The sequence below is a fragment of the Megalops cyprinoides genome, chromosome 14, assembly GCF_013368585.1.
Source record: "Megalops cyprinoides isolate fMegCyp1 chromosome 14, fMegCyp1.pri, whole genome shotgun sequence".
Taxonomy (NCBI): Eukaryota; Metazoa; Chordata; class Actinopteri; order Elopiformes; family Megalopidae; genus Megalops; species Megalops cyprinoides.
The window spans coordinates 27,852,770-28,141,127 of NC_050596.1; the positions used below are offsets into that span (position 1 = coordinate 27,852,770).

At 46.6% G+C, this 288,358-nt stretch overlaps 1 protein-coding gene across 1 annotated transcript; it reads right to left on the bottom strand.

Annotated features, from left to right (window-relative positions):
* Nucleotides 1-19,537: 19,537 nt before the first annotated feature.
* LOC118789431 (partitioning defective 3 homolog B-like) lies at nucleotides 19,538-226,032 on the bottom strand. Its single transcript, XM_036545850.1, is given in 23 exon segments — nucleotides 19,538-20,614; nucleotides 29,859-29,935; nucleotides 53,720-53,840; nucleotides 67,228-67,509; nucleotides 69,126-69,230; nucleotides 92,365-92,586; nucleotides 95,848-96,055; nucleotides 106,649-106,693; nucleotides 113,797-113,906; nucleotides 114,229-114,367; nucleotides 117,986-118,118; nucleotides 123,941-124,111; nucleotides 128,263-128,448; nucleotides 139,982-140,110; nucleotides 140,813-140,952; nucleotides 143,493-143,893; nucleotides 144,694-144,819; nucleotides 148,994-149,080; nucleotides 154,406-154,497; nucleotides 164,593-164,696; nucleotides 174,056-174,224; nucleotides 210,291-210,392; nucleotides 225,419-226,032. Coding segments are annotated over 23 exon segments (3,621 nt in total). The 5' UTR covers nucleotides 225,536-226,032; the 3' UTR covers nucleotides 19,538-20,259.
* Between the last annotated feature and the right edge of the window lie 62,326 nt (nucleotides 226,033-288,358).

Below are 288,358 nucleotides of genomic sequence, written 5' to 3' on the forward strand. Positions count from 1 at the left end.
ATTGCTCATTAATAATGCATAGAGTATAACATTAAACAATATGGTCAGTCATAGACTATATGATTATATTATGCTTATGTATTCATGCAAGTGTATCTACTTATTAATTTTAAGAATCTGCAAGGGCCTGTGTCTCATATATAATACGCAGTGTGTGTCTGTATGTGTGTGTGCGTGTGTGTGTGTGTGTGTGTGTGTGTGTGTGTATGGGGGGGAGGGAGAGAGTGGGAGAGGGGGGATGGTGTTGGATTCTCAGACATTGAAATGTGGGAGCTTCAGGCTGTCAGCTGGATCCTCTTGACGTGACCTCAGCAGGTGAGCATCGGTGGAACTGACAGGGACTCTAACGAGTCAATTAGAGCCGTGCACGGGGAAATGTCACGGCTGCATTCACTTCAAACTGGGACTTAACACGCGGGGGCTGTCCCTGTACACGCCGCTACGCGCCCACCGCCGGACTGATCCGCCCGAGATTCGGTGAACTGGGGTGAGAGCCTCTCCTGGGGAGGGTGCGTGGTGGGGGCCGTGGCCCAACAATGTGCAACGCGAGAGCTGCGACTCGGGGGGGGGGGGGGGGGGGGGGGGGGGGTAACACAACCAGTCAAATTAGGGAGGAAGCTCTCTGCTTTCTATCTCCTCCTCTTCCCAAGAGAAGAAATGCTCTGAATACACTCTGCATTCAGTCCAATAAGGGGATCTCAGATGCTCCACAACCGAAAGAAGGAGTGAGAGATGAGAGGTGACTTCTGAGAATTGCCTCTGCATATTAAAACATATTAAATCACAAACCGGAGTTAATCTGTCTCTAGGGCTGTCCAGATACGCCATTCAGTCCGACTGGTTGCTCTAGGTAGAGGCACAGCACATCTACTTATTTTGAGTGCATTTTTGCAAATAAATCCATAGACAGCATTCAACCTCAACCTGTAATAATGCCTTATCAGATGAAATTGCTTACAAACGATGTAAAACAAGATTGAACAAGTTAAAAAAAAATCACTCCATGCTACTAACTGCTGGTGCGCTAACCAAAGTCTCCCAGCTCACTGCTGTCCTCCAATACTCACAACATGTTACACAGTCAAGTCAATGTGGTGTCCATGCTGGGCACTTATTTTCCCTTTTGTTATTGTGGTTAGAGCAGGGCCAAAGCCTCCTGAAATGAGTCAGCCTTGGCCATCAGACACTCATTTGGGACACTGTTGGTAAGTGTCTATCAGTTATTCCAGAGAAAAAACCCTACCAGCCATGAGAAGAGGTCCATATGACTCACCATGTGGCCCAGGCACTTTCAGGCACATATAGTTTCAGTTCCATTTTTGTCTGTCTTCACAGATAGCATGCAAAGAGACTTTCAAAGTCTTTTTATTACTTTTTTCGCCTCTTTTTCATTTTCATGTTTCTTTTTCAGCCGTTTTCATTTTATTCTTTAAGGTTGAGGAAATGAGGTTTCCTCAACTAACAAACAAACATTCCCAATGCTTTTGCAATTACTTAATTCTACACCTTAAGCAAGAAAAATAAACACTAGCTGAAGAAAACTCCAAAGAGGAACTTTCACTGAATGCTGGTTATGTTCTGATGAGGAGTGGACATATACAAAAAATTCCATCAGAATGTCAGTTTGCTTCCTCAATTCTATTTTTAAAAGCTGGTTTAACAAATAAATCACACAACTGCAAGAACCCCGTCCATGCTACACCAGCCCCCAAGAGAGCCGCCACCAATCTTCTCACATCGCTGCAATCTGAATGGAGGTTAAACTATAGAGATTTTGCAGGCATTTAGCTCATAGCAATATCATAGCAATCAAACGCCATTGTCAGCAACAGTGAAAGTGTAAAAATCCTGGCACCAATTTCATCTGAATGGATCTCTAAAATACCTCCATTTTAGCGCTTTGTGCATTGACGTATGAGAACAAAACGGAGAATAGAAATCCAAAACAAACTGCCAGGAAACCAAGAGGCACTTCCTGTTTCTCCACTGAGTGTACATGAACACTACAGTACCCATTCTGATCATAACCTGCATGGAAGTTGTTTGTAGTTGTGATTCCAATCATTATATTATATGCATCATTATGTTATATACTGTTTTCCTTTAACTTCGACAACGTGTGCAAAGCATCACAAATATATATTTTTATCTTTTTCCTGGAACATTTAAATGTCTGCATTTTGGGTGTGGACATGACTATTGAGTCCCCATCTTCCTGTCACAGAACATTTTTCTGAACTGGGAGGAGCTAAACATTTTGAATAATTAACCAATATACAGAGTTTATCGAACAATGTATATCAATTTCAATGAAGCCACCATAGTAAGTAACATGAGGCTGACAAGAAAAATCAACCACAGAATTTGATACATATATGATCATTACAGGAGTGATGACGCTTTAACAGATTTCTTTTATTTTAACAGATTTCTCTAAACTAAAAAGATAGTTTGCAGGTTAAAGGGCCAATGCCATGCCTGTAAAAGATTCCCTCAGATATCACAAGGAGGTGTGAAAACACAGGTTTTCAAGAGTAATTATATCTTCTGCTGTCACCACTTTCAGATGACAAATATGTCTGATTCAGCTTCTACTTCCACGGGGGACTCAAAGTGGAAAGAAAAGATTTGCACAAGGATGATGGATTTGCTTCTCACATGTCCTCGGGAGGAAGTTTTATGATACGTGTTTTGTTTTTAATGAATAACAACTTCTTTTGTGTGTGTGTGTGTGTGTGTGAGAGATGAGTCTTTGTCCCCTGCTACCCCTAATGGCAAAAATCCTGCACATGCCCTTGATGACAATATATTGTTAATACATTTGCTTTTGCAATTGCAAGTAATAGGTACCATGAACATACTGCGGATGTTGCATGAAAGAAATATGTTCATTCTTCTCTGAAAGATGCTTTGAAAGACGGATAAGCAATATGAGTGCACTTATTAAGAATATTTGAGAGGCTGCACAGACATGAGCTTATATCTGCAATGCTAGATGGAGAGGTATTTTTTTTTTTTTGAATGAAAATGATGCTGAAGGATAAGTCCCCGCAGTATCAGAGTACAAAGGTTTTGTGTCCTCAGTGAATGTGCTCATGGATTCAATATACTTCATAAACTGGGAGAGAATGCAACTACTCAGGTTGGGATTGTCTTTAAAGCATTCAAATAACTTCTAAATAGAAGCACAGAGAGGGGCCAGTAGGTTCTGCCAATAACAACATCGACATTCTGACAAAGCTCTGTCTAGCAGGAAAACAGATTTATTCACATGCCCTAACTGTCAATACATTTTAATGATGTCACAACGAATATGAGTATGAATGTGTTAATACAGTGCCCGCTGAAACTGTTCAGCACATATTCACATGCTTGTGTCTAGTACGTCATGTAAATTAACAGCAATTAATCATATAAGCGTAAACATATAACTGAAAATGTACTTACACTACTGAAGTAATTTTTTAAATTCTCCATAATTTACATCTTTTGGTTATAAGATAAAACCAAGACATTTTGATTTTATGAATGTGACATTGTTTGATGGTCATTTTTTTATATTAAATGGTCAATGGGCAAGAAGGCAGAAGACTAAGAGGATCCAATGCATTTGAAGCCTTCCAGAGGGGATTCTCCTCGCCAAACTCTGTGAGGAGGGAATCATTTTTGGAACGGTATATGGCAATAATCAGCATGGCTATAATTACCTTGTTGTGTGGAAGAGCCAACGACTGCACACAGTCATTTTCCAGAGCAGGGAGGGCATCAGACAGACCTCATTCATAACTGCACTAGCTGCTTGGCTTAAACATGCCACCAGAATACAATATGGAAAGCACATTTACCTGATTTACCTATCAACAAAAACACATTGCAGATAAAAATAAAACACTATTATAATAGCGCGATGATATTACAATGAGACACTGGTAATTGGACAGTAAATCTGCTTCTGCCACAGACAGTACCGCAATGAATATTAATGAAATGAATATTAATGAATGCGTGCGCAGACTGACAGCCCAAGTTGTTTTGTGCATGCATATGGAAAAAAAGCTCTGTATGAATATATATCTTTCTAAACAAAAACCACAGTGTTGTATTCATGTCACTCAGCACACAACCGTTGGCTTTTTTATACATTTAAATTAGGCAGGTGTTTGAATTCAAAGGTGTGAAAACATTGCTGGCCTGGCAAGCCCTGCTTACTCCACATATTAGTCAGACGTTTTGGAAACAAGGAAATTCATCCAATCTCTACCTAATATGGGGACTCTGGAGATGGTCGGCTCCAGACCAGATTAAACCGGATCTGCCATGGCGTGAGCAGACTGACCAGAGAGCAGGCAACCTGAAAACCTCTGTGCGCCATTAAAATCTCACCATTCAATGCTGAGCTCAGCACAAACGAGCCAAACCGGTCACTGCTCTCACCTCCAGAACACAGCCTCGCAGAGCTGACCCCCGAATCTGCAGCTGCCTATATTACCGTTACGCACTTTGCAAGATATCCATGACTCAGTCTGCAAGGCTCAAGTTAAAACTCTGGTCCCAGGGATAACACCTCTCCTCTCTTATATTAGATTAGAAACGTGGAATTTGTGCTGATTAGCCTGCCTGCCGAATGCAGATGTTTGGAAGAGATACGGACCAGCTGACAGGGAGTGCTGTCGTTTATTCAGTAATCAGGGCCACGTGTGTCCAACTCCCCAGCTGTGTCATTGAGACGGTAACAAAGCTTACCACCGCTGCTTTCAATCAGGTGATTAACCATTTAAACCTCACTCTCTGGGAAACTCTTCTACTGCTGGGATCATCCACATACTCATCTGATGCAATCCTTTATTTGAAGCGATAAACCGTGTGAGCAATTTTCAGAACTAGAAGACCTGGTCCAGGCCGGGGACTGGGGTTTGAACCTACAACGTTCCGGTAACCAGCTGATCGATTACTAGAGCCCCCAGGTCACTTGGACACTGGGAATGCAGCCTTGAAAACTATACAGTACACCTTCAGTACACCCCTTGCTCTTTGGACTAAAGATCTCCAGTTCAACAAGGTGTCTGTTCTGCATGTGTACTGTAAAAGGTGTTGACCAGGACAAGTTACTCCCCTGTTGCCTACAGCAGTGGGTCAGTACTACAGGAGCACTCTATGACCTTTCCAAATATGCACTGCATGATGGGCTGGAGTCAGTCCTCCTGTTGCGAGTCACTGGAGCGGGTCGGCGTCAATGGTAACGGGCCCTGGTGGACCACACTCCGAGACAGAAAAGGGGCAAACTGACCCAGTCCGGCTACGGGCCAGTACTCTTTACTGCCCCTCGAAATCATCACCTGAACAACGGCGTGTGCCACGCGAAAGGCCGGGGCTGAGAGAACGTAAATCTCTGCCATGTCGGTACCACATTCTGCTGGAAGTCAGCCTTGCAAAGCAACACAAACACACTGCAAACAGTGTATCTCCTCTGACCCCAGCAAAGCAAACGGGCCTCACAGACCAGCAGCCGCGTGTTTGAACAGCGGGAGCTTAGGAGGTAAAGGACTCGGAGGCCATGTTTTCTCTGCGTGCCTTCACGGCTTCATTACCGCTCACCTCTCCCTGGCTCGTAGAAGACAAGACTCCGAGCAATGAGAAGATCTCAGGCCGCGTGTGTGACGGGTGGCTGGATGGTGAGTTTCTGCCCCGCTGTCCTTCCTCTGCAAAGGTTGTGAATACTGCTGCACCAGATCTCCCTGTCAATCTGTGAATGGGAGTCAGGCTGGCAACCCTAGACAGCGCACAGCGTGGGGTAACTCTAGCAGGCCAGCGGGAAGAAGGGATGGAAACTTCAGCTGGGGAGAGGAGTGAGAAGGGCAAGCAGTTGTGGGCCAGGCGGACAACATGGCTGAGTGGGAGGGTAGCTGTTGTGTCTTGACATTCTGCCACATCCATTGGAGTTTCATGAAGTACTTATAATTTTATTGCTGAGAGGAGACATGCAACATAAGTAAAACCTGAAGAAACTGATATGCAAGACTTTCATTAGAAACCCATGCATTCTAGAGGAAATTCCCGATTATATTACCATGGTATCCATGTAATGCATAATATAGTTTAATAATCTTCTATATATGTTATGCCATACCAACTTGTGGCAGTTTGCCACAGAAGTTCTCCTTTTGGAGAACTGGCCTATTTGTGTTCCTTTGAATTGAAAAATAAAACCATGCCCCCCACACCCATTTTAATGTGAATATTTAAAAATTCCCCTTTTGTTGAAAACTGCAACAGCCCTGACATAACAGCTATATGCACATGATCAGGGTACATTGGCACAGTTGGTGAGCAAGTTAGTAATGTGAGTAATCTATTGTCAATGTTTTCCTGAATTTGTGAGCTTCAAAAGCACTAAAATTCTATAAATCTGTTGCTGCAAGCTATTCCTACTTTTTCTTCTTTGTCTCTTTTTCAGTTCGATAGTTAACCACGTTAACTCCTACCATTTGGGAAAAGTAAATAAGCATTTGGAAATTGAATTCTGAAAAAAGGGGTCAAGCCTAGAATATGTCTGAGTGAAATTCCTATAACAAACATGAACCTCAGAGTTTATTTTTGCTTTGACTCTCAATTAACTCTAATTGCAAGCCTTAACGAGGGTGACATTTTCAGCTTTAATGAATCTCTCAAAGTTGACGCCGTTCCACAGGAAGTAAAAGGAGTATTTATAGTGTGAACTTCATTCGTCTCCACAATCTGGAGCCACGTCTCTCTTCTCTGCTCGGATTTGTTTAAAGTTCTCTGCCTGGAATGCTTCAGGGAGCTCGGTAATGGACCCCAAAGTAACAGTACTCCCAGGAACGGGGAGCTCAGGAATGCCAAAGATTTGAATTTGGAGAAAATCTCCTTCACAATGTTCCACAGAGTTTATGAATGTCTTGTCTGGGAGGAGTGGATTGAAAACATACCCAAAAAATTATGGCTTGTGGGATGGAAAACATCTTGGCATGCAATAAAATGAACATTTCAGTGTGTCTCTGCAACTATCTATGTATCTATGCATTCATCTATGTATCTAAGTGTTTATCTATCTATCATATCTATCATATATTAATATATACAGATAGATATATAGATATATAGTTAGATACATAGATAGACAAATAGACAGACAGATAGACAGATATGAGAAAGAGAGCATGTCGCTACTGGATTTGGGTCAATCAGGATTGCGCTTTCACTGTCTGCTCTAGCTACAATTATCTTTCTGTCTACACTGTAGCTGAGTACAGCATGACTATGCGATAAAGCAAAACCCAATAATGTTACCTGTGACGGAGCTAATCCTCCAAAGCTGTCTGAATTAAGCAGGGCTAAAGCGAGATAGACTTGGAAACTTTTCATCCTTTCCTACGAGGCATGTAAGAATTGACAAGGAGATGCAGAACGAAGGCTTGAAATTTATGTATTGGGTTGATTCACAAAGTCGGCCTCCCCTTCGGGTGTGGCTGAGCATAGCTGAACACTGGCTGACTGGGCTCTACAGCGAGTGAGCACAGTACCAGGAGTGCAGGTGACATCTCCCAAAAAGTCATAAATATTGAAATCTGATAACACAGGACATACTGGTGGAATCATCAAACTAATTTTAAGTAAAATGCATGAACATGACCATGATCCCTATCTAAACAGCTGTCTCTAGCAACAAGCTTGCTCACTAAGGACATGGAAAACTGACCCTAAGTTCAGTATCCAACTGATTCAAATTCGTTACATCACATTATGTTAATATGTTTATTCATTACATAACGCATTATATGGAGACGAAGAGGAAGTAGCTTTAGAGGGTGACAGATGTTTACTAACTTTACCTACAACAAAAGCATAATCTTGGATAAGGCTATTCTCCTTAGATAACTGTATAATAGCTATACCACCATTCCAGAGAATGAACTTATCAAGTAAAACCAGTAAATTCACAATCTCAGATAAACCTCACTTCAAGGTGCAGAGAGGGAGCATTCAACAGAGACCAAAATGGTTTGAATAGCTTACATGGAGAGGTGCAACAAGCTTCCTCCTGTCACGGGCCTTGTGTGTTGACACATTTCGTTGCGGTTTTCTTTGCACTGGCAGGGTGGTACCTTCACCCCGAGATCTAATGAACAGTAAAATAACATTTTGATAGAGGACTGTTTGGTCATTGCTGTGGTCTGTGGGTGTCCTTACCGTGCCGTGATCTATCTGCAAGCACTTTCCACAGAGGGAGGTACACAAAGCTTCACAGGAACAGAGAGAGAGAGAGAGAGAGATGGGGGAAGGAGAGGCAGCGGCCCCATTTTAACACAGTGAGACTGTTTGACAGTTCGGGCAGAGAGGGCTGCCCCGTTTCACCCCGTGAGCTGGGTAAAATAAATCCATTTAAATGCACATTCGATATTTCTTCTGGGCCTCCTAGAAATCGCAGAGCCCCAACCCCCGCCCCCACGTGCCTCCTCATGGCAGGGGACTCCCCAGCAGTGTTAGATGCTAGTAGCTGGGTGTCCACAGCTGGATGTTGGTAAAAGTTGGCAAAATGCATTCCATCATTCTGAGTCACACTGTGACAGGACATAGAATGGTCCCTGTGTGTCTGAGTGTGGCCAATGAAACCGAGTCAGTATGTGCAGGCCGAGCCAGGGGGCTGCTGCTTGCAGTGGACAGTTGCACAACTGTCTTTGGTTAGATTGGGACAGCAAACTAAATTTAAACAGTATTTGAAACAGCGATGCTGCACTCTTTTGCACGTGAGACAAAATAATTATTTTGTGGCTGTTTAATACATAACCAGGAAAGAGAATGTTTGGGGTTTTAAAACCGAACATGGATTGTACTGGCCATGAGTTAAACCTACACAGCTCTTAACACTGTATATTCCATAATCTTTGACACACTGTTCAACATACAGTATCACTGGTCTCAACATTTCAATGCCCACACATACCTATAAATTTGTGAGGCAGATGATCAAGGACGTTTGGGATTGTGGGTTGGACTTTGTAAGCAGTGGTAGGTAAGTGTGTTTTGCATATTGACTTCCATACACCAGGTGTGAAACTTTACATCCACAGGGTTTGAATTGATGGGTCCCTTTTCAAACCAATTTAGACTGGAAGCCATGGCATTTTTGCATACATATGTATATATGTATCAAAATGAGCTATAAAATCAGGTGGATGTTGACATGTATTATCCAGCTGTGATGAACCAAATTAGCATTGTTCAATGAACTTCCTTTTGAAACCACAGTGATACCCAGGGCACCATCTCCACTCTAAAGCAGTCCCGTCTTATTTACCTTTGAATATTAAAATGCAGAGCGCATCCAAAATCTAAATTAGGTCTAAAAGCTTTAAAATACAAGCTCTAATTTGGATGTAAAAGCTCCATCTGCATGGGAAATTAAACCCCAGGTCCCCAGAGTTTCATATCAGGCATGTTCTGGATTTGCAAGCAGCTTCAGTTAGTTTATGGGCGAGGAAGTGGAACTTCTGCACGAGGTCAACAGCATGCTCTTATAGTGACTGTGGTTGTGATCCGTTGTCACAGTGTACCAAGTACATATACAGTATACTGTACTATATATCGTAGAGTGTGCTATGTATAGTTCTGGTTGACAACTTCAGATTCCGTTGTCAATTTCTGAGACTCCAGGTGCATCCTCCACAGCGGGGCTCCACCCCCACCATCTGATCCCGCCCCCTACCAGAGAGGGCTTGGCAGAGAGGGCTGCCAGTGAATCGGGAACATGGAAAAAGGCTCAGGCCTGTGGTCAGAGCGCAAAGCCGCCGGGAACGCGCTGGACGCTGCGACAGGGGAACTCTATACCCGGGACATGGGCACATGCCTGCCCCCGCTGCCAACGAAAACACGGCGCCCGTCCCCCCGGGGCTCAGCGCTAATTTCTCACTGTGCGCCAGGCGGTCAGCTGAGGAGCGGGGGGGGGTTTACTCCATCATGCATGACCGGCAGGGAGGAGGGAAGGTGGAGGGCCGAGGTGGGGACCAGTCACTGGGAACCTCAACCCCTGATGGTTTATATGCTTTCAAACAGAAACCTGGCAACCCACTAGGCCCCGGATCGTATTGCCGCCCTTCCCTGGGGCCGCGCTGAAAAGAAGACTGATGACCTGTCTACACGTGAAGCTTTTTCCTGAAGCTTCCACATAAAACTGCTTCAATACTGCTGGCCGGGTGGAAACTCCCGGGCACAGATTAATCACACGGTTTTGGGGCTACTCTAAGGTTGTGGTCAGGAAGCGGCAGAGACAGAAAGAACCATACTTTACAGAACAGGGTCATCATCTTTCACGAAGCAGTATTTTGCTGGAACAGCATTCATTTCATAATAAACTCCGAATTACCAAGGGGTCACTGTGTGCAGTCCAAATGTATTTTTATAGCAGCCCATTTTCACATCTCCAAGAAGGATCGATGCGGTCGTGATGAGTTCTCCGACGATCACGTTTTACACGTGCACCAGGGCATGATGGGTAATGGAAGGCATGGTGTCTCACATGATTTGCCTGTTTGTCGGAACACTTCTGCTTCCCCTTTTCGAGATCCTGCTCTGCGTGTTTACGCCGAGACGGCAGGGCACATCTCCCCGGAGCGAGGGAGGCAGGACGTAAATATGCATGGAGGAGGATTATCGGTAAAACCATAAATAGGCTTTGAATACCAATAGGCCATTGTCTGCAGCATCAGGAGCACTGGCATATATCGAGCTCCATCTCTGTGCAGGATGCCCCTGGCATGTTGAGCAGCTTTCTCTGTTCTTGTTTGCAGCCTCCTAAATAACCTGTTGATGACCTGATTCCACTCAGCTCGACTGTTCCTCCATGCTGTGGAGTGGGTACAGGTTTAATGCTTATGATGAGGACTGCTCACCTCTACCTAGCTTAGCAGAGAGACTTCTGGGAGGTGACTGAGGTTTGACACACAGAGCCCATCAGAGTCAGTTGAGAAATTAACCCCTGCTGGTACAGTACATTATCCCCATTTCCAGAGCAGAACATCCACTCAAACAGGACAACAGACTACATTGAGAATTTGCTCGCTATCTTCCTGTCAGACCAGCATCCAGGTTTTTTTTTTTTTTCCAGCAGGTTCTTAAAGGAGATCACCTTTGGAGATGACCATCTCCTCTGATGGAGTAGCCGAAAACTGCCCGGCCCCCTTCACCAGTGCCTTGAAGCCATGGTACCCTCCCTGAACAGCTGCTGGTGATGTCACTGGCTGCCCCTCCGTGGCGAGAAGCGAGGAGCTGCGACGTTGCCACGACAACGGCTCGTTGAAAGATGGTCGCCACGTTCTCCGGTATCCCTTTCACCCCCTTCTGCTCTTGAAGAGCGGGAATCAGAGGGAGAAGAATCTCCACGCCGCTTTAGAGCTGAAGAGGATTTGAATTTATGCTCTGTTAACAACCCGGGATAAGTCTCAACAACAGAGGGGATTAAAGCCGAAAGTGTTTAACAGGGATGGAGAAGTGAAACTCACACTCTCTCTGGCACTTTGCAACCAAAACTCTGTGAGATGTTAGAAAAGCATTTCCGGCAGAAGTTCATCCTCTGGTTCACGGTGGTTGTTTCCCTGTTTCACACCACGCTGTTCTGTGGAATGCAGAACTCCTCACACTGATTTCCTTCATTACTTCATTTCTCTTCACATGCTTCACCACACAACGGCACGTGCAGGTAGCATGGGCTAGAGATTATACATAGCGGAAAATCCTACATTTTTTGTGGAGATTTAAGCATTTCTTACAACAACTATTCCAAGAATTTCAAAAAAATCACGTGGTTCATCAAAATGACAAGTGAAGCCAGAAAGCATTTCTGAATGCATCTTTCGGGTGCAGACAGAAACTGCTTCCCTTTTAAATCCCTTCTGAATTTAAGATGGATGCTTCAGTGGTTCTAGATAAGACTTTTAGTCCTCTAAATCAAACCCACTTAAACAGTATCACGTTTGCATTTACCATTATCATTCTCAGATTCTCAGTAATATTCAAATTTCGTTTTAAGCCAAATACCTTCCTGCAATTAAATATTCTCATGACATTACTGGCTTACACGGTCAGAAATGTTAACTGGCATAAAGGCTTCCAGACATTGCAAACAGCCCACTGTACAGACTATTGAAGGCTGTTTGCTCTGACGCCTGCGCTAGAGAAGCACTCTCAGGAGTTTGTCGCTGATGGGCTCGAATCTTGCGCTGGCAAGAAGAACGCGGTCATAGGAAGAACGCGGTCACAGGAAGAACGCGGTCACAGGAAGAACGCGGTCACAGCTCCGATCAGAGTCAGGTCCTTTGGCAGAGTTTATCCTGCTGCTCTCTGGGTATGGCACTGGAGCTAATGCGCTGGCCACCGCTGGGGTGGCACTCCTGCGGTATGGATGTTTGAGCCCTCCTCTACATGCTCACACCGTTACCTGTCACGCCTTTAAGAAAACAGACCGTGAGGGCATGGGTTCCCTCTCTCAGAGGGGTGAAACACATTTTGAGCTAATAGACCTGGTCTGAAGCTTCAGGATGTCACAATCTGGTGACTGTACCCCAAAAACTTCTAAAAAAAAAAAAAAAACAAACAAAAAAAACTACTTAATAAAGCATAGAAGTAAACTCAGTCAACGGACCAGCACTGGGCGGATAGACATCAGATTAGAAATGTGGGTTTGTTAATTGCATGAGAAGAAGCAATGCCACTGACATGGTGCCAAGAATCATGGGAATTTTGATCTGCTTTTAATACACAGTGTAGGGTGACCAAAAACACCCCATGTCACCCCTCTGAGTCCCCTGGTAGCCCCTGTTGTCTTCAGTGTGAAGAGGTGTCCTATTCCTGCATGCCTGCTTAACATCACAGAGGGATAAGACGCAGCTCTAACTGCCACACAACAAAACACTCTCCAGCAAGTCGCTTTTCAAGCACAAGAGCTTGATTGACAGACACTAACAACCTGAGGTGTATTACAGCTCATAGGCGGAATTAGGATTCAAAAAAAACTTAGAAGTCCGTCCTGGGAATTAACTTACCTTCTATTTTCAGATTTGGAAATTATCCGAGCGCATTCTGAACCACGCTTCTAAACATTTCACATGGATACAAAATAACAAACTGTCAAATTAATTCAGTCCCCCCCCCACCCCTCCCTTTTCAAAAATGCAAAATGTGTGAATAATATTGGAAAAAACAGATGAATGAACAGTGAATACTTTCCGACTGCTTTGTGGTCATGAACACGCAAACGAGGTATCAGAGGCTGCCTTTGTTACACTTCTGCCAGTTTAAACCACCTCACAGCACAATGGGACCAGACACTGGTCTTTGGGGTCTAAAGAACTGCCACAATTCCTGTATAATATCTGTACCTGTGAGCTGCATCATTACCATTATTTAATTAAAAACTAAACAAGGTGTAACCAATTCCTTGTGTCTCATTACTCTTGACACTTCCGAATGGCCTGGGGACTCAAATGTCAGATTGAGGCATTGCGTTTCAGGTGGCACAGTTTTGATAAATTACCAACAACTACTAAAAGATTTCAACTCTGTTGTCAGAAACTTCAAACCTTGTGAGACACTGCGCATATGTGACACTATGCACATCCTATCCCACAACATCCCACAACTTGTCATGACCTTTCTGCTTTTGGAGAGAATAAAAAATGTGAAATGAGAAGATGACACTGAGATAGAAAATAAAGGAACCATGAAAGGTTATGCGAGGCCACAGGGGAAGCTGGGACAAAAATAAACTTTGGGAATCTCATGAAGTGGTGATACTCAGGGCCATGTGAAGCAACTACTGTATGGTGTTTGCAGAGTCTATGCTCCAGAGAGAAGGAGAGAAAGGTGGAGACAGGGGTCATATCTACAAGGTATGAACCTGGCCTTGACACCCGTTGTCTTAACCTGCATCATGAGCCCCCTGGCTAGCCGCGCAGGAAACCTGAAAACACCAGAGCTCAGCAGCTCCAGACCGAGAGCAGGCCGCGAGAACACGGAGGACGGGTATGAACTCGTGTTTTCCCCCGGGGCTCTGGTTTCAAACGACAGAGAGGGTGCCAAGGTTTTCCATTTTCAGAATGTGTGAGTCTGAGGTCACGGGTGGCCGCCAAAGTCCCCGGCCAGGGTGGAAGCAGCTGCTGCAAGTGTTCACGGGGGTCACCAGTTTCACACAGAAAACAGGAACAATGGAACTGAGGAATAAGGAATCTCCGTAATAACTTTAATAGGGCAATGTGGTCATCGTGATACAGTGGAAACACCCCTGCTGAGTATCGAAATTCCAGGAGCTTCTGGTCACCCCATCAGTCCACACTGCTGTGAGTTCACATGGACAGCAGTGTGTTCACTAGAACCTGCGAGGCTTGCAGTTACTGCACTAAGCTCAACCTCTTCTGTACTGCCTGGCACAGACATAACATACACAGTGCTAAAGATTGCATACATGCGTAGAATTATTACATTGCATTATTGTCATTTAGCAGATGCTCTTATCCAGAGTGACTTACATCAATTACAGGTTTTTACAATGTTATCCATTTTTACAACTGGATATTTACTGAGGCAATTGTGGCTTAAGTAGCTCGCCCAAGGGTACAGTAGTAGTGCCCCCATGGGGAACTGAAACATTTCGGTTATGAGTCCTGCTCCTTAACCACTATGCTACACTGCCATCCATGCTAAAGTAATGGGACAACACACCTTTGGTCCCACTCAAGCATATTACTGAGAATGGGGCTGTTTCTGGGTTTTCTGGGTAAGAAAAGCAAAGTACCTGTTACTCCCAACCTGTGCTCGTATTCATGATCTAGCATGCTCTCACATCCCTTATCACACTTATGAAAGATATCTCTTGTTGGGTACTGAGAACCTTTTTTCCCCCCCCCCAAAGAACATGGTATATCATTCCGTCACTATGTACGGCTTCACACACAGCCTGATTATATTATTTCAATTTCCTATGTAGAAAACTTTGACAATGGTATTTGCTGGTGTTATCAGTGCACATCTGAGTTTTTATTACTGATTACTGAAGTTAAAAAAAGACCTTCTCAGCTTCACCCAGCATCAAACGGCATTTGGAAGCTAGATAGATAACTACTAAAGCTAGGTACCTGGTTGACCTATCTGCTGCTAGCTGGATAATACTAGACAATTACTTCAGCACTGACATTAGGTGGTAGGCTATTTATTCACATTTCAGATTATGGCATTTTGTACACATTAGTCTGAAGCTCTACAATCACTAAAAAGCAAAGCAAAAAAAAAAATGTTGGAATCTTTTCAAACAGATATTGTTTACTTCATAACGGTTCAGAACACACGGCTCTGCTTTCAATAAGCCACTCCACTACTTTCTATTTTTCCCATGATCCTCAGTAAGTCTGCAGGTACCTCCCAGGGTAATGATCACTAATATAATGTGACATAATCAGTCTGTTAGCGCTCAACAGGTCTGACACCAACAGCTTGAACAGTGCTCCGCAATTTAACTGCGCTGAGGTGATAATCCACCGAGTCAAAGCCAATGGGATCGTCCCTGGGAGTGCGGTAAACATTCGAAATGAAGTGAGCCGTTAACATCAGCTATTTTTATCATCTCACTGTGCAGAGACCCACATTAATGAGGATTAATATGCAGAACCCTGGGTGGTCAGGCTGTTTTCTTCAAAGAATATTACAGTCCTGCAGTTTACAGGAATGCTGATGGTTTTAGAGAGAAAAAAATGTGCGTGATTAACTCTTATGTACATCTTCTGTTTTGAATGTGTGTGTGCGTGTGTGTGTGTGTGTGTGTGAGAAGGTGGTTGGTAATTATGTCTGTGGGTAGAGAGGAGATGCTGAGCAGTTAATTCAGTGTTTAATACAAAAGCAGTATAGAAACTTTGGACTGTTCAACATTGCTTTGCTCTTCTTCCACTCTGTCCCTGAAAACACCTCTAGGAGAGGAGCTGCGGGCTCTTCATCACTGGGCACCTCATTATCACCCCAAACTACCCACAATTCCTCATTCTTTCGACCTGCTGCTCAGAGCTTGGCCGGGCAATGCAAGCCTCCAGTGACACAAGCTCCCACCCACTCTGCGTGCACCACAGGTCTGATACACTAATCTCCCCTTCACAACTTTCAAACAACATTTCAGCAAAGGGAGTTTATCGGGTCATTAAGGGCCTTCCCTTTGTCATGTTGTCATTCTGTTTGAGAGGAACGCTCCATTTCTGACATGAAGCAGAGAAATTCCGCATTCCGTGCCACACATGCTTAAAAACTACCTACCCTGACACCACACACAAAGCTCCCAGCATATCTCTGAAAAATAAAACACTGTAAACTATACAGGTTACATCTGTGAGTGTTGCTTTTTCAGAGATGGTGCCAGGCAGCACCAGGAAGAGCTTGTGTGTGTTCAATTTCACTCTCTCATACAAACTATTTGTTTACACGCATTCTTTTCAGAGATGTGTGGATATTCCAGCTGGCACTAAAGCACTATTCCACGCCCATTATAATCAAATAACAACCAGAATGTAAAACACTAACAGCATAATAACGCACGCTGACACAAACAGCACTCTTCCCATGGATATATGCCTAATGAAGCACAGCTGACAAAAAGAGCTAAAACTAGACAAATGGAAAAAGGAAATGGGACATGGAGAGAGAGAGAGAGATGAGATGGAGAGAAAGAGAAGAGGAGGAAGGCTGTGAGTTGGTCTAATCACTGCACCTGTTCAGGACTATGACAGCAGGGCGCAGCTCAGAGAAAGAGGGAAATTGATCCTGGTGCGGCGGAGTCAGCCGGCTCAGAGCCTTCTGTCAATAACGCATTTCAGTATTTGTCACATTCGCATGTGAGCAGATGTCTAATGAGCGGGCCCGAGCGTACCTTCCCCGTCTACCGCAATGCTAATCTCCGATTGAGAGTCTGAGGAAAACAGAAGATTCGCCCCGCTATTCAGACCGAACAAGTGACTGCTTATTACTGCGGAAAGGGACACCGAGGTGCCAAGGCTGAACAGTGGGTGAAGACTGTGGGCTCATTAGGGGACCATAACCTCTGACCCACCGTAAATGATGTGAGATTTCTCCTTTCCATCCACAGGGATATAGTGTAGTGAGAAAAAGCAATGTTCCCTGTCTATGTTAAAAATATACCTACTGGTGAGTGGAAGCTAGCAAGTGGTTCTGCATCTATTTTGTCTAAAAATGATACGCAAAACAGAAACCTTAACCTACTGTTTTATTGCTTCAGAAATAGCGAGTTCATCATAATGACGACTAAGCAAGATATTTCACATACAAGCTGGAGGTGAAGGGTTCATCATTAACAGTGCATGACTCATTCAGTTACAGGGAGTAACTGTGACAAAAGGAACTTATTTTGACTCTAATTTAATACAGCCCTGAGCCTTTCACTTCAGATTTCAGGATGTGCTATCATTGTGTCACCCTGTTATTGTAGCATTTATCAATAATAATATGGATTCTGCCAAACACGGGGCAGACTATCAGTGACTAGCAATGATGAATGGACAAACATGGGAACGATGGCAGCTGAGACCTTAGGTGAAATCAACCTGACTGTCCTCGAGCAATGACTACCGTCAAACAGGAAAATCCTACTTGAGCACACAGTGGCTGTCACCGCGCCACCGGCTAACAGCAGCGGGCAAGCTGTTCGTTCTCATCTATCAATCTTATTAGACAAGCAAAAAAAACAAAAAAAAAAAAAAACAACAGTGGAATAATAATGAACTTCCTGAAGCAAACGCTGTTTTAAATGAGCCAGATATCACATGCAGACCAGCGTGCGCAGCCAGGACCAGTCAGTCAAGCTGTGTGCTGTGCCACTTGGGACCAGTGGAGGAATGCCAACATATGCTGGCACTGCTGAGGGGAAAGGGACACTCAGACCATTGGACAAAGTCATCATAATTCACTCACTGGTGATGGGACTCAACAGGTACAGTGCACCCCTACCTCAATGCCTAAAGCAGGGGTGTCCAAACCTCCCCTGGAGGGCCACTTGTCCTGCATGTTTTAGATCTCTCCCTGCTCCAACACAGCTGATTCAAATGATCAACTCGTTATGAACTCCTGAAGCTGCTGAATAACAAACTGATCATTTGAATCAGCTGTGTTGGAGCAGGGAGAGATCTAAAACATGCAGGACAAGTGGCCCTCCAGGAGAGGTTTGGACACCCCGGGCCTAAAGGGTCTCGAGGTGTACCTCAGGGGCAGTTGCGTTTTGGCACCTCCTCCCTCTCGTCTTGCCAACCTCCTCTCCCTGGATGCAATAAACATCCCTTGTTAAAACAGCCCATGGTTTCTAATTGTCTCTCAGTTAAAACACTAATTGCCAAATTTTGTTTTGATTTTAGAAATTAGGCTGCACTTTACTTGCTCTCTCCAAATCGTAATTGCTATGGATTGCCTAATAATGAGCAGAATGGTAATGTAGCCCTGCTCTGAAGGTGGGGTGTTTCTTGCTTTGTCCAAACGGACTGGAAAAGTTCATTCACTGTATTAGAGAGAGGAGATGTACTTGTCACTACATCCAGCCCTGCCACAGAATTAACAAATAGAGCCTCACACAGATGTATTTAAAAGTACATTTAATGCAAAATATGATATAAAAACAATAATATTGATAAAATAATCTGCTTATTAATGTTACACAATATCAAACTAGTTTCACAATGATTTCAGGAAAGAGCCATATACCTTACGAGGAGGGAAACAGTAAAAAATGTGCTTGTGGATAATACGCTTTGTAAAGAGATAACTGCCTTTTGTTCCTTCAGCTCCAGCTTTCACGTTGAATATGGAATGCGTACCCCAGGACCGTTACTTCAGTAAACCAAACACAAGACCGCTACAAAGAGACTGATTAAAACAACTATATATATACATTACAAACTCAACACATATTTGGAAGATTTGCAAAAAAGGCACAATTGCAGTAAAATGAATACAAAAAAAAAAAAAAACGAAACAAAAACTTGTGACACAAACCAGACACAACCCAAAACCGCCAAAAATTTATTTCAGGACAGTGGACTCACGCCCCTGCAACTTTGCTCCTCCTTCTACCTTCTCCTTTCAGACACACAGAGAGCAGGAGAGGCCCGTCCAGAGGGGCGAGAGGCACGGCCCAGCTTTCGGACTTCCGTGAGGAAATAAAGGTGCTTCGATCTGGGTAGTGTCTCCCACCTGCACTTCCTGCCTGTCTGCCGGTATTGGATTAACACAGGAGGATTTGCTCTGGATCCTCCTCACTGTTTCCGGGTTGTTGTTCCAGAACACGGCTCTACAGACAGAGCAGTCTGCCAGAGCTCAGTGTGTCCGCTGGTCCCGCCCACCTTCATCATTCAAAAACTGTGCAAAACGCTATCATTTCAGCACAGACTGGCACACGTGTAATTTTCATCATTATCATTCATTTCCCACTAATAATTAAATATTAGTGATGCTATTATCAAAATTACAATGCTAAGTACCCTAAAAAAGAGACGTGGTCAATCAGTGAGGGGGACAGGTTCTCAGGCTGTAGGATCCACCTGTCATGAGTAACGAGTCATGTGCTGGACTCAGCACAGAGAATATGCTGCACTTTGACTTTGTAATCATTATTTTATTTACTTTGTAATAATCATTCCATGCTGTCTAATTTTTCAGTGTGAAATGCACTTAAACCCACACATCTATGTCCCGGTCCACACATCCATCACCCTGGCTACACAGGGTTGTCTCTGCTCCTAATGGTAAAAAAAGAAGATATTTTCCTAAAATGAGTCTGTATTGCTCCCAGACATTCAATTTAAACACTGCCCCAAAATCAAATCTTCTCCAGCGCAACCATCATAAAGTACCTTTTGAATATATTCATCATAAGTTGGAAGTCTGGGCTTGCAACACTTAATAATAAATGCAAATGTGCGGCATAACAGCTGACAGACAGAAAGCTGCCATCTCTGTCATCATGCACAACCACAGCATGAAAAAACCTATCAAAGCCATGCAAAACACAGACAGCAGGAAAACATCTACATTCATTCCTCTGCCCTCTTCCTACTACTTGGTACAAACAACGCAAAATACCAGGATATACTACTGGGATTTTGTGAACAGCTTCAGATAAACTATAACGCCGGTCTCCAGACACACTTGATCGATAGAGATGTTGGGACTGTCCTGTCGGTGGTGAATGGTGTGGGTTGAGACCCCCATCTACACCGCTGCGGTCTGCCGGGGGTCTGGGTTCCGCCCGTCTCCGTAAGCGTAGCGTTCCGGGCTGTCGGTGCGGTACCCCCCGCGGTTCATGGTGTCGTAGCGGGGTGCTCTAAGGGGGAGGGGGGGCGAGGGGGGCACGTCCTGTCGGAGAGGGCCCCTCTGCTGTGTTGGAGGGGGGTAATGCCCAGGATCGCCCATCCTGGGGTCCATACCCCTGCGCTCAGGCCCGCGGGGGTAGTTATCCCGGGAGGGGTAGTTGGGGTATACAGGCTGGGGGGCAGGGTAGTGGGCCGGCTCTCTGTGGACACCCCAGGGCTGCACAGGGTATTCATTAGGATCCATCGGCCCCCGTCTGGAATGAAAAAAAAACAACACAAGCATATTGTTAGGACAGTGTGAGAGTGTCAGAGTTATGGACAGTGGGAATGCCAGGTCATTATGTGATTGTTGTTAGAGGTGACACATTACCATTATCAACAGGGGAGTCAAGAGCTCGGTCCACGTCTCTCACTGTGACGGTGTGAATCATGCTCTCTGGTGCAGACTGTTTACCTCACAGCTGTTTGAAGTGCACCATAAATAACACTTTAAACAGCCCCGCATTGCATTTTGGGTCATATTCACATTGACTGAAATGCACTCAGCCACTGAACTTTTTACTTTAACTAGCTGAAAGTAACAACACCAAAGCTGAAAAATAATCCGCTTTTGGTTCCTTGAGAGTAATTTGGACTCCAAATTTCCCATGCTGTTCTAGCTGATTATCACACACTGCATTTTTCATTTCTCAGTTTATGAGGAGTGTTGGTCCTTCACTAATGTGTTACATAGGCTCAGACCAAAGTTTTCCTGTGACGTGACATTCATCACAGGTGCACTTTATGCACTATGTGTCCGTTCTGCAGCAACGCACCTGGGTAATAAGGAAATGCTAACCGCTTTTACATTGCTAGCTCTTGGCTAAATGATACAAGCCTCGCTAAAATACATTCCACAGTGAGAGATCTCAGGAGCGTGTAGCAAGCTATTTGTTTAAATAGCCGTGGTAATGTTCAAGTACAGCAGTAAACAGTTTGTGTTAACCTGTCAGTAGAACGGACAGAGAGCCAACACGCTCTTTATAGGGCTAAAGGATCATTGACCAAACTTGACTCCTGTCGGCAATATTTATGATGTAGATGCACACCATGATAACATCTGCAATAGCCAGGTTGTAGAGAGGAGAGAAATAACCCCAAAAGCCTGTGCAGACAGACCAAGGACTCTCGCATCGAACACACAGGATCCACCTGTTACTATCTTACATCATACAATGGCAAAATTTGAGGTTTCTGTCAGGGTGACCTTTTTCAATATTCAATCTCACATGACTGAAGTCTCAACATATAAAGAAGGATTCAACAAATGACCTTAAAGCATATATCACAGGTCAGTGGGAGAGCTGGAGTTACAAATATCATGTAAAAGGCGACAGATACCAAAGAACTGTGTTTAAGTGTATCTACTGCTCACCAATTTTATTTAAATGGGACAGAAAAACAACTGAAAAAGTACACTTTTCTTAATTCTACATTACATCATTCATGGTAAACAGCACCTGATCAAGGAAGAATTTTTTTCCAAGCATTCTTCAGTCAGACCCAGCTATAGTTGTATAAGACTAGTTATCAAGGCAGAGCTTATTTCTCTCATTTTAATGACTGAGGTGGCTGTGTTGGCCCATTCTCAGATTCCCAGTCTGTAGTAAGTGGTGTTGTTTGTGGTAATTGATATCACAAACAAATCGAAGGGTGAGAGAGTTTGTGACAGACAGCCCGCCAGACGCAGTCCGGTGTGACAGGACACGGTCCAATGCCTCGGGGACCGCAGTAACGAGAGGGCCGGCCGGGCTGCTCCGCTCACCCCTCCTCCACCCCCCCAATTCTAAATGATTAGGGATAATCTCCCTGCTAATGCCAGCTGCGGAGCAATAACTCGGGTCGGGTCGCGTTTCATGGAGCGACTCGGATTTTTCCAGCTCACGTGCTGGCGTGCTGGATTGGGCGAGTTACAGCGGCTTTAGCTGCTAGTCACACTACACCTCCGCTGGGCCCGAGCCAAAAAGCGGCCTCCCCCACGGGTGCGAGGATTAGGAACCTGGGGGGTTCAGGCCGGCGCTGGGCGCTGCAGCTCCCTGCCCCGTTCACTGCCCCTCTCTCTGAGTGACAGGAGGCCGGGCCTGCTCTTTTCTGCATGTCTGCTAGACACGCAGTTATGCCTCTCACATATCTGTGCACATGCGTTCGTTTCATTGGTAATGGACACGGCTATTGACTACCGCACATGTATGCTGTGAGCATAAACTGTACGTGGGAACAGTACTCCCTGCTGTGTGGTGTGTGTGTGTGTGTGTGTGTGTGTGTGTGTGTGCGCAATAAAACATTACAGTGAAGCCTCCAGTAAACGCCGCAGGCTTGGGAGTGAGGCGGTGTGGTTTAGCCATTCAGGGAGTGTTGCCTGGAATACCTCACCACCCTGGAAGAGGGTGGGGGGGTAACAGGCATTCCAAAAATCATCAGCACATGCTTAATCTCTGTGCGGCCCTGACCACCCAAACAGCCAGACGTCAATCAGGTGTGGGTTGGCCTTCGCGGTGCACGCGAGCGCCAGTCTGTCATCCCAGCGATCATTGGCCAAGGCTTCTGTGATGTCATCCCATTCCAGAATGCAGATAAGGACGATGGAGAGAGAGAGAGAGAGAGAGTGTTGAAGGCCACAGACATCATTACTGCTGCATATAATCAGCAACCACATGCATCCGTGTGCTGCACCTGGCCATTAGACACAGTCAAGGCCAAAATCCACAAGGAAATTCACTCTGCAGTATTTGCCGGAGCAGCAGCGTCGCACAGTGGTGAGGAGCAGGACTCAAAATGAAAAGGTTGCCAGTTCGATTCCCTGCTGGGGCACTGCTGTTGTACCCTTGGGCAATGTACTTTACCCAAAATTGCCTCAGTAAATAACCAGCTGTATAAACAGATAACATGTAAAAAAAACTCTAACCTATGTAAGTTGCTCTGGATAAAAGCGTTTGCTAAATCAGCGTTTTCCAAACCTCTCCTGGAAGACCCCTTGTCCTGCACGTTTTAGATCTCTCCCTGCTCCAACACAGCCGATTCAAATGATCAACTCGTTATGAACTACTGAAGCTGCTTAATAACAAACTGATCGTTTAAATCAGCTGTGTTGGAGCAGGGAGAGATCTAAAACATGCAGGACAAGGGGTCCTCCAGGGGAGGTTTGGAAAACACTGTGCCAAATGCCTGTAATGTAATGTAATGTCTATCAAACTTCTGAGTTTTTTTTTTTTTTTTACAACGGTTAGGCTACTCAAACTCCTTTTCCAGTCAAGGGCAGCACCTGTGTAGCAGTTGCTGAGGTGGAGGCCAGTAGCCGCGGTCAGTGACAGAGTTCTGGCTCTGTCAGAAGAATGCTGCTTTTGGGAACTCTGTCAGCTCAGAGCAGCAGCTGTGGATTACTGAAGAATGATGCTGGAGAGTCATTTTTATAAACTCACCAGCCACTCCCTCCACACAAAGGAAGCAGGCACCAGGGGCACAGATGGGAGCCACACAGGGCCTTGTGTGCTTGGCAGATGCCCGGGGGGGGTGAGGGGTGAGGGGTGGTGCTGACAGGGGTAAAACCCTATAGTAAGTGAAGAGGTTGTGTCCCTCTAGAGAGGGAGATAATCAAATCTGAAGTAGTGCCATCGGGCTGACATCCTTCACAGCTCCAGTGCCGTGACAGGGAGGGGTTTTGGGGAGGGGGGGGTTGCTCAGTCAGGAATGTTTTCCTGCTTGCGCCGAAGAGGAATTCCCATTTTGTCAATGAGACCACTCGCACCTGCCAGGGGGGGACTCGGGAGGAAACGCTGGTACGTTCCTAATTTCTCCTCCCTCACAAAAATCCTGTCTGCCAAACAGCTGGCAGCGGCCATCTGAGGGGCTCAGAGTGGAGACAAAGCAGAGCTGTACACCCTTTACACTCAACTGACCATACGCGCGAAACACACAGCTCATCACAGTACCATAAACATAAACCATAGACCATAATTCTCATACACACAAAGGCACAGGCCAACTCAAACGTGAGACTGAACTTTGAATAATATGCTGAAAGTCAGGATCACTCTCAGATAGCACATAAAAGAGAAACTAGCACCAGCTCAATCACAGCACTCACAAGTGTGTTATGACGTGTGGTATCATGATATTGAACATCCATATTTATATTCTCTTCTGCTGTGCCTGACACTCTCAGCAGTGATAAAGAAGGCAAATGCTGCAATGTGCCTACAGTTTAACAGCATCATCATTTTGGTTTGCCAGGGACATTATGTGCTAATCCATAAAAACCTGCTATCAAAAAAGAGGTCCTCATCTGCAGTCCTCTCAATATTCAATTTTTTGAGGATCTTTTTTATTATTTCAGTCCTGAGAAACCAGCACTAACTGAGAGGACATCAAATTTGATTGTATTCTCATGGTCAAAGTTGGATATGCCTGTATAACTTTTCAAGCCCTCTTCAAAGTTTCATTTTTTAATCGCCATAACTCCATTTTGGTATAAAACTTTTGTGAGTGGGTCTTTCAGCGAGTGAGGCTCCCTGACACACTTTAACGCTTACTATATGAGACTAGAGGAGACTAGACTTTCATTTCCTAAACCTGATTTTGTCACCGACTCTTCACGATAATGCATTTAGGAGGAAAGACCACAGTTGCTTGATTTACTCTTTTCAGAACAGTAACAACAAAGTAGCAATACAGGCAGAGTGAAAATAATGAAAGGAAAAACACATGATTGTGTCACTCTGACTCTGAAAAGAAGTATGGAGTGATATAAATAAACCGTCAGGAGTCTGTCGCCGTTTCTGGCAGACACTACACCAAGAAAGCCAGGCTCCCAGGGTGCACCTGGGCACATAACACCTCTCCCAGATGTCCCAGAGAGGGCAAGAGGCCTGTTTTTTCAGCTGTCCAAGGGAGCGGTGCGCCATCACATCTCACCTCCTCAGACACCCTACTGACCCCTGGGGGTCACATGGTATCACTGCACCTCACACTAAGGATCATGGGATTCCAGAGCCTTCCCGTTCTGTTTGTTTTTCATTATAGGCTTTAGCTGACCAAGAAAACAGTTGTGTCGCTCCCTCAGTGAGTGAATGAGTGAGCAAATGGCTCCTGCTGTTTAACCACTAGAGGGCAAGGATGCCAGGAAAGTAGTCGCAGCCAACAGGAACAGCATGTATTCAGTTCTGTTTTTTTTTATTATGTGTATGTGAAGAATGTATTTGGGAGAAGGACGAGACAGACAGAGCCCCAGCTACCCATTTATTCAATCTACGCATGGAATAAATCACTCTGATGAGCATTATTTTCATAAGACTGAGCATGAAGACAAACCTACACTTGGAAGTGCCTGCTAAACTTCATCTGGCATGTTAAAAAATAAACCTGCTCCTTACTTTAAATGTGAACGGCACCGGGAGGAACATGCTGCAGTCTAGGAAAAACTCCAGGCTTGGGTCGTTTCCTTCAGATGGTGATGTCACTGCTCTTTACAGCTTTCAGAGGGGTGTGCATTTTTGTCTGTACCTTAATGGACCACGGATAATGACAATCTCAGTGTCCTTAACTCCACAGGTCAACGGAGCACCGGCTGACTGCGTAAGACTGAGGGGCTCCAGACAAAGGGCCTTGGTAGAGTGTGTGATGGATGCGTGCTTGTGGCTGCCTGCGCAGAAACACCTACAGGTGCTCAGGCGGGAGCGGGAAACAGAAATAGTGGCCGCAGCTCTTTAATCTGAATTCCTGTCCGTATGAGAGGCATTACCCTGGAGAGCCCAGGAATTTCTGAAGGTCAGCACCTGTTTTGAATAATGCCTCGGCCTTTGAAGTGGAGCCGTGGAAAGCCCAACCCCCCCCCCCCCGCAAATGCCAGGATTCTAGAACACCTCTCGTCATTACATTCCGCAGGCGCAATGCGCCGCGTTCCTGAGAACGCACAGTGCAAAAAGCACAGATGAATTAACCCCCGGATTTCATTAAACCATTACCCTAACGTTTGCCTTCCATTACCTGGCCGGCCCTGTAATGGGAACTGCAGCTGACGCGCGCGGTGGTGAGCCGAAACACGTTAAATGGGGTTGGCCCTGATGAAAGTCACGCTTGCGTGGTTATCGCTGTGACTGGGACTCCCGTCGCACTCACGGGACCCGTTCCCCCCCGCTCGCTGAACCAGCAGGGGAGGGGGAAAGGAGGCCCTGAGCCGAAACCGGTACCATTACGGTCTCTGTGACTGCTGGAGTTGAAGCAGACAACCTCAAACCTCAAGCCCACTCTATATACGGCTGGCTCAGGGATCATCAAACTGTAATTAAGAACACTCACTCATTATGCAGTTTCATCCAACACCCAGACAGCAATAAACAGCACCAGAATGTGAGTGTGCGTGTGCGCGTGCATGTGTGTGTGTGTGCGCGCGTGTGTGTGTGTGCATACGTGTGCGTGCCTGCGTACGTGTGCGTGCATGCATGTGTGCGTGTGTGTGTGTGTGTGTGTGTGCGTCTGCTCATGTGCCAGTGAAGAGGACCACACTTGCACAGATGGAGGGTACTGGTTGCCACAGCAACACGGAAGAAGCAGGACAATGAGAATGTGACATCGCGTCTCCCATCAGCAGCCTCCCGCTCCGGCTGCTCCTTCCTCTCACTCCTCTGCCCATGTAACCCTTCCCCCTGTCAACTTTAACTTAAACTACACGCTTCCTTCTTTAAACGGGAACGCTTATTACACATTCTTCTGACAGAAACCAAAGAATGTGTCTCATTTATGCCACAGAATAATCACCTAAGACTGTACCTGTAAATGGGGCTTCTCTGAGAATAATGACACCGTCTATCAGTGGAACTCCTAAATCCTTGGGGGGCTGTTCAAAACAGTACACAAGGGGTACATGTAATAACTGTTTTTTCAAGTAGTATAAATGAGGGTGATGTTTTATCCATTATCTATTGAGACTGCTCTCTGGGGTATACGGTCCTCAGGAAGGCAACAGAGAGCTGAAGGAGCCTAATGTGACTCCGCTGCTGGAAGTGTTCACTAATTAGGTCTAAACATCTTGGGTGCAGACTCCAGGCCAAGGGGGCCAGGGAGGAAATAACTGTGTCTGCCCCTGACCCCAAAAACACAACTCTGCCTTTGAAGTTTGCGAGGCACAAAATACTTCTGACCTTAGCGAGTTACCACACTGACCTGGCTACCCACATAAACTACATAAACTTTTACAAGTACAATAACATCTCCGATCTTTTAAGCATTTCTGGGTCATTCTTACTGCATCAACAAACTAAAACCAATTTTCACATTACATAAAAGCTCATGTAATCATTTCATGTTGATTGTTATAAGTCATACTTGTACTTGTAAGGCTCTGTAATCATGTTTTGAAAGACAGACATTCCATGTGCTTTTCCACTGACCATAATATATGGTGTAAATGTTCGAAATGTAACCTTAAAGATATCTAACTGGATTGTGTGTACTCTTTTAAAGGTCATCTTAGGAACTATACTACTAAATTCTGAGAAACTGTAAACTAATGCAAAAAAATAAATAAACTGGCAAAAAAATATACGCATATATTTATGGCAATAAAGTTAGCTAGTTAATCATGACAAGATCATATTCAGATAACTAGATGCTCTGTGAGCACATTTATAGTGGAATAATGAGGAAAACACCACTGGCTAATTCACCATCTTTGATAACACGCGCTCTTTTGAGACGGGAAACAGTTGTTGGTAACCACTCTTGACGGCAACCAGCTGAGAACAACAGATCTTTTCTTGACAGGGAATGTACAGTGATGCCTTATTTTCCTTCCCTAACCTGTTTGTGTAATCAAAGGAACAAAAGTAAGTGAAGTTTCTTCATCCTTCAAAGACTTTGCATGACATTGCACTTATAAGGTTAGCATCTTTGCGCGCTGGTGAAACGGCAAAGGCTGCCCAGCGTGCTGGCCAGTGTGGCAGGGGGTAGCACTGTGACATCATGGGCAGAACTTGACTGGAGCCTGAGGTCTCCTCTTCAGAACAGAGCCATGGAATGAGCCCACAATCAGCACAGCCTGGTGTCCAGACGAGCGGACAAAGACCAGAGCAGTCGGAGGTGAGGAACGGGACGGCAGGCAGTCCTGAGCTGTGCTGTAGCTGCTGGACCGGGTCTCACAGAGCCTGGGGCAACACCCTGGAGAGCAGACCCTGAGAGACCACTCCCAGCCTTCAACATTACTGACCAAAGCAGGAAATTACAGGTTTCTTCACCCTAATTCAGGCACAGGGGCCACCAGCTGTGCATTAATCATTCAATTACCACCCAAACAAGGAAATGAAGGGGACGCCAAACCTGAAGAGCTCTGACTCGGCCCGATAATCCCTTAATCTGTGGCGGATCTTAGGGACCGTTCTGATTGGATAACCCGGCGTTGTGCTACACTGGTGGTGACTGTGCGCTTTTATTCCAGTAATAGCCTTAATTGGGTTCATATGGGGGGAGACTGTGTGCCGGCCACCCTAGGGCGTGGTTGGAGGACCAGGGTGGGAATAAGACCGGAGGCACAGAGCACGATTAGAGCCAGGGGAGAAAAACACACCAATACAGCGGAACTCAAACAGAGCGCTGAAGTCATTTGAACAAAAATGGGTTTGAATGAAGACCCCTGAGGCTTTTATGCAAAGTTCAGCATTGAGGAAGGAAAAAAAAAAAAAAATCTGTTGCAGCCTCAGCACAGCGCAGCAGTGATGCTTCGGGGAGATTTGAAGCCTCGGTGGCAGAATTAGAGTCATGTTTTATTTTAGAGAGACATCAAAAGAGGGGAATGTGGGAAACCCTGACACATCATCTCTCTCTGTAGAGGTGTTATTTTCAGCTACAGTGAATGTGAGCCTTTTTCCGGCTTCTGTCTGTTCCGCTCCTCCACCTCTCCCTTTTCGGATGCCAGATCCCGGCCTCAAAGCCCTCGCGGCTCTGGCATCTGCGAATCCAATAACCTGAGAAGCCGCAGCCCACTATTAGCCCCGGCTACTGTTTGCTCAGCATTGTGGGGGTGCTGGGTTGCAGAGTTTCAAACGCGCAATTCATCCGACGTGCTCATGTTCTGGACTGAGGGCTGCTTGTTTTGCACGCGCTAGTTAACACAACACGGCCAACCTGCTGGGGAGAGTGCCCTGTGTTCTCCGACACGCATGTGGGGGGGGGGGGGGTGACCGTGCGGCCGTGCTCCGTCTGTGAGATCGGCGCTGATATCATCTTACACCCCAGCGTCTGTGTGTCAGTCTCCAGGGAGAGGATCAGGTGGATTCCCGGGATGAGGGCCTCACAAGGCAAACACTCTAGATTTAATTATAAGCTTTAAAGAGGATTACTCTGCACTCTGAGTAGAGGGAAGTCCTGCTTTCCCCCCTCCTCCTCCTCCTCCTCCTCCTCCTCCTCCTCCCGGTGCTCTCAGCTTTTAGTCACAGAAGGCAGCGCGGGCGTGGGGAGAGATGGGCTTACCTGGGCAGGGAGGCGTACTGTCGCTCCACGTCCTCGTAGCGGGGTGCCAGGCGGTTGTCGTGCCCTCTTGCTGCCACCTGTCAGAGAAACAGGAGCGGTTACAGGCGGGGTCGGCCGTAATGGGAACGAGCTGAGACAGACAAGACAGCGAGGCGGTCACAGGCTGTTACGAGGGTACAGGATGCGGGACGGGGTGAGCCCTATCTGTCTGTCACGAGAGGTGGGGGCACAGAGTTTTTAAAATGTGGGCTTCCATTCAGGCCTAGACACAGTGCTCTGCTCTCTCATCTCCAATTGTGCTTGTTCTCAGTAATTACAGGCTAAGAGTAAGTGGTACCAGATTCCACCCCTCGACCCTCAGTGCTGGGCCTGTTTAGCAGGGATTTATTTTTGGGTGGCATAGGAGGGGGCCAGAGCTCTAAGCCACCTAAAACAGAAAGCAGCCAATCCAACCCCCCCCCCCCCCCCAACCCCCCCAGCCCGAAGTGGAGCCAGATTAACTCAGCGCATCGCATGCGATAAGCAGCCCCTCCAGAGAACGCTTAATCCCCCCAATTCAAACAAGAGGGGAAACTTCATTTTTGTTTCAATGAGTCCATTACAAAGGACCTTTTCCATCAAAATGACTTGTTTACTTCTGGCATTATCTTCCTGTATTTGTTGCACTCTGCATGCTCCCTGAGAGAAATATTACAAACAGCAGCCCAAGCATTTATCCGTTATTACAGGGCATGATAATGAGTGACATTTCAATATGAGTAAGAACTCAAATATAAATTTTAAAAAATGATAACCACCGACACTTCGCCCATAAAGAAGCTGCACCTGTAGATTTAGGAGCCCCTCTCAGAGGAAGGGCAGAGCCATTAAGGAAAACTGGCGGCTTTTTTCCGAGGGCCGCGTGAGGGAAAATGGTGCCATCCGTCTCAATGAGATGGTTTAAAGTGTGTGCTCCCGCGCCAGCGTCACTCTCAGCCATTCTCATAACAGCACGGCACCACCGCCGCATATTAAGCACATTCTTTACGCGCAGAGCGCTCCTTACGGCTCCAATATCTCAGAGAGGGAGAGAGGGAGGGAGAGAGGGAGGGAGAGAGAGAGAGAGAGAGAGAGAGAGAGAGAGAGAGAGAGAGAGAGAGAGAGAGATAGAGAGAGGGGCATTAGCAGCTGGTGGGGAGGGCAGGACAGGGTTGACAGTTGGACAGTTCCAGAAAGGATCCGGCCTATAAGAGTGGACCTCACATGCTGGGCTGCTGGAAAGGGAATTAACACCTTAGGACTGAAAACCGTATGCACATTGGTTTACATGCTAATTTTTAATTGATAAAGCATTACGTGAAATGTAACATGCATTGTATTTTACTACATACTGCATTCTGCCCCTTCTATATTTACATAGCAGGTTAGATGGTCTTTGGGGCTCTTTTGAAGGCAGTGTCAGGGATGTACTTATAAAACTAAGACTTCAGTGCAGCCATGGACAAGCACTCGTCCGCAGTGCAAGCTAGATCCTATAAGCTACTGGGCAGCAGTGGAGCGAAAGCCAAGAAGCAAGACCATCCAAAAGGCATGAGATGCCCTAAGGAACGTTAAGCATAAGAGCCGAAAAAATGAGACCCTCCAGCTGGTCAGACGGGCCCTTACTTTTGTAAGGTACCTACAAGCTGGTTCTGACTGGGAGCTGTGCTGAGGGACAGGGTGTTCCACAGGCCCTAGTCAGGGCCAGCACTATGGGGGAGCTTAGGGACCTCAGTGCACCCCCAGACGGACCTTAGGGATACACTGCACCCCTAGACGGACCTCAGTGCACCCCCAGTTGTCTCCTTATATCCCGCAGTCTATGTAGTATTTGTTAGATTTTTTTAAGATACGACGTTCTGTGCCCCCCTGTGGATTGCAACTGCACCCCTCTGTATTTTCTCCTGGGCTGAAGCCTGGCTCTAGGGCCAGTGGTGGGCCCCGGGGTCCCAGGACAGTGATGTATGCTGTAGGAGAAGGCTGCATTCTGCCGTAACGCCGTGGCATATGGTGTGCCGTAATCACCCCCCGCACCTTCAGTCCTGGCGCCAGCAGATCAGCCCTCCTCAGATGTGCTAACCCTCTCACATCGGCAAAACAGCCCGAGGCCAGAGCGAAAATCGAGTATTTATGCCTGCTAATGACCAACGCCTGTTCCTTCATATGGAATGTATGTCGTGGTAATTGGCTGCTTCAGTAATGTGCATTAAGGCTCCATTTTGTGTGTGTGTGTGTGTGTGTGTGCTGTGCCGTGCACACTGTTCAATTAAACTGTCAGGCTATGGCCACTGCTGCAAGGCATAACAATTCACAAGAAAAAAGAAATATGAAATACAGCACTATGGTAAGATTTTGTTATATAATGAGCAGTGATCCCATCCAGGTCAGCTGAGACAGACTTTATTTATTTATTTTTTTTACACATCTTCCATTCACACTAATGGACATTTACTGAAAGAACACAGTTAAACACAGTGCTCAAGGGTATAACATCTGCACTTCCATCTCGAACAGGAGCCTGCGGGTTTCTGGTTGCAAGCTCAGTAACCAGCACACTGCTGCTACTTGCATGAGATCAGAGCAGCTAAAACACATTTATTCTATTCTCACGTAAAGCTGAGACGTAGATTTAAAAAATAAAAAAAAAAAACTGATTTTAAGAGCTAGTGTAGGTGTTTTTTTTTCCCATTGATTGGAGCAGAGGCCTCAGGCCTGAACCTCCCTCTGGGCTGGGTGTCCCGGATCAGACGGGAGTGTGGCACAGAGATCCCGGCCCCTGACACGCGCGTGTACCTACGCAGATTAAATCAATGGGACTGGCTCCTGCACGCGCTTGCTGGAGGCAGAATAAAGAGAAACAAATGAAGGTGTAAAGGTGCGGGGTCACCGCGAGCGCGGGCGGAGTGTCAGTGATTTACCGCCGGTTCCGCGGAGCCAGCGCTCTGTTCATTAAACCCGCCTGACGGAGAGAAAAAGGAAAACAAATATCTCCATCCACCCCGCCTGCCCTCACTCCCGCGAATTACCCGCCAGCTTGCCTGAGTGGAGCCAACGCAACGGGTTGAAAATGGCGCTTGTTAAAAGCTAATAATGTATAAATGACTTTATTCAGTGAAATCTGAATCCATTCTGTGCTGCTTAATTACAGGACAGGATCTAATTGCCTCTTCTTTCAGAGGTGTGCGGGTAAAACCTGCATCATGAATCTTAATTGTGAGATGTGATTACATTTCAATTTAGCAAAGGATTTGCCAGATATGTGCTCACCCTGTATCTAATAATACTGAATATAATCTTATATGCGACCATGAAAGGGATTGTTTCAGTGGGAAGTGATGGGCTCTCAGTAAACCTTTATTCAAGCTTAAATTAAACTAAACACCAAATTAAACACCAAAGCAAAGGGATGACTTTTAAACAACAAGATTGAGTGAAAAAGCTCATTTTCAGATTTTAGCTCTAAATTGCATAGAGGAGTAGATGTTGACCCTACTAGATTTTAAAGAAATATCAGTCACTGAGACCTTTGTGTCCAGACTCACTGAAACCTGTGGCCAGAATGGCTAACCAACTGTATCAAGGGTGATGGAGGAGATGACTGGAACAGACCACTTCTCTTCCTCAATTCATCCTTAATTTCCTGCTGACAGCCACACCCTGATCTGGGATCAGCATGCCTGTTTCTCTCATCCTTCAATGCTCCAATAACACCATCACAGAGTGATCTGCTGCTGATTACTGTACTGATCTCAGGCTGATTTTCCCCACACCCATGTGTGAGTCCAGCTCAAAAATCCCAGCAAGCCCCTTTGGCCAAGAACAACATGGAATCTCTCCATCCGGGGCTCTGATGGTAATCCGGTCTCCTGGGTGTGAGAAAGCTCGGCAACGCTGGCCTTCTTTAAACAGCGGTGGCAAACGGACACAGCTGGGCCCCCCAAACACCTTCCAGTCCAGGCAGAGAGGGACGGGGGGCCTAATTCCCCCAGAACTAATGGCCTAAAGAAAATCATTTCACGCCATGGCGGGCAAAGGAGATGCACGAGTGTGGAGTGATTCAGCCAGAAGAGAGTGACACCCAGACTCCCCCCCACCTCCTCCTGCCCCCCCACCCCCCATCCCTCCGGGTGACAGGGCCCTGTGTTTACCCACACCGTCCTGGATAGAAACAGCAGCCATTTTGCTGTTGGATGATTTATACGAGTCACACAGAAACGAGCTGACAGAGATTTAATATGTTCGCAGAACAGAGTACAGATGCTTTAATTGAATACAAGGCCGGGAGAGGGGCCTGTGTCAGATTATCAGTGGAGAGGTGGCCTGAAATATGCAGAGATTTCCTGGCAGGTAATATTTAAAGAGCTGCGCAACTCTGACATGAGAGGGACCTGGGTTATTATTAATATCAGCTCTGATGAATGGCCTGTGTTAATCCGTCACCGACTGCACTCGTACAACAGAGGAAAGTACAAGCCTGCCAGTGCATTAAGTCACTGAAAATATGCTGTGCAGACAAATAAAGCTATGACCATACAGACCTATTTAATTTGCTTAAGACATGGCTTTCTCTCAAATGGCTGAACTTGCGGTATTTAGTGTGAAAGTTGACATGCTGCAGTCCACACTCAGATACCACACTTCTGCGTTCACTGGTGAACTGAAGCCTACAGTTTTATGATTAATTAGTATCATTCATAAACTATCACATAACACAGCAGAAGGTGGAGATGATGATCACTGTGACTTCAGCAGGTAACTAAAGAGCCACCAAAGAAAAGCAACACACACAGGAAAAAAAGACAGAAATGCTACTGCCATGAGTCTGTGTGCACGAGTGCGCACACACACACACACACACACACACGCACACACAAAAGCACACACGCGCGCGCACGCACGCACGCATGCACGCACACACACAAAAGCACACAAGCACACAGAAAAAGGTGAGAGCAACTACTGCCATGAACACACACACACACACACACACACAAACACACACACACACACACACACACACACACACACACACAGACACACAGACACACACACACACACACACACACACACACACACACACAGACACACACACGAAACCCCCTCTTCTCATTCTGCCTCTTGATTGAGTTTAGCCAAAGTGCAGGCAATGCAGAGAGATGATGTGAGTTATAGATTATGAGAAACGTAGCGGGCTGCCATCGATTTTTCTCAGGGAAAGGAAAGGGAAAGAGTGGCACTGGGAATGAGAAGAAGGAGCGCGAATTGAGCGGGGCTCTGAAGAACTCTCCAATTTAGCAGAGGACAACAAAGCATTCACACAGAGAGGAGAGGATGTTAATACCAGATGCTTACGCTGGGAGCACAAATTAAAATGAGACAGTGCCAGTTTGGATACCCCGATAGAAATGAACCTCACAGACGCACAGGACAGACTATTCTCTACTTAAAAGGTTTCTTTAAAATTGCAAAAAGTAGACAAATAAAACGACTGCATTCAAAAATCATGACATGTCTGCGGTGTTTACAGCAGGGACTGTCCCCGGGACAAACATTACATCAGAGTGTAACCTTTAATGCTTTCTGCAGCTGGAGCAGCAGACTGTCACCAGGCTGAACTGAGGTTTTCAATCAAACCACGTGAGCGCAAACTTAGAGTGCTCTGGCGAATTACCCGGGAACACAGAGCCAACCCAAGAGAAGGATATAACGAACTCAGGCAAGAGTACTAGGGTCACTACTTGCATTAACTAGAACTAAGAGAATCTTTGATTCAGCCTCCTACCTTCCTTTTGGCTCCTACTCCACAACCCACTCTACAGATGGCTCAGGACTTGTGAACTTGGTGCACAAGATTACAGATAAGGAGCACCTGGCTTCACACAAGACTCCTCCTTTGACTATGAGACACTCCACAGCTCCAAAGCCTGCAACCTGTTTCACTGCCATGACATGATGCAGAATTGCACTGATTCAGACCGCAATCACAGCACAGCTGTCTCCTTCACTCACGGCACATTCAACAGGATGCGAATTTCTCTCTTTCACCCCCATACACAGCCCATATAATGTCCCTGGGAAAAGAAAAAAAAAGCTGTGATGTATTGCATGAGGAATCATTTTGGCGAAAAATAAAAGCTGAAAACGAAGCCATGAAAAAAACAGTACATGCACTCCAGCCTCCGTCTTCCAGTTCCTCTCATTTATGGCTGTAATTGCTGCATTTCTTGAGAGCCATCAATTTCCAAGGCTAATTAGCGCAGGCTTCTGCCGCCACCCCACCCGCGGGCTCCGTACACCCCTCCCGCCGGCTGTAGTCATGACAGCCAACAGGCTCTTGGCAAGCGCAGATAAGATTCAGCCGATTGCTTGAATTTTTCATAAGTTCCTTTAATGAAGGTCCATTGATTTTAACTGGGGAGGGGATGCACTCAGAGGAACCGGGTGGCAGCAACAGTGCCCTCAGAGACCCAGCCACCCATGTTCAGTCTCACGGAGAGCTGTGTTCAGTGCGGAGCCACCGTGTTCAGTGCCAGTGCTCAAATCACAGCTAGTGTTGATGGGAAAGAGCAGGTCACAGTAGGGTGGCAGTAGCTCTGTGCCTGGATGACTTACCCCTGTGCAGAAATATAAGAGTGTCTAACTTTCCTCTAGAAATTAGGACACTTATTCTCTCTATGCTAATTCTCCAAACTTTACATTTATCTGTTGGGGCTTGTTATGTAAAACCTGAGAAAGGCTTTGGTGCTGTCAGTCTGTAGGGGCTCCACTGCTGCTGCTGTGGTGGATATAGGAATTTTAATTACTCTGAATCTGATATCTTTATTAGAGCTCGTTGGAGAGGAAAAACATGTTTGTTTATATTACTGCAGATGCATAAATCCAGACACTTAATTCAAAGTCAAAGATAGCACCTAATTCAAAATGTCAAATAACTCTCTCAAGAAAACCAAACAAATTAGAAATGAGAATCAGATATGTCAGATACTCAAATCTCTCTGTATTCAGGCAATTATCACCAATGAAGGTCAACTCACAAAAAATCTGGGCTTATTTACTTCATATTCTTCACATATAAAAATACTAAACGGGCCTCCCAAATCCTATTTGTTTCCAATTAGGCAGGCTTTCTCACACAGAGGCTATAATGTGGCTATTTTGATCTCTAGCATGGCTTTTACCAACGTCTGAGTGATTACTAATTGACCTCTTCTGATCACGTCTCATATCAGATCATGTCTGTGTTCTTATTCCATGCAATTATTAATGATGTAAATACACGCTAAATAAACCAATAAAACAAATAAAATAAATGTCAAAAAAGGTGATGATCTTCTCTCCCCTTCCTGTGTTATAATTCGCAGGAGGAACTTTTTAAGAAGGGTGAGTTTGGGATGAAAGAGACTGAGTGGCTGAGGCTGAGAGAAATAATCTCCATTTCTTCACCCTCTCTTGTTATCGTCCGCCCACCTTGAGCACTTTCAAGGATGACTCGCGGGTTTCCAGAAATCTAAAGCGCACCTATTTCAGCCCTGACAGGTACTGTGGGGGGGAAAGTAATCTCGCAGTCCTTTGATTCTTTCAAAGCATTCACTTCTCTGTGAAGGCCTTCATTACGACGGTCAATTGCTTGTGCCTGAACCGCTAATATTCTCTTCACCCGTTTCGCCGCACCGTGTAGCGTCGCCGCGGTTTTTTTTTTTCTCCAATCGATACAAACACACAAGTGTTGTTTCTATTGAGGACACAGCGCGTGACAGAGCGCTTAAGTATGCATTTCAAACGCAAAGTGCACCGTGAATACGGCACGGCTCATGCCCATATTTTCCACTTTGCCTGAAAGAGCCGTCCGTCAGTTGAGGAGAGGAGGCTTTAAGGGGATGGTGCGGGGCCCCTCTGGACGGCAGGGCCCCTCCCCTGGCCTGTTAGATTTAGTGAAGGTGCTGTTATTGAGAGCAGGGAGCAGCTGGCTGAGGTGGCAGGTTGAAGATGGAGGTGTAATGGGATGGAAGCAACACTGTTTTCCCTGCCTCGCAGAGATGATTGCCAGGAACCCCCCCTCCCCCCCCAACACCCCCCACCGGCCCCTCCCTGCCCTGTGTGCCCCCGTCACTCACACACACTCCAGGTTCTGCATGGATTCAGGTGCCTTCTGAATGCTTGAGCTGTTACCTGGGCACAGTGGGTGTGGACCCCGGCACTTACCCAGAGGACTGGAACGAACAAAAATTACTTCACCGGCTCAACCCAGCCGCTTACCTCTGACAGAAACGCAGAGCTGCGCACACAAGCGTGCCATTATTTTTTATCCGCGCCATGCACATGTCAGTACGGCAATTTGGTGGCAAATATGATCATGTGACAAGTAATAGTGGGTTAAAAGTAAGTTTTAAAATGGACACATTCTACTAAGACAGGAGGGTTTGAAAGTGTCATAACAGTGCTCTCTCATGACCAAATGCTCACTTCTGTGGTACTAAAACTCAGCCCTGCAGTGACCTTTGGCTGTGGGGTAATCAGCAGCCTGGCCTTGTCAGGTGCATATTACTGTGAAGAGGACCGATCATTTCTGAGGGGAGCATAGCGCATGAAGAACTGTACGATTACTAATGGTGTACATCTGTGTGGAGGGAACAGAAAATCCAACTCTGTGTGTGTGCGCATGTGCGTGTGCGTGTGCGTGAGTGTGTGTGTGTGTGTGTGTGTGTGTGTGTGGGTGGGGTGAGGGGTGTAGAGTGGTGAAGGGGGAAGAGTTAAAGGGTAGAGAAATCCCTCTTACCCTCGCTGTTCTTAGGGAATTTCCTGCACAATAGTTCTCCTGGGTGGTATTAGGACTTTTATGTCCTGATGCTGCAATTCATGGCTTTAACCTGTACCCCTAATTTCCCTTTAGGTCATACATTTATTCATCCGGTTCCCAGCAGGACCAGAAGGCAGCCATGTAGGCGAAAGACAGGTGGGGGGAGATATGACCCTCTTCCATGAACCCCCTCGAACCTCGAACACAGTGCACCCCTCTCCTTATTCGGACCTACATATATGAGGGTTTGCAGTATTCGGAGGGGAGGGGCGGGGACGTGTGTATCTGTGAGGTCTCCATTGTGGCTGCGTCTGTGCTGAACTCATTCTGCTTGGTCTCACACGGCACCGCCTTCGTCTCTTTTCCCGAGCCTGCTGAAATGAAGGCACAGAAACATCACACTCTCTGCCCACCAATCGATTCCTCTTTAAAAAAAAAAAAAAAAAGGAGAAGAAGCTAAAAACCTTTCTGCACTCCTAGCCTGACCTGTAGACAAAACGCTGTCTTTATATTGCTTTTGAGACTGCGTGATACCCGCGCACGTCGGGAGTCAAAGCCACTGAACCGACAGAGCCGCGGAGATGTCAGTCTTAGATGACTCTTCCTCTTAGCTGACTGTATCAACAGCCCTTCTGTAGTCAGACAGCAGTGCTCTTGGTGCTGTCAGCTCTGATATCATCAGGGTTCGGTACCAGCTTGCAGCTTGCTCTGCGTGCTCATTTCACTCAGCCTGCTTCCTGCATCACGGGCGTGTCCTTAAGGTGCACGTGCGCTATGAGGTACATGGAATTATTGATGGGAATATTTGGGGCGACAGTATAGCATGGTGGTGAGGAGCAGGACTGATTCCCCCCTGGGGCACTGCTGTTGCATCCTCAGTGCTGTTATTGCCTCAGTAAATATCCTGCTGTATAAATGGATGACATGTAAAAAAAAAAAAAACTGTAACATATGTGAGTTCCTCTGGATAAGAGCATCTGCTAAATGCCAATACTGTAATGTAATGACTATTTATTGATTAACTGAGTTATTGACTTCAATTTGTTTTCTTCAGAAAACAGAAAACCATTTGCTCATAAATAAAGCAGCTGCCATGCCAATGAAAAACGGTTTTTATTTGGCCATTGTTAATGGCACAGGACTACACTTCCTGCATGGCTAACCCGGTCTGAGGGTGGAGTGAGGGAGTTCTGGTCCCAGCATCCTCTGCGTTGTGAACAGGGTATCCTGTGTGAATCATTAGCGGCTTTGCATACGGAGCGGTGCTCTGGGTGATAATGCTGTCAATTAGAAGTGAATGTAAACTCCGATCTCTGCGCATGCACACGCGCACACACACACACACACACACACACACACACACACACGGAGACCTGGCAGAGCGGCCTGTGTGCACAGCCATGTTAAACACTTGCTGTTTTCACAGCAGCCATTAACCATGCAGAGGGAGACAGGAGGAGAAAGAGGCCCTGTCTGCGCCGTGGCAACAGCGGCAGACTCCCATTGTGGAGCGACAAGGCAGTTCATGCTAACGGGTCAAGGTTTGATAAGTGGATCTGTCACCAGCGTCTGCACAGGCAGATAGAGGCATCATTCTCGAAGAAGGGTTGCGGTGACCTGCGGGGTTGAAGGGCTGAAGACTTGTAGCGATAGGGACGGGCCACAAATAGAATAAATGACAAGTTGGTGACAACACACACAAAATTATTAAGAATACATGCCAGATAACTGCAACATTATCTGCCCCACGCTGAACCAAGAGAAATATTAACAATGGCAAGTTGGTGATAACAAACACAAAGTCGCTCTGGACAAGAGCGTCTGCTAAATGCCAATAACGTAATCTAACGAAATGATTCAGAATACATGCCAGATAACTGCAACATTATCTGTCCCATGCTAAACCAAGAGAAGTATTTACACACGCATTAAACTGCCAACAGAGAACATCCCTGAGGAAGACTGAAACAAGCCAAAAAACATATCTGTGCTCCACTTGTTTGAGAGTAATGTTCATAGGGAGTATAACAGAATTGTCCTGGAAACAGAACTACCTGATACAAAAGAAAAGAACACCATTGTGTTTGGCAAAATGGAAAAGAACAGCACGGGTCGTTCTGTCTGTCAGTCAGACCTTCAATCTCAACGTGCACGCAGCTTTTGGGCTCACAGAGTAACGGAGCACACGCTGACCATGGCTGTGCTCTCCTATACAATTCAGAGCGATTCTGATTCTGTTGGAAAATTTTGCTCGTGAATCAAAATGGATTAAAACTACGAACTGATCTGAATGCTTTCAGCGTGATTCGTGATCCTGTTTCCCAACACTCAAGCACCCTTATAAGGATGAAAATGTGTCAGCTCTAGAGTACTCTGCTAATATGGGTTAGTTCTGTTTTCAGTTTTGAAATGCTTGGTTAAATTAATAAGAATTACTCATCAAGGTTTAAATAAGCACATCATCAGAGTGTTGCTGCTACCAGTTGGAAGAGAGGGGATGGGGAGCCTAGTTTTGAAATGGAAACCCATCTTTAAAAGTGAAGCAGCTTTCTCAATTCAAACTCTGCAGTCAAAATGCCCAGGCCTTTCCACCATAGTCATATAATGCCGGATCAAGAGTCTGATAGTGGCATCCAAGACTGGGATCAGTCCCTCAAACCAGAGGAGTAGGACTCACGAATCACTGCAGTCCAGGGGGGTAAAAATCTGTTCTAGCTTTATGATGTACCATCATCTAGGAGTCAGAACTTTTTAGCAGTGATAGGCCATTTCCAGTCCCTCTGCTCTCTGCTGACTGAATGGAAAATTTAGGCAGCCAGACATGTGCCTGAGCCGGCCTTATCACAGAAAAAGTTGTGCTCCCTTAATGTGTTGATTCAATCTACAGCCATTCTCGAGATTAGCCCCTGAGGCCATTCTGAGGTTAGTAGAGGAAGAGAGTTCTGACCAACAACAGACACCCTGTATTTGTAATGTTTTTGGCTTCAGGGACCTAGGACAGACTCCGAATGTCTCACAGTAATCAAATGCAGTTCTGCCTGTGGTAACAAACAAAGCTTTTACTTATTTGTTTCTGCATTGTAAGACAAATTGCACATACATAATCACACACTGTAACAACCTGATATAACCAAGAGCTTAAAGTGTTCAACTCTGTGTTGCTAGGTCTTCACAAATCAAAAAAATTGGTTATCCTTGTCTATTTTTGTATATTTTCGGGAAACACTTGATTTAGTTTAACAGTCCCCTGTCAATAGCAGTAGCTTGCATTGGACATACACATTTCTGGATAATAACTGAAATCTTTCAAATAAAAAATGTGAAATAATGTTACTTATATAAATGTGTGTTTGAGCTGTTCCGACTCCAACATGCTCACCCAGGCAGGGCTGTGCCACACTGATTAATCAGCACAGTACGTGGAGCTCTCGGCCAACCATCATGCAAGCAGACAAACCAGGTACAGCACAGTCCGAATTCTACCTTTTTTGGACAAAAAAAACAGCCAAAAAACATTAAACTGACTCAGCTCACAGGACAGCGCTCAGCAATCTAAAAGCCAAGGAGATGACATGTACTTTCTCCATTTACCTGGAAGCCTGGAAATCTTTTCATCTCCACTTTCCATCTCTCCACTCGCATGAAAGCAAGTGAGAATGGAAACTCAAAATGGAGGATTGGTAGCAAACACACCATCCTCTCTGCAACAGACCCCCTACTTAGGGATCATCTCATGAGGCACAAAATAACAACATGGGTTCAACTTGGAAAATACTGAGGACAGAAAGGGACTGAATTGCTGCTCAGAAAAACTGAGGGTCAATTAGGGCTATTCTACAAACAAAATGCTAAAAACGAGTAAAAATGAGCAATTATCACTCAAGGTCCATTTACAAACGAATGGAGACATTTTCTATGTTCAAAATAGCACTAAATGCAGCTTTTATTTTTGTTATGGCATAAAAGTAATCTGAGTTTCATTTGAAAAAAGGGAAATTCAAACATTCAAACAAAAGGACTCAATGTAACCTTCTTCCTCAACTGATTATCACAGTAGCTCACACAGAACAGGCTTATTATACTTCAGGGTTTGACTGACAACTGCCTTTTTTTTGCAATAGCCACCTTTCACCGATAAAGTATAAACAAGCATCTTCATTATTAAGCTTTATGTGACTGAACTTAGTCATTTATTGAAGCATTTGAAATCTGCTTGTAATGTTCTACAAAACAGTTTTAAGAATTCATGGGCTACAAAGTGCTGACAACTTCCCTGGAGTATAGTTAGGTATCTGTCTACTCTGTGTTTAAACCTACTTTTTCAAAAAGGAACAAATCCTATTCCAGTTTTAAATTCAGCATGTTCTATGCTTTCAAACAAAAAAATCATGCCAGGCAAGTCTCGTATCAAGAGAATTCATTAAACAAATCTGTACAAAGTGTATGTTCTGCGCATACTAATTCAAAAGTAGAGGACTGCTGCAATCCTTGGAATGACTGATCATACAGAAACGCTCTGAACACCCCAGGTGATCTCAGTCCACTGTGAACATGACTTCATCGCTGCTTCAGTTCCCGCGACAAGCCCTGACATGTTACGGCAGGCACTTGCCGAACTTTCAGAACACAGTGGATCTGTGTGAGACGTCGGGGGAAGGAGATTGTCTTTGATCAGGCGCAATGCAGGAGAGCATGCTCGGAGAGCAAATCTCTCCGTGGAAGTGCGGCGCTCATCAGTGGCCAGAAAGCATTATATGGTCAACAGCGCTCCAGTCAGACACCGAGGTCATACCCAGGCTGTAATCCAATTAAAATTCCTCAATTATTACTGAGCACATGCCTTTCTTTTCTTCCTTTCTCTCGGAGCTCTCAGACAGTCATCTGATCCAGTCATCCCTGGGCTGACCCTCCTGGCCCCCGGCTCGGGTCCAGCCCCTCTCCCCCTCCGCTGGGAGTGACCTCTGCCCACCCACTCCACAGAATCTGACATCTGAGGACCCGCAGAATCATCACAGCAATTCAGGTTGTTTTGAAGAAGAAGGTCAAAACTGAAATTCAAGGACACTTAAGTTCTTCCCCCACCTCAAGAGCAACTATAATCATCCTGCTATTTTAGGCATATCCGAAAAGGGGCAAACTGTACATAAACACAAACAAGTAAACGTACATATAACCATACCACTCTTATTTAAGTAAGCCCCAAACCTAAACTTTGACCCACCCTTTAATCACAAATGGCTTCAGGCAATAACTTCTCTCTCTTGCTATGCTGAGGGTTATTCCCCCAGCTCATAAAGAACCCACTACAGAGCTCTAGGCTGTGATATGTGATTAACAGGCTGGTTAGAACTTTGATTGGTCTCACTTGGGTGAGTTTGATCGTGCGGAGGGCAGTGAACTTCCTTTCACAGCCTGCGTGTACAAACAGCTGTGTCAGAGTGCATGACTGTATGACACCCGGGTCAGAAAAGTGCACCAGAGCATTGGTTTTTCTAGTGGCCCTATTCCCTAGCATCATTTCATGAGTTAAAACCCCCCATACAATTACTGTGGTTGCTGGTCACATTTAATTATTGAACATTATGTTTAAATTAAAGAAAGAGAAGACATTATGCTCTGGGTTATTCCCTGAAAGCGTGGGTCTGCCTTTAATATTCCGGGCTAAAATACTGATTACAGGGCAGCTTTAAGAACATCAGTGTCTCAAACAATCAAGGTTACATTCTGACACTGACACCCCAGAGCTCTCCCCCCTCCCCTGACCATATGGACCATCATGGGTTAACCTTATGGCCCTCTTTTCTGCAGATCTAAGGATATTATCTGTATTCCAAAAGTGCTGCCCACTCACTTGGGTCTTTATCCACTGTGGAATCCCCATATCCCCACACACCACAGTGAGATTAATGATTACAGAAGCACAGGTGCAGAATTTCTCCCCTCTGCTCTTCCCCTAGCACATATTAACCCAATCAGCGCTAACAGACTTATCTAGGCAGTTCTCTCCCTCTTTATTCCCAAAGTGACCCTCTCTCTCCAGCACATTCCTCTGCTTCACTCCTTCAAATGTATATGGATCTTTGCAGGAGGGCCGGATGTGAAACCCCACCTGCAGGATGAGTTTAGTTCTCAGAAAGCAGCCAACACAGTCCTAGCGAGGTAAGCTATTCTAGTCGTATTGTTTCTTCACATGCAGTAATAAAGACTAGACTTGCATCAACAGATATCCTCAGGGCTCTCTCCAGACACCGGAACAATAGCACTGCACACTGTCCTTCATCTGCACCATCATACCGATTGCATTGATGTAAAATATTCAGGCATAAAGCTATTTTTGTCAAAAACCTAGAAAATAGACATATTTTGGTTGAAAGAATTAGCAGTTTTTTGGTTACAATGTCACGGCAGACACAACAGCTTTCTGGTGCAGATAAATGGCATTACTGGTTGACACCCAGCCATTCACACATTAGCCTGGAAGACCTCTCATTTTGTAGGATGCAGATGAACATTACCTACAACGTTTTGGTCTTGGAGAGGGAAATGAGTGAGGTGCAAGATGCATGAGAATTTCAAACTATTCACTTGTTCTTTTGTGATTTAATTTGAAGAAATGTTCATAGCCCAACCGTATATAAATATCTAACAACGTGCTTCAGTATTGTGCAAGCTGAAGTATTTGTTTTTGTAAGTGATGAAGCTAACCACAATACCAACAGTACGTTTTTTGTAAAATTTTGTCAAGTGTAAGTGTAGAGAAATGTGCCTAAATTTTTCAGTTTTAAAACTACATTCAAAAATAGCACATACTTTAAAATCCTTTTCCTCTAACTGCGAATCTTACTTTAAACATAATTTTGTGCACTGCAAAAGCAAATAAAATTCTGTGATTGGCTAGCTAGATAATTAGTGGGAATCATGTCCTCTTTACTAACAGGAATGCTAGCAGGCATCTATAAAGACGATGTGGATGATATGGTTGTGCTGTGTTGCTTAGGTAATTTTTGTGAAATATTACCATTATTGATAATTATACCTGTATCTCTACATTACAGATACCCATGATCCACATGTTGATATCGTATGCATATTTGGTCATTCCTGTGATATAACCACGGTTGGTAATTAAACCTCTATCTCTAGGTTATACTACTTTATACTAGGTAATACTCTTGTGATCCATGCTACAGCCATTGAAGTCTGTTCCCATTCGTCTCTGGCCAAATCAAACACAGGTTTTATTAGTTGGTGGAACCCTCTCCCAGTATGGAGGCTGCCTTCAAACGCAAAATAATACACAGCAGGGAAAGCCACAGAATTAATCTAATCTGGTCCTGCTCCTACTCTGAGACAGAATGTTGGGTTATTTCCCGTAAAGATAAGAATAGTAAGAGGAGAATCTGAAAACGGTAACGCAGGGAGGACGTTAGAGAGACCGCAAATCGACCTAAACATGGTCTGTAGATGTCATTTATCCATCACTGTCATCAGGGGGTGGCGGGAGACAGCCAGTAGGCCAAAGGGGGGCACGGCGTGTCAGACTCCTCAGAGTGACATCACATGACAGCACATTTGTCAGGGGCCTGTATGCAGAGACTGTAACCAAGGAGTCATCCCACACCTGGAGGTCTGAGCTGAAACTCTTAATCAGCCGGAGAGGAGCAGGCAAAGACAGGCTGGCTTAGCATCAAGCCTTCCGCGGGAACCGATGTAGCAAGACTTGTAGCAAGACGTTTGGTGATGAACACGACAGACAATATCAGATAATTACGCAGAGTGCAAGGCACGCTGGGACTCAATTTGAGTGTCTTCTAGGGACTAATCACTGTTTGTAATGGCTCCTGAATCATACCCTTAATTATGCCCCGCAACTTTTCTATTTGGCCTGAGGGAATCTGGTGCTGCACTTAGAACACAACTGCCAACGAGAGAGATGCACAAATAAATGAAAAACAAGGTGTGAGACAGAAGTGTGCATCTCAGATCCCGAGTCACTACCAAGGACGTCCCTCCTACAGCACGCTTCATCAAATACAAATAAACTATGGCGCCATTCATTCTAGCTTTGTCCATCCCCAAACACAGGAATTCTGCACAACCTACAAAAAATAATATGCAACATATATGGTACATATTTCCCCTACTTCCCCTACTCCTGTCAGTCTTTTTCCCACACCACGTCCAACACAAAATGCCCATGCGTAAGTATGTCTTCCTTCCAACACTGCAGGTCTGAATAAAGTTTATTAAATCGTAATCACAGCAGAGGCTGCGTTCACGATAACCTTTAGAAGCTCTTCGGCTTCAGCGCTCTAATAACTTAAGAGGGAATAGTTAACCTTGTCATTCCATCTCGAACACGGATAGCAAGGAGATTACTTCACGCCTGATGAGGGCCAGACTTCACAGAGTATATTGCCAGCAGATCGGTGAGACAGAATCAGTACTGATCCCATGGGCCCGGACACTGAGGTGAAACAAGGCATCCGAAAGGAAGCTCTTCAGCTTGTAATGAATATTGAGGTGATCTACACCCTTATCTACCCTGAGTTACATCATCACCAGAAAGGGGCCCAATAACTAATGTTCTGGCTATCGTTCCCTCCCACCAATCTCAACTTCTGGGAGGATCTGCCAGATAAGATAAATGCAGAAATCCATCTTCATGATTCCCATGCCTTGTTTATTAAATTATTTCAAACAGCGTATTAAGTAATGCCAGAGATGTCTCCCGGAACATTAACTTATGCTTCAAAGGCCTTCTGGAATTCAGATTAGAGCGTTATTAATATGACGCATGTTTAATATCTTCATGGAAACAAACAAACCTGAAGAGCAGCTCGCCGGTCACGCGGAGGACATGCCGCATGCTCTCCTCTATAATCTCTTCATTACAATGGCACAGATGAGTAAACCACATCCCTTCCACAATATAATGAATTCTAGCAGATAAGGCGGGTGTTCCTCCTTTATCGGACCCACACGTGCGCCGAAAGCCACCACAACTCTCACATCTTCCCCGCGATCTACACGCTCCTGCACTGTGCTCGTTAATGAGCAGGTAAATAACGAGCTTTTTGCCCGCGATGCAGTATAACAACTCGAAACGCGCCTTCCGCACCAGAGACCTGGTGGCTGTGAACTTTGGCAGGGCGGGGTGTGTTTTTTGCGAAGCTGCAACTTCCTGTCTTCTCCGGAGTCTGCTGTGCTCCGTGGTCTCATTTCCATACAGGGAGCACGATTCACACACGCGCAAACATGAAATTGATTACACAGAGACAACGTCAGGCTTTCAAGGCTGTTGCACTATAAAGCTATCAGGGAGTCAGAGCCACCTCTTAATGTGGCCTCGTGAACATCGGAGAGTTGGGGTTTACGGGGGGAAAAGGCTGCTGTGACCTCCTATGCTCCTTTCTTTCATGTGTGCAAAATCAGTCCAACTGCGTGGGGCTCCTGCACCCAGGACCAGCATAATAACAGAGCTGAGAGCTGCAGCACTAAAGAAGAGCTCTTATTGGGCGCTGGCACTGTGTAATGGTCCATGCAGGGGGCTGCAAACGGAATGTGCTTCCCCCCCAGAAATCTGCTTCATTGAGGAGGTATGGCATTTGCGGTCGGCTAATCCAAATTGGCGTGGTATTTGTTGAACATATTTATATTAATCTAAAGCTGGCGTGAGGGATTCGGCATTCTGGAAGAATTACTCATTGCTGCACATTACCAAGTGTGGAAAAACAGCCTCCCCTTTGCTCTGAAAATTCCCCAGTGACTACACGCTCCAGTACCACCAGGTCTTCCTCCCGCCCGCTAAAGACCACGCTGAGAAATGTCAGTTTAAGTGAATTAACGGGAACATCAGTCAGCAAATGAATTCTCTAGCCATCTAATCTCATTGTAGCCATATGGTGATCAAGAGGACGGATTATCTGGCTTAAATTAGCAGAACATTTCATCATCTGCTGCCTTTGAGTCCCGACATGGTCATTCTCTCTGAGGTCACAGTGAATGCTGTGCGGTCCAACAATGAGGTGACTTGGTAAAGGGGAGAATGTCACTATTAAGACGCATTTTAATTTTATAGCTTTTTAAAAGTCCATTTACTGTTCATCTGATTCTTTCTTTTCCATAGTGCAAAAACAGAGACAGCACGGACAAAGAAAAACTCTCACAGTATAATACACATAACTGTAGAATAAAACAGCTGTAACTCCTACCCATAAGAAAGAGATCTTTTATATGCCACAGCCCTGCTCTTTAAGTTTCACCTCATATTCCAGCTGGAAACGCAGCTCAGACTCTTGAGCATGTATTCTTATTTCCATAACAGCAGAGGTAATGTATCAGACATCAGCAGCTGCTCCCTGCGAAATAACCATGTTTGTTCCATTTAGCCAGCCCAAAGGTTCGACTCTTTTCTCCGTGCCGCTCCTCTGACTCCCGCCCAGTGAAGCCGTCACTCCTTTTCAACAGGCAGTAACTGTGCTGGCACCGCGGGCGGGTTCCAGCGGAGTCGCGGAGTCTCATTAGTGCCCTTCAGTTTGAATTTTGAGCACTCCTCAGTCTAACCCCAGCTTCCCCAAGCACTGTAATTTGTGATATTTACTAAATTGGAAAAATCGACGCCGTGTTAGTCATGGCCCGAGACGGACCAGTCACTCCAACGGCTGCGGGAAACAACAGTGCCGCGCATTGTTACAGTCCCGCCCTGGCCTCCATACCTCCGTCCCTTGTGACACATGGTGAGTAAGACGTTATCTAGACCAGGTGCGCTCATATTTCAGAGCTCCAAAGGCCACAGATAGTTCACAGCAGAGCATGACAAGCCTACAGCACACAAACAGATTGCCTTGTCTTCAATTCATAAACCAGGGGGGCTGATACTCAAATACTTTTCAGCATTTTCTGGATAAGGAAACATATAAGCACATAAACGTTCTGTATAAGGACAGAAGAGACTTTCAGTTTCTGAAATGGAAAAATGTAATAATATCCTTTGCTTTTCAACAGCCAAACCAAGTGGTACCACTGGCCACTTTAGGCTCCTGGGCCTAGTTTGGGTGCTCCTGATCCAGACGGACTGAAATGAGGACCACACCCTGACATCTCTGACCCCACCCCTGTTCCCTCCACCTTAGCCAAGGCTTACTCATCTCCTCTTGGCCTGCTCCTGTCACCGGGACAGTCCCTGTGGTTTCACAGACACCAGGGCTATACAGAGTGGGTACAGCATGTACAGAAGCCGTTGGGCCAGGGGTGGAATATTCACCGGGCAGCTGGCATTGTTTAGCGCTCCACACAAAGCACAAACCGCTAAGAGAACACTGCTTCATTGAACGCTAACATTTAAAAAAAAATACTTTCTGCTGGTCCGCTCAAGCTCTACGACAAGGCCAGCGAAGATTACATCATGCACTCATGCATGCTACTTTCAAACACTTGAACAGGGCTTTTCTGTGCTCTGCGCTTGTGTTTACAAACGCAGGATGTTCTTTGCCCCATTAAGTGGACGAATACATATACTCTACTTAAAGGACTACAGATGTGCTGCAGGGATTTGTGGGGATTGACACATGCCCCAGGGTTGGCGGAAGGGCACAGATGGAGAGGATGGCCAGGGGGGAGATGAGGGGAGGGGGGGTGACAGATTAGAGACACTTTTTTCTCACAAGAAAAATCCTTCCTCTGTTAACTTGACAAGAATAGTGTCTGCTCTCATTCCCCAGCAAGCTACTTAAGAGTGTTTACTGCCGGTCTCGCGTTCTCTTTTAACATTCCTATCCTAACAAAGTTACCGGCCCTCACACTCAGTCACAAGGCTTTCTTATTTTTGGCTGAAAGGAAACCACATCAAGTGCTCTACCTAAAAAAACAAAAAATACCCCTCTCACAATCTCGTTTACAATTTCAACTGTTAAAAGAAAGGCTTTGAAGAGATTAAAAAAAACGGTTTTCTTTTCAGAAGATTGGTTCTTGCCTGAGTCTATGATGTTAAAAACAAATCACTGTGGTCTTGGAGATGAGAGACAACATAGGTATGGAACAGAAAGACAGTGTCCTGAACCTACTAATCCCAACACTTAAGATAAGGACACTCTCTCTCACTGTCTTTTTGACGTTGTTATTACTTACTCCCTGCGCTGATGCGATAGGTTAACCTGGAAATGAAAACATGAATGTGTCAGTTTCACTGGACTCTCAGGAAACCGGGTGTTTCCAAAGCTCTTTTCCTTGAATCTCCCTCAGAGACAGTGACTCACACCCCCGAGACTGTGACACCACTGCCATTCCTCACTCTACAGTGGAAAGACAAAGGAAATCATGGGACAGGCTAGCTCGACATAGGAGGCTTTCATTCTTTCATAAAACAGGGCAAACAGGATGTACATTTCAAGACCACTTTACCCAAATTAGCCTGCTGAGTTCTAGATGACGTATTATGCATGGAGCAGAGATAACCGAATTACTACGACTGCTGCTTCTGCCTGTACATCTGAGAGGAGGAACATGAAGAGCCAGCTGATAAAAGGATGATTGAGTATAATCAGCAGAACACTCAGTGAAGCTGGGTTCCTCCACTGTCCACTGGTACCCTGGACTCCTTCTTTCCAGCTGCCTGGAGTCAAGGCTGGGTCCTACCCACAGTGGTGGCACAATTCCAAACAGGCAAGGGTGTCCGCAGTGATGCCCGAGGTTCCGTAAACACTGTTACTCAGACAAATAAACGGGAGTGAAACGGCTGTAATGACATCAGCAGTGCTGATACAACACCATCCTTTCCTGAGAATCTCCTAATGTTTATCCACAGAACCTAAGAAATTCTATAAAAAGGCTGAGTTCCCCACAGCGATGAAAACATTTACTTAAAAGGGAATTTCAAACTTATCTGAACTTTCACTGTTGGACAGTTATGGTATTGTTGATACTCCATTAAGTCATGGTACTATTTGAAGTGTCAAAGCAGACATCCAGATAAGTCACTGACTAAGCCCATCTGTGCCGAGATGTTCAGTGTTATTAAACACTTCATATGTTCAACTCTGGAATATGTTTCTAAAAAAAGAGACATAAAGATGGAAAAAGAGATTTTGGGGAGCCTAAGTGAATCACTGGTATAGTGATGACAACAGGCAGAAGCGTTGTGTCTCTCTGTGGAGGAGTATTTATAGGCTTGGTGTTGCCTCTCTGAGTGTGTGAGAACACTACACAGCCAGGCTGTGAAGACAAGGCACAGGTGTAACAGCACCCCACTGTTTTATCAGGAACAACTTTTGGGGAAGTCTGCGGATGTTTTCCACAAACAATCCTTAAAAAAACCCCCATTCCCTTTGCTGCCTTGCCTTTATTTCAGACCAGTGAACATTAGACCATGGTCACTAAAGGAATCCTTGTGGCCATTTTAAAAGTTTTTTGTGAATAGTTCACCTCTACAGGCAGGAAAAATGACAATTTTAATTACTGAGTTATAATCTCACGTTATGCTATTACAGTATTTTTCCCCTAACCTTCATAACTCAATCAATCCTCTGCCTTTGAATTAGTAGCTGAATTAATTTATCAGTAAAACAAACAAAAAGAGTTAAAGCATCCTTCCCTTATTGATTCAGCTCAATAGTCTGTTTGCTTTTACCGTGTGGGACTCGCTTAATCTGGTTTGTATTTATAATCCCTCATCAACACCTTCTCACTTCTGAAACCGGGCACAATTTCCTGTCTAAACTCAGAGGTAAACAGTGATTCATTCAAAAAAAAGGCAAAAAACAAGGAGTTAAGAGCTGACTGAGGGAAGGATGTTTATGTGTATTGGGAAATATATCATGATTAAACAGTACTGTGCTTACTGCATTTATATCAATGGTGTTTTCATAAGCAAATCTTTCTGATGAGGTGGTTGTTTGTGTAGGGTTGAGAATAATCCCATCATTCTTTTCATAAAGAAAATGGAGAATAAGCATTCAAAAACATAGTGTCAGTGGCAAAAAAAAAATACGTACTTTTTTTCTGTTTCATCTTTTTTGTCCCTATTTAATCGGGGGTCTCAATAATTATGGAATGAACTGTATATGCACATATATTACGGCCATAGGCATTCATTGATTAATTGGTCAACTAAAGCATTTATTTTGACACAGACATTTAATTCTTTGATCAAGATTTTTGATCACATTTAACCCTTTAGCATGTATGGTCTAAAAACATGCTCGGAATGTGGTCACGATTATATCTTCTATCTTACTGTCAAAGACCTTCGTTCCCGTAACTATGGCCATTCTCTCCTAAAAACGCCGCCTTCATATCGTTTTTTCTGTGGGAGAGAGTTCCTAGTTATGTGTTTTGGCACTTAAGCAAGCAACTTTCCTGTCCCTTGGCTCATGGTTCATACTGAAACCAAAATGACAAGCTTTTACTAAGTTAACTGCTGTGTGGACTGAGTATTCCTCCCCTTTATTACTGCTGAATAATGACAATGGATGTCACTGTGTTAGACACAGTCATGAAGTCTTTACCTCCAGTCTATACCTCCAGTCCAAAAATGTTTAACATACCCCAATACCCACATGGACAGGCAAACAGGTCCAGTTCATCTACTGGTATGCTTATCATATTTTACATTCCATATACGTCCACTCCATCTGGATACAGCATTTGAGCAAAATTAAAAACATCTGCAGTGATCTATTAGCCTGTATGTGCTGATGCTCTGGAGCAACTAGGTCACAATCAGGACAGAGTCTTCAGCTTCAACTAGGAGAGCACACTATAGATATAAAAGATCACATGCACCTCTGTTTTCATTAACACACTTAAGACACGTGGCGGCAGCCATTATTGCTTTATTCTACCCCATTTTCATGTCAGATCCAAGGCCAAGTATCTGTGGACGTTGATGCACGAAACACAAATCCACATGCCACTCTGCAGTTACTTTTGGATACTGTGATGCATAGACCTCGCTTCACGGTGGAGAGGCATGAAAGAGAACCGTTCATCCCTGGTGTATGGCACGCAGAGGTCAGAGGTCAGAGGTCGGAGGTCAGCTGTCACTCACCCGGTGAGGGTCGTAGTCTGGGCCGCGGCGCCGGGCCTCCAGTTCCTCGTAGGCGGGTGCGGTTCCCTCTCGCCGGGCCTGCTGGTACTCTCTCCTCAGCTGCTGGATCCGGTCGGCGCTGCTGTGGGGCCCCAAGCAGAGACACTGCGGTGAGAAGCTTGAAAGTGATCATACTGCAGGGGGGGGGCAGTGTAGCGTATTGGTTAAGGAGCAGGACTCGTAACCGAAAGGTTGCCGGTTCGATTCCCCGCTGGGGCACTGCTGATGTGCCCTTGGGCGAGGTACTTAACCCACGAATACCTCAGTAAATATCCAGCTGTATAAATGGATAACATTGTAAAAAACTGTAACCTATGTAAGTAGCTGTGGATAAGAGTGTCTGCTCAATGCCAATAATGTAATGTAAAAGCCTTAGTGAGGCTGCGCTGCCTCTTCTGAAAAACCAAGGGGACATTCTGTCCTGAAGAAAATGGACTATTTTCAACACAAACTCCAGCTTATCAAAAAAAAGCATTCTGACACCGTTCAAAATATGGCCCATACTTCAGCTGTTGGAATCTACATTTTTTTGAATCGTAATTATTCCTTTCCATTTGAAAAGACTTTACTTTCAAAGCACTGGATGCGGTGAAGTCGATGACAGCTGAATTCTGTAATTGGAGATAGCCTTAAATCCCTGGGGAAGAGACTGTCATCTACTTCAATACAGGTGCCATTTTGAAAAGCATTTGATTTTTAATGGGTCTTGGTTGAAAATCAGAAATGATCGGTGAATTTACAATACAGTGAACACTGGTGGTCTTGAACAGATTACATATTCAAATATGCAACTACTGTTAAGAGATTCCTAAAATGGTGAGATTCCTTCTTAAGATATTGAAAATTCCACTCTCTGACTGCTTTCATTGTAGATAAAAACACTAGACATAGATCTGAATCAGAAGACACCAGTGATGATGTCCAGCTAGAAAACAGAACCCAGCTGTGTAACGGCAGGTTGGGCATTAACAATCAGCTGGAATAGAAATGAGACTGTGCTTTTTTTCAAAGGACTTTTTCATATGATACTCCAGGGATTTGATGAAGAAGTGAAGGCTTTTCGATAATATAATGCAATACAGGGCGAGGTGAGATGGTATGACAGAAAAAGAACAGTGTTTGCTCGACCTTGTCTGACAGATACACATAAATGACAGTTTCATATTGGAAAAATAGACATCTTAGGAAATGTGATACATATGTAATTGGATGTACTATACACATGTCATCTCCTGTAATATGGCTCAGTACCGTCATACTACACAAGAACATCCCAACCCAGGTTTCTAGTGACTACATATCACTTCTCTCAAGTTCTGAGTATTTACCTCCTGTTTTCTACACACTGTATTCTGGCATGGTGCTGAGGAAGTTGGACGCCTGACATATATCTGTGCCAGCGTTTGCACCGCCCCCTCAGACACAAACACACGCACAGGCCGGCGTCTCACTCCTACCAAACAAACACACAAACACCCACCCACCCCCCCCCCGCCCTCCACACAGCGACACAGCAGTCCCACTCCAACCAAAGAAACACACACAAACACCCACCTCCACCCCCTTCCACAAACTCCATCCTACAGTCAACCCAGGCTGCCATTCCACATTTCAGTCTCTTGCTATCTATAAGGGGAGAGACTGAGTGTGTCTGGACATCAGCAGAAGGTTCACTGCATTTCATTCATTTAGCAGACGCTCTTATCCAGAGTGACTTCTGGCACAAAGGAACAGAGCTCTTGTTGAATGAGCAACGGTGTCAGACCAAGCTAACAACACTCCCGGTCCAGGGAGTATGAGCATAACACTACACAACCTCTACCACAAGGTAACTTGGGCTAACCTGACCGGTTCACCTAAATGACAGTAGATAAAACAGATGGCAAGTGAAGTGGCAGGGAGAACTACAAGTTCCTGCTTTTCCTAGCTCCGCCATGCAAACCCACCTAACCATCCAATGCCACCTCTGTCAAAGGGCATTGGCATACACACTCTGCAGACGGGGTGTGCAGGCATGAAGGCCTTTCCATGACTGAAAACAGCATGTTTACCTGCTGCACAGCAGTATCGATCTTGGTGCTGCAGGCCTACACAGGTAAGCCTAAGCCTGCTGTAGGCTTATGAAGGCAAAAGGTTCATACCTGGTCTTGAATGAAATGCATCTATTTGGGGAAATGCTCACGAGCTAAAAATATCTTCTTAATATAACAAATAACTAACTTGAGTGACTTCTGATGAGAAGGAGGAGACCCTAGGATAAAGACGGATTAAGAATCTCCTGCACCCCAAAACTATCCTTTCATAGAGGAGCCTGGCTTTTACACAAACCACTCACTTTGTAATTTTTCTTTCAATTGCAACTGAAAAACAACTAGCACACTGTCCCAACACTCAAATAAAAAAAAAAAAACTCAGGTCCCAGCATCTCCCAAATTCCTCCCATACCACTCAAGACTCACACAGTGAACAATGTCAAACCCAATTTGACCAGTTTGCCTTCGGTATGGGTGCAGCCCCTGTCCTTTTTCCCTTTATTATATTTTCTGTGGCAGATCCTTTCATTAAGCATTTGGGAGCATCAGGTTAAACAAGAAGCTGATGAAGGGCAAGTGAGAAAATGAATACAGCAGGCTCCGCAGAAGGGATTCAATTAGGATTGAAAAATTAACATTTTTTTTTTTGTAAATCTCGTTAAGGGACAAAAAAAGCGGAATGCATTCCAGATAGATGAGACTGTGGGAACCGGCCAGGACGCTACACGAGAGGGAGTGTGAAAAGGACAGCGCTCCAAGGACGCCCAGGAACTGCAACGACCGGGGTGATCTCCCTCCTTTCCTTCCTTCCCTCCCACCCTCTCACTCTCTCGCCCCCCTGGCTCAAAGATCAGTCATTTTCTGACACCGGCTTGCACAGACACAGAGCCTGTTTCACCTCGGCTGGCTGCGTTTCTTGAAACTACGCCTTGTTTATTGCCCAGTTCCTGGAACAATAGCGCAGCATTAAGCGGCGCTGAGGAAAAAGGGATTCTGAAGCCCCTCCCACACGTTTCTGCCCCCCCCCCCCACCCCACCCCACATCACAGGCAGCAGTCTTCATCAGATGGTGTGCCTGCACTGCCATCTAACTCATACTGTACCTGCGGTGTGCGCAAATGAGAAAGGGCCAAGAGAGATGGAGAGAGACACGGAGGGTGGAATAAGAGCAGAGAGCGAGAGAGAGAGAGAGAGAGTGAAGGAGGGAGAGAGGGGGGGTGGGGTGGAGGACGAGCATACCACTTCAATTCCCCCTGAGCAGGAGTGGTTTCTGACAAACTGCACTACCGGGTGATCACTCAGCTGTTTGTGCGCACTGGCCCCATACCGCCGTTCATCATCTTCTCAGGCTTCAACTAATCAAGGTCTGCCAATAATTATCTGGTAAAATATGACCACTGGATCATTTGTCATGTTGATCTGTGAATAGGTGTAGCTTTGGCTGCAATCATCCTCGGTGGTACAAGGAGACAGCCGCTGCAATGTGCAGAAAAGAACCTTATATAATACAGTAAACCTCAACAAAGTGAATGCTGTCATAGAGCGTACTACATTAAATTATAACCGCCAATTTTCCAGGCACAAAGTTTGTATCCTCACAAGTTTATATGGCCACACTGCATTTACCACTGGGCTCATACTGCTGCAGAGGCTTGAGGCCCCAACAGGCTTTCATCTGCTTAACTCAAGTCCTCTTTTATAACTAGTTGTTTTTAGTACAGTGTTAATAAGAGGAGGGAGTTTGGAATACCCAAATGTTGTCCGAACAGGTGGGTTTTGCATTTGTGACAAAAAGGGGACAGTGATCCTGCTGTCCTGACAGTTGTGGGGATTCCGTTCCACCATGCGGGGGTTGAGAAGGGACATGAACAACATGAGCAAGCCTAACAGGAAGGGACTACCAGGTGACCTGAGGTAGCAGAGCCGAGAGGTCTGGCAGGAGGTGTGACGACAGATTGTAAGGTTTAGGGTTAGGGTGAGGGTTATGGGATTCTGTTACAGCTCTGGTAGGCTAGAGCCAGTTTAGAATTTTACCCCGAGCCGTAACAGGCAGCCATTGTAGAGGGATGAGGAGAGATGTGACATGACAGTGTTTGGGTTGGCTGTAAATCTGTGGAGGAGCAGCATTCTGAGTAAACCACAGAGAGCATTCCACCGTGAGCGATGGCACAGAATTACACTGCCCCCCCCCCCCCCCCCCCCCCCCCAAAATTCTCAATTCTCCATTTCGGTGATGGAAGGCCTGGGAGAACAGGGTGTCAGTGAACGCCCACATTCATCTTCTTCTGTGTTTCCCCTCTCGCTAACGCTCCCTCGTGGCTACGCTACGCGATTTACGGGCCACGGTAAAAAAAGAAAAAATTGCACGCGCCATTTTTTTCCCCTTTTTCAAAAGGCGGCTATTGACTGGGCTATGAATGCTTCATCATAAAACACAACTTCCACATCTTTATCTTTTAACGAGCTGGCGGTAATGAACAGAGATGCTAGCGGCCTGAATAGCACATTAGCTGCGTTGGGGGCTGTTATATTTCATCCCTCCTTGTTGCGGATAGGGACCGGCACAGTTGTTTTCGTAAACACAACCTTTCCATTACAGTCATTGTCTGTCTGCCCACACCACAGAGGAGCAGGCCGACACTCACATTCATCAGTGCCTGACCCCCGAACTGAGCAGCGCGACTCTATATTAGCTCTACGGAAAACGTAAAGAACACATCACTCAAACCCTGGGGGAACACAATTCCTGGTCTTCAAACACCTACCATCACTCACCCGACTCAGACAGGAGCCCACGTCCTGAAATGAAATGACTCGCAGTATAAGACAGCAATGTCCTTTGCATACTGTCACGCATGCTATACAAGCACACTCGAGCTTACAGTGAAGCAAGGGGAGGTTTACCTTCTTCTTCTCACCCAGGACTACATAAATCAGCTCTTGCCTGCCCAAAACCACCAACAGCAGAAACCATAGATCACAGTCAGTTGTGGGGTCCCCAGAATATATCTCACTGCCATTTTGTCGCCTCATCAAGTCACTTCCTTTTGATCTACAGCTCACTGGAAATAGTGTAATTTGGAAATCTTACTCTTCGCAGTGCAGGCAGGTTGGAGGATGGCAGTCACACTCAGATTGGCCCTCTTCTGTAGCCTGCAGAGCTCACATTCATTAAAACGGCTTAAATCACTAGTACAGGGGGCTCTGGACAAATCTGTGGCAGTCAGAGAGGTGAAACCTCTCTTCTCGCATGGTAAAATCATCTCATAGTCTATATGGGCTTTTTACCACTGAGCGCTGGGAATTCTCTTAATAAGAGACTGCTGAACCACACACCACTCTCAGTGACCTCACACCTCTACTGTACCCCTCACCCCATCCCCTCGTTCTCCCCTCTACCCACCCCCCAAAACCCCCCCCATGCCACCTCACCCCCCCCCACCCCTGCGTGCCCGAAACGGCTGGCATGGAGCATGCAGAGAGCGGCCTCATTCCAGAAATCCATTAGCTAATCCCCGGGAACGTAATTAGAGCTGCCATTTTGATTGAGCGCACACCTCGCCGTCCAAATGAATAACACTATCAATGTTTAATTAGAGTCCCACACAGCCCGTGGCTCCAAACGTAATCATGCACTCCGTCTGCTGCAGGCAGGACAGCGCCGCACCTCTGTACCACAGAGTCAGCCGCAGAGAGGGAGAGAGCAGGGCCCCTCTGATCCCCACCACACTCAGCTGCAGCAGGGGTGAGTTTGGGGCCCCTCTCTACCCCAAAACACTCTGCCATAGAGCTGGAGAAAGTAGGGCCCCTCTGTACCCCAACACACTCAGCTGCAGAGAGAGAGGATAGCAGGGCCCCTCTCTGCACCCCAAAACACTCTGCCATGGAGCTGGAGAAAGCAGGGCCCCTCTGTACCCCAACACAGTCAGCTGCAGAGAGGGAGAGAGCAGGACCCCTCTCTGCACCCCAAAACACTCTGCCATGGAGCTGGAGAAAGCAGGGCCCCTCTGATCCCCACCACACTCAGCTGCAGCAGGGGTGAGTTTGGGTCCCCTCTGTACCCCAACACACTCTGCTGCAGAGAGGGAGAGAGGAGCCCCTCTCTAAACGCAAACTCAGTCAGCTGCAGAGAGGAAGAGAGCAGGACACTTTTCACACTGATGCAAGCAGTCACACAAGGGGGCAGGGGCACCAGGTTGTCATCAAAAGTTAATTTGGCCTCAGCTCCATTTCTCCAGAAATGAAAGTCAGAGGGTGCATTAAAGAAAGTTCAGTAAAGGGTAAAGATATTTATTTTCCTCCTTCCAGGGAGCCTGGCAGCCTGATATAAACAAGAGGAAAACACTACCAAATCCCTGCAGTCAGAGGAGTGGCCGCTCGAAGGCTGGCAAACCTAAATTGGGGAACTACACGCGGTGCACCTCTATTTGTTTCAAGTGCAAGTGCAGTTGGACACTTGAGTCGGATTCTGCAGTAGCCATGATAGGCCTGCGACGCTGAACCACCATTCAGGCACCGTGTAATATGCACAAAAGCTGGAGACTGTAGCCTTTGGACATGTAGGTGCCCAGTGATATTCATGCTTGTGCTGTACGTGAAAGTGACACAGTGCCCCCCCCCACCAAAAAACTCCTCCCTCAAGCGTGTAGTCTGCATATTCCAGCGAACGCAATCCCAGGAATTCTAGAGGCCGTTTTTTTCTTGTAATGGTTTTATGCAGGAAGAAATGTTCAGGTCAGCAGATCTTAAGTGCTCCGCAAATGATGGCTTAAGCTGAGACCACATAAATCTGACAGAAATGACGTCTTTGGACAATGGAGCTGCCCTCTCTCTCTGTGACCCTGCTCCGCACTTAATTTATTGTTTCATTTCAGAAATGGACTGTAAAAAGCTGTCGGGTAGGGCAGACACAGACGCACACACAGATCTCTGATTTACACACTTTATAATGGCACCAACATCTTTTTAAGCACAGAAAAAAGAAAGCGAAAAACCCGAGAGAAAAAAAATCTTTCTTTGGGATGGAGGTAAACAGGTGAAAAAGACGGCCATGTTTCAGAAGTGGATTTATGCCTGAGTACCTAAAGGATGCTTCTTTCAGTGCTCAAGTGTCTGCACCCAATCTGGTCTGCAAGACTCAGTCTCGGCAGTTAGACATGGGACTTGGATCAGAGCACGGGGATGGTGGTGGGGTGGGGGAACCTTGTGGTAATTCAGGCATGTTTCCCCCGTGAAATTGGTGTCTCATTTCAAAGCGTGCCTGTGATTCCTGGAAATCAGCCTTCGTTTGACTGCTATTTCTCAGTGTTCTCCATTTCAAAAGGTCTTCCATTGACGTCTCTCTTATCAGGGGTTGCTGTAAGGCTGCACTACTTCAGGTTTTTACTGGAGTAATCGTGCATGCATGCAGTGGAGACAGAGAGAGAGAGAGATGCTCACAGTCTCTTTCCAGGAGCTGATTCCCTGTTCACATCAAAGGCAGGCAGGATTCTTCACTGAGACTCAATTCCTGGTTCACAGCTCTGTCTGTGGAACCTCCTGGGCTGTCATATGACATCACTTTAATTACATCACTAAGAACCGGCCGTCTGAGCCAGACCGAATCAAGGAGAGGCTGCTTTATTCCCTTCAGCCTGTCGGCGAAGCTCTGAATTTTAAGGAGGAATGTGATCCCAATGAAGTCACAATCTGGCATCACGAGCGAACTGCAACAAAGTTAGAGAGAAAAGAAAGGGGGCATGCAGACAGTATGTGGCATAACACTTCCCATGTGCAGAAGCCTCCCAGAGTCTGCAGCGGAGTGGAGGAGCAGAGATGTCTCCCTCTGAGTCCCCTGTCGCCCTCCTCTCTCCACTCTCTCTGCGCCTCCCTCCCCATCTACCCATCTCTCTGAACCACTGGTCCTCAGCTGAGCGACATTTTCGCAAATGAAATTTGACCACAAAAGATAGCCTTTTCTAACAGGTCTGTGTTCAGCCGTCCTAACCAGAAGTGACACCTCTTTTTAAAAGCCATTTGCAATTGTGGAAATAATGAAAATGATTTTGGCCAGCATGACATTGTTTAGACAGACTTGTGTGGTTTTTTTTTTTTTTGGTGTCCTCCTTGGCAGGTTTGCCAGGGAAATGATTCAACTGTCAGTGCTGAAAATAATCAGGGGCATGCATGCACACACATATGAATATACACACACACACTCGCACATACACACGCATGCAAACATATATGTATACACACACATGTACACATATATGTATATAAACACACGCAGACGTTCACACATATGTATACACACACACACCCCCCACACATAGGTTGAGTTTGACACTAAATACACACGTCAGCCATTTCAGCAAAAACGACTGTTGGTTACATCATGATTATCCAGAACAGAACTTCTGCAGGCTGAAAAAGGTCAGATGATGACTGCACACAGGTGGAAAATGGCCAAAACCTTAATGACACAAATCACAAATCAAAGGTGCCTCTTCGCACCTCTGTGTTAGCTCAAACTGCATCGAGAGTGGGTGAAGCCCTCACCACCACACTGCACTGCCATTTCCACCTGTCCATTTAAAAATATGGCAACATACTGATGACAATATGAGCTGAAAAGCCATCAAACCTGTCAAATAGCCACTTTTTCACAGCTACCACTTTAGCACTGCTCCCAAAAATGAACCTACCACTTTACCACTGCATGCTGGAGGGACATGTTGCTAGGCTACAAGATGCGGGAGGAAAAAAAGACAGGGATGTGTGTGTGTGTGTGGTGGGGGTGTGTGTGTGTGTGTGTGTGTGTGTGTGTGTGTGTGTGTGTGTGTGTGTGTGTGCGTGCGTGTGCGTGTAAATTTGTGCAAGTGACTGCATGAATGTGTACATGCATATGTCTGATTTTTTTCTAAACCAAGATACATTTTCAAAGAGTATTTGTTCTTCCTCTGAATGATCGAATCAGTTACCTTTAGGTTAGGTTAGCTTGGGTCCATAACCTACAGGAAGACATGTAGGTGATATTTTACAGTAACACTGACATTTAAGGGACAGAGAGGGAATTTTCCATTTTTTTTCCTTTTTTTTTAACGTTAAGCCAACTGGTTCAGCAGATAACCGGTAAGCAGGATTTTTTTTGCCCTTTCAGGACAAAGTATTTTTTTTTACAACCAACAACTTTTTATGCGCTAAAACAACAAACAAAAGAGGAAGAGGGGAATGAATGAATGAATGAATGAATAAATCGATAGATAAATAGTACGAATTCACCCTCTCAGCCCAAGTGAGGTTACCTGGGGTTAAATAATTAGAGAAAATGAGGAGGATATTAAGGCAGGAAAATGTTATAGGTCACAGGGATCAGATCGTAACCTTAACAATATCCTCTATGACAATATCAAAAGGTCTGTCAGGAAGAAGAGACATTAACAGGTAGGGTATTTCTAATAACTGGGTAGATGTTTCAATGCACAGACAGTCTGAACAGTAGTTCCTTGGATGTTGTGAATAACTGTTTCTTCTAGAAATGTCCAGACCAATGTTTTTGCAATACTGTAATCCTGATAATGTGCACTGCCGAAGTAGCTGAGGCAGAATGAATAACGTAGACTACAGAATCAACTTTTACACTGACCCCCAGAGTTATTAATGCATGAAACAGTTTACCAGTGCATCCTATCAGCCTATCTTAACAGTGCTAGGTGCACTCTAGATTTGAAAGGTCTGCTCTCATAATTTATTATTATGTTGTCTTCGGGTTTCAATTAATACACGGGGAGAAACTCAACCCCATCCTCACTCCACCTTCCACTTCTTCCTCAGGTAGGGCAGGGTGCCGCAAAAGCTCTGCTTTTTTTGGACAGGTTCTTATGAGGAATAGTGGCACTCTTGCTGTTGAACGATAGACACTAAAACTCATAAACAGAGACTGAGGAATCCAAATAATGGCAATAAATTAATAAAATAAATTAGTTACACTGGCTTCTCAGTAAGAAGCAACAATACCACAGAATTGACAGGCGTGTTCTTCAGATGGTCTACTGGAATATTTCCAGTAATATGGTAAGATATACTAATATGGGAGGCCCTATAAACCCTATAGCCATCTAAGGCCTATGAACTCTACAGGAAGCGCTTAAAATTCACTGTAAATACATGCTTGTGTTTCACTGTTTGAAGGAAATATACCATTTAAAAGTTCATACATGCCATATTTTCAAAAATGCAAGCATATTTTGTACACTAGCTGAGTGTTGCAGCATTCCTCTGATCACAGTCCCAACAGTCTGTTTAGGCAGTGTATGATCTACAGGTATCCCTCTGAACACCATCACAGCGCATGCCGCTGAATGCAGAAATGCTGTGTGACGCTCTGTCATATCCTGTCCGTTTAACACACCTCGTTTCTACAGACCTGAGCGGCCGTTTCAGCCACCTGCAGCAGCCCTGCTCTCACTCCACCATTACCTGTAGGGCTGCCGGAGGGGCAGGAGGAGGAGGAGAAGGAGGAGGAGGAGGAAGAGGGAGGATGCAGGAACACTTAAAAGGAAGCGCTCGCCACCCTCTAAAAGGCCTGAAGCGGCTGCCTGGAACACTCAATCAGCCCTGAGAATGGCTAATTAATTAAGAGGGGGGAAAAAAGCACTCCAGCACTCACCCAAGCAACACTAAAAGCTTTTCTCTTTCTCTCCATTGATTTATATAATTATTTTGCTAGTGAGACACGGGCTAGCGGAGTGGGAGAAAAACAGGAGCGGAGGAGCACTCAGCAGCGGACCGTACTTTCTCCCACACAGACGGGAATCTTTTCGTCTTTTCAGGGGCTGTGGTTTTGCAGAAAGGAGAGGCGCTGAGCAGAGATGTTACCTGCAGAATACGGGAGACAGTGCGGTTTCCTGTCCGCTCTCCACGCACTGTTCAGCCTTTTGTTCAGGGTCACCTACAGGACACTGTATTCAGGCTCTCTCAGTTCACTGTGCACCTCCACTGCCCCCTTGCCCCCCCCCCCCTCCCACCCTCACTCCCCCTCCCCACAGGGAGAGAAAAAAGCTCTGAATTGGACAGGAGCTTTCCGGAGGCTGTAGTTGTTATAGTAACAGTTTCTTGAAATGAGTAGTGGCAGCCTCTTCAGGGCTGAGGGAGCTGCCCTTGGCCCTGGTTTCAGAGCTCTTCAGAGGCCGAGGGGGCCAAGAGGGCCCCGGGCGCTGGCGGGCCGTTGGGGGACCAGCTCTCTCCGGCTCAAGGACCCGATGGAGAGGCCCGCTGCCTTTATCCCACCCCTGCCCAGCTCAGAGGAAAGCCACAGTTAGGCCGCTCGCTCACATCGCAAAGAGGGACTGGTGGAAGTAAGACGCTTACACACCGGTTTGCATCTGGCCGCGAAGAGGGCGAAAGAAGGTTCGCGGTTTCAGGGTGAGTCTAGTAAAGAAAGGAAGATATAATTAAACCCTTTGTCTCTGTCATTTTCTCCACCACTAAATACTACCTCACACTCCTGGAAAGAATACAGAGCCCTCTGCTACCCAGTAATCGTATGGAAATATCCTTCTGGTCTGAGAAGCCTTTACAGTCCCTGTCACTGGCCTGTCCTGACTCATATTTCACTACCACTGGCCACAGTCCCACAGCATAACCCCCTCAAGCTGTCAGTTTCCACCACGGCAATGGAGCCTTTCAGCTGGTGCTTCACCCGAGTTAACATGTATTCGCCATCGATTACATGTAGTACATCAACTACAGTTAAAAAAAAAAATCCTAAGTGCAATCAAGCAACATATTGGCAATGGGGGAAGAGAATATCACAGCAATTAACTATCGTGTCATACTCGCAGGGAGATGAAATGTTAGTGGAGTGGCCTTTTGAGATCTGGTGGGTGGTAGACTTTATTTAATTGCCTCGCTCTTTAAATAACTGAGCCTTATTAATGATTCTCAACACCCGGCTTTAAATCTCACATGCAGCACGATTTAAAGCACAGCGGTTATCACACTTTGAAAACTTCTCCGGTGACAAACTTTAATTACAGGGATTCTAAAATCAGTGTTGTGATACATTTCTACAACCAGGCCCGCTGCCTGTCATTCACTACTCCATCAACAGTTCACACGCTAACGAGGCCCAGTAGTGAACCAAAAATATTATGCTCAAAGATGAAATGCAATTATTAGTATTAATTGCTCAGCAGACACGGTTATCCAGGGCAACTTATGTAGCTTCAGTTTTTATTAGCCGGTAATACGACATGTTTACTGAAGCAATTCAATATCTTGCATAATGGTACAGTACAATAGATATAATATAATACAATACAATATTATATTTTACATTACAATACAATCATGTGCCCACACCAGATCTGAACCATTCACCTTCACGTGATAGGTCCAGTTGTTTAACACTTCCACCAGTCATCTTCGCCCTGATTCCATGCCTCTGATTCTCAACTGGAAACCGGAGTAAATGAGTTGCACAATTTGCTGGGTTCCTTTCTGTCTCCCTCTACAGTTTTGCATCTTGCTCTATCAATAAACCTTCCCTCTGCAAACCCTACTAATGTGTTCATCCAGTCAGGCCAGAGAGTGTCTACTGAGCAGAACTGTGGTGCACTGAGAGCTCTTCATCATGTTCCAGGTTACTGCCTGATGCTGGAGTGCTGGAACCAATGGGACCTTTCCCTGCCCCCCTTGGGTAAATGTCCCAATTCGGTGGTGGGTTCTAACACTACGGTAGAGATGGGGTCAAGAGGGAACTGAAGCAGAAGAAATCCATTTCTAAAAAAAAAAAAAAAAAAAATCGCACCATCTAATCTTATCTAGCTTAATCTGGGAAAGGACATGTGCTTGTCAGGGAGTGCATCCCTAACTAACGGCTGTCTTTAATCAAAGGCAGCAAGAGTGTCGTGGGGACCCAGAGGAGGAATCTGAGCGTGAGAGGGAGAAAAACGACCCACATTTCCATCTCTGACAATTTCACAGCCATGAAATGAACACAAATGCACTGATACAGGAATGTGTGTCCAAATAACACTAAAATCTCCCGCACTCTTGAAGTATCCATCATCATGAATACTTCTCATAATAAATCAAAAATACACTGTCTATGGGACTATCAGTGTTTCACTCTTTCATGGTAAACACACAATGACAGTGAGCGGATCCCACTAGTTCAGAAAGTCTCAAATTCCCCACAAATCTGAACCGAACTCTGAGAGAGGCTCAGTCTCTAAGAAAGGCTATTAAGTTTTGGGGATGTTTAAGGACAACAATTTACCTGCAGTTTAATTTTGAGATGTACAGGTGCATTATAGAGCTAAAAGGCTAACTAAAGGGAATAGAAGCTCCAGGTAACCATACAGTACTGAACTGGGACTCTGTATAGACACACACTGTGCAGGACCCTGTGTCTCACTGAACTGTGCTGGACCGGGGCTCTGTGTGACTAACCTGTCGGCCACGGGCGGTGGAGGGGGTCTCTGCTTGTTGACCTTGGCATACAGCCCTTCCACGGGGTCCTCTGCGGAGGGCTCCCGGCTATGGGAAGCCTGGAGCGGGGGCAGCTTCGGGGACGGGGTGCGGTCTCTCTGTGGGTACTGGGCAGAGGCCGGCGGGTCCCGGAAGTTGTTGATGCGCGCGTAGTTGGGGTCCATGTCGTCGTCCTCCACGTCAGGCAGAGGAAGGCGGTCCCGGGCCTGCTGCTCCCTCAGCTCCTGGTGTTTGGCCTCAATCCTGCAACAGACAAGGCTAACCGGATTACACAACACTATAACCAACCACCCAGCCTGCAGCCTGCTATACAGCACACAGAGGAAATAAGCTGCATATATTCCACACAGTAAAAGGAATCGGCAAACCAAGCCCACAGCCATACAGCTGTACATCACAGTTTTGACTGAGGTATGAGTGTTGATATTCTGTACCATTTTTATGCTAATAGCTATGGAGTATATAACTATACCACAACTTCAAGTGTGTTACATGGACACTTCTACATACTCTTGCTGACTGTTCCTCTCAATGCACTGACATTTTATTATTATTTATTTATTTTGCATATACTCCTCATATTTAAAACATTCATACATTTTGTATAAATTCTTGTTGTTTTAAGTTGTTATATATTGTCACTGACATGGGATAGCAAATGTAATTTTGCTGTCCTGAACAATGACAGCAAAGCTCTCTTATCTTATCTTATCTTATTTGCTGTGTTTGAGACCCCAGTTTTTTGGCCTCAGTGAAAGCAATGCATCACAAACCACAGCATATTGTTCTCAACAAACAGGAAAGTACAGACAGAAAGGCCAACGGTCCTGGATTCTCTCCCTCTGTCCTTTACACAAAGCATAAAAGCTTTCTCAAAAACCATGAGAAATCGCACTCTTTGGAAAGAGATCTGAATCTCCTCCCTCCGTCCATATACTGCAGTATGTGGGAAGTAGCACTTCCTCTGAGATGAAAGCCCTCTCACACATGTGTTGGCGAGATTGGTAGGCACTACAATATGCTACCCAGTTGCAGTTATCTAACCCTGACCACTATTCTCACAGTGGACAGAATTATAAATAAAAATAAACACCACTCAGGCAAAGCTCCAGAGCCCAAGCTCTCCTCTGGCCTGTTGTCAGGGACCTGGCGTGTCTGAATGAGAGCGACTCCACCCTCAACCCTACGCTGTAATTCCTCCCTTTCATACCTGCAAGGAAACAGGCGAGTGATTAATTGTGCTAATTGCTTAATTGAGCCGTGCGAGCGGTGGTGAAAGCCTGAAACCGTGTCTCTGAGCGGCAAGGCTAATTTGAGGGGCTGTCTAACCCATGTGACAGAGCTGATCTTGTGCCTGAATGGGGTGGGGGGGGGGGGGGTTGTGATGGCAAGGACTGAAATTGGATCCAGATGGACTCTCCAAACACAATTAAAACCCTGGTAAGGTTCTTTATTAGAGGTACAGACAAGAGGGGAAAGTAATGCCTATGAGAGGAAGGCCTGCAGCTTCCTGTCCAGTCAATGAGACCATGTTAAAGCTGAGAATTCCAGATTCTGAGGCCATGGCAAGACTAATCTTGGCATAGTGATGCACTTATTTGGAAGTCGCTCTGGGTAGGAGCGTCTGCTAAATGACGTAATGTAATGTAATATAATGTAATGTACACGCACACACACGGACAGACAGACAGACAGACACACACGCACACGCACACAGACAGACAGACACACGCACACATGCACACATGCACACATGCACACACACACACACGCACACGCACACAGGCAGACACACACGCACGCACACGCACACAGACAGACAGACAGACAGGCACACGCACACACGCACACGCGCGCACCTCTCTCGCTCCTCCTTCATCTTGTCCAGCTCCTCTTCACTCAGCACCTCTGACTTCTGCTTCTGCAGCGCTGCCTTAGCCTTATCCTCCTTCTTCTTTCCAAATCTGACAGAGAGAGAAACCGTTAATAAAACAGCCAAATTTCAGTCTTCCAAAACAAAATACACATACGTTTCACAAATATTAACACACTTTCACATTGCAAGAGAGAGAATGTTAAAGCAAGAAGGATCTTCACAATCTCCACACATGCAAAATGGCAGCATGAAAACTGACAGGACCTTTTCTTTGCCAATTCAGGTCAGCCTAACTAATTACCAACCCACAATCTCAACATTTAAGCCTTTGTAAAAGTGACATCTTAAATAAAATCAAAATGCATTCTTCATAATAAAATCCCATTAAAAGCACTTAAGGATTAGGCCATGCCAGGAAGAAAAGCTGCGTTATGCTGAATTTCTGGTTCAGCGACTGAGCGGTGAACTTGTCACTTAATTTCACTGTCTGTTCACACAACAGGTCATTTCTCAAGTACAGAACACATGAGTTGGTGTTGCCCTCAGTAACACATTCGGTGTTAACCAGGCAGTACAACATGGTCTCTCAGGCACACTGGATCACTGTCAGAGAAACAAGAGCAATGCCTCTCACTCCTCAACTCCACACACTTGAAATGAATGATGGAGCTATTCCCTGAAATCATTATTATCTGTTGGGGATCCACATACAAAGTCCATCACAAAACAACACTGCCTCGTGCAACATTGTTGAAGGAAGCCGAGTAAACAAAACCCTTCATATCTGTATTCATCATGTCTGTCACACTGCACCAGATTCATTATTACAATGGTTGAAGAAATTAACAAATTAACAAATAAAAAATGACATACAAGGTCTATCCCCATTGATATTAAAATAAATCCAGTAAAAGTAGCTATAAAAAAGAAAACAAATGAAGAAACTTCCTTCAGTAGAAATCAGCATGGAGTAGTCTTTGTTTATTACAGTAGCTCTGCTGAGCTGACAAGCTGTGAGGATGTCAGTGGTGTCAGCGTTGTAGTCACAGCCAGAGCACTGAGAAGTAAGGATCCCTGTGGGACACAGGTTCACGCACTGTTTCGCTCTTTAGAAAAAAAAAAGAGTGCAGATCGGCAGCAGTGGAGGCTGTCATGGCAGAAGATTTGAGATTTTTCACACAACAAAAGGTCATGCTGAGGGAAGCATGTGTCTTCCCTACAGGTGAACACAGTTTCACTTCAGGGCAGAGAATGAAAGATCATTATGACAAACGCAAGCGAACCTGTTAAAAAAAAGTGCTTCAGTGTCTTGCCTGTGAAGCAGACCTGAGAACCTGTCTAGTTGGAGGGATGGTTGGGATGGATAAAAAGTGATTGGGGTAGTCTGAAACAAAGGGATAGAGGGAGAGAAGGATGGGGGTGTAGGAATGGAAAGGCAGAGAGATGGCTGGATTGATTATGGCTTATTTATGCCCTGGCTCCAGGCTCACGTGACCTGTCTCACACCATGTAGTGCTGGCTGCTTACTTGTAATGGATTCCTCTGCATTCTGTTCTGTTCTATCCATATATTCCCCTAGGCTTCACTTTTCCTCTACTCACCCACAGAAATAGCCTGGTTGCTGAATTGTAGGAGAAAAACCAAACAGAGAGGGTTTCTCTATAACAAGCCTTTGGGTCAGCATCAGAAGCATTTTTCTAAGCCTGAAAATGGACATTTCCGTCAGAAATAGTTTATCTTCACCTCAGGGGAGAGGCACATACTGTAAGATAAATGCGCTTGTCGCTTACTCGACACCGAGGGTTAATGGCCGATTCACTTAATGCTTTGTCTCAGTGAGAGTTTCTGAACCTGCATGCAGTTCACAAACCGTAATGAAATATAATGATGTAGGCAAGATGACCTCAAAGCTGAGCATGACATGGGTGGATTTTTAATGGTTTTTTTTTTCACCTTTATGCAACACGATTCAAAAATCGCCAATTGTATATTAGGCTCATCTCACTGCAACAACTGCTCCACTTGAGATGGAATGCTCAAGTGAGAGCAATGCAATCATCCAATATACTCGCACGCAACCGATGGATATTTATCACACTACAGAGAAGTCGTGCTCATTGGAGGAGAGGTGCCGCTCCGCTGACATCACCCAAGCAACTCACAGGCGCCTGACCAATTACAGGGAGCCATGGACGTCCTACCCGCCCCCTCCCTGGACAGCACAAGGCCAGTTCCCCCTCTGTGAGATTCTGGTCATGTTCGGAATATGCAAGGATGAAGTCTGTTTGATGCAGTGATGAGCTCAGAATTAAGCAGGACAAAAAGCAAAACACCGTCTGCAAAATTAGAGTTTGATGACTGAAAGACCTTTTTGTTGGACGTGAGGAGGTTGGGGATTGCTGCTTTGACAACCAAAGGTGAAGCCTGTGCTTTTATCCACGAGTCTACACAGAAGCAGCTCACTGAGAACAGAGGAAAAAAAAAAAAAATAAAACGACACAGAAGGTCTCACAAGGCACAAAGAGGATGAAACACAAGAAGGCCAAATCCCTGTTTCAGACGTAGATCACAGACTCAGAGTCTTATCTACCTCACACAGGTGAGGAGCTCATAAATAAAGCCTTGTTTCCTCTGACGTAACACAAAAGGTACAGTATCATTCTTCATGTGTTCAGTCCCGACTCATGTTGCCATCTGGGGGCCACCAATGCATCACCTCTCCTCCTGGCAGCTCAGTGGTGGGTCAGTGGCGGTGTTCACACAGGACCGTGGTCCTCTGCTCCTCTGCTGTTTCACAACTTTGATTAACAAGCAGAGGCACACTACATTACCAAACAAAAACCAGCTGGCCTCAGGATAGGGTGCAGGATGTTTTCTGGGAGGGGGGGGGGAGGCGAATCCCAGAAATTTGGTGCAAATCTGCAGCCTCCCCCCCATCCCCCCATCCCGCCATTGTTTCTTCCCACCCCCAGCGGTGCGGAGAGTACAGCCCCCCCCCCCCCACCCCCCACCCCCCACCCCTCCAAAAGCCAGACTGGTTCGCCGAATCCCGTCACTGGCATAACCTAATTACTGTATTTATCTCATTAGACTGCAGCTATTTAATAGCAGCGCCTGGCATGCACCCTCTGCCTTTCAGCTCTGTCATTAAGCACACGGCAGCGCAGCCTGCATGCAAATGCAGCATCCCCCCCACATTAACACGCACACGCAGACGCAACATACCGCGAGCCTCAAACACCACACGTCCATACCAATCAGCAGCACCGCTAACGCGCTAGAAGACGCACATTAGAAGGGGACGCATGTCGTAAGTAGGGAAGCATGGCTGACTGACGGGCGCAGAACCTATATACAGCATTTGATCACAGCCAATCCCTCTGATCAATAATAAATGAACTGTCATTCAGGGCGACTGTAGTTGTCTGCTGTGGGGAAAACTGCCTGAAAGTGACCTAATGCAGATTAATCCAAACACAAGATACTTTTCCTTTCATTATGACATAAATTTGCATCTCCAGACTTTCCTCACTTTCCCTTCAGTCTGGTGAAATAATGACTTTTACAAAGCGACATTGCTTCAAACAAGCCTTCTGACACTAAGCTGAGGAAAGAAAGCAGAATAACTAAGATGGAGTAAGGCAGAGAACTTTGAGTAAATAAATAAATAAAGGAAGCAATTAGGCTGTCAGTTCGGTGGCTGGCGCTGTGGCCTCGCGTTTCCGGCAAAGAGCTTCTAATAACATTACACGCCGTGTCATTTAAACGGGACAAACCCACAGACCAGGTGGAAAGAGGAAGTTACACAGGAAGACAGACTTCAAACACAATCCATGTCACCTTCAATGGTGGACCATGGGCCAACGAAACTGGGGCGCTAAGTAGGTACTATATGGAATCAGTAGCTACAACACCCCGAAGGCTTCCCTTGCCAAAAGGCTGAAACTGTCAGTCCCTCCACGTGATGTCTTGCTTGTGTCATTTTTTTGTCTTCCGGTCTGTCAGTGTGGGTGTGTCATTTGGCACATTATACTCTTTGGAGGGGAAACCTCGTAGTAAAAAACAGGTTGCTGGAGGAAGTGGTGTTGGTGAGAGGAGAGTGGGCAGCCTGACTTAGAGTAAAAAGGTATGTAGTGCTGGGCCTATTGTGAGGTAGGAGATGTCATCTTTCTTATGAAACAACAAAGATTCTGGCTCACTTGGGCCACTGAAGATCCACTGACTAATAAAGTGTCCTAGGCTACTTCACCTATAAGATTCTCAGCACTGAACCACCTAACACCATTCCAATATAACTGGCTAAACGAACACTTGCTTCTCCAAACTGCTGTGGTGCAGATCGGCAGATGTGCATCACACCCTGACCCCAGTCATTGTCAGTGTTGGGGAGTAACTACTTACATGAAACGGCATTACGTAACTAAAGTACATAATAAATGTAACTGTAATCTGTTACAGTTACTGAGAAAAAAAATTTGTTATTAAATTATAGTTACCAATCAAAACGTTGGTGATTACATAATAATCTGTAACCTATTACGTTTCAAAAGTAACTTTCCCAACACTGGTCATTGTATATGTAGGCCACAGTTTTTTTTTTCTTGTAAACACTAGCTATTCCAACAGACATTCTGACACAATGAAACTGCTTTCACATGAGAATCAAATTTGGAACAGTGAAAAAGGCAAAATGCATAACAGCTACATCAGAAAAACAACAATGCTCACAGTACCACCACCACCCCCCCCAGATCCTCCTTTCCTGTGCTACGACAGGATGACACGAAGGAGGTAGCCACTGTCCATTCTTGGCATATAACCAAGCACCTCTCTCACAGAGAGGCCCATATATGGCACTCAGTATTTACACACTTAGGCATTCCACTTAGAGCTGATGATTGTGTGTGCATACATTAATCTCTCTCCTACTGCTGAGTGTGATTTACTCTCATTTCCTCATTAGAAACACCTGCCACATATGCAGTGCGATTTCTGCTGTTCCGTGGCCCTCCTCAGAGGACGAGGACTGGGCTCGCTTGCTAAAGGCTATTAGGCGTCCTTATTCGACAGATTTTCCATGATGAGGACAGAGGGGAGACACCAAGGAGGGTCTAATTTGTCCATATTACTACCTATTTTCCATATTACCATTTCGCAATATTACTGCCATGTCAAAGAAAGGGACAGGCTGACTATTTTCCAGTCTATTTTCTGATCATTGCTGTGCCATCTCATTCAGCCACACAAAAGCTTTGCATCTGAACAAACACTGAGCCAATCTGCACATGCGCACACACACGCACACACACATGCACACACACCATCACCCTGTAAAGTGGAAGCCTCATCACCCTTAATTCACACACAAGACTGTATATAAGAAGTTCAAGTAAATTCCGCTGCACGAAAGCTACAACAATGAGCAGGAACCACTACAGCACCTCCATTTCCTCTCCCATGATGCTCTGTGGCTTCATAAGAGCTGGTACACCATGCAGAAAGTGGCTGGAATGTGAGCATTGCTCCACAGCTGCAGTCAGGGCCTCTCATTAAATTACTCTACACTAAAATGCTGTTTTACTGAAAGGGGGACTTATCATGAGGAGGGGGAAATGCTGAGCAGGCCTGCCTGGAAAAAGGCCTTTCTGCTTTAATTATCGTTCCCAGCCACCTCTCCATATTCATTAGGGTCTCTTCCAGGAGAAAGAAGTGTGTTACAGTAGTGTCTTTTTATCCTTTTGTCCTTGTGCCCAAATTTATTGGCTAGGGAGTGACACTTAAACATGGTTCCAGACCCCAGTGTAACTACAGCCAGCAAGGGTGACATCACTGCACTTACCCTGAGTATATGATTGGCTACTGATCTCTCTACAGAGCCTCAAAGAAACACTGTTTCCATAGCTACTTATTAGGTGTCAGCTATAGAGGCCGAATTAACCAATCACACAGTAAAAGGCCTCTCCTCAGAGTTAAAATTGCAGCTTTTCACTTGTTGGGCTTAAAATGCTGACGTATGAAATCCCTTTCCGCCAGCCTCCAAACACTAAGTTTAGAAGCGCATTCAATTAGAAAAGCAGTGTTTACAGCTTTACAGTTATTGTGGGAGAAGATTATTGACAGTCTTATCAGTGTAATTACTCTAGACTCCTTGGTGGAAAGCACGCACTTTCTCTGATTGGCTGCGGGGTGCGGTCTGGAGAAAAGAGGGCCGTTCAAACAGCTAATCAGCACCTAGCTCTGATGAATTCATTACCCTGTCTCCCGTAATTACAGGAAACAGCCGGATGAACGCTGTGAATATTCAACAGGAAGGCAGAGGCCACACTGCGGACCCCTGGGCCACACGTCAGCCTAACAGTGTTTATACATTCATTAATATCTCCACACAGGTTCCTCAGCGTGACGTGCATTCCTGCTTCATCCACTTTAACACAAGCAGGGGTCGCGTAGATGACACTTCAGAAAACAACGCGCTTGTTTACTTCGTGAGGAGCAGAAGCCTGGAAATTAAGAGGGTAAATACGCTGGCTTGTGTGCCGTTAGCCGCTGGCGGTGACTCGTCGTGTGTTCTCGGATCCATCATCCCCTCAGTAACACAGCGGGGACATGTGTAAGTGCAGTGCAGCATGGGAATTTAATGAGCCTGTCCTGTAGCATGTCAGTGTGCCACCTGTACAGGTGGGTGGGGTGCTGGAGCGAGTCCACACACACTCACACACACTCACACACTCACACACTCACATACACACTCTCACACACACACACACACACACTCACACACACTCACACACTCACACACACACACACACACACACACACACACACACACACACACACACACTCACACACTCACACACTCACTCACATACACACTCTCACACACACACACACACACACACACACACACACACACACACACAAACTCACACTCACACACACACACACACACACTCACACTCACACTCACACACACACACACACACACACACACACACACACACACACTCACACAGCTCACCTCGCACACTACAGCGTCCATTTGAAGGGAGGAAACACTGACGCGGGGACTCCTTTTTTGTAAAAGCATCTATTTACACCATGAACTTTACATGGCAGGACAACGCTGTTAAACATTCGACTTTAGGAATACACAGTATGAGAGGGAGTGAAGAGAGAGAAGAAGAAAATTTCCCGTGAAAGCATGGCACATTTTGATAAAATAAGTAGCTTAAGAATATAAGCAACACCGAGGCTTGAGTCAGCCATGAGCAGTTAATCTCTCCACTGAAATGTTATCGCAATAATTAGATTGCTCTGTATTTTTAGTTGGGACCTCAGCGGAGAGGAGTTTAGCAACGCTGAGATAAATTCAGGGGGAATCTCCCGTTCGAAAGCGTGTCGTATGACCCTGGCGGTGCGGAGCACGGGGAGAGGGCCAGCGTGAGGCTGCTCCGTTCCACTCCACTCGCAGCCAGAGGAGCCGAGGCAGAGCTGCGAAAAAAAAGCAGGGAGGGAGCGAAACTCTCACCCCACCTCACGCTTTCCCTCCCTCTTTCCTGTGTAATTTATTACATCCATCTTTGCCCGTGAAAATTACTTGAATTACCCCTCCTCGAGCTCCCATTTAGACGAGGCCCTTATTAGTGCCATTATTTTCTAAGGAAAGGGGCTTCAGAGTAAACACTCAACCCCCCCACCCCCCCGCTCCCCACCCCCTCGTTCACTCACTCGCTCGCTCTCTCCCTGTCTCTGTGGGATAATGATGATTACGGTGCCCCAAGCAGAAAGGACCAGGGGTTAATGGGACTTCACATCCACAGATAATGTTGGTCTGGATGGGGTGGGGGTAAGTGGAACATGGTCAGGCCTGAAGCCCCCCTGTTCCCTACACCTGGAACACACAGGTAGCCTCAGGACTGCAAGGCCAGGCAGCTGCAGGTTACGGTGGGAAGGGGGTCATCATTAAGACTGCAGCAAGCTCCATCACTGAGCTGCTGCTCCCTGCTCCCCCTGAAATTCAGACTATTCCGCGCTGCTACACTCTCCCCATGACCTGCAGAGCAAGCAAGACGGAGTTTACAGTATAACGTACACATCTGTTAGACAGGAAAAAAACTAAACAAGACATGGGGGGAGGGCACCCCTCAGGGGGCAGGTGTACAGGCTGAGGAGAGAACAGAGAGAGGAAGTGCTTTATGCCGCCACACACAGCCGCCTTTCACAGCAGCAGAGAGAAAAAAAACGCCCCGCGAAGGGTCCAGACCGCTCCCCCTTAAAGTGGGACACAGACGTCAGCCCTTTTTTCTCTCACAAACACACACAGACGGACTGACACGGACAGACACAGACGGACAGACAAGCCCGGCCTCTGTTCGGCTGAGTGACAGGCGCCGGGGCCCGAGGGGACAGCGAGAAGGAGCCCCGTATGAATGATGCGCGACAGCACTGACTGGCATCACAAAGGCCTCCTTTCAGAGCTCTCCGGTGACAGAAGGCTCTGCCCGGCCCTGCTCCGGCTCTAATCACATTAGAATGACTCTTCCTCTTCTGCTGCCTCTCATTTAATTACTTATTTTATTCTTCTGCGTGTATTGTACTGTAACAGCGGTTTACAGTCAGCCTCTTCAAACAATCAACTGACAATAACAACCCATGAAACTATGCTGAAAAATTTCCAAATACCTTATCATTACCACTTGCCTAGCCATCACAGTAATGATTACCAACACCAACTATCAACAACAGCTTAGGACTTCAGACTGACAAACAAATGCATAACACTTCAGGCTTGAAAACTCATACACTCACTCATACATTTATGAATTTCTGTAAATAAATATGTATATTCAAACACACCCCATCATAATCCATTTGAGATTCTTGGGAGCAGAGTGATACATGTTCTTATCGGTAGTGTGACACCACAGACTGGAACAGCTCTTCCACTGAGAGAGAGCATGACACAAGCTGACACATTTCCACGGGAAATGTGCTCATATGTCAAAATATCAAGACTCGCTTAAACATCACTTTGAGTTTGTAATGAGACGCACTATTTCATTTTAACAAACAAAAAAAACGGGGAAAAGGCAGACGGTGCCCTCAGGGTAGAACTAAAGCCATAAAATCAAAAGAGCACTTTAAGTCTGGGACTTGACCTGGATCAGATGGAAATAACATGCGTTAGAGTCTATTAATCAGCAGAACTATCAGTGAGAGTTTGAGCAATGTGCATCTGAATCAGTCATTGTCCTGTCTCTTTCAAATGATAATCCATCAATGAGGGTTTCTCACCCGGAAAGTGTTCTCTGGGCTGGGAGGGGATGGAGATAAAAGGTGCATCTGTCATCTGAACGCGCCATTTAAAATGTGATTCATTTTAATTGTTCGTTTTCTCTTTCTGATACGCAGCACATTTCGACATAACACAGCAGCTTCTCCCAGCTATTTGTCTTTTGTTTTCTTTTCTTCTCCAAAAGGAGTCATTTTCTTTTAAATACACTGTGTATTGGGTGTGTTGCTCCGTCTCTGTGGTGATGAGAGGATACTGCTGGCAACTGCTCGGCCTCTCACCCTCACCGCGCTGATCTGGTACAAAGCAGTACAGGCCCCCCCTGCATCCCAGAAGCTGCGGGGGCCTCTTTTTATTGTCCTGTTCTCCTCCCGAGATGAAAAAGAATTATTGATGCTAATTTCCTGCGCTCCTCAAATGGGCAGACAGGTGAGTGCGTCTCTGTCGGGCAGATCAAAGCCGGGGCGGGACGCGGCGTGGAAAAGGAGCCGGACCCCTCTCAGAAGTCCCTCTCAAAGCACGCCGCGATCCGGCCCGCGAAGATCTGAGGGCCGGCCGGGGAGCCGAAACGTTAGGGGAATTGATCCCGGCACGCACCGGTGAGGACTGAATTAGAAACACATGGTCCTGAAGGTTAAACGCCGGCTGGTTCAGGTTCCTCCGCCCTCCGCTCTTCAGAAGGCTTTTTTTTCCAGAGAGATCTTCAGCCGTAATGTCTTTGATCACATAATTAAATAATGTCAGAGGAAGCTAATCAATCACTTTTCGGCTGACATAATGTCCATTCTGGGCATAATTTCGTTCTGATGCCATTTTGACTCTAGGAATCCTTGATGGAGACTCTTTCAGCTCCCCCCAGCCCCCCCCCCCCCACCAAACTTCACCTTCACAGACATGTAGTGGGAGCACTGAAAAGTTCAGAGCACTGTTCAAACCAGTGGCTGAGTATTGCACCACCAAAAGTGGAATCCAACAATACATGCCACTGAATACCCTGAGTGGCAGGACCCAGGAAGGTGGTGCTCCAACCAACAAGCTGCATATCAGCACAGCTCCCGTCAACCTCTGCAGCTAACTAAGGTACAGTCTTACAACCTCCTAAATTTCAATATCACACTTTACTGCTACGTTATCTTTTATAATGAGATCCAATCAGCTATCAGAGTGTTCCAGCAGAGTGATCCATGTAACGCCTCTGGCATGCCTATGCAGAAACCGAGAATGTCACAGCCGCAGAGGTGTTCTGGAACCTGTGACAGTGTCACCTGGAGCACTGTTTACTCATGCAAGCCGTGGAGGCGATAACAAGAGTCACATGGTGAACGGTCTTCCCGTGGGAACTAAACTCATAACATGCCCACCACCACCCCTTCTTTCCTTGGTATAAATCTGCAGAGCATGTTAGGAGACAGTGTGCTTGTCATGGGGCAGGTTGAGCTGGACAAAGCTGTGTTCTCTCGCCATGCTGTGAACAGCGGTGTCCAAGCAAAGTTCCAGAAAGAAAACCAAGTTCCGCAACAGGAACCTACTGTCCGAGTCATGTGACCATTTAACAGCTCCGCCCACTAACCAGAGGTGCACACAGAGCAGTCATCGACATCAATCCCCCCCCCAAACACCATCACCACCCGAAAGCACCACACCTCCCTGTCCCTGAAACCACCAGCAGTGCTTTATGAATACATTAGCAGGTTTTCACCCGATCAGCGGGTAATTGCAGATCTCACCTCGTCTCATGTTTAACGAGTGCCAGCGTGTCTATAAGCACCGATACTGACGATCCCGCTAATTATGTACCAAGATGCCGTCCTGGCCCATGATCGGGTACAGAGGACAACTGTGCATTAAAATGGATGTTAAAGAGCTGGCTCTGGCATGGCACAGTCTGCCTCGGTGTTGGCTGGGCAGAGAGCAGGAGGCAGAAGCCAGTCTGGGCTCTGGGTGCTGGAGAGGGCTCTGGGTGGCACAGAACCGTTTTCAGTGTGTGCCTACACTGTCCTCCTCCATGTCGTTCTCTCTGAGGTGTGACATGAGACAGACAGCCTGACTTGCCGGGCTTTGTTCTGAACGTGTCTGCGCTAGCTGGAGAGCCCGCCAGTTAGTCCAGCTTCCCCAGCGGGCAGGTGAAACAGGTAAAACAGCTCCTGAACTTCACTACCGACCCCGTCCAGACCACAGGCGCTGTGGAGCCCGTCTCCTGCCACTGCTTTTACAAACGGCTCCCGCTGACGATGCGGACAAGAGGAAAACACTGTGACTGATGAGGGTTTCACCAGCTGAGAAATTAAAGCATAAGAGCGCTTCTCTTCCTTTCAACGGGAACACTTTTCACCTCTCCGACACTGGGCTGACAGTGTATATCAACACAAATAAATGAGCAAAGAATTTCGGGAGACTGCCCAATTTTGGGGGGGTGAAAACTTGTTTCTCTGGCTGTGCTGGGCCTGAATGTGCACACACCCATAAGGCAAACACGGTGGGCCAGTGACGAAAACTCTCACTTTTAAATTCCCTGGAAACAGCGATTTCCTGTAACATGATGCCCAGCATCAAAGAGGTTATTAAAGTGAAAGATGGGCTGAAATGCACAACTCCTCTTATGGATGAGGAGGGGAAAGGTGCTGGCTGCACTGTACACAATAAAGACAAACAGCCTGTTTAGCAATACGAAGTGCTGATTATCATACACTCTTTCATTCATCTGGACTTCAGAGAGAAAGGATTTTATATCATTTCAAAGAAAAAATGCACAGCATTTCTGTCCCTAAGTACATGTGGCTGCAAGCATTGTGGGAAGGCAAACCAGGATGTAGCTGTTAGAAGTTCATACCTGAATCCAGGTGGGAATAATCATGTATAATTACACTCCTCTGCAGTAAAACTAAACAGTCCTGTTCACGGGCCACCCTTCGCCACTAACGACACAGCCGGTAATAACACATTACACTTTCATCCAGACTCATAATCACCATATTCTCACCAGACATATCACTTACAACAGCTTTAACAGATTTTCATCAAGTGACAATGATCCTTTAACACATGGAATTATTCAAAATTACTCAGACTTCTTGGAACTCTGCATTGTGTCATTTTTCAAATTCTTGCTTTACCCAATTTGCAATATAATCTTACACAATTATTCAAATCAAGGCTGTTTATACATTTTGTCAGGCCAGCTCATCTGTATGTTTAATCGCACATTTTGTTATTCAGCAGATCAGGCGGGCACCTACAGGGGGGAGAAAAGCTCAAATCACATCAAATCAAAAGAAATGGGTTCCTACAAAGGGAGGACCAAGGTTTCCCAGAGTCCTCTACCCCGTGGCCCTGTGTGAGGTAGAGGGGAGGAGAGGTAAAGAGTCTGGCTTGGATCTTGGAGAGAAAGAGGGACGATGCTAGCAAGTCCAGGTGGCTCCTTCTGCGGAAATGAGCAGTGAGTACTGACACAGCAGCAGATCCTGACTTCACCTCCAACTCAGCACAGCCCCGCCCTCACTGACCTCTCCACCAATCATCTCTGCACTCATCTTCATCACACAAAGCACTCAAAGATAAAATGCCTCAACTCCACTCTCTGACAAGTTTTAATGAGTGAGCCCTCGGACATTCACAGAGATGACAGCTACAACGCCAAAAAAACGTAAATGACATGTAATCATGATCAGAAAGACAGCTAACTGCCATTTCAAAAAAAGTTTCAGAAAGGACACATAACTCGCAGCCCCTTTAATTCCTGTGACTTTTGACAGCAAAGGACTTTGATTAATTTCAGGGAGGCAGCGCAAAGCCTCAGGCCTTGAGAGCAGAACCATATGCCTGTCCCCATGGCTGTCCACCAGCCCATTTCCCTCTCCACCTCACCTTCTGCCTCCCAGCCTGGCTGAAGCATACCCACCACAGTCCCACTGTCTCGCTACAGAGCTCCGCTACCATGCCTGCCACTTTTAATGACTCCCCTGGTGTTGTGAAATTCGCCCGTTTTCTCAGAATCATCCAGCACGTATGGATCATGCCTCTGGCCTACAGCTTCACTAGCAGCGGAAATATGTACATATGTATAAATATGTATAAAAATATGTACGTAAGTAAATAAACACATACGCAACAGGGAATAAAATGTGTCCAGTTTGGTGTTCTCAGAAGAATATCTCATGGAAACAAGCAAGAGCAAAAACAAAAGAATCAAACAGAAGCAGAAAGGGAACACTTCCTCTGCTCCTAGGGGGGCTAGCCGTGTGCAATAATTCACACTTCCAGAGCTGAAATTCACACTACGAAACACCCGCAGTTGCCTCTTTAAGGTGGAAGTCATTCAACTCACAAAACACAAGATGAATCAGAGGCAGCCCAGAATCCCTCAGCAGATTCAAGCAATTTGTTTTTATTTTTGATTATAATAATGTGGCCCTTCACAACTACTGAATGGCTACTGGTGCTGTTTACTGTTGGTTTACAGTGGAGAATGGGCGACTCCGTTGGCTTCTGTCAAATGAATTTCACTCTGATGAGCACAAACATGGCCCAAATGTTCAGCAATGAAAATTGCAACAGAATAAATATGTTTGCAATAAACACAGCTATGAAAATCATGCATGTGATTCTTTCCATTTTAAGTAATAAAAGCCTTATGAAAGAGACTTGCAATAACATGATATGGGTAGGAAGCTCAACTGTCGAGGCACTGATTTAAAGACAAAGTTTGGAGAAACTAACACTGCCAGCCATATTATGACAGAAACGTCACTTCATCTGAGCACTGAGTGATGTCTGAGCTCCAAACAGCACATGCCCCTCCCTGTGCCAATGGGTTCTGAGGTGGAGTGGGCGTGGCTATGCCACCAGCCTTGGTTCCGCTATTGGCAGTGCCAGCGCACTGCCAGACCTCAGACAGGATAACCTGCTGATTTGGAAATAACACCACTGCTTTCATGTCTGCAAAACCCACAGCGAGACAACTCAGAACTAATCAAATAAGCCCTAAACATCCCATCCGCGGCTGACAGGCCATTCCGGCTGAGTGAAGGCTATAGCATCACTCGGCCTCACATTAAAACACGCTTTATTTACTGTGGAGTCAACAGTTCCCGCAGCCCGCGGTGATGAGCGTCGGAGAGAGGTCTGCCACAATATAAAACCCTCCACACAAACATCTCAGCTACGTCAGGCCGTGGAGGGGCTGTTTGCTTTCAGATCGCAGGGCAGAGAGACACTCAGAGTGGGGAGGGTCGCTTCATTAACGTTTTGGTTTCTGTCAAGTCACGCCACATCAGCAGAGAACAGGCAGAAATCCCCCAACACTCCCGCTCACAGTGTTTCCACTCATCATTAACCCCCATTTCAAACCTCCTACACAGCATCCCACGGCAGCTTTGGCAGTAACTGTTTTATTAGAGAAATGTTCTCACTTGGGAACATTTTCAGAGCATGAATTACGCCCTAACACAATGCCCAACAGGTAATTCAGCTTTCTTAGTGGAAACAACATGGAACATTTGAATGCAAACATTGTGCCATGTTGGAAAACAAGACATACACTATACACCTTGGAAACATTACATAATGCAACGAATACCATTAACAGCAGATTTACTGTGAGCAACAGTAAGTCACAGACCAAAGGTTTGGAAGTGAAATGAACTGATTGACTCTGGAGCTGAAAACGTGAGCACCTGCAGGGAGTGTTAAAGTGAGGCATGTGGCCCCATCTGACACAGGGCTGCTCTGCACACTACAGGCCCGTCAGTGTACGGCAGGACAGCTGGCATCGACTGCAGGATTGTCGATGACAGTATAGGGACTTAGAGGTGCCTGAAAAGTTGCTAGGAGACACTGAGAGTGCAGTGACCCGAGAAGCCCTCACTGATGTCAACCCAGCCAACCCCAGCAGGACATAGACAGTCATGTCCTGACACTGTGGGTTTCTCTCCCAAGTCGGCTAATGACAGCCCAGACTCCAGCTAGCGAAGTCTGGGCTATCGGGTTCACCCTGCACTCAGAATGAGCACCTTTGCCAACTCAGCCACTCGAGTGTCATCAACCTGAAGTAATCCCGGCGCTCTGGTAATGAAGAAATGAGCGATAGCAGGAAGATGGGGCTGAACTCCACTATCACGCGGCAGTCGGAGCTGTCATCAGAAATGAGCCGGCCATCTCGCACAGGTGAAAACAGGCAATTATTCCAACAATCGGCTTCAAACAGCCCAGAACAATTAAGAATTCAGCAGCAAGTGCTCTCGGAGACCATTATCTTAATCTGGACATTTTACAGTCTAATTCATGTGGAATGATTGCACAGCCGTTCGCATTGAAACTGCCTTTCAGTAAGCTGAACCCGAGTATCAAAAACGTGAAAAACTTCAGAGAGGAGCTACAAAGCCGTCCCACGAGGCCTGTCATGTTGTGCCCAGAGCAGCCTGAAAACGCACAAAAGTGGCTTGTTGGAGAGGTTACCATGGCGAACCCCGAGACTCAGACTGCTGCGAGTGGGCTGGCGGTGCGCACGTTTGAAAAGGCAGTGGAGCTGCTTCTGTTTCCTGCTGTTGCCGGTGCTGCTCACGGCCTAGGCTTCCAGAACAGGCAAACTTCCATCTCATCATTGGGGGGTGGCAGTGTAGCATAGTGGTTAAGGAGGAGGACTTGTAACTGAAAGGTTGTCGGTTTGATTCCACACTGGGGCACTGCTGCTGTACCCTTGGACAAGGTACTTAACCCACAATTGCCTCAATATATATCCAGCTGTATAAATGGAAATCATCGTAAAAGGAAAAAAAAAAAAAACTGTAACTGATGTAAGTCGCTCTGGATAAGAGCATCTGCTAAATGCCATGAATATTATTAATATTATTGTAGGGAGATGGGAGTGGCACTGGGCAGGGGAAGGAGCTGGCACCCTGCTGTTGGTCCTAAACGGTCAGACATCAGTACCCACCCAGAGAGGGAGGGAGGTGAATAGAGACGTAGAGGGGGAGAGGATGCAGTCTGACTGGGTCCCCTGGGGTCCGCCGCTCCACCACTGTCTCCGGGCTCTGAAAGGGAATATCTAAGCAGCACCATCTGCAGCGTGTCCTGAGACGTCCATTTAGACTCTATTAGCGGAAAGAGAGCGGGCTGAGGACGCAGGCCTCCCCCGCCCGCACCCACACATGCAGGAGCCGAGCCTGCGCTATGCAGCCCTCACCCTCACATCACCCCCAGCACACTGCTCGGTGCTCCGCCTTGTGTAGTAAAAACCTCACTCACAGGGCAACTAAGGCTGCTCTCTCTCTAATGATCAACAACTCAGAATAACTGCCCCATAATGCAAAACTTCAGACTGATACTTTATATGACAACACACACACATACATACACACACACACACACACACACACACACACACACACACACACACACACACACACACGCACACAGACAGGCAGACACAGACACACACACAAAAAACCAACATCTTAACATGTATACAACACTTCAGCTTAACGATGGCTGCACATCAGCTTCCTGTTGAACAAGGTCAAGAGGCATTTGATTTAAGAGTTGATTTAAGTTTAAGCTGGTGACTGTGACGGGCAGCTATAACACTTCAAACCCACGTCCCCATGCTCCTTCCTTCCCCTCCTGCACTGCTCACAGCACGGGAGAGATCTCTGCATGCGGTGCTGTGCTGTGGGTGAGAGAGGCTCGGGAGAGGGCCCCTGTCCACGGCTCCCTGCGGCAGGATGGCTCTCCGCAGGGCTCTATGAAGCTCCGCTAGCGCACTTTTAATTGACAGAACACAGAAGAACGCACCATCTGTCGAGCCAGGCAGAGTCTCGCTGCACTCTGGGGACTTTAAAACCTAAACGGGACATCAGAGAAAGAGAGACAAAGGACTGGAACACCCATCTCTCTGGCTCCTCCTTCATGCCTTATTTACCCACAATGCCCTTGTGTGTTCATCTGATATTACACTCAGATGTCATTATTGAGTGTCGTTTCCCCAGCCAGGTAAATGAGCTGCTGGTAAAGAGTACATAGTACTACGTAAACAAAAAACTTCCTGTTGAGAGGAAGAGTACAACCCACAGCCATCTGGTCCCCCCACCAATAAGAGGATCTCAAACATGAGCAACAGGGCCTGTTGTCTCTGTCTCTAACGAAGCTATTATGCTGCTTGCAAGCATGTATGCCCAGAGGCAGAACAGCCACGGAGCAGTGTGAGAACAGCGAGCGAAAAGCCGAAGAACAGTGAGAGAACAGCCAAGGCATCTGCCGCACTGCCTCCTGCTGTACAGCAGCAGAGAGGGAGGGGCTCAGAGAGAGAGAGAGAGAGAGAGAGAGAGAGAGAGAGAGAGAGAGAGAGAGAGGGAGGGAGAGGGAGGGAGGGAGAGAGAAAGAGAGAGGGAGGGAGGGAGAGGGAGGAAGAGAGAAAGAGAGAGGGAGGGAGGGAAAGAGAGAGAGAGGGAGGGAAAGAGAGAGAGAGGGAGGGAGAGAGAGAGGGAGGGAGGGAGAGAGAGAGAGAGGGAGGGAGAGGAAGAGAGAAAGAGAGAGGGAGGGAGGGAAAGAGAGAGAGGGAGGGAGAGAGAGAGGGAGAGGGAGGGAGGGAGAGAGAGAGAGGAAGAGAGAAAGAGAGAGGGAGGGAGGGAAAGAGAGAGAGAGGGAGGGAGAGAGAGAGAGAGAGAGGGAGAGAAACGGAAAACCCGCTAACCGAGGTGCTCATTAGAAAGTGATGCTCATTTGTTTTGGTATTGAAAATAGCCTTTCAGTCCAGACAATGGATGTTTGTACCAGCCACCGGAACAAACAGCATATCCGAGTGGCTTCAAAGACATGCTTAGTTGCATGAAAACAACATTTACGGACTTAAAAGGAAATATAAATTACTGACTAATTTGTTCTGCTTCAATTCCCTTTTTGTTGCACACCTTTTCTCCTTGCCAACAGAGAAAAACGGCACCGAATGGCAACAATTACACTGAGTAACACAACATTAAGGTTAATTAAGTCATATTTCGCATACAATACCACAGAAGTCTACGAAATAGTCCTAATGCATACAGACATGGTCTGCTATGTTAGTCATCTGGAAGCATAAAAACAGAACAGGCAACATTCTGCCGTTTCAAGACATGTTTTTCATTTGCAGATTTGCAGACTTAAGATTTGGCACTTAAGAGTTTTCAGGATCTTTATCACAATAACATGATGGAATACACCCCAAATGAAACAAAGCATTTACAATCAGGGGTAGCGAGAGAAAAAAAAAAAAAAACATATCATACCTATAACCGATATGAAACCGAGAGAAGAAAAACCGCGTGGGAGAGAGGGAGACGGGGAGAAAGAGAGAATCGGGGGGTGGGTGCAGGGAGAGGTATGGTGCAGCCTCCTCCATCTGTTTGGTGGATGTAAAAGGCCCTAATGGAGCACATGCACCACCTGGGGCTCCGCAGTGCCACTCCTCCCAGGATCCCACCGCTGGCACCAGTGCTGAGCTCTCAGGCACAGCCTGCCAGTCTGGGCCCTCCGCCCTCCACTCTCCTGCTGCAGCGTCTTACGAACAGCAATCCTCAGCAAATGGACAGTGCTGTCAGTTTTTAAGAATAACCCATAAACAAATGAAGTGTGAGGGATGGGGGGGACGGAGAGACTGTCAGTCTGTCTCCCACTCTGTCCGTCTTTCTCATGAGAGTATGAGAGGGACAGTGTACACCACCTGCCTGTCTCAGCCATTTTAAACAGCTATCACTAGACTCCAGCCTCCTTAATTCTGGCAGTGTCCATAGTGGTTAAGGAGCAGGACTTCTAACCGAAAGGTTGTGGATTACATTCCCTGCTGGGGCACCGCTGCTGTACCCCTGGGCAAGGTACTTAACCCACAAATTGCCTCTGTAAATATCCAGCAGTATAAATAGATAACATTGTAAAAAACTGTAACCTATGCAAGTCGCTCTGGAAAAGTGTGTTTGCTAAATGCCAATAATGTAATGTAATGTAATTCACACAATGTGAAGGCACAGGTTGCTTAAGAGGGTCACACAGCTACCCAGAAGCTAAGACCGCCACGCGCAAGAACTCAGCGTGCTCACTCATAGCCGAGATCAAAGGTGTGCAGCTGAAGGTGGAACAGCGCAGATCTTACCTCCGTCTCTATGGTAGCAGATGGGGAAAAGCTGCACCATCTCCACACAGGCTGGAGGTGATGGAAGTGCCATTCACACACACAGCGATAACGCCCCATGGTCTATATTTATTCCTACCCTTCTCCTGCGAGCATTGGGCTGCCTTGAAGTTCATAAACATGTCCCAGAATGTATGATCAATAAGCACAGATAAACAACCCATTACTGCACCCATCTTCACAGAGAAGCCTGTGGAGAAAGGGCAGACCGACAGATTAAATCATCACAGCTGACAGATCAAAAAAGATACAAGCTGTGAGCCATTATTTTCTCTTAACCGCTGTATTAAGCACTTTCTCCATTTGGAACAGCCTTTTGCAAAAGGCAGTCCCTGGTCTGAGGAAAACTGCAGACACGGAGCAGATCACCCACTGGGACAAAAGGAGCTGTGTTTGTTGAGTCACAGCATTTATTGGCAAACGGAGCGTGTTGAGAGCTGTTGCTTCTGAAGCGTTTGCGATGGAAACGTATGCGATGCCAGTTATATACATGGAAAGAAGCTGTGCAGTGCGAATGCGTCACTGTCTGCGGGCGTCCGGCTGAGTGCCTGTAGGCCCCTTCCACAGCAGCAGACTGGCACACAGACAGCGTGTCTCATGTGCTGCATGCGCGCGCACGCGCACACATGAACACACACGCACACACATATAAACACACACACATACATATATAAACACACACACACACACACACGCACACGCACACACATACATATATAAACACCATCAAACATATATAAACACACACACGCACATGCACACACACGCACACACACGCGCACACACGCACACACACGCACACACACACATATAAACACACACACACACATACGGCTGTGCACAGAACAAAGGACACAGCAAATGGAGGCCACAGTAGCATGCACATGTGGGTTTTCATCTGAGCAACACCGCGAGTCAAAATGAGCACGGAGTCTCCGTTCGCGAATCAGCGGGATCACGACGCCTCCGGTCCGCAGTCGCTGGGATCACGGCGCCTCCGCGGAAAAGACAGACAGAGCGCAGTACTCCTGCACAGGGAGGAGGTCATTTCCGGCACGTGCTCCGAGACACATCGGTCTGGGGGAGAGAGGCGTGATGGTGTATGAGGGGCCGCAATCATCACCAGCCCTGCGTTTCCACTGTACTAATAAATACAGCCCAGAGCCCAGCGCCTCACTGCCTCAGAGACACGCTCTGCTACATACGCCATCACTTAGCATGGGGGACCGAACGGCAGCTCACTGCTCTCTGTGATGGACTATGAAGAGCAGGAGAGCAGCTGGGGGAAAAGGCTCAGCGTGACACCAGGCTCCCGGTGCAATGCACTCCTCATCGTCCAATCAACGGGAAGCAAACCCAACCATCAGACACTGCGGCCAGTTAATGTGTGAGGATGAAATGTTTTTAAGTATTCAGCACGTAAAGCTGTTGTGAAATGGCGCCTGTGGCCAGTGTGGAATGAGGGTTTTGGCTTTAATGAAATGATCAGCTAACAGTCTGTATGAACTCATGATGATGCGAGTTACATCATAAGTAAGGGCAAGGTGCTGTTATAGAAAGAACTGCTCGTTTCCTCTCAGAGAACGTATTAATGTAACAACAGGAATGATCATCACCACCATCCCCCCCCCCCCCCCCCCCCCGTCGCTGAACTGTACTGCTGTCACTGTTATTACTGTGCCAATAAAAACGGAGCTTCCAATGACCTTTACATCCGTTACCACGTCAACCATCGACAGGGCCCGGAATAAACGCTTATCTCCGCAGAACAACAGAGCGTTCTGTGATGTGCAGGGTCCACTCCCTCCCTCTCTCAGAGAGCCCAGGAGGACCGGCGGGGGCTGCAGGGGTGTGCTGGGTCTCAGGCAGACACAGGCACAGCGTGACTAAGAGGGATTAACTCCCCGGCGCTCTCCACAGAAGTCCGGCCTGCAAGGGCACGGCAGGCGTTTCACCTTGAGAAAGACCGCTGACACTGCAGGCCCCTGGGGGAGAGGGCCCAGGCATCGCTCTCTGTGCTGCGGCTGCAGTAAGGTCCTGGGAAAGGAGGAGGGCCCACAGACAGTCTTTTCTACTGGAACAGCTGCACTATCTTATGCATATCGTCATATATAAATAGCCAAGTGTGCACCCTACATGCATTTTGGAATAAAGCCTTATAAACCCGGACAGTACAGTGAATACTCGATAAGAAAAAAATTAGTGAGTAATAAAAAGGCTTTTTAACTAATTATGGAGTATAGATCCAGAGGGGCAGGAGGTGACAACACCATCACAAAGTATACTGCAGCTGCAATGCCACTGCAATGCCACTGGAGGACTGTGACCTCTGGGCCAACCCCAATAAAGGCAGGGTCCTCGGGAGGCGTCTGTGTCAGCAATGAAGTCAAGCAGCCTGTGACTGTGTGCAGTGGGTCTGAGCACCGCGGAGCTCTCCGTCTCTCCACAGGACGACACGCAAGCACAGCCAGCATTGCTGCATCCCCGCCCGTTTGCGGCGGGCTCTCCACAGAGCCCCGGCGGCCCCGGCAGCCAGCCTAATTAAAACAATTAAAAAAAGTAATTACCCATCAGGTCGAACCTGATGGGATGTCCGCGGCCTGCTTCGCGGGATCAATCATCCGCGGCGTCCTCGGTGATGCAATGTTTACCCACTTGGCTGCGCAGACTGGGCACCGGCCCGCGAGAGCAGGGGGCTGGCACGGGCCCGGCGCTCCGAGTGAGGCAGATTGGGCCTGGCAGCAGACAAACTGCAGGGACACGGAGGGAGAGCTCACCTGCAGCGGGGCACAGAGGCATATGGAGCGCAGCACACCGAGCTGTTTAACACCAGCTCCTTCTGTGCTTCTACACAATGCAACCTACCGCATACCGCTGCGGTACGTATCACGGTGCACTGCACTAGATATCACACAGTGTACTGGATATCACTGTACTACTCTGGATATCACACCACAATGTACTGGATATCACTGTACTACTCTAGATATCACACCACAATGTACTGGATATCACTGTACTACTCTGGATATCACACCACAATGTACTGGATATCACTGTACTACTCTAGATATCACACCACAATGTACTGGATATCACTGTACTACTCTAGATATCACACCACAATGTACTGGATATCACTCTACACTATATTGGCTACCACAGCATATCATACTGGATATCATTCCATACTGTAAACGATACAACTCCATACTGTACCAGACATCATGGAAGACTGTACTGGATAAAACTCCAAGCTGTAAAAGATATACACTCCATACTGCATCACATACCATGACACACTATATTGGATGTGACTCCACAAATCAAACAGATGTAACTCCATACTGTACTAAATGGCATGGCATTATGTGCTGGATACCACTTCACACTGCACTGAATACCACTCCACACTGGTCCCAGCCCATTTCATTCTCTGAGAGACTCCATTTTATATTCCGTTATCTCATAGTTTAGCAGACATCATGGACCCAGTTTGATAGGTTCTCTGATATACACTGAATTTTTAATGCAAAAATTCAGTTTAAACACGACAATCTGTACAATCACACTGATCCATCCACGCTCCCACAATTCTTTGGGCTTGACCCCCCATTCCACACTGGAGGATCTAATAATATTTAACCGCAGGCTAAAATTCAGGTTAACTTCACACCAAAACAGGCACGTTTACAGATAAGCAGGTACTCTGGAACTGTTGTTATCAAAGTGAGAAAAGGCTGGATGTTTCCTCATGCCTGAGATTCCTACCTCAGCAACCCAAAGCCTTTCCTCTTCGTCTTCTTATCCTGCTCCTCCGCTTCCTCTCCCTTCTTCTTGTCCTTATCCTTCCCTTTGCTCTTCTTCTCCTTCTTCTTACTCTTGGCCTTCTTCTTCTTGTCCTTCTTGCCGTCCTCCGCGTCCCCCAGGCCCTGCCGGGAGGAGCCGCTGGCTGGGGTGTCCCGGCCGGAGCTTTGGTCCGAGAGGTCATCTGTCAGGAGGACAGCCACACACACAGTCAGCTCTCTCTGACGCCCCAAAATAAAACACAGAACCAAAGCTGCCTCTTCTGGAACACATCACCTAGTTAGCATGAGAGTAGGAATCACCGTTTAAGGGTACAACAAAAGAATGATTCCCTGTACAATGTAGCATGACCACAGAGATGACAAAGAGGGAGTCAATGGTTTGTAAATCCATATTCTTACGATATGAATCCAACAGGAGAATGAGTGAGCTTGTGGTTTTGGTCAAATTTTGATCAAGTTTCTTGGTTCTAGTAATCTCCTGAGAAACCTGTTGTGGATAGACTGAGAAAACAAAGCGAAACCACAGTACGGCCGTTGATATCATAAATATTTGGCTGAATATATGGGCATCATGCCAGCACTATTGGGATGTTCTATACACCAGGGTATGTTGCAAAGTGAAACCGCTAAGTAAATTTCGTACAAAGCCCAAAGATTCGGCACAAGTTTTCCAATCAATTTAAACCTTTACAAAATAAGGACTTAAGCCATTTTATAGTCATTGATTTTTTTTTCCTTTCTTTCTTTTTGAAACCACTTTTTTTCTCAGGACTAATAGCATGCAGATGAAAAGGGAGAGAGGCTCGTAATTCCAAACCCGCTGACAGACCCATCTGTTAGTGCCCTTCCACAGAGAGGCGGTGTGAAATGAGCGATCAATCTCCCCCCCCCCACCCCCCCCCACCCCAAGCTGGGGCCTTTTATTCCGCCTCTCTCTGACGCCGTCAGACGGACACTTCACTTCATAGCGGGGAAGAGATGTAAATTTGCTCGGGCGCCTTGGAAACGGAAGGTGTTTGGTGCAGGGACGGGAGCTGGGAATAGGTGCGCGTGTGAGAGGCTGCAGAGGCGGGGTGGGCGATGGCCGACACCATGGCGGCTTCATCCGAGACTCTCACCACAGGAAATGAATGTATAACTACCTTACATTTTCCCTCTAAAAAAAGTAAACACAGTTTCACGTTCATTGCCTCTCTTTCTTTCCTCTGCATTTTCATGGCCCTTGGACGTTGCGCTGGATTTAATTTTGCGAGCAATTTAGCAGAGATTCAAAGCAGGAAAAGACTATTGCTGCTTCAATGTGGGAGATAAAGAGGTACACCCCCCTTCAACTCCCACTAGTGCTTCAGCTGAATGGCCAGGTTCACGGACAGGGCTGCTCTTTTCACGGTGTCCTCCATCTCGGCATTCACTGGCCAAGGCCTGCCCTCTCTCCACGCACAGGGAGCAGAGACAGAAACAAGGGCCCAGCGCAAAGTCTGAAATTGAATTGAAGTCTGAGCGGCTCTCGCATCTTTAAAGCCCAGCGTTATTCATAAACACAGCGGATCCTCAAAGGCCCTGTCTCAGAGCTCTCCACGCTGTAATGTGCATCAGCGCATCCTTTTAGTTGGCACAAACACTGGATCTTACTGTCTATTAATCCTGAGGATCCCAGCGTGGGGTAGAGCACTCATTCATAAGAGGGAGGCCTGCTACCGCCATCAGTGTGTGCCGAGAGAGACTTAGAAAGGGTAGAGGGGCAGATTAGGAAGGGGACTGTATCCCTTCTGCTGGTGGAGTCACTGAGGGGCCACAGGTATCATGAGGATACAGTGACAACTTAGACTAACACTAGGGACAGAATTCTGCAGCTGTTCCTTTGTCTGGGTCACCCATGCTGGCATTCAGAGTTTCACAATATTCTGCTTTTACTGCAGACTAAAAACCTAACCCTTAACATAAGGCCGTTCTTTCCTTCACTTCCCAATGAGAATTGGTTTCGTCCATTCCTGTGGTAAAGAACTTCTAACGCTTTCTAGCACTCACCACTTCCCCCTGTTAATTCATGATGGAATTTAGGGTATAGCTACCTTAGACTATCACCCTAATCCATATCACACAGACATGTATCAGTTCCACATACAGGGAGTGAGATACCTTTCCGCAAGAAGACATCAGAGTTCAAATAGACTGGCAGGGCCTTCTAAATAAGAAGAAGACCAAAGCCTCTTACATGAATCAGTGTTAATCCAGTGAGGAATGACAGACAGTGTCATGGCTATGGAGTGTCTGCTACAGGATCGATACGCCCAGTCACACCTGTAAAGGTTTACAGTCTCATCTCACCGACACAGGGGATTAGCGCCTACAACAGGGTAATGGAATAAGACTGTTTATTGCATGAGGATGACTGTTTATTCTGCTGCAGAGCTCTGTGTGTGTGTGAGTGTGTGAGTGTGTGCGTGTGTGTGTGCGTGTGCGTACGCGCGCATGTGTGATCTCTCAGACTCTCGCAAGAAGGGCATGAACACTTACAGTGCTCCCTGTGAATTCTGGATTTCCTCCAGTCTAAATTCTGATAAAAATATCATGTGTCTAAATTGAATGCTCCAGACAAAACTGTTGAGAAACATATATCCTAATACTGGTCACAGGATAAACTGTGACCAGTCATCTCTATCCCCGGAAATCTGCTTTGTCTATCCTATCCTGTAATGTCTGTCCTGTAATGTCTCCTGTAATGTCTGTCCTGTAACAGCTTCAACAAACTGTAAATCTCTAACATACACTTTGCCTCTCAAGCAGTCCATGTGGACTGATGATGCAGGACTCTGTATATCCTGGGTTGGATCCACCCCCTCTGGTTGGAACCGTTTCGGCTTGCAGAGGAAGGGTCATGATAGGGTTAGTGTGGCGGGCTGGTCTTGTGTGAGGCGGTGCAATGAGCCCTCTTCACTCCACACTCTGACAGTAATGAACTGCTCTCCGCAGGTGTCAGAGATCTGTCCTTTCGCACCAGAGTCCCAATTAGTGTGGCGGCGGAGCTGAGCTACACCATACACGCGGTGACAGACACTCTGTATACATCATTTACTCTGCCTTGTAACTGCAAGAAACCCCTGAAGGGGCCAACATTCTATGGGGTCTCTACTGCAAATCTGGAACTGCCTCAGTCACTCTGTCATAGATTGTTAATGGGCACTACCCATTAGAAAAACACATATTTATGTATGTGTGTTTCTGCAGTACCTGCCTATCTGCAAAAACACAGATATATACATACACACAAATACATGCCATTTGTCATTACTTTTCAGCGGTACTTTCACGGCCTCAGAACTGTGCACTTTTAAAAAGTTTTCAGCTGTTCCAGTGTACTCATTGTACTAGTGTCCTAGTGCAGTGTGGCCCTGCGAAGAAACAGCTGTTACTGCTGCTAGCTGATTGGCTGGGCTCTCACCATCATCCAGGTCGGGGGGGGCCGTCGTAGGACTTGTCGATGGCGGCGCGGAAACTCTCGTTGCAGCCCCGCCCCCGCACCATGTGGGGCCGCGGGCGGTGGAAGGGCAGCTCGTTCTTCCTCACCTCCGACATGGCCGTCTGCAGGCTCTCCAGGGAGCTGGATTTCTTCAGCCCCAGGGTGGGACCCAGTTCCTTCCCCTGAGCCACCTCTGAGAGGGGGGACACGAGAGACGGGGGGGGGTCAGTGCCGGGGGGATGAGGGGGAGGGGGGAGAGGGGGTGATGCTGGGCGTTTCACTGCAGAGGTGAGTAAGGATGCTGGGAACACAGCGAGAGGGAAAAGGACAGGTGAGAGGATGGTAAAGAGGGATGAAAGAGAGACAGGTAGAGAGGGGGACGAGAGAGACGGGCGTCAGTGCCAGGGGGATGGAGGGAGGGAAAGGGGGTGATGTTGGGCGTTTCACTGTGGAGACGAGTAGGTGATGCTGGGGGTATGAGAGAGAAAAGAACAGGTAAGAGGAGGGAAAAGAGGTATGAGAGACAGAGAGGTAGAGAGGCAGACGAGAGAGATGGATGTCAGGGCGGGAAGGTGGAGGGGAGGAGTCGAGGAAGAAGAGGTGATGCTGGATGTTGCACCGTGGAGACGAGCGAGCGATGCTGGCAACATATTGAGAGGGAATGGAAGAGCTGAGAGGGGTGTAGAGGGACGAGAGACCGAGAGGTAGAGAGGGGAGGAGGAGGAGAGGCGAGGAAGAGGAGGGACAGGTGGAGGACAAAAGAGCGAATTTAGATGAAGGGGAGGAAGGAGGAAATCGGAGGAGGAAGCTGAAAAGCAGGAGTGTGAAAAACCGGATAGCGAAGGGTGCAGAGCCGAAAAGAGAAGAGGAGTCGAAGGAAGAGAAGGGAGGGAATAAAGAGGAAGGGGAAAACATGTCAGAGGATGGAAAAAGTGCGGTGGATGAGAAAAGCAAAAAGGAGGAGATAAAGAAAAGGTCTCATGACTCATTGAGTGATGCAGGAAAAGGCTGCTGCACGCTGATGCATTCCTTGGGTTTCTGCTGCTGCTTTCATTGCAGTTATTTTCCTCTGTGCCAAGGCTTTCCACTGATGGTAGAGGATTTTTTTTTCTGCAATGAAACCAAATTCCAAGCAGAAGACCTGAGGGTGATATCTCTAAGGTACAAGAGAAGTCAGAGAGTAACGGCTCAGTTTAGGTCAGAGTTTTTAAAAGTTCGCAAACCACGAAAGAGCGACTTTTACTCATTTAACTCTGTAAAAAAAATCTCAACTATCACTGCAACACTTAACAAATGCACTTTTTAAACACACGTGTTGAAGTCATATATTAAAAGTATTTGAAGTGTCCAGTTGAAAATGATCCCGCATTCACGTTGCGCGGTTTGAGGGTGAAGTGTCCTGCGTTGCATAAGGTACTTTAAACTCCAGAGCCCGGGTGAGGAGGCCAGGCTTAACTTCAGCGCTCCAAACGGCCTCTCAGCTGCAGGCTGCTCTCACTAAAATCACTGTTTAAGTGCGCCGCACCGCGGGAAGTGATGAGCGGGGGCGGAGCCGGGGCGATGACCTCGATCGATGACAGGGAGCGAGGGAGAGCTGCTGGCTGTTGTCTCCGCCCACTGCGCCCACGCCACGCCGCCGCCCACCCCCCCCCCCCCCAGCATCCCCATTCCTGCCACACGGGGGGTCAGCAGCGCACACGACAGCCGAATCATTAGGTAAAGTGATGCACATCCAGCAATGCATTCATGAATCACGGAGCCCATCGTATCGACAGGAGCGCACGGCCTGCATCCCAATGAGCCTCTCCTTCAGACTTTAATGCTCTCTCTTTGTTTTGCTAATGGGCATTTAAATGAATCTGGAAATGAAATCACTCCTTTAACCTAGATGGTCTCGGACAGCCGTGCGAGCCGCCCGGCGGATTTCTGCATACCCCGGTAATAAATCCCACCAAATTTATGTACATGCATAATGCCGCGGCGCCACGAGGGGCCGCGGTCACCAGGTATGACAGGTGACCGTGCTGAATCCACAGAATCACGAGAGGCGGGCCGCAGCTGAGGGTCTGAAGCAGTTTAGCATGTGATGCATCAAGCTCAGCACGATCTCAGCTGCTTCTGCTACCAACCACACCATCAGGAAGTGGTCTGCAGATGCTTGGCCCTTACCCATTTAAACAAACACACAGTATTTGTGCTTTGGTTCAAGGTCACCAAGAATTAGTTCACAAATAAATAAACCCAAGAGAAATGTGTGATGGGCCATACCACACATCACTTTGCCTCATACAGCGACACTGGCAACAAACAACTTGGGTTTCATTTTCAAATAGCTACTGACCTTTTCCAGAAAAAAATAAGGTCAATTTGAAGTATATAGCATATATACATGCAAATGATGACTGTAATATAAACTGCTGATTGCTTTAAAGATGCCAACCCTGGACCTGTTAAAAGTAATACTAAAAAAAATCCTCCTTCGGACTTGGTGGGGTGCACTTGGAGAAGTAAAGCTCGCGGGATGGAAGTTGAGTTTGTGGAGTGCGATGGGATTTATTTGAAATAAGGGTTATAAATAGTGAGGATGTTCTAACCATGCACCGCGATTGAAATGCTCACTTTGAAAGCGGGATTTGTGTCACAAATGTAATTACTGCTGTCCGACCGCAAGCTGATAGAATTAAGCGGCTTTCAGGGTGCTGCGCAGCGGAGATCGACACGGCCTTGGGAACGGTGTTTTCGTGTGTGTGTGTGTGTGTGTGTGTGTGTGTGTGTGTGTGTGTGTGTGTGTGAGGGAGAGAGAGAGGGCACATGTGTGTCACTGACTTTATCTGTCTTCATGTGTGTTGGGGCGCGTGTGTCACATACACGTACATGCTGGTGATATGTACAGACCTGGGGAGGGTGATATCTGGCAGGCGCTGCAGGTATACTCTGATACATTAGTGCAGTGGTGCAGGGCTGGGGGTGAATTAAACCCCATTAAAGAGGAGACAGGAAGATGAATCGGATGAAACCTCACTCACAGGCTTCAGGAGTGCTATCAGCTCCATCAGGGTGCCTGGAGTGTGAAATCACTGTTTTTCCCCCCTCTCAGAGAGGCACATGCGCAGCGTGCGCGGCCCGATTCCCACACTGTAACCGGTTTGCTTTGACTCGTCCTCTCGTTCCGAGCCCCGCGCGGCCCTGTGAGGGAGCGCAGGATCCAGGTGACTGAGGCCCGGCCTGTCGCTGTGCTGTGCTCATCCGGGGAAAATGTCAGCAGGCAAACTCTCTGCAAACTCCGCCGCGTGCGGGATGACAAACATGGCATTTCTAAAAGAACAGAATGTAAAACCAAAACAGTCAGTGATGGCATCCATTAGAAGAACGTGATCGTGTGATTGGGCGGGGGGGGGGGGGTGCTGTGTTTGTGTCAGCCCCGAGACTAATGTCGCGAGGAGGAGGAAGTGTCGGTTTTACACCTCCTTTCTCCCGAGGAAGACGACTCGAAAGGTCAGCTGTCAGTGCGACGCGCCGGTTGCCGTGACGCCGACTCCTTCCCCGTGCCCCGATTGCAGGGCACACCCTTTCGGGGTTCATTCTACTCCGCCTCGGCTTGGGGCGCTGTCTGACAGAGGACGCAGAAAAGCCGCTTCTCACAGAGGCTCCCCTCTAACGGACTAGCTTGCGATCTCCAGTTTCACTCGAGATGGATAAAAATGAAACAGACTTTGCCCCCTTTCGGAATTACAAACATATGCAGACGGCAGTCAACAACTGCGGCAAACGAGCGTAAAAACAAGAGAGCAGCCAACGTACACACCACAGGCAACTGCTTTATGTTTAACAAATGAACAATTCGCTCATAATGCTGCTGTCGCCGTGGCCAGCGCAGGCACAGAATATCCCACAATCCTTTCCAAAGAAACACCCACAGCAGTGTAGTGCTTAAGGAGCAGGGCCTGTAACCAAAAGGTTATCGGTTCGATTCACAAATGCAGCCCAGCTGCTGCGTCCTTGAACAAGACGCTTTACCTGAATTGTTTCAGTCAATGTCCAGCACAAGTGGGCAGCATGGAAAATTTGAGCTCTATAGGTCTGGATGAGGGCATCTGATAAGCAAAGACTAGTGATAATTCTATCACACCAAGCCCTGTCACATAGTGGCTGGGGAAATAATGCTTCTATTTTCTGGCATATTCCGACGGACCAGCTCACGAAATAGATGATCTGGTGCAGTCAGTCTGTGTCAGTGTGTATCCATCACCACACAAAGGCGAAACTGACAGCGGCCATCCCACCCCACTCTACAATATTTATGCTTTTAATGATCGCTGCTGACAGACTTTTAAAGGCCACTCATAATGACAGTCCACCTTTTCTGGATCAGAGACTGTGGAGTCGGTGGAGTTATGCTGCTAAGCTGTGTTCACTGATCTGTGCTGATTAAACCTGATGGAGGGGTCATGATGCAGCTTATGAGCCGTGAGGAAGCCCGGCTCACCAGTCTCACTGTGTAAGTGCGCGGGTGTGAATCTGTGCGTTACACCCAGAGAGAAATCAGTTAGGATTCACTCCTTTAGAATCCATGCTAGTGCCCTATTTTGGGAATAGTAATGACAGGGATGATGTGAAACGGAACAAAAAATCCTTAAATTGGGTCATTATAGGAGATTAGGCGAAAGTTAAGTAAACACGCACCCGGTGGAGGTTTACTGTACTTTTGAGCCTCTTAAATCAGCAAAGATCAGCCTCAACATCAGATGCCAACCCTCCATCCATTAAGTAAATGGAGATGAGAGGCTGTGTCTGCACACAGGACACACACACACACACACACACACACACACACAAACACAATCACAAACACGAACACACACACACTCACGCACTAACTCACTCAAACAAACACACTCCAAAGGACATGGCCGTGTCAGTGGACGCACCGCCTGCCACACCTGGGCTGCCCCTGAACCCCGAGCGCACACGGATGGCATCTCGCTCATACGCCCAGCTGGCTCCCGACGCCACAAATTAATCCATCAATCCAAATCAGCCCAACATGGCCGCCTTCAGCTCCAATAAACGACAAGCTGCTTCTCCACTGTGCAGTGGGGGGGGGGGGGGGGGGGGGCACTAGGCTTCCTTCTGGCAGAGGGACGTCTGGATTCAAGGGCGGGGCCACGTGAGGGAGCAAATGGGACAATCAGCACGGCGACTCCCCCAAGCCTGGCTTCTGCAGCCTGTCATTTCAGACTCAGATCGGCCTGGACTGGGAGTCTAACTCACACCAAACCAATCAACCAGCCAAAACTAACTAACAAACAACACACACACACACACACACACACACACACACACACACACACACACACACACACAAACGCCCCCTCCCCAAACTACTCTGGACACACAAAGGATCTGAGGACAACTGCACAAACAAGCTAAAAAGCACAAAAAAATGAAATGAGTGAAATGAGTGAAATGAGCACTGCGATGGTGTCGGGAGATGGGCGACATGTGACTGTAGCCCTGCTGGAGGTGCCTCCTGGCCTCTGGGCTGATGCCAGGGATGGAGCTCCAGCTGCAGGGAGCTCACACTGCCCTCAGCAGGGGCCAGGCCAGGCAGACCGGCCCTCCAGCCCTCGTGCCTCTGTGGAGCCGTTTCATCGATCAGCACGTCCTGCCTCCGCCTCTTCGCCCGCTCGGATTTGGGAGGCGTGAGGTGGCCGGAGAGGTGCGGCGAGTGGCAGCCACTCTGGGGAGACAGCTGCTGTAAGCGCTGATCTGTGGTCAGCCACACATTCCTGGGTCTGCAGCAGGATCACGGCACACGCTGTAATGGCCTGACCTCAGAGCTCCCTGCAGAGTGCTTCATCAGCACAACACAAGCACGGCATTGCTCACGAACGTGGTCATAATCTCACCGCGCACACACACACACACACTTATACTTTCACGCACACATTACCACTCACACACACGCACACACACAATGTCATTCACTTACCATTACACACTCACTCTCTTCACACATGCACACACACACACACATTATGACTCACAAGATCTCTCACAGACACACACTGTTGTTCACTCACCATTACACTCTCATGTACACACAACGTCTTTCACTCACCATTACACACACACAAACACAAACACACACACACACACACACACACACACACACACACACACAATCACCCCTGCCTACCCCTTAAAACTAGCCCTGGGTTTCTTAATAGTGGAATTTCATTTTATAAATTTATTTGCACATGAATTCCTTTCCCATATCTGCAAGAGTTCTTGGAATTATTTTAAAAACCGCAGACGGATATCTTTCAACTTTCCTCTGACTGGATTATACAAACCAAATGGCTAAAAGAAAACACATCTGCAAGTTTTTATTTCATGGTTCATCAGCAATTTTTTATTGTGCTTTGGGATGTATGAAATCATAAAAACAAGCTTTGGAGTGTAAATTATTGAAGCCATTTAAAAAAATGTTTCCAAATGGTGTTTAAAACAGCCCCGTGCTACAGGCAGATAAAAAGAGTTACTGAGACAGGCGTGTCCAAACTCTCTGCACTACTGAGTTCCGAGGCTGCATCTTACAAGTAGCGTTATAAGTTAGTGCAGAAATCAATGATGGTGAATGGAGAGCACCCATAATCCATGGGAGAGTAGCGATGAGTCATGGGTCCTACAGAGAAAACTACAGCTCAAATCTGACAGGAACACTATATGGTACACTTGATTCAGGAGATCTGCAGGGCATCAAGCTGTTTATCATTACTATACACAGGACACCCTATCTGTGACAGTAACTCCCTTGGTCCTTGTATTTCTTGCGTTTTAAATGATTAAACATGTTTTGGGACATGAGTTTCCACGAAGTAATCCCTCTTTTTCTCTCCCTGTTCCTGCAGGTAACTGATTGGTTGGGTTGGGATGGTAAACATGGAAATGTCTTTCAACAGATCACACACCTGCTGACAGGTGGCTCAATCTTAAGAGTACAAGGCTAAAGGCGCTCTGTTTGACAAAATCCAACCCTCCTCCCTGACTTAGCCCTTTATACTTTTACCCACATTGCAAATGCGGCTTACCATGTACCTTTTTCAAAAGATATTATCCTCAGCTTCATTGGTTTGGCACGCTAAAGTATTGAAAATAGAACAAATCTTCACATTTTCCACAAGCGTCGAATGCTGGCATGGGGAGTGTTTCCATGACTTCAGTGGGTAATGTGTTGTGCCTTTACTGGAAGTGAGGGCCTGTGGTTTTGGGGGTGTGGGGGGAGGGGGCCTGTGGCCTGAGGGAGAGGGGGTTCCCGAGTTTCGGCGCTCCTCACACCCTGTGCTCGGCGGCCCCACCCTTCACCGAGTGTTCCACCATAAACTGGAAATTTGCACACGCTGTGCTGGAGCAAAGCTTTACAGGAATCTCAGACGCTTTGCTGGGCCTTTCATCCGCACTGCAGTGTGATTAAGGGGGAATGTGCAGAGAGAGAGAGCACGCTATCAGGCGAACAGGCCTCCCTGAGCTCCTCTGACGCTCTCCCTCTCACGCCATCAGCCAAACTGGCCTCCACAAACTCCTCTGACCCCCTCCCTCTACCTGTCCAGATCAGAGAACGCACGACACCCTCCTGAACATTAGAGACCCTACATTCCTGTGTCCAAATGCACATGTGCATGTGCATGCGCACACACATGTGCGTACACACACTCACACACACACTCTCTCACACATGCACACACACCCATGTGCACACACACCCATGTGCGCACACACTCCCTCACACGATACACTCCTGAACACTGTGGATCCTGCAGGCACGCACACACACACACACACACACACACACACACACACACACACACACAGAAACCATAATCTGCTTTAATGAGTGCAGCCCCAACAACAAACACAATGAGACAGAAGGAATGGAAGCACTTCACCATCCCAGAGATAATCCTCATTTCGCTTCCCATTTCCAAAAAAGGCCAGAGAGGACCAAAGACTGAAATAATCTTCAGTGTGTGACGGATTTCCAGGAGGCACCAGAATGCTTGGATGACTGAGGCCGGGGTGCGCTTACAAGAAGCCATGTGACACGTGGAATTCAGTCAGTTAGTGTTGGTTACTGCTCCCTGCTTTAATTACCCCAAACCGGAGCCCTGCACAACCGTCTCTTCTCCGCTCACTCTGCGATTTTTCTCTTCGGCTTCTGCGCTTTCCGACGAGTCCGAGAATACAGGGAAATCGAGAGAGACTCAGGCCCCCTCTCCTCCGCCAGGGAGGTTTTAGTTAGATTGAAAGCGGAGAGTCCGAGCTCTTAAGACCATCCTGCTAATTAAATATGTCAAAGCTCATAAAGAAGCATTTGGGGCCCTTATAAAGTGATGGGCCCACCGAACGCACCGCGTCAGCAAACCGTTCGGCAGCCTGTCAATAAACATTACTCCGCGCATCAGTAAAACCCCCGGCAAAACGGATCACTTTATTAAACATATAACCAGCCTTCTTTTACTGTGCCCACGATGAAAAATCACACCAGCCAAAAGGAAAATGCACTCCATTACTCAGGCTGCAGTCTGACGGGGCTGCAGTCTCTGGGTCTGGAAACAGCATGTGTATCTGTCTGTCTGTCTGTCTGCCTGCCTGCCTGTCCGCTTGCCTGCCTGCCTGTCTGTCTGTCTGTCTGAGTCTGACTGAATGGGTGTGCACACAAGAGCAAGTGTGTCCAAGCAGGTGCTAGTTAGCCTAAGTACTGGGTTTGTAACACACCTAAAAAAAACACACCAAATCTTACAACCATTAATTAATCTTACCTGTATTAATAACAAATAATTCCATAAATGGCCAACTACTTCTGCTGAAAAAGAAAAAGGAGAACCTGCTACAACCTTGAACTTTACATCTGAAACTCTCTCTTAGCCTTTCAGGTACAGTTAGTTTCTCAGCATACTTGCATTTAATGAGAGCTGAACAATGACACAATCATTAAGCGAACACATCTCTGCCGGATTCTCTGACCCTGGATGTGTGTTCCGGTGCATTTCTGCCCTGTAATGTGTACGGGACTAGCACAGGGGCTATTCCTCACTCTCCCCACCTTTAATGTGCTGTACAACACAAGCTTATTAACATGATGGCGTGGGCACCTGGCCCAGAAGTGAAAGCGATGCAGGGCTTAAGCATTGAAAAGCGGCCGGACCGACAGCGGCTCCGCTCCACTGGAGAGCGGCTAGGGCAGGATGAAAGACAGGACGAGCGGAGACCATCTGGTGGAAATATGTCCCGTCAGCTCCGGGGCCGCGCGGCGGGAGAGCGTTTCTCACGGCGGTCGGACAGCGGGTCCGAGCGTTTCGGCGGCACGGCGGGCTCTGATCGCGCACCGACGGGAAATGGCGCAGGCTGCCTCCTCCTCGGCGCTCAGGTCCCGGCGTCTCCTCAGCACAGACTGTAGGCATCTATTATTCAGGCTCAACAGATGCTCAGCTGACCAACAGGGAGCGTCTGCCTGGCTATTGCCAGGTAAAATCAATGTAAATGGTTAAATCCATATCTGTAGCCTGTTACACACCTCCATGGAAATGAACGCGTGAGTAGTAGTGTGTGGATGCATGCAGTTGCTCAGGTGGTTTATCCCTGTCTCTGCCTTGTTTTTTTAGTATGGGTGTGGTCAGTGTGCTGAGAGCTCTCTCTGTAAGAGTGCTTTTACTTTTCGTCTGTGGAGTGGATCCACTGACTAAAAAAGAACCCCTGCTCTGACCCATAACCCCAGACCACCGTCCTGCTGCTGAAACCCTTCTCCCATCTGCATCATGTAGACCATGCATGTGTCTGAGTGCCCCCTTCAACAGGGCAGAATTTGGGGTGTCCCATGAGGGGAGCCCTCTGTCAGCAGGGTAGTGGTGTGCTGAATGGCCCCAGCTGTTGACCTCTGTATGTGTGTGAGTGTGTGTGTGTGTGTGTGTGTGTGTGTGTGTGTGTGTGTGTGTGTGTGTGAATGTGCCTGAGTGTGTGTGTGTGTGTGTGTGCGTGAATGTGCCTGTGCGTGTGAGTGTGTGTGTGTGAGTGTGTGTGTGTGTGTGTGTGTGTGTGTGTGTGTGAATGTGCCTGACTGTGTGAGTGTGAGTGTGTGTGTGTGTGTGTGTGTGTGTGTGTGTGTGTGTGTGTGTGTGTGTGAATGTGCCTGTGCGTGTGAGTGTGAGTGTGAGTGTGAGTGTGTGTGTGTGTGTGTGTGTGCGTGAATGTGAGTCTGTGAGTGTGTGCGTGTGTGTTTGTGTGTGTGTGTGTGTGTGTGTGTGTGTGTGTGTGTGTGTGTGTGTGTGTGCGTGAATGTGCCTGTGCATGTGAGTGTGTGAGTGTGTGTGTGTGAGTGTGTGAGTGTGTGTGTGTGAGTGTGTGAGTGTGTGTGTTTGTGTGTGTGTGCGTGAATGTGCCTGTGCGTGTGAGTGTGCGTGCATGTGTAGGTGTGTGCGTGAATGTGCCTGTGCGTGTGAGTGTGTGAGTGTGTGTGTGTGAGTGTGTGAGTGTGTGTGTTTGTGTGTGTGTGCGTGAATGTGCCTGTGCGTGTGAGTGTGCGTGCATGTGTAGGTGTGTGCGTGAATGTGCCTGTGCGTGTGAGTGTGTGTGTGTGTGTGTGTGTGTGTGTGAGAATGTGCCTGTGTGTGTGAGAATGTGCCTGTGTGTGTGAGTGTGTGAGTGTGTGTGCATGTGTAGGTGTGTGTGTGCGTGAGAGCATGCGTGTGTGCTGAGTGCTCCAGAGGAAAGGGAGCGCATTCCTCACCTGACTTCTGCCCCACCAGAGATCCCACGTTGCTTTCATCTGCCACTGAAAAGAAAACAGAGCGTCGTCATGCACAGGATGAGGGGCGCGAGGGAGAAACTTTCAACTGGAGTAACCTTTTAACCACGGGTAATTGCAGCCACATGGCCGGCTGTGTAGCTGTGATCAATACAAATCAACTGCCGCTGCTTTCTTCTGCCCGCCTTGGGGAGGAGATAAGATGTCTGAGCGAGGGAGTGTGTGAGAGTGTGTGAGTGTGTGTCCATCTCCCCAGCATCCGAGTGGTGTGGTGAGTGTACTCTGTTCACACCTGGGGAGGCCTGTTCTTGCTGACAGGGGGACGGGGGTAGGGTGGGTTCCAGTGTTCCACTCTCTACACTGTTAAAATCGGGGAGCTTGGGCAAACTACTGAATACCCAAAACAATCTGCATGGGGGAAAAGCAGCACAACCCGGCACAGCGTGGCACAGCACGGCACAGCATTGCACAGAACAGTACAGCACTATCTCTGCCTCTTTTTGTTTGCTCTGGGAGATGCCCACACAGCGATTAAGTGAAATAGTTTCACAGGGATATGGCAGTGCAGCCATATTATTTTGGTTGGGGAAAAAAAGACAAATTCCTGCATTATCCAGCAGATATGGCATGGTATTACAACGCCATGTGGAAGTGCCATATGTATATATTTTAAACCAAATCTGCACCCCCTCCCCTTTCCCCAGCCATCCCCTTTCTTTCATCACCATGTCTGCCCTAACGCCAAACACGTTTTCTTCCACGACCGCAAGCGGCACAGATTGTTTTTAATTAGGCGGGTTTTTCGCTGGGACAGCCATGCTTCTGTGCAACTGCATGCGTCTGCGGTCGCACCACCACTTGCCACGTTCGCGCCAGGAATAAAAAAGAACAAAAAAACGGCGACGAAAAAGTGACTGGAATGAACCGGTTTTCAGTCCTCACGCTCGGCGCCGGAGCTGCGGCTTTCGGACAAGCCGCGAGTATCAGCGTCTGATCGTATCGATAATGCAGGCACACAACGGCGGGATTAGACACACCGCGGGGAGGGGGTGTCTATACGTTCCGGGGTCTCTGGCAAATATGTACACTGCCGAAAGCTGGCGAGAAAGGGACCGCAGCTTGCAGCTCTAATCCACAGAAACAGGATTTAGTGGGAGGAGAGGCAGCTGCCCGAAAAACAGCACCGTGGGATACAATAATAGTTTTTCATTACGCTGCAATTTCTTTTAAATAATCCTTTTCATTTTTATGAGGTCATATTTCCCGGCAGACGGAATAAGGGAAAAAAAAAATAAAAACAGAGAGAGAGACGACAACGTCCCACAGTCAGGAGATGAGGAGTCATATGGGCTGTGGAGCATTTAACATATCTGAAACAACACCGTGTGTTTACGCTCCACACACACGCACACATGGACACACACACCCACACACAAACACATACTGCATCACTCTAAATTAATACACCATTCTCTTCTGAATTGAGGACCACCACTTGACACCATTTAACCTTCATATCCGACCGCTTAAGGGCCAACAAACATCCTGTTGTGTACAAACTTGCGGAGGGAGTTCAGTGTAAAAGAGCTGCCTTTACTGATGGTCTGATGCTCAGGGCTAGTCCTTTCTTTAACTCAGGGAGGAATATGGATATAATATCTTAAACAATAACTCATTGTGCTCTTCACCAGTCTCCCACTATAAGGTTCTGTCATGTAGAATAAGCACAACTTCAGACAATCAGCCTAAAGAAATCTCAGTTATTGCTTGGCAACGACAACCAACTGTGACATTTGAATACGCATATAACCACAAACCAAAAGGCTCAGCCACAAGTCAAACAAAGACAGCTGTTAATGATTTGAAAACTACAGTATGCATTGTAAAGCGAATGCATTAAAAGCTCAACAAATCCTGCCACTACAGTCCCAAGTGCTTCATCCCAAGAACTTCCTGTTTTTTATGACCTTCACTGCTTGTTTTTAATACTCCCAGGAAGGCCTTTTTAACTGGGTTACAGAAACAAACAGAAAATGAGATGCTATAGTCAAGAGACCAAAGATGAAGAGTGAAAAGTGGGGCATTTTATGAGAGATTCATTTGCTTGGTGAGGGGACCTGTGCACAATCCCATCCCTTTGTAGAGCAAGCCATGCAACTGAAGCCTCAGGGACAGAAATGAATCCATTTAGCTCCTCAAAAATGTCATAAACCTCGGACACTTTATGGATCAAGTAGTCACACGATTAAATTCAGTCTCAAAGGGTCTTTTTCGGATCAGGACTGCCAAGAAATTCAGGTAGGGATTCGCTCTGCGGCTCTGTGGAGCAGCACACAAGCGGTGAACGAAACACTATGGCAGACGGATGGAACAAGGTGTCCTCTCCAAAGACTCTCACTCAATGATCTGAGACATGCCACCACCCCCAAAGACAGACCCACGCACTAAGTTATGCTAATTGGCTGCTTTCATATTAGTCTGTTTTCCTTTACAGTAGACTTGAATTCTCTACAATTCTCTAGAATGATTCTCTCTACGATGCGGCCAGCTTACAGGATAGACGTCTTAATGGTGCTTCAGTTCGGCGCAATCTAGGTAAGACGTTATATGGATTCAGTGTGATTTTCTGCGCACCGACCCTTCCAAAAAAAAGCATTGCTCACTGCTAACACTGACTGGCATGCATCCCTGACGGTGTGAGAGCACGCCCCACTCTCAGATTCCCAGGGCCAGAGCAGCTCGAACCCGGGTCTACTCCAGCCACGCATTTCAACATACAGAGCTACAGCATTGGTGCAAACGCCATGGGTCCCTGCCCAAATCTGGGTCATGAGGAGGTGTGGAAAGGACTGTGAAATTTATGATTTAGGACAGAACAATCACACTGCTCACTGTATTTGCCTTTTTTTTCTTTTTTTTTTTTCTTTTATTTAAACACATTCATAGACAGCAGTACGAATTTGTCTGGCTTTTGTTAGTATTGAAGACGTTTGGGGAAAAAATTATCAGCTGGATATCACCACCTAGCAAGAAAACTTAGATAAGTATTTATGGTTACATTTCAACAAGCAGCCAAGTTTTGCCCAAGAGAGTGGGTCCACAGCTGCAGGTGATGGAACACAGGAATATAACATTTGAGACTGAATTCTTGATCCATAAACTGTCAAAGTCTATGACATTTTTTCAGAGCTAAATGGATCATGAAACATCCAGGAAAATATCCACCTTGCAAATTAAGCTTAGTGACATATATTTGGGAGATACTGCCAAAAGAAGCAAATAAGATTTGCTGCACTGCAAAACAACAAGAGGCATTACACTATTTAAAGCAGATCATGTTAGAGCAGTCAGTGCTGTGTCTGTATGTTAAAGAAGTAAAACTACTGTTTAAGAAACCTAAAACACTAAAACATTTACAGTGTACAAGTATAAAACATACTTTGCAACATTTCTAGGTACTGAACGTGATCTACAATCTATATATTTTATGTAAGTATGGCCAGGGGGTTAAAATCTATACTAGAATGATCCAACGGGTAACATTCAAATTTCCCCTTCTTCCATCTCCTGTTCCCTGGCTCCTTCTCCACCTCCTCTGATGACTGATGCACAACAAAAGCAACATCTTCAAAACTGACCTCCGCAGCTTTGGAGCCACTGATTTGGAATTGCACCCTTTTTCATACATACAGCATGCCTTCTGACAGCTGCGGCTTTTAGCAGTCAACCGTGACACGTTTTTGGGATCACTAAACCAATAATGACCGAGAACGCAGGGAAATGACTGATCGGGGGATGATCATCATTTCCAAACCAATCTGGCCTGGCGCTGACCCAAGCCCGCGATGCAATGTGCGTGCGCTGTGACCCGGCGCCGATGTCATGGGGCTGATGGGTAAAAAGAACACTATCGCTCCAAGAGTTCCACGCGGCGTTCCCCATATTCTCTAACAGCCTCATTTCAACTGAATGCTTCTGTGAGAACAGAAAAAGAGATAAAAGAACGGCGAGATGAGACCCCTGTAATGAAACCAATCAGTCGTCTTGGGCCGCGCTGGTGGTGCATTGTGCTGTAGGAACCCAATATGGAAACCTAATGAACTGTAATTCAAAATCTGCTGCATCCCGTGTTTTAACAAAATGAAATATCCCTCACTCTCTGTCTAATGAAAAAAAAAGAAAGTTAATAGGGTCATCCTTAGCTAATATGTGGAAATGTGCTGCGCTCTTCCATTTTTACGGTGTGCATTCAATTTTTAGAGCGATCAGACCCATCAAGCCCATAAAGAAAATGACTTCCAGCGGCCGACGTTTCAATTCCGTCCTGCCGCCATTCCCTCTCCTTTAACAGCCCACGGCTCTGCAGTCACATGTGTGCACCTCAATCCGCACTAATGTGCCACGGCCAACCCCCCAGGCCCCCCTCTGTGCACCTCTGCAACCTACACACCTGGCCTAGAGAAACGCTGCAGCTCACGTAAACCCAACACCGGAACCAGAGAAATGCTGCAGCTCACGTACACCCAATACCGGAACCAGAGAAATGCTGCAGCTCACGTACACCCAACACCGGAACCAGAGAAATGCTGCAGCTCACGTACACCCAACTCCGGAACCAGAGAAATGCTGCAGCTCACATACACTCAACACCTGAACCAGAGAAACGTTCCCTCTCAGTGTTACACCCAACACCTAGACCAGAAGAGCACTGCATTTCAGTGCTAGATTCGACACCACCTAAACATCAATGCTGTTTAACCCACCTAACTCTATGAATTGACTATACTGACTGGGCAAAAGGGTACATGTCCACTGCGTGTCTGCATCTCTGAGCATGCTATTTCCCTAACTCATAAATTATAAAATGCATAGGACATGCGCTACCACTTTTCATTCTGTCACCAACACTGAATCTCCTGAAAGTCCTGAATGGGTAATTAAGGCCCATCGCATATTAGCTTAGAGACTAAGCTAAGACCGGAGAGCTCTGCTTAAGGGTAGGAGTGGAGCTAAATGGAGAATGCCTTGAAATGCCATGTTGAAGACCATTAACATTACTCCACTGTGGACTCCTCCAAGTATATGTTCGCACCCTAGGCTGGAAATCTATCAGCCAGTTCTTCCATAGCACCCTAAATCCCATGTTTCTGTTTATACAGCTGGAAATATGATCAACTATGGGTTAAGTACCTTGCCAAAGGGTACAGCAGCAGTGCCCCAGCAGGGAATCAAACCAGCAAACTTTCGGTTATAAGCCCTGCTCCATACCACTATGCGACACTGTTACTGTTGATATGGTTAAAACACACAGGCCCCAGCCCTCAGCCAGCCTGAGCACCATCACCGCCAGGTCACGTGGCAGATGCTGCTCCCACCTCAGTCATCTCCTCCTCTTGTTATTACAGTCATTTTCACCTCCTGCTCCCCGCCAATTCTCACAGCGCTGAAAAGATTTTAAACCGGTATACACAAAACAGGCCTGAAGAACGGTCTGTTTGAAGAACGCTGATTGTGTATAATATAAATCCAGCCCTTCACACCAGTATTGTGTTCCCTTGTATATATTTTCATATGTCATATTTGTATCCTCTGGTATGAGGAGGGAGAAAGCGATCTGTGCTGAAGTCTGATCCGTTGTGCAGTGATTGAGAATGGTATAAACACCCTGTCCACACCAGTACTGTATGCTCTTGTGTTTGTTTTCCCAGGTCATTTCTGAGCTGTGTGATCTGAGGGCAGAGAGGAGCTGACAGGCACCTCTCTGTAAGACCAAGGCAGCCAAGGTGAATATTATTATACTCCAAATTTCTATTAAAAATAAGATTCAAAGTTTCTATTATTCATGAAGTACAGGGGACTTATTCCAGATATGTATTATTAATGCCCCCCCCCACCCCTCATATCAGAGACATTCAATTCATGCAAAGAATTCTGAACCAAATGACTTCTAGATTTATGCAAAATTAAAGTGAGCCCCAGCAGTGGTTCCCTGGCCCATTGTCTGCGGTTCGCAGCACCTGGGCTGAGAGGAACCTGCCCATCGCTGCTGGATTAGATTAAGCGCAGTAATACATTGAGAAGTGTTCGTTCAAATACAGTCACGTGGCGCGGATCCCGCTGTCCAGTGGAGCCTTCCCCTTTTTTTTTTTATTAGATTTGCAATATTTGAACGTACAACACAAATGAATTGCGTTAGGTCTGAGAGGCACATTGATCTGGGGTCCCTAACATGCACTTAGCCCTGTCAGTTGGCATTTAATATCAAAAAGCGATTACTTTTGCTTCCTGAGCACCTGCTTTATCCAGCCCTTTTTCTCAGAAATAAAGAGCAATGGAAAATGCTTCAGGCAGTGTGACTGTGACTGCCCGTGTATGACGTGAGAGACAGATATTAAGATCAGTGTTTTATTTATTTATTTATTTATTTTCCCCCAGGAGAATCCCGTATTAAAGCCTCAGAGCCCAAGGTGACCCCAGACGCCGCTGTAAACAGCCTGCACATCCACAGATCTGCATGTCTACATTACCTCTCCGCTCTGCAGCTCTCTCCACTGCTGGGGAAGAACAGGAGCCTCTGCACATACCAGATATCAGGTTCAGCAGACTTTATTTTCTAACTCCCATATACTGTATATCAGTTACAGCAGACTTTATTTTCTAACTCCCATATACTGTATATCAGTTTCAGGAGACTTGTTTTATTTTCTGACCCCCACCTCCTCGTACAATTTCCACTACCTCTGTAATTAAAGACTACACACGGGGTAGAAAACTTCCTCAGTGGATATGAGCAAAAACTAGATCATGGTCAGCCGTCAGTGCTCAGTGTGTGTGACAGCATTACAGGGAATGGTAATTAAAGCAAAGACTACACTTGGGATAGAACTGTACTCAGAAACTAGATCACGGTCAGCCATCAGCAGTCAGCGTGTGTGACAGGATCAGCGGCAGTGTGTGCAGTTGGTTCTGTGAAACCATCACGGTCAGTGTGTGTAGTTGGAACTCAGTGATGGGATCACAGTCAGTGTGTGCAGTTGTAGGTCTGTGTCAGGTTCACGTTCAGTGTGTGCAGTTGGAGTTCTGTGATAGCATCATGGTCAGTGTGTGTGGATGGAGGGCCTTTTGCTCACCCAGGTCCATGCTTTTGGAGGCCTTGACATGGTGGTGCTCTGGCTGCCGACGCTCCTGTCTGTCAGGGCGCGAGGATTCGAAGGAGTTCGGCCCGAGCTCCAACTTCGTACTAGAGGATAAGACAGAACCACGAGAAAACTCCATTTGACTCTAACCCCTCATCTCACAATCAGACCCTAAAACTGCATCACATTCTGTTTCCATCCATCCCCTTCTCCCTGTCAGCTGATACATTCAATTATCTTCCTACAGTATCCCTTACAACGAGAAAATGGGCCTTGTGTACCCCACGAGGAAACGATCCCCGCTCCACATGAACGTATATGAAGATCATTAATCTTATCATTTCTTTAGCAGGATAAGCACAGGACAGATGATATGATATGGGGGGTATGGGGGTGGAATGGAATGAGGGGTCAGAGCTCCGTTACCTCTGGTCAGCATGCACGCGCTGGGGACCGGGGCCCAGGTCATCCTCCACCTGAGAAAGAGGGGGAGGAGGGGGGAACTCCTCTGCACCTTCCTCTGCATCCATGTGATTGTGGCTCCCGTTTGGCAACATCTCAGGGGCTGGACAGGAAAGAACACGCTGCAATCACTCGGGCAGCCCTGCGTACGTGCGGATTAAAATGTGCACACATCCCCTACAAAAATCCTGTCGCCGGGGTCAAGGGTAGAGCCAGCGCGGCGCGAGGTGGCACATGTGACAGACAGAGAGGACGCTTATCAGCTTTTACGCCGAGGGAAAGGGGCTTTGCTCCATCGATGATCACCTCCAGCACCTGAGGCCTGGGGAAAGGGCTTCCACTGACTGCACGGGACACACTCCCTCTAAAGTGCGTGCTAGAGTACGTGCAGATAACCTCTGCCTGTCCTCTACCTCTGAGCCTGCAGCATGACGGCATATGCTCAGCTTGTGACATCCGCAAGAGCTTTTGAACTGATAGCATAAAAACAGAACAAAACACAACCAGCAAAGTTTCAGGAATACTAAAAGTGATTGTTTGGTAAGGGGTTATTACTTCTGAAATAAGTAAAATAAGGAAATAAGGACTCTGACAGACCAAGACCGATTATTACACCAGAACCAAAAAAAAAAGAATGCATTATACGGTTAAAACAAACTGCAGAACTAGAGGGCGATTAATTTTATTGTAAAATAATGAAGCACTCAGATGAAAGCTGAACAGCAGTCTTTGCTTGGGAGTTAATGATGCGTGGCGCAGATGAGAAATCTCCAGAATCAGATTACACCCGCCTCGGAAACAACATTCAGTTGATCTTTGGAGGCAGGCTGGTGATAAGCCAGTCTTTGAATTCAAGAGTCATAAGAGTTATTGGTGGCAGGGATTATATCCACTGATAATGGGGGATCCTAAGCTGTTTTCAAAACTCTGGCACAAGGAAGAGCTCATTACATCCAAGCACGGAGCGGTGTGTAGCGCAAACAGCCTTTCCTTTCTGTAGACGGTGTGTTTGTGTGGCTGTGGGTGCGGTGAAAGGAAGCTGCTGTATACGGGCTGTTGTGTGGTCCTGTGCTCACAGGTGTGGACTGGGTGTGTAGATGTATGGTGCGTGAGCTTTGATATCTGTGATGGAAGAGCTGAGGGGTAGTGCTGGACACCGCGGCTGAAAAACGGATGCATCGCCGGCATTACCATAAGCAAACACACTAATCATTTTTCATAATGCCCGATTGCGCCGGCTGCTTATTATTTCACTATATATCTCATCTCTTCCGCTGACGCGGTGAGAGGCCCATGTATCACTCCCACACACGCTGTCACCTCCTGAAGATAACTCACTAAAGATGAGCTAATGTTCAAAACGGAGTGTTTCCACTTTGCAGGGTCTCTCTCTCTCTCACACATACACACAAACATGCAGAGACACACAAACACACACACACACACAAACACAAGAACTCAGGCACACACACTTACCAAGTCCTCCAGACAAAAAAAAGAAACAAGAAATAAACAAGACACTTCCCCACGAAGATGATGAATCAATACCCCTGTGCGCCGCGGCGAGGTTATTAATCGCAGCCTGCATCCAGCCGAGCCCCCTGCTACTCACGCTCACGGTTAAGCGCTCCCTCTCACCTCCAATAACGGGAGGCATTATTATCCGTTATGCCCATCCGCGAGGACACCCCCGCCCCCCCACCCCCGGCAGGAGGGCCACAGCGGAGGGCCGTCCATGCGGTGGACTGACTGGGGGATGCAGGTCTGACAGCGGTGTGTTAACGTCTGCGTGACAGTGTTCACGCATGTTCAGCATGCACGCCTGTAAACACACTCACTTGCACATATAGGACACAAAAAAACACAAGCAGGTACATGAGACCCACGCTGTGCTACACGGACAATTACTGTAAGCAGTAAAGTCATTTTAATTTGCAGCCCGCATACTGTGTGGCATCATGTGAAATTATACTACTTGTGATGCACAGTCAGTATTATTAGTAGAAATCCACAAAACCTGCATTAAATCATAACTCAGAGCACATGCATATGAAATGTAACAAGCACCTGTGGTATATGACAAATACATAATTACATTTAATCACTACGTGCCAGTGATACTGAAGAGGAATTACCATGCAGGTAGGTGTGTAAATGTGATGGCTGACAGGGGGCTTTACTGTGTGTGAGAAGAGCTGTGTTGGGGGGAAAGAGGAGGTGTTCCGCATGGCACAGCTCCTGAGCTGGCCTATCTGATCCCGCGAGTTATTCACCATGTCAGGCCTTATAAGCCGATCCCAGACGCACAGAAGCACAGCCCTGAGGAAGAGGCAAGGACGCCGGGGGCTGCACGAGCGACGGCTCCCTCTGCACAGCTCCCCAGTCTCTCCACTTTCACAGGTTATGACTGCAGATGCTCAAAGAAATCACCTGTGCACCAGCAGAGGCCGCGTACGAGCGGAAATGACCCGGGCACAAAACGGGACACGTGAATTTCAAGGTCAGAGGAGCGGGCCCTTTCGCAATTTACAAAAAATACGGGCTTTGTCTTTACAGTGTAATTCTGTGGAAAATCCACGACTTCATTTCAAAACAGCTATCCGATTTTTACCGGGTCACGTGCACAGCAAACACAATACTCTATATACAAATGTGCCCTACTTAGGATGCATTTTAGCAATATGAAAATTTCAAGGTCAGGACTAACTGTTTACAAGATAAAAGCTGTGTAAACAGAGCAGAAAAATGCAGTTAATTATTTTTTATTTCTTGTTAACAACAACAATATTCTGATCCACTGTCCCAAATGACTGCAAGAGAGAGCATAAGGGAACAAGCAGGCTATCGACTTTTAAATTTGCAAGCGTCTGTGTTTTCGGTTTGAGGAAGGGTAAAGCCATGCTGAAGAAAGGCTGCTGTCTGCTGCTGAGAACATTAGTATATGAGAGACACTGGAACAGAGGTTTTTGTTACACTGTGACACACTGGTGAGCTATGAGGTAAATGCACCCTACATGGCCGGTAGCCGGTGTTTTAATTGCTCACAGTGTGGAAGTGTGCTGGAGCCTCATCCCAAACGTCCCCCTGTGACGGTAAATGGAGGAATCTCTGAATGCAGGAATGCAGGCCTTTCATGGTCACAGAGGAGATCGATGGCGCAAGGGGCCATACCCACACGTGTCTCGTAGAAACGGCACTCTGATATGCAGAATCGCGGCAGGCCGGGCACAGTGGACGAACTGCGTTTGACCCCGCCTCTCAGGTCTGAGAAACAGTGTGTGTGTGTGAGACACGCCACCACTCAGACACCCAGATGCTCTCATCCACGGACACACTCACCCAAAGGCATACAGTGCTGTATTGATGCAATGGTATATGTACAGAAGTGACAGACTCAAGTCACTCTGTTCATTGTAGTGCGATGTACATAGCGTTACATTATAATATTATGTTCATTTAGCAGACGCCCTTATCAAAAGTGACTTACATAGGTTACAGTTTTTACATGTAAGCCATTTTTACAGCTGGATTTTTACTGAGGAAATTCTGGGTTAAGTACCTTGCCAAAGGGTACAGCAGCAGTGCCCTTGAGGGGAACTGAACCAGCAAACTTTCGGTTACGAGCCCTGCTCCTTACCACTACGCTACACTGCCACCCAATATGAGTGCAGGTGGTGAATGAGGACCCTGGGACTTCCTCAGTATGAGGGATCACACTCACCCCAAGACCGATCGTAGACGTTGTTAGCTGCCATGTTTGGCGGTACGCTGCTGTTCACTGTGCTGGTCACAGCAGGCTGGACTGGAGCGGGTTGTGGGGCTCGGTTCTGAGGAACCACTGGCTCATGGTTCTCCTGTTAGAGAGAGAAGTCAGAGTCACCACAGTGAATTTACACACACATTTTAATGATGTATGACAATGCTCAGACAATTCCAATCACTATGCATGGCAGGATGAAACTAATTACTGCAGTCTGAACACCTAAAAAACAGACAGACGGAAAGGGGAAAAAAGCAGGAGGTAATATACAACCTAAAGATGATTGAGTACTTCATTCAGCTGTGTAGTTAAGCTGTCAGTTCTCTGACGGATTTCAGTCACTTTACTGATTTCCTGTCGGTTTCTCCAGGAGAGAATGGCAATCCATTTCATTACACTGCCCCCCTGGCCAAATTCACATTAAGAAATATGTTAATACAACTGACAGATTTTAAAATTCAGGAGACAACATACTGCTCTGCACATTAGACGCATCTTCTAATGGGGTGTTCAGACACAGCGAGACTGCCTGCCTTTGTTAATTGCGCATCATTAGCCAAGCAAAGCGTCTGCGTATGTGTCTTTAAATCGGGGCGCAGTGAATCACCTTCTGTTTTTCAGATTCACGGCGTGTTCTGTGTCTAATTGTCAAACCGCGCTCTTAGCTGAACTCAGACTGGGAGTTCAAGGTGCGGTAATTACTTTCATTTCAGCGTCTCAGAGATCCTTCACATTCTGTGTCTTCCACTATCCTTTCACATATCCTTTTGATACGATGTATGTCATGGTGAACACGACACTCTTCTTCACTGTACAAAAGTACATAAATCCAGAGGTAAACCCAAGCTGCCTGGAGCTAAACCTTTGTGTCTATACTTAAAAGTCATGACTGACAGATCTGCTTCGTTATCCATTTTAAAACCAAAAAATGAAAAAAAAAAAAACATGCTCTGCTCTCTGTATTGTAAAATACAATAATGGATAAAATTCACATTAACATTCATGATTATTTTAATACATCCCTCAAACAGTACTAATATCCTAACAAAATAAATTGAGATATCCAACTGCGCCAATACACAGCCACATAGGCCTAGTGCGCTGTGACTATAAGCCTCAAGCACTGCAGTCTTTGAATTTTCTTTGATATTTCAACCTCAGATCTTCCCAATATATTTCAAAGCGCAGAAAAACAACTACTTGCAGCCAGAAATAAACAGTAATATGACATGGCAAACCTTCAGGACCTACTGTTCAAACAACAAACCATATCACCAAAACACCATTAAGCACTGCATGCTCCTATTCACCACACATTGGCATTGGCATTATTTTTAATGGATCACAGTCCGGTCTATTTGACAACCTTCTGAAACTTGGCTGTAGCCAGCTTTTTGTTGAAATATTTTTCATGTGTCCCTAGGCTCCGTAAACGCACAGGATGATTGGATCCACGTTAAAGAAACAACAACAGAAATGGTTTTGAGGTAAACAGACCTCTAGCAAGCTACCTAAATACATTAGCAGCCAAGGAAGCTAAACTGGGAACCTTTTTGCTAGCTTGCTAGGTGCCAAGTGAACATTACTTAGTCCCCAAGCACAGACTCCAGTTACTTTGCCCAGCTATTCACTTTGCTGTCATAACAGACAACACAATGTCACAAAATAATAAAATAATGCATTTTCATACATGTCAAAAAACCTTTAAAATACTTAGCTACTACACAGAGAAGTCAGGTATCATGTAAGTGGAAGCAATATAAAATTATACTTTTTAATCATTTAGATTGCACTTAATTTGAACTAAAAATGACTAAACTGATTAACACAATCTAGCTATGTACCAAGCTAGCAAATATTAAATCTTTTGCTAAGTATTTCCCTTTTTCACACCTTTACATTGAAAACTCAGGTATAGTGGGTGATGCATCTTCTTGCTAGTTAATGTCGCTGTGTGCGGCTAGCCAAGCCAACCCAGCTTGTCAGCGACATTGTCTTTTACTTGATTGCTGGCTACACAAACTAGTTGGCTACACAAACACACACGTGATCACTGTATAAGTGGTAGGAGTGGTAGGAGTTTATGTTCCTGAACTACTGAACAAGGCAAAGACAGACACTGCATGCCTAATGGTTACACACATTGCACAGGAGGGAATTTCAAAATGGAAGTAATATTATCTAAGGGGGTGTTCCAAGCAGTGACCTGCCCTTGCAAGCAGCAGGGATGGATCCTCCACATGAACGTGATTCATTTCCTCTGTAAACGCAGCGAGCGTGTGGCGTGTGGCGGGGCTCGGCTCTCCTGCCCTGCAGCGCGCAGGTTGGAGGAGCAGCCCCGGGAGGGAGCTGCCAGAGCAGGAGACAGAGACGGACAGTAAATGAGATTACGGGGGATCAATGAGGATTCCCGCGCCAACTTTTCCATTTGCCTTTTTTTTCCCCCCTTAAACCAAAAAAAAAGAACCAGAACACGGGGCTTGCAATTTTACAAAGAGGACGCGAGAGCATCAAAGAAAATTAGCAGGAAATGGTGCCGGTGGAAGGAGCAGAAGAGGAGCGGGACAGAAGAGCTGGCCGGCTGACAGGAGGAGGGTGTCAGGGAGATGTGCTGGCTCAGCAGTGCTGCTGCCTCCGCAGATCTCAGCGATCCCACAAGGCCTTGGGAGCGCAGGTTCAGAGCACCGGGGCACATCTTCAAAGAGAGGAAGGCATCAATCCGGTGACCCCCCCTCCCTTCCTCAGCTGCCCTCTCATGACAGGAAGTGGAATCCTTCCTGGGTCAAAAAATCAGATCCAAACCCATTCACTCTTCTATCTGACATGGTCTACAAGCATTCGGCCATGACTTTTTTGTGCTTTAACATTCCTGGTCTTTGTTAAAGTAAAGAATATAGGCCTAACCCTAAGGCTTGGTGCAGTACCTTAAAAATTCTCTCAAAAAGTAAATAAACCTAGTAAAAGTAAAAAAAAAAAAAACCTGCTAGCCCCGCTGGATGCATCATGGAGTATGCGTTTTGTAGAAAACCCAGAGTTTTTACTGGCTGCTGCTTTCAAAACACAGAAACACTCAATACCCCTCCTCTAAGAGCAGACAGCCTTGTAATGTCACAGAACAAAACAAAGCAGATTGTCTTCTGTTCAGATAATAACAATATTCACTCCACTGTTCCACGCAGGGCTCTGCACAGGCTCTTAGACACATCATTAGTGAATAACCAAGAGAGAACAGTGGGTTTTACACGTGTCAGATTTACAGCATCAAAAAACAGACTCTGTCAGCCTGGCTCTCTTTGAAGAGTGGACAGGGATCTTCATTGAATGTGAGGTTATAGCTGACTACAGAGACCCAGCTAGTCTGGCCGTCTGGAAAGATGACAGCGCCGTCTCCTTCACTGACCTATTTGTAATGCAACAGTGAAGGCTGGCGAGGTTTGCCCTCCTAAACGGTGCGTCTCTCTCTCCCCCTCCAGCTGCTTGTGCAGTGTGTCTCAAAGAGGACTCAAAGAGATGACTGCATGGTAATGGCAGGGCAGGAGATGCTCTGATTCCCAGGTTCCCCTCGGAGACGAATGGGCATCTAACAGAGGACGGGAGCGCCGAGGTGATGCGCGGTTTGGATGGTGCGGCCGGGAGGGGAAGACGCGGCCGGGGGGGGGGGGAACGCCTTTCCCACGGCCTGCGGCCTGCTGAGAGAGCGCTCAGCTCCACAGAGCAATCCCCCCTGTTTGCCTGACAGCCATAGTAACAGCACTCAGACTGAGAGCTGCGTTAGTGCGGGCTTAGCTGCCATCTTAATCAGAGAACAATGAGCGGATTTCAACCTGCTGCTTAAAACAAAGGGCCCTGGCAAGGGACACCCCCGACCCCCCACGGCGTCCGAGCCGACCCCCCACCTCTCGCCCGGACTCCGGGGTGCCAGTAGTATTGGGGGGGCTGGGGGGCGGGGGGGGGGCCCTCCAGTCATTCCCTAGACCACATTTCATTATGAGGCCTCCCGCCGTAATCAGATTAGGACTGGGGTAGTTAGATGGCAGCTTGAAAGCCCTGGTGAAAGGATGTGATTAGATCTGGCTGTGGTATAATAGCATTTCCCTGCAGACGCTGAAGAGGCGAGGCGTGGAGAGGAGAGGAGAAGGGGGGACCGGCCCTCGAAGAGCCACCGCCGCACTGATCTGCTAAAAGCTTCAGCATCTGTGCCAAAGCTTTTAAGTCTAGGAACCTTAACCTCCCTGCTACGGTGCCCTACTCGTTCCCTCACATGCTCTTTTCTGCAAAATTAAGCACAGTCTAATTGAACAATGCAGACAGAGCTCAGATCTCCCCGATAGGACTCGCACACTGCCCGTGGTACATTGCTCTCTGGAGAAAATAGGGATAATTAAAGATTGTATATTTCATTTTAATCAATTGCATATGCAGAGTCAGAGCTAATGCCCGCAGGGCAGGGGCAGGAGAGCAGAAATGTACCATTTACCTTTATTGCCCACAGTTCCTGCAACTGTGAAGCTACCGAATCTGCAACCGAACAGAGGAGGCAAAGTAAACGAGACTTTACAATAAAGGCCAATGCTATTCTACTCAGAAGAGACAGTTCTGGGGATTTTAGACATGCCTAGTTTTCCCCATTCACTAAATCAGCACTGTGCCAAGTCAAAAAAGAAAAAAAAAAACATAAGAAACACAAATCAGGGATGTCCCTGCAAAAATAAGCTAAAAGCACACTGTCAGAGCGTGCTCAGTGTTGTCCTGCTGAACTTCACTATCTCTCTGTAGCTCTTATAAACTCCCTCCCCCCTCCACGTCGCCCGCTATGCCTGGGTGATGGATCGCTCGTCGATTTCCCGGCAGCTGATCAGCAGTGTCGGTCATTAAAGACTGCAGTTCACCCGACACATCGGTCACATACCCCCCCCCCGACCCCCCACCACCCGGACCGCTGCTTCCACCAATAACCATCCATCCTGAGGGGGCGCGGCCCCGAAGCAGTGCGCGACAGCAGCCTCACAAAGATGGGGTCACTGCCGTCCGACAACCCCCTGCTGTTTCAGCCCAATATCAGCCATTGAGACCCAGATGCAGCCAATAAACAATCGTCTTTATTCTAGGCAAATAATAAAGGGATGTCCCACCCCCAAGCCCATCCCTCACGGACTGCCCCTCGGCACAATAGACAACAATGATCGTAAATTGACAACGGCTGGAGTACAGGCCTCTATAATCGTCCGTAATTATCCAGCGGTTAGGAGCCCGTATGGGACGGGGGGGCCCAGGACAAGCACTTGACCCTGCGATCACCTTGCACCCCAGCTGGCGTGAAGGATGCAGGCTGGGGAACACTATGGGGTCTGAATGGTGCTCTCGAGAACAGACTTTCATCCTGTCTCCATTTTAATCCACAGCAGGGCCTATATATATGAGCACTGTCTATGAACAAGATGTCCACCAGATCCTACTTACTAGGGCATGCTGTGTCGGCTGGGCAATCGTCATATTTCATATGTAGTTATATCTATCCATCTATCTATCTATCTATCAATCTAAACAGACTGTACACAGCACAAGTCATATTGTTCAGAAACTACTTTATATTGTGCACTGCATAACGAAATCATGAAAACCACTGCACAGACTCTTAAATATTCAATTCGGCAATTTGGGCACAGCAACTCCACCAGAGCGCCAAGAGCAAAGCCAAGAGGAGCCATATCTCTAAACCATAGTTTTGACCCTGCTCTCATTATCTGACTAATGGCTCACCTTGCGTTCACCTTCACCTTGCTGCGCAGTGCACCATGACAGAGCGAGCTTCATAAACCAGAGGCCTCACCATCAAATCACCACTGTAACAGGATGACGAAAAACAGACTTTTTACCCCCACTTTGCACCTGACTGCTGACGTGGTTCGGGCCTACCTGTCCCGTCCGGTCCAGAACCCGCACCACCACCAGCTGGATCATGCCCCGCACGTTCCCCTCCATGGACATGGACCGCCGCAGCGTCTCCATGGCGTCGTGGTTGGACATGCCCAGCAGGGACTCCCCGTTGACAGCGATCAGCTGGTCGTTCATGCGCAGGCGGCCATCCTGGGACGGACAGACAGACAGACAGAGAGCTGGATCAGAATGCTGCGGAAAGGACTCGCACAGAACATCTACACCTCCACACAATATCTCTCTACCTCATATAGAAAGAAGGGGTTTGCCAAGCTTACTGTGCAGTGTAAATGATGATGTGTGCATAATCTCACACGGACCTCTAACAAATTACAAATGAATAATAGTGTTTATGAGCATTTCTGCAGCTCTGAATGTGACGCATGCCCCCCCCCCCCCCCCAAACATGTCAGAACACTGGGTCTGGGGGGGGCACTGAAGGTTACTTAGTCTTAGGATCTACTGGTATATTTCACTGGTATAACTGCATTACGAGGCATGCATATTACATGCAGAACCAAAAAAAAAAGCCCTCAAGTTTATTACGATGAATATTAATTACTGCTTTGTAAAGAGTCCCTCAGATCCCCTTGTCTTATCTCCAGGCTCATGTAGGAACGTTGCTTCATAAAGGCTTCAAGTGGGAGACAAGAGCAAAGCTTGACTTGAAATAAATGAACACTACTCAGAACAGAAATGTGAGCTTTATTCATTTGATATGGAGCATTGTCATTTTTATGCAGTTTTATAACTCCCGGCGTAATCAGCAATGCATAACCATACGCACGGCTAACAGTTCTGTTTCAGGAATGTGATCGTTTTATCAATGTAATCTAATCATGCTGCAATCAAACTGTACTCTTTATGAGAACTAATCCTAAAGCTCTCTTGAGTTTCTGAATGAGAAGACAGGGCGGTGTGTTGCCAAATTCAGCCTTCCCCTTAGATGCACCAACATAGAAAAGGGACCTTGAAAGTCAACCAAAGCAGTTCTGAGACACAGAACGGGGAAATGAGCTGGTTGGACACTGAAAACATTTATAAGTCATTCTCAGAGTGTAATGACCACTAGCTTGGTGCAATCGTGACACATTCAAACCTTTAAACCATTAACCTTTGACCTCGCCCTTTAACTTCTGGCCCCGATTGGGAGTGACCTCTTATAAATTAGGCCGGCCCCACTCGGTCCCCTTTATCGGAAGCCGCCTGGCCTCTCAGTGGGGGGGCGGGGGGGGGGGGGGGGGGGGGGGGGGGGGGGGGGGGGTGGGGGCGGGGCGGAGGTGGAACTGCACTGTTAGTACAAGAACACATGGAATCCTGTGACATAAGGATGATGCAGTGATGATGCGTTTGTCTCAGCCCAAAAGATGCTTTGTATGACATCATCCACCACTGCACGGGAGGGGGGGGGGGGGGGGGGGGTTGGGGGGTTGTGGGGGTGTCACTGTGGGCCCTTCTCATCTCATCCAACCCAGGAGTCCTTGCTTATGTCCACGCATGAGTATTCTTCTCATTTCTATCCGCAGACAGACAGAAATGAAAACGAAGGCTCTGCTCTGCCAGCAGCTCCAGAGCTAAATTGAGATGCCGGACATACTGGAAGTAAGAAAAATGTTCATATTGATCAGACGCTGCGGCAGGAGCCGGGGGCCTGACCTGTTGTGGGATCCCACATTGCTCCTGCCTCATTAGACAGCAAGTGTTTGACAAATAGCTGCAGTTCAAGGATAACAACTCAGAAAAGAACACAGCTAGAAAGATGCGGTTTGATACGCGTGCGTAGGAGGTATGTGCAACTGTAAAAAAACTGAACTTATAGCTGCAAGCTTAAGGATCCTGTGATTTCAGGAGGAAAAAAAGAGCATATTCCCAAGATGTAAGCAGCACCCCGGGTTAGAAACTCAGCTAAAAGCGCTGCGAATATCAACCAACAGGAAGATGAAATAGCATGGCATGGATGCTGACGGGGAAGAGCAGAGGAAAGCAGTTTGCTTGGTAAACACCTCTGGCAGGAGAGAGTTTGTCTTTGTGCGGATAAACGTGTGCATGCGGGCTGTTTATGAGTGAAATATCACCAGCTCTTCTGAGCAGCACCGGAGAGAGTAACCGGTCTGCCGCGCGTTATTAATGACCCGCACGGGCTGAGACAGCAGGATCCATCAGAACCCGCGATTTATGGACCTGCTCCGGCTCTACAGACCCGACCGGACTGTGCTCGCTGAGGCTGAAACCGCACGCAGAGTGCTGATGTTCCCAACGGGGGCTTCCAAAATGCCAGCACCACCTGGCCCGTGAGGGTGTCCTTCTCTCCTCTGGAGGGGACAGAGTGTCAGTCACAAACGGGAGGACTGCGATATGGGGGGGGGTGCGTTTTAGAGGAATGGGAACACAGATTCCCGAGGACTCTTGCATGCGTGCTCACACACGCTAGCTGGCTCCATCTCCGCGAGATACCGCCGCGTCTTAGCAGCTCCCTGCCTCCTCTCCTGGCATCAAGGCAGGCGCAGACTCCAGGGAGAAGACACATCCCACACGCACAGGCCCGGGACCGCTCCAGCTAATTAGCAGGGGTCTTTAGAGTTTTTAATTAGCATTAATGCGGAGCGGGAGGGGGGGGGGTGCATTGCATTGTAATTAGCGGGAGTGTCGCCGAGGTAAATCAGAGTGCTACCAGGCTTCTCTCTGCGGTGAGAATGCCGCGCGCTCGTGAGCGGGGACAATGCGGGAGCTACCCTTCCTCCTCATACAAGAGAAAGAGACAGTGAGAGTGGCAGAAAGAGCAAGAAAGATACAGAGAGAAAGAAGCGGGAGAGAAAGAGAGTGAAAGGGAGAGAATGAGAAAGAAGGTGAGAGAAAGAAGGAGAGCGAGAGAGAACAAAATAAAGTCAGTGAGTGAGAGTGAGAGTGAGAGCGCGAGAAAGGGTGTGAAAGAAATAGGCAGAAAGAGAGAGAACAAGCAAGTGAGAGACAGAGAGAGGGAGAGAGAGAAGCAGCTTTAGTTCTGCCCTCCAGCCCGCCACACCACGCTCACACCTCCCGCAAGCCCACTGACCCAGTGGCTGATGGGGCCTGTAAAGCTGCCCTTGGGCCTTCAGGCCCTCTCACAGAGGAACTGAACTGAGAAACCCTGCGAGAGCCTGCAATGCATCTTTATCATGTCTGTCTGAGTGGGAGGGAGACACAGACACAGAGAGAGGCAGGGGAGCGGAAGCCAGGAGAGAAAACACAAGGCAGAGAAAGAGAGAGAACAGCTTGATGCTGCCACAGCACAACAGAAAGCGTGATCTGTGCAGACCTACTTACTCACTCTGCTCACTGATAGGAACAGTTAAGATTCTTATCAAGCAAAAATTGGAAGTGGATGAGAAACTCCATAACATCTGCCGTGAAAGCCTCTGGCACTAACGGTAGCTATGAAAATACAAGACAAGGGGAATATTTCACTGTGGAGGCTCTGAGCTCTGGAGAACACAGGAACGACAGTGGCCACAATTCCAGATACAACTGCAAGGGTAGATCACGGATCAATCACCTCCCCCTACGCAAGCTTAAAAGCTGTAGATGGAGCAATAAAACACATTCTAATTGGATGAAAGACAAACTGATATTTGTCATTGGTCAGTTGGCTGGGATTTGCCTTTGTTCATGATCACTGTATTGAGTAAGGGAGTGGATGAGGATGTGAGAGTGAGAGGATGGAGGCTGGGGGGGGGGGGGGGGGGGGGCGGTCTCCTGTGCGCTCGGCTCCAGGCCGGCCCCATCATGCTCCGGGAGTGAGGGGAAGCCCCTCCCTCAGGGACACCCCGCTGAGAGGCTCTGGACACTCAATGACAAGGTCAAGGCTGCTGGAGGGGGAGGGGTCAGCGGGAGTCAGAGGTCAGGGGAACTGAAACACATGCCAACTGCAGACTCGGCAGGAAGCATGTCCCGAGGCCCCTTCCTCACCGCCACACCCCGCCATCCATTAAGACCACGGCCTCACCTACAGCGACTATGACACCGCATGGTGCACAATGATACCGCAAAGCCCACATATGGCTGAATTTGTGCTATTTGCAACATTTTCAGAAATTAAAATGAACAGGTAATTTTTTTTCTTTGAGCGAACAAAGAATCATGCGAGAAGAGAAGAAAAGGAAAAGAGAAGAGAAGGGAAAAGAGAATGCCTCCTGAAGTACCCTGCTGTAGCCTGTCACCCAGCAATCTCTTCACTGCAGCCCACTGATCTCCACATTGCAAAACGCACCCCATATGGCATGCATCCCGCTGAGGCGGGTGCTTTCCGGGGGTCCTCGCAGTACCTTATAGGCCGCTCCGCCGTGGATGATGGACTTGATGAAGATGCCCAGGTCCTCCCCCGTCTCCCGGGATCTGTTCCCCTTCAGGCTCACCCCCAACCCCGCCGACCCCGAGTCGTTCAGGGGGATCTCAAACATCAGGTGCTCCTTCCCTTCCTCTGTCAGCAGGGTGCTGGCCTGCTCCCCCTTCTGAGAGAGAGACAGAGAGGAAGAGAACAGAAGAGATATACCATTTATACTTCCAATTCTTATTTTTCCCCATTAATCAATTGTTATTTAGGAAATTAACAGTAGTTTTGTACAAGTTTGTCATATTTCTGTGAAAATCCCTTTGGCAATAGTGAAAGAATATTTAAAATCTGTGCTGGCGTGTCAATTTGAATTTAAATTTGAGAGAGAGAGAGAGAGAGAGAGAGAGAGAAAGAGAGAGAGAGACAGAAGAGACAGCAGGCAGAGAGAGAGGTGGAAAGAGAGTGACCGGGAGAGGAAGAAAGAGCGAGAGGGTCATGTCATTTGAACATGAAAAGAACCATCAAAAAAGCATGTTATTTTGAAGAGAACATTAGAACCGTTTCATGCTTTCATTTCTGAAAGCTGTGGGAGGGGGGTGTGTGTGTGTGTGGGGGGGGGGGGGGTGGGGGGGTCATTTAGGTAGAAAAATAATCCATCCTCTGGTATAAAGCCCTATGCCCACTTCACATTGCTTCATTTTCAGAGCACCTTCATCTCTTTCCCCCCATAATGTGAATAAAATGACCTGTGTACCTGATGTGAGATTTGCTTCTGAAATGAAAAGGGGGAAAAGAAAGGAGAGAGAAATGTCCATTATTATAGCTTTGCGGCGAAAACACAGTCCTTTTGTCGCCAGGGAAACTGCGCAGTAATGAGCGGCCGTTCCGCTTGGAGACATATTCCCGAGAGAGAGGGGAGAGAAAAGAAAAAAAAAATAATGGAAAAAAGAACACTTGATGTCTGCATTTGACATGTAATGGCATAGTATAACAGGTGACATGCATGCACTGTAGACAAAGTTAACAAATGTGATATTTGCATTAAGTGTTAGTCCAGTGCAACCAATACTACAGCTTTTCCGCCCTCCATTTCTTATACATTAATTTCGAGCTCCTGCTATTTTCATCGGACACCTTTCCAAAGGTTAAGGCATAGCCAAACAACTTGTGGGTCTTCAAACAGAGAGAAGTCCTGACGGCTGTAAATATCGTAAGAGATAGAAGGATGAGCTCCAAAGTAAAGACTCACTAAGTCCGTGTGTGTGTGGGTCAGCAAGTCCTGGTTTAGTGCTGTTTACTGTGAGCTCAAGGGTTTAAATAGCATTAAATTCTCCCAGAAACTGAGCGTGTCTGCAAAATGGCCATGCCCATATGTCACTCACGAGGGAGGGCTACTCTCCCCTGCTACAGGGTCTCATATACAAAACCAGTCAAGCTTGGACACACTTTTCTTTCTTTATTTTTACTATTTTCCACATAATCCACATTTCCACATAACAGTAAATTAGAACTATGAAACAACACAAATGGAATTATGTAGTGACCAAAAAGTGCTATAAACAAATTAAAACTCTCTGATATTTTAGATTCTTCAAAATATATCATTCTTCAAAAATATTTTTAAAAATAATTTTTTTTGGAAAGAAATTCATACATAGGCATCAACTTCACTATTTATATTTATCTAAGGAACAAATTTCAAGCATTTAAGCATAAGTCTTTAAATCAAAATGTCTTTGAATGCATGTTTCCCATTATCTTAATCAGGTGTGTCCAAACTTTTGACTGGTACTGTATTTAACACGCCAGTCCCAGAAGGCTTGAACGGTCTACCCGCAATACAAATGTAGACATTCTGAATGCATGAAACATCAATTAAGGCATATATATCAGTAGGGAATCGCAACTCATTTCTGTCTAAGTGCGTAAGCAAGCAGAGAGCTTTCAGATCAATGTACAGCAGTGTTAACAGTTTCAATCTCTGTCCCTTAAGAGCGCTTGCATCTCGAAGTATCTGATCCTTGCGCGTGTCAGAGACAGGAAGCTGGGCCACCTGGGGGGGTACAGATCACATTTCCTGCAATAGCAGGGGAATCAAAGGCCATGCACCCCCCCGAAAAACTCAGAAATATCAATCACACCTCGCCTTTTCAGAGTATGCCCTGTATCAGGCCCCTCTCTCCAAATTACAATGCCACCTGGATAATTTACTGGGTTCTCAGCCCATGAATCTGACGTCACTGGCCACAGCACTGAGGAATGTGTTTATGCTGGAGCAGTAACCCTGAATGTCAGGTAGAGGAAACATCGCTCTGCCACCAATCCTCCAAGGTGTTGCTGGTGGTGACTGAACACCAACTGGAGCATTGTATTTCAGCCTAGAGTGAAGCTTGCCAAATCGCCTGCCCGGATCTGTGCCTGCTGGACCAGCAGCTTCCCTGTTTCTGTGCTAATTTATTTTCACGCTGATAGAGCCATTGAATCGATCCTGACAGGTACACAGGCAGAGCCTTGTGTTAAACTAGCCGCACTGTAGGGAAAAGCGCCAGTCCCTCGGAGCATACGTCACGCTTGTCGCCGGTGGTCCCAGCTGAATATTGCCCTTAATGCTCCCATGCGGAGCGGTGATGCCTGCAGCCATGCACCTCCAGCCCAGGCTGGGTCTCTGAGGGGTGGTGGTGGTGGGGGGGTGGTGGTGGTGGGGGGGGGGGGGGGGGGGGGGTGATGGGGGTGAGGCTCCGGAAGCTATCGCTGCTGGTCCACAGAAAGCCATGTGTACAGTAAACAAGGCCTCAGGCCTCTGGGGCGTTCGGGCTGGTCGCACTGAAGAGAAGGGGATTGTTCCTAAAGGAAATGACAGAGAGCCCTTTGAAAGGATGGCTGTGTTCTTCCCCGGTCCTTCAGGAGGGCAGCATAATTACTTTCCCCACAAAACACGCAGTGATAGCAATCAAAAAACATCAGACCAGACCCACCATGTGGCAAGACTCTCGCTGCTCCTGACAGTTAGACCTCACTCTGGCCCTTCAGGTGTGTTTAGCTACAGGCGTTCCACGGTCCCGCTCCCAAAAACGCTACCCACCGCGCCAGTAACTTGCAAGGTTGCAAAAACAGAGAGGAAAAACGAGAGATCCATCTCTGACTATTCAGCAAAATTCTTCAGCTCAGCGGTCAGATATGATGTTTGGACAGCTGTTATCCTGTTTGCCCGTTAAAAAGACAGACCATGGCTGGAGAGGATATGGGAATGGAGGCCCGTGGGACATTTTGTGGGACACGCTGGCCAGAGAGACCCTCTCCCTCCAACACTGCACCCACATTTCCTCAAAGCGCCTCCCCCCTGAGGGTCCTCGGGGGCCGCCCCACCCCAGGCGGGGCAGGCGCGTTCTGGGGCCACGCAGAGCCAGAAAAACAAGTTCATTGTTTCAAAAGAAGTGGCTGCTAAGCTTTGAAAAATGACACCAACCCCCATCAAAGGAGTCTGACAAAAGGAACTGTTATTATTGTGGGGGAGGAAGAGTGATTACAAGCATTCTCTTTGTCACTCAGAATTAAAACATCAATTTCAAAGTGCTGGATTAAAGGAGAGCGCGACATTCAATTAAGATGAGATCTGCTGTGCTTTAACCGCGGGGCGGCGTCTTCAGGCCTAATCCCAGACAGCTGCGGAGCTGCACCTATTAATCCTCTTAATGAGCCTCTACTCCCTATCTCACACATATCTACTGTTTCAGCCAGATCTACTCAACCTCTCCCACTTCACTACTATTCCTGCTGGATCTACTCAACCTCTGCCACTTTACTGTTCTTCTGGCTAGATCTACTCAAGCCCTCTCACATAACAACTGTTTCAGCTGGCTCTACTCAAACCCTTCCCAATTACTATTGCTCCAGCCCTACTCAACCTCTAACATTTTACTAACAGTCCCACAGGCTCCAGCGCGATGTGTTGCAATACTCCACGATTCTGGGGGGACAAGGGAAGTCACTGGTGTGGCAGGAGATTCAGGACCCTGACAGCCATGACGGTTTCCACGGCTGCCTTAGTGAAGATGCTTTATGTCACCCGTCCTCAACTCACCAAGAAACCAAACAAGAAAGAGGAGCAAAGCTTCCTTCAGGAGGCAGAGAGCCAGAGCGGGACGGCAGCCAACTGTGTCCCCCGAGCTGCCGGGACAAGCGCGAGGACGGCAGCGGCTGTCCGATGACCTCGCCCGCAGCAAGGAAGGGACGAGGAGGGAAAGAGAATTCTCCGCACGCAGCACTTCTAATGACCCGCATCGTTAATTAGCTCCAAATCAGCTTCTTTTCCATTTGGGTTTCATTTTACGCCCTCCCCTCACGGCCATCTCCACACGCACGCGGACAGCAGAGTCTGATGAGCACACAGTTTCCCACCACCCTGCCTCAGGTAGAGCGTGGGTTTCTCACCGCGTTCCCACGATGACGCCCTTTCCCGGCCTCTTCCCTGAGCTAATTCTGCCTGACCCTCCCTGCGCAAACCCTCCTCTCATTTTCTGTACCTGACACAGTGCCAAAAACCTGGGAGCTTAGTTGAATTGTAACAGAAACCGTTTTTGCAAAAGTCGCTCCCGCACTGGACCTGATCGGTTTGTTTCCGTTCAGAGGGACTTGAGGGTTCCCGGCGCTGAGCTCCGGGCCTCCCCCGTTTCCCTCCTGGTCAGCGGGGGACACTTCTGGAACAGGATCTCGCCGGTGGCAGCGCTGAGCTCGTCCAGTGGGAGCGGGACAGGAAACCTGGCCGCGGTGACACAGGGTGACCTCGCTCCCTGCACGACGCACCCCCGCTGCCGGTCCGCCACGGATCGGCCATGTGCGGCTTGACCTCCTCATCCTGCAGGGCCCCGATAAGGCCGCTCCTCCGTCCCCTCCCTCCACTTGGTGGCAGTGGGAAGGCGGGGGTTGAAGGACTCACGATCCTGCTTAGACAAGGCCATCATCAAACAAGTGTCACCCCCTGCAGCCCCACAGGGTGTGGCGGGGGCCACAGTGATCTAATGCAGCTCAAAGCATGATAGGCCACACATGGCCCGGACTGGAATGGTCACTTTGACTACCCTGGTGCTAAAGGGGATTCAGCCACCCACCCCCCAATTTTAAATGTTTCACTCTGAGGAGGGCTGTGTGAGTGCTTACAAAACCGAGAGGATAAATAAGGAGCGAAGAGGGGGAGAGAGACAAAGAGGCTGGTGGACAAAAGACGACTCTTGACCGCCCCAAGACTAAATCCAAGTGCTGCGCTGAGGCATTTCGCAAGTGAAACATGTGAGCTGGAAAAGATACGGCGGGTTTTTGAGGCTGTCAGGAAAACACAGATCGAATTTCAAGTGGCTTTTTGGGAGCAGAAAGCTTGGGTTTGCTCTAGCATAGCTCTGGTGTGAAAAACGATCTCCTCCTGAGTTTTCCCACCGAGTCCGTGCCAGCACCTCTCTCCCCCCCGGGCCCGGGGCCTGGGGCCGGCTCCTTGCCCCTCGCACCCGCGTTCACACCGCCGAGCGCGGCTGTAATGGCCGCTCGGCCGGAGCCTTCAGCGAGTCCCCACCAAATAACCGAAAAACAAGCCCAAATCCCCCCACCGTGTGCCCTGCACCGCCATGGGCGAGCGAGCCTTTGAAACTCTGCGACAAATAACTACAGCACGGGTCATGTGTTTTTACTGCTCCCGGTCTGAGCGGGCTGTTAGGGGGTGTAATGCTTTCCAAACGCACAGAGGTAGAGAGCGAGGGGGGGGGGGGGGGGGGGGGGAGAGGTAGAGAGCAGGTCTCACCTCGTTCTACACAGCTGAATACAGGACTGCTCCTGACCTCAGAGACATTGTCTTTATCTGAATCTTTATCTTGAAATTTCACTTTATACCACCAGTGCATTTAATGCTGCATTAGGAGATTGCACTCTAGGTGAACTACTGTTAACCCCCCCCCCCCATCCCTACACACTCCCCCCTCTGACCGGACATCCACCCAAAGTGTGGCCTCTTAAAGAGAGCCACAATAACACTCACAACAACACTCACTCTGTCAACCGCAGGTAGACAACATGAGGACAGCTTTAAAGAGGACTTTACTTCACTTCCTAAAATGAGTGGTCAGCTTCCTCGCAGTATGTTTTTATCTGGTGATGACAACCCTCTGTGTTGCATTTTTGCAGCGTGACATTTATAACCACTTAGAGGACAATAACGAGCCGTACATTAACAGATATATTGAGCTGTGACAGCAACTTTAGATACGCTTATAGCAAAACATTACATAACATAAGAGTGATGTGTCCGTTTTTCACATTACAAACAGAAATGCACTCGAACATTTCAACTGTATCAGAATTATTTTCCGTAAGGCTAGGATGGATTGGGCACGATTCTAACCAAACACGAGTGATACAGTCTCACTGTAGCTTGGCCAGCCGTGCACCCAGCAGGCCCAAAGCGCTGCTAAAACCCTGGATCAGCGCCGTGAAGAAGGCCTCATCCTCCAGCGTGTCTGTGATCAAGGACGACGGATCTGCGGCCATTCTGGTTCTGAGCTCAGCGGCACGGCGCGGTCAGGGCTCTGGGTGCGGCAGATGGGGCTTCCACTCGAGTGTAGTCCCGCTTCCTCTGCCCAGTCACGCACACTAACACACCCTGATCGCTGCTGCAGAATTCCACCGCGTACAGATCTCATTCCACACAATCATCAACAATCTTTCCCTAAATGTGTATGTAAGAGAGGGGTTTAATCTTCCTTTCTGCGAAACCTGGAGAGGCGAGCACGCTTCCGCGCCCCGTTTGCCGGGCTCCCTTCTGTTCAGCGAGCGTGGGACAGCGGGCAGACAAGGTGTTTGCGAGCGCGGTTAACATGTTTGCGGTGTGTGGGAGGCCCGCGAGATTCTCAGGGCTACGCTCACCCGGCAGAACACAGAAACAGATGGAGGAGGGAGAGGTGGGGAGAGCGATGCTGTTTTCTCACCACAGAACCATCATTATGTCTTTTCGGCGCTTATCTCCAGTCCTCCAGTCCATTCCGAAGCCGCATGTCTGGTACGTCTTATGGTTATCGCGTGTGCTGGAACAAACTGACTGATGTACCGATGGAAAATAGAAATTTTATATCACTGACTATATGGGATAATGAAATAAATCCACGCATAAAAAAAGGGCTCATTGGGCTTAGAATGACAGCGATGAGTGATTTTATTTCCTCCTCTGTGCGTCTGAGCACTGGTACAAAGGAGAAATGGAGCCTGTCAGTAATTACCTGATGTTGTGCCCATTTTTCCCTTGCATTAATTTGACCTTTCCCCTCCCCTTCCAATCACAGACCCTGTGAGCGGCAAAGCCGGACCACTGGTGCGCTGCAGAGACCACTAAAACCACAGGCAGGCTCACACACAGAGCCGGACTGGCACACACAGACAGGCTGAGGGGAAAATGGACCCCCTACTCAAACTCCCTTCCATTAAAAAAAGGTCCTATTTTCAATCTCCCTCTCCTCCCTCTTCAGTCGGGGGAGAGGGCCTGCCCAAAGGAGGAAGGGGGCTTTGTGTAAAATGGATTTTATTGTTCGGCTCGAAATGAAAGCTCTGCATAAAGGAAGGAGGCGGTAAAACGGAGAGGTGGTGGTGGTGTCGGGGGGGGGGGGGGGGGGGGGGTGTATACGAGGGTGGGGCTCTTTCCTCGGCCTCCCCCACTAAGGAAGGGCTTTTTATTAACTCCACGGTGACATTGATGTATTTTCTGCTCCGAGAGGCAGTCGTAACCTGGAAGCAGGGGTCTGAGTAAGTGCCAGTCCTTCAGAGGCTTTAGATGTGTACGCGAGGGGGAACATCAAAGCTTTATTGAGGAAGCAATGCAGGTAGCCGGTGGAAGTCTGCAGAGGAGATTAGGAGCAGGCTGCCAGCACCTTCCCTGTGGCCCTGCGCTCGTTCCACGGCTCCGCTAGCCGCCGCCGTGGCGCAGCGAGGCAAGGCGCGAGAGTGTGGCGGCAAATACGCCGAGACGATCAGGACAGGGGGTGAGCCCTGCGCTGTTCCCGCTGTTGCGCTGTTGGACATTCCTCCCAGAAGTTTGCAATGTATGGCCTTCATGCCCAGAATTTAATCTGCTGCTGTGACAGAGAAACACTGCGAACTGCACAGGAAATGAGAGCTCGTTTTTTTCCATCCTTTGTTTCGGAGTCAAATGTAATTATCACTGTTACTCTATCACGTCTCCCCAGCTCTGCCCGATGTCCCGGCTTCCTCCCAGCAGGCCAGAGCCGGGGCTGACATAGAGAGGGAGCAGTGAGGGGGCAGGGCCTGGGTACGGGGCTTTTAAAAATAAATGGTCCATTTGAGCCTTTCATAAATGCTGGGGACCGATGCAGCATGTCAAACCCACCTGTCTGAACACCGATGGGCCACGGCCCCAGGGGACCCATCACAGAGCTTGACGGCATGCAGCCAATCTGAGTGTCTACCACACCACATCACGCAACACCAGAGCACACCAGAGCACATCAGAGCACACCACAGAACAGCAGGCCATAGCAAGCCGCTCCATGCCACCCGACACACCACGCAGCATAATTCACCACCCTGACCACGTCTCTTTATCCAGCGTTTCATGGCTAAACCTGTCGCCTCCACTGCCTCCCGACCCCCCCCCCCCCCATCACTCAGCAACAGGACAGAGGAGCTGAGACTGGGGACAGTGCGGAGGCAGGCTGGCCCCAGTATGTGGCCTCCGGCACTCCACAGGCCTTCTGAGGAGCACCCTGCTTTTTAGCGTCTCCTCACGGCAGACTTCATGGCTCATCTCAGGCCAAACAGCTGCTGCATGCAGTAAACGTGAGCTTACAGTATCAGTGAGAATGACTGAGCACAGGCAGGCTCCAATCAAAAGGAAGCCGCCTTTATATGGTACCAAGCCAAATTCACCAGGATACGCATTCAAAACCCCAGAGAGGAAGGGCTATATAGTGATAATCAACAGCGTTCCATAAATAACATCAAAAAAGTAGGAGAAAAAGATGGATGCAGAGCCGTACTCCCTGGAGTTCCCACTTCTCCTTTGATATAAGTCTCTGCTTTGTAGTATTTAGTCTCCAGTTTTGTGACAGCTCTCCATTTTCCTCCGTGATCTCATCTGAGAGACAAACACAGTGACCCCATCAATCAAGTGAGAGCGCTTATCACAGAGCCACACTTGAGGGGGAGGGAGTCACAGAACAATCCTGCCGAGCTCTCAATCACCCCCGGCGACGCTAAGAAAATATCCATACACTTTTTCTAACACAAAGAAAATGAGACTTCCAGGGTGTTTATCGCCCCCCCCATCTGTCCCCCATCAGCCAGTGAGCGCGGGCAGGGCTCTGTGCGTTTCTGCGAGAGTGTACATTATCACCCACTACAAAGGGACTGACTCGCTCAACTCCCCTCTGATTCCTTTGATATTTTACAAAATGAATCAAAATAAATAGAACCGAGCTGTGAAAACAATAGGGGCCGGAGTCCATTTCCTGAGCGGCGGATTGCAGCGGCATCGCCATGGCTATGGCAGCAGCGCCCGCCGCTCTCAGAAGTTTGTTATTTTCGAAAAAAGTGCTGAAAGGGGAAGAATAACAGGTTGGGCCCGGGCGAGGGGCAAGACTGGCTCAGGGAGGGGGCGGGGCACAGGAAGAGTGCGGGCGCAGCTGCTCGGATGGAGCTGGCCAATTCGCGGACCCCGCGCACTCCAAACGCTTCCTGTGCGGCCGCCGGGACATGTGCGCGGTGCCCGTCGACCCCCTGCCCGGCTTCCTGTTACCCGCTGAATAAACAGCTCAGGATAAGTGCAGGAAGTCCGATGCTCCGGTGGGCGGGCCACAGGCTGGGCGTGTGCGCGGAAAGAGCGGTCTGCGGGGGGGGGGGGGGTGTGCGGTTTGAGAGGAGAGAAATGAAAGGGGCAGGGAGAGGGGTCCCGTGGGGTGAAGGAGACTTCATTCTCACACATCCACAACACAGGCGCCTCCCTGGGCGTCAGGACAAAGGGAGGAAATGCAGGGCTTCTGGTTTTCAAGGCTGTCTGCAGGAACAGCAAATTGAGGCAGAGACAGGAGGCACACTGTCCGAAAAAGAGAAAGGACTAAGACTACCGTCAGCATGAAGAGAGAGGACTGAGACCTCATCTTCAATGGGATGAAACAGAAAGAAAGGACTGAGACAACCATCAGCACAAGGAGAAAGAAAGAGAGGGAGACGACTGAGACTACAGTGAGCAAACAGAAAGGGAGAGAGGACTGAGACCACCACCAGCATGAGGAAAGAGAGACAGGCACAGACGACCTCTCACTCCTGAAGACCTATATCACATTCTAGAAAAACATCACCTTAATGTACCTCAGAGAAGCGGGCGAATGCCGCTATCAATCTAAAATGTCAACATAAATATATCAATCAGGGAAACTACTGTATAAATGAGAATTCGATTTTTTAAAACGTAATTTGAGCTAAATCGATCGTAGAGGAAATAATTCAATTATGGTTTTCTTTATTATTGTGTTTTTAATCTAAAACCATTTTTGCCAATGCATCGCTGAAATACAAAGCACAAACTATACTGTAATCGTCTGAGTCCCTTTTACATTACATTTTATCACTCAGCAGGCGTTCTTAACAACATATTTACATTTCTGACATCAAGTAGATGCTGTTACCCAGAGTGATATACAAGATGAGTGCATCTGACATTATATTTACATTATTGACATCAAGTAAATGCTCTTATCCTGAACGACATACAAGACCCCATCTCTGACCTTTCAGACTGTCTCCCTCCCAGCCTCCTGTATCTATACAGCTGCTGTAGGGTGTAGGGCTCATTGCTACAGAGTGAGGAAGGAGAGTATAGAGGAAGGAGGAAACAAACCGAGCATATCTAACAATACTGCTGTTCTGACAGGGGAAAAGAGGGGACACAGAGTCCGAACCAAAACTGGCCTTCAGTTATGATCACCATGGCTGTCACGGTCACCTAACGCCCGTGACTTTAGAGGAACCACCAAGCCTTGTGCTGGAAATCAAACCAACGCTAGCAAACACACTGCGTGGAAAAAGCTGGGAGATGTGGAAGCCACCATTGGCTACTGTGGAATGTGATGATTTCTTTTAAATGGTCCCTTGGTATGGAGGGCATATGGCCATCTGCATTTCTTGGCCTCATCAGAGCCTAAGTTTTACACATTCTGCATAAAGTGCAGTGAGAAGACATGACAGATCAGCTACTAAAACTTGATAAGGAACAGGAGCTGATGAGGATGGAAAGTATTAGTATTAGAATCCTAAGGAACAGGAGCTGATGAGGATGGAAAGTATTAGTATTAGAATCCTAAGGAACAGGAGCTGATGAGGATGGAAAGTATTAGTACTAGAATCCTAAGGAACAGGAGCTGATGAGGATGGAAAGTATTAGTATTAGAATCCTAAGGAACAGGAGCTGATGAGGATGGAAAGTATTAGTATTAGAATCCTAAGGAACAGGAGCTGATGAGGATGGAAAGTATTAGTACTAGAATCCTAAGGAGCAGGAGCTGATGAGGATGGAAAGTATTAGTACTAGAATCCTAAAGAGCAGGAGCTGATTAGGATGGAGTACTAGCATTACAATCCTAAGGTACAGGATATGATGAGGGAGGGTGTATTAGCATTTGACTGACACAGCAAAGGGAAACAGTTCTTGGTATTCGAGCCCTTACCAGCTCTCTGGGGAGGAACATGTCCTCCTGCCGGGCCACCACCAGGGACACGGTCTCGCCCTGCTTGGTGCTGCGCAGCATAGCCACCAGCTCCTCCTGCGTGCGGCCCGTGATGTCCACGCCGTTCACCTGGGGACACAGCAGGGGGGGACAGCAGTGTCACCTCACGCTCACCCGCGCTCTCTGTGAGCCTCCAACATCTCCAATGCAAAGCACTACCCAGCTCACAGCAAGGCCAAAAGAAATAACACTTATTTAAAGCCGCCCTATTCATCAGTGCTGTAAATAGAGGTTTTTTTTGTATGTCGCACTGCATGTTGAAATCTAAACAGAAAAACAAGGACCACATATAATTTTATTTTTTCATTCTCAAAAAGATATGGATTTATAATTAACTTGTCATTAAGTAAATTATTATAATTAAATAGCTGATTATTTATGCTGTAGGGGGGTGCATGAATCACGAAGACATTTCCTTAGCAGTAAAAATTAAATAAATGACAAAATAAGCATGCCCTGTAAGGATCTGACAATGCCAAATCTTGGCAAGCTATGACAAGCCAACAGATTTATTTCTGTTAATCATATTATTCAACAACAATGCAATATATGTGATTTGATCAACAGTTTGCATGATATGATTTCTAGTTGCTCTATACTAGAGTATCAGTGTCCCTCACAGAGCCAATCCACTCAAGCCACAACACAGACATGAGCTTCCCCATGTCAACAGCTCCATGGACCTTATAAAAGAACGGTCCCATTGGAAAAAAAAAGCCACCTTCACACCAGCACATCATCAAATTTGACGGAAGTCAGACAAAAGATCACCTCCAGGATCCTGTCTCCCGACTGCAGACGGCCATCTTTGACAGCAGCTCCTCGCGGCAGGATGTTCTTAACCAGGATGGGTCCAGGTCCATGCACAGAGGAGTCTCTGGTTACCACGGTGAAGCCCAAACCTTCCTGACCTGGATGGAGAGAGGACGCACGTTACCTTAGCGGTGGCTGGGAGCCACCGTTTGACCCAAGCTCGCTCAGCGGAGCAGTGTGACTGACAGGGACCCCGAACAGTCTGAATATCCAGGTCTTGGTCTGCTTAAGTCATCTGAATAGAATAGCTGGCCTTCAGACTTTTAAACCACTGCACATGTTATATCAGACTGGCTTCATTAAACGACGCAACGGTAAGCAAAAACATGTTGTGTATGCAATCAAATACAATGATGTAAACTGAACAAATGACATTACAAACAATTTGTTTGAATTCAATCTCAAGATAAGAACACGTTGGCCTATACAGGAGACATCTGTACACCGTCACGCTGGAAGATTTCTCTACAGACATCTGAAGCGGCGTCGTGCCTTGAAATGGAGCTGAAAGCACCGATGTAACAAACAAACCTTGAGCTGTTATTTACAGTTGAGAACGCAGCGTACCCAATTACCAGTGGAATGACAGCATCATTTACCAAGGTAGCTACGCGGGCTTTAACTTGATCATTTTGTGCGATGGAACAGAAAGCTTTAATGTCTTCTAAACGCGATCAATTTTCGAAGAGTCGCTGACGAGGGTGCGTGCACCTCCCATCCAGCGATTAGCTGCACCCATAAAAAAACCCTTAAATTAAGTTACAGTGACACTAATTGATTATATTTCCCTGTTCATGTCCGTATGGATGGCCATTGCTAATTGGCCTGCCCTGGTCCCTGGTCCTTTTACACACAGGTAACCAATGCCTGTGTATTAATAAATTACTCTGAAATGCTGATGCTAAACATAAGCTTGCATTTTAAAATGTTTTCTCCTGATATCATTCGATTCGGTGCTGAGAACAAACAGGACAGCACTTGTGGACGACAAAAAAAGATTCAGTGGCATTTTCCCAAACCGGCACCACATGGGCCACTCTTAACAGCTTATTAAGCCACTCTGGAAATGGCACAACGAAACGTTGAGTGGGATCTTTAACCCAGAGCCTCCTGCATTCTGATTTTGGGCTTAGCGAACCCCTCTTGAATGTGCTCTTAAAGCTTCCCAGCCCTCAGCACTGCCATCCTCCTGCCTGGTGATAAATATACGCTTTCTCTGTTGCGGGGGGGATTAGAGAGGTCTCAGCTTAAAGGCAACAGTTTAATTTCACGTGTGAACAGATCAGAAGGTGACTGAGGAAGGGGGAGCTGGGATACGGCTCCCTGGAGCTCCCCCCCCCCCCCCCCCCCCCCCCCCAGCACAGATTGTCATGCAGAGGGGACAGCCATCCCGCATACTGAAGACATGACACTTTCAGATCTCATCTTCCGGCTATGGTTCTGACTGACTTCCACTAAATTTAAAACTACAGAGAGGCTCAGACAAAAGACTTTCCGGTGCTGAGCATTTCCAGAGAGACAAAGAGCGACACTTTCATCGGTGTAGGACTTCAGTTGTGCAATTAAGCTATTGATGTGTAACTACAAATGCAGGCAGGAGGTTATGAGGCATTGATGCACCACTAGGGGCAAGGTCACATCAAACATGGCCAGGGTATCTGTGACAGCGGTGTCACAGCGTTCTCCTGACACAAAGCAACTGAGAGAGAAATTAGCGGGAGCGTGTTAGCTGTCACACGGGGTCAGATACATGCAGGTCCCTCAGGGCAGTTCTGAACCTGCACTGCTCCTCACTGCTCTGTTCCCATCTTAGACTAAGAAAGGAGGACAGAGGAGGTGCAGGGGAGGAGGGGAAGAGGACAGAGGAGGTGCAGGGGAAGGGGGGGGAGGACGGATGAGGTGTAGGGGAGGACAGAGGAGGTGCATGGGAGTAGGGGGACAGAGGAGGGGCAGGGGAGGAGGGGAAGAGGACAGAGGAGGTGCACGTGAGGAGGGGGACAGAGGAGGTGCAGGGGAGGAGAGGGAGGAGGGCAGAAGAGCCACACGCTGTTTAGGGCGAGGGGAAAATAAAAACACTCAGCTAACAGAACCTGACCATGTTTTACGCTCTTAATTAATTACAGCCTTTTTACAATCAGCAGTTTTCTCCTCTGGCAATAAATTCATATCACCAATCACTAATGGTCCGATCAATAAAAACCTAATAGACTTTGTGGAGGGAAATCAATGCTCCGTATTTACTGCGAGCGGGGCTGCTTCAGCGGAGCAGACAATAGTGAAGTGTTCTGGGGAAGATGGGTAAGAGCAAAGCGCCTATATTGTGCTTGCGATGCAAATGACCTTATTGAGTAATAAGGATGCTTTTATCCACACAATTACCATACTCTGCAAAAGGGCACGTCCTCTGCTTCCAGAAGGCAGAGTGTATGGGCATATATGCTGTATGCAAATTTACATCTCTATTGTTTTTCAAGGTGGTGCTGGAAAGGTTAATGCTTCAGTTAAGATTTTTAAATACCACAGGCAGAGTACAGTACAATAACAACAATATTATTGAATTTCTTCTTTCATCAGCTGCCCGATTTACGCAGGAACTGAAAAATGCACGCCTCATCTTCCGGAGGCGTGTTCTGTGTACCTTTCTTTAGGTCAATTTTGAGCTTCTTGCCCCCCTTTCTGTTGGCGAATCCCATGAGGGGGGACAGAGCAGGGTTCTTCTTCAGCAAGGGACTGTCACTTGTCCCCTTGGGGGTGGCTGGTAGACTGGTGGGCTGTGGGCTCCCGGAAGCCGCACCTTCCAGGTAGTTGCCTGCCTGTGGCTCAGCCGCTCGGACAACAGGTTCGGCCACTCTGGCGGGAGACTCAACGGGCTTCACCTTGACCGGGAGAGGGACTTTGACCTTGGGAACAGCATCGTGTCCCTCGGGGGTGAAGAGCTGGCCGATCAGGCTCTTCTCGTAGCGATCCTTGTTGCCGACGGGCAGAACCTCCAAATGTACCACGGAGGAGCGCATGGCCTGACGGAACACTTCCTGTGACCTGCAGGGAGGAAGTGAGACACTGTGACATCCACACTCTCTGCAGGATATGACATCATTCATTCCGCATGAAACTGAGATGAGACACTGTTCTTGGCCTTCAGCTCTCAGCACTGTTTAAACCACTTCCACAGAAAAACAGTTTGTAGCATTTGTCCAAAACTACACTGTCATTTGATTTGAGCAGACAGATTCAAAAGAAAAATTTGAATGCCAAAATATCTGTATCCTGCCAAATAAGCCCCTTTTCCGACTTATTTATGCATTTTTGTTTTTTCCTTTAAGGGGGAGGTGGGAATGGTTGATCTCCTGGCATGCTACTGTTAAGCCCAAGCTCAGAGTATGTACCCGTCTTCAGGGACAGCTCACCACACACAGACAACTCTACACAAGGATCCACTTTTAAAGCTTCTCTCTCTCCTGAGACAATCCCGGAGACCACCGGCCATCAGAGTCCCCTGGAGCATGTGCTGTTAACAGCAATCAGCAGGACCACGCTTTCTGGCACTCCTCCCTCTCCATGGTGAACATTTAATGGCCACAAGGAGAGGAGGGAACGCACTTTTCCAGAGGACACTCCTCTAATGGCTGCATCTCTGCTCCTTTTGATGTCTGTCCAATATTGTGATAACCATAAATGGGACCGTGCTCCACAGCGATCTGTGAAAAAGCGGCCTGTTGTGTGGCGTGTGGAACACAGCGCTCTGATAGGGCTGAGAGAGGCGCTTAAAAGGGCCAAGAAAAGGCCTACAAAATAGCCCCACGCCGGGAGCAGCTCCACATCAGAGAGGCTGTACTTACTGTGCGAAGGACTTGTCTATTAATTCCGTGTCATTGATTTTAACAATGCACTCGTCGTCTTGGAAGATTTCGTCCCTCTTGGAGCGGCTGTTCTCCTCAACACCACGAATGTGCAGCCCCAGAGCCCTGTGACAAACCAAAGGAAGCACACACACACACAAACACACACACACATACACACACATGCACACACACGTACACGCGCGCACGCGCACACACACATGCACACACACACACGTACACGCGCGCACACACACGTACGCGCGCACACACGCGCGCACACACGCGCGCACACGCGCACGCACACGCGCACGCACACGCGCACGCACACGCGCACGCACACGCGCATGCACACACGCACGCACACGCGCACGCACACGCACACGCACACGCACACACACACACACACATGCACACACACGCACGCACGCGCACACACGCACAAAAATTTATCAGTAACAAATATGCACAGCACATCTGTCATATGGCCATCACCCCGATCCATCACTCCTTCTTAATGCTGAAACTCAGTACTATATTTAAAGCATTTGGTATGACTCGGCAAGAGGCTGAACCCACAACCCTCCTGGGTTAGGGCAGGAACACTTACCACAAGGCCATTGAAATGGTAACATATACGGGTTAACCACACATAAAAACAATCATCTTCAAAGTAAAGGCAAATTTTTTTTTTAGAAAAACACATAATACGATCACCAATAACTGAAGTCATGCGTGCTAGCAACCACAAGCGAAGAGCAGTAAAATACTTTAAATGATTCTGCCCAAAAATCTGGTTATGAAACAGCTCAGAGCTCATATGTAGCCCACACAGTTAAAACTACTGTTTTGCCTGCCAGGCTTGATTTGGGGGGCCTATTTGTATTGTTACTGCTGACACTGTTGTTGTAGTTACCAAAAAGTGAGCATGTAGGAAACATGGGTTATGAACTTACAATTTTAAACAATATATTTGCTTTCTTGAAAAAATGCACTTCTTATATGTTGCTGTAGGTTTCTTGCATGATTTGTTGTTTTTAATGAACAACACAGGTTCTAACATTGACACTAGGAGGGGATTTGACTGAAACTGAAATCTTTTTAAATTTCCCCACACAGCTCCTCTGTAATCTCCAGTTCCACATTAGGCGCACTTCACCACTACAACCTCTGCATTTGAAGGAATAATGAATTCAATCCTGCAAAACAAATGCGTGTGTATACGCTACAATGTTCCACAATGCAAGTCCCACAATGCAACAGGAAGCGCAAGCCTAAAGGAAGAGGGGAGCACCCCCCTGACATCATCTGAGGAAGACATAGGCTACCCAAATGAGTGGTGACCCAAGAGTGGTGCAACGAGGGAATCCTGGCTCACATGCCAAGCCCTGCCCCAGAAGAGGGAAGGTGTTCAATCGCTGTGGGCTCCTGGTCACTATTGGCAGACTGCATGGCTAGGCTTGAACCTGAGCGCAGGGTGCAGGGCTCAGCCCGCAATTGCAACAGACACTTTAACGGGTTGAGCCTCTCGGGAGCCCCTCACACATTGAAATCTGCACTTACAATCCACTTACTGTCTGTTTATTAACCACTTCAAAAAAAAAACAAGTCATATTTCACAAGTAGTGACATGTTTACTAAATGCTTTCCAACAGAATAAACAGGCCTTTACAGTGTAACTGTGTTGCATTATGGTGTCACACCGCAGATTCCCTGATCTTTACAGTCTGTGATTGGGTAAATATTGCTGACTGAGTGAGTGGAACGTTTGCTATCGGTGAGCGCGGGCAGCGTTTGCGCTACATGAGGTCCTGAAACGGAGGCTGCACAGTATGCTTACGCATGGCAGACAGCCCATTCCAGCACACCGCCGGCATGTCTGTCAGCCTCTAACGAGTGGCTTTAACTGTCCCTGTCCTTCCCACTGCTCTAGCACCAGAAGCAGGAGATTCGGCTCTGTGAAAGCAGGAGGCTACCCCTGGTACAGCACAAAGGCGGCCCTGAGCCAGGAGAGCCTGGACACAGTGCAGAAGACTCCCAACAGCCCCTTCTCCTCACTGGTCCATAGAACCAAACACGTTACATTACATTACATTACTGGCATTTAGCAGGCGCTCTTATCCAGAGCAAGTTAAATCAGTTACGGTGTTTTTACAATGTCATCCATTTATACAACTGGATATGTACTGTGGCAACTGTGGGTTAAGTACCTTGCCCAAGAGTACAACAGCAGTGCCCCAGCCACTATGCTACACTGCCGCCCGACACAGTGCAAACAGAAAACACTCCTCTCATACATGGCCTAGTGTTCACAGAAACCAGAACAGCACAGTTCTAACAGCTGTCACTTCTGACGAGCTGTAATGAAAACAAAGAGAGTCCCTGCTTCACTGTTTGACTACAGCAGCACAAGTCAATGTTTTTGATCTACAGTGTGTGAACACAATGTTGTAAGCCCGTGTTTGATCTCCATGCATTGACTCTGATTTACAGCTGAACAGCTATGTGGAGCAGACAATACCTGCTCTCCAGCAGTCCACATTGACACAGAAGGAGCTTACTGTTGATCTAACTTAGTCATCTCCAATTCAACACCAGCATTAAAGGAGCACAGCTGCGGTGCACAGCTTCAGTTAGTTAGAGTACTGACATCACAGCTTTGGTCAGTTATGTAACTGCAAATTACTGACAGCCACTTTTCTGAGTAGACATTTACATATATCTATATGGCAGACGCAGTTATCCGCTGGGACTTACAAAAAGTGCATTCAACAGGGTTAGGCATGCAGTCATACAGATAGTGAATCATTAGCGCCTTGGGAGTAGGCCCTCAGTTGGAGGGAGTGTCTAAGGCATGTCTAAAGGCACCAGATGGAGGGATGCCCCCCAAAGGAGGGATATAACAGGACGTGGGGGGTTGGGGGGGGATAGAGGTGCAGCTCACAGGGATCCGGTTTAACAGCCAGAAGAGCCACCCTCCCCCTCTGAATGATCCAGGACAATCACCATCAGAATCACCATTGGCCCAAACAGACCTCAGCATATGACACAAAACAGCACACATTCATAAAACGCATGACTTCGGTTAACACATCACTGTCCATCTGTATGAGGATCAGCCCTGTGGCACTGGACACAGCCTGGAGTAAGATGGTGCTTACAGTGTCCACAGCTCCACACCCTCCAGGAGACGGGACTCCACCGCAATCCCCCCTGTGACTGCTCCCCCGACACAGCCCAGGAAGAGTGTCACCTTCCCCGCCACTTCCTGCCACACCGCCTGCCCTCTCTGCCCCCTGCACTTAACATTTAACCCCAGTCATTTTCCCTGGCATAACATCTTAATGAGTTTCCCCCGCACTGGCAGGGCCCCGGCGACCTCCCCGAGAATCACCCTCCTCCCACATGCCTTCAAAGAGCAGGGCGTTTTAATAGGGCAACATCCTCAAAGAGCACGCCTACAGAGAGGGGTCCTTAATGCGTGGCGCACACACACACATACACACACACACACACACACACACACACACACAGTAATACGCACACACACAAACTCTCGAATACATACATACATACATACATTCATACAAACACACACGCGTGCATGCGCACACTCCTATACGAGAAGTTTGTGAAAAAGAAATGGCAAAGTGTGAAGTGTTTTAGCCAAAATCCAGACAGCTGTGGGAGACCTCATCTTGGGGGGATTTATAAAACAATGACAGCCTCCACCTCAATCCCCACCCCTAACACCTATTACTTGTATTGCCTGTATTACTTGTGGTTTGTTTTATGTCCATTATTGCAATGCATTTTTGGATTCTGTGATCTGATGATTGTGATGTACGGTAGTATGTCTACTTGGCTCCCCTTAGTTTCTAGGCTGTTTGGTTCAGGTTGCACAAGTTAACCTGTGGTAGGGCTTGAAGAGTGTTATGCTCACACTCACTGCTCTGGGCGTGTTGTTAGCCTGGTCTGACACTTTTGCTCATTCAACTTGAATGGATAAACTTGTGTTCTTTTGTGCTGGAAGTCGCTCTGCATAAGAACGTCTGCTAAATGAAAGTAATGTATTGTAATGAGCTTGGAGAGGCAGGTAGAGAGAAAACAGAGACGTGGAGAGACAGAGACTGACGGAGAGAAAGAGTGTGCGTTCGAGAGGCAGGTAGAGAGAAAACAGAGACGTGGACAGACAGAGAGTGACGGAGAGAAAGAGTGTGCATTCGAGAGGCAGGTAGAGAGAAAACAGAGACGTGGACAGACAGAGAGTGACGGAGAGAAAGAGTGTGCGTTCGCTTACCGTCCGCTGAGAGAGGAGCAATAGGGCACGACGTGTATCCCCAGTGGTCCATGGTCTCCACTGATCTCCACCATCTTCGTCAGGCTACTGCAGAGAGACATACACACACACACACCAAGTTCTGAGTCTCTTCCCCGCTGTCTGCAAACTCACACACGATGGTGGTCAGAGAGCCGCAGAAGAACACACCCAGTGCGAGCCGTGTGTGTGTGTGTGTGTGTGTGTGTGTGTGAGTGTGTGTGTGAGTGAGTGTGAGTGTGTGAGTGTGTGTGTGTGTGTGTGAGTGTGTGTGAGTGTGTGTGTGTGTGTGTGTGTGTGTGTGTGTGTGTGTGTGTGTGTGTGTGAGTGTGTGTGTGTGTGTGTGAGTGTGTGTGTGTGTGCGTGTGTGTGTGTGTGTGCGTGTGTGAGTGAGTGTGTGTGTGAGTGAGTGTGAGTGTGTGTGTGTGAGTGTGTGTGTGTGTGTGAGTGTGTGTGTGTGTGTGTGTGTGTGTGTGTGTGTGTGTGTGTGTGTGTGTGTGCGTGTGCGTATACTCACACTCTCACGGCCGCACTGCGTTTCATCGCTAGCGCTGTGAGCTCTCTCAGTGGCCTCCGCCAGCAGGTCCGCGAGTCACAGACTCGGCGCATGATCCTGTTTTTCTGCGCTCTGCGCTAAATTGTTAGCACGATGTCTGCATTACGGACGGACAAGGCAACATTTTCAATCTCGCTATTTTTAATCTGTGTTTTCGGTTCGCTCTCGCCGGCGGGGCCTGCCATTGGACAGACGGGACTCAGGCGGAAAACAGAGCCGGAGTTCAAAAAGGATGAAAACGGCAGGAGAGTCTCGAACGGCACAATCAGTGAGGATGAAGCTCTCCCTAATCAAGGCTCTTGTGCTGCTGAACCTGAAGACACCTTTCATATGCATTTAGCTCTCACTCTCCTTCCCTCGCTGTCTAACAACTTCACCCCCGATTCTAGTTCCCTGATCCTCCGAAGCACAAGAACAGTCTCATCTCTTAAAGGGTGACAGAATAGGAACAAAGGGCACATCAGCTGGTGTTTAAATGGGTAATCTGTCTGGAGTAATCAGGTTTGGTCAAGCGTGAACCTTCTTCCGGACTTAACACGCGCAGCAGACGGCACAGGCCCGTCTCTTTCAGCGTGCTGAGTGATGTACTTTTGTGTGAAATCCGCTCAGATAAGCCCATTAAGCGCCGTTCTTCAGCTGCAGCTGGCTGAAAGGGCTCATTTCCTTAAAACACTTGATTTCCTCCTTCCGTTTCTGGGCTGGAGGATCTTTCCCCTTCTCACGCCTTTGCGTCGTCACTCTAATAAGGATCTCCCTGCAATTAATTGACTTAGCGTCTGGAGTTAATGAGTTTATCTGGCTGACCACACGTGATCCTGCCTCTCATTGATCCAGCGCTGACCTTCGTCTTTCTCTCCCATCCCTCATCTCTACTGTAATCACTGCAGCTCTCTGACTGTGGGTGCGCTAACACCTGCACAGGCTAGCAGAAGTCAAACCACCGCCATTGCTCCCAGGATGGGGCGCTGATAAGGGGGTGCCCATGCAGGGGTGCAGGGGTGCAGGGGTACCGGACGAGGGCAGAGACGGGGGAAAGGAAGAGGGGACGGACACAACTAACAAACGGCCGCGGAGCCGGCTGAGGTGAGAGCGCTTTCGGGGGCCCTCTGAAGTGCGGGCTTCATCAACAAACCACTAGTTTCAATTAATCAAGGCCAGGAAAAAAACAACACATATCAAAGCGGCCGCTCACCGCGAGGAAGGCAGAGGGAGGGAGAGAATTAATGAAGAGGCCCTAATGAATACCACATGTGGTAATATGAAGGGGGGGAAAAAACAAGCCGCTGTACAGCCCCTGCCCCCCCATCCCTGCCAACAATCTGCAACTTCCACTCCGCTTGCTCTTCACATCCATTTGCCTTCGGTCTGAGGCAGCCTGGATTAATGGCTAAACCAATGAGCTTGGAGGTAGATGTGCCACACTCATTTACAGAGAAGACTCGGTGAGGGAAATGGGGGAGTGTGGGGGGGGGGGTGATGTTTACAGGTGTTCGCTACCTCCCTGTCTTTCTCAACAAACAGGAGGAGGAAGAAATAAAGAGAGAGAGAGAGAGAGAAAGAGAGAGCGAGAGAGAGAGAGAGAGATTGGGAGGAAAAGAAGAAAGCACCTTAACCACAGCTCTCCTTGCTTTTTCCAGCCTAATCTTCAAAGTGCTGAGGCTGAGAGCTTTACTGGAAATACTAATCAACAATAACAACAAAGGGCCCCAGAGAAGATGAAGGCTTCTGCTTAAACCGGAATGCGGAGGTACCGTACAAAAGGCCCCGCCGAGAAATTCCAGCTCCGCCATTGTTGCAGGTGCGACTATCTGAACGCGCTTACGATTTGTTTACGGTTATTACTGTGTCATTATCATTAGCATTCGATACCGGGGAGAAGGGAGATTTATAGCGCTTGTCGCAGAGTGAGTAATGCCTTTGGAGAAAGGAGGCCCGGTGCTGTGCTTTCCTGGAATGCTCGGCCTCCACTCCTGCGCCGCGTGGGGCCCAAATTAGCTTCCCTTTGATTTGGATCCTACCTCATTCTCAGCCACACGCATCCAGCACATTCCTCCCCTCCAACACCGGCCTTCCAGGGCCCTCAGGTTCACTCATAACAGGAGAGCGCTGGAACGCTTCCTTTGTATCTCCTGCCCTCGGAGAGGTGCAGTGTTATTAACTAGGACTGTGGCTCAGACTGTCACAATGTCCTCATTAGACCAAGAGGGGTCAAGACACGACACTCCTCGATTTACATTCGCACAACAAACACCAACCACAAACAAGCGCACAGGTGCCGGGCACAGCTTGTTAGCCGGGGAAAAAAATAACTGCAAAACCATCTTTCCTGCACTAACATAACAAAACCGCAAAAAAACAGCCGAAATCCCCTTGCCCTGAGGTGAGAGAGAAGCGCTGCCAGAAGAGTAGGACCTGAGTGTAAGGGGGCAGCAGGGGCCCACTTTCTGAGCTGCTTCACAACAGCAGGGGGTCACCGATTAGGTGGTGAACCTCATTACTCTCACTCAGGTGACGTGGTCATGTGTCCGCACAGCCTTGCCCACATGCCTACAGTATCACCTGCAGAGGAAGACTGGTGGGGGGGTCACCTGCCCAGAACTCACCATGAACACACCATCCCCCTGATCCAGATTGGAGAGCACCAACACCCTCATCCTGCAATCAAAATGCAGCGATGTATATCCATACTGGTGTGACATGTAAGCAATGTCATCACCAGCACTGTGTCACTGTATATTACCTCTGAACAAAAAGCGCACCTGCTCACTGTCACTGACAGAAACATGCTTTACACACAAAGCTTAGTGGCACTGAGCCTGCACAGAGGAGCCAGTCAGTCAGTGCAGCCTCTCCCTAAACTGCAACGCTGTGTCTGAATCGTTCCACACGTTAAACACCTGAATTTTATTCATGTGACTTTACATCAGTACAGGAAATGGAGCATTTCGGAGCTAATTCTTTTTGATATAATCGTCGCGGCGTGTCTGAGACGAATGGGGGAATGTGTTCCGGAAAGATCTGGGCCCGCGCGTGCCCCTCTGATGACGGCTGCGCCTGGCCCCTCTCTCTTTAATAAAGCGGCGGTGTTATCAGCAGACGTGATTGGCAGTGGCAGTGATGTGGGGACGTGCTGATAATGACCCCCCCCCCCCCCCCCCCCCTCCGCTCCGTCTCGCTGCCCCTGGGGGACACAGCAGGAAGTGGTTCTGATAAGGACTGGCACCCTGACGAGAGAGGCCCCGCCCCAGAGCCCTGTGGACACGTCCCCCCCCCCCCCCCCCCCCTCCCAAGCCTGTCTCAGCTGAATGCCACCGAGGGCGGGGGGGTCTGTGGGGGTTGGGCGCAGATTGGTGCAAACCATATCAGAGGAGTTCAGTGCACACAGACAACGAGGTGCTCTCTGCCCATCGCCCCATGCTGGCACAGCCAAAACACCGCCAAGCGCCAGCACACCCCTCCAACCCTGCCCCCCCCAAAACCTCCCGCGGCCCTGCCGCTCTCCCGTCATGCCCCTAAAGCGCCGTGAAATCTGACTGGGAATTTGCCATGTCGTCTTGGGCCTCCTCCAGGGGAGCGCTGGCACTGACAGGACAGGGATCCTGGCTCACAGAAAAAAAATTAAAAAAACCCCCCCGGGCTGTCTGACCGGCTACACGACTGGCTCTTTTTTGTCTGGAGCGTTTACCGCCCGAGTTTCCTGACGGCCCAAAGACATGCCAGCTTCGATTTCACAGGGACGCTGACGAACAGCTCGTCCCGGCGAAAAGCCTCATCGCGCTCTTATGACGGGCCGCTGCAATATTTATAGCTAGGTGGGCCAAACTCATTTCAGATTGCCATTTATTTATTTATTTTTTTGCAATTTCAAGGATCATTTACTCACCGCAGTGGCCCGTTCTATCATTTGTAGGTTTTTAAAGTTTGAGTTTGGAGTGAAGGCATCTTATTGCGCCCAGCTCCATGGTTACAAGTAGGTTGCTAGGGAGAGGGAGGTGCTCTGTGAAACTGACAGGGGTCTGACTATAAGACTCTTGGAGGATATCTCACACGCACACACACACACACACTCACACACACTCACACACCACGCGCATACTTCTAATCTCCCTCCTGGAGCTGGTATGCCTTTCTCAAATGTAACTACGAATATGTTCATATATTTATTTTAAATGACATTTTCCCAGTTTACTGACAGACCGCATGAATATGTCCCAAGTTGTAACTAAGTAATAAATAAGTTTTTCACAAAATGCAATAAGTACATGCAGTGGATGACCCACTGGAGACACACTGATGTGACACTCCCATGACCGTCACCATCAGGGTGGCACTGTAGAGTGTGACACGGGCAGGGCCTGGCCCTCCAATAAGAGATGCCAGCTCTAATCCCAGACCAGCTCGTTATCTCCAGCAAGCCCAAACTCATTTATGCTCATGTTTGTTTGTTTGTGTTTTTGACCCCGTTTCCTTCGGCTTTTGTAGTTGCTAATGATTCATCGTTTAATATGCGAGTTCAGCAAAGCCTTGATCTCTCTAATAAAGGGGGAAGAAAAGGGGGAAAATATTCAACTGCTTCTTAATGCTACAGTGGGGAAGGGAAAACAACCACACTGTACGTAACACACACACACACACACGCATTTACACATACTCATACAAACACACACACACACACACACACACACACACACACACAGTGCATAAACATTCACATGTACGCATGCACACACACACAAAATGCACACACAAATGCATAAGCGTACACACACACACACACACACACACACACACACACACACACACACAAACACACACACACACAGAGTGGCGGTTCTTACCTGGGAGAGATCTGCTTCATTTTGGAGGTGGGCACATCGGCTCGGTGTCTCTCGTCAGCTTCGCCCTGGTCTGTGGGCGTGTGGTTCACTCCCTGTGGGAAAACACAAGGGGGTGTTACTTCTGTTGGCTTTGGGTGCCTGTTGCTGTCCCTCTTGCTGGTGGGCCGCTGGGTCAGTCACAGCCTGATAATGAGTGGCCTTCATCAGTCACATGATGCCCCCCCCCCCCCCCCCCCCAGCACATCCTCATGTAAGCACACCCCAAAAACCGCACAACTCCATTCCCTGCCTCCTTCTCTCCCCCTGTCCAGAGAACACTGCGTGGAGTGAATCACGCTACACAGCAACCCCCCGCAGCGAAAACCTCAGAGAAAAGTAAATAAAATATATGTGAACTTTAAACAGAAACACATGAACGCTGGGGCAGCCCAATTAGGCCCTTCTGCCTCGTCACTTTCAGTGTGTCATTAGCCCTAACGATGAGCGCAGGCCTGCTCAAGCTCCATCCCCCAAACCCCACCGCCCTCACCCCCCGCCTGGACCCCCTACTCTCACACAGCCCCCATCCGCAGCATATAATGCTCCATACACAAAACCTGACCCAGTTTTTGGGAAACAACCCAATTAGCCATGTTGGGTCATGTGATCATGAAGGAACAGCAATCAGACCTATCAGCATCCCTCTACTGCTGTTGGGCATCGATCATCTATAGCGCTGTGGCTTTATCTCTGCCTATACACACACACACACACACACAGTAATACATACACATGCACTAATACGTACACATACACACACTAATACACACACTCTAAGACACGCACACATGCATGCACACAAACACATACACGCACTAATACATACACACACACTAATACGCACACAGAGACACACATGCACACACACACACACACACACAAATACGCTCACACACAGACACACAAATTCCCACAAACTCCCTCCTTTTCTCACACACACACACACACACACACTTATATATAAAGCAAATATGAGAAACTGATTTGCGTATCCAACAAATAAACAAGTGTTTGTTTGTTTTTAATATGGCTTCCCTTGAGATCCCTCTTCAGCCAGGATATTAAAAGCAGGTTGTGTGTCTGTAAGCAGATACAGAGTACAGTAATCACTTGCGGGTCACCTGTCAGGTGAGGATGACTGATGTCTGGTGGGATGGGGGTAATGTATCAGGACCCCCCCCCCCTCCCCCGCGGGTGACAGCGTGTGTGTGTGGGGTCACCACAACGCAGCAATCCTAATGTACTTCCCCGTGACCTCTGACCCCATCACATCCATACCCCATCTGTCAGTCCAGCTCCTGCATCGCGCTTGGTTACATCTGTAATGTTTCTCTCAAGAGAGGAGGAGGGGGAGTGGCTGGGGGGTGGGCGGGGCGAGGGGGAGTGGCTGAGGGGGGGTCGAGGGGGGCTTTGTGAAGAGCAATGTGTCTTCCCATCATACCTTGCTACGGAACACTGAGGTACAGTACAAATTCATATTGAAATAAGCTTACATAAACAAGGTGAGGTATTTTGGGGGGGGGGTGTCAATTCCAGTGCAGTGGTAATTTAAACCACAATTTCAACTTTTTTTTTCTAAATGTGCAGACTGCACCAGCACACCGGACTCGAGTAAACTCATTTTTATCACAGTGTGTGTGTGCGTCTGCATGTGGGTGGTGGTGGTTCTATGAGGAAAAAAAAGACATTTAAATTGCTACCAGAAATAACTCCAGTGGTCACAGAGTGTGAAGAGAGTAATTAAAAACAGTGAGGAGAGGAGAGGGAAGATTGGATTCACCTGAGCTGATTCAGCATATTACTCACTTTCACGCTTCTTTGGAAGACACACTGTTATTGTGCCACTCTCGGGTTTCGGGGCATGATAAATACTCACTGTTAAATATGATTACTGTCTTCAAACAGGACACTTTCATTACACTTACCCACAGATTCAACCTAATATTTAAAGTAATTGAATAGATTCTTGCATCGCTAACGCTTTGATACGGTTCGCTTCTCGCGTCTGCGGCGGTGTTCTGTCTGCTAGCTGCCTCTCTCGCAGATCCGTCCTGAGAGACCGCCAGCTCCCAGTTCTATCCTGGGCCCCTTCAGCGGTTCTAACTCTTAATTTAAACTGCTGATCTGAGATGTCATCTTGGTTACTGATGATAAAGTATTTTTTTTTGGGAAAGTCACTTATATCACAGAGAAACTGGAAGGCCTTAAATTTGGGAAACAATAACGTCCTCTGTCCTCCTGTTTCCACGCTAAAGTCAGAGTATTCTGCAGTCCATATGGCAATTCTATATATTGTGTAAAAAGTTACAGGGAATTTGTTTTGCTGGAGTAACGGTTGTCCTTGTATGCACTGTTATTATTTTATCAATACTGCTGCAGACTTGTCTACTAATAATATTGAGTGAGGATCATCAGCTCAGAGTTGCCTTTGAGTTCACTAAGGGAGATATTCCCAAGTGTGTCACTCAAAGCACTTTTCAGGCTTTGCTTTCAGTATTTAGAACAACATATGTTTATATATAACAGTATATTTCTGTTGGTGATATTAACTGGTTATCTGAAACATGGGATAAATATGTGTAATTAAAAAAAAAGCATCTTCCGCAGCTTATCTAATGAGAGTCAACACCCACAAGCTCAGTTCAGCCATAGGCAGGTAGATCGGGTGGGACCACGTTGCCGTGACGATAACCGCACTGGTGAGAGAGCAGTGGGGCAGAGGGTCAGGGCCACTGCCACTAAAAGTGGCCTCAGTGTCACACTGGTCCCTACAGCAGCCGTCACCATAAAGAGGCAATCCCCGGAGAACCAGGGACATTTGTCAACATCCGAGAGTGGCCTGTTACCTCCCCTCCACACGTCAAAAAAGCAAACACCAGAACGCTTCATCCGAATTACTCCCCACACACACCTCCGAGCCACAGCTCACACTGACACTCTCTCACCGAACTCACCGCTGCCTCCACACAAACCCCGGCCTCCACAATAATACTGCCCCCTTAGGAAGATATGAATTACAACCCGGGTAGGAGACATTAAAAATAACTCCAGATTTTATTTTTCAACTATTAAACCCAAGTGGGCTTTGAAACAAGAAAATATTCCCACTCCAATTAGCATCCTCCAGAAGCCCTCTCCCAGGAACGGCTCGCTAATGACCTGAGGAAGAGCTGGAAGTTAAATAAATAAATAACAACACTGACTGACAAACTGAAACCTTTCACCTCAGACTAATAGGTTCTCACTTAAAGTGAAACACTTTCTTCTAGAGACATAGATGTCTGCCTGATCTAACAAGGTGTGTGCACTGTACCTAACAATTCTTTAAAAAAACACATCCCAGCAATTAACTTCGTAATAAGGATATTATCTACTTTGCATTTTAAAGTAAAATAATCCAGCGTTCTGGCAGAGAGGTGCTTTCAAAGGCAAGTGCAAATAAGCTTCACCCAGACGCAGATGAATTTAGACTTTGATCCACCACTAACGTAATCCACGCAGATTATTAGTAAAGCCGGTAATTCTGGACGGGTTTTGCTGCTAGTCTCCAATGAGGCTATAGGGCAGGTAAAACTGGGATTCTTGCGAAGCAGTCAAAGCAAAACGTACACAAAAAACCTAAAAACCAGAACGGGGTAAACACCAACCCTCTGAGCGCACCCTCCCACCGAACACGCTCTTTTCCTGTCAGACACTTTTTTAACGCTCCCTAATCTCTGAGCAGGAGCGATTCACACAGAGCTTCAGACCCCGGCTCCTGTTCGTTAATCCCGGAGTGACCGCGAGGGCGTGCGTTACGCGCTCCTTTCACACTCACTTCACGGAAAGGCAGAGGGACGATCCGAACAATTACACAGCCCCCATTACTTCAGAGACTCCCGCTATAAGTCTACAATCCGTGTCTGAGACAGGCACTCTGTGCATTAATGTACCACAACCCTGTCATTTGGGACTCCCGCGTGGTTATTAGGGGCCGGGGGGCGAGAGCGAGGCGGGGGGGGGTGTGCGAGTCGGACGGGCAGCCCTCCCGTCGGTGGCAGGCACCCCGCACTCACCGCAGTGACGGAGGGGGCTGCGGCCCCAGTGTTCTGACGGCGCTCGCGAACCATGTAATTTCTACATCTTCATTTGCATGTCAAAGCTCTCTTCCCGACGCAGCGTACGGCGCGCGGCAGAGGCTGCCATCTTGAAAGCCGGTGTGTCACTTTGCTCATTGTTCGCATCTCAAGACTCCTTTCAAAGCCTTCCATTCCGTGCTTGTTTGTCGGATTCCGGCGACGCGGCGAACAATCGCTTGTTTTGACTCGACAGGCAGTGCGCAGCCACCCGAATTAAGAGCTTTAATTAAATGTCAAGGTTAACAATTCCAATTTGCGCTGTTTTGTTTTTGCTAAAGAGGTTTTAGACAACAATGAACGCTAAAGGAGAAGTTTTCAGCTTTTTGGAGGGGTACAGAGGGGTACAAAGAGCAATGGCATGGTCATGCTCCAAGCTGGTGCTTCCGCACCCAGCCAAGACATGGAGACCAATAAATGGACAGCCCTTCTCATAACAGAGACAAAGGTTGCTATACTGGGGAGAGATGGAGATTAGGTTATAGATGTCCGCTGCAGCACTGTCATCAGGTGCAGGGACCCCACTGCTGTCCACACCAATGGAGGGCAGGATCTCAGCCCCCGCTGGCCCAAACGCAGCCCAAACCTATAAATATTCATCCGCATTTTTCTGCTCATTATCCACAAGCAGGAATGCCATGGGGGAGAAAGCTACTGATCTTCATCCATTTCAGCTGGAAACGCACAATTAGAGGGACGGGAGCGTAAACAAACGAAACGACGTGACAGCCTCTCCAGCTGCCGAGCTACAGCGTCCATTCCTCCGCGCTCCGCTCCTGAGACGGCGGTCTTACGACAAAACAGCAGGGCCCCCGTGCGGATCCCCTTAAAAGCCTGTCAGCTTTACGGATGGCGTGGGCCACGGCGGGCCTTTGAAGCCGCCCCTGTCATGCTGGCCCCAAAACGGCAGCTTAGGGGAGGTCAGCACAGCGCGTTTCTAACCAAACATAGCCCGGCGTTTATCCAGTGGGGTCAGGACAGGTGTGGCTACTGTATGGATGCGTGGGAGAGACAGCAGCCCCCCCCCCGGCCCCCCCCCACGCAGACAGCTCCATGGCTCGGCCTCCGCCAAGCGAAAGCTGCCAGTTTAATTACCCCCAGTGGGTCGGTGAGAAAGCGCTGGCAGAACCGATGTTAATTGGAGGGTTTGTGAATGAGAGGATGTTATATCAAGCAGGGAGCGATTTGAACGCGAGCGTTTGTTTCCTTTCGAGAGCAGTTTTCAAGAGAGGGGCGAGAGGGAGAGAGGCGTGAGAACGAGAACAGGCAGACGGCGCAGCTGGCAGACAGCGGCTGCCTCCCCTGGGCTGCGGCGGATGAAATGAAGGGATAATGAGGTATCTCCGGCGCGATCGCGGTGTCACGCGTCGGCAGGTGTCGTCTGTAGGAAAGCCGGGAGGGCAGAGGGGCGCGGCTCGCAGTCAGACATGGCCCGCGCGCGGGGCAGCGACGGCTCTGGGGTCACTTCTACCCACTCCATTGCGATGGAGGTGCGAGGGGTGGGGTGCACACCAGCGTGACCCAGAGAGCTGAGAAACCTGAGGAAGGGGTCGTAAACATGCCGGAATCCACAGCTGTCGCTATGCTGACGTCAGGTCAGCCGCAGGCAGAGGCACGCCCTGCGTGAAAGCAGCACTGGGTTGCGTGCTGCTGACCCAGGATCAGATTTAACAGGCAGTGCTGTGAAAGTAAAGAAGCTGGGCATCTGCTATCCATGCACAAGCTGCTGCGTGCCACTCCCAGGACACAAGGGTGCAACAGCAGACACCGAACCCACGAGGAACGGCCTCATAAATCTGGCAAACGCTTCGCAAACTCAAACACGGCTAAGATGATGAGCTCATAGGTTTAAGCATTGGCTGCATCAAACATATGAAAGAATAAAAACTCTGAAGAGCTTACCACTTACTGCTGTCTTAGCCTGTGTTGTAAGCATCTGTCAGATTCTTGAGAGCTGCAATGATCCTGTTATGACATCACTTCTAAGGGTGCTACCGAGAATGAACCCCTTTGATCTCAGACTGGACAGTGATTGACAGCTTATTTCACGTGTGTGAAACCAAACCCGCACGAGAGAGCAACTTCCTGAAGAACACGGCCATGGTGGTCCAAAGCGTAGGCTGAGCTGGCTCGGCCTGCGTGATTCGATACCGGCCGGGAAGGGTTTCAGACGGGGGCTGTGGGACCACTGCTATTAGCAATAAACGCTACTGGCTCTTTTAGTGTGGGAAATGGGGGATGAGTTGTGTGGAAAGAGGGGGGAAAAAAACAGCCAAAAATCGGTGAAGTGAACAGACTGACAGAGAAAGGGAACACCGTAGCTAACCGATGGTTTGAAAGTACGAGTGCATGACTGTGTAACTGGCAGACAGGAGTTTGGAGTTTTTTGGACAGATCAGTAAAGTAACAGTTCCACTGGTGGTGGGTTAGTGAACTGCAGCTGAAAGAGGACTGTCCCGGGAAAGCATTCCCGACAAACCCTGTGAGGTGCGTGAAGCCACAATACACACACACTGCTCATCACAAGATTCAGCAGCGTCTTGAGGCTGTTAGGAGCAGATAAGCTTATTATTCATTAAATGCCTAGACACATTTCAGGAAACAGATTCCCACCCTGATGGAGGCCCATCTTATTGATGTGTATGAAATTGAACCTTCCCTCTAAACAGCACACACCCCCAGCTACTGCTGCATGCCACGATGAGCAATAACAGAAGCTCCTCACTGAAGTTTGAAATGTAAGCGCTATCTGACAGGTGAGCACTGGGGCTGCTGGGTATTACCCAGCAGCCTTCACACAACCTCGGGTCCATTGGGTATAGCTGTAAAAATCGGTCTCCTCCCAGGTGATTGACATCACTCTGAATGACCACCACAGGGACTCAATCAAATGACCAGAAGGACCACATCAGGTGACCACTGGGACCCAATCAGAGGGCCTGAAGTCCCTCTGCTCCATCTTAGACAGACAAACAACAGTATAGCCTGGAAGAAAAACACCACCAAAGACAAGCTTCTAATTGGGTCTTGAAGGAGCAAGAGGGATAAACTGTAATAAAAATAGACCATGAATAAATCTACTTTTATCTGCTCACAGCAGACATTTTAACAAATATTTCACAAGAGATTATGAACTCCGCTCCACTGACAAGATCAACCTCGTCAAATCAAACTATTAACAATGAAGCAGCGTATATTCTAATGGCACAAAGAAGACCAGCAACATCACTATTTATTTACATAAATTTACATGAATAGGTATACCACTTCTGAATGGATAACTGGGGAAAATCATATTAATAAATACATCCAGCAAAAAAAATATATTATTCAGACGCACTTGGAAAACGGCCTTGGAATAAAACAGAAACTACTGTGGTACCACAGCAATGCTCCACGTCTGGTCCAAGGCCAGGTTCACACAACCACATCAAAGCGCTCCAGAGAAACAGAATGGAATCTGAAGTGGAATCTAAGATCAGCGCTGAGACACCTGACTAAACCATCAGAAATCCCCGCGCGCCTCTCCCCGCGCGCCTCCTCCCCGCGCACCTCTTCCCGTGTGTCCCCGTGCGCGCCCCCACTCTCGTGTGTCCCCGTGCGCACCCGTCCGCCACACGCAAACCCCCCACCAGCCTCTCCATCACGCGAACAAAAGGACCCGGGCTCATTCTAATCAGAGAGGGCTCTGTCGTTAACTACACTTAATGAACCGAGGGCGCACGAGAGGTTTGTTTGTGTGGCTCTCAAACAATGTTTTTGAGGAATCTCGGGCGACCGCCAAATCCGCTGCTGAGTAAGAAACAGAAAGAGGAAAACTTTGTTTAATGTGTTATTCAAAGTCGAGGCGTAACCACATCAGGGTTAGACTGCTGTTGAGCTTAAGAGTGCAAACCAGGGTCAAACAGCTGCATTGAGTCATGTGCCATGAACACCTCGATCTTACCAACTTACAGAATAGTGGTGATACAGGTTAGTTTAATCTCAATAAGATATTATTAAGAATAGATTATATATGTAATTGCCATTAAAGTGAAGACAGTATAGTGATCTATAGGCTATATTTCTTCCAGGAGAGAGGAGCGTATGTGTGGAAGGTCTGGGCGCAGGTGTAACTGGCCCTGAAGAAAAACAAATTCACTTCAATGAGATGGAAACATGGAGGCTGGTCTGGGCTGCTAAGCGACAGATCTCCGAGGGGGGGAAGAGAGGAGGCCACAGGTGTGGGCGGCCCGGAGAAAATAACCAGAGAGAATAACAAGCACCCTGGCTAATGCACAATGCATTTACAAACAAGAGAGGGGTGGAGGGAGAGAGGGACCCCGGAGCACAAACAATGGGGCGAGCGAGTGTGTCGGGTTCCTCCGCAGCCGGGCTGTTCCGGAGGGTTTGGGAAGAGTTCCGGAACACTGACAGAACATTGTGTGTGTGTCACATTCCGCTCCAGGCCCTCAGGTCTCTGTGTGGCGGGCCTGTCACCCTTAAGAGGACAGTTTCCTGTACCCCCAGGAAAGGGGAGCATTGGGGGGGGGGTATAGGGACAGCCCTGGGACAGATGTGTGACTTCTGACCCCAGAAAAAGGAATAAATGAGCTCCATCTTTGCTACGGGACTGTATCTGGCAGGCTGAGGCCACACACAAGCGAGGCAGACTCCGTAGAAACCCGGAGCAGAGGAGGATTCATTCACCCAGACAAAGAGCACTGCCCCTCGCCCGTTTCTCCACATAAATAACCCCGCAAATCGCTCTCATAACCTGAGCCCTGTTACCTGATACTCATGGAATGCGTCTGCCGTGCTCCCTCTCCAAAACAACCGAGAGGAACAAAGAGACGTGACATAAATAAAAACTTAAGAGCTGAGGAAGCTTTTACAACGTGGGGAAACGATCCTTACAACAGACACCTAGACCTGATCTGAAAAAATGATCAGCAGTTTACCACAGGAAGACTGTAAAATGTGTTTAAATGTGTCACACGCCCAACCAAAAACCTTCCCTGGGTCTTATTTTCTTGTACAACCAGCCAAGTTGCCTTTTAAAATGATGCCTGCTTCCCTACACCAAGAGCAATTTGTGTAGTCTACCCATGTAGATGTGTAGATGTTCCAAGCATGTAATTGTAACATGCAGTCCTTAATTTACACCACACTGTGTGTCAAGAGGAGTTATTTAGAAAAGACACAAAGGTACAGCATGTTCAAAATGTGAAGAAAAGCACAAATACAAGTGATATTTCTGCATGCATGAACTGTGAGAGAGGAGTGCTTGCCACAGTTAAGCCTGACTGTGAGGGGAAAGAGACAGAGACAGAGGGTCACAGCTGGTGGAGGGAAAAAAACATTTACAGGAAGATCAACACTCCCCATCAGGACAGCACACCTCACATGGGCAGCTGTGGGAGGGCAGGTTAGACACAAAGACCAGGGGTGAGTGCTCCGAACCCCCCTGCCCGGAGCCCCTGTAAAAGGGCGACTTAAAGACCCATGTCATGAATAGAGAGGTAATGAAAAAATCCATCCATTCCAAGCCAGTCCATTAACCAGCACAGAGAGAGAAAATCTGATGTCTGCAGAGAAAATGGCCATTTACCCACTGTTAACTTCACAAAACACAATAAATAAATATTAATCTGGTGCAGGGGGATATTTCTCCTTTGTAGACAGTGCCATTTGCTGCCCCGGTCCTTTAGGAATGGGGGCACCGTGTGAGGGAACACAGTGATTGCACAGTAATGGGAAAGATTACTTTGGGAGGCACTGGGACTCAGAACGGGGGTACTAAGAGTTCTGCATTCATCGCCCCTCTTTCTGTCTCTCTCTCTCTCTGTCTGTCTGTCTCTCTCTCTCTCTCCCTCTCTCTCTCTCTCTCTCCCTCTCTCCCTCTCTCTCTTTCTCTCTCTCTCTGTCTGTCTGTCTCTCTCTCTCTCTCTCTCTCTCTCTCCCTCTCTCTCTCTCTCTGCTCAGCGTGGATTTACAGATTCTAACCCCGAGTGAAGGCCTCCAGCTCACATCTCTCTCAGTCTCCGTACTCACCGTGGCCGTGGGCCTGCTGTCAGCCTCCTCAGGCTGGGGGGGTCCCACCTCAACAGGGGCGCTGAGGGCGGGGTCACTGCTGCTCCGCACCATCAGAGGGGTGTCTGAGGGGTAAGAAAGCACACGCTTAAGTCAGAGATAAAGATCATAAAAGATAAAGAAGTTAAGCACTTTTTATTGCATTCAACAGGAGGACTATATACGCTGAATGACACTGTCAGTATACAGGGCAAAGTGTAGAATAGTGGTAAAGGAGAAGGGCTCATAACCAAAAGGCTGCTGCTTCAATTCCCCACTGGAGCACTGCTGCTGTACCCTTTGGCAATGTACTTAATCCAGAATTGGCCCAGCAAATTTCCACCTGTATAAATGGATAAGACGTAAACTGTAACCTATGTCAGTGGCTCTGGATAAGACCATGGGCTAATAATGCCAATAATGTAACGTAATGCATTGTAATGAATGCAACTGTTCCACAAATGCACGTGTCTGTGTGTCTGTCTGTGAGTGACTGGGGGGTGTTATAAAAAGTAATTAACACGTAGTGGTAAGAAACACACGGACGTTTATGTTTATCCATTTTGTTGTTTTTTTTCCCCACTTAAAGTGCATTTTCCATAAAAGTAGTGAGACTGTTTCTGCGAGCAGGCGATTAATCTGAGTAATTGTCAATTTAATCCGCTGCACTTTATCTACATTAGTGGTTTATTCAGACTTTGCTCTGTGAATGAGCATTAATGAACCCGCTAAATCCACAGGTGCAGCCGGGGTTTGGCGACGGAATAAAACACCAGCGACGTTAGGAGGTTTCCTAGAAAGACAGAGGCAGCAGGAGAGTCTATCTGGAGCCACTTTCGCACCAAAAATGAAGACATTACTCAAAAACCCAAATCACCCCGCACCAGTGCAACTCTGATGCCAAATGGCTCCTTTCACACTGCCCCGGGGAAGCCCCTCTCTCCACACACGCCTTTGTGTGAGGTGCGCTGTTGTGTAACGACAGATGAAACATCCACAGGACACTGGCACTCTCATTAACATCAGAGCAGCACCGGCATATTGGCGGTACAAAAGCTGGCATTTTGCTGGAGGCTGGTGGAGTGTGAAAGGGGGGAAGGACCCCTCCTGGCTGCCGTGCCTCGGCGGCTCTCTCTTCGCTCTCGCTGGGCCAGAGAGGACGGGCTCCGCTGGCTCTGAAGCAGAGACACTCAACAACGCTCCGCCTGGCCTGCCCCCCAGCTGCTCGGTCAGGGCAGACCCGGCCGAGCCCATCACAGTGAAAGGGCGCAGAGGAAGCGGGGGACCAGGCGAGCGTGAAGGGGCGGGGGCTCGGCCGACGGACCATGCGCGAGGCAGGCGGACAAGGCGGCCGCATTAGCGTGCGAAACGCAAGTAGCTCAACCCCCCCTCGGCTCCGCACAACCTCCTCACAACCTGTGGAAGCAGAGGGGGACATGTCCCTCGCCTGTTTCCTGCCACACTTAAACTCATCAGAAGGGCAGCCTGCCATGTAGACAGGCTCCAGTCAGGGAGGGTTCACCCTCAAAAGTCTGCGTTTTGTCCTCCTGTTCAAATGCTGTCCGTCACCGAGCTGGAGACACAACTAAACGCATGCGGCGGACAATAAACGCTCACCAGACGCGCTGAGGGGGGAGATAACGCATCAAACGGCAACTGTGTTTACTCACGTCTATTAATATCACGGACACCGAGTTTCCACGCCGAGCAGGCTCCGTGAGACTTCGGCAGGAAACGCGTTCACTCGCGCTGACGCTGTCAGGGCCTTTCGAATCAACCTCACACAGACACACTGCGCCTCTTCAGTGCCTCAGCCCAGCCACTCGGGACATAACAGGGAACAAGGAGCAGGCTATGCTGTACCACACCGCACCATCTGGACTTCAGCGGGGGGGTTTCTCACAAAGAATGCGTTTGTATCCTCACAAACAACGGCACAGAAATGGGCCTGAATGTAGAATGAACTGTTCTTCTACACCCCAAGAGACCAATACCGATTGTTGAGATTAACAAATTAATAAACTGTTGTCATTGTTGCTGCATACTGTATACTGTTGGGATTTTCAGTGTCTAGTCACTGCACATCCAGGTGGAGGGCTGCTAATGCTACACTGTAAATTGTATGACACTGCTACTACCTACATAACTGTATAACCACACAAACACAACCATAATCATAACCCAACCACGTATCTGTACACCCGTGTCTGTGTACATATCTGTAAATCTACGAACACTGGAATTCCCCGAGCAGGACCGTTAAAGTGCTCCCTTTTATTCTATATTCCGGTCTAATCAAAGGTCTGAGAGCAGGGCTGTGAAGTGCAGACCCCGAGAATTCCCTCATCAGCCTGATTAAATAATGGAGCCGGAATCATGCAGCTTCTGGGACTGAAGGCTGCTAAACAGCACGGCTGAGCAGCTCCAGAGCTCACCGGTAGACACTGTGATTAGATTTCTGAAACGCAGGCAAAATCATTACTCTTCCAGAAGCTTCCTCCCACATCAATCACCCACACCCATTAGTAATTAGTCTAGTGATCACAGCAAGAAATATGAATAAGACTAATTTTGAATAATTTAGCTCAGATTCTTTTTTTTTTCTTTGTGTCTTTTTTTTATGATTAATCAAGCTATGGCATGAATGTCTAATTTTCGCATCTGATATTATAGATGGCATATATCATTTTTCAATCCATGCTGAGAAAAAGAGACTGGGAAAAGCTGGGAACTGTGATGGCATTCTAGCCAGTGTTGTAAAAATGTACATTTATTACATTTATTCATTTGGCAGATGCTTTTATCCAAAGTGACATACAAGTGAGGCAGAGTACAACACAAGCAAAAAGCTATAAAAGGAGTCACCAATATTATAAGTGCTGCATGACCAGGTTTCAATAGTTATGCATTGGGTTTGATGGCAAAGGCAGGAACACAGTTATTTTTAGTATCAGGATTCTGTGATCTAGCGACTGAGATGTATGGTAGTATATTTGGGTTCCCTTTTCCAGTCAGGTTGCAAAAGTTAACTCTTGGTAGGGCTTGAATAGCATTATGCTCACACTCACTGGCCTGGGAGCGCTGTTAGCCTGGTGTGACACTGCTGATGATTCAACTTAAATGGACACACTTCTGTTCTTTTGTGCTGGAAGTCGCTCTGGATAAGAGCGTCTGCTAAACTACTGTAATGTGACATGATGTAAATGTAAGACAGAGCTCTGTGGCAGGGCTCTGTGTTCCAGCGGGGAGGGGAACTTAACAGCACCAACATCCACACGCATGCTACGGCCTTTAAAACCTATGCCGTCAGAGTCGCCAAATTCCAGACATCTATAAAAGTCCTCATCATTTGTTAAAATAGTAAAATATGTCATTCCTCTTCATGTACAGACAAGCTCTGGAAAATACGGATACAGCAGTAAAAGTGCTATTAAACACTCCCTTTAAACACCACCTTCAAAAATTCTGGACGGAAATTCTTCTTAAACCCAGGGAAACTGATGAAGACCTATAGCCTAAAATACTGTGCCACGGATTTAGCATGACAAGCTAAATCTGCTGAGGGATAGGTTTTCTCCATTTTAGGCAGTCCACTGGAAAAACCAAACATGAGTCAGTGATTACATAAAATATTCCACAGGGAAAAACGCTGTTTAAAATTTGTGAGGAAATGGATTACATGGATCTCTCAGAGACAGAGAGAGCAGCAGTGAGTGAGTGTAAAGGCATGAACGCGGGCATGCGCGGTGTGGCCTGTGATCTGTGATCTGCCGAGCCACACAATCTGCTGTTCTGCATCAGCCCCAGCTCACTCTAACGATGTGCCACTCTGAGAATCCGGTAACAACACGCAACTTCGCTGCACCGCGACTCCAACCCCACAGAGAGCCACACGGGCAGCAGCTATTTACAGCTTCAGAGTCCTTTTCCTTAGCATGTCATTTCCAGTATCTCTGGACTGTTAAAACTGTCTTCATCCTCTCCCTTTCTACCATGGGATTCTTGAAATCCATTTATTCCTTGGCCAAAAAGAATTCAATGATGAAAGGTCCCCATACGACCTGCTGGTGTAGAGCGTGTTTGTAAGGCTAGGACGTGAGATTGTGCTACTCTCTCGTACGTTGTGGCACAGATGAGTGCACAGACATCAGTTGCGGATAATGAGAGACGCCCGCAGTGTACATCCACTGCACACTTCCAGGCGCAGAGCCTCTCTCACTCATCACAGGGCCTTTGATGTCATGTCCAGGTGAGGCTCTCCAGACGGGCCGTGTGCTTTGTTAAGCAGTGAGCTCAAACAGCCCTCTGTCTGGCTGCATCTGCCATGTGTCTTATTACTGACCTCACTGAGCAGCCAGAGCATCCAACCGCTCGCTCTCCCGCTTTCCCGCTTTCTCTCCGCCTCCCTCTCTCTGCCTCCCGCTCTCTCGCTCCCCTACTCTCCCTCTCTCTCTCTCTCTCTCTCTCTCTCTCTGCCTCCCGCTCTCTCTCTTGCCCGCCATTTACACGCATCGACGGCGTCCGCCCCTCTCTGGAGTCCCGGGGTCAACGCTGAACGACCCCTGGTCAGGAGGTCAATGGGAGAAGGTTTTGGGTGTCAAAGGATATTTACTGCCCCGCCGTAATGTCCCTTCCCAGGGGAGAGGTTCCCCCCGCAGCCAGAATGAGCACAAAGGCCCTGAAGTCACAGATACCTGCGGACTGTGTCAGAAGAAGGGGGCTGGCCCACTCATATATGCAGTTACTGTGCATACAGGCCACTGGGAGGACTCATCTGGGAGCTCTTTCACAATCTATACTGTAAAAAACAGTCTATATCCCCTTTCACAATCTATACTGTGAAACAGTCTATACTCTTTCTCAAAATAAATGCTGTGAAATACAGTCTATAATCTCACAATCTATACTGTGAACTACTGTTTATACTCTCTCATAATCTATAACATGGATACAGTCTATACTCCTTTTCACAATCTATACTGTGAAATACAGTCCATACTTTCTTTCACTATCTGCATGTTTAAATTCACTTTAAACAGGAAGATAGGGCATATATTTAATACTCCGCTGAGGGACACTTTATTTGTTCAATTTGGAGATAACGACTGCAATGCAAATTAAGTGAAAAAATAAGGCTTTTACAATTAATGAAATCTGAATTTCAAAACAGCTTGCATTTGGTTAAATATAGCTTGCAGTACTTCAAGACATTTTTCTGACAGAAGTACTTCAGAGTGAAAAGTGGACTCAAAGTGAAGTAAACTTCCCTGGGACGCGTCTGATACTGTCTTTCATTTGTCCTCATCCCTCATCCACAAAAAAAAAAAAAAAAACAACACAACTCACAGGCTTGTGTTTGACACTGAGCGGCTTTGCTAGCACAAGGTGGTAGCCTCATTAGGTTACCTTATTATAAACCCAGCAAACAACTGCAGGTACGCTGCTGCACCAGGCCTGGCACATTTCCTCCCTTGGTGCTCGGCAGGGCTTATGGCCAGGGTTTTAATATTACTGTGCCATCCAGAGGAGAGCTGTCACTTCAAATTAGACACACCGCCATTCAAAATAAAGTGTTTTAGGCATTTGCAGATTCGTAGCAAATATATTCTGGGTAACATTTATCCAACAGGCCCGTAGCAGAAAATCGGTTAAATAAACTTGTCATTTTCCAAGCTTCTGCTCCACTTCTGTGGGATTATCCCCATGGGTCCCATGATGGAACACCAGGGTGATCAACTTTGACCTATGGACGCTGAGAAGAGGGCTGTGGGAAATTAAGGAAATTAGCCGGTCCAAAGGAAGTCAAGTGGGCTCAACCCATTCATCCACTGCATTTTATATGTGAATCTTTTATGTTATGAGCATATTAACTATTAGAAACTTTTATAATATTTTATAATGCTGGAATCTAGCATGGTTACTTTGACTGTGTAGCGGGCACGCGTTGCCACGGCAGTGCGGTTTCCAGGCCAATCACAGCCGGGTGAAACAGGAGCTCCTGTCGCAGCCTGGGTGCTGTGTGGAACATGCACCATCCTTAATCCAAACAAATTAGCGCTCCCTGAACCCTGGAGAGACACAGCTGCGTGTGCGTGAGAGAGCACAGGGGGCTGCTGGGAAGGTGGGCCCGTCTTATTAGCGATCGATAGAGCCTTCCCCTGCCTGCCTGCCTGGGAAGACCGGGCCCAGGGCTGTTACCAGACTCGCCGATAACGTGTCTTTCCCCCGGCTGAGGAAAGTATCAGTAAATGAGTGTTTGCAGTTCAGGGATCAATATGGCTCTAATCATCCGACACAGGGGCGGGGGGGGGGGGACGGAGTGGGGGCTTCTCTGTTACTCTGTGAGCTCAATTTCCCTGAACAAACGGAGTCCCCCAGAACTTCTCTTTGCCTTCCCCTCTTCAACTGGTACCCGTAAACAGCTGCAGCTGGGACCCATGGTCTCTAACATTTCTACCCAGAATCCTCCACTCCACAGTCCACCGCTCAGACCATTTCCCTGCAATGGTGCACAACTGCTACACAGGCTGTTTGGGGCTCACGGCAGACATGCAGAACCCTGATGGAAGACCCTGTGGCTCTGCAACCCCTTCAGCAGTCCCTGGGGAAGGTAGAGCAGTAAAACAGACCCATTTCAGTCAGGATCTACGAGTCTCTCTTGTCTAGAAGCCACGTAACAAATTCAAGAGGTTAGGGCTCCAGGGCACTCAGGAACCTGTCGTTACTCTTACATGTGTTTGTGTACGCGTGTGTGTGTGTGTGTGTGTGTGTGTGTGTGTGAGAGAGAGAGAGTTTATGCGCGTGTGTGGTCTTTCAAGATCAGAGTCTCCACAGGCCTAGAAGTGTTTATTCATATACAACGAGGCAAAGCCATTTTGCGTGGAGACCGCCTGGAAGCTTAACTTTAAAACACAGAATTGATTTTCTCTGTCGAGGCTTTGCGGTCTATGACCTTATTGAAGGAATAAAACGCTTCACTTCAGCATAAAAGAGCATTACAGCAGCAGTCTCACTCCAGGGACTTCACTGGTCATCTCATAACTAAATTAGTAGGGGGTAAGGGGGGTCGTGTGTTGGGGGTGCAAATGCATTTAAAAGACGCTATTCTTCCCCTGTTCATGGTTGGCTAGACTAAGGGTATCCAGTCAGACCACAGTGGTAATCCAGTTAGTGACGGAGCCGGGCCTGGCTGCCAGGGGTTGCTGGAGTGATGCTGGCGGGTCAGGGGACAGGCAGGTGTGGGGTGCTGGGTCAGGTCGGGGGACCGGCAGGGGGGTGCTGATGAAATGAATAGGAGGGAAAGATTCGGGGAGAAGCTGGGCAGGGTCATGGGAGAGTAAGAGGAGCGGGTTCCGGGTCAGGAACAGGCTGAGGGTTGAGCGGGACGGTTTGACCGGGCCGGGCTGAGTGATTGACAGCACATCAGGCCTCAGGAAGCCGTCCTCTTCCCGGGACACTGGCCCAGACCGGCCCATCCCACCCCTCCCCCATCCTACAGCCAGAATCCATCAGCGCTACTGAACAGAAAACCCGCAGGCCGACCCCGAGCTCAGAGCGGCGCTCACACAAAAGCATGACCAATGGAAACTGGCTTCGGCTTAAGACGGATGTGCCGCAAATAATGGAATTAGGAGGTGTCCCCGCCGCTCGGATGCAGCGCACCCAGATGGCTGTCTGGCTGAGCCCACGTGACAAACTGCTTATTTAACAGCCAGTCAAATGAAAAGGGAAAAGTTTACTCTGTAAACCGACACCGCCCGCTTTGATGTTGAAATTCAGAAACACGAGCCGGCTGATAGAACGCCAGGCCCGCACTTAAATCCACTTTCTAAAGCAATAAATTACCCGCTCAGCTTCTCATTACACCGCACTTTATATAATATGGGGCCGTTAGAGAAAACACACACATGCATGCATGCACACGCGCCTGCACACACACATGCACGCGTGCCGATACGCACACATGCGCGCACACACGCATAATACACACACACACGCATGCACACAATGTACACAGAACACACACAAACAAACACACACACACACACACACACACACACACACACACACACGGATACATACCCACGCACGCACACGCGCACGGATACATACGCACACACAGAGAACAGTTCACCTCCCGCTCACCCTCCCAGGTTGTGTGTAATCCGCCTCACACACATGCACTCCATCTCACACAGGCCAGGGAAACATACAGATGTTTTCTACATCCACAGTGTGGGTGAGATCAGATTGTTTTCCTCTGCGAACGCAAATGAAAGACACATGGCCAGAGCGGAGCGCCCCTGAGGAGGAGCACGGGGGCACGACGAAAATGTGTTTATTTAACCCTTTCAGTCCGCGGATCCACTGAACTGCCAGCCAGGAGAAGTCATGTGGGAGTCCGAGCAGGAATGCGTCTGACTGAAAGCCGATACTCTGCTGTTTGTTTGCCGAGTATCCACTTGGGCAAAATAACGTCACGCTACAGCGAGGACATAATGCCACGCAGGAAATGAGAAGAAAAGGGGAAAAGAGCGTTTTAGCGGGCGCTGGAAATGAGCAAAACCTTAAACAAACACCGAGCTCGGCCCGGCCGAGTGGTCAGCCTACTGCCGGACACAGACAGGAAGCGGCCGAACCGGAGTGTTTGCGCCACCACCACAACCGCGCCGACCGCTCCCACAGCAGGATATGATGTAAGAAGCCATTAAAACAGCTCCGCCAAATTCCACTGCCAGAGCCATGAGGGGTTAATGCCTTCTGCTATCCCCGCAGGTTAGCCTGAGATCTGCTGTTACAACGACAAATGGCGATAGCAAAACTTGCTTTGTTATGCCTCAGTTGGAGGGGGAGACGAGGGACCGGGAGTCTCTGAGTAATCACTATTAATCTGATTACCGCTGCGGCCTGATGAATTGGGCTATTAGCATACAGCTGTGTCCACCTCTTCTATTTCAATGATAGTAGGCAGAGAGAGAGACAGAGAGTACATAACCACAGTTAACCTGGCGCTTAGCAACACATTTGGTAAGCTGCACTGAGGTGGAGCAGCCTGGAGGATAAAGACATGGGGCAGGAGGAACTTTCGGAAACTGGGGGAGTGTTTCCAGAGTGAATTATTTCAGACTGAGACAGATAGACATCCTCCAAGAGCTGAGAAGAATTACTCTCACAAGCCTACTCTCTCACCCACTCTGTAACACTCACTCAGCCAGCACAGGTACAAGAGATTAATCCCAATAACAAGAGTGAAAGCTTCTCCATACTTTGTCGTACACAAGCCACACAAGCTGCACGGGCATTGCTGGTTCCTGTTTGCTATCCGGCGTGGTACGTGTAGTGCGGCTACCTGTCTGAGACACAGTAAGTGGCTCCGTTTCCATGGCACAGCTCCAGTCTTTGACCCCAATGTGTGACCCCCATCACGTGCCGGCGTGGTACTTACTGGATTTGAGGGCCGAGGAGTTGACCTCAATTTCGCCTCCTCTTATTGGCTGGAAGATGGACAGCTCGGAGTCGTAGGGGTCTGGGCTGGGGCGCCCCGTCGCGCTCCCACCCCCGGGGCTCACCGTCACCCTCTGCTGGGCCTCCTGCTCCTCATACACTGCCACCAGCTGCAACAGAGCAAGCGGAAAGCGTTAGCAAACATCACACACAGAGGTGAGTAGCACAAATGGAGTGCTATACAGCTACAGGCTAAAGGCACTATACAGCTTAACGCAATCCACAGAAACAGGTGAGCACTATACAACTTAATGCAATCCACAGAGACAGATACAACCCACAGGTACACAATACAACCCACAGAAACAGGGGAGGACATCACAATACAATGCAACCTTGAGAGACAAGTAAACAGCAACGCTCACCCTTGACATGTAACATGCAGCCCCATGTTTGCACTGTGTCATTACTGCTCTGCTACACTGAAGCAGCATGCAATTACAGCAGCTGCACTACTGAGGTAGAGGTGACAGCATGTGGGTGAGAGGTAGGGTCTCCACAAAACTAATCAAACAAAAATGCGAGAAACATCAGCAGTCAAGCTGAACACAACATGTGGCCTGTGTAATACAAGAACTGGGCCACACACACACACACACACAAACACACACACACGTGCCGCTCGTGTCCCCAGGTGCAGCTCCTGCGAGAGGGCCCCGTCTCTCTGCACAACAGGCCCAGGCGCCCCCCGCTCACCGCTAACGGAGGAAGCGCCTAATAAATGACACTTCATTAGCGCAGCAGCCTCCGTTTGCATTTCACAACATGTCAGCCTGCCTGTACGGTGCGACCGCCAACCCCCCCCCCCTTCTCCATCTGACCCACCCCAACTCCAGCCCTGTCTCCCCCGCTGCTACGGCCTGGGGAGGGGGCTCTGATTTATCAGAGGGGCGGGGGGGGGTGGGTTCTAAATGCACTGCTACTGTCATCAACCTGCATCACCCTGGATGGGGGGGGGGGGGGGGGCAGAGAGGAGCGGGAGGTGAGTGAGAGATAGAGAGAGGAGTGGAGAGAGAGAGAGACAGAGAGAGAGAGAGGGGGGAGAGTGAGGCAGAGAGATAAAGAGAGAAATGGGAGGGAAAGTGGCAGACAGCGATGGAGAAAAGAAGTGAACTGAGAAGAGATGGAGGGAGAAAGGCTCAATGCTCTCTCTCTCTCTGCTGGGTCAATCAGGCTGGGGAATAAAGACGTGACTCAGTGCTCTCTCCCCCATCATTCCGCTCCACCAGCCCCCCCCCCATGAGGACATCAGCGAACCAGTAACCACCACATGCAAAAGCACTGCAGCTGCACACGAGTGAGGCCCCCGAGCGTCTCTGCATTACACCCCATTAGGGAGCGCTTACTTCCACCTGAGCGTCACACGCTGTCGTTCCCCCCCCACTCTGTCCCGCGTGACCAGGATTTAAACAGGTGCCTCACACTCCGGGCCAAGAATAGCCCCGGCAATTATCGCCCCGACGTGTTAAACGCCCGGGCAGGGGGACGGCGGAGCGTCGGATCGCTGGAGCCGCGCCTCCAGGGAGCAGGAGCATCCCGCCGCAATAACCGGCGTGCACAGAGCTGTGGTGGATGGACCTGAGGCGTAAAACGGACGCTGCGTGCACACTTGCACGGGATTACACCACGACACGAGATATACACAGCGCCACTCCAAAGTTTGGACACAACGGATTAAGATAATGGGACACATGCATTCAAAGACATTTTAATCTGAAGATGTAAGCTTTGTATCGTGGTATACTTGGCTTTTGTCAGGTTGCACAAGTTCACTTTCGCTAGGGCTTGCTCACACTGTTCTCCTCACACTTACTGGTCTGGGAGTGTTGTTAGCCTGGTCTGACACTGTTTCTCATTTAAACTGAATGGATACACTTCTGTTCTACTGTGATGAAAGTCACTCTGGATAAGAGCATCTGCTAAATGCATGTAATGTAAATGCTTAAATGATTTAAATTTGTTTCTTAGACAAATACAAACAGTGACGTAGATGTCTAAGTGTGAATGTCTTTCCAAAAAATGTGTTTGAAAAAAAAAAAATTGGTTACTTTGAAGAATTTAAAATGGTCTAAGACAATGCAAGATAGTTTTGATGCAGTTTGGATGCAATTACTATTATTCGAAAATGTGGAAAATAAATAAAAATAAAGAAAAAGTGGGTGTGTCCAAAGTTTTGACCGGTACTGCACATAACATAAACAGGCAGACACAGTAAGTATCCCCCCTGCACTGTGGAAATCATTATCCATTAGTGACCTAATAAAATCATGCTACTAGCATGAAAAATGCATCCATTGCTCAGGTACATAAGCATATTATATGATCTGTATCATGTCATTGTGTCTCAGATATGTCCGGCTGCACTGTTTTTAATTTATCCACTCCTGGTAACAAGTGTCTAATTGCTGTAATGCACTGCGCTCGGTAGAAAAGTCTGCATCGTTCACTTTGCAGGCTGGAGCTGCTTCTATCAGATAAGCGCAGCCGCTGCTGATGGGGAAACCTGGTTTGGAGGCCAGGGGCAGCGGCCGCCGGGGGGGGGGGGGGGGGGGGCGGGTACCTCAATGGAGACAGAGATAGGGAGCAGAAGCCACTAAATCACCCCGTTTAAAGGAGCCTCCACATGTTCATCCCCTGTGATGAAATGCAGTTAAGGAGAGACGGACCAGAGCGATTCTGCCCTAACCAACTTTACCCTAATGACGGCAATTCATCTGCACTATCAACAGCTACTCTACACTTCAGGCCAGGTCAGGGCCCCGGCTCGCACCTCCTGGCTTTAAAACATTACCCAGCAGGCCGAGGGGCATCCCCCCCGGGGTCCTTCAGGAAAGCACACAGACATGGTAATTGGATCAATACTGAGGATATTACCGGAGCTGGCAGACAGGGGCAAGTGGTCCACTTCTTATTTCAGTCAAGTGAGTTCTGGGGTTCTAAATGACAAAAAAAAACTAACCCTGTCCCTCTGTGCTGGAGAGACAGGACCAGCAGACAGACCAGGACACACTGACAGACCGGCAGAAACACACAGGGGGATTAACGCTAAATGGCATCAAACAAGCCGAATTTGGCTAAAACAGCGATGCAGATGCCTTTGTGAGCCTGTTAAAGGGGAGAGATAGAAAAGATGACAGCCTGAGAGAGAGAGAGAGAGAGAGAGAAAGAGAAGGGAGGGCTGACCGAATCTGGCAGGGTGACAAACAGCATGAGAACCTGACTGCTCTGATGAATCAATTCCTTTAGTTATGATAAATTAGTGCTTTCTCTGCCGCTGCTCTCATTTTAAACGGTGTCAAGACGTTGGCACAGGAAATGAATGCTTGCTGAAAGAGAAAAACAACCCGAGAGGGAGGGCAAAACGCGGGAGTACAGGAGGCAGAGAAAGACCAGGAAGGGGCGTGGCACTCGCGTTATGTGTGTGTCTTTTTTCCCTCCTTTCTAAATAAATCACATGCAGGCAAAAGCTTGTTTTTCTTTGACGCTCGCTCCCCGATTTCAATAACCTGGCATTTCCACATACACAAAAAAAAAAAAAAAAAAAAATCTGATTATGGTGGAGGACAGGTATCAGTCAGGGCGGCTGGCGAGAGAAGGCCCAGACAGGAACAGCGGAGCAATCAGAGAAAAACACACAGTGCGTGATTGAAGGCCCCGCTCCCCCTCTCAGATTACACCGCTGCCGGATGGATTTGACAGCCGACTGACCCGCCCGCGATGAGATAACAAGAGCAATCGAGATCGGCAAGCAAATCCACAGCCCCCGCTACTCCAACTGGGCGCGCAAGGACCCGCGTCATCCGGTCACCTGGACGTAACCGCGACTGTCCTCAGCGGCAGGGTATGGGCAGCTCTCCGGAAAGAGGCACAGGGCTCTCTTTGCTCCCCTGTGTCGAAAAGCTCTGGACCCTGGCTGTGTACCAAACCCACACAGGAAGATGCACAGCTTTCAAACACACCAGCCAAAACTGCACACTCACAAGTGACTGTTACGCTTCCTAGTAACAGTAAGGGAAAGCATTCTTGCTTTAACTAGGGGTGAAATTTAAGGACAAACGGCAAAGTGTGAGGACTCCCCAATATTAATGTAGCCCCCAAATGTTACACTTTGTGTCCCATACTCTCACACTGCTGGGCTTATGGGTCTGACACTAGGCTCTCTGCAGAAGAAACCCGCTTCAGCACCAAAGTATTGGTATTAAAGCAGGACCCTGCGTGCACAGCGGCTAATCAGACAGAAATAAAGCACCGCACATGCTCAGAACACGCCCCGGGGTCACCCGTACGCAAGAGGACAGAGACCTGGGCTGTGCCACCCTGACACTACAGCCAGGAATACAAGACTCAGGGCATTTACCCGAGTGACAGGCTGACAACGGGCAGACATGCAGCTAAAGTGTTTCTGTCAGTCCTCATAACCTGCAAGAGGGCTCTGTGTGTGTGTGTGTGTGTGTGTGTGTGCGCGTATAAGCGTGAGCGTGAGCGAGAGGGAGAGAGTGTGTCTGCGCCTGAATCTTTTCTGCAGATGATTTCTCAATATAAAGCAGAATCCAATATTGAACAATTCTCCGCCACTCAATCTTCCGACTCTGACAGGTGACTGACGCACCAGGACATTCGTTCATCTCCCTCTCCGCAGCCGATATGCTGCAGAATGTGATCATTCTTATTATAACTCCAAAATCTATCTCCAGTCCCCTCTGTATTTTTGCCATGAGGAAATTAAAAAGCGCAGCTTTAGAAAGGAAACGTGATTATGCACAATAGAGCTTTGAGCTTTAAAGAGACAGTGAATGCACTGAACTCCACCCCCCAAAACCCCCGCCCCAGGCTGTGTCACCGCTCACACCTCGCTCCACACTCCAGCACGGCCCGGCTCGAAAGGGCCTCACGGGGCACCGCGGCGGGGCGGCGGGGCGGCGGGGTGGCGGGGCGGCGCGGCTTTTCGGAAAGCGCTTTTTTTATTTGAAGTAATCCTCTGGAGCACGATAAACACATCACACTAATGCGTCTGACATTTGCAGCGGAATATCTGCTGAATAACGGCCCTCGGGTTCCTCTCCCTCTCCTCCTCAGGACCGGCTCGAGCGGCCCCTCGGTGCGGTCGAGAGCAGCCCGCAACGAGGACGTCGTGCAGGATATTACCAAAACGAGAGAGTGAGAGGGAGAGAGAGGGAGAGAGAGGGAGATAGAGAGCGAGAGGGAGGGGGAGAGATGGCGGGAACGGGAGGTGCGGTACAGGAGGAAGACAAATGTACGGCTGATCTATGACAAGCGTCCAAGAGCCTCTGCGGTGCCAGGAATCGCAGCTGAAGCACAGGGCGTTAGGCGTACAGAGGGCCCTGCGACAGAGGCGTGGCACAATATAAATCCCCTCTGCCCGCACTGCTGGCTTCATTGCAGAAGAATTACACAGGGTTGGGGGGGGGGGGGGGGTTGAGGGGGAGGGAGCGGGTGCACGGGGGCAGATTTATAACGTTTATGGCCTTCCTGCAGTTGGCACAAAACAAACATCAATATCGTACGTGTTCTTATCATCTCCTTACTAATCAAATCGATTACTGCTAACGCATTGCGCCGGCCGACCAATAAAATGTTTATCAAACAAATGCATTCCATTACAAGAGGAGAGAGCAAACTTACAAATGCATTTGTATATATTGGTTTTTATTCAATCTCTCTCCAGTCACAGTTAACGTCTGAGCCATGAATCAGTGCCCTCGCATTGTGCTGTGTCAGGAAAACGAGGGGAGTGGTCCGAGGTTGACGGACAGGACTGCAAGCCAATCAGACGAGGGGAGAACACGCAGACATTAACAACAAAGTCCCTCTGCCAGGAAGACTAGATTGTGTGCTTCGATAAGCATCCTGCAAACTACGGTGAAAGAATACAGCCCACTGCTAAGCTACAAGGAGGCTAAAAGCGAAAAACCCCTGTGCTTCAGCAGCTGTACCGGGTCAATCAGCAGCTCGTCTGTTCCACAATTTCCCACCATGCATCAGTGCCCCACACTGATTGGTAAATATCACCCACAGCATGTGAAGGCCAGGTCTACTTCCTCCTCAGAGACAGAGACGCAGGGGGACCACCCTCTACTGCTGGAAAATAAATCTGAAGATGTCCTCTAACAACCAGCGCCCATCACGGGGTACAGTGCCCGCCCTCAGGGTTTGGGGCACAGTAAGGCTTGAGAATGGCTCGAGGCACATCCTGTAGTCGACGGGTTCGGCTTCGGTGCTTGGTGGATGCAGCGGACCTCCGAGGTTAAACTCCCACTGCGATACAGCCATTCGGAGGAAATCTCATGAATGCGCATTTCTGGGGTTCCCACTTGTGCTTTCCTTACCAAATTAGAAAACACAAACAAGGTTTTTTTTCTCCCCTTGTAAAAACACAAGCATTTCCCACTGCTAGCACCATGTCAAGAACATTGAGTAATACAGCCCTTTGTCTTTTCATAACCCCGCCAGAAGAAAAATTAGAACTTTATTTATTATCATACAAAAAGGGTCCACAAATCAGTACAATGTGCTTATTTAAGAGGGTCTGACGGGAGTCTGTGTGGTCAAGGACAAGACCCTCCCGAAACAGTGTGCTGGTCCCACTCACCCCATGACCTGCTGTCCATCACAGGACCTGTGCCTGCTTATGGGACAACTCTGACATGGAAAAAAAACTGTACCGCTGTCTCCGTCCCTATCACGACCCATACATGCTCCGTGTTTACTCAGAGAGGCGTGGGGTAACGGACAGAATGTGGTTTTCATCACGTGAGCAGACCTTTATATTCACATGTACAGTCACGCACTCTGAACACAGCACCAGTGCTAGGAGAGGCGCCCTGTGTGGGGAGCCCAGCAGAAGCACAGAGTGTGCCCATGGCTACAGGCTGCACAGGGAAGCCTCGCAGCTCTGACTGCTTAGAGAAGATTTCACATACACTTCCTGCACATGACCACCCAAAACAATGCTCCCAGAGCACACCTCAGCTGGTCCTTCTCTCTCATCCTCCCTCTAATCATTCTCTCTGTCTCTCTCTCCAGTCCGCCCCTTCTCACTCTCTCGTTCCCTCTGTTTAACTTGCCTCTTCATTTGTTCTTCTTCCATCTTCTGTCTCTTGTCTGTGTGCACCCCCCGAACCTGAGCGGGGTTGGAATGAGCTCTGCCAGCCTTCCCCAGTCTCTGAGATACAGTGTGTGATGAGGCTGATACATCTGATACACACACACGCACGCACACACACACACACACACACACACACACAGACAGACCCCATACTGTGAGCAGATTGACAGCACCACCTAGCTCTCAGTAGTGCCAACTACAGCTCAGCAATCCATCTCACTCACTCACTCACTCTCTCTCACTCACTCACACACACACACACACACACACACACGCACACATACACACGCACGCACACATACACACGCACGCACGCACGCACGCACGCACGCAAACAAACGCGCACGCGCGCGCACGTACACACACACGCATACGCACGCACGTACACACACGCAAGTACACACACACACACACATGCACGCACACACACACACACAGTAGGAAGCAGAGCCGTGAAGTAGAGCTCCCTGCCACTGTGCTACAGTGTTTTGATCTCTTCATTTCTTCTCTTCTAAATGATCAGTGGGGTTGAGCAGCACCTCTTACAGGGACCTTTATTTTGCTGTCATTTATGCAGTATCTCCTATTTCTCCTTCTGTAACTCAAATGCATAATGCAGCACTCACAGACTGCTTCGTGTCAACAGCAGCGCTCAAAGAAAACGTTTGAGAGATACAAGACAAAACCTGACTGTAAAAAAAGTTATTTTTAATTGCGCCCTGTTGTGTGACAACTGCCTCATAATTGTCATTTCACAGACTTTTATCTTTATAATGATTTTACCGTTTCATTCAGATTAAAATTTTCATATGGTGTAATGAGTAAGAAGAAAAGAAAACTAAATCTACTTCATATGCCGTCAGAATCACACCAGCATCAAAACAAATTGGGACATTAACAAAGAAGTGAGCAGATTTGACTCTGTCATTATCGCTGAGAAGCGGACTGCTTCTCTACCCCAGTCATACAATGACGGCGATGATGATGACGGGGGATTGATCAGGGCTCCAGATAAACAGGTCATCCGGACGAGGAGCTCTCTCTCATTAGTTCCCCCATATAGATCTTCCCTGATGTTTAATCTGGGAGGACTGGGATCAATTTCAGGACCAGGCCCGGTGCCTTGGGCTGCTCTTAAGCAGCACTCATAATAATCTCTTCATTGAGCTTTCAGAGACACGGGCGGGTCATTTAACCTTATCTGTCACTCCGTGAACGGGCACGTCCGCCATCTCCTGTTAACACACAGCGTTGGCAAAAGGGGAATATTAATGTTCTCTCTCCTGCTCTCTCGCCCTCCCCTTCTAAAGGACATTACCCTTTCAGTTTATTTTTTTAATGTTTTTCCTCTTTCTTTATTTCTGTAACAATTTTACTCCCTCCATTACATGTAATTACACAAGTATTTTAAACACACCGCTTTTGAAATAACTAATAATGACAAATAATGACTACTAACTACAATGAGAGAACGCAAAGAACAAAGACAGCAGGGACTCCTGAACTGAGATGGGAAATTTGTCATTGTATCATTTCTATACAGACTAATTTGTACTTCCATTTTCTAATTTCATTTTCTGTTCCTCTGAACAGAAAATAACAGCGAGTGGGTCCTTTTCTGAAATGCGTTAATCAGGTAATCAGAGCCTTTCTCTGGTGTAGATTTCAATACAACTCCATACATTTAAAGCTGCTCTTTATAACACACACACACACACACACACAGCACACACACACCTTCAGCACAGCCACTAAACTGAATGAGACTTTCCTCCCTCATAAATGTTTACCTGCACCAGATATTTACCAGTGGTGTAATAAACATTAAGATGTACAAGCTCTTACTGTAAAATATAGAGCTGAAATCCCATTTGACTAAAAGCAAATGGGCTGATAGCGGAGAGCCTGAAGCAGCAGTAACGTTCCCTGAGCAGAGCACTCAGCAGCCATGCAGCAGACCTGCGGGGTGAGTTACTGCTCTGATCTCAGCAGCGATGCAGCAGACCTGCGGGGTGAGTGATTGCTCTGATGTCAGCAGTGATGCAGCAGACCTGCGGAGTGAGTTACTGCTCTGATGTCAGCAGCGATGCAGCAGACCTGCGGAGTGAGTTACTGCTCTGATCTCAGCAGCCATGCAGCAGACCTGCGGGGTGAGTTACTGCTCTGATCTCAGCAGCCATGCAGCAGACCTGCGGGGTGAGTGATTGCTCTGATCTCAGCAGCCATGCAGCAGACCTGCGGGGTGAGTTACTGCTCTGATCTCAGCAGCCATGCAGCAGACCTGCGGGGTGAGTTACTGCTCTGATCTCAGCAGCCATGCGGCAGACCTGCGGGGTGAGTTACTGCTCTGATCTCAGCAGCGATGTAGCAGACCTGCGGGGTGAGTTACTGCTCTGATGTCAGCAGCGATGCAGCAGACCTGCGGGGTGAGTGATTGCTCTGATGTCAGCAGCGATGCAGCAGACCTGCAGGGTGAGTTACTGCTCTGATGCCAGCAGGCATGCAGCAGACCTGCGGGGTGAGTGATTGCTCTGATCCCAGCAGCGATGCAGCAGACCTGTGGAGTGAGTTACTGCTCTGATGTCACCAGTGATGCGGCACACCTATGGAGTGAGTGATTGCTCCGATGTCAGCAGCCATGCAGCAGACCTGCGGGGTGAGTGATTGCTCTGATGTCAGCAGCCATGCAGCAGACCTGCGGGGTGAGTGATTGCTCTGATGTCAGCAGCCATGCAGCAGACTTGCGGAGTGAGTGATTGCTCCGATGTCAGCAGCGATGGAGCAACGGCTAGCTTTGCAGAATTACAGTTTACATTTTTACATATTATTCAGCTATAAAACTGAATATTCACTAAACACACAATGACCACTTTAACACACTACCACACTGACCACTACACACAATACTAACACAGCCACTATACCATACTCCACCATACTACTGCATTGACTACTACACAATACTACACCATAGTACCCCACAAAAACCACTACGCCATACTAAACCATTCTATCACAATGACCACTAGAACATACCACAACATACTACACCATCCTACCACACAAACCACTATACCATGCTAAACCATTCAACGACAATGACCACTAGACGGTACTACAATATACTGCACTGTACTGTCACATTGACTACTACACCATATTATCACATTGAACACTACACCAGATGACCATACCAACCACTATGCTAACAGGACATGACAAGGACCATGCAACTTGACAGGACTGGTGCTGTTCCCTTTCATTGTTAAGAACACTAAGCCAACGCACAAGCACATTCACAATGGAAGCAAAAGGACATTCACAGAGCTAATGGACACATCTGTAAGAGTCAAGATGATGAACATTTGACAAGAACTACAACATGATCCAGAGAAATCTTGGTTGCACAACCTTTCGATAGCTAAGCAGCTAGCTAAAAGTCAAAATACTGGCAGCCAGCTTCCTGCCGCTATGCGATTCCACAGCTCGCTGCCTGTGGCCTGCTCTAATCACAGCCAGTCCCGACGGGGACGGAGTTAGCGTTACGGCTCGGCCGGGGAGCACAGGTGGGGGGCGTACCTGGGCCAGCAGCAGCACCACGGCAGGAGCCGTGCTGTGAGGAACACAGGTGTAGGGCCTGCCGAAAGTGATTTACGGGCCCTGCTGGCTCCCCAAACACACGGTGCGAAGTAGAGGGCGGGACAAGGCAGCTCTGCGCGCTGTTGTACATGACATATCTTATTATTATTTATAACGAGCCGTAAAGAAACAGGGTAAACTCTACATAAATCACGCGGGCCCGTGAGGGGAGAAGGGGGCCCAACGTGTCGTATTTCTCACATCTTACACAAATAAAAGCCGCGCTCATTCATCACCCAAACAGCACAAACACGTCACTGACTATTCCTCATTTCGCCTGCCCTTCTGTTTTGCAGCCATTTCTCTTCCCCTCCTGTGAGATGCTAATAATCAGCTTTCCTCCTGTGGCTGTACTGGGGCCAGCTGCTGAAAGCCCTGGAGAGTCTCAGAGAGAGAGGGGTGGGGGGGTTTACACACTGCAGCTCCAGCCTGACCCGCAACCTGTCCCACACACATGGACACACACACGCACGCGCACACTCACTCCCACACACATACATACATGAACTCACTGCCACACACATACATACAAACATTCACATGCACTCACTCTCCCATACATACACACTCACTTACACACACACACACACACACACATACACATTCACACTCACTCCCACACACAAATATATACACACTTGCCCATAAACACGCACATGCTCACACACCCACCCACACACACACACACACACACACACACACACACACACATACATACGTGCACATTCATACACTCACAAGCACATACGCACGCACACGCACACGCACACGCACACACGCACACTCACACACTCACACACTCACACACTCACACACGCACACACGCACACACGCACACGTACAGTCTGACAGAGGTCCCTTCAAGGCTGCCTCACGATCAGAGCCTGAGGAAACTGTGTCATTACAACACAGTGGTGCTTTGCTGCACAGAAAAGAGCTGCTATTAAGGGGCAGAATAATTAAGGTGTCTTTGACAGCAACCCTGCAGCTATTTTTCCTGATTATTCTTTCATTCTCTCTTTCTTCCCTCTGCGCTCGGGGAGAAAGGGAGAGTGATTAAGTTCTGAGACGGTGTTTCAGGCCAGGAAACATTTGCATCTTAGTCCAGTCCATTTAGCTCTGAGACGACAGACAGAGAGTGAGGGGGGGGAGAGAGAAAGGCTGGCTGCCGACAACATTCCCCCTTGTTTTTCATTTCCTCTCCCTCTCCTTTGTTTCCTTCTCACGGTCACTCGCTGGGATGAGGGATGTGAGCGCTGGGAATACTGGTTTGGCGGCTCTCGGCGGGTGAAGCGTGAGGGGAAAACGAACACTCTGCCTGGCGTACAGCCCTACTCACGACTACTTGTGTGTGTGTTTTTTTTTTTGACACCGGTTTTCAGCAATCCGAGAGGCAAAGCAAACGTCTGAATCACCATCTGAACTTCAGTCACAAACAAACCCTTCTTCGCATCACATTCCGTTCTTTCATTTTATTTCATAATTCACAATTTCATGATTCATATTGAATAAGTATTCATTTTTTGGTGGTGAAATTGTGGATGCCATCCAGCACTGGCAAGGATTCATCGCAAACATGGCTGAAAGATACAGCAAGTGACATGAGCTGGGCCAATGATGTAACAATTAGAAACAGGAGTCCAGAGACCGGAACCTCACACACACACACACACACACACACACACCTGGTCAATGTGCCATTCCCCACAAACCCATCAGCTAGTCCACTGCTCTGGGAGAAATAATTCTATTTATTGTTCTAGTACCCTGGGACACTTACACACCAATGAGGCCAATTCAGCCATACCAATATATTCCATTTTGCTTTTCTTCTGCTAATCTTAAAGCAAAACAATACAAAGCAATTACACTGAGGTCTGCGTGCCTCACCAACAGCACTGAATACTGAATTTGCTCCCAGCCCGACCAGGCATCATCTCCATACAGAGCAGAACCTTTTCTCCCTGGTGCACCGGGCAAGGTTGGCTGAATGAGGGGGAGTCGGGTCCAACACCAGACCGAGTGACAAATGGAGAATTACCTGAACCCCGAGGACATCCCGTCCCGTTCACTCATTCATCGTTATCGTAATCATTTTACCCCCCCCACTGCAGTGTATCAATCACTGGCAGAGCAGCAAAACAAAGCCTGCAGGGTTTCTGAGGTCACCTGTGTCTGTATTATGGCATTTTTCATAATTTCTCTCTCTTACGCAGGAATAAAATATGAAACAAATAGAGTCATATTTCAGTGTGTTTGAGGCTCTGAATGTGTCTCTTGCTCTCTGCACCCTGAAAGAGGGCTCCATTTCAAGGGGGTTATGTGTTCCAGCGCTGATAATTGAAGGCCGCGAGTTTCTATATTTGTTTTTCAGATCACGGCGTGTGTTACCAGGGTTACGGTGGCAGTTTTGTTCTAACTTCAGTGAACCTGGAATGTAATTGATTTGAGTTTTAGTGAAGTGAAGTATGGTGCGAGTGGGAGGCTGGTGGCTAAATCACACAATCGCACTTTAATTACGTGATATGGTTGTGTACCGAACACTCTCTCTTTTCTTTTCAAACTTTCTTTATAACTCACAGAAACTCTAATCTACAGACACTTGAGCAGTTTTTTCCCCATCATCTTTCCATTCTACAGACACTTCCCCTCATCTCTTACCATGTAAAAACACAGCATCTCTGCTCTGTCCCTCATAATACTAAGCTAGTGACCTTCCCAGCAGTCACGCCTGTCCAATGCAACTTACATCGCTTTCATTACACTTATACACAGCAGCTAGACATTTTTACAGAATCAATTCAGGTCAAGCACTTTGCTGAAGTGTAAAACAGTTACATCCCACTCAGAATGTGACCCTGCGCATGGTGTCCGCGTCTGCTCCGTCACCACGACGACCCGCTGCCGCATGATATGAACTCTGTGGGAGGCTTCACACCTCCCAACATACAGGGTGTGATTCCAACACAGATCCAGCAGCAAAGGAAAAAAACGATGTGCATCTCTGCTGTTCCAAGCAATACAGCAGATATTATTTGTCATTTTAAATCTGACACCGAAACGTACAAAAACACTGTGCATCAGTGAAAAAACAGTCTGGTCTAAAACAAAAAATCAAAATATAATAAGGAAGTAAATATAAAAGACAATAAAACAGCACAGGCTGCAGCTGAACAGACATTACTCAGAGCTGGCTGATCAGGAGAACATACGAGCCGTCCTCACCGGAGCGGACGGAGGCCATGCCCAGCGCTGGGTCTCCTTCTCTGGGAGCCAGACAGACACGCACAGCCCACCTGTTCCCCATCATTAGCATTATTAGCTCTCGTTATCACCTGCTTGCCAAAGCCCCTCAGCCACAGCGGCTCACACAGCTTACGGTCCATCCGTCCACACAGCTGGATATTCACAGAGGCATTTCGGATGGAGCACCGTTACCATGGGGATAGCACGGTGTCCTTTCTGGGGTAGAGCCTGAGGCGTGAGGGGGAAAGGGGGGGCAGAGGGTGGGGGACACACGGCCCAGGCTGCCAGGACCTGCGGAGCTCAGACACCCAAAAACGCACCGGAGTGCGGCCTGAGTCACCGACCCGAGGCAGGAGGTTTCAAACAGCGTGACTAAACTGGAAAAGCTTTAATCTCTTTCGTCAGACTCGAGGGGTTTGTTTAATTGTGGTCAGAGACATGGAAAGACTTGACAGTTGCATGCCTGGAGGAGAACACACAGGAACGCATATTTGCACAGTCATGAGAGCACAGGAGGACGACACGGACTTAAAGTACAATCAAATTCGTATTATTGTTATTTTGTCATTAACAGTGTACTATAGTGGTACCATGGATTCTTGACTTCAGTAGGATTATCCTCCCTAATAATAGGTGTGTTTGCCTGGAGGCAACCTCACCTCCCTGATCACAGCCCTGTAAAGTGAAACCACTTCCCATGTTTGCACTGCAATTGTCACAACAGCAGAACACAAGAGCTCACCGCCTGCTCACCATGTTTCACGTGAACCCTAATGCCGCAGGCTTCAGTGGAGAGTTAACGCAGACCCCCTCCTGCTCTTTACTCGCCGCACGCTCACTCCTCGGACCCGTCTCGGCAGATCCGGGACCTAATACCCAGCAGCAGGACGTTCTGACTCACTGCTCACACAGACAGCACATTCGGCATGTGCCCACATTGCCCTCGTCTCATCTACAGTGACCTGCCTCACTGCTCAAAAAAGAGGAGGCAGAACAAGGAGCTGGATACATACCATATCTATACCTATCTACATCTGTTAAGAATGCATTTACTGGCCATCTTTAGACACAGACTGAAGATCCACCTCTTCAGACTGCATCTTGGTTCCACTCCAATCCCCACCCTCTAACACCCGCTATTTGTATTACTTATATTATTTGCTGTTTATTTTACATTAGTATCGCGCAGTGTTTTGGATTCAGTGATCTCGTGACTGTGATGTGTGGTCATGTATGTGCTTGGCTTCCCTTAGTTTCTAGGCTGTCTGGTCAGGTTTCACAAGTTCACTTGTGGTAGGGCTTGAATAGTGTTATACTCACACTCACTGGTCTGGGAGTGTTGTTAGCCTGGTCTGGCACTGCCGCTCATTGAACTTGAATGGATACACCTCTGTTCTTTTGTGCTGGAAGTTGCTCTGGATAAGAGCATCTGCTAAATGAATGTAACGTAATGTAATGTAATTTAACCCCACAAAACATCAGCGCACTGCCCGCCCACGCCTTTCAATCACCAATAATTTTACTGGGGTGATAGCGGCTGCATGGAGTCCAAACGATCGGTGGAGCTGGCTGCAGAACAGAGAGTGTAGGGGGCTGTCCCAGCGGAGTGAGGATCAGGACAGAACGCAGTGAGAGTGGATAACCACCATGTGGAGGAAGTGACCTTTTCTACGCTGTTTAAGTGACTGTGAAATCCTTAAGGTGACTACTCTGCTCAGGACGCAACACATGGCAGATCACTTGGGGGGGGGACCTATGGGTAACCGCCCTGTCAGGGAGATATGCTGAAGGTGTGGGGTCTGGATGAATTGAGTTTGGTCAGGGGGGGGCAGTGTAGTCGTTAAGGAGCAGGACTTGTAACCAAAAGGCTGCCGGTTCAATCCCCAGCTGGGGCACCACTGCTGGTACCACTGGCAAGGTACCTAACCCACAATTGCCTCGATAAATACCCAGCTGTATCAATGGATAAAAGTGTAACCTATGTAAACTGCTCTGGTTAAGAGCATCTGCTAAATGCCAACAGTGTAATGTAATGTTAAGGGTGCTGAGGTCTGTCACCATCAAGCCACGTTTGAGTCACATGGAAAATCAAACTCTCCCTGCTCACAACTATCCAAGACGCAGATGTATTCTGCATCAGCATCTCTATTGAATTTAAGGAAGAAATTGAATTTTTGCAATGTTTCACAAACAACATAATAAAGCTGATTTGCATTATAGGTCGTAAAGCGGGGATCAGAGAAGGGATCTGTAAATTAGCGCCCACAGCTAGAGAGGTTACTGCTGTTTCCCCGCTCAGCCTTAATGCACATTTCAAAGAGAAAGCCTTATTAGGATGGAGTCCACTTTGGCCTCCCTGTGGCGCTCTCTACCTCCGACAGACCATGTTGCCTGGAAACTGGATAAATGGCAAATCTACTTTAATGTCCTTTCATATCTTTTCCAAATGTATTATTTAAGCGTTTAATATCCCCTTAAACTCGATCACTCTCTGCATTGTTTAGACCCATTTTTTCCTTGCCTCCTGGAAAGAGTGCGGTCAATGCTGCCTCCCGCCCCCCTCTCTTATGACTCCAACCAAACCTTCCCTGGGGGTGAAATGTGATGTGGATAAAATATATTTCCACTAAAAATGTGACTGGTAAAATAGCAATAATGGAAAAGCCATCAATAAAACATGCGCTCTGAACTTACACCACCCCTACTCAAACTCTCCCTAAAACCTTCAGAGCCTTCATGAAAAGCAGGTGATTATGTCAGGCTGTTATGACAGGCTTATGTGTGTAAAGCAGCCCATACCTGCCTCACTCCTGACTGCTCTGCCAGGCTCTGCCAGCCTCTGAATCACCCTTACGTCCACCCAGGACCACAGGAAAATGAACCTAAACGGGACGGCAGAGCTGCCACGGGTGATTAAGAGGAACAGCCCAAAGACAGAGCGGGAGTAATTAAGATCTGTCTCCTTCGCAGTCGTTAGCAGAGGGCCAGCTCTGCCATCTTCGTCTCCAGCGTGCAAGCTTCCTGTTGCCATGGAGACCAAAACCCCCGGCTGTGGAATCTCGGCTCAGGCCAGGTTTTTCTCTACTGTTACGAGCGGGGATGAAGCCCACTGTCAGACCCAGACCGCAGCTTGCTCTCGACAAACGTGCAGTGCTCTCCAGCCTCCAGTTGTACGGTCCTGCCCCGGGCAATTCAGACCCACAGCACCGAGTCCTTCCAGGAGTCTGTGAGCTGAACAGGGCTCTGAAACCCTACGGCACCGCACTTTCACCCTGTGGGGCAGCAGGCGGGGCTTCAGTCGGGCTTCTGCAGGGTCTAATGGAGTTGAAATGGCAGGGCGGATTCAGAAACCATGCGAGTCTGTGAATGCCATCTCCCCTCCCTTTCTCTCTCTCTCTCTCTCTCTCTCTCTCTCTCTCTCACTCACCTACACACTAACAGGACTGACAGGCTAATGCTTCAAAGGCCATTTGGGGCTACGCAATGAACATAACACAGTCATCACTCACACCTGGACTGTTCCCATGCGCAATACTCTTACAGGGAAAGAACCACATTAATGTATGTAAATCTCAGGCTAACACTATACCCTGATGACAAGGTTTAGCAGTGGACCCTGCCACCGAGAACCATTTGGGTCTACTCAAAAGCACTTCTTAAAGGTCTGTCTTTTTGAACGCTCCATTTAATGTAGAAAAAATTGTTGATGTGAATAAACCATAGAGCCTTTTCATACAAACACATTTTTTCAAATGTAAATGCACTTCTGAAGAGGCTTCCATTTAAATACTCCACTCGGGAGTATCAAGTCAACCACTTCTGAAAGAAGGAGACGTATAATTTAAAACCAGCCCCTCCAGCTTTTTGAATTCCCTTCAAAGTAATGCAAAGCGTGTGGCGATATGTCTCAGAGACGACTCCCGCACTGGCATCTCTCCTGCATTCCCCACCTACAGTAATCAAGTGAAGCACATTCATTAAGATAATTAATTAGTATAATGGCATCACACGCAAAATGATAACAATGTGAGTAGCGGCGGTGCCTCCCTCCGTGTGGGGGAGGCGGCGCGGACGCAGGTGCTACCTTTCTCTTTAATTGAGACAGAAAGATCATAAAGTACCTGCCTTTCCGCATTTCATTTACTCCTCCAATTAACCCCGCGAACCTCCCCCTCCCCGCCTCAGCGTGGCCCCGCCAGCTGCACTCAGAGGATGTGTGACGGGGAGATGATGCCGGCCATTAGCAGGGATGGCGGTGGAGACGCCAGCGATCAGCGTGGGGGCGACCCCCCCCCCCCACATGCTGCTGGAGACGCCTTACCCCGGCCGGGTGATTCGTTACACCCCCCCATCCCTCTGGTACTGCTATACACTGACGATGAGGAGGGAGGGGGGCATACCTCCTATAGCCTGAGTACTACGAACACCAGCAGCCTCCCTGTCAAGCCCACTACAGAGAGAGTAGTGAGTAAAACCGGGCATGTCAGGAGCACAGCCGTACCTGGATGACAAAACCTGTCTGGTGTTCCACTGCAGGACCCAGGCTACGGCACAATACAGCATAAGAAGAAAAAAAAAAAAAAGCAGCTAGCATATCGTTTGTTTTGTATTAATCTTTATTGGAGCTGTGCAATGTGAAAGAACACAGTTGGCTTTGCTTTCTGTGAAACGGATGTATGGTCTTTCAATAGCCAGCGACATGCACTTCATGGACTACAGACCAAAGAGCCTCCTGTGATATTTCCTTTGTCCTGACAGCTTCGACTCACACTAACCCCACCCCTGGCCTGCTAGTAGCAAAGAGGTTGTGGGGCCAGAGTTTCATGGCTGGTTCTCACGCAGAGGAGTTACCAGAGTCCCTTCCGGGAGAAAGTGCCCAGTTCAGAGGGTAACGGTTTCTGCAGGGAGACCCTGACTCCCCTTAAAGGGGGAAGTGGAGAAAAATCAATAAAAAACGTGAAATTTGTGCTGGAAGTTGCTCTGGATGAGAGCGTCTGCTGAATGCGTGTAATGTAATGTAATGTAATGTAATGTAATGTAATGTAACACCAAAAATATTAGGAGGGGGGGGGGGTTTAAAGATGACATTATCAAAACCAGTGTAAACTGAACCTGCTAAAATAAATTAAATTAAATAAATAAGTTAATAAAATGCTACACATGCGCTAAGCACATCCCACCACCTGGTGTCTTTGTTCTCCTCTCCAGCACCGGAGCTGCGCAGTCACTCCCAGTCTTAAGCACGCTCTTCACTACTTCTTGAATCTGTTTCAAAAGCTCTGCGTCAGACGAGAGCCATGAATTACGCTAACAGATGGTTTACTCCATCAAGCTTCCGTTGTAAATGGCTGCAAAAATAAAAGCTCATCAGGATCAGAACAGCTATTACATTATTCCACTTCATTGCATCTTGACTGGGATGCGAGCGGACTGCTTCACACGTCGCAAATTAAGCTTCAAAACAACACCATAAATTAACACAATGAAACGAAACGACTTTTTAATATTGCTTTCCGTCATTATCCTTGTTTTCCAGCCAGTTGTTCAAGTTGTAAGCGATCACCGTTATGGCAACAACTCAACCCAATTTACGGCTGAGCCAAATCCGTTCTCTCTGTCCTTTCACGCCACCTACTCAAGGAGCTTTGTGATATTTGTGCCACAAGCACCTGTGTGTGACACAAGTTCGCCTCATTGAAATCGGGAGCTCACAGCTCAAACCCGGTGAACTCTCCCATGAAGTTCACATTTAATGCATCCAGTGCTGGTACGTATCTGCCTCACTCCATTAGCCCTTAACGAGCGCTGTGATTTAGAAGTGGAATAATCAGATGGAACGGCTTCGTCCCCTCGTTCCGCGCGGCACGCCTGACACCGGGTCAGGGGAGAGGCCTCACCTGTTCCATCGCGCAGACTGAAAATGTACCGTAATTAATCTCACAATACGCCGCCCACCAATGAGACATGGGCAGGAAACGTAGGGTTTTTATGGCTACTTTGCCCTTGGTCCTACCATAGCTTCCAGGGCTTATGTCAGATAGCAATATCATGCTGCATGCTCTAGATTTTGAAGTGACCAATTCAACCCATTTATTATCACTAGGGTGACAATTGTTCCTCTCAGGAAACGTGTGTGAAATAGCAGGATGGCAGCTGAAACAGACTCCAAAATTCAGGTGTTCAGGTGACTATGCTCTAGCACATCATAGATCAAAGCTTACTGTCAGTGTAAAGGAGCACAAAAGGAAACATCAAGTTAGAACAAACCCTGCTCACTTTGAACACAAGCTGAGCTCTATGACACACGCTTGATGTGGAAAAAGCATTGAGAACTCCAAATTTTTAAAGAAAGAACTTGATTTGTTACGTTCAATAAATAAATACCTTGATAATAACTTGTTAGACTAAATCCTGAAGATGAGGGATATCTGCAAGAACTGTGGAAGGGCAATATTTAATTAATTTAAATAATTAATAACACAAGCCAGTTAGGCCACTTTCCCATGTTCCTTTTTCTGACAATTTCTGAAATTAGTTGGCCAGTATTAGCTAGCTACCTAAAAGGCCGCTAACTTACAATAAGCATCAATGTAGCATCTTCATCTGTATAGGTCAGGGTTTGCAGCCAATCACAGCAATCATCCACCCATCGTCACAGTACAGCCACAGCTCTGAGCAGCACAGCGCCTGCAGGGATGTGGCATCTCCTGTTGATGCTGCTATCAGGAAGCTGAGACATGCATCAGTTTATGAGTGCCCCATGAATTCTCTGTGCTAAACACAGAAAAGAGGGTAGGTACCAGCTGGTTTGGATAATAACTGACATACATGTTTAAATGCATAACACGCTTAATAAAAAGCTCACGTTCTACCCATCTTCCACAAATACAAGTGGTTATTAAGTATTATAATTATACAAAGAGCTGCATTTCTAGTGTCTGTACCGATATGAGAAGTCATTTCAAATACAGAAGATTTAGGGGCGCTTGTTAATAATTACAGCTATAAACGTAATTACCGTTATGCTTATAATTGCCACTATCACCAGTGTTGTTTCATCAACTTGACAGTCTAGCCTGTAATTGAGGACACTGGCACACTCCTGGCCAAGTCTACCGCAAAGTCAGGAGTCTATTTTCCCTGCATTACGCTCCTCACAAAGCACTGTAATTTCCCAGCCCCGATCCCTATCATCATCCACAGCGGGAGAGTCTGCAAGACAACAGGGGGATAGGACTGCACCCCCTCGCACCCCCCACCACGCGGCAGAGAACCCCTGTCCCGCCCCCTCATCCCCCACAGAAACATCCATGCACAACTGGGCCCGAATGGGCTGATGGGAGAGGACTGGAGCAGAGGGAGGAACAGCCCAGCACCGTACTCATCTCTCAGGGGTTCTAACTGACCGCTCCAGGTCAGCAGGCATGACAGTGTGCACCACGCAGGCGTCCATTTAGCCCCGTTTCAGAGAGCAGGAGGTTCATCAATAAGCCACTGTTTCGACCACCATTTGAGACAAATCAAAGCCAAACTCATTATTCTACACTATTTATTATAAGGGTAAAATTGCGATATTACATTACACGCGTTTAGCAGATGCTCTTATCCAGAGTGACTTCCAGCTCAAGAGAATATTACTACACAAGATGTGGATGCGATTCATCTGGGGCCCTGGTGCCAGGGGAAGAAGCCAGCTGAGATTCACCCCTCGCTCGCCCCAGAGCTAGGGATCCGCACTGTAACCACACAATCCACAAATCCAAAAGGACACCATCCGGACTAAATCAGCATAGAGAATATTACTGTGCAACATGATGTGACAACGAAAGGAGGATCCAAGCACCTGGGAGAAGTGAAGGAGACGTGCAAAGACCTACGAGAGTGAAGGTGCGCAGTTACACTTCCACTGACTCCGGCACAGAAAAACTAATAAAGAGCACACGCAGCTACGGAAAAGAAAGACAATAACCGCATCCGAACCAATAAAAACACGCCGGGATCCATGTGAAGGATAAGCTCAAAGCCCCATCCATCACTGCCAGTCTATCTGACAGCGTGAGCAGCATGGCAATCATTGAGCTGTACATCACTCAAACAGATTGAGGAGGGGAGAAAACGTCACTCCCTGGATCAGAGGAGTTTTCGCCCTGCAACAAAAAAATCACCCAGTATAACGCCCTCATCCGTTTCAGGCACACACGGCACTGGGGGAAACCGTTTCATTCCCTGAATAATCCACAGGAAATGTGCATTGAAATGCATAATGCAGGAAAAGTGAGGCACCCACAGTTCAAATGCCACTTCGGCAGTTCTGTCCCATAAGCAGTTTTCCGACAGCGAACAAGCCGCGGCTTCATTTGCATGTTGGCTCTGTAAAGGAAAGGCAGAGAAAGCCCAGGACAGGAAACGCAGAGAGGATAGGATGTTAAGACTGTCGGGGCTGCCAGCTTGGTTACAGTGTCTGGGAATGAAGCAATAAGCAGCACAGACTTCTGGGAACCGAACCCCAGGTACTCCACAGAACACCGTGAGAAAGAGCTTCAGCATCAGCTGCACAAAATGAGCCAATCAGAGGTGGGGATGATGCAAGATGATCGATTCTAGAGCTGCAATGACTGCTCAGATTATTCAGACGGACCACTGACAAGACTCCCCGGGCAGAATTCTTCTTTTAACACCATCTGCGGAAATTCACAGTGACAGACACATGTCAATGAAAAAGCCAAACAACGGTACTATGTCCTAAAGGTTGGTGAACGAACATGATTCCAGGTTCTTAAAAATAAAGACCAAAACACAATCCAAAGCCTTAAACTCAAAACAAAGCTGTCAGGTTGTCAAATCAAAATCCAAATGGAAAATCTAACTCAATATCTACAAATATGCAGATCTGAAGCCCCCTTGGTCTTCCTGTTCTCCTTCTGTATAATATGTATTCAGTATGCAGATTAAAAAAAAAAAGAGGTAACAGTGGACAATTTGACTGCCGCAGCCAAAACTGACTCAAAGCGATTGAACACAATTATCAATCGTACATCAATTAGCCTAAAGACCACATTAAAAAATATAACACTCTGATCAGCAAAACTGAGAAAAGTCATACGGAACACAGCAATGAAAGACAGTAAAAAGAAAGTGACAGAAGTCACTGAGTGGTGGAGAAGAAAGTGAAACAGACGGGTGGCATACAGACAGACACAGACAGACAGACAGACAGACAGACAGAGACCCCCACCGGGCCGGGGCAGCTGAGGTCAGGACCACCACAGATTCACTCAGCTGCCATATCGGACAGCAGCAGGGACAGACGCAAGCCCACCAGGATCACTTCACAGCCACGCCCACAACTAATTACCCACACGCCCAAAGGACAGTGTAAGGAAGTCCAGCATTAAGTACATTCTGTGCTTCGGTGCACTTCAAAGCTACCGGGAGACTTGCTCGCTAAGTTTCGAAACGTTTTCTTTTCAATATCGTTTAATTCTATGTACACGATGTCTGTCATCAAGTTTCTCAAAACTCCAAAACATAAAATCTACTGTGTAATATCACAGAGCCTTATCTGACTCAAGCTCGTCTATAGTAAGGTTATAAATACCAAAGCATGCCGCAAGAAAATATGAATAAAGAATAATAAATACGAACCAGAGAATAATGTCTTAATCAATGCTTTTGAAGACAAAGCAAACAGACATACACACACACAGAATGTTGATGACATTGTCCAGTCAGGTTATCTGTATAATTTGGATGCTTTCTGCAATCAGTCATTATTCAGTACCCTTGATCTACTGTTCAACAGAAATGAATCCCACTGAAAGGGGAAAAATGAGCTAGCTAATACGCTACTCAGAAAGGTCAAAGTGCTCCTGTCCCAGGAAGATGAAATGCAGACCATTCTCAGCGATTCAGGTTTGCTAACACCGAGCGCTCAAACCGATTTTCACAAAAGATAACCACCAAACAATAAAACCTATGAGAAGCAACACATCTGGAAAACCCAGGAAGCAACACAAATGTTTTGATTAAAAAGGGGTCACTGTTCAGAGCTCCAGAAACTCAATTAAAGAGCCATACCACCATTCCCCATGACCAACTCCATCAGAATAACATCTCCATATGCCATTAATAGACTCATTTATATCCACACTAATTATTCAACACAATCGATGCATTATTTATAAGTTACAGTTTATGTGGAAGGCAGACAGACGTGATAGCCTTAAAGTAAAATAAAAAAGGAAAGGGGGTTTTTTTCAAACCATCAGCTGCAAAATTCCTACAGTCATACAGTCATTTACTTATTATAAACATAATTGTACTTTGATGGCTGAGACGCTCCATAATTAACAGGCAAATTAGGAGACAGGAGGATCTGTCGGAAGGTCGCATTTTGATTAAATTTCCCATGAAATTAGATTCCTAATTTCTAAATCACTATTATTTTTTGAAGCGCGTATGTCCTTCTGTGTCAGAGACGTGAAGGAGGGCATTCAGCTCTGAAATGAGAAGTGACAGAGGTTTTTTTTTTTTTTGCGCCCATGACAGGCTTTATCGAATTCTCCTCCCTGAGATCCAGGAGGCCCATACAGGGGCTGGAGGCTGGGGAAACAGCCTGCAGTGACAGCCGCCCCACGAGGAGCAGCAGAGTTCGGAGAGACGGCTTCTTCCAACGCACTTTAACCCACTCCCAAGCAGTACTGTAAAAACCACAAGGAGCAGAAAACCTGCTTCAGTACTAAGGATTGTGCATAATGCACAGTTCAAAATAAAGAAGTAAGCAGAGGTGGACACCCCGGCTTCAGAAAGTAAAAGTCCTACCGTGTATTTGTTCTAGCCAATTCACTAAACAAGGTGATTTCACTAATTAGCTCCTCTACCTGGCTGAAGAGTTTGTGCTAATTAAATTCAGCTGGTGTAGTGCATGGGTGGAACAAATATGTGGCAGGACTTTTACTTTCTGAAGCCGGGGTGTCCACCTCTGGAAGTAAGACTTTTGAGCAGATTATTAGTCCTGTGAATTTGCCCTGCACATACAGAGCTTTGGTAACATATTTACATACAGACAAGACAGTAAATATCACTGTCAAACATACTAAAATCTGAACAAAAGGAATCAACCAAGATTTCAGTACTGCTAACTCTATCAGTTTGAAATGCCCCGATTCCAAAGACTAAACATAAGGACTGGGATCGGTCAGACTCAATTCACCGTGTCGATGTGAATGTCATTATCATCAGTGGGGGGGGGGGGGGGGGGGGAGAAGCAAAGCACTGCACCAAGGCTCGAACATGAAATCTGGATTGCTCGTGATGGCACATGGGCATCTTCTGGTGGAAAAAAACGTACGCTAAATGCTTACGACTGGGGGGGGGGGTGTGCTCTTAAGCTGATCACTGTATAAATATTGATCACTCATTTATCACTGGATTCACCACCTCAAAAACGAAATCATGTATTACAGAGACAGCTTGAGTAGTTCTGATATTGTGAAAGGGGGCTAGTGATGACAAAAAACATTATCTTTCAATATCTTATCGAAAAAAAAACTGGACACTGTGGTGCAAACAGACACACAACAATAAAAGCCTATGTGACCGATTTATCATATGAGCAGTTTGTGGGAGTTGCAGCTTCAGCGAGTCGACCTACATATAAACAGTAAAACTCTTTCCACAGCGTGGCGGCGATGGTTGGTCTTCTGATGCTTTAGCGTGAATAGCACAGTAAGAGCTATGCATCTATTCTCAGCATTTGTCCTGCTTCTTTTATTCAGAATAATTCAACGGATGCTCGCTTTTTATTCACACTCATGCCCACACATAAACATTCAGCAATTTTAGCGTGCTGCACTTGAACTCTGAAACGACTGCTACGCTCTGGTTTTGTCCCTGAGATGCGCTTACGTTTTCAGCCTTTTCACTGAAGGCAGATTGAATGCTCCTGAACAATGCCCCAATTTCCCTGGCGGAAACTTTTCCCAAACAGTTTACGTGAACCCCGCCATATTGTGTGGCCTGTTTAAATACAGACCTTCTGTAAGCACGAAAATTAACCAGGTACCGACAGACATCGGAATGCACACGCTCTTCAAAGTCAAAGGCACCGAAATTGTAGATACATTTTAGATGCAGGCTAGATGTTTGGGGGAAGGCAGCGAGAGTGGGACGGAGAGATGGAAAACGAGGCTCTTGTTGAGGAGAGTGACAGTACTGTGAGACTCTAAAGGTAAATGGTAGCCTTGCAGAGGTAAAGTGCTCCCACCCTGTGATCAGGAACTCCTGGGGAAGCTTTCAGCACTGTTCCAGTCTCTCTGGATTACATGGTGACTCACTCTTCAAATCATCACCATTCATCAGGACCCTGATTATTGTTATTTGTCAAGGAGAGGAGACATGTAAGCGAGGCTCTGAATCTTTTAAAAGAGCCCATGAGTGTGTGCATGTCTATGTGTCTGTATGCACATGTGTATGTTTGTGTAAGCACGTGTGTGCCCAAGATTGTGCGTGCATGTGTGTGTGTATACATCTGTATGCACGTGTGTATGTTTGTGTAAGCGTGTGTGGGCCTCAGCTTGTGTGTATGCATGTGTATGCATTCATGTGCCTGACAGAGTGTGTGTGTGGTGTGTGTGTGTGTGTGTGTGTGTGTGTGCGCGTGTATGCAAGTGTGTGTGTATGTGTATGTCTGTGTATGTTTCAGTGTTTCCGCTAGGATTTTTTCTTACTGGTCCGGTGTCCGGAAAGAATTTGTTTTACTGGACAAATCTGAAACTTACCGGTCACGTTTCAATAACAGTCTATGTTACAAACGCAAATATAATGTACACCTACTGTAGGTTCACGAAAGAATGACAACGACCTCAAATCAGTTTGACTATTTAATGAACAGTAACGATTAAGCAAAATGAACAGTAATGATTGAGCAAAACCTCAACATTAGGCACTAAAATGTAGGCTATTTCAAAACATCTGTAACCTGTAACATCTGTAGCCTGTTTAAAAAAAGGCTAGGCCTACATGGCATCAAATGTAGCCTATAGGCTACCAGGTATCATTTTATTTTTTCCTTTTTTTCATTGCGGCAAAGTCCTCTGCTGCCAACTCGAAATCAAACATGTCCAATATGTCTATGTAGTTTGCATCAGCTGCGTCACTCTCTCCTCCTCCAGACGACTTCGCAGCGCCGTCTTAATTCGATTCTGCAGGCACGCTTGACACGGGCAGAACACAGGAAATTTTAGCCAGTGTAGCCCACTCAGGGTACAGCTCGCTGAACTCATAAATAAGCACTTAAAACACAAATGTCCTGTTTAGGGACAGCCTTCATTATAACTATGTTTTGTATGAGTATTATTACCGGACATCTTAACCGGCAAGTTTTTATCAGCTTTTTATAAATTTTACCAGGCAAAAACCGGTAATTACCAGCTAACGGAAACCGTGGTGTGTTTGTGTATATACATGTGTGCCTGAGCATGTGTGTGTGTGTGTGTGTGTGTGTGTGCGCGTGTATGCAAGTGTGTGTGTGTGTGTGTGTGTGTGTGTGTGTGTACAATGTGACCAGTTATCTCCAACTTATATATATATTATGATACAAACAGGAAACACCAAGCTGCGTGCGTGCATGCGGGCAAGCGTGCATGCAGGCGGGCAGGCGGGCGTGCATGCGGGCAGGCGGGCGTGCATGCGGGCAGGCGTACGTGCATGCGGGCGGGCGGGAGTGCATGCGGGCGGGCGGGGGGGGGGGGCGGGCGTACGTGCGGGTGTGCGTGCGTGCAGGCGGTCCTGGGGACACAGCAGGGCGTCCTTCTGCAGCCCTGAAAGTCTGGCAGGACCAGCATGGACTGCTGCTCAGACAGACCCCTACGGTGCTGGGCTGAGTCCAGGACCACAGAGCAGACTGTCCCACACAGACTGCGCCTGCTAGCAGACCCAACACACACCCAACGCATATCTGCCACTTAAAGCATGGCATACATTACAATTCTACTGAACAATCAACCAAAATTACAAACAGGGAACGAACATACCTTTTAACATAAATTCTGTCCTTTCAGATTGATTTCGGTAACATATTGTGCAACACTGTAAAAATGTCAACAACTTCACCATGTTTAATACCTAAAGACACACTACAAAGCTGCCTGACTGCTTCGGCATAATGCTGGCATTTTGTCAAGTCAAGAATGTATTTACAATCACCTGGGGTTATTCCTGAGATGTACACACAGCATACCTAACTACCTGCTTTAGCTACAGTATAACACTATAATGTGTTGTGTCAGCTGGCTTGTTAGCTGATTGTTATCGAACGTTTCACGAATACATAACAGAATTACAAATCATGGCATGCTAGTCTCGCACAACCCACTGTACACATACAGTACACTGGACTCAACCCTCTCCCAACCCAGTGCAGGCATATGGTACACTAGACTCCACCCTCCCCTAGCACACCACAGCCTCCTTGCTGTCTGCTTTGTAAGAGGGTCTGACATGCAGGGTTCCCCTCATGTGAGTTTTTAGGGTGCAGAGCCTGTCCCAGACAGTGATCCACCTCTCCTAGATGAGCCTCACATCCTTCAGGAGACCAGGAAGCTCTGGATGCCTCCATTACTCCCCCTGTTGCTGATCAAGACTGGAATCCTTTAAACCAGAAATAATGCATAAAATGCAAACAAATGAGTATGCTGTAAAATGTCTGAGCTGATGAATGCAAGCTATTTTAATAACGTTCTTGCACTTTCAAAGTGAAAGAGAAAGGTTCCTGAAAAATCCAGAAACTCTCAACACTCTTAACAAGCTGAGAACTCAGCTGCACAGCACAGTGCGTGGAACAGAAATGAGGGTTATGAGCAGCGGGGGGGGGGGGGGGGGGGGGGGGGGGGGGTGAGAGAGAAGTCTGTCACAGAAGACTGGCTCCCAAGACACAGAGAGAGAGCCGGCTGCTAAGAGATGGACGATTACTCTTTATGAGGGATGGTGTTGTGAATGGCACGGGCGTCGGAAGGGTTGGGTTTCTCCTCAGCCCGCAGTCCCGGGCGGCCGGGCCCATAGCTCATCCTCTACGCTCGGCCTCTCCGCCCGGTCACAGCGCCGATCCCGACACACAGCAGCCCGATTTCCCCTTTCTGCGGGACCGCGGGGGCCGCCTCCATTCCCCGAGCTCGCTCGACCGTGACCGCATCATACACTCCCCATTACCGCGGTTCAAGGCCGGAGTCGGCCGGGGCCCCGGCTTCATATTTCTTCCCGAATTGCTGGTGTCTGTTCCAGCTGAGCTAATGATAAATTAAACGCTAAAGCAATAACAACAACACGGGGGGAGAAAGACCAAACCAGGGGCCCAGTCGATAAAGATCCGGACTGTATCCAAACGCCCATAAATTAAGCTGCGAGGTTCACACCACTGAGCGTGGGCCATGATTTTTTTTTTTTTTCTTCCCTTGGTAATGAACGTCACAGCTAGTTACGATTCAGGATTTTTCAAACAGCATATGGCCCTGAAAGGAGACTCTATTAGGAGGTGCTGGTAGCAGATTCAGTGACTCTGCAGGAGCGTGTTTTGTGTGTAATTGACTGAACGAGCTGCCCTCGGTGCCAGCCCCGGCGCCTGGCACTGCCTCCCACAGGGCAGGGTGCGGGGGGGACGAGAGATCCCCCCCCCGCTTACAGCGCCTGCCCTCATTCGCCGTCTCCTGTTGAATATTCATGAGTGGACTCGAAAGGTGAGCCAACGGTGCGGGCTTCCCGCTGCGGGTTAATGGGGACCACACAGGGAAGCGTCGTAATCAAATGACAGCGTTCGGTACCTCGGCGTCCCTCCCGCGTGCGCTAGGGGCCCCCGCCAGAGCTGCGGGCCCCTCTGTCACACAGGCAGGCCGAATATGTTTAACAAATGGCTTCTGATTAACCTTGATTAACCTCCGGGGAAGGGGAGACATCATTATGGAGGATTTCACAAATAACTCTGCTGTAACAAAAGAATAAGATGAATCCTTGGAGACTGAAATAGTAAATTAATGCTCAAAAACTTGGAAGGGGAGGAAAGATGTAAGAGAGGGGAAAGAAAGACAGAAAGGCAAGCTTTTTTAAAGACAAATGTATAACCTCTGTAAATAAAGACAAAAGCTGCTGTGACTGCGTTTCTGTTATTCCTGCAAAGGAGTGAACTTTGCTGCCCTGCTGTTGCGGTGCCATGAGTTATATTGGTTTTGTAATTTGATACAGGGCGGATTATTTCTCTTCTCAGTTCCAGCCAAAACACCAGCCAACCTCCTGATCCTCAGTCATGTGCTTCAAAACGTCTGAACCCTGATCAACAAATGATGTTCACAGGCCGCTCCCTCGGTCATAAGGAACTCCCAGTCAAACTTCTGTCCTTTTCTCAAAGTGCTGGTTCAGCTCAGCGACTCGTTCCCACAGTCTTAGTAAGGACAACACACTTCAGCAGAGATGAAGATAACAAATGGACCCACTCAATGGTAGCCCCTGTGCAGACACCTTACACCACAGGCCTGCCCTGCAACACAGCTACACGCATTCCCGGGGAAAGAAAACACAAAGAGCGATCTCGGGTTCTGTTTTCCTTAATCTAAAAGAGATTACCCGTGATAATCAGAAACACCGTCGTATTCTCACTGTGACCTCTGGCCACGACCTCCCATGGCAATGTTTCCATTAGCCAGGGTTCAACCAGCAAACATGGACAAGGTGCTGCTACAGAGCATCAGTTACATGAAGAGGTTTTCATTACTGCAAACAGGAAACCAAAACAATAATACATTAATTGGGAATACAACCCTGAACTCTTAAACTCTAAGCCGATTGTCCACAATTAGGGATCTACTTTTTGAAACGCACTCTCATAGTAATCAAATCCAAAAAAAACTAGCTAGTTAAGAAATTAATCAATTACATTCATTAGCTAGGACAACTGGGTATTGTGCTGGAGTCTGTGCTGCAACTCTGTCAGTGCAACTACCTGTAAGTTACTGAGTGTGCACAAGCGCAAATTTTATGCAAGCTATTTTTATTACTTTTTTATTACGATTTTTTTTTTTTTTTTTACATTTCATTCATGTAGAGAAACCGCAACAAGCAGCAGAGATATTACTAAGGAATAACACCGCTGAGAGAGATTTTTATCACTGGCAATAGTTCTGACGCGCTGCCGTTAATGGATCTCTGTTGCGCTTGCCGACTTTAATCTCTTTTTCTGCTGAAAGTGGGAATTTTCCTGGCTTGCGTTTGGATCCTCCCCGCGTCTCGAAGCCTGGATCTGCCAAGCACAGTCTTCGGCCAAACGCATAAGGCGCGGGGCCCGTATCTTCTTATCCACCCAATAAGCAGTGCTTTCATTAGTTAATTGCGTGGGCCTGGTGTTAGCAGCTCGGGGTTAATGAGTGGGCTTCCCAGTGAGAGAGGCACATTCAAGCACAGCGTAACTGGAGGAGGGTGTCAATGCAATTCCCGCTTGGCCTGTCAGGTGGATGTCAAAACAACAAACTGGGCCCAGTGTTATAAAGCCCAGACAGCATTCCAGCCCTTATAAGGACAAACTGTGCAGATTCCACTCATTACCCCCCCTGACCAGAGGGGAGTCAAAGGGCTGCCATATCTACCCCGAGCTTCAGGCAGATCTGTGATACAAGTTAACTTAGGGTAGGGGCTTCAATAGCTCTCACTCATTAGTCCGGGAGTGTTGTTAGCCTGGTCTGACACCGTTGCTCCTTCAACCTGAGCGGACACACTTTCTGTTTTTACTGTGTTGGAAGTCGCTCTGAATAAGAACGTCCGCGAAATGAATGCAGTGTAATGCAATGCGATGTGACGCAGGCATGAAAACCCACATCAAACACCCACAGCACGAGATCAGCGGACACAAGCCCTGCAACACTGCCTTACATACCTCTCAGCTGACAACTGAACGCCGTTTAAACCTGCGAAACTCCCTGAGCTGAACGCGGCCCTGCATGAGCAGTCATGAGGTCCTATCAGGCTGTGCGAGCCAGTGGAGAGGCCCGCACACCCCAGAGCAGGGATGCTGGTAGCTTCGGTGTCAGGTGTGATCCGAGGCTCTGCGCAGAGTGGCGTGATCAAAGACTCTGTGCTTTTGGAAGCTCTACGCAGTACAGTGCTATCAGAGGCTCTGCGCAGCGTGATTGGAGGCTCTGTGCAGCACAGTGCTATCAGAGGCTCTGCGCAGCGTGATTGGAGGCTCTGTGCAGCACAGTGCTATCAGAGGCTCTGTGCAGCGTGATTGGAGGCTCTGTGCAGCACAGTGCTATCAGAGGCTCTGCGCAGCGTGATTGGAGGCTCTGTGCAGCACAGTGCTATCAGAGGCTCTGTGCAGCGTGATTGGAGGCTCTGTGCAGCACAGTGCTATCAGAGGCTCTGCGCAGCGTGATTGGATGCTCTGTGCAGGGCGATTGGACGCTCTGTGCAGTGCGATTGGACGCTCTGTGCAGTGCGATTGGACGCTCTGTGCAGTGCAATCACAGGCTCTGTGCCGTGCAGTGCAAAGCCTGTGTGATTGATTCCTGGCTCCGCCGGTCGCTGGGCCGTTCCACCCCGTGATGAATGACTGCGGGTTTTAATTAACCTTCTGCACACACATCAATATTATTTCAAACACCAAACACTGTTTTCTCTGTCCTCCATTACGCAGTAACCTTTAAGAAGACGATGATTTGGGCGCATTTCTGAAATATCACATTACAGAAAAAAAGCTTTTTGTACAATAAAAAAACCCTCTATACTCTTACCTACGGCAATGCACAAGACTACATAAAATGCGCTGCTCAAGTTTTTCTTTATTCTGCCTGAATAAAGGGGTCAAACACAACGGGGGAAAGAGTGTTTGTACCCCAAACAGACTCTAGAGGGCATGAGAGGGCAGACTTAATTCTCTTCTGCTTCAAGCATCTTGATTAAAATAGTTGTTTATCCCTTTGAAATCCTCTCTCAGAATAGGAACCCTTTGAAGATAGACTTAATGGCTTTCCTCAGATATCTGGAAACGCAGCTTATTGTCATTTTTACCACCACAATGTTCTGAGGAAAAAAAAGGCAATTTTTCACCTTTAGTACCGATTTAAATATCAACAGGATTTAATTGCACAATACAGTACCAAATTAATATTCTAATTTGATTTTTTTTTATTCAGTTCGCGCTGACTAAGAGTTTTGTAATGCATCACTTTTGTGCCTCTGGAATTATGAATATGTATATCAGGCATTTTATTAGCACATCTTAAGAATATATTATTTGAGGGAGGGGTGTACGAGACCTCACAGAAAGTGGAGCAGACTCCTGTCAAGAGTCCCTTGTGCAGCAGTGATGCTACCGTACAACTTTAAAGCAGACATGTCACGAATGAGGAGTTCAGATGAAACACACGCCTTTATTCCAAAATCCAAAAACAACAACAACACCCCGAAACCCAACACCAGGGTGTTTGTTTCAAAGGTGTGGGCTCACACGAACGTTCTCAGTAATGTCGCATTCGACCTTCCACGGAATTTCAGCAGCTTGTGGGAACAGCGATTGAACAACCAGAGAGGGGAATGTATCACAACTTCACAACAAACCGCAACCTTCTCATTTCGGTTGCACTTAAAGGGCGGGAGGAGGCAGAGCGATGTGCTGTACCGGAGGAACCAGAACTGCAACTCCACGCCGCGGGAAACGCACCTGTGCTGCCATCTCCTCTTTAAAATACCATACCAGGCCTCCAGATTTTTTAATTATGAGTACATGCGCAAAACATATCTGAGATTATAATGTACATTCCACCGTGTTGTAGTGTCCTGATGTGAGTGAGGAATGAGTGACCTCAGGCTCACCATCCTCCTGTCGTGCGACTGGGAGCAGCCTCACCACTGGGCAAAGAGCGACGGAACTAGGTGGAACAGACAGCAAAGTGCCAGGTTTCAGAGCGCGGGGCGGGACGAAGAGTGACCCGATCCGCACCGGCTACTGTTTCACCTGGGACTGTCCCTACTGACCCCCTTCACCCCGTTTGGGCCAAAAGGCCAAACTGCACATCTGACAAGGCCAAAATCAAGATTAATGACCCTTTAAGTTTAAAAAGGAGGGAGCCAGCATAGCAACATTATACTTTAAAAACAATCTGTTAAAGTGATTAAGTTGGACTGCATCATCGCGGCTTTCTTATTTTCATTCATTTTAATTAGCACCTCTAGACTTGTTTAATTCACTGCAACATCTGCACTTTTCTCCGCTTATTATTTCATTCTATTCCGCCTCTTACTGTACACTACTTACAATATTCATTTAGGAATAAGATTAATATGCATCTTTGAAGGAGGAGAATCCTCAGCAGTGATACAGAACACAGGTAGTGTCAGTAAAACAAAGCACAGAGTAACACAAGGTAACCTGTCAACAATAACCGTTGACATCAGCTGCATACAAGATAGTCTGGCAGTTTGGAAGTTTGGAAAAACATCACCATGGCGATGCCAGTGACACACCGTGAGGAAGGAGGTTCCCCTGCATTCGTCAGTGACTCACCAAGTTGTGCCCAATCCCAGGACGTCTAGGAAGGCCTTTGTGAGGATGCTGAAAGCGTGCTACCTGACTCAAACATGAGTCAACGACAGACAGATACAGAAAAAGCGCAGGGGGTTACAAATACAGAACACTGCGGCTCATGTGATGATCCTGTGATTGATGTTGCTATCTTTGTATCCATCATGGGACTTTCTGTGGCATGTTATGAAACAGTAGAAGAATGACAGCGAGAAAAGAGGCCCTTGCATACTTCCACTGCGAGTGCATTTTTTTAGGGTAGCTTTTGCACGCTGTCCTCTGTAAGACACCATCTACAATGCCAAAATGGGGCCAGCGCTGGGCTCAGCTATCCCATAATGCCAGTGACATTTCTGCAAGCAAATACAGACACATGCACCACCAAAGCAAACAACAAAAAGCTCTCAAAAGTAGGAGTCTGTATTTTACGGGAGTTCAACTTTGTTCAGACTGCAGCTATAAATGGCCAATTTCCATTTTCTTTCCCTCATATGTGACCCAGTTCAGATGTTGTTAAACAGTGCGAGCAACCAAAAAACACACGGTCGCATCTTTTCTGTTCCGGTTTGAAATGTGGAAATAAATCAGATATCTCGCTATGCAACCTGCATGCCACCTGTGCGTGGACGCCAAAATCAGAATTGAATGTGTTCAACAAGATCCAGCTGATATTTACATGACTCTGCGTGCAACAGGTTACCCTAGTCATTATAATTCAGTGTGACCAGACAGACGTGACGTCTTTTGCCGTTGCTTATATGCACATGTGGAACATTTCTGGATGAATGTCCATTCACACTGATATCAGATTTGGGCCACTTTCAAAAAGGAATATGAGCAGGCAGACAAAGTATGGGGGGGGGGGTCCACTGTGGCTGGTGAGAGACCCGCTGTACTGCACAGTTTTTTTACCTCTGTCTGAAGCTTGTCTGAAGCTCAGACCCCCAGAACGCTCACAGCTTGTTCTGTCGCTCCGTTTAACTGCCCCTTATTTGTGCATTCGCCCGCTCTCTCAAACCGCAGCTAAAAACAATTTCCCCCTCAACCACAGAGCACGCGCTGTGTTCACCTGCGCAATCCGTCAGTGTTAACAAAGAGATCAAGCCTCACTAGGCAGCTCTACAGAGTGAAACAGCAAAACTGTTAGCGGTGTCACACTCCAGCAAACGCTTTCCCTTTGGGCCCTGTTTGTGAAGAGATATTACAGCAAATCATTTTTTAACAATAAAGACTTCCGTCTGACTGCTGCCTGCAGCAATATTAATTAGTCGGTGAAAATCAAAAGCTTTGCATCTGATAGGTGGCCTAACGTCTGAGGCGATTCAATTAAAAGCAAAATGTCCTCTTGTTACTTGGTTAAGGATGGCCCTGCAGCTCACAAATCCCCTCTGTATTAAAGAAAAAAAAAACAACAGCACAAACAGACCTGATGAGCCTGCAATCTCATTACTCTGATTATATCATCTCAAACCCCAGCTGTGCCCATCTGACGACACACGCGGGAACTTCGCCCACCCGGAATAATGGGAAAGTCCGCAGTTTCACAGGTGAGCTGGGCTCCGGACTCCAGCCAGGGCCAGAACCCCTTTCTTTAGCCAGGCCTACCTTGTCTTTGTCCTCCACCAGGTCAGCCAGCACGTCGTCCGGATCCAGGATCCCCCCGTCGCAGTACTCCACATGGTGGGTCCGAACCAGGAAGTCTCCCTCCTGCGGGGAACGTGGGAGGAGTTAACACTCAAATACAGCACACATTACAGAAGTGTTTCACACCATCAGCCCACGCCAGCCAACCTGGGCTCGACATAATCTCCTCTCGGGGATTACCATAATCACTAAACCATGCTGAAAACGATCAAAAGCAGCCTGGAAACTTCAGAATCATTAATAATACATTGTTTATACACAACAGTATTAATGTTGGCAAATGCATTGTTAAGGAGGAGGCCTTAGTTGCCATATTAAAACTACACATATAGCTGTAGTGTGCAGTTGATTTGGGCATGTATTAACAACATACATATTAGGGATGCGTGTCTGCATCACTAAGGCCAACGCGATACACATCTCGATGCATTGCCAATGATCCGATACATTAAAGACACATATGAAGCAACTACTAATGGGATACGATATGATTCACCCCTATTGCGATGCAGTGTAATTCGACACGATTTGATTCATCACAATGCGATTCAATGGATGCAAAAGAATACGATGCTATGCAATTCAATATGGTACAGAGTTTGATTTTATTTCTTTTGTTCTTCTTAAGCAGACAACAAATCATAAATTAACTAAAAAAGTGCCATTAAAGTAAAGATTTTTTTACTTTTTTTTACTTGCGTGCGTCTTGTCAAATTGTCTGTGTCTCTTACAAAATCCGAAGTGTCGCCAAACATTTGATTTACAGCAATTCGGTGGAACGTGTAGCTCTGAAATATTTCTCTCTAATGAATGTGTCCACTTCAGTACAGCGATGTCCCAAAATCTCAGGGTGACATCACGCTTATTAGCAGGACTCCTCTGAAAGTACCATCCCCTGCTGTAACATCACAGCACCTCCAGGGGGCACCGGGCCAGAGCTGGGGCCCAACAGCTCTCTGGGGCCCTTAAATCATACTCATCAAGAATACGCCACCACTACACAAAGGCCACAACCCTACAGCATAGTTGCACTGATGTTGCCCTGATACCCTTCCAGAAAGAACAGCAGTGGTTTTGAAGGGGAGGGGTTGTTTTTCATGTTCTCTGTCCCCTCTGGGAGTGGACAGTGCATTCTTCAGCCTCGTATTACTACTACGACTATGACCTGTAGGAATGCACAGCAACCATGCTTCTAATTATCCCAGAATGTGTCTTAAACAACTAGTGTTTTTCATCTCAAGAAGAACTGCAAAAATGCTCTGTTCCCAAAACCAGGAAATTGCTCACACAATTCACTTTTCCCTCACAACAGAACATACTTTATATAAAAGCGTGTGTACCCCAAAGTACAGGTATTATTATGTTTCTATTGCACAGACCCAAGTGGAAGTAACAGAGGAACATGCAGAGGGAATGCTGGGCTTTTTAGACTAAATTGGATTTAGCCCAAAGAATGTGGCGCTATGGACCGCTGTGGTTAGTCCAATGGGCAGCGTTGTTAGAATACCACAGAGTCAGTTCAAACTTCAGGAGTGAAATATCTAAGAAATATCTAGAACATTTCTTAAGGGGATATATTTCAATACATTAATGGCACTAATGTGTATTTTGCAGTTTGGCCACAACAGTGTGTTCTAACAGGTCTTCAAGCTGTTACATCTCAGTGAAGGTTAATACTCGCCTTTTCTCAACTTACTTCAGGGAAGCTTAAAAACTCTCACGTAGTTGGGGGGGGGGGGGACAGGCGCAGTTTTCTTTGATAAAGCTATCTGTAACAAAGGGGGCTGCACAAGATATTTGAGGATCCTCACCTCCGGATGATCTGACTGCGTGGGCTGCTTTTTCTCATGACAGGGGGTAAGAGGATATCAGACGCGAGTGTGTGAAAACAGAACGTCGGTGTTCTCGGATGGGAAAACACACTGTTGCATCTGCCCTGATGGCATTCCTGCAGATAGCTCCCTTTCAGATAAGGACAGACCTGTCAGACAACTTCGCGACATTTCTCCCAGAACGAGTCAACATGACACGCGGTACAAGTGCCGGCTGCCATCCGAGACACGGCGATGATACCTGTGACATTCAGCGGAGTGATATCTCGCGGCTCGTTCCCGCTGACACGGTGCCGATCGCACCTGTCCCGTCGCTAAAAACCCTTCAGCAGTACGTACAGCTGACCTTTTAACATCAGCGTGTGCCCATTAAAACAAACCAGGCTTCTCTTTGGGATCCACAGCGGCACAGAGACAGGAGAGCGAGAGAGAGAAGGCAGCCGACTGCAGCGGGATGCTTAGGCTTCCTGCGGGACACTGAAATCCACATGATATGCAGATCAAACTAAGGAAGTGCTGTTAATGGAACAACAGGAGGCAGCCCTCCCTTTTGACCAAACTAAAGGCCAACGCTCTAACGCTGGGGAGAGAGGCATTGTGCTGTTGGAGATGCAACATTTTGGATGAGAATTGAAACTGAGGTCCTGACTGTGTGGGTCACATGGGGTCACTGGAGGCCCCATGGTCCTTGCGACAGGGGAGGGGGTTCTCCCTGGTGCCCTGGCTGAAGTCCAAAGTCCCAACATGGCTCTCTAAACCTTTCCTCCTTCTGGCCATCTTTTCGCCCCCAAGGCGCTCCGTGATTGGCTGGTTACCATCTTTTCGCCCCCAAGACACTCCATGATTGGCTGGTTAAATCCCCGTCTCTCAACCTCAGCTGATCCACCCGGGTCTCCGCAGACAGCAGCTGCTGGCGTTTATCCCCGCCATCTCGCACAGGTGTTCAGTGTAAATTCCAGCCATTTTAACATTTTGTGGAAATGTCAAACATGGATTTTTTATTATGATTATTAAACAAGAGCTGCGCATGGTTCCAGGTCTGCACTGACAGGGGAGAGCCTTGGGGTATCCCATACCTGGTTCAGCTAGGGTATTGGCTCCCCCACACAGACAGCTGGTTCCTCCACACAGAGCAGCCCAGAGGAACTGCATGGGGAGCTTTCATTAATACAGCTCTTCCTCTCCTGGACAGTGTGAAACACATGTGTGAAAAATAAAAGCGGGGGCATTTGGAGCAATGCACCTGAACCTCATCCTCTGAAACAGTGCTAGGTAACCTTGAGTGCTTCAGGGCTACAATCTCAACAACAAGTCATTTCCTCCTCACCTCTTAATATTTCATTCAACCTGTCACCTGTATACAAAGTCACACATTACTTTATTTGCTGATCAGACAACCTTATTCAGGGCAGCACCCCCCAATCACTGTTCACTGAAAGAAAAGGAGTGCAACCTCTGGGTTACTAAGTAAAACCTATCCCCCCACCCCATGCACACACACGCATACACACACACGCACACAATCCTGTGGCGTCTGTGATTTTGAGGAGTTTACATTAGAGGAGGCCCCTGTTCCTTCCACTCGTATGGCAGGGAAGGATGGTGTCGGATGGTGATGAGATGTGTTTCCGCCGTACATCTGCAGTCTGAAGATGCCGACTAGCAGCAGGACTCCTGGCATATTTATGCCTTTCAGATGTCAGGGTTCCATTACCCAACCTAATGTCATTGCAACCTTCGCAAATGTAATAGTAATAATGATGATGATGATGATGATGATGATGACGACGAGGAAGAGGACAACAACGATGACAATAACATGATAATGGACACCGCTGTATCTCAGCAAAACATTCCCAGGGCCTCATCTCCCTCCAGCTGTGACTCATTCTATCCGTCGTATATGAAACGTTCCTAATTTTGCTTTGAAGTGAATTTAATAAAGGAGCCCCCCCCGAATCCCCATCCCCCCAGTTCCATGGGAAGCAGTAAGCCCATGTGGTACGAGATTGCTACTCTTCTAATAGTTACAGAGAGAGGGAAATGAATATTTGCCTGCAGAGCACCCAGGTCCCTGAGTGGGGGAGCTTAATCGGCGGCTAAATGAGATTGGCAGGCAGAACAGAAAGGGGCCCATTTCTGCCTGCACATCTCTCCGACCTGGCTGAAAACATCCGCCGGTACAGAGGTGCAGGGGTAATCAGGTAATCAGCGAGGAGATGTGTACAAGACAGCCAGAGGAAGACAGAGGAGGAGGAGACGCTTACCACTATAACCTCTGTCCAGCTCTGCACCAGACGCATTATGAAACAATGCAGATAACTCTACAACACAATGGCAACATTAGCATACGCAAACGGACACTGACAAGAGTAACACGCAAATATCAGATTATCACTTTCACTGGTGACTACACTATGGCAACAGGCCAACACAAACACTAACAGGTTAATACTCAAAATGGTAACAAGACAGTAGGTTAACACCAGCACAGATACCACTGTAACACAATGACAACAGGGTAAAACTACTTAACAATGCTAGTGTAAAGGCAGCAGTTTAAAACTAGAAATATTAGTAACTCCAGTGACATACAGGCAACCAACAGACACTGGCACTGGTAACACATCGTACCACACAGGCAAAAGGCTGACACTGCCATGAGGTCAGTTCACTTCCACTTCAAGTCAGGCCTGTCAGCAAGACTAATATCTCTAAAGTTGCATCATCAATCAGTGGAACACAACAGTGCTCTGAGTTCTAATCTGTCACTTTCTTAAACAGCACACAATGGACAGGAACTAGGTGCTGGTGTGTTCTTTGTAATGCCCAGAAAACACACTATGAGGGGGGTGTTGGGGCCAGGGATTGGCTGAGCACTGAGCCAATTGGCACACACTTCTGACAGACACAAGAAGGGACGCACCACTGCCTTCAGAAGAGCAGCACTCCTCTACACCCTCAACCTCTGGCCTTCACCCCTCATCACACCCTCTAAGAGATTGTGTGTGGAGCCCTGTATATTCAGCATAGGCCCAGGTTTCACTTTACTCTGCCGCTGTGATGTCACTCTAGTTCATCCATGGTCTGACGCTGTTGCTCATTCAACTTGAACAGATACACTTGTGTTCTATTGTTCTGGAAGTCGCTCTGGATGAGAGCATCTGCTAAATGCATCTAATGTAATGTAAATGTAATGTAAAACACACGTGTGGTACAGCAAGGTCTCTAAGAGTCGAACAGAGTCAGCCGGTGGATATTCTGAGCAGAAATGGTTCAGCTCCAATTGCTTAAGGTCAATAGGCAATATCGAGACTCACTGTGGGTCAGACCTTAAGTGATTAGACAGGAAACAGTGCTTGATTGATCCAGGTTAAAATCATGTAGTGATTGAGAGGGGTCTTTAAAACAGGCAGGATCTGGATTCTCAGTGACTGGTGGTGTGTGGCTCTTCTCTATTCTGTGGACCAGCACACTGGTTAGTGCCTTTTACCCAGATATCGGGACCGATTGTGGAGAACAGGACAAGAATCCATGCGTTGCAATCCCTAATCTGTTTCGGTCCGCAGAGCTTGTACTTTTTTGGCAAACACTGACAAAGTCCTTTCCAATACCATAAATATACAACCAGAGCTACATTTATTCTTTCCATGACTAAATAATAAATCATGGTTTTTACACATACAGTACCAATCAAAAGTTGGACACAACTTTTATTCTTTATTTTTAATATTTTCCAGATTTTAGAATATTAGTAAAGACATCAAAACTATAAAATAACACAAATGGAATTATGCAGTGACCAAAAAGTGTTAAACAAATCAAAAAATCGTATATTTAGATTCTTCAAAGCAGCTGAAAATATTTTTTAAAAATATTTTTTTTATATTTTTATATTTATATTTGTCTAAGAAACAAATTTTAAATACTTGCATAAGTCTTAAGATCAACATGTCTTTAAGTACATGCTACCCATTATCTTAACTTTTGACAGGTACTGTACATAGATGCATAGATATTTATATGCATCTACATCTATCTCTCACCATATATAGCCATATAATGTGTGTGCACATCATATATAGATTATATATTCTTGGCATACACAATCTTAACTTTGTTGTAAAAGAAGCTTATTCTCTTTCTGAACTACCATCTTCAACACGCCCAAGCCATCTAGTTATGTATCCTCAAATCCTAATCATTCTCATAAGTGACATTCATATTTTTTCCTTATTTCATCTGCTCCTTTTAATCTGCCAGTCTCAAGCCATATTACCATGGACAATCTTGAACGAGCTCAATTAGCTAGCTATCGAGTTCTTATTCATTCCTTTACAGTCTGACGGTCTGCATGGCTTCCACAGTAAAGATGAAATATTTCAGTCTGTGCTTTTCAGTGATTATGCAGAGGACGCATGCATTTATTTCACCCATAAAATTCTCATCCACAGAATCAGGTGCAGATCCATCATATTGTCACTGCAGCAGGCCTCCCAGTTCTGCTTCTTCCTTTCATCGAATGTGATCTAATCTGGGGTCAATAATAAAAGCGCGGCAGTGTAGCATAGCAGTAAGGAGCTGTACTCATAACCAAAAGGTTGCTGGTTCGATTCCTTGCTGGGGCACTGCTGCTGTACCCTTGGGCAAAGTACTTAACCCAGAATTGCTTCAGTAAATATCCAGCTGTATGGATGGGTAACATGTAAAAAATTGTAACCTATGTAAGTTGCCCTAGATTAGAGCATCTGCTAGAGGCCAATAAAGAAAAAAAATAAATAAATAACAATAATAATAAACATATGGGCTTCCAGTATTCACCCGTATAACCCTTGCTATAGTCCCCGGTCCTACAGTCCTGCTGGAAAAGACAGCAGGAGAGAGAGCGGCAGAGAGTGGTCCTGTCAGCATGATGTGCTCTCCACTAACAAAGCAGTAAAGGGGCTTCAGGAAACTGCCGGCCCTGGAGCTCCACGTCTCCATTACCTCACCATCAGGCCTCGTGTGTTCTCACTACATCTGTGGCCAACTCCTCAGACCTGCAGAGAGCTGAGCGCTGCTCACTGCTAGCCAAAGCCTCTTCCCCTGCGTGCATTTGAAAACGGGACTTCGACGAAGAGCTGGCCCTGTGCCCGCCACGCATTCCGCCCAGCTAGTGGTTTAAAGTGTTTTTTTGGTGACGTGCGAGGGTGCATGGCTCCGTTTTTAAAGTGCCTCTTTTTAATTGTTTATTTTCTGGCAGGGCGCCCTGTTTCCTGCTATAGCTGACTGCTCCGGCGGCCGGATCAGCGCCACGGCAAACAGGCATTCCTGAGCGTAATGAAAAACCAGCGGCGCGGCTCCGGCCCGCGTTTGTCTTTGTAATTAAGAGGTCCCGTTTTCAGAAAGTGGATAACTTCCTAAATGACTCCCAACTACTTCCTCCCTCTGGTCTGGAGCCGCTCTGTGAGGTCCCTGCTGCAGGCAGCAGCAGCTGAGATTCACTCTGACCCTTTCTCCACAGCTGCAACAAAATGGCAGACCTTCTACTGGTACAGAAAGCGAAAAATAAACATTTATTCTTGGGGAGATATGTTCTCACAACTTGGTAAAATCATAAAGTATCAACTCCCTGGAAAGTTTCCAGCAGCCATTGTGTATTACAGGTCATGCTCTGCTTAGCCCCCACTGCCAACATTAAAACACCCAACTTGCTCAATGGGTGAGATTAAACACGACTGCCGTTGTGACTTCAGAGAACGATGGCTCAGCAGCTGTTTCTTTTTGTGGTTAGATAGCGCAAACTCATTTTTGCCAGCAACAGCAGAAGTGTTTGCTCACCGCTAAAGCAAACATACTCACTTACAGACTCGAATACACTGGCAGCAGAAAGCTCGACAGTGCTCATGTTTAAAGCAAGCAATCGGACTCGAACAACTACGTTTGATATTAGTGAGGACATATTAGACCTGGTTAATCATAAAATAAACCACAGTCAAAATACCCAATACTTCAATCAACTTACAAACAGGCATTTTCCCCAAAATTGATATTTGCATCTCTGATTTTGATGGAATTACTTCTGCCATCTTTTGAATGTAATTTGATACTTCTCACTGATAGGCTGTGTCTGGCAGTGAGCGGGACAGCACCACCCACAACCCTAGATCCTGATAAGTAGCACCAACCTCGTTAAAGGCCTGAGAAAGAACAGCTCCACGCTGCATGGTTTTCTTTTAACCTGGCATAAAAGACAGTGTAGAGCACCCAGAAGCAGAACTCAATGCTTCCATGTGTCTCCATTTCCAAAAGTGGAAAATTCCCTTTTGATGGCAAGATGGGCTCTCAAACTCCCCTCATTTAAGACCCCTACATTACGACTCCACATACGTTTCATCTCTCAGTATTTCTTACGATATTTTCAAGAGGACAAAGGAAAAGTTCAAATGAATGCATTCCATAATTAGACAGCAAATCCCTTCAAATCAAAGCATTAGCTCTCCTTTTAAAGCAATGACGTTCTTCTGCATAGATATACACTGCAATGCTGCTGCTGAACTGAGGAGCTGAAGATTAGAGTGGCATTTTACAATAAAAAGGCCTTTGCTTGTTGCACTTTAATCCTGAAACATATTATGGTGACAATTACGCAGCTGCGGGAAAATGTGACAGATTACCATGACAAAAAGGAAAGAGGGGAAGCTTGCGAGACTTCAGCGGTAGAGAAGGAAATCTGGTAATTAACAGCGCTGTTCCGAGCCCTATCTGAGAAAGCTTACACCACAAACTCCAGTGACTTTAAGCCATGACACCGGGCACAGACTTCTCACTGTCAACACAGCTCTGTGGAGTGAGGTTCACAAGTGTCTGTGTGCTATCCACACAATGGGTGACGCACAAACCGTGCTGACCTCTCCTCTCCTCTCCAGGCAAGCAAGCGATCAATTACACAAAGCCCTAGTTCGCACACACTTCCGTCAGCTCGGCTGTACTCAGGGCCCTGGTGTTGATTCATGGGCACGCCTGCGGCTGGAAGATTACATGTATGTAAGGACCAGAATTTAATCCACAAGAGCTGTCCCACCACATCAGTAACAGGGGCAACACAGACACTGTGTCTGCAAGTTTGTTTTTTCACTCTCGCTGAAGATGGCTGCACTTCCCTGAGAAAGAATCTGATATTCGCTGATAGCAGAGAGCAATCAGAGATGCTGCTTCAAGTCCGTGTTGATGAACTATGTTTCTGATAAGTAATACCTTGATGGCTGAATGATGGTGCCGTACATCTCCAGCACAGGTGTTAATTTCACAACTACCTGTTGGCAGCCAACTGCCCTTCCAGTTAGGTGCAGGCATTAGCGTATGACCGGGATAGAAAACCCGTGTTTGCTGTTCCCACTTGTAACCCGTGTGAGTTTGACCATATTGAGGCTGGGAAGAGGGAATGGCAGCCACACTTAGATCCTGCACGAAAAGGGCCGGAGTGAAGTAGTAATAGCCCATAAAGCACAGGGGCAGCAGTGATGACTGAGATGGTAAGCACAGGGAGGCCCACTGAAATCATACTCAAACTCCTGCTTAAGTATGGAATGTACCATGGGTCAATACAATAACACACCCCATTGATGGATTCATAAAGCAACAATAGACTACAGCTCATAGGAACCTAATCATATATGGGATATGAAACGGTACTAAAACACTGATTTTCCACTTGTTAGATTCTGCATACGGGCCTGTTTTCATGCGCATGTAATTGAATGAACTTTTCTTAAAGCTGGAACACCGATAATTCAATATTCCAGTACCGTCACTGCAGGGAAGCAAACACACATTAATCAGGCCAGCGGGACCACTTACAAATCGCAACAGCAGTTCCGCCTAACAAAGCATTTAATTTGCAGCAGGAAGTGGATCAATACTGGAGTGGCTGGTCCGCAGCAGGCCCGAGGCAGAGTGTCACGCACCTCTTGGCTTTCCTTTAGCCCTGCACATGGAGGGGGAAGTGCCCCCCCCCCCCCCCACACCCCCCACGGGTCAGCAGAGAGGGCCTGCAGCAAAAAGCAGTTCAGCTGCCCAGCCATTATCCAACACATTACACTGCAAGTGCTCATTTACTCAACAGCCACCCTGTTCCAGGGGAAATTTAACAGCTCTTACATTTTTCATTTCATCTTTTATAAAGCTGGATAATTGCTGAAGCTTTTCACATTAAACGCCTTCATCAAGGGTATGACAGCAGCGCTCCACCTGTTCAAACTCCCACGTTGGAACTTGCAAATTTCTGGCTACAAGACCAGTCACTTTTAGAGAAACTCCACGTTAGCTTCATGATCTTAATGGTCTTCACCTTTAAAATCATCTACTGCTGTGCCTTCTGTCTGTCTTGATATACATTAGTCATCTGGGACATCAGCACCACCTCCAAGCACCTGGGTGCCACAGACACAGACCCACTGATGATTATTTTTTAGGGATGCACCGACTGTGAAATTCTGGGCTGACACCAATACCAATGTTTAAAAAAACAATTTGGCCGATAGCTGATGCCGATACTGATGTTTTCAGTTAAGTTCGCCAGGTTATTCATTCATTAGTGGATATAACTTTAAATCCAGCAACTGTATCTCTTCTGAATTCTTTTAGGGATCTTTGCTGACCCATCTGGCCATTTTTGTTTTATTTCTTCAAAAGGTAGATAGAGACAGACGTCAAACTTTTGGTCCACTGCGCCATAGATGCTGACTGAAGAGTCACCCTGCTCCCACCCTGAGCGTGACGTAAGAGCAAAATGGCCGCTATGTGAATAAGGCTAATTACGGTACCACCTATTGGATCTTCTCCGAATCTGCAGCTGGGTAGGCTACTGTTGTCCGAGTCAGACGGCAAATAACCAGCACAACATTTAGCCAGCGCAAAATTGGTACGACACAACAGATAAACTTCGGCCACTGCCATCGGTGAATGTCATCTTATTTGCCGATAGGCCGATGGCAGTCAACAAGGCGAATATCAGCCGATACCGATAAATTTATTTTATTTTGAGGGGCTGAGAGGGGAGACACAGACCATGAAATGAGCCATCCACATCAATTAGGTAATACTTATTCAGTGTAACGTTTGTCTCCACATGATCTAGCTGGACACATTGAGGACATGCTTTGTTTGTGGGATACCAGCTCTGACTCCAGAATGAAAGAAAAAGAGAATAAGAATACCAACTCATTTAAAGGTGAAAAATAGAAAATTATGACTTCTTTGGTGGAGACTCAAATAAGTTTTATATATATATATATATATCTCTATATATAAAATTTGTTATAAAAATACAATGCATCAATGACTTCATGGGTATGACATCTCCTATTGTACTGAACATTTATCAGCTACTAAAGCCATCAACACCACCCAAAACACAAGAAAACATTGACCCACGTAAGTAGAAACATTCCACAACACATTTTTCCTCACTGACATACACCGATGATTAAACCTGTCTGTTTGCTGTCCGTGGCCCTAACAGCAATTCCAGAGCTGTGAATCACCCTGCTCACAGAAGTATCACACAAGCAGCACTTTCACAATGACCAGAACAACAAGATGATGTCATAACTGTCACCCCATCTAGGCGTAAGAGCCTGTGACGTGCCTGACGTATCATGGATGATGTTTGTTATGCTACAAGAGCAATGCCACAGCCCTTAATTAATAACACAAAGAAGGAAAAAAAAAACGCAGTCTCTTTAGCACAAGCCTTACAGGACTGTACTGTAAAAACCCCCTGAGACGGTGCGCAGAGTGAGAGAGTTAGTCCAGGCAGCGGGAGGGCTGCGCCGGCTTCCTCCGCTGTCGGACCGGGAGTGAGTTATTGCCCTGGTGCAGAAGCAGCTCGTGGGCCACAACAGAGAGCTCTGCCGCCCTGCAAATGGGGCCCGGGAGACAGGGGGACGATAGAGCTCTGCCGAAAGGAGCCATCCATCCTGCGTGGCGGGTGCTGGTACATCATTGGCCCCTGCCGCTGCCGCCCCGCGGGGAGGTGCTGCCGATAACGCCGTCCTGTCAGGAATACTAAACACAGGCACGTCGCAGCACTGCTGTCTGAGTGTGACAGAGCAGCACACAGCCGTGCTAAACACCCCACACACACACCCCCCCACCTGCATGGCCACACACACCCCCCCACCTGCATGGCCACACACACCCCCCCACCTGCATGGCCACACACACCCCCCACCTGCACCATCAGACACACACCCCCGCCTGCACTGTAAGACACACACACCCCAAAAACACACACCTCCACCTGCACCGCCAGACACACACCCCACAAACACACACCTCCACCTGCACGGCCAGACACACACCCCACAAACACACACCCCACCTGCACCACCAGATATATACCCAACACACACCCCACCAGCACTCACCAGCTACACATCACATCTCCGGTCACTGAATTTGGTGCTGCTTTTTGATGTTTTTGCACACAAAATTTAGCACAGCCTTACTCAGGTCAGTGCCTGGTTTTCTGTTTCACAATAAATATATTGTATATTGATATTGTAGAGTTCAAAGCATTGATTTATGGCCAGAAGGACAGTAAAGAACTACGCCCCATTCAATGAGAGGAGAGACAGGAGCCTGAGTGCCTTCTTCAGTATCAGAAGTCTGTGAAACACAGTTTTCACATCAATAAAGGGACACATTTTTACGGATCATGCAATTACACAGTGAGAGGAACAGCTATGTGAAGGTGCCACTGTCCTCCAGAGTTTTCTGCTATTTCTGAGAACGGCATAAAATCAGCCTCCCGTGTCCTAATGCATGGGTCATCAGGACATGATCGGTCAGCGTAATAAAGTCATCTACAACAACAAACTTGAACACATCAGGCATCCCTGAATCAATGAGAAATGCAGCGGTCTCATCTATGCCATGACCTGCAGCCTACAACAGAGTGGGTGGCTCATTCCAACCTCCATGGAAAGCACATAGAAGCAGAACACTCAGCTGTGCTGTAGTCAGACATTAGCCTCACCCCGTCCTTGACTGGACCTAGACTCAGAGGACACAGACCGAGTTGCACCGGAGTAAGTTTAAACTTAACTTAAAAACTTCAAAATCCCAGCCACCTTGTAAAAAAGCCATATCCAGGGAAGAGCACACTGTTTAAATAGTTAGATATCAAGGTGCCTGGAGCACTTGGTCACACGCATTCTTTTTGCTTAATATTTGATTCAATTATGAGATTTCAGATGGAACAAAGACCCAGAAGCACTCCAGGGCAAGGGCTGGCCACCCCAGCAATAACATAAAACACTGAGAGAGGGGAGAACTTCGCAGAGATCGCTTAATCTCATTTCGGTGTGTCCTGGAGGGATGTGGGATGAGATGGGAGCTGTTTATTACACATGAAGTCTGGCGTGTGAATAAGTCACTGAGAGCCATTAGCTTTATCAGTCCGCCGGGACGGCCCCGAACAGAGGGAGGCGCATCCCGCTGACCTCTGTGCTGTCTGAGTAATGAAGCCAATATGATGTGCAGCACTGAGCGGAGAACATCACTCACAAGGGTCAGGGGTTCACAGCACAGCACAGGGGGGGTGGGATGGGGGGGACCGCTGTAGAGGGGCACAAGGAGTCACATCTGTCCTGTCTGTCAGAGCGCTTAATAAAAACCTTGCTTAATGCTTCCTTCATCATCATCATCATCATCATCATCATCATCATCTCAGTGTCAAAGACTTTCCTGCCAATCGCTAATATACCCCAAAAGTGTCTGAATGGAAAAATTATAAAATCTAAAGGTTATCCATAAATCTGCAGAAACCCAACGCTGATCACGTCTCCTCTGGGGTGTAATAAAGAATTTTTTTCCAAGTTTGACTCACTTCATTGTGTTTGAAGGGAAAGGGAAGGAGAATGATAAAATATAAATTTAGTTGAGCGGTGTATGCACAGCATTTTTCTGACTCCATTCACCCATGTGAGCACTGCTGAAGCAAAGCTTAATTAGTTCATTAAATGATAATTATCAGACAGCAGTGCCTGTTTGTAAGCATGTGATAGCGTATGGTCGTCACAATGTCATTACTTGGATGAAATCCTCAAAACAAAAACAGATAACCTAACACAGCCTAATCCAAGACAATACAAGAAACAAATCAGAAGCCGTCAACTCTACCACACCATTATCAGTACTCCATGCTGACAAGTGAAAAAAGACTAGTTTCCACTCTACAAAGGCAATGGTCAGGCACCTGACAAGAGACTTCAGTGAGGCAATCACTCTCAGGCGTGAAAGCACTCCTCATCCTTGGAAACAGGTATTGTGGACATTGAAAAAGACACCTCCTTCACGTTGTTAAGAGACAGGTTAAAACGAGCACAGACATTAGATCTTTTGTAAGTCCAGGAACAACCTCCCAAACAGATTTTTTTTTCCACCTCATCTGTTTCTATAGGGTACTAATGATTTGACAGACTATGAGAGAAGGAGTTAACAGACTATAAATCATAATACAACTAAGCCCAAGATTTAAGTTTAGTCTGTTACAGATAGCTACTGCAACTCTTTCTCTGTACCAGTGTCCAACATTTCCCCCTCACCACTAAACACGCTGAACAGGAAAAGATCTACGCTTAAGTAAGGCAATCAGGTTAAGGTGTAAACGCACTCATCCTCCCTGGAAAGAGGTATTGTGGAAGTGTCTTTTTTGCTCTCCATCTCATTATTAGAAAGAGAGATTTAAAAAACATAGATGCTTAATCTTTCTAACTCCAGGTACAACCTCCCTCACCAAAAACTTTTGTTTCCACCTCACCTGCTTTAGGGTACTAACAAGTGCTTGTGAGAGTAAGTGTTTCCAGAGTTTACAGACTATGGCCATGCCTCAAAAGCATGACTTAAAAACACTTCAATCAGGAAAACAGCAACCATAATCTTGCATAACAATATAGTTGAGCATCCAGTAAACTGCAGCTGTTAGTATGGAAAGTTCTTAATGCGGCTGTATAAAGTATTTTGAGGATACAGAGGAACGTCCATTCATTTGTATTTCCAGCCCAGCCTACTTCACTGGGTCAGCGTGTTGAATCGGTTACGTCACATGACCCACACCTACTGAGAAAGGAATGCTTTACAGGTGCAGAACGGATTCTTCTTTTTGATGTCACTTTGTGTATAGGCGATTTGTTTAACTTTATTGTGTACAACGAGGTAATACAATAAATCCCCAAATATCCAGAGTTTTGAAAAAGAGGTGTACGTATTTACCTGCTCCAGAATTTTCCTGTATCGCTGGGTCGCTTGCTGGATGAGGTCACGGACCGTCCATCCTTCTTTGCAGGGGACAACGACGCCAGTCCTTCCGAAAATCACCGTCACTTTCATCCCGTTATTTTAATCCAAACGTGTGGTTTCTAGCACTGACCTATAATATTATACACTTGCTAGATAGGTAACTGTTACTAGCGAGTGGCCTTGAGTTTACCCTGTGTCTCTAACTATCGGGCTACCAACCTAGCGTTGCTACCGTTCAAGGAGACTGGAGCAACAGGTGTCATTGGGTTATCAAGACAAATCAGAAAATTGGCTCAAATTTATAGCGAAGGTTATGAGCTACCTAACAATATGTGCGATTGCTATTTGGTATAGTAACTCAAGTCTAGCTAGCTATCCAATTTCCAGTAATATGTGGCAAGTTTGCTAGCTAGATGGAAGATTTGTATAACTTAGCTGAGCAGCTAAACAATTATATGACACCCAAAACTATTAGGATTTGCAAGATAGCTGATTTAGCCTCTAAGCAATAAAACTACTTTGCTGACCACTTCAATGTGTTAGCATCTAGGTAGCTGTATTGGCAGAGCTCATAATTTATCTTCCTGCTCTACTTAGTTGGCTACAGCAGTTACTGCTTTTTTAACTAACGTTAGCCACTTATGAATGGAATGAATATTTTGGAGCTGGTTACCTATACACCTAGCTAAGTAGCTTACAAGCTCTCATTGTTGCTGTGTATCTATAACTAGTAATACACTTAGTTAGCTGGTTAGCTAACTAGCTACCTTCTTAGCCAAAAAAAACAATGAGCGGTAGACAGTGCGCCAAACTCAGTCACCCGTACTAAACGAGAGAAATTCTGCGACAGAATCGTTGCTGATGTTTAACCTGTAGCTCCGCGTCACAGATCGGTAACATAGTTTCTTCCGAACCCAGGCATCAAAAGATGGAGATATAAACGCGCTACAAAAGTTACTGATTTTCCCATTCGGCTCTGTCTCGTCTTCCAGAAATTCCACTTCCCTCTTTCTCCCGGAGAGATGTCCTCTTCGTTAGTTCGTTAGTGTCCAAAACAATATTCGTTCATAAAAAAAACTGCAGTACTGTCTCGGGTTAAATGCAGATGGTTTGATACTTAAAAACAAATGTTTTCCGGTAAACTGTTTCCTAAAAAAATCCAAAACTCCACCACGCAAGCCAAACATCCAAACAATCTCAGGCCAGTCGCTCTCACTTTATTAAAGGGCCAGTACGCAAATTCGTGTGCAGGGCGACTAACGTTAGCTAGACCACTTTTCTCACACCGTTATGTCATGGATTGTGTACCATCATAACACCTTTGACCTTTCCAACGGCGATATTTTGCAATTTGGTGACATATATATTTGTTATACGCACACATACCCACATAACCATGCACACGTCTACAAACATCTGCATGTACGGATATGCACACGTGATCAAAGATATTCGGAAATGCAGATGTGTACTGAGTGTGAGTATAAATTCTTATTTAGCATTGATGTTTTTGACAGCACTTTGTTAACTTTTGCTGTTACTTATAAAACAGTCTATTAAATAATGTAATTACAGTACACAGCATGATGTGTTTAAAATATTCTGTAATTCAGCTCATGCATTTTTATCTCCAGTCCACCCTGAGTACAAGGAGGTGCATTTTAACTGACTACAGATGCTTTTTAATGGTCAGAACATCATCCATTGTTGCATAAAAATGGACAGTTCATGCAAAAAGTAATATTTTAAATCAGTAATTTGCCACTTTTCTCGATTCCCAGTCCCTTTTGAAAATGAACTGCTCATTACTGTCATGTTGTGAACACGGTTGCAACTGACCAAAAACGCTTGTATACGTTTTCTTTTTTGAAAAACAACTCAGTAATTTCATGTTGTGATGTACAATGTAGAACATTTTAAGAGAACATTAGTGTTTACAAGATATTTAGCTGAGTACAAGATGATAACATCTAGGTAGTTAGAAACCCCTTTGCCTAGAGGAAAGTACAATTACCCAGCTACAAAAATGACATGAATTCAAATCTGACAAAAGCAAGCTAGAATAGTTCTGCAAAAGTACTGAAACATGGCTGGTTAGCTATGACCACTTATTAGACCAGATATTAGACCAAGCTAATTATTATTTTTGGGCCAGTGCTACTTGGAATCTGAACTTTTATAGATGGCTGCCCAACAGGTTTACAATAACCTAGCTACCATTCACACATTCATATGTTTAATCATGAAATTAGCCCACAAATATATACTCATAAGACGATTAGATAAGATACCTTGTTACCAGGTTAGTTAGCTAGTCATTGGCTATGAATATGGACACTGGCAGGAGATTTGACTGGACCAAATATGCTGTCATCTGACCAAGAGTCAGCAGCATCCGGGGGCCAACTGGATAACGATAAAATACTGCTTGTCCATAAATTACGAAATGGACACATCTGCTTGTTTCCATGTAATGGCTGAGTGTCTGGGTGCCACCAGAGAGAAGCCTCCCGCTACGATCTGATAAGGTCCGGTTAGCTGCAGCATCATTTCCTTTTTTCATGTCACAGATGCCGCAAGCTGGTAATGGCCCCAGCGAGTGCCTGATTGGCTGTATCACAGGGCTAGCTGGGCACAGAGAGGGAGGCACTGGGTTTTTTTGTTGTCCCTCGGAAAACAAAAGCTACCATTCTGCTGTGCCACCGATAAAGTCTGTGATGCGCTTGTGTTTGTAGCATCAGTCATGCTGCCCTGCTGAACAACCCTGGCATTTTGCCTTTCTTCCTCTTCCCCTCCCTCAACCATCACTCACCCCTAATAACCACCTTTAACTCCCCTATTTCAAACACTGCTCCTCTACTCCTTCAGAAAGACCAGTCTGGGGAATGCATTGTGAAACCATGTATCATTATATAATACTGACATGTTGATTGTATGTATAAACTGTCCCTAGAATATTGCAATTGCAGAACATAGCTCTGTTACATGCCTTCTTACTTTTTTTGCAGTCTTGGTTGTCTCTGTCTTATTCAAGTCCAGATGGAAATATAATTCTTTCGTAATGTCTCTTCGATAAATGGAACAATTAGCGGCCTGCTCCTCCCTTTTCAAACCTGCGTGTGTTATCTTCTGTGCCAGATAAGTCATGAAAGGGATTGAGAGACCGGGCCATCTGTAGGTGTGACCATGCCAGTATTGTCTGCATTGTTTCCTGTTTCATGGCATCTGGTCTTTTTTTACAACCACAATCCCCTAAACATGAAATATGGGTACCTTAAGCATGCCTGTTCTGTAAATCCTACTCGGAATAGTTCTGAAATGACAGGCAAATAGAAATATTTAATACAACAAGGGAGTGGCAACAGCTGCTATGTTATATTAGATGTATTTCTTAAGTTAATATCCTTCATTAATCTTATTGTAACATCGGCCATTGTGGGATCCATCAAAATTATCTTAATGATCAGATCTACTGCAGGGGCACAGTTGAAAACAACATGAAATACTGGTAGTTGTTAATGACATGCTAGTGTGGTTGTATTTTCTATGTTTATATATTTCACACAGAGCAATGAACTGAAATTCTCTGTGCCATGATGTTATTTTGTCATGTTTTGAACTAATGTTGAGGGGGAACAACACTATCAGTATAGTTTATGGTGTAATACACTATTGCATTCTGGCAATAACTAGAGATAGGGCCCAGCATTCTGCGGTTCAGAAAACACCTATTAACTGCCTTTTTCACCAGCCATTCCAAGCAGGAGGCTGAGCTCTTGAAATGTAAAGGTTTCATACGTAATAAAATCATTTAAAACACACATACACACAATTGCACCCATATTTACCCCAGTACTTCCATTTAGAAGGAAAGGGGAAAATTTTAGCTATGACCGCTCAGGGGCAAGTGTTCACTTGGCAAATGTAGGCTGTTGTAAGAATCTGTCCGTTTTATGTTGTAGACAGAAATGGGTTTGTATTCATCTGAGTTACTGTGTCTGATTGATCAGTGTGTGGGCTGTAAATGATAATCAAACGACATGGGTGTTGGTGTGTCTCGATGAGGTTGTTGTGAGGTCACAAAGAATGAGCTCAGAGATTCCGTTGAACTTGCTAATGCCTCCCACGTGGGGAAACAATCTTCAGAGGACAGCACGTTCCTCATCACCCCTCCGGAGGTGTGGCTGCGGTTTCCTTTTGCTTTCCTTTGTTTACCTCTGTGTAGTGTCTCTGCTGGGAAGTGACTTCTCTCCCTCTCCCTAGTGTGGTCATCATGCTAGTGTAGCCATTGCTAAAGTTGTAGCTATTCCATTGACCACAGCTTGCCAGAAGTCAGTCATGTGTGACATTTCCTAACTGGTTATCGCTGTATGCTAGCTTTGGGTGGTGTTGGTTATCCTCCTTTGTGGTATGTACTGTCTTTGTGTAGTTATGGCAACCTGTATTGACCAATGTATAACAGACAGTGCATTTGTGTTATAACCAATGTTAACACTTAGATTTTTTTTTTTTTCCGAGAGAGGAAGAAATGAGGAAGTTTTGGAGAAAAACAGACCAGTAGGGTACACCTGTCAGATTCAGTCCATCATGTGTCCGCTTCGTAATTCAGCTCAGCATGATGACCACATATCTGCAGTAATCCAGAAAGGTCTATGAAATGGGGAGTTTCCTATGATCTAATGTGATGAAGTTTCATTCATTTTAATTGTGGCATATAGTGCAGTTACACTGGTAATATAATTATGTAGATTATCTAATAAAAACAACATCAATTAGCAAAGCAAATTGTTTGTTCTGTTCATGTACTATTAATTTACATTCTATTTTTCATGATGACATCACTTTTCATAATATCTCATCCAATACATGTTGATTCTGCATCTTGTTATGTGTGAACAATCTCATAGGAACAGTCTAAAGGGCCATTGACTGGAACTGTATGTATAGCAACACTACAGCATTTAGAATCTGGCTGTAAGTCTTTTCAGTGTGTAGGCCGCCCTCATCCACATCAGCGCCAGGCAAATTCCTTAATGTGTGGTGTAGACTGCAGTTCCTGTTACACCTGAAAAGTCACTCTTTGTCTCACTGTCTGGCTCTTCCTGTTTTCGTGTTCTACAAAAGATCTTCCTTGCCATGTTCATGATGTCATTCTGTAAACCCTGCTAGGCTGGAAAACACAGCGGTGTTCCTTTCTGTCTGATCTGACAGCTTCACAGGAAGGAAAAAATGTATAGAGTTTGAACTCGTGTGTTTCCCTGACAGCTGTGGTTGTGCAGGCCTGCTGCTTGACTGAGCTCTCTCCTTCAGAGCTCTGCTGTCAGCTTCCTTTTGGCAAATAGCTGTAATATCTCTTGCCCCACCAGTCACACAAGTTTGACATGTAAATATGTTTTAGCAAACAGACGGTAGCCTGTTGCACAAGACTAAAGATGTCATCACCTACCTATCCCTAACAACCCGTTCCAGATTAGCAGGCAGGGTAAACCATACGAGTCCTGGGAGTCTAACCCAGTGTTAAGGTAATATATCCCAGCAGATGACGCCAAGGCTTGGAGCACAAAGGCAAAATTGATCATTCTAGGAAAGGATGATTGTGATTTACTTCACATAATGTCAGCTCTGGGCTTTTCTGTACATTCTTGACACGATTTTCCAAGTTGTTCTCATCACCACGATCCAGCTTCTGTATCGTGTATATATATATATATATATATATATATATATATATATATATATATATATATATATAATTTTCTGTGATTCAGTCACATAGCTTCTCCAGCAGGCTGCTTGTGGTGGCTTGACCTCCATATCTGGGCGCTTTGTTTCTTTTGTTTCGGACATGCTGCGGGCGCGTTGGGTGGGTGAAGGAGAGAGGGGCCGGAAACGTTCGGAAGTGCCTGCCGGACACGTCTGCAACAAAGAGCCACAGCGGGGGGGGGGACCGTGAAAGCTTCATACTGAAACGTTTGATTTTCCTCCTAATTGAAGTTTTTGTGCAATTCTCACCTTCCAGCAGCCATCCACTTGTTAAAATTGCCCATCCAGCCATGCACGGCTTAATTAAGCACACGCTCACCAGTCAGGAGCGGCGACGCAGTGGTAGAGCCAGCTGGGCTGGTGACGGGAGAGTGGCGGTGGGAGTGGAGAGGTGAGATGGGAGGAGGGGAGCTAGACTGGAAACTTGCAGGTGTATGAGTGAAAGGTGGCGGGGGGGGGGGGCGGTTTCTCTCTGTGTGCCTGCCACAGTGGGAAGAATCAATACTGTCACTTATTTGCTGTCAGATTTTCGATCAGTGGCACTGCGAATATATATATATATATATACAGGAAGCTGTTCTCAGCAGCAGTCTCACTTCCATATTTGTGCAGGGTCTGGGGCTGGGCTCTGTCAATAGCAGTCATTTACCCTCTCCCCTGCAGTTCGGCCCCATCCTGGGTCAATCAGCGCTATGGATTACAGACAGGTTTCTGGACAGAAGGAGCCCCTCTCTCCGTGTGTGTGCGCGTGAGCACACGTGGGTCCGTCTGTCTGAGTTTGTGTCTGTGGGTGCGCTTGCGTGCGTTTCCAAGCTTTGCCTCTTCCTGACTTCCGCTACGAAAAAACAGTTGTTCTGTTTGTTGTTTCATTACTGACGTAAGTGGTCTTGTATTTGTATGCTTAAGAATGCCTGTGCTTTGAAAAACTGCTTTTGGAGGGGTGTTCTTGCTGTATAAATGTTATTGGAGACAAGGCTTGCAGGAATCAGGATATGGGAGATTAGAAAGAACTAAGGCCGAGCCATGACTTATGTTATCCTTTCCATCTGTGTTTTTTTGCAGGCTGTGACTAATGTTTTAATAACTGTAATTCAATTTTCGCTTGAAGAAAAACTAAAACATCCAAAACCATTGGTGCTTGTGCTGTTTCCACTAACAGTCTCCCTTTGGAAACCTAAATGCTGTTACAGTACTGGCTGGGTTATCTCTGGAAGAACAGGTTAAGCAGGGAAAACACCCTTCACCACCTTTTCCCTCAAGCAGGTTGAGTTCCATAGCTTCCTGGAGAAGCCCATTGTACACCAGGGGTTTGCCCTGAATAAATACACCTTGGAGATCTGAATCAAAACAAAAACATAACAAATCATGAAAGTTGAAAAAACAGATTGTTTTTATGATTTGTTATGTTTTTCACAGCTGTAGTATTTAACCACTATCCCTCCCCTTGTCTCTCCTACTTGTTTTCTGCTTGCCATATGATGACTGTTGCTTTGATAATTATTTGTGCCATCATCTAAGGTCTATAACCAGCAAGTCCCATGCTTCCCAGTCCCCTGGCAATCTGTGTATTAATTACCTAACGTGTGTTTTACAGTATAGCTCCCTTTTTTACATTACACATCTAGAACAACTTACATAGGTTACAATTTTACATGTTATCCATTTATTGGATTTATTGAGGCAATTGTGGGTTAAGTACCTTGCCGAAGGGTACAGCGGCAGTGGCCCAGCAGGGGAATTGAACCCGCAACCTTTTGGTTACGAGCCCTGCTTTTTACCACTACGCCACACTGCTACCCTTTTTTTACATAATTGCTCTGTGCCCTCCTGTTTTGTGAAATGGGTGATATTGGTAGATTCATTTTCATCGCCTCGGTGCTGTATGTAGGGCTCTGATATCTCCAGTTGTGGGGATACAGGGCATCAAGGTGAGTTTGATCTGAAAGTTTGATCTGAAATGTGTTGCTTCCAGTTGTGGAAATGGATGGTGGCGCAAACAGGAAGTAAAATTCCCTGCTGATGGTGAAATAGACACTGAGGGGTCCCTCTTCCTCCGTCTGCAGTGGAGTTAGCTGAGCACTGGGGATAGAATGGGGTACACGGTGGTGGTACAGATAAAAGACTGCCATGTTTTACCTCTGAAAAGTCTTTAGTTGTACACCCTTTTTAGGTAAAGTAGTATATTGCTGCACTTTGCATCTCCATCTGGTACACGTGCTGGGGGAGAGGATCGTCTCCAACTGTTGGACCTGCGACCAGGAGAACTTTGTAATCCTTATTTCAGGTTCCTGTCCACTGTCTATCCTACAGGCTCAATAATACCCGTGCAATGTGAAACTTGCATCCCCAGTGAGTGAGGAAAGTATACTGTCTGCCTGGGTCCAGGACATGCGGCATCTAAAAAGCTTGCAAGAACAAATTTATTGTATCTTGACATGAATTCATCAACTGACAGAAACATTTATTTGGAAATCATATTTTTGCCTAAACCCCATGTGTCCCACAAAACAAAGCAGCCACCAGGACTTGCTTGTGGGTTAGGGGTGAGGGTTTGAGCTGAGGTTAACGTTAAATACCCAGCTTAAACTCTGACCCCACACTGCAATGTCTGCTGCATTCCAGGCCATTCATGTGGAATGGGCAAATTTGGAAACATTTCCTCTGGCCCTTAATGGGAACAAAAATCCTGGATAATCAATCCCATATTTTTGTGCGGGACTGCTTTGTCCACTGGAGCGAAGCAAAGTGAAAAAAAATATATGCTTTGGCAAGGACAAACTGCAAAAACAGAGTTTTGAGTTTCAAAGTATTACAGAACAAGCTTCAACAGAGCACAATATCCTTCTTAACTGTTGTGCAAAATGTTCTGAGATGGAATGAGCATCTTACCCAAGCTGATGGCTAACATTTCAGTAGTAGGCAGCCTCACTCATGGAAACCCTACAGATTTCCACTGAGAGGAGCACATCTCAAACAAGATCAGTCTTCTTTTTTCTCATCTTGGCTTTTCTTACATAACCAGATGAGATCTGCAAACTCTTCCATTGCCGTTGTTCCAAACTTGAAGCGCTGTAAGATTATTTTGCAACACATAGATTGCAATGGCACCTGATGAAACATATTGCATTTCAGTGCTGTCTCCTGCAATAGAAATGAATGTGCGTGATTGAGTTGAGGTTTGAAATTTCACATGCTGAGTACAACCATGTCAGGCATTAATGCAGAGTTATGTTCACGAACAGAATGACAACGAATGTGCTAGCTCGCACCTGGGCTTAATAGATCAAATTAGCACCTTCTCACATGAACCTTTTCAAATGTGGAAGAAAAAGAGACAGTTAATTAATATCACGTTCAGAAACTTTTTTACATTTTACATTCAGTTTTTTTTTAAATCAAATTTTGTTTTAATACACTAAGAATTTGTATGGACACTCCACAAAATCAGTGGTATGAAACCATGGAGATGGTTATATCACCATGGTAGTTTCAATTATTTTCCCTTTAATTACAGAGTGCAGTTAACATTGATTTAGGCAATTATGTGCTCTATTCATTGAAAAGTTGAAAAATCAAATAATAATAACATAATGGTTGTAACGGTATGAAAGACTCTGAGATTTAGACCATTATAAACCGAGGGGAGTGAGGACTGAGGAAAGTTAATTTCATCATTCATTCATGAGAAAAAATCAATCATCATCTGACAACCGAAGGACCACACTAACCTAATGTATGGAAGCAACAGCAGCTAAATATCCTTCACACTTTTTTTTTTTTTGTTTTGAAGCAGATCACATGTACATACATTCATGTGGCTTTTGAAGTGTGATTAAACGTCACATTATATTACATTATTGTCATTTAGCAGATGCTCTTATCCAGAGCAACTTACATAGGTTACAATTCTTTTGTACGTTATCCATTTACACAGCTGGATATTTACTGAGGCGATTGTGGTTTAAGTACATTGTCCAAGGGTACGACAGCGGTGCCCCAGCGGGGAATCGAACCGACAACCTTTTGGTTACGCGTTCTGCTCCTTACTACTATGCTACACTGCCGTCCATTAGACAGAAATGGCCAGGCTGGGAGGGTCCATCTAAAAAAGGGCGGGGGTGCAAAGGGAGGCATAGCACTGGTGGGCTTATGGCACTGGTGGACCTGATTTCTTGAGGAAGGGTGTTTAATGGATCACAGGTCCTCGGGGTCTCTGGGAGTCATTGGTGTGAGGCAGCCCGTGTGATGGGTCAGCTGGACGCCTGAGAACAGGGGGCGTGGAGCGAACCAATCAACGCCTGCTACTCGCAGAGCTGAGGTCAGGAACAGGTCCAGGAGCTGCAGCACAGTGAGGGAACTGTAGCATGTGGGCAGAGGTGTGACTCTTTTCACCTATCACCAAAACTGCATGGGGGTCTTCTCTCCACCCGACCCCCATGCTATGCTGGACTGTCCAAACCTCTGTAACACGTGGGTACAAAAAAGTCTAAATAGTTCAGATATGCCATGCTAACCTTTTCCGTCTCATTCTTCTCTTTCTTTACCTACAAGTCTTCTGTTCATTTTCCTTCTGCTTATGTGTTTCATCTGTGTTGGGTAAGAAACGCCAGTTGGGAGAATGCTGGGATATTTTTTGAAGGAACAAGGCAGATATGGGGGGTACAGGGTGTTAATAGGGTGCTATCACCTTTAGATCTCTTTTTACAATATGGCTGTGTACAACTTTACATTTAAAGATGAACCTTAATGAATAACTAAGCCAAGAATCTGGTGTTAAGGAATGTTGAAGGTACAAATTGCCAAGTCAAATGGAATATTTTTTAGCAGTCCTGAAAAAATAAGGTAAAATATAGCCATCTTTCAAAAAAATTTACAAGCTGAAGATCTACATCAATTGTACTGCGGCCACGTAGGGGTGGTGTGTGGCTTTAGTCAACGATCCAAAAGGGGAGTAGTATCTTTTCATATACTTAATCATTGAAGACAAATATGAGGATGATGACTAACATACACAGATACTTCAGCAAATACACAGACCCTTCCTTCACACCTGAGGGGATTTTAATAGCGCAAGCACAGCCTGGGAAGCAGTTAAATGTTGTCTAAAAGGGCAATTTATTCAAGCTGAAAGCTGTAATAAAAAGGGATGTCACAAAATTAATCAAATAAATCTAAAATAGTCTAAGAAACTTTGTGAAAAAGTGTGGGGAATTAAAATTCACTAAATTATACTCCCTGCAAGAAGCCATAGAAACCAAACTTTCTTTTATTATTATTGAACAGAAGGAGGAATTCTCCTGGCTAAAATAATAACACAACAACAACATTATCACATATCTGTACCTGATACCTGTACCCTTTTGTGCAATTTTTCCTGGTAGACCCCAATTGTAAAACTTCGATACATGCGTGTCGCTTGCACTTCAAATCAAATGTAATTATTTTTCCAATGCATCATGAAATGTTTAAAATCCAGACAAGCATGACAAGGGTAGTGGAAAGAAAAAAATCCTTCCACCCAGGAAATATTAAGACACAGTGACACATACCGGAATGATTCCCGTAACATCTATGTAATGTAGAAAAATGGAGATCAGAGCGTGGGCAATGTCAGTTGTTTCATCTCTTAGCCATTCCAAAATTATTTTATTATTAATTAGTGTCTCGCACCATCTTCCAGTGGTTGCCTCTGTTCACTATGCATGTGCAAGATCATCAAAAGGTATGGCTGGCTGTTGAAAAGGCATCTGAATTTGGTGCTATGAAGCACTGGTCACTATAAAGTTCTGTGTGAGTAACCTTGCAGGCCAAGCTCTGTTCAATTAGATGTGAAGAGGGTCCTCCAGAATGGTGTTGTCCAATCATAGCCAGGCAAAGCAACTCACTGACTTGAAATCCATTGAATCCGATTCCACTTTTCTGGTAGAATTTCACTGGGAATCCTGGCTTCCATAGGCTGACTTGAACTGCATTTTAAGATGTTGATTTTAAGATGTCCCATGGTTCTCATTATTTTGCCAAATATCAAAAAGACAGCTGTAGGACTGCACAGTGCTGCTTTACATTTATGCATTTTAAATTATGTACCAAGAAAATGGGTGGAATGTTCAAAAGACGTTTTTGATTTATTTTAGAGGAGGCCTGGCTTCCCTTTCCTCCTCTAAACAGCTGACGCTGCTTACAGTAAAAAGAGGAAAGAATATTGGATGCAGCCATCTCTCTGGAAGAAATGAACGGTTCCGTTGACTCATTTGAAGAGTCAAAGGAAGGAATGTTCATGGTCCCAGCATTTATACAGGTTTCTATGACACATTCAGACCGATTCCATAATCTCTATTGCTAGGAACATCATCAGGAAACACGATCAAGGAGATTCTTCACTCATTTCTGTAATTCTACAAAAAGGTCAAGACCCCTTATTATGTAGCAAGTACTGTCTATTATCCCTCGTGAATTTGGCAAATAAACATCCCCACTTATACACTGTCGCCCAGAAACAAACTGTTACCCAACCTACTCCACCCAGACAAAACAGTTTTCTGAAAACAGATAACAGGAATGCTATTTAATTACCCATGCCAAGCCAATTATATTTAAACATAATCTGCTTTTGGATCATTGATGCAAAACAGCATTAAAGAAGTGTTAATGTGATTTTGAATGCAGCAATGAATAAGTGTTCTACATTCAGCTCAAATGAATTTTATTTGTATGATGCTTTTTGCAATGGGAATTTGTCATGAATCAGCTTTACAGAGATCCCAGTCTTGAACCATCCAGAGCAAGCCTATGGCAATGAATGACAGTGGTAATGAAAGGAACAACATTTGGCCATGACTATGCACTTGAATTAGGGCAGTCTGAGCAGTCTGAGGGGATGGGCAGGTCAGTGGAAGTGGCTGACTGACAGGGACGTGTATCTGGGCGTGGTCAGACAGGAGAACAGGTAATTCTAACCCCACAAGTGGTAACACTTCACATCCATTTAATCCCCACAGAGGTTGCAAACAAGGCTGTCCTCTCTCCCCATTACTTCACAAGCAGGCCTGACCACTTATGTGGACAAAAAAAGGAAACAACAATTTAACATTTACATTTATTCATTTGCAACATGCAACAGATAAACTGTTATTGTATGCAGATGACATTCATTTACAACCGATGTACTTGATTTAGTATCCTCATTAAAACGGCAGATGCATTTGGAGTCAACCGAGTTGAAAGACACTTGTGCTTTGACTTCATCGTAGGCCTGGGTAAGAATACATTTTTTTCCATTTTGTTTTTTGATAACAGCTGTCCTCTAGAGAGGGGTGTGGGGTTATACAAAACAGCACATGAATAGACTATGTGGTCTATGAATTCTGGATGAAAAGGGAAAGTTAATCTATGGGAAAGAAATGAAATGCTGACCTCTGGGTCGCCACGCTTTTGCTCTTTAAGAAATAAAAACATTTTATGCATGAAGCAATTTATTCTTTTGTGAGGAAAAAAGGGGGTCTAGAACCACCCAGACTGAAAGCCAGGGCAATCACAGGGATCTTTCTCACTTTAGAATCAAAGTCGTTCATCTGCTCATGGCTGATCCACGTATAATGACATTCTATGGACCAAACACAGTCTATTAAGTTATGCAAATGTACTAATTGCAAATGCATAACTATCTCGACACATCACTTAACTGCACAACCCATAATGACAAAGTATTCTGCAGTGATTTTGCGGGACAGAAACTGTGACTGAAGTGTATTCTCTGTGAATCTCTTGAATGAGCTAAAATGTACGTCTAGACATCAGTTTAGCGTGTCTTGTATCTCATCGTTCCTCCAAAGTTTAAGCAGGGGAATGATCATTAACCATTTCATCTGAAGGAATCTTGAGCACTGCCTCATTATTTCATCAGCGTATTACAAGTAAATGTAGAGGTATTTTGGATTCTGTGTTCTAGTGGCTGATGTATTGTAGTATACTTGGCTTCCCTTGTCTGGTCAGGTTGCACAAATTAACTTGTGGTAGAGCTTGAATGGTGTTATGCTCACACTCATTGGTCTGGGAGTGTTGTTAGCCTGGCCTGACACTGTTGCTCATTTAACTTGAATGGATACACTTCAAATGAGGAGGAGTGGCTGGTTGTGCAGTGATGCTGCTGTTGGGCCAGACACACTGACACAAAGCCTTAAGCTGCCACGCTGGTAAAGACCAAGCGAATTTAGGGATAAACCGATGAAAAATCCATCTTACAAAAGGAAGTAGTCCGCAGTCCTTTAAACGAGGACAAATACAAACTTCCTTCCTCAGCTCTCTTCATATTTCACTGCTCACATGCCGGTCAATAAAACAGTGTTTGATCCAATAAGATCGTGTGCAGGACGTGTTTACCGGGGGCACGTGTGGACTTGCATGGCTGCCCTGAGCATCGGACAGTCTGCACACCGCGCGCCCTGACTCCCCCTCGGTGCTGTAGATAACCATCCCCGGCAGCAGCCATCTATAAGACATCCCTCTGTGTCACTGCGTGCTCTGCCGCCTGCTTCACACATCAGGGGGAGAAATATGTTGCTATGGTTACATCCTAATTCATTTAGCCTTTCCTTGGCTGTTGTTTTATTGTTTGGATTTTATCTTGTGAAATTATGATGCTTTGTTTTTTTTTCCCAAGCGTGAAAATATTTTTTCAGCCTTTACAGTACAGTTTCAAGCATCACATATATCGACAAATTTAAGCACTTTTACATCAGCCATCTATATGTATTCAAGTTTTAAATATTATTTAATATAGTATTTAATATTCTCAGAAGGTCTTTCTGACTGAGAACTTCACTCTTGTCATGAATTCAGCACCATCCTAAAATATGACAGGAAATTGATTGAATTTAAAAGGAAAATTTTTAATTAACAAACGAGACAAAGCATTACCCCTTCTCTGTAAAAGCTTGCCTTATAGCCTGAGTTGAGGACTTCAAAGGAAACTGTCTGAATGATGAAGAATATTTCAGAGATGAACAACAGGAACAGCATAGACTTGTGATGGTAGAAGAGTCCGTGTGTTTCTCCCGGTGGATTGGCCCACTAGGTCTCCGATTCTTCATGGTGAATGCTGCCCCCTAGAGGTGGCTACCATTGGGCAGTTGCTGTGGGTGGTTGCTTGAGACGGATAGAGATTAGTCTGAATCATATATTATACAATATTGTGTTATTTCAGGACAACAATGGTATATGAGAGCGCTCTCCTGGACTGATTTTACTTATTATCAGAACATTTTTCAAAGGCTGATGACATGTCCAGCAGTTACTTTATGTTTGTAATATCTGGATGAAAAAGAGCCAGCCCACAAATCAGTATTATTGTAGTATAGTAATAATACTACACTACAATAATACTAATATAGTAATAATGTCCATGGATGCAAAAAGAAAGAAACACAATCAATTGTCTTTCAAAGGATATAATACATATTACAATATGGAAGTAGAAGGCTGTAGGTTTGAAACCTGAAGGGACACTGTTGTTATACCATTGAGCCAGATACTTACCCTGATTTATTCATTATATACCCAGCTACATATATGGGTAATATCTACGTTGCCATGGATCTACTGAACCGTTGATAATGTTTGAACATATTTACCTTACAGGGTTTGCTACTTTCCAAGACGGGGTACACATGGATGAAATGAAAGAGGTCACTATTCTAAAGACATTAAGTGCAAATGAGGGGGTGAAAGTTGAGGCTAAAATAAAGACAATACACTTCCTCTGTTTTAATCAGAATGAGTTTTTCAGGGTGAGACTGGGGATGGTGTACAATAAATTAATTTACAACATCAATTTACTTACAACATCAGGACGTGAAAGACATGGAAGGGGACAACAGGAGGTCTGGTGAGGAACAATGAGTACACAACACTGATTCAAACAAAGATTGCCAGAGGGAATCCACTTCCTGTCTCTAACACGTGTACAAGAAATACACGTACAGGACTCTTTCACCAGAGCAATTTTATTCTCTTGTTGTACAGTGGGTGCTCCCATCTCCCATTACTGTGCTGTATCAACCTCCTTTTCATTCATTAATTTCTTATTCCTCCTTCCCCACTGCTTATGGCCCTCCTTTCTGTTGCGTCTATATCATATTATATTGTGTTTGAGGAGTTTTGATCCCATCAATACCGGGCACAGATGGGCATGGACCAGGCCCGGCACTATGGGGGTGCTTTGGGGTGTAGTTCATCCCCAGATGGACATCAGTACACCCACAATTTTCTCCTTATATCCCGATGTCTACATAGTATTTATGATTTTTTGTGCACCCCCATGGATTGTGATTACACCCCTCTATATGTTCTCCTGTTCGAGCCTGGCGTGGACTGGCCTTAATTGCGTGTTCTCAGACTGGCCCCAGAAGGGTGTGTGAGGTCCTCCCAGCCCCACCAGCCCCCAAGTTTCGCCCCGAGTAACACAAACACGTGAGCGGCGCTCTCACGGGTCACTGGCGCTTCTGAACGGCCCTTTAGGGGCGTTTAACACCTTGCCGGACCGTGGGCGAGAATGTTGACAGATTAAGGTGGGGGAAATAAATGAGGCGGCAACACCGAGGGGCACCTACCACCGGACGGCTATGCAGCTTTACCGCCAACCCCCGGGGGGGGGCAGAGGGAAATGTCTCCGGTTTCTCGCCAGTGTGTGTGTGTGTGTGTGTGTGTGTGTGTGTGTGGGGGGGGGGGGGGGGGGACTGGGCATTCCCCGCTTCCTGTGTGGATACAGGCACGCCATGGCAGAACACAGGCCCTGTTATTCTATCTGTGGCGGGGAACTGCCGCCCTCGCAGCGAAAACAGTAGAGATCGCTGCAAGGCCGGGCTGTGCAAACAGTTCAGGTTGCTGTCACATCAGAGTGTCCAAACAAACGGATCTGTGTGCCATGATCAAGAAAGGGGGCTCTCTCCCTGTCTCTCTCTCTCTCTCTCTCTGGCTCACTCACTATTTCTCTCACTCTTGCTGTCTCGTTCTCTTTCTGTCAGTCACTGTCTCTCCCTGTTAGCGTAAAGCAACGGGCCCTGCTCCACCAAGTGAGCAAATGGATCCATAAGATTAAAGAGACATTCAGGAAGACTTCATATGATGATTCCATGAGGACATAACGCAGACAGTTCATCCACGTGAACATTCCTTGCGTTGACCAGATCAAACCATACCACCACCAAATGGGGCCTTTGCCATAATTTCTGCTGAAACACAGACTTAAACACTACACACCTCCTTCCTGTGATTCAGTTGTTAGGGCACAAAGTGTGTACAGTCCAATTATCCCTCCAGACAAAGTTGCTTCCGCATCATTTAGCCAAAAGCAAACACAGCGGAACTTGTGCCGTGTGTCCAGGTGAGCTGACCGAGCTCTTTGCTCAGCAGCAATAGGTGTAAGGGACTCTGGAACACAGCGCTGTTAAATTGGATTTTCTGGATAGCCCTGGTCAGAAAGGTCACAGGACTGCACGGCTGGAGAAAATCTATTTAACTCTGTGTATTCAGGTCACTCTCCACCGAAACTTTTGCAATTTGACACGTTATAACCTTTCACAGGGAGCTTCCCATTTATTCTGCACAGTTCAATACAGCCTTCATTATTAAATTCTTTTTTTTAACAAAATGTGGGAGTAGGGCACATAGAATGACTATGAATGCATTTTTTTCTCTTTTCTGTTGCAGCCAAAAACACACACCACCTACAAAATTTATTTTTACACTTTGGATCTATTTGTATGTGCTCGATAGCTGTCCTATTCATCCACAGAGTCCTGCATGTACAAATAGATCCAAACTCATGAGAAACGCTGGTACATTCCTCCGTATTTCACAGAGAAGATTAATTGGGTCAGGTGTGTGTGGACGCTACAATTTGCGTAGGAGGAAAGACCATAATCCAAACATAGAGCCTCATCTCTTTCTGTACCCCATGCAAGGATGTCCCCCGAGTTCCTGCCATATCCGTCATCCTGTGTCACGGAGAAATAACTCGCCAAAGCTCGTAAAGGCATGAAAGGAAAGGAGGCATCCACAGGGATTAGATGGTCTGTTTTCGGTCAGAGTGTTGAAATGATCGTTTCCCTGACTCAACCCGCCCTCTCTCCTGCGCCTCTGAGGCCTGGAATGAGCTGACCATGGGCGTGTTGTGCATTTAAAGGACAGAGAGTGGAAGCTGGTAACTGATGTACAGCTCCTTTATTTTACCTCTGTTTAGACTGGACCCCCCCCCCCCCCCCCCCCCCCCCCCCCTTCTCTCCGTAAATCTCTCCCCGCGAGTCACCATGGAGTTCAAAACAAGACAGAAGGAAAAGAGAATAAAAATGCTTTATGAAGGGCGAGTCGTCACTTGTTTAATTTCTCCATTTGTGCGGGAGAGCTGCGAAGAGCTCAGCGTTTGACACATCGCTGAAGCTTTTATCCACTTTGAAGGATCATTTCTTCCCTTTGTCTTTGGTGAGGAGCCTTGGCCCAGCGCTGACCTTTTCTCTCATGTATTTGCTCTCTCCGCTATGGCGGAGCAGTGCTTAAATTGGCAACCTCTCCCGCAGCACTCTGGAAAAGTGAACCAGCCATCTCACTCCCTGACAATTCTGCTGCGGTCTGTTTTTCTTTTCAAACCTCTCGCCCTGGGGAAGAGAAAGAACAGCGTTTAATGTTAAGTAAGAAATTAGCTGAGTTGCTAAGATGCAGAACGGGAGCAGGTTTAGAGAATTCTACAGCAAAAACTTCAGACTGGACACTGCAGCCAGGACACAAATAAAGTGATCAAATGCATGTTTCAAATAAAAAAAACTGTGTTACAAATTTGAACTAATGTAGCATATGTTTTTTGTTAAACTCCTAAGACTCCAGACGTTTCTGTAAGAATGGTTACCGCGTTGCCATGGCAACAGGAAAACACCCTCTCAAACTTGGAATGGTATCATTACCGGACGACCCCCTGCGTTTGACACCGGCACCATCGGCCCATCTGTGTTACCGGGTAATTGGCCCCGCACTGAGCGGGTGCGCTGTTGTTTCGGACGAGGGCGTCTGCAAGACCTTTTTAAAACCTGACCCGACTGCTGCGGCTCAGCCTCTGGTTAAAATGCAACGCTGTCATCATTATGCCGGAGTCCTTTTTCTGGCCTGCTTAATTTGGAAAGTGTGGAAGGGAGGTGCCAGGTTGTTGGAAGACTTTTTTTCTACTCTAAAAACGAATTGCCTTGTGGAAAAAAAATCTGCCAGCATATTTTGTCAGTGGATTATCATCATACGAGTAGGTGGTTGCAGCCTAGCTGCTCCTGGTAGTGTGTGGAGAGGAGACAGTTTCTTGGCCCAGGACGGACCTTACACAAGGACCATCAGCCAGGTTTAATTACAGCATGAGGCTGATCCTATACATGACCTGCCCAGCGCAGCTAGCCTTCACCTTGGCCAGAGTTACCAGCTCCTGTCATATACCTACCACACAAACACTGAACTCTGCCACTTTAGCATTACTGGCTTATAGTATATAGGACTTGTTGAGGTACCTCAGCATGGTCTTCCACATGGCTCAGTGCCTCAGTTTTACAACAACTGTACCTGTGATTGGTTGAATGTTGCACTTAAGCACGAAGGCTACGTTTCACACTACCTCATGCTGAATTTTTCCTTTATGCCTTATCGCTTCCCTCGTTATAGAAGTTAAGTAGCAATATGAGTGAGAAAAAAAAAAAGATCCAGGGTGTCATGTGACCGTCTGCGCCACACCCCCCGCGCTCCCCAGGCTCGCCGATGTCCATCAGCAAAGACACACATTGCATGGCAGCTGTCCCTAATTAAATATTCATGCTCAAGTTCCTGTGAAAATCCTGCTCGGAGCTCCAAACTGAGGGGAGGAAGCAGAGCGCTGTGTGGCACTCCAGAAGGGGAGGTAGTCGCGGAATTTTTAATGGGTGGGTCTGGGGTCTCGTCAGACCTGGGCTGCGTGTAAAACACTCGTTTCCAAAACGGACAAATGCTCCAATCCAGGCATCACAGTCTGCGCCGGCCGAGAGTCCGCCCGGACCCGGCTGCAGCTGTTCCATCTCCATCTCGCTGAGAATGTCGGCCAGCGCTTTAGTTAAAGGATGGTAATTAATGCATTGCAGCACAAGCATCGAGCTAACCTCAATACATTTATATTACTGATAATATATGGGCATGTTTTGATGAGGCTAATAAGCAGCAGTTATGGGTTAGCATTAGTTTAGACTCAGTCAATTAGACCTTAGTAGTAGCACGGTGGATCATTAATTAAAGTATGTTGTATCTTCCTTTTTAATTTCTGTCAATATAGACTCTCAGAAGTGACCGGCCAGAAGAACATTCCGCTCATCCATTTTGATGAATTAAATGGTTTTGTTCACAGAACTCATACGTACACTGAAAACTGGCAGTTCTCAAAATGATAACATCCCTTTTTCAGCAAAAATCCCAATACATATGCGCTTCATATCAAAGCTTCAAAGGAGCACATTGTGCAGTGAGGCTGTGAGATTTAAAAACAGCACTTTCTAACGATGGAAATATGGCTACCAAATCCTGAACACTGTGCCAACACTGAGCCAAAGATAATTTTATTGGTTTGGGGCTGGTGTTTTAATAATCAAGTCTGAAAATCTATTAAAGTTAGAGCAAAATTTGCATTTTATGTCTTTTGAAAATTGCAATTCCTGTTGTTCTCACATTTTTCTGAATTGAGGAACATTTGTCCCAGAAAACCTTCACATAACCTGTTAAGATTGCAGTTAATACAGGAGCCATGCATGTTGTTTGTGTAAGGAAAAAATGCACAATGCATCATGATGATAATGCATAATGAAGGACTGGGATATTGAGAATTACTGTCCAGTATCTGTGTTACAGGGTATTTCCAGAATCCAGTATCTGTGCTACAGTCATTTCTCGGATCATGTGAAATATATTGTATTATTTCAACAGCGTTGCAGATGAATTCAAAGTGAATTTCACAGCAGTGTCCTCAGACCAGGGGGGTGACAGATGTGTGGAAATCTCAGCTCTTTGGGGCTCGAGATGTGAGTGAACAGGTTTAATGAGAAAGGTCTCTGCAGGTAAAGGACACCACCAGCTGCGGTCTCTTATTATGACTCCAGCAGGAACAATCGATATGCACTTTATAAAAAAAAAGCGCACTAACCAAAAAAAGAAAAAAAAGGGGAAAAAAAGGAATTCAACGCCATAATTTATGTTTCAGGATATTAAATTGCACACTTGAAATGTCAAGATCTTTAAAAAGCAAATATCTTTGAATCTTTGAAATGTCACTTGGGTTCTTTAACTATTTTCCCCTTGTAGTCTTTGCAATTGTTTCAGAAGTTTATAGATTCTGTCATTAAAATAACGTTATTTTCCCCACATCCAGCCATATAACATTTTCGATCTGTCATGTTTTTGTCAGCAAAGTGATATCACTCTTCAAATGCAAGGGCTATTTTGGACACCTGTGTTCCCACTGATAACCCAGTGAGTATGATAACTTCATAAAGGAGTTTGTGGGCGGGGGGAGGGGGACAGCACATAAAGGTTTCAGATGGGTTTTTTTGGTGAAAATTGAATTACAGATATTCAAACATTGGATGAAACCTAATAAAACCTCAGATGGAAACAGAAATGGATGTCACTGTTCCATCTTTGTCTTTGCTAATCTGTCTTCTGAGTTGTGCAGGCTTACTGACAATAGAATCTATGAAAAGTGGATAACCCTCCTAAGAAGACAGCTACAAACACAGGCGTTTATATAATATAATTATAAATTATATACATAAAATATTTCTAATGTCAATGGTGAAAAAATAAACTGAATGCTTTTGAAGCAAATCTGTATGCAGATGAAATCACACCCTCACACACAAACAAGCAAGTGGGGAATGCAAGCGCACACACACACACACAGATGCAGAAACACACACACACACACACAAGCAGATGCAGAAACACACACACACACACACACACACACACACACACACACAGATGCAGAAACACACACACACACACACAGATGCAGAAACACACACACACACACACACACACACAGAAGCAGAAACACACACACACACACACACACACACACACACACACACACACACACAGAAGCAGAAACACACACACACACACACACACACAGATGCAGAAACACACACACACACACACACACACAGATGCAGAAACACACACACACACAGATGCAGAAATACACACTCAAGCAGGCACAGACGCGCACGCACACACAAGCAGGCACAGACACACACACATACACACAAGCAGATGCAGAAACACACACACACACACACAGATGCAGAAACACGCACACACAAGCAGGCACAGACACACACGCACACACAAGCAGGCACAGACACACACACATACACACAAGCAGATGCAGAAGCACACACATAAGCAGACGCAGACACACGCAAGCAGACGCAGACACACACGCACACACACAAGCACACGCGGACACACACACACTCAAGCAGACGCACACACGCACACACACAAGCAGATGCACACACACACACACACAAACAAGAAGATGCACATACACACACACACACACACACACACACACACACAAGCAGATGTATGCACTATGGTATACCGCTATGGTGCACCATCCCCAGGGAATGGCCACCCCGTGTGCATTTATATGGCAGACCATCACAAAAAAGACTGAAAAATAAAATGTTTTCTCAGCTCCTTTACTCCATTAAAGTCTGCAGTATTGATGGCTTTCTTGAAAACGAGGTGGTGTATCCATCAAATTTTGTAGCTTTAGAAAAGTCCCTGTAATTCTACCTTGTCTACACCCCCCCCCCCACAGCCCCCCACCCACTCACTGCCATCTGAAGTGGATTTCCAAATGACAGCTGTAAAGAATGAAATATTACTGCCTCTCTGAAAGGCCTGAGCAAGGCTGCTCTGCTTGTTCGGGCTTAATTAATGTCCTTTTAATCAACTCGCCCTGGCCGATGTGGGGGGGGACTCAAACCTTTGCCGAGGCCTGTGAAACAGGAAACTCCAGTGTTCCAGTTCCCGCTATGACCTCGCCTCAATTAATCCACCGTGACGCAAACGCATCACCCTCTCCGCTCTTAAGGGACCGAGCCGCGTAAACGGTCCGCGTACGAGCCAGAGATGAATAGCCGCTAATGTACAGTACAGCAGGAACACGGAGCTTTTAGTTTTGCCTGTGAAATATGGCACCTTAATAATAGGGTGCAAAAACAAGCGCTCGGACCGCGGCTGGGGCTCGGGAGAGAAAAAAAAGGGGGGTCTGATTGAATGAGTTTATTAGCTTTTATCCCCTTACTCGTAATAAGGGTGGCGTTTCGGTCATTTGGAGAGATGATGTGGCCCTGCTGCTTGTTCACGGTGTTTTTCCCTCGCATTTGTTCATGCTTTATAATGGCTTACAGTGTCCTCTCCGCTCACTCAACACCCCCCCCCCCATACCCCCATTATGGAGCGTGGTCGCCACACTGAGATGAAAGCTGGCAGTAATGGTGTCAGCCCCGCAGTGTATTGAAAATGCTTTGTAATGAAATATTACTGGGCGGGTGGAAATTTGTAAATGAATGATTTATCGTGGGGGCTCCATCAATACCGTGCCATTTGTTCTCCCCCTGCAGTACTGATAGACGGCGAGGAGGGCGGATCGTTTCATCCTGGCCTTATCTCTCCTCAGCCCGTGTGAAGATAATGCTGCATGGACCCAAAAAAGTGCCCTCACAAAGCCGGGCTTACGGTGGTACGATCACACACAAAGGAGAAAGGGTGTAATGCGCAGACGGAATTATCCACTTCTCAGAAAATACTCATGATTGTCAGCCCAGCTCTAATTACAGCCAATTAGTAATTAGTAATCTTTGCACCAAGGTTGCAGTGGAAATGAATAATATTCTTTGTCCAGGGAGAGGAGAGGGGAAGCAGGGAGAAATGTTCAACACAGAACTCTTGCACACACAAAATTAAACTCCGTTAAACTGCAGTTTTTTCCACTTCTGGGTAAATTTTAAATTATACATAGGTAAATGTTTTTTATTTCTTAGGGACAACTACTGCCTTGTAGTAGCCCTACTATCTATCAATCTATCTATCTATCTATCTAGCTTTATATTTTGCTGTAAAATGAGTTAGGCCCAGTGAAAAAGTAACTCACATATCAGTACAAGTGATGTGTTGCTTGTTACATAAATTTGACTGACGTTACGTGTAGGAGAGCTTTGCTGTATGGAAGTTGATGGCAATGACTTCATTATACACTGTCTGTGCATTGCCAATTCCTCATCAGCCATGCTCAATTTTATCCATTTTAGGCTGTGTTTGAATGGTGAAAATTGCTTCACAAAAACAGGTTTCTGACAGTGTTCTAGGTGAAATTCCCTAAGGCTGGTGGAAGGAAATGACCTGGGCCCCCTCTCACAGCACTGCCCCCAGTTCTGCTAATCTTGCACAGCACCGGGCAACACCCAGAGCCTTGATTTGCACTTAAAAACCCAATTACACCCATTGACACCAGGGTATTTCACCCCTGCAAGCGTGGTAATGTAATGGGTTGTTCAAAACGCAAACAGGGAAAAATGCATGTGTCCCTGCGTGCGTCTGCCTTCTCTCCACCAGCACGGTACGTGGTGACATCGTGACATGGCCGATTGCAGCTGCAATCTCTGGGCCTTTGGCTGCCCAGGCGAGTTGCAAACTGTCCCCAGGCAGCAAGCCGCAGGCTCTGCAGGGGCTCGGAGTAAGCCAGCCGGTCCGAGCGAGCCGCTCCACGCAGACGCGGCTCCGGCCAACCGCAGGGTACGCTATTTGTCATCCACTGCGGGGCTGGAACAATGGGACCAGCGCCGACTATGATTGGCACAGTGGGGTGGGGATTGCGAAGCTGCTGATTGGATGATTGGAGGCAGCAGGAGTTCCAATCAGGGCCTTTCAGTGAATGCAGTTTGTTTAAGTGGACCGGCAGGCAGTGGCGGGGCCTGCATTCAGCCCTCATGTTTCAGCCAGGCTCCTGGCAGGGTGTAACCCATGAGAGAGAGGGGGGGGGCGGTGCTTATTATCCTCATTTTCCAGGGACAGCACCTATAACCATGGCAACAAAAAGAATCAGAACAGGCATCTGAAAAAAAACAACAATTTTCTGTTTTTTTTTTTCGTTTGTTTGATTAATTTTACATTCAGTAGTTTACTTTTCTTAACTAAACATCTGTTTTGATTTCTGGGGGACAAAACTCTACAGCAGAGTTCCATTGTTTAATGAGCGGTTTGACAAGCAGCATGTTTCGCCATGTGGAATGCTGGGAAAAACTCTCCTGTGGGGAACGGCGTAGCAGCCTGTCACTGCCGCTGTGTCACAATCACTACCTTCACATAATTAATCACATATTCAATTACCGCACGTCTGAGGGGAGCAAAGACAAAAGAAATATGCAAAGAGCCGGCAGTGTGTTTAGTTGGGCCATTTTTCGTTTTTTTTTTTCTTTGAGTTTTTAATGAATCACACACAATGGAGTGATTCCTGTGCTTTGGTCCCTGGGAAGACCACTCCTCTCATTTTGCTAATGTTTCCTAAGCCAATTGATAAAAAAACTGTCTGATCGTGGTAAAGATAGGACGACACTCATATTGATGCTGGCTCACCGTTGTCTTGTGGCTTTAAACCATCACTTTCTAGAAAAGCAGAAAATTTTGATCTATGTTCCCTTTCCATTTTCAATCTCGAGAAATGTGTGACATACAGAAAATGTTCAGCTGTTGTGGCTTTATATCTTAGCTTCTCCGGAGAACAGTTCTCCCTCTCCTACATGACTGTCTTGTGTAGTCTCTCTGCGTGGGTCATTACTGTCCTCACAACAGAAAGTACAATGAGGATACACATCACCACAGTACCCTGTAGCCCAGGCCAGTGAGGCTTGACCCATAACTGTCATCCTCCTTAACTGTATACATAGTTGTTAATAATAAGGTGATATATATTCGTAGGACAACCATATAAGTTCAATCAACCAATCAAGTTCAATCAATCAACCATTTAAGTTTAAGTAAGTTCATTTTACCATCAGGTTTTACATCAGACACAGTACTGTAAATACAATAACAGCATATTTATTGCTTCTGCTTCATTGTCATGAATGCCCATTTATTTCCAAAACATCATTACAGCCAGAGGGGGTAAAACTTGATTGTGATACCGCATTGTCTCTTCTCTATGAAACAAACAATCCACGCTTTGTATAAGATCCATTAAGTGAAATTCAGCATGTTCTGTATGGTGAATAACTAACCATTCGGTTCTCCCATCATGATGGAGTGACCCATTTCATAAAACAAAAAACACAATACAGATGTATATATACCCACAAAGACAAACAGACACATGCACATGTGAAAGTGCACACATACAAATACACACACACACGCACACACACACACACACACGCTCACAAGGTTCCCGTTCTGTCCCACAGTGCCATCTTGTGGTAGAGAACATGCGCAGGGTTCCCAGCGGAACGCCTTTTATGAGGAGGTTATTGCCTCTGTAATGAATTCCAGCGTTTAATGGGGTGTTGCCTGCAGCATTCCGGACCTGGCCCTGAGGCACACACTTCCCAGCAGCCTCACTGTCACACACCCACATTACAGTTTCTCCCTCCTGGGCCTGCTAGGAACAAGCGATGTCTAGTCATACAAACTATGTGGCCAACCACAACGCACACCGGGGCCAGGCCTTACTGTCAAGCTCACTGACAAAAAGAAATGGAGAAAACATTGCTCTTCACTTTTCACATAATCAGCACTGAACGTATGCAGCACTTAAAGTATGAAAGTGTACAAAGCGATAAAAGTCCATATAAACTTTTTCGCCTATCATGTATGTGATGTCACAGTGTGGTATAATAATATAAAAGTCTGTACTTGGCAGTTACTGTAAAGAATCAGAAGGGATTCTACAGTGACAGCACACAGGAAAGCCGTGTGTGTTTGTGAGCGGAAGGAACAGGCCCCAACCCTTCTGAGAGAAAAAGGAAGAAAGCCACGGTGATCCCACCTGGAAAACCACACTTCGCTCTGCAGCACGCACAGAGTTTGTTATCTTTATTGTAGATACTTTCTGTGCGGGGGGAAAAAAAGAGCGCCACGGCTGCAGAAACAATAAAGTAAAGTGAGAGGGAAAGGAACACGCGCGCAGAAAACCGTTACATATTCCATCATTGGCCTAATGATATTGCGTTTGCGAAACGGAGCTCCAAATAGACTGGAGCTCAGCGAGTCATCCATCAGGGGTGATTATGTAATTTGGGGATAATTACACCCCCCCCCCCCCCCGCACCCCCTTTGCCTCACCCCAGCTCCGGTTGGTGTGCTCGTGATCCCCCCCCCCCAAGTTCCTGCACCATACTACCCACGCTAATATTTCTGTTTATCCACACAGACAGCCATATGCATATCCGCCCCATTCCAGAGGCAATCAAATTAGAGTCCCCCTACGATAAATCACTGACGCGCTGTTTATTAAACAAAAAGGGCTCGATTGAATTATTAATGACAGAGATTAATCTGGGGCCTGTTGTGTTACCAGAGAGTACCACCCCAGGGCATAGAGGGTTATGGGTAATTTTAGCATATGGCTTTTTCATGCGGACCTCTGACGCAGCCCAAGATCGGGGGCGATATGAATTATACGTCGCTAACGACCTCTTGTCATGAAAGTTTCTATCGGATCCAATTTGCATATGCAAAAATTCTCACAGAGGGAAAAGTTAAGGCAATCAGTCTTTGTCCCTTTATGGGTGAGAAGGAAAACAACAGCTTCCTTTACACGCTCAGACTATGGTTTGATTGGATTTCCCTGTATTTGATCTCCTTCCTCTTATTTTCTCTGGCTCTGAGGAGGTTGCACACCCACACGAGAGGCTGGCACGTCTCTCACGTGCCACTAATTGCACCTCAGACTCTCTTCACCTGTTATCTTTAGATTACATGGAAGCATGGACAATTGTCTTCTAATTTCTAATTGGTGTGAGAGAGGAACATGGTCTGAGGACATCTTTAATTGATTTAACTTCTGCCTCTGTCTCGGGAAACAAGACTGTTCTGCTCTTCATGGTATTGCAGCCGGGGCACACAGGTTGGTGAGTTTTTCATGGACATTTCCAAATATCTTACTCGTTTAATCTTCAGTATATGATCACACACAATATGTTATGCACAATATAAAATGGTCCTCTATGATTGTCTCATGCTCAGACCTGCCTGAGACAAAGATCCACTGAAAAATTGGAGTGGAGTAAAGATTACATTTAAGATCTGATTTTTCACATAACACTGAAAACTGCAAAAGCAGCCTGGTGGGTCTCTTCCATACAGACAAAAACTTATTTAAGTGCCGAGGTCCAGCCACAGGATTACAGTAAAATAATAGGATACAGAGTCATGCTAAGAAATTCATACTGACGCAACATCATATAACAGTTTTTACCCTGAGATATCTGTGTTTAATTATTATTGTATCAATTACGATGTCTAGACCCAGACTGCTTTCCCTGGGATGTCATTTCATCGTTGGAAACATGAACTTGATGCCATTCACAGAAGTCACTCAATATGCCATTAAGTTCTCATGTACAGCAGTTTTTATTGCATAAAAGAGACATCCATCATGGCTTTCCCTTATAATTCTATCTAATTATCGCACAGATATGGAAATTACATTGATGATTAATATGAAATCAAAACTGTATTGATTGCTTGTAAAATATCCCATTCTCTCATCTCAAACCTGGTTTAAACTGGCTGGCTTTCCGCTTTAAATTCCAGAAAACATCCATAAAAAGCAATCAAGCATAATCTGATGACACATTTTCCTTCTGCTTTAACTGAATCTAGAAAGAAATTAGGGAAAAGTAACAATGATTGCAAACTATTTCATACAAAGATACACTTTTCCTTTTGAAATACTGCCTTCATCTAATAGGAAGTACTGGTGCTATGTGTGCTATTACAAAAATGACTCTCCTTAGTCAGAGCAAAGGATTTCCCTGCGCCTTTCACTTCATCTCCATTCTAAGTGCTCTACTTTGAGTAACGGAGAACTACCCAAGAATCAACCTGTCCTTGTTTAAAAATTGTCACACCTGATTTTAACATTCATAAATATGAGCTATTTCTCCTAGGTTAAAGGAAAAGAACGGAATACAGGCCTGGGGTCGAATAGAAAAGCATTTTTTTTTGCAACCTAGCATCAATAACCCAGTTAGGGGGAAAGAGTCGTCTTGCTTTTGGCTTCTGTGTAAAGTCATCAGAGCACGCTCATAAACCCATGGATGAAGCAACAGAGGAGAGAAGCTCCCACTGGTCATTCCAGCAGCAGGTTTATATGTGCTAGTACATCATCATGACAACAGTGGTAGTAAATAAGACCTCTATGCTGGCCAGCGAAGGCTTACCCCTGCCTCCGCTTATGAAGCTGCATAATAACAGTGTTCCCCCGAGGACCTTCTCTGGCCTAACTCAACACATCCCCACACTCACCTCACGCATCCCCCACACCCTGACTTTGTTGTAGACACCAGCTTTAGCCTGCTGGGCTTTGGAGCTGTCATTATAAGAGCAATATTTATGTTCCTGGATTCTTATCTGAAATTAGGTTGGATGTGAGGATCTCATCTGGGCCCCTGCCGATGAAATAGGTCCAGAGGTTGAGATCATGGAGATAAAGATGCCTGGTTCAGCAGCAAAGAAACAATAAGCCCACGGAGGTGAAGTCAGAGTTACACACAATGCAGCCTCCTCTCTGCCATGCCATGCTCACGCAAGCTATGAATTGAGTTAGACACACCATGGTGTACAAAACAATCTGTATCACTATGGTAACTACAGACCCTGACAGTCATGTCTCCCCATCTCCATCCTTCACTGTGTCCTCTTTTCTAAACTTTGTAAAGGGTCAATAATGGTTTACCAATATCATTGCACCCTAGTTTATTTTTCTGGAGACAACTCATTGCTCTCTCTCTGTTACAACAAGGCTTCCTGGGTAAGTACGTTTCCTTCACAGATCAGTAACGATAACTGCCCAGGCAGTAAATCCATGGGTTCCCTCATATGTTTCAAATATGAGAGCAGCTCTCTTGTTCCACTCTGTGACAGATGCTTGGCCTGTCAGGGGGCTAAGATGCATGTCTTTAATAAACCTATATTAACACCCGGTATCGCAGCCAATCTCCTCTCTCTTAATGTTGCAGGAATCGACACTGTTAGTCTGAGTCTCTGTTATTGTGCCATCTGCACCCCCCCCCTCCCCCCACACCCACCAGCCCCCCCCCCTCCCCCCACACCCCGGATGCCTTGCAAACACTTGCTTTCGATTATCATTTCTTCAGTCATCGATCGATCCATCCATCCTCCGTCTCTCACTCATTACAGCCGTAGGGATTACAGGATGTCTGACCTCATTCTCTTGCTCATCTTTCCCATGTTGCTGAATCACACAACAAGACACAACAAACCAAGAAAACCACACCCCTTTTTCTGGCCCCACCCTTCTGATGTGTCCTATCTTCCAATGGGAATTCAGGTAGGATTTTTTTGGAAATGCTGCCAGGGGCCTCAGTAAGGCAGTTTCAGGTTGAGTGCATTCTTATCTCAATTACCAAAGCTATGGGTAGACAAAGTAGTCAAGGGAAAGTACAGGAAAATGTGTGGGAGAACAGGCTGCAGTAAAGTCTGCATATTTTAATGAGTTGAGTAACTCTGCCATAAAAAGCATTTGTTGGACAACTCTTCACAGTGTGCGGTATTTTTATGTGCTCCTGTGATTTGGCACCACTTTCCTGCCAAAAAGAAGCCCACCGAGAGTAGATCAGTCTAAAAAAAACAACAATTTTCAGGCAAAAACACAAAGGACTCTGTGTATTACGTCAGCGGTTGTGCAATGATTGTTTATGCAAACGCCTAGGCTGTGTGAAACGATGGTGAGAAAGGCAGAGTATTTCGACTGCGGTGGGCCTATCAGCTGTGCAGTGACAAACCCGCCAATCAGAGACACCCACATGAGCCCATTTCATGCCTCATAGAGAGACTCATATCTGTGTGCAATAACACTGTGCTCCACCGTAACCCCCGCAAAACTCCCCCGCCGAGAGCCCAGATTCACACCCATCCTCTGACGACCGCCAGCCCTGGGGTTCGATGAACTGGTAAAAACAGAAGGGGAGACGTGGCTGACCGCGGGGCATGGGTCAGAACACACCACACACCCCCCTCAAGCGGTCCTCGCCGGACTCTGTGTCTGCGTAAATGTGTTTCAGCCCTGTCATGAGAGGAGTGCTCCTCTGCACTTTATCTCCATGCAGAGGTCACAGCTGATGTCGCTGATGTCTAATCGCATGGCTCAGCTCCTCCCTTTCCCCCACACATAGTGCTCTGGGTCTGTCGAGGACAGCTACCCGCTCTCCGGCTAATGTGATTGGCAGAGGCGGGGAGCTGAGCACCCTGGTGAGCAGCAGCACCGATCAGCAGTTTTGTCTAATCTCATTAAGGGAGGGGCGGGGTGAGCAGCTGGTGTAGGGTAGTGGGGGGTCTCGGGGGGCCGATGGCGGTGGAGGGATTCTTAGGGTACCTGTTTACCGTGCTCCTCAGCAGATGGGGGCTGAATATTGGAAACAAAGCTGGAGACACCAAATGCCAAGTTACAGGCCCCCTGGGCCCAAATTAGAGCCCATTAAACAGGATGAAAGTGGAGCATAGAAACTCTGTTTGTGGGACTGCCTTTGCCCACCCTCCTATTGCTTCCTTTCTCTCCCCCGGCCGGTATTCATACGGGCTGTAAAAGTATTCTTAAAAACACGTGGAGAAAATATTTCGCTAAAATCTAAATTTAGGAATGCGTTACTGCTGGCTTCACAATGGATATCAACATGGCTTTGAATATCATCAACCTCCAGCCTTCTGGTAGGCAATGACAGAATTATCCTAATGGCAGAATGCTTGCCAAATGCCATCAGAAACTTCTCAATAGCTTCCCGCTCTTGCACTGCTCCAAATAATTTTTCCTTTCAAGAATTGTGACCTGGACCTTATGTGTGACCCTGATGCACTTTAGTCTATTCCTGGATGGCTGGGAGTTCTCAGGAGAATGCCTAACCTTTTCCTGTGTTGAGGGTACATTTAAGCCCTAAATGAGTTTATGGATCACATCCAGACAGATTAAAATTAAGTGGAAGCCCACTACTCCCGGAATTTTACAAACTTAAGTGGTACTCAAGATAAGAGCTATTACGAATATGACATAATAATCTGTGGCAGAAAGCGGAAATGCTTGAACGATCTATTAAATAAATTTAAAATGGAACTTTGACTCCTTGTCTGCATCCAAATGAGGACCCTTGAAAACTCTCAGCGTATAAGTCAAGCGTGCGAGGACACTTGGGGTGAAAAGTGGCGGTAAACACACTCACGGACAGGCACACTTTAGGAGTCTGCCGGTTTACACACTTCTAAACACAATGGCGTGTGGAGGAGGCCTGGGGGAGGCGAGCTGGGAGGAGGACGGAGTTGGAGATTAATTAGACTTCCTCAAATCTACATACGGCGTGAGGAACAGCCGGCTCGGTGAACGAGCCACCTCAAAGGTCAGCTCCTCGGGGGCGGGGGCTTCACACACACAAACCCAATCATATTAAATCAAAGACATGCCCCAGCTTTTCCTCCTCATCAGCGTGATATATCTTCTCTTTTTTCCTCCAGTAGGCTGAAGTACCAATTCATTTCGTCCAGTAAATAAAAAAACACGGCTCTCTGTACTTGAGAATTGCAAATCAACAGCTGAAAAATGAATTAAATAATCAAATACACAAAGTGCACTTTGTGTATTTTTCCCACCTTTGAACATCTACTGTTACTATTTCACTATTAAACTAAACAACAAAAATGCATGTTCAGTCAAGCAGGTTGGGCCCAAGGTGGGCCCCTTTGTTACTGGGCGGAACCGTGGGCCCGGGGCAGCCGCACCCTCTGCCCCCTTCTCGCTCCGCTACTGGTCACACATGAGTGAGCACAACCAATGGTGGACCAGTGCTGAAGTTCATTCAGAAACAGGATACTAGCAGGCCATCCTGTTATCACAGGGAAGCTAAGTCATTACTGCTTACCATAAGAGAGCATCAGCAGTAATTAGAAATGCTTTGGACATCTTGTAGTAATTTCCTTTATTATTGTGCTTGACACCTACATTCCTAGGTGTCAGGTGTCGATGAGAAGGACCTTGCAATGAAATGAGTGTTACCTCCAATAAACAAACATGTAAAAGGGCACCTCAAGTTCTTCTCAGAAAGAAAAAATAAGTCCAGAGAAAGGTTTTGGTAGTATTAACCAAACCCAAACCTACCCACACACACACACAAACACCACAACTATTCTCCCTACTGCTATACTAACCCTTAAGTGGCTGAGTCCTTACAGTATAAGGATGTTTTATGAGTGCATGGATTGTCCAGCCAAATACTTTTCCTGGAAACTTTATCTCATTCTGACAGAGTGTGTGACAGCTTTTGACAGTACTGTATTATCCTCTCCTCACTCTAGGTATGTTGGAAGCTTAAGAGTTTGGTCTCAGCTTTGACTCAGGAAGCAAGGAGGATCTGAGTCCTAGAAGCTTTGAGAATGACTGCATGTTGGGGACGGGGGAATGACGTTTTTTGGCAGAGCTGGTTAGGTATTGTACAGCACCCCACAGGAAGCTGTAGCCCTTAAAAATTCATGAGATCGGCGGCGTTGGCGGCGTGCTGGGGGAAGAGGCACTCGGAGGCTGCCTGATGTCTGTACATTGATGTGATCCTGATTAGAGTCTTCCACTGTCTTCGGTGACGAGGAGCTCACGGGTCCGTTTCACCACTCTGCTCTCACTCCCCAGGGACCTGCAATCTCAAACACGATCCGCTGATTACATTCAGCACAGGAAAAGGAGCTTGTCAAAGCATAGCCATGAGGTATCTGTTGTCTCTGAGCAAGACCACCAGGGAACGGGATAAACCAAGCCCCCCCCTCCCCCCTCCCCCCTCCCCTCCCAAAGGCGAGATGAAGATGTCTCCATGCATATCGGATGCTTTGCCATCCTGACGCAGGACCCAGCCATGAATGACAACCGCAGCACTGTCAGGGGGAGCATGCGGCTGCTTGAAAAGCAGAGGACATGATACCCACACTGCAAACACAGCACAAGAGCGAACAAACTTATTAATATCATTCAAATGATGGGGGTGTTTCTCCGCTTCAAAGAGCCTTCCATGCGTCCAAGCCTCAGACTAGAAGAGACGCGTGTAGGCTCTATGCGGTTTATTGCGTTTATTCCTTGAGAGAGAAGAGAAACGCGGTGTTGACTCAGTCTCCCGTGGTGGCGGGATATTACACACAGCGCGGTGGGGAGAAGAGCAGGAATAGAGCAGGGAGGATAAATGTCCTCTGAATGTCAGTGCAGCAGGCATCCTCAGAGCTAATGCGGTACACTGACCCTAACGTAATCTCACACCCGCACACATACATCTCATTCAGCTCCCACTGCACTGCAGACACGGTCTCACCTGTGCAGTTCAATACAGCAAGCTGCCCGAGATCCCACTGGATATTCACACTCAAAGCCTGACACACACACACACACACACACACACACACACACACACACACACAGCCACACATGCACAAACACCACAACTGTCCTCCCTACTGCTATACTAACCCTTAAGTGGCTGAGTTTCCATGAAAGGTTATTTCCCTAAAACAAAACATCTTCATTTCAGGATGGGAGCACTTTGCTTAAGTTACTCAAGATTTAATGTTTTCCTGTTTGATACAAAATGATGGATGAATTACATCTGTGTTCGACAAAGCTATTTTTTTTCCAATGTTAGGAAATGTTCCACTGAAGGGAGGTCATGGAGGGAGCTTCATATTTACATTTAATTCATTTCAGTTTTTCCACACCAGAATTTCTGACAATTACTAATTGGTTCCTTAAAAACACCTGGCAGTACTTAAAATGCATTGCATATCATGAAATACCTGGGAATTAACTACATTACGCTCACAAAAATATTTTGATTTACAAGTTCAAATATTGCATCTAATGTGCACAGTTTCATCCCCCAATGATCTCTGTTGCTTCCCACTCCCTGCTGCTTCACTCTTGTGTGAGCTCACATTGTGAACAAAATGAACAAATAACAAACAATTCACCCCTGATAAAAAGCATCAGATTGATTCACACACACACACACACAAGTATAGGCATTATAGTTATACGCATCATGGATCTTTAACTGGTGAAGGCACACAAATCTAAAAGCTGCCGATATTTCCTTGTTTTAAACAAAGGGACCTGGAACGCATGTCTCTGTAATTGGAAATGACATCAGAGAGAGTGCATCTGTTACCAATCCAGGGCGCCCCTGACTGCTGCGAGCTTGTGATAGAAGCAAGGCCACGCCACTCCAAAGAGCGTACAGGAAAACATTTCCCAGACACCACCAGTAAACACTCCACGCTGTCTCGCTTGGGCCGGGAAGTGGCCCGCGGGTCTGTTTAATAAACCGTCACGGTGCCAACAAGAGGATCAGCCGACCAATATTCCCATTTCAAGTAGCGGTGATGTCTGAACCCTCAGTGTCTACCCTTTACCAGGCAGCAGTGGAGAAGTGTTTGAGGTCTCCCTGGTCCAGGTCAAAGAGGAGACCGCCAGTTCCTCACATTACTCCTAATGTATTCTCTGAACTCACATTACCCTGCTTTTAAAGCACGGCCCGAGGGCAGTTTGGTTCCAAGGTGATGGTGTATGATTGTTTGGAGGTCCGTGTGGTTTGAGAGGGTGTAACGGCAAAAAGTCCTGCGGATGTCTGAGAGAGTTACTCACTCAGCTTAAAGGTCTGAGTAAGTGTGTGTCAGTTGTCATTCACACACACACACACACACACACACACACACACACGTGTGCCATGGGGGACATGTTGTCTGCACTTTCACGTTTTAATGAATTAAAAAACAACATGTTGAAATTGCAACGGATACTCATTACCCCCTCATTCAGGCGGACTAACCAGGTGCAACAAATGTCTATATGGCAGGGAAGGAAAGCAATTAGTTTGGTGCTGGCTATATATCAGCGAAAGCTCAAAAGCCAGCATGAAGCTGTCCCCTGGTCCTGTAGCTGAGGGGGTGTGGGGGCTGACAGCCCATCATCCCTACCTGAGGACCTGCCCCACGTCACGCTCACCACCCCAGCGGAAATTTCTACAACAGCACCAGAGCAATAAAGCTTTTCCTCTGGAGTCATAGCTTTCTATTTTACAGCCAATGAAGCTGCCCGAGCTGGAAGCAGGAATTTTATATCTGGAACTCAGATGCAGGTCTGTCACCAGGGCTCTGGGGTGGTGTAACCGTTTTTAACACGTCAGCCGCAGATGCTCGAAATGAATTTGGCATTCTTCGGAATATACAGCACTGATCATTCAATCACCACTCAACCGAGAACAGTAGAATTAATGGCCTGCCCGCACTCTCTCTTCAGCATATCATTCTCTGCTGGATTAGTCACGAAGATGAATTAGGTCAGAGAGGCGTCTAAACAGACAGATGTAGAAAAACAGGGTGGGAGCACTCAATTACTCTGAAATTTAACTGTACGCACTGCTGAGTGATTTCAGTGGTGGAGTTTCAATCTCTCTCCTCATCTTTGTCTCTGTAAGCCCCCACCTCACCTCCACATACACACACATACACACACACTTGCGCTTCAAGTTTCAAACAGGGTTTCAGCAGATAGTAAATGTTCCAGAACTCACCCTTGAGAGTATTTTTTTTTTCTTTTTTAATGCTGGAACCAGGATAGCTCAGATGGAGAGGCCATGGGGGACGTTTTTAGGGTGAGCTGTCAGAAGCCAGACACCGAGGACTGACAGGAGGAGAGGGTTATGAGGTCAGAGATGCTGTCCCACTGGGTTTGGGGCTGTCAGACCTGATCGCACAGGACTTCTGTAAACAGTTAACATAGCTGCAGCTCTCAGCCACACTATGGAGACTGACTGAAGGTACCAGGCCACCGGAGGCTGGGGTCAGAGACAGTACACAGAGAGCACCACCAGGCTGCATCAGATGCATTGGCGTGCCACGTTAAGCCTATGTGCTACATATTTCCTGCCTGTGACAGGTAAAGAAACGAGCTGCTTACGCTAACCCCCTACTTATAAATACTTGGAAAAGTTAAATTGTGGGTGAAATCAGAGATCAGAAGTTAAGATTTACAGTCATATTATCAGTGTCACAATGACACTGTAGTCCTTAGATATGTACACACACACACACACACCCACATACACACACACATGCAACCTCAAGCCATGTGCGTCCAACACACACGCACAGCCCCCTGAAACACATCTCTATATACACATAATCCCTCTTCCCGCATATGGGAGCAGTCAGAAATTATTACTTGACCATGGAAAACTAGGTTATGATGCCACAGATGATATCATACTATGATGATAGTATTTCTTCTCAACTCACAGATGTGATTCTTTTTCAGGAAATGCATCCAAACAACTCCCTTTCCAAAAGGAAACATTGTCTCACTCTGGGGGTTCTGCACAATTTCATCACGCATTCCAATTAAGGAAACAACAGAAAATTCTATTCAAATACGTTTATATTTATGTAAATGATGACCAGAAATTTTTTGATTGCTTGTGGAGATCTCATTAATTCATCACCACTTTAATAAAAAATATATTTCACTTTCTTTTTTATTATGATGAAAAGCGAGCAGCAAACAGAAAAAAGGAAGAATAAAAGGAGGAGAAGGGATCGGGCGTCCCCTGACGAGAGAGAAATTTCACACAGAAGTTCAGTTCTGTCGGGGGCGTTGACCCCTGTCTGCCTGGCATCATCCGCACGACTCCGGCGGGGTCTCAGGCCTCCCCAGCGGGCAGGCCGCCCCATCAGGCGCCTCGTCAGGCCCCGCGCTCAGCAGCAGCGTTGAGGACAGGAAGCTCACTGCCCTGCAAGCTGCCTCTGCCAAACCTCCTTTCATTAACGAGGCAATAAAGCTTTAAACCCAGGCTCTGCCCAGCACCTTCGGCGGTGGTGTTTCCCAAGCCATTACAGACAGGGTTCGTCGTAAAGACTAATGCATTCTCCGATCTTCATTACTGTGAATTTATTATTATAATTATCGTTTTCTTTCCTCATCAACAAACAAGCGGTCACGAAAAGTAAAGACTAATGCGTTCTGGAATGTTTTCAAGGCTGAATGATTCTTTGCTGTGAACCACCATGTTGGTAGAGAATGTAAAGAGAGCCACACTTTTACAGCAGGGAGAAATTTTTAAAACCAGATACCCTTGTCAAAGAATGCCAGTGGGAGCAACATGATGTCTTAGGTAGAGACACTGTAATGCGTTGAAATCAAGACCACTAACACATGTGAATATAAGAGAGAAACCTCTGTGAGATAAATGATATTAGGCCCTCAGATCATAATATAGGAACATTTATTTGGCATTTTCATATAGGGAACATCTACCTTGGTTGCTAAGTTCAATACATCATTTTTTTGTTAGTTTTTTAAAGTGCTGTTGTTAATTATCATACAACAGGTGCATCAGACTTTAGTTGCACAGAAAATTGAAACACCCTGTTTGGTTTAATTAGACGTGTCTTTGTTCGCTGTCTCGGATTTTAATTAACAAGCGGAGCTAAATTAAAGTTGTTTAATGAGATGTTATCTAAACTCCCAATATTTCACTGTTTCGCCGAGACGCGGGTGGGCGGGGATGGGGGGGGCATAAAACATGGTAATAGTGATCTGTCCCCACAGAAGGCTGTGATGGATCATGTCAGGAGGGCCACAGTCAACACCACATAATGAGAATTAGAGGGATCTCATTGAGACAGAGTGCATTTTGAGCTAATAAAGGGGGAACCATTAGCGCAAAGCTATCACTGCCGGCCGCCATTTGTTTTGCATGGCACATTCCCCCGCGCACAGAAAGCCAATTTGTTTGGATTATGCACGTCTTTATAAATGACAGACGTCCCGTCTATGAAGCGTACTGGTTTCTTTGTGTGGTGGAGGAATGGTGGGTGGGTGGGCATGCGGGGGTGGGGGGTGGGGGGGGGGGGGGGGGGCGTGAGAGATGAATGGAGGATAAGGAAGAGAGCTGGAGATGAATGTATCCCAGGGGCTGTGATACTGGCCATGTCTGGAATTTAACAGAAATACATCAAGTCGGGTCTCGTGTGAAAAAAGGTCATCACAAGAATAAAGCATCATTACTTCAGTAGGAGATTTGTTTATGTAAGGGATGTTGATTTTGTATTTGCACAAAACAAAGCCTCATATTTCAATAGATTTATCAACTGCTCCCGACTAAGGATGACTAAATGGACATCAAACCGTTGTAACCAATGCACATACGAGTGATCCATTTGTGTAAGACGTTTATGCAATGTGAACACAGTGTTGGAGGGTCGCACAGTCTGTTAGAGTGAGACAAAAGTAATGTGCTTGTGGACTAGAACTATTCTTTTTAAGAGGTACCTATGAATAAACAATATAATCCCAGAACCATATTTCTATATCAAAATGACTACTTCACATTGTAGTGTACCATAATAACCTTGATATCAGCAAAGCAAGCTCTGGAGAGAAACTCATAACATGTAATAAAATAAAATAAGGCATAACTTGCTCCTTGTCATTTGTGCAGGATCCATAACTTTTTTTCCTGTAGTAAAAAAAGCAAATACAGATAGATGTCTGTTCTTCCTCTCTGGCCTGGTGGTGAGAAGTGGACTTGAGACTGGAGACAGAGTGTGTGTGTGTGTGTGTGTTTGGAGGGGGGAAGAGGGTCATATTGTTTCCCTGTCAGCCAATGAGCGAATGATTTCATTTGGATAATGAAACTGGTAATAATATTCATAAGAAATGACTCAATTGTGTTTGTAGTACTGGGAGAACTGAAATCCTTAATTAAAAAGTTTCCTGCCATTTTTCTTACACTCAAATGTTATGAATGCAATTAAAAACTCATTAAAACCAACGGAAAAAAATGACAGCAACCACAGACAACCTACGCTAGCTTTGCCATTGCTTCTTTTGTGCTGGAGTGAGTCTGGGCATAAGAGATACAACCCTGCAACCACTGATGCCAGCAGTGTTCAAAAGCTCATGTCCAGAAGGTCACAGGTTTGAATCCCAGTTGGCAACAGGTGTCGCTATTTTATTCAAGGGGGGGTAGTTTTCAGGAAATGCATTGGAATAGGTGCTTACAGGAAAGAAAGAAAAGCAAAGTGGTGAACGTGCATCTCTGTCCGTCTCCATCTGTCAGAGAACTGAGCTGTGGCCTGGTTGGACAGGGTGCAGGATGGCCCAAAAAGAACTGGTATCCCCTATCCTGCTATGTTTGCACATCAAAGCAGAAAGGAGTGGCACTTCAAAGAGAGGTCCTCCCATCCTGAGACCATTAATCAATCAGAAAAAAAAAAAAAACAATGATGAGGTCACCTTGAGACAGGGGCGAGTCATGACCCAGTTGTCTGCCTCGCCATTTCCCTGTCTTCAGAAGTTCATGACAGGAAGTGAGTCATCGGTCCACCCGCCAGGATTATCCCCTCAAAGTTAAGACCCAGGATTCCAGACGTAACGCAAAGCCCCATCCTGCTTTTTCAGCAGACCTCGTCTCACAGGTTTACCGAGGCTGACGACATGCATCAGAAAAACCCCTGAAATCTCCTAGTGATTTAATAGTCTGGACTGGCCAGATCATCAAAGAAGAGAGAGAGTTCTGTCTATACATTGTGTTTCTTCATGAAAGCTTCTTTTTGAAGAGTGTGCTGTGAACACGCACCATTTTGGCAGTTAAGGGGGGCTGGGGGGGGGGGGTGTAAGGGGAGAAAGGACATGAATATGTTAATGCTCCAATCTGTGCCGCAATCTGTGAAAAGGAGAGAAGTCAAGGGAGCCAAGCTGACACATTTCAATCACCATCGTCAGATGCTGGCCATAATGTCATGGAGAAGACAATCACATTCAAAGGCCGATACGGAGGCCATTTGTGAGGAAAGTGAACAGAGATGCTTCACATCCACATGGGGGAAAGGAGATGTCTGTCTGGACAAATTTGCATATATCTCATATCATGTGATGATTGGAGAAAATAAATGAAAAGTAGATTATGTTTTGCCCTTGAAATAAATACAACTAAAATGCATGTGAGGTCATGGTATAATGGCCTCATTATTTGAGAGTGACATAGCTGGCTCGGTGTTTGACCTTGGTGAGATGAGGTTTGCGATCATCATAAACCCAATAAGTCTGGAAATCTGGAACTCTGCCTCGGCTGTAGATAGGATTTGATGACATGTCACTGCGGGGTTCATACTCATCAGATTCATCTAACTCGCCATCATAACTACAAAGTTGTTGCACTCATTCTGCTAAAGAATTTGTAAGCTGATGTGATAATTTAAGAATTGCCAAGATAGTGATGATGAATTCCTGTAAACATTTAGATATTAAAGTCAGAGCCGCACTAATTCTATGCAGGACAGCAAAATGTCGTTTCAGAAGAGGGGTGCGACGATGGTAAACTAAGTTACCTAAACAATGAAACAAAGAAATGTTTTACAAGCACTTGCCGTTGGCTATCACAAGCAGTGGCGGTATGTATGATACAGAGCGCATCATAAAACTTTACTCAGGGCCCCGAGAAGATGGATAGATGTAATTAAAAAGACAATAAAAGGAATACGGTGCGTTTCATTATTTTAACGCGCGACGCTAGGGATTTATAGAGTGTTTGCTCCGAGAAATTCTACCTTTCAAAAACACACGAAGTAGAAATTGCCTCACTACCGCCTTGGCAGAAGTCATAAAATACATGTTACGGCACGCCAGCGGGACACAGGATAACACGTCCCGAACAGCAGTTCCGAGAGCTGTGTGAGTGCGGCGCAGCAGCGAGGTTCTCACGGGCGCTTCAGGTGTGACCGCAGCTTTATTGGGGCGCCTTGTTTCCAGAGGTGACGAAGAGCGGAAGGAAGGAAGCTGAAGACAGGCACATGAAGAAGAGTCTTCGAAGTTCCGCTCAACATTGCATTGGCCAGTTCGCTGCCTGTGTCGGGGGGCTGAAGCTGCACTGCCCTGAAGCGTTGCGCCAACAAGCGATCTGTTGCTGTCACCGGCACTGTTGTGAATAAAGTCACAGTACGCTGCCCCCAGTCAACCGGCGCTGACATGGGAGGCATTGACCTGTCACGCCACATTAACTTTCACTCTGGCAAGTGTCAGAACTGGTAGAACAAAACTCGGTCCAAAACAGAGAATGATTTTAAAGTAGCATTGCCTTGCATCCTGCTGGTAAGAACGTACGAATGCAAGGATGTGTTTAACAGTATCCTGCATATTCTGCAAAACGACTGTCTTTATCATTTAAAGTATTTGGCAAAACATGTTCTAATACATATTCATATCTATATTTACCTATCGTAGGCATACATCTTTTTTATATTGTAGTCATTGCTCTGAATATATTTGGGGATATATTAAAATACAGTTTTGAGTATGTGTTTTAACATCATTTTCAGAAAGTAAGCTTGTGTATCCACCACATTCTAGACATATTAATCAAGTGTTAGTGTTAATCGGCTCTGTATCGGCACTGTGCGTTCTTTCATTCATGCCATGGACGGACTGAATGTGCAGATTTGTGGCTGAAATTTGCACGTCCACGGTTTTATGATGAGTGAAGTTTGTTTGTCAACAGCCTCGGCCTACAGCAGCATTTGATTGCGTATACTTAAATGCATTTCAGCGCAGAGCGATACAGCGATACGAAAACAGGCTCGGGTCACACTCCACACTGTCAGCTGTGACATCAGACGTCCCGTCTTTCATATACAAACCACCGGCACGATTATGCTATCTTTGTACTCTGAAAGAGTGGTTGCACAACTAGCCTTTTTCACCGCCTGCTACAGCAGCTATAAGCTTCGCCGTGCGAGTCTGAGCAGGTGTGCAACCCATGCGCATCCCTGCCTCACAGCTGAACGGGTGAGACTGTCCTGACGTCAGCAACACAGACGTCCGCTCAATGCAAGCGTGGCAGCTGCCTGCAGCTAAGACTGACTGCCGCTCGCGTTTGGCTGAAGGTCCTGAACGTTTTTCAAATGGATCGATAGCTGGGCGTGATGTGTGAGTGTTGCGAGTCTTGAATGGGTCTGGATTCTGGGAATTCACACCCATTCTGTTGCATGAGATAAATAAACCGTGGCAGCTCAGTGCTGTCAGCCTGTCACTGTGTGCATCGGGGCTGGGGCCAGCGAGCAAGCCCTTGAGCACAGTACTGAACCCAGGTGTTTCCTCCGGTATCTGCCAAGTAAGACAGAGTCATATTACTATGTATTTATTAATTTATCTCACATTGTAATGTATGCAGAGTGTTTTGAGAGGTAACTATGGAATGAAAAGAAATGGAGAACGACTGGAACAAAGGAAAGCCGTTTTCATCAACTACTGTCAAACGCTGGGTTTTATAATTTAGTTTAATCAATACTGCCATCTAGTGGCATAAAAATTACCCTCTGGCTTCTGAAAACGGGGAAACTGCAATGGGCTGATGAAAACGGTTTCTTTAAGACGATAGCTATTGCCTAAGAACTACTTAAGGTTTAAGTTCTCCATTTTTTGTAAGAGTGAGGAGGAGGGCATGCATTTTTTGGAAGCATTGGTGTATTGTTATATTGGTGGTGTACATGGGGTGGGTCAGATCATTTGTACCAAAAATCACACCTAAACTACATATCAAGCAATGCCTGTTTTTCCTATGGAGCTCAAATTCTATACATAAACTTGTCTAAATGACTAATCTTGTATAAAACTTTAAGAAAGGGAGCAGTATCTGCCATGGACCAAATGATGAAGACATCTGCCGTTTCTGCTGGATCTTCCTCTTGCAGAGCAATACATTGTCAGACTTCATTCAGGTGCTGCTCCATTCATCCCACTTGGCACCCCAGTCTTTGTGTAAACCTTTCCAAACATCAGGCACACTAAGCTTTAAGACGGACAAATGGGTGTTCAATTTTTATCTTGTGACTGAGGCAGACAATTAGATTATCAGATGGTCATTTTCACTGACTTCGTCAGAGAGGCAGCATTGTTTAGATTGGCCCCTGACATTTGCATTGTGCTTTTTTTTTTTTTTGTTTTGACAGGAAATGCCAACCACATTGGGAAATTAGACATCTAAATCACAAGACAAGAGGTAATTGGTTTCTGGATCTGCTTCACACAACAGCAGCAGCAGTAACAGCCACAGTCAGGGATCCAGCAATCTTTATCTGCTGTGAATACGAGGAAGAGGCTATGGCAGTGTGGCTCAGCTGGCTTCTTGAGCGAGATCTCTGAGGTGCTGTGCCGTAGACGCCAGCCGAGGATTCAGCAAACTCTTTCTCAGAAAATATTTTCAATGAAAATCATAATTATTTTCTTGGCTTTCTGCTCCTTTGCCAATGGCAATATTTGGAGTGGGATATTTCACCGCGTCTCTGACAGCTAGTAGCTTTCAGAGTCACCGCAGGAGTGGGAGCCGAGCCCACGGACGCGGCTCAGATTGATTCATTGAGACTCGGGCTGCAAATCACAGAGCAGGAGGACAGCCAATAGGGAGCTCAGGTTTCGGAGGCAACCACTGAGCTTGAGACCTGTTGCAGAGGGAGGGCAGATGACCCGGGAACTCTCCATTGCGCTGTCCTCAGAACCAGGCAGCCAAGGGGGATGCAGGGAGGGGCTTTGATTTGCCAGACATCCTCTTGAAGAGGGCACAAGTTGAAGGGTTTCTCTCAGTCTGCAAGGAAGATCATTAAAGGGGTTTCTCTGGTTTGGGGGAAAAAAAAACAACCGAAGTGTTTGTCAATTGAAGACCAGTGTGATGGCACTCTTTGGACTGGCACATAGGGTTTATAGACTTTCCATTCAGGCTTGTGAGTTGCCCCACATGTTATACACATTATTCTCTGAGTGTGAAACTCTCATGAATAAGGTGCACCCTACCTTTTCAACAGCACCATTTTCCTCCTTGCTGGACGGAACAACAACCCCCTCCCCCTTCACTAACCAAGCACCACCCCAGCACACCAGTCAGGTCCTAAAGTTTCATGACCCATGTGATTTATTACAAACTTGAAGTAAAAAAAACGGCATTAGAGGACAGAGCTGATGGAACGTGGAATAGTCATACAGGGCTCCACAATATGCATTACATTACATTATTGTCATTTAGCAGACACTCTCATGCAGAGCGACTTGCATAGGTTACAGTTTTACATGTTATCTATTCATACACCTATTTATTTACTGAGGCAATTGTGGGTTAAGTACCTTGCCCAAGGGTACAACGGCAATGCCCCAGCAGAGAATCGAACCAGCATCCATCTGCTCCTTACCGCTATGCTATACTGCCGCCCTATTTGCGCGCATTTTTTATTGACTCCATACAGTTAAAGCCGTTGCAGACATTCTTCTTCAGTGGCATTCCATTCCACAACAATAAGACAAATCCAGGCCCCTTTCATGTGTCATCATTCGTCTTCCTCTCGGTTAGCTTGATCCCGCAGAAACTCTGAGCAGGAAGAGCGCTCATCTGCGGTGCATCTGCGTCAGATTAAAGCGAGGAATTCACCCCTCACTGAACCGCCCGGCGTTCGTGGCTGCTCTGCGCTTCTCCGCGGTACCGGCGCAGGGTGTTGACAGAACCAGGTCGCCCTGCCTGAAACCAGCCCGGAGAGCACCAAGGTCTAACCACAGAGCATCATCCCTAATAGTCACTGGCATTCTCGAGGAACTTATTACTTTCATATGTCTGCGACCCATTAGCTTGCTAGCATCCAGGCTGAAATGTGATACTGAACATCAGCACTTCTATGCAATAGAATAATAAGAAGACAACAAGCTATATGGGCACGAAGCTATAGCAGCCGTGGTAATGATCACATACGTTGCGGAAGGCTGCTTCGGTAACTAATGTATTCATTTGTGATAGCATTCATCACGGGTTTGTGGAGTGCCTTGTAATTGTGAGTATGCATAATGTATAAGAGAATGTGCTTTCCCTCCATTGATATTCAAATGGTATAGTTTGGGTTTTCTACATAGCTGTAATGTGCCAGTGTTTTGATTCATGAGCAGAGAATAATGTGAGTGGGGTAAGATTTATGGAACGGTTGGCTGTAAAAACACCGCTGACCCGGTGGTGTTCCTCTCTCTGAAATGCAGGAATGAATCAGCGGTACCAGCTGTGCGGAGACCCGGGTTCAGCCAGTGCGGTCGCCACTCTGTTTCAGGACTGTTAAACAATAACACATTCCCCGCGTAATCGCGCTAATTTCCCTGGTAATGTAAGCTTCTCCAAACAGCAGAAATGAGCTTAGCTATGTGTTTATTGCCGCAGACTACAAAGCAGGTCCCAGCACAGCGAAGCTCATTCTGTGACAGAAGGTTGCAATTTTGCCAAGTGTTTCCAGGAGTCTGGGTTCCAGGGCAGTTGGATTTGAATTATTTGTTTTAAAATTCTTGCTGATCCCCCTTCTTTAGTTCAAGTTGTTTTTTAATGATCGGTAATAAAACATAAATACGCACATCCCCACGCTTTCCAATCAAACCACAAAATTATGTAAACCTCTAGCATGAACATTGTTATTGTAATGTTTCTTTGAAATATGCTACACGTGTCTCAAAACATAAATATAAAAGCTACCAACTGTAACTTCTTCCTCCCGTTGCAAAGGTCAGAAAGATGAAGTCATATTTGTCGTATTCAAAGTAAGCATGGGTACCCGTCAAATCTGAATTTATTTTCACGATACATCTATTTTTCCATAAAATTCCTCAAAATTTCTATTTTAATCTGTCTTTAAAAATGAACGAACTTCATAAACTGCATAGTAATATTACTCTTACGCATTCTAGCATGGAGCCTCATTTGAATGTTATTAGGGAAAGGTTTTTGTCCCCTTTACAGTGCATGGCTATTCTGTGTCTATTAACTTTTTGTGTAACAGTGAAGAATTGTTTTAATTGGCAGTTAACAGGCTTATTCCTTCTTGAGAAAGGAGAAAAGAAACAAAGAACATAGAGTTATCAACAGCTTCCATTCCACAAGCTGGCAAACTGGCTGATCAAAAAGAGCACGCCTCTTTAATCTCACTAACTAAGAGAGCTATTTAACTGATCCAGGAAAACATTAATCACTCACACCTATTAGTTCAACTGAAATATTAACCCATTTAGTTTCTGAGAAACAGGATAAATTATGAACATATTTTGCTTAAGTGATCCCTGAAAGTCACCTTTCCACATCTTCTTGTGTCCTCTTGCTCTGGGATTCACAGGGCTAGCCAGACTGGGTCTGATCAGTGTGGAGATTTAAGTCCTCTCAGGTGCTGAAGAGGGCGTGCTGCTGATCGGGACAGCGGTGACTTTGCTCCGTCTGGAATGAACCCATTACATCCCAGGTGGGAGGTGAGACACCAGCAGAGGGTGTTACCGCGGAGGGGTTATGAAAGATGCCATGGCACTTGACACAAATGGTCATGGTATTGACTCTAGTGTCCTAGTCTCCAACATCTGAACTTGTAGTAGAGCCTGCTGGACTTTCAAGAGATACCTCTCAGACTGGACCAGAGAGACAGAGAGGATGCTGTTGAGCGGTTGAGATGATTCTTGTTGGAAGTGACATTTATCCCACTTAATTAAGATCTTGGTAAACAGGAATCATGTTAATGGAGGAAGCAATTTAATCACTCCATCTGACTGCTTAGAGTTCCAGACGCTGGGGAAACAATCTGTTCCTTCTTATCCACAATAATGACTTCACTGAGTCTGAGTCAGCTAACCCTGCCCACTGCAGAATTAAACCCATTTAAATGCCTTTAAAATGTCATGTTCACCAAAACATCCTTTATAAGACTCTGGGGAAAACAAACATTTCAACTTTAATTGACTTAAGATAAAAATAAAAGTAAAATAATGGTAAGGCACTGAATTAACAATTAAGTTCTCAACTTTTGTTAATTTCTCAGGGTCTTTGCTATGGTCTTTATACAAGGAAGCTAAAAAGTGATCATTCGAAAACAGATTTCTCACTGCCTGGCATTTATTTAAATAAAGTGCCTTCAGATGGATCTAATTAAAACTTAATGAGTTCATCCCTAATTACAAATATTTTACTGATGGAAAAAATGTAAACACTAAACAAAAACAGTTCTTTTTAATTTCACCAAGAAGAGTTTAAAAGAGTCTATGTGGAAACAGGAAAGGTTGTCATAACTCACGAGAGAGAAAGATCTGTTTTAGTTGTCTGTTGTGGTCAAACATGCCTTCTTTTAATCTATGACATGTCAGTAACTATGTACAGGCATGCCACAGAGTTTAGATGGTACTGTATAAATTGTTGAGCTGTGATTATTACTGTATCCCTTATTCATAATAAAGACAGTCCATATCATAAGATGGACACTAGTGCTATGGATACAGTGGCTTGAGTCTATGGTCAGGAGTCCATAAATCTTCATGATCTTTATTATAAATCTGTGCTGAATGACCAATATTGTAGGTACATACACAGGCTATTTTACAACGAACAGAACTGAACGGCATTCGTTTTTCAAACTGAGGTTTGAACGCTGTCGCCGGTGTCGGTATTTTCGTGTGGAACATGCTCTTCCTGTCAGACTTGTGACTTCCTGCTTGGTGTCCGAGCGCCGTCGCCGGGGCTGGGACAGGGCTTCATCTCCCCGCGCACGGCAGGAAGAGGAGAAAGCTGTGACTCGACCTTCACTCCTCCTCCTCTGATAAGGGCTGCCTAAATAACGCCCTCTGGAAGGAAGGAGAGGGCCTGGCCTTGTTTGGGGGGGCCTGTCCCAGTCACCACTCCACCCATCCACCCCCCCCCCAGCCCAGCGAGGGGCAGCCAGCTCTAGTGTAATTACTCAGGCCTTTCACGCTCTCGGTCCCACTCAAGGTCAGCCTGGTGTTCATTTGCTTTTGTTTCCCTCCCAGATGCGGTGTCTGGAATGTGACCCTCCATGATCTCGCTGTGTGATGTGTAACACTTTGGGCTTTTGCTGCGTGATTTAGTGTAAATGGGAAACGCTGAGGTCGCGGCCGTCGCTGGCTGGAATCCCCAGCGTGTCACCTGAGGTCATGTTAGACCGCGCCATCCAGATATCGTCCTACAGCACTTAAGGCCACATACTAATACTCACAGCCGAGGAGCAATGCTAAGCTCATCCATTCAACGCAGTGATGTGCAGGAGTTAAATTAGGGTCAAAAACATGCTGACACTGTGACTATGGTTGGCATCTTGTGCATTCAATGGCAAGGAGAACAGACCTGCATTACCACAAACAGTGAAAAAGCAGAAGACTTTCAGACACACGCCAGTGGTCTTACACCTGAGAAATGTCATTATCTCCGCTGGGTTTTCACATCTGCTCCCAGAAATGAATATGAATGACCTGAGAGTCGGCCGTGCACTGAAACGCAACAGATATTTGATGGGCGCAATGTAAGTATAATAGGATACTGCAAGACCCACCTTGTGGAGGGTGAAAACTGATTAATTTCAGGACATTATGGAGAAAATTTATTTTGCGTGTCACCTCTTTTTGAGATTTTGGGTTCTACATAGGAATACATAATAACATTTACAACTATTTGTTAACATGCGTAACAGTTTTGCATACCATTTATAAGAATTCATGCGCAGTTTAGTGTTTATCTGATGCGGACATTACAATTATAGCGGTACAAGTAAAATAACAAGTGTCAGATGTGTTGTATAAAGTATTTACAGAGAAACACTAATTCTTAACACTTGTCCCCAGGAGGCTGCAAGCTATTAATAAACTGCTACTTATTACCAGTAGCACTAAAGGTCATAGATATGATTAAATCATGTAAAGGCTGTCAGCAGTAATAAGTGACAATAAATGTTTACGAATAAATCAATAGACAGTAGATAAATCAATAGATATTTGGATTGGAGTCTGATGAAGGGATTGCACCTGGCAACTGGCCAAGGTTGTTGACCCCCCCCCGATCTGGTCATCATAAACAGGGAAAATAAACCAGGAAATGGGGTGGAGGAGGGATGCTGTGAATAGAAAGTGGAAAGGAAGTAGAATGTGAGGCTTTTTTATCACTGTGAATGGGATCGATTTGCCCAAGTTTGGTAAATTGCACACAGATTGTCTGAAGTCTCTCCTCCTGAATATTCCTTTGGTACCTCAATTATAAATACTGTTAGCTATTCATAGGAGGCTCTTAAGCGGAGCATTGCTGAGAAATGTTCTCTGAACGTATTATTACTGACCGAGATGAAGGTGGCAGGTGTTTTTTTGTTGAGGTCATTGTGTCAGTCCTTGATCGGCTGCCCTGATAGACATCTGGAGGATATAACTTTGTATCAGTCACTAAAGCGTAAGTAATACAAATAGAGCACAGAACTGACCCAGAGATCCATTAACATCAGTCTCAAACACAGATGCCATTCGGTACAATAAAGACATCTTCTTTACTGAGAAAATACATGTTAAGACCAAAGCAAACAAACTTCTCTCTGGTTAAATGGAGAGGGCAGGGTCTCAGTGTCAAGTTTACCTCATCTTTTCACCATTGCGGTGAATGAAAAGGCCTTTATATCAGAGCTCGGGCGTTCATGGGTGCGGACCCCACTATTCCGTTCCAAAAACAAATCAGTAAAAAGCAACATGATGTTTTGTAGAAAACCCCCGTGGATCTCTGGAGGGGAAACACAGCAGCCCCGATCGAAATTGGCCCTGGATCTGAGCCCTGCGTTAATCCCCGAAACAGAACACTTTCGTCCCCGCCCTCGGCAGTTTCACATCAAGAGGGCCCGATCCGTGATCCTGATAAATAAACAGCTGTGAAACCCTGGCATGAGAGCGTGGAACACTCGCTACATCAGCAAACACTGGTCCAGCCATGCCTCTGCACTCAGACCCGGGGCCCTTGCGCACATCTGTCTGCATGAACGGCTTGTGCGTGTAGGTTTATGTTAATAAAAATTAGTATGCTTATGCTATTATGATTATGCTTATGTTTTCAATCACCGCAGGTCTGAATTTTTTTTTTTAATCCTGAAATCTGGCATTTCTCTTCAGTCTGCTCACACAGCATTATGGTGTTTTTTATTAACTTTGGGCAGTTATTTTTGACGTGTACCTTTTTTTTAAAGTCTTACACCACAGCTCAGTGGTTGCCAAAATTATTCTCTAAGATTCTCTAAGATACTATGGGACATTCCACTCGCTTGCAATTACAGTTTGTTACACAAAGAAACTGGGTTCAGCTTGAACAGAGGACTGAACCTCATTTGCTGAGGCCTTGGTCAGTAGCTGTATACGTGTGCGCTGATAAGGCTGTCATGTGGGTGGACCCAGGCTGAGAGGGGGGGGCGTTGAGAGGGACGGAGGCCTTGTTTTAATGGCATCTCCGAGAGAACAGACTGGTGGCAGGTGTCCTCTCTAGCACTCACAGGCTCTGCTCGTCGCCCTGGCTGAGAGAACACGTCCGGCACAGAGGAACAGCCTCGCCTTGTCCTGCACAGTTGGGGTGACAGACCCGTTCATTAGCCTGGCTCGGTGCTGAGGCATGTGCATGAAGAGTAAGGCCTGCAGATAGCTTACGCTTCTTCCCTTTCGCCTGAAAGTTAATTAATCAGACAATTTCTCTCAGCAGGAAGAGGGGGGTCTAGATTGATTTAAATATGCAGTACTGAATCCCTCTTCTGGACATGTGCCGATTGCCCTGGACATTTCTCATGGGCCAGAATTATGAGGTTACAAAGCTCACATTAAGGCTGTGTTCACATATGTACTCTTTGAATTTGAACTGAATGGCAAGTTTGCCTCAGTCTTTGAATTAACTTGTATATATGACCACTCAAACATAGCTGGCTGTTTATGTGGAAGGCAGTTTACCTCAAAAGGCAAAAGGTAGTTTTCCATTAGGATTCTGGGCTCTGTATACTAGGCAGGAAGCTGCCGCCCCCAAACCAGAGATTGTACGCAAGATCAGAAGCCCCTGTAAATAGATTTGTTGAGCAAGAGTCTCTCGGCTTATTCACAGAGTTGATTCAGAGGGGCCAATTCACAGATCCACCAGTCTTGATGTTCACTAGCAACATGGATGCATTATACAAAGCCAATGTCCTTTATTGGAAATACACAGAAAGAAGAGATGTAGGTGGTATGACCTCATTACTGTGGGAGCCGGGTTGCTGCGTTTCCCCTCACAGCAACAACATACAAGAGAGCAGGCCCACGCCACATCTTTGACCGAATGCAGAAGTACAGAGCGGTTTTCTTTTGTACACACGAATACGACGGGGTGAGAATCGGAGGCCAGCCACGGATTTTTATGTGTGAGCACAAATGAACATGTCTGCGTGGGACACTTTGACACCTCAAAGTGGACACCATTCGTGTGTCTTCCGCTGGGGGGCCTGGGGCGGGGGAGGGGTGTGCGACCAGGCCCCCATTTTTAAGCCTCGTCGTTCCTGTCGTGCCAAGCGTGAGCATGAATGCTGACTGGCAGCCAGACAGCGGATCAGCATGGAATAATGCCACTCCATTTGGCCTAATGGGGGCTCGGCTTCCAACCTGAAAAAATAAAGTGAATTTTGCCCGGAATAAAGAGAATTCACCTCCTCTGGCGTGAATGAATGAAGCTGTCAGCACATTCCTCTTTATCTTTTCCTTTGCAGAGGCACAGAGCCCCATTTATCACTTTTCAATCCGATTTCCTATCCAGAGGGGGGTCACGTACCAAAGTGCTCGATTAGTCCACTGTGTATTTTTAAGGTTGTATTCCCCACCGAAGAGCACGACCTTCCCTTTACATTCTCCACCTCGCATTCCAGCCACTGTCTTCCTGAACATTACAGATTAAGGAGGAATTTTCCAGTTGTCCTCCCTTGCTCCCACGGCCTAGCGGCCCCACCTCCACTCTCAGACCTTACCTCTCCATCTTCTTTCAGATCTACGTCTCCGTTATTTCACTCGGTTTGCGGTGGCTGCTGATTTCTGTAAACACATTAGCTCGGGGGTTCTGCCGATGGTATCTGCCCCCACTGACGGCCCTATAAATTGTAATCAGGCTTGATAAGACTCCATGGCCTGGGAGAGACTCCATGGTCCTGGATAGAGAAGGACTGGACTTTATCTCTCTGCTTCCCTGGATGGGAACTCCCTCTTGCTGCTCAGTAATGGATCATTTCAAGCAGGAATATTCTTTCAGAGCAGATGGCTGGACGACAGATGCGCTGCTGCCTCTCAGCTCATTGGATCTTTGTACCGTGACTCGCTCCATAGCTGTGTGTCAATGTCATACCGTGTGTCAGCACTTCAGCCTGAGCTGCTTAGGTTCTCCCTGTCTGTGTGTGTGGGTGTGTCTTTTGTTTTTCTTTACAGGTCCTTGTGTTTCCTTGTCCCACCTGCCCCCCCGCCCTCCTGTTACTCATCCACCCCCGTCACTTGAAGCTTGTTCCACGCACCTGTGTCTCGTTCCCCCCATCATCTGCCTGCTGTTTTCCTTGTTCTTTGCCTGGTCGTTTCAGTGTTTTAGCTGTTTTCTTCTTGCCTTTTGTTTGTAAGCCTGCTCGGTTCCTGCTTGTTGCTGACTCTGCCTGACCCGGATTACTCTTTTGCCTGCCATTTTGGATGTTGTCTGTTTTCCGCTGGATTTTTGGCCACTGACTCAGACTGTTTTTCGGACTTCGATTTTGCTTGTGATTTTTGGACTTGTTATTAAAGAATAGCCTTATGCTGTCAGTGTTACAGCCGCATCAGGTCCCGCTCCCTGAGACAGGAGAGGCTGCAGTCACAACACAGGCATAGTCAGGCTGGATGGACAGCGTTGATGCATTTCCATATTCGTACACAATGTCCCACAGCACATCTCAAAATGCACATCTTATCAGCTGAGCACAAGCGTTCTCTCCCGGTTACATAACAATCAAGAGAAGTCCATAGTGGTGCTCTTTCTTTCCACATGTCCTTCCCATACACCCTCTACATCTAACAGCCTTAGTCTCTGTAATAACATTTACATTTGTATTTTCACTTGGTAGTCGCTTTTATCCAAAGCGACTTACAAGTGAGGCAGAGTACAGCACAAGCAAAAAACCATAAGAAGCCAACAATATTAGAACACTGCCTGACTAGGTTTCAATGGTTGGCCAGACAAGATACAAGCTAGCTGGTAGAGTGTGTTAAACCATTAGATTACATTTTTTTTTAGTTTAGTAGGAAACATTTTTTGAGACATGAGAAATGCTTTTTTACAGCAATTAACCCATCTGCTGTGAAGAGCATAGGATTTTGAGCCTGGCTTCGTCCGTGTGAATCAGGCCCAGCTCCACTGGCAAAGGGAGTCACAGCTGGAGGGGACGGGCTAGCAGGGCCTCCACTACCAGCCACGCTGCTCCACCTCCTGTTCCTCTTGGCCCTCGTTCCTGTCCAAGATAGCATTACTGGTTGCCTTCTCCATGTGCAGCAATGATAAGCATGGCTCTCCATCCCGGCGAAGCAGAGACACAGAGCTGTAATCCTGCCACCTTCCGAGTCCCTTCATTCGGAGGCGGGAGAGGTCACGACACAGGTGCCGCCGCCCACGGCGCCAGAAACGGCTTCATTTGAGGATTTGTAAGCTTCGCAGTGGGGACATCTTTAATCCCCTCCAAAAAAGCACCGCTGATCCAAAATTAACACCACAGAGACTTGAGAGCAATTTATTCTTTCAAACAGAAAATATACATCCGTATCTGCAAACAGACCCTCTGAGCCTGCTGGTCTTTTCGGATTGCACCTAATTAAGATGTGATTGAACTGTTGTTTGGACCCTGATCTTCTGGGAATTACTTTTCGGAGGTTAAATTTGTGCTCTTAAAGAGATAAAAGTAAAGATTGTTCTCTATTTTTGTTTCTGTATGCCATAGTTAGATACAAACAGAACCTCCTTGAACAAAAGCATTTCGGTTGTCTCAATTAAGTTTTAATTAATTCTCATACACTTAAGCCCTGTAGCAACCATTTATTTTAAATCAATCATCTTGCATATAATCTGTGTAATTGTATAGAAATAATTAACACATACATTGAGAAATATCTATTATAAAGTTCCATTAACACAGTTTATTTCACAAAGATCCTATAGCAGATATATCAAATCAGGGTCAATATTCAGTAAAAAGCTCAATCAAACTTGATTCATTAAGGTCAGTTGAAGATGTATTGAGGGTTGCCAGGATAAGTACTGAGAAACACCCGTATCGGAGTGCTGACAACAGTAACCTCCATGCAGTGGTCACTTCCATGTAACCTTGTAAATGGCTCTGCATACAACTGTCAGCTAAATGACATTGGTAATGGCAAGGTGTGGGAAGGAGCCGATCTAAGTTGTTAATTTAGGTGCCAGGCCACATTCTCACATTCTACCATGAGCCTGACCCTCCCTGTCCTGGAGTGACGAAAGAGGGAGAAACCTGACCTGATCTGCCGCACGTGTGAATGAATACCTGCAGATCAGCCATTTAAAAAGAAAGAAAATAAATTAATAAACAGGAAACTGCTTCATTTAATCAGTCCTGGAAACATTTTTCTCCACTCTAATGAAGCCCTCACCTCTGCCAAGAGGGGCTTAAACAAGAATCGGCGATTATCTTTCTGGCATCTCAATGACAGCTAATTAAATCAAGTATTTAAGTTAAAGAGGTGCAGATGTGGCTGCAGTTTCGCTTAATGTGAGAACGCTGGCCTGAACCAAAACCGACAGCAGGGACCGTTGCAGCCAAGTAGAAGTGTGAGCAGACCCAGTGCACCAGCGCTGAACTTCAACCAGCAGAATCAGAAACACAGCTCCCATTACAGGCTTCGGCATGCTACGTTGCATTAAATGATATGGGTAAAAAAAAGCCCCATTCTTGCACGTTGTCCTCTTGCATCTATAGTTAAATGAGGTCATTATAGAGCATTAAACTCTGGAAAACACTATTAGCTGAGGGCCATTGCTGTTCCTGTCTGCCTCTCCAACACAAATATACAAAGTTATGGATTAAACAACCAGCCTTGAACGGGGACCTGCTGTACGTCTCAGTTTGGTGGGTGAATATTGCCCCCTACGGTACATTTGTGAAAATACAGTTCTTTACCATCCTGAGCAATAAAAATCAGTGATAAAGCAGGATGCTAGATTTCATGGTCCACAAAATATACCTAATTTTACTACCTCTCAATCATAGAAATTTTAGGAAAAATGTAAAAATCTGAGAAAATATGAGATTTCTGTTTTGTTTAAGTACTGAATCAGTCTTTAAAGACAATACCTTTTAACCTTTTCCTATTTTGTCTCGACACTCACGGAATAACCCAAAAAAAAATCCCCTATATGACTCCCTGCATTGCCACAGCCATGGAGCCACACCCCTTTTTTCACTGTGTGGTTGTCTGACAAATTGTTAGTCCACCAATGTGAACTAAGAGTAACCTTTGTGTCAGGTTCTCTCAGTCTGTCGCAGTTTGTGTCAGGCTAACTCAGTCGATATCAGTCTTTCTGTTTTAGATCATCTCAGTGTAACAATGAGCAGGGCAGATCCAAGCACAGAGATGACTCAAATCACTGAAAGGTTTGGTTAAAAAAAAACTCAATAAAAACCAAAATCAGTTTCATCTATTCACACACAGCACGCAGGCCAACTCCAGGTTGGTTCAAGGGCAGGTCTTAATTAACAGACAGCACAGGTGAAACCAGTAACTAAACAAAACAGGTGTAAGACATTAACTAAACGAGACATGGAACACACAAAGTTACGAGGCCACCTGGTGGTCATCCTGGGAAGCAACAGCCGAAAACCCTGACAGGAAGTTATGAGGCCATCTCTCTGTGTCAGGTTATCTCAGTGTGTCTCAGTCTGTCTCTGTCAGGTTATATCAGTCTGTTTCAGTCTGTGTCAGGTTATCTCTATCTCGGTCTCTCTGTGTCAGGTTATCATCTCAGACCATCAGAAGAGTCTGATTCACCAGTGTTTTCAGGCCATTTCCTTTATAGGGAAGACACAGCGGGGCTCCAAAAGATACTATATCTCAAGTAATTATCCCCCTCTGGACCATTGCTTTAGCTGAAAGAATGCAGATTTGTTGATGAATATTGACCAAATAACATTAAACTATGGTAAGATAAAAAAAAAAAAAAAAATTATACTGAATCACATAACTAGTATTTTCAAGCCGTCTACATTTACTGACACTGCAAAAAATTTAAAATGACATAAAAAAAGTGTAATCCACACAAGGGATAAAGAGACTAGGATGTGTCCAGTGCTTTGTTTAACTTTGTGTGGAAGTGGGAACAAGGTGCCTATTGATATAGTTATCAGATTGATAAAGTTAGTGGATTGATATAGTTAGCGGATTGATATAGTTGTAGCATAATAGTAAGGAGGAGGGCTCCTGTTTAGGCTGGTTAGGCTGGGGCACTGCTACTGTGCTCTTGGGAAATGTACTTAACTCACAAGTGCCTCAGTAAATGTCCAGCTATATAAACACATCACACATAAAGTTGTAACCAAAGCAAGTTACTCTGGATAAGAGCATCTGCTAAATGACAGTACGTAATGTAATAAGGAGTGTGACTTTTTTCACTGGGGTGTTGCTTCACCTGCATTTCACCACTCCATTTGCTCAAGATGGCATGCACATCACCATGCCTTTCCTCTATTTACCATTAATAAGTGTCAATACTATTTACTTAGTATAATTGTATTACCTTCACTGATTGCATGTGGTATTATTGTCTGTGACCCTGTACAAGGAGTTTTGACACCTTGAACAAAAGGGCACAGCTATTTTCCCTTACTGTTGTTGTTTTTTTATTATTTTATTTTATTTTATAAAGGCTGTTGTGGAGCACCAAAAGAAATCTGCAATACCAGCATAAAACTGCTGCTATCATTTCGGGTACAATAATAGCATACACAAGGATGGAGGAAGTTCAAGGATGAGGGTGTGCAAAGAGAAAATTGGAATGTCAGCAAATCATTCACTTCATTGTGTTTCAGGCACCCAGTCACTGATTGCCACCATGATAAAGGGCTAGTAAGTATTACTTCAGGAATATTCTTTATATACAATCAGGAGCAATATTAGTTTTGCCCCAAAACACAACAGTCAGCAATGTTGTTAACTTTTCCTTATGGGACAGGCAAAAATATAAACTTGCTCATATTTTCCCTTTGAAGCGAGAAAGATGAAGACCTTTATGAGATTCTAAGAAATTTTGGAACGGTTTTGTACAAGACCGTGCTACCTAACATGACCCAAACCGTAAACAAACAGTGCAAACCATGGAACAAAAAACAGACTTTCAACATTTTGAAATGACGCGATTGCAAAGACCAAAGTCATATTGGTCAGAAAAAAAATCTGTTTTATTTACGAAAACACAACGGCAACATTTATTCACACCCCTGTAGTTAGTATTTTTATGTGCTCTTCTGGCATTGATTACACTGACAGGACGCTTCCTGTTGGAATTTATGAGGTTTTGGCACTCTGAAGGGAAGATTTCTGACCGTTGCTCCAGACAGACTTGCTCTAAGTCATTCAGAACTTTTGTTTGTTTATGACATGTCTTCTTGAGTTCAAACCACAAATGTTCTTGGCAGAAGGAGCAAGCTTTAGGGCCAGAAAGCCCTGGTACATGTTGAAGTTAATGGCTCCCACTGTCTTCACAAGGGACCCATAGATATAAAACAAGCCCAAAAGCTGATAAATCTTCTGCCATATTTCACAGCAGATGTGACGTTTTTCTCTAATGCTGATAAACACGTCCAAAAAGCTCAACTTTCATTACATCCCATCATAAGATATGTGTCAAGTGTCATTCAGACATAGTTTGGGAAATTCAAGGCCCCTCTTTATGTGGTTTGAATGCAGAAGAAGCTTATTCCTTGCGGTCCAGCCACATTGAATGCAAATGGCTTTGAATGGTTCTGTTTTACAATGTACCTGTAGCAATAAATTCCTTAATAATGGACACTCAAGTGGAAAGTGGTAGATTTAGCTTTTTTTCAGTTGTCCCATAGGCGAATCTGTGGAGCTCAATGGCCTGCAGTTTTCGAAGAGCATAGTTAAGTTTGTCCTTAACTATGGAAAACACGCAACTAACGAATTTTTCCTGTGTTACCTCCTTTTTACCCCAGGGAAACAAAAAATTCCTCCGATGTTTTTACAGAGTCTCAGAAGCTTCATCAACTCACACAAAACGTAATGTTGGTGGAGATTTATTTTTGTTTTCAATTCATTTAAAGGATTACGTCAAGGTGTGAACAAACTTGACCGCCCCGTGTTTTCTTCAGTAATACTGAGCATTTTTTAACCATTTGAATTTGCTCTCTGAAATGCAGCTAAGATTGAAGTATAACATCTTTTTTCAATTTAAAGCAAAAAAAAAGTATCTAGCACAAAGGCAACCAATATCCTGTTTTTTGTTCCTATTTAATGAGGCGTATGAATACACTCTGAGGGTGCTGTAATTGGCAGCTGAATTAAATTCTTAATGTTCCTGTCTGTGCCAGGAATGGAGGAGTTTGAAGAGGAGCAAGGCCAGGTGTGACTGGAGGCTGGCTGGATCTTTCACCTCCGTGGTTAGGATTTTTAGATGACAAGAATTCATTTAAACGTGTGCCATTGTATCACTGTGACATGGACATTGAGAAACTTGAGGCCCAGCGCTCTCATTAGCACGGGCTTCAGCTGATGAGTTATTCATATCCACACAGAGACTTAAAAAGGTTTTGGCATCATTCATTATACTGGACAGGGGGAAAATATAATGCATTCGTTTGAACTGGAGTGGAAGAACAGCTCATAAACAGATCATACAGGAGTAGAAAAAAAGGTAATATTTTAACATCAAAAAGCCTAAAATGTTCATGAAAAAATGGCCTGGTTGCTTGACATGATGACAAATGGCAAGCTGCCATTGCATCTCTCAGGTATTCTAAGTGTCTAAGATATTCAAATTAACCACATTCAAGTGGCAGTGGAAAGGGGTTTAATTAATTTTATTTCCCTGCGTCATGCAGCTGCATACCTAACCTTGTCCACAGGGTGGCAGCAAAACTCGACTCTTCGAAACGACAGAGCTGACCGCTCTGCATATGAAGCTCATATGCCCTGTGCTTGGCTCAAATGCTCCATGTGACATGTCCAGCAGACGATATGCAGTCGTCATATGCATATCCTGCTTGAGTGTTTGTCATTGGAATCTTCAGACCTATCTTCTTCTTTTTCTGCCCTCTTTCCTTTTTTAGTTTCTACACCATTACTGTCATTTTATTTATTACATTCACAACTACATAGTTCTCTTTTTTTTTCATTTTTTTGAGAAAAAAAGTGTTGGAGAACCTTTGATTAAAACAGATGTAAAAAGAGTAATAACGGAGTGATTAAATTGAGGGGAGAGCACAGAGAGGAAGCGGCTAAAGTCACAGGGGTAGCTGTGTGACAGCGCAGCCCAGGTTGCGCATCTGTGTAACACCTGTGAGACAGGTTTACACCAGCCCAGTTTCAGAGAGAGCTCAGAAAGACCTCAAGCTCTACCTCACCCTGGGCTGGCAGCGGTCTCCTCCCACACACTTCCCAGAGTGACACTGGATTTGGCCAAAGAAATGGCTAGGTAGAATTTGAGGTGTTTATGACATGTTATGTGATGAGGAAGTTTGTATTCATACACACGTAAATGAGGAGCACCGCAAAGAGGAGTCTTTGGCCTTTGAACTGAAGTATAGCAACGGTAGCGAATAACAAATTCAAAACACTCAACAGCAGTATGTGCAAAATTGTGAACAGGAGAAGCAGTGCAACTATTTTCTCTTCCAATGTTCCTGTTTTGATAGTTTTCAGATGTAAACTGTACCTGGGGATTCAAATTCTGAAAGATACTGAAAATTCCCCTCCTGCAGCATCAGCAGGCACTTGAGCACAGCAAGGCAAAGTTCACCTCTGATAACGGCATGTACTTTCTCAGCCAGCAGAGGGCAGCAGAGTCCACCTGTTTGATTACACTACATACAAAGAATATATCAGAAGCGTTCATACTGTGTATTTCCACAAAGATCTCTTAATTAAGGCTGAATAAACTGTTGAGAAAACATGTATTCTGTCTTTTTCGGTGAAGGAGCGCCGGTGGAAAACACAGTGCGCTGTTGTCAGGCCCGGGCCCGGCTCAGGGGTGATATATGAGCCTGTTTTTCGCGGTGTGTGTGTGTGTGTGTGTGTGCAGGGGGCTCTGCTGCACAGTTGCTCGGGGTGACCTACATATTGTTTTCTCACAGGCCCAGTTTGAGTTGTTGGAAACAGATGTGGAACAAAGCGAGAGAGGGGCATTGAGGGGAATTTCATTAGAAGGTAACGGGCCCTCCATGCTTGGCTGGCTCGCAGTGCACATAGGGAGAGAAAGAGAGAGAGTTGCTGCATCTTGTTCTCATTATCATGGTCTGTGACAGCATTGAGTTCGGCCTAAAGTCCCTCCAGAAAAGGCTGGAAACTCTACACTTACCATAATCAGAGGGGGAAAAAAAAGAGACAAGTGTGACGATGATGTCAAAAGCTAACTTTGCCGTGAAACAAAAACTACATTGCAGGCAGCGCTGCGTATCTATGAATATCATTGTACCCTACTACATCCACCTCTTTCACCGTGTGTGAACCAGCAGAGGTCTGCCCCAGGCCTGAATAGGTGAATGATGTGTCTGTATGTTTAAAATCCACTGGTCTTGTGTGGGTCATTGCAGAGTTCCTGTTGGACAGGACCAGCAGAGAGCAAGCTGTTCTGTTCTCCACCCAACACTAGTCAGGTCACGGAAGGGTCAAAGCCTCTCTCTGTCATAGTCTCAGTAACCTCTCGCACAATGGGCTGCTGGCTGCTACCTCTGACCCCCAGCGTCCACTGACGTCAGTCCAGAGGAAGCACAGGTCTGCAGAAACCAGCAGCTGTAGTGTTGTGTCATGGCGTTGCCTTGGAAACGGCAATTTTGGGTATGGAGGCTGGGGTCAGTGGGGCGAAGTAATGAGCTAATGAAATCCTAGCCCTGGGAACTGCAACTGTGGCTCAAATTTTAGTATAAAAATGGAAATGAAAGAGGAAGTATATGTACAATCTGATGTTTTCCCTGCAGTTAGCAATTTAGCGTGCGCAAAAATCCGTTTATGTCTGTTTTGCTCTGGTCACTCCTGTGCAGTGATGGAACAGGCAGTCCTTAATATACAGACCAGTCTGTGACCTTGAGAAGTGGGATTTTTTACGATGAAATTTTTCTCCCAGTCTTCATTTAGGACCGCAGAGCACTGGCTCCTAATGACCAATCACAAGCTAGAAAGCGGCCCAGCACGCCTTTCCTTTGGTTGTTTGTGGAATGAGGTTGAGGCTGACGGAGGCACGGCCGTCTGGAGCTGCAGTGCCCGATGGGTAAACACACAAGGGTTGTCATTCCTTCATAGTGCCCCGCGCTTGCTCAAATATTTTCCCGGTGGCTGCGGCGGACCTGGCTGGCGGGAAAGCAGACAGCGGCCCCTTCCACAGGACCTCTGTGCGACCCAGACTGACCCCCGCTAATGTTGGGGGGGGGACACACACACTGCCACTCGTGCCCTGCCAAACCACGCTGTTCTGTCTGCGCAGAAAGCCAGGGTCAACTGCGGTCGGCCCCGGTCGCGTTAAATTCAGATTTTCGTCGGTTATTTATCCGGCTCTCGTAAGAGCAATGGCTCTTACGAGAACGTTCTTTTCAGGGTTGGGCTGAATGGGGCGCTTCTTTGCTGATGCTGCGTCTGCACAAATAGACCCGAACGTGTTTTAAAAAGACACGGCAAGGATGGATTTCTCATCAGGAATAGCCTTGGCAGCGCAGTGGAGCATCTGACTTGGTCTGCTACTCCTCTCCCCAAAAAGCCCTGCTCCCCTCCCC